This window comes from Sebastes fasciatus, chromosome 12 (assembly GCF_043250625.1).
Source record: "Sebastes fasciatus isolate fSebFas1 chromosome 12, fSebFas1.pri, whole genome shotgun sequence".
In the NCBI taxonomy this organism is placed as follows: domain Eukaryota; kingdom Metazoa; phylum Chordata; class Actinopteri; order Perciformes; family Sebastidae; genus Sebastes; species Sebastes fasciatus.
Window position 1 is genome coordinate 6,776,080 of NC_133806.1, and position 256,336 is coordinate 7,032,415.

The 256,336-nt window shown below is 40.2% G+C and overlaps 3 protein-coding genes across 3 annotated transcripts; all 3 read right to left on the reverse strand.

Annotated features, from left to right (window-relative positions):
- Positions 1-1,055: 1,055 nt before the first annotated feature.
- ica1 (islet cell autoantigen 1) lies at positions 1,056-13,005 on the reverse strand. Its single transcript, XM_074652878.1, has 13 exons — positions 12,849-13,005; positions 10,211-10,240; positions 9,923-10,094; positions 8,772-8,844; positions 8,340-8,463; positions 7,216-7,414; positions 6,157-6,282; positions 5,839-5,937; positions 5,621-5,721; positions 5,383-5,429; positions 4,352-4,615; positions 1,430-1,519; positions 1,056-1,195 (listed from the first exon to the last, which is right to left on the reverse strand). The coding sequence occupies exons 2-13, from the start codon at positions 10,225-10,227 to the stop codon at positions 1,074-1,076; spliced, it is 1,434 nt and encodes a 477-aa protein (XP_074508979.1). The 5' UTR covers positions 10,228-10,240; positions 12,849-13,005; the 3' UTR covers positions 1,056-1,073.
- A 9,571-nt stretch (positions 13,006-22,576) lies between these two features.
- Positions 22,577-38,064, reverse strand: LOC141778538 (neurexophilin-1). Its single transcript, XM_074652871.1, has 2 exons — positions 37,664-38,064; positions 22,577-27,098 (listed from the first exon to the last, which is right to left on the reverse strand). Exons 1-2 carry the CDS (start codon positions 37,742-37,744, stop codon positions 26,301-26,303), a joined length of 879 nt encoding a protein of 292 aa, XP_074508972.1. The 5' UTR covers positions 37,745-38,064; the 3' UTR covers positions 22,577-26,300.
- A 3,229-nt stretch (positions 38,065-41,293) lies between these two features.
- thsd7ab (thrombospondin, type I, domain containing 7Ab) lies at positions 41,294-220,212 on the reverse strand. The gene is made up of 28 exons (XM_074652872.1): positions 219,368-220,212; positions 157,464-158,298; positions 150,455-150,703; positions 149,151-149,335; positions 141,569-141,637; positions 135,877-136,032; positions 131,911-132,114; positions 127,063-127,257; positions 120,821-121,067; positions 106,186-106,301; positions 104,533-104,668; positions 103,660-103,763; positions 100,573-100,767; positions 98,623-98,889; positions 85,694-85,872; positions 83,918-84,051; positions 81,249-81,402; positions 79,637-79,778; positions 75,497-75,612; positions 74,785-74,902; positions 70,225-70,370; positions 68,714-68,888; positions 59,266-59,439; positions 55,826-55,924; positions 53,641-53,723; positions 52,386-52,599; positions 49,720-49,807; positions 41,294-43,426 (listed from the first exon to the last, which is right to left on the reverse strand). Exons 1-28 carry the CDS (start codon positions 219,516-219,518, stop codon positions 43,336-43,338), a joined length of 5,022 nt encoding a protein of 1,673 aa, XP_074508973.1. The 5' UTR covers positions 219,519-220,212; the 3' UTR covers positions 41,294-43,335.
- Positions 220,213-256,336: the final 36,124 nt, after the last annotated feature.

Below are 256,336 nucleotides of genomic sequence, written 5' to 3' on the forward strand. Positions count from 1 at the left end.
GGCTCTTTGTCACCTGTTCGAATGTGGTGTGAAATAGTTGCCAATATTTCTGATCAGTGCTTTAAGTGTTGAATAGATCGATGGCAGAACAATGTGCAGTATATTTGTGAGTATTTCGCCGTGACTGCAGTAACTTCACTCAACATGTTGCAGTATTTTGTAAACACTTGTTGCACTGTGATCTTTGTCATGTTTGCTTTCTTTCTGCTGTTTGTGTAGTTTTGCCTCTGTGCAGTCTTCAGTAATGAGAATCAGAAATAAATCATGAATGCTACTCGCGACTACAGATTTCCAAGGCAGCTAATGTCAAAGGCTTCTTGTTCCAAACTCACACTGAGGTATCCACGCTAAACATTAAATGTTTAACCCAAAGTGAAAGAGCCAACGGGCTTAATAAGATTGTGTTGTAAATGTTTCTTTTCTTTCACAACGGAAAGGACGGGAGCTGGTAGATGTTAGTGGGACACTTTACCGCGGCGTAATACTGCCACCAAGAGAATAAAATCTGATCAGTTTCTTGTGATAACAGGAACATTGGTGTTCTCGTTATAACGATATGTGTCTCGCTATAATAAGATGATTTAATGATACGTAATTTTATTATTACAACATACCAGCCTTTTTTGTTAAACTAAAATTTTTTTGTTATAATGCATCTAGAGTTTTTATAATATATCATAGTGCAGTATGTCATAGTAAGGGAGCTTTTACTTATTTTTATCACAAGAAAAAGATCCAGCTATTATTTTATATTATATTTTCTGACCAACAGTCCACAACCCAAAGAAATTCAGTTTACTACCATAAATGATAAAGAAATAAGCAAATCCTCACAAATATTTGGCATTTTTGCTTGAAAAATTACTGAAATAACTTATTTATTATCACAATATTTGGTTGTTAATTTTGTTTGATTTTCCTATTGATTGACTAATTGTTTCAGCCCTATATCTAACTGAAGAAAATTGTGTTTGGCTGATGAGATTTTTCTCTGTTCACATGTGAAAGCTACATTCTGCTGTACCCACCAACAAAGGTACCCATTTTCAGATCACCATGACGCTGAGGAAGAACTATGCGTTGTGAAGTTCGTGCTCTGTGTCGGTTTTGCCGACCGCATCCGGATTGGAGAGGGGATCCAAGTCGGCAAACAGGTTGAACCACGCTGAGAGGTCTTTGGACGTCCCAGCTTTCTCTGTAAAATGAGTTGAGAAGGATAAATGTCTCAGACACGCTGCTAAAAATATCAATCCCTCCCTTTGTCCCCGTAAAAAAGACTGCATGTGGCTGATATCCAAACTTATGAATGGAAACAAACCACAAATTCTTTGAATGTACCCAATAAACACAGGTTTCAGTTGGATATGTCTCTTTGAATCTGTTTCTTTCATGTCTTTTCATCTGTTTTACTCGTTTGGCCTGGTCCTACCTTTCGCTGCTGGCTTAGAAGGATTCTGATTGGCTCCAGATGAGTGCTGCGTTGCCTGGGCGACGGGCTGTGTGATGCTCCCGGCCCAATCTGAAACGGAGACGCAGATTTTAGATTAATCGACTGGGGGACGCTTAACGTGCCAAAGCATTATCCAACAAATAAATCATCACATTCTTCTCACACACTTGCTGACGTGGAGGAATATATTGTGTAATAAACACACAAACAGCAATAATCAAAAACGTTTATCACGGCAAAATCACATCTGACATTATTAGTGGTTTATTAGATACAGGCCAAATGTTGCGATTACAACTTTGAGGTCTTGTTTCAGGCAAATTTATTTTGCTTTTATCCTTCTGTGTATCGAGAAAATACAGTATGTAGCAACACTAAATGCCACCAGGGAGGACGCTGGAATGTGCTGTTGAAATTGTATTTTCTAACAAACAATCTATGCTCCAAATACAAACAATTGAGTCCAACAGGCTTAAAGGACCAAATAACCGTTTCAATCCTTTGGATATTTCAGTGCATTATGATGTTTCAGCTTCAGCCCCAGCATCCTCTGCAAATGTTACCCGTTGTTATACCTCCCCTGTTGACGTTTTCTGATGAGTCCTGATGTTGAAGCAGAAATCTTGAATGAATAAAATGTTTTTTTTAACAAGAAAATCCTTTTAGAAATGTTTTCAATTGTTTTAGTTTAAAAGCTTTGAATGTGACGACAGCTTCAGGTCTTATTGGATGCATCTGAATGTGCTTCACACATGAGGCTTTTGGGGGATTTTCCTCCTTGAAGATTTGTTGTAGCTTTATTTTACATTCTTGGTCTCGAGCCATTTTACTTTCGATCTGGTCAACATCAGTCATGTTCTTTGACTCTATGAACCAGATTCCCTCCAGGATTTGCTTGTTTTGGCTTCCAATCTTTAGGTTAAATGGAGGTCGTGAGGCTGTGGTCTCTCTCTGCCTATGTGATGCTTATTGCAGGAGGGATCTGAGAACACCTATATGCTGTTCTTCCTGCAAGATCTTTGATAACGGCCAAAAACCTGGCCCCTTAAGTTCTCAAGATCAACCTCTTGAACAAGGTCCTTCCTGCCCAGTCACCCAGGCTAGTTTCATGCGCAGCTTTTGAAAGTTTTTGGCGCTCTTTCCATTTTAATACACACATCACCGGCCACTTTATTAGGCACACCTGTTCCATTGCTTGTTAACACAAATAGCTAATCAGCCTATCACATGGCAGCAACTCAATGCATTTAGGCATCTAGACGTGGTGAAGACGACTTGCTGAAGTTCAAACCGAGCATCAGAATGGGGAAGAAAGGGGATTTAAGTGACTTTGAATGTGGCATGGTTGTTGGTGCCAGACGGGCTGGTCTGAGTATTTCAAAAAACTGCTGATCTACTGGGATTTTCACCACAACCATCTCTAGGGTTTACAGAGAATGGTCCGAACAAGAGAACATATCTAGTGAGCGGCAGTTGTGTGGACGAAAATGCCTTGTTGATGTCAGAGGAGAATGGGCAGAGTGGTTGGAGATGATAGAAAGGCAACAGTAACTCAAATAACCACTCGTTACAACCAAGGTATGCAGAATGCAATCTGAACGCACAACACGTCCAACCTTGAAGCAGATGGGCTACAGCAGCAGAAGACCACCTGGTACTAGCAAGGTGTACCTAATAAAGTGGCTGGTGAGTGTATAGTGGTTTAGTAACAGCAAGATGAATTTGAGTGTAGATCAGTAGGTCCAAGACAAATTTTGAGAGCACAGAGATAGACTTGTAATTAGTTTAGAGCATGTACCTGATGTTTTCCTTTCATGCTGCCAAAAGTTATTTTGCACTTACAAGTCACGGTCCCTGCCCTTGTGTGCTCCTACCTGCACTTACAGACGACTGACTACAGCTTGAATTGGCTTTATGCTCATTCAGTGCTTTAACATTGTTCTATACTTTACCAAGTTCTGTGCATTCACACAGTCCTGATTGAATCCTGTTGACAGTTCTTGGGACTATATGTTGTGATTGTTTCTGCTCTGTGGTCTCGAAACATTTGGACATCCGCTATAATACCAATTAAATTCAAGCAGATTGAGTATGTTTTGACAGCTTTTTAAAAAAAGCAGAGATTGATCAGGCCCAAGTGTGCTTCGTTGACCAGCTGGACTCTCGGCCTCCTTTTTCAAAACTCATCGCGATCTTGCCTGCCTCAGATCCCGTAGACCATATGCTTCTCCTCAACCTGTTCTCTTGACTTCAGTTGAAAAAAACTCCAGACTTCTTTTTCTAGCACTTTCCTTATCGACACAACACTGAGTGTTGGACATGCAGGGATTATAGTTTACTGTCACACTCATTCTAAACTAATAGCTCTGAGAAGTTCAGACCTATTGTACTACACTGAAATGTTAGCTTTATAATTTCACCCAGGAAATACATACTGGAGATTTTCATGCCTTCATAGCTTTATAGTGGGGCTACTCTCAACCCTCCGAGCAGGAAACACAAAACCAAATCAACAAAACCAGACGAGTGCCAGGCCCAGATGAAATGGAAAGTAGTTGGCAATTACCTACGGGTAAGCAAATCTAATTGCCATGTTATTATAGCCTCCTTCTATTACACTGACAGACATGGGTTTGATAGATCGTTTTAAAAGCTACTTTTCTCCCTGTGTGGAAATAGTTGGCTGCTTTTTTCCCCATTGTAGTTAATTTGTTTGCATTTGTTAATGCACTCATTCATGGAAAAACAATGTGACTTCTTTAGTTTCAGGCATATTCATTTCACCTAAGTACTTAATTAAATTAGTATAATGGTGGCTAATTTAGATGTTTTAGCGAGAAGAGAATGGTGGAAACCTCATTATGATAGAAAAAGCTTAATGTAATAGTAGTGTGTTCTGACCTTGGAGGGAAGACTGCGGATTATTCAAGCTCTGGTCAAACAGCTGAGATGGTAGAAAGAAGGAGTTTTCCTCTTGCTGGGCGTCCGCCGGTCTACCTGACGCTGCGCTCGTTCCCTCCTCGGTGTCTCCAAACACTTCCGTCCACTCTCGAGAGAAGTCGCCGTCGTCCACAGACATAGTGCCAAGGATCTCGTTCAGTAAGGCCATGCCGTCCTTGTCCTCTCCCTCTAACTCTGGATAGGCAGGGAGAGGATATTCACTCCCTAGAATGACCAGACAGAGTGATCAGAGGACTTAAAACATTAATGCATAATTATATCCTAACAATACGGTAATGTTACCGATGATATCCCCGTCATTTGGCGTTTCATTTTATATTTTCCCCAAATCTGTTCACATTGTTATTAAAGCGTTCTGAGGTTATTCTGCATTGCTTAGCTTTTGAAAATGGGAGGTATACACTCACCGTCCACTTTATTAGGCACACCTGTTCAATTGCTTGTTAACACAAATAGCTAATCAGCCTATCACATGGCAGCAACTCAATGCATTTAGGCATCTAGAGGTGGTGAAGACGACTTGCTGAAGTTCAAACCGAGCATCAGAAAGGGGATTTAAGTGACTTTGAACGTGGCATGGTTGTTGGTGCCAGACGGGCTGGTCTGAGGATTTCAAAAACTGCTGATCTACTGAGATTTTCACGCACAACCATCTCTAGGGTTTACAGAGAATGGTCCGAACAAGAGAACATATCCAGTGAGCGGCAGTTGTGTGGATGGAAATGCCTTGTTGATGTCAGAGGTCAGAGGAGAATGGGCAGAGTGGTTCGAGATGATAGAAAGGCAACAGTAACTCAAATAACCACTCGTTACAACCAAGGTATGCAGAATACCATCTCTGAACGCACAACACGTCCAACCTTGAAGCAGATGGGCTACAGCAGCAGAAGACCACACAGTACTAGCAAGGTGTACCTAATAAAGTGGCCGGTGAGTGTATAATACTGTAATAACATATCGTTGTCTTTTACCTTCTCTGGTCTTCTCGCTGGTGCTTTCATTTACTAGTGAGATGAGTCTGTAAATATGACAATCAGAAGATCAGTTTATTATTTTACGCCAACTGTACATAAAGCAGCAGGTGTGTAGAAATACTGTTTATATCCAGTTCAGACTGGTTTAGTGTTTATAAACATTCACCGTTTTCACTGTTGGCATGCACGTGTTTGGTCTACCTGCATGAGGAAAGATCAAGATAAGATAACTCACTGGTCGTCCGTGGTCTCGGCTTTCTTTCCATCTTCGGCCTCCGCTTTAATTTTCTTCTTCCCCTTTTTCTTAGCCAGCTTGTCCATGGGGCCTTGTAAGGTCTGAAAGAAAAACCCAAGTCACTGATTATAGTTATTGGCTGATTCTCGAGATGTATGAATTACTTTGGCCGTGTACACATTTAGATGTCATCTGTACAGGTCAAGAGGCTCTCTGACCTTAAGTGCGGAGAACTCATAATGCTGACAGCCCTTGAAGCTCTCATGAATGGCCGCCATAGTGTGGGACGTCTTCTCCCAGAAGTGCAAAAGTGTTGTCTGAAACAGAGGAACAAGCGGAGGCCACATATTCAGCCTGTCAAGGTTAAAGATATTCACATCAGTTCCTTTGTTTCCTCGCGTGGTCCGACAGTTGAATCTCTTTGTTCCCTTCATGTTTGTCTTCCTTCCTGGCTTAACCACATGTGGTACAGCTATTGGAAACACCCCATTTAATATCAATGAAGTGTATGCAAAGGAGTGGGATTTGTGTTATACCTGGTATGTGGTTAAAACGTGAGAGAGGAGGTTGCAGCGACTTGCTCCCAGTAGGTCAACCTTCTGGCAGACATCATTCTTCAGTTTGTCAAAGCTTGTTTTGGTTGTGCGCACCTGGGCCTGAACCTGAAATATACATAGGTATAATGGATAAGAAAAGGTTCCCAACTGAAGATAAGCACCCAGTATTATGTATCTCACAGGTTTGAATGGTGAAAACACAAACACTGAAGTTCACATTTGTAATAGTGTAAGCAGAATAGAAGATTTGCACAATATAGTTTGAATCAATGGACCAACATTTGATGGTGCGTTCTGCCCTCTAGTGGCATTATTATGAAACCGTTTATTCCTGCTTTGGGTCGCTTGTGTGTATTGCAGCAAATTAGGATCGAAACAATTTTTCAGTTACTGTTAGTTGATTATATTTTGAATATATATATATATATATATATATATATATTATAACTGAATATCTTTGGGTATGAAGGAAGACATATGAAGACGTCTCCTTCGGGCTCTGGGAGCTTGCGATGGACATTTTAAACTGGTTTCCTGACATTTTTTAGACCGAACATATAATTGAAAAGATAATTGACAGATTAATTAATGATAAAAAAAAAAAGTTGAAGCCCTACAGCAGATGGATTATTGGAGCAGTCATAATATTTTACATTTCTTCCACGCACTGTGTTGGCAGGTTTCTTACATTATTTCTTTTATGTCGCTCTGGTCAGCAAAAAAACACTCGATATTGACCGTAGATTGTACGCTGAGCAAAAGCCATTAATTAAACAAAAGCATGATTAATTGGCAAACTAATATATTATATATTGTGTACAAATATAGTGCCTTGTAATTACCAGTGTACCAATGACATTTTTCTCAGAACACAGGAAAAGCACCGGTGCAAATAATAACCTTTTCGGAGCACTGGAAAAGGTAAAACTACACTTGTGTTATTAGTTACACATGTGCTTTCTGTTATGACATTTCAACATATCTGCTGTGAAAAGGCCAATTAGTCTGTGATTCTGACTCCTGTCCTGTGTGACGAACCTTGCGAAATTTCTCCATCTGTTTGTGAGTATCTGGATCCAGCTCCTGAGATACGTCCTTCATCCAAAGCAGCGCTCCGCGGTACTCAGTCCTGGACTGCTCCATTCGGTTCACCGTCAGCCACGTGTCCGAGATCGCTCGATAGCGAAACGTTTCGACCTCCTGGTACAAACGGCACAGAGGGTTCCTCAGAGCCAATCTGTATAGGATGTAGTGTTAAATTAAGTTTGACATTATCATTACCACATTAGTTTTGGACATTACTAGACTGGCATAATCAATCTTGGCATTAAAACCCCTTTTGACCTTTTATAGTGCATAATACAGTCTGAAGAGTAGTTTGAAGTCACAAAGGAAAATGCTCTCCCGGCCCCGGTAGGGCAGAAGCTTAAAAGTGTCTTGCAAAAAAAACTGTCAATAAAAAGCCCCTGGAAGAATCCGTTCAACCGACTTTTGTTTATCCCTCTCAGTAAAGAAATATAGCAAAGGATAAGTAGTGATATCTAGTCTTAATTTTGAGAAACACTCGGAGAAACAAAATCACTAGCACATGGAGGCTACTAATCCTCTCTGCGATAATCACATTTGTTTACCTTTGCTTGCGATTATTTGCCAGTATTCTACTGTATGGTATCATAGTAATATTTTATAATGTAACACTTAACTTTGGGCTGCACAATTAACCAAGATTTGATTGAAATTGCAATATTACCTACTGCAATTTTCAAATCGTAGGCGAATTGTGTGTCAAAATACCATTTTAAATTAAATATTGTGGTCCTTGCCTACACATCATATTCTACAGACTTCAGAAAACGTCTTTGTTGGTACAGATCCATGCAAAAAAACACACCATACTCATTTTAATGTTTTTATATGAAAATCAGAATATGGATGTAAAAATGATTATTCCCTTTAATATCACATCGCATTTGCAATATCAGCCAAAATAATCGCAATTAGATATGTTTTCAAAATCGTTCAGCCCTAACTTAACTTGAGAATTATCCATCATTATGTGTGGTTGTTTTGCCTAACTTTCATGTGCATTATGTGGATATTTCTTAAGGATGTGGCGTACATCTGTCATAAAACAAACTGATGTTATTTCGGATGTTGCCTACCTTTGTTGGGAGGAGAAGCAGAGTGCTTTCCCAGTGGCCTGCATGATCTTTCCCGCCCTGGTTTTATCCTGGGAGCCCTGGGAGCGCAGGAACCGACCCAGCTCGTTCTCTTCTTGCGAAAGAACTGCATAGTTGAGAAGGTAGTAACGGATGGATATTCATGTTTTTGTGAATAGTTAATAATGTATCTTGAGATATAATATTTACATGCTACAACTCTTAAACGAAGCATTTAAAGGAACACTTTGCAGAGAAGTTTCAGTTGGTTGCAATCTGCAACCTCATCACTAGATGCTGCCAGATCCTACATACTGCACCTTTTAATGGAGCGCTGATATTTCTGGAATATGAACTTGCATTTAAATCAACTCTGTGGATAGTTCATACTTTTTTTTTGTTAATTTAGAGTTTCTGTTTCCACCAAATACTTACAGCAGATCCTCCTCTGGTACTGCTCAATGACCTTTAGCAGCTCCATGCATGTTCTCTGGATGGAGTGGAAGACCTGCAGAGTAGAAGAAAAACTAAATTCCTGATCATTGTGGAAGTTTTGGTGTGTAGTACCAGGGTTATTATAGTAAACGAAAACGAAAACAAGTAGTGAAAAACGATATCCTTTAAAAAAAACTAAACTGAAACAATATTGCCTGGTTAAAAAACTAATTAAAATGAAATAAAAATAAACATAAATTCATTTCAGTTTTAGTTTTTTAGTTATAATATATCACAACCGTAAAAATGAAACAGCGTAAATTTCCTCTTGTGACATTGAACCACAGAAATTGAACAGATTTGACTTTTCAGGAGACGGCATTATGCCGCAATTACTTCATATCCAACACTAAAGTAGTGCAAAGATTAAACATGGCCATTCCTACACAGTTCTCCAACCATGCATTTTGTATCATGTAGCTACATACTTCTGAGACATTATAAAAACAAACTAAAACTACTGTAAAACTAAATGCATATAAACTGAAACCAAACTAAAAATACCAAACGCACTCTGATAACTAACTAAAACTAAACTAAAATGCAATCCAAAAGTCAAAACTAGAATAAAATAAAAAACAAATTGAAAACTACTACTGTATAATAACCTTATGTAGTACACTGTCTGACTATGTTGTGAGTTATTTTCAAGAAGACAAATAACAGATATCCAATTGTCTATGAGATGCAGGTAAAAATAGAAGTGTTAAAATGTCACTTCAAAGCTTTAAAACACAAGCACTGATCTGGTATGTAAATATCCAGTTTATCGCAATGCTTATCGAGGCCCTGGCCTAAATTAAGGCTGCATTATCCAGCTTTTATGAGGTATTGATTTTGTCCATTAAATTCACTTCACTCCTGAAACGGAGGCTTATGATGGGGGTTGCAGAAGGCAGCCTAATGTACGTTTTAAGCCTCAAGCAAACACTGGCACCGTGTGAATCAAAAAGCCATTTTAGTCACTGCCTGAGGGAAAGTATCTCCAGTGTTTAATGTTCCTTGGATGCGACTGCGGCCTGACTTTTTGTTTTCCCTGAGTCACTTAACATGCAGTAAAAACGACTAAAAAGTTTCATATTCCTCCTCACCTCCAGCTTGCCGTCCAGATCTGCATCTGACGCCACCACATGTTCGTCCTCTTTCTTCCCGGTGACCTTGATGAGCGTCTGTTTGGTTTTCCAGTACTTCTGCTGGAACTTGTTCACCACGGATGAGTCTTGGCTTTGGATGAAGCGGTCCAGATAGTCTTGGGAGTAGCCACTGCAATGACACAGATGTTGGACCAGTGTTGGTGACTGGTGCTTTCCTATAGGACGAACTGTATAAACTCATTGATCGATGTGAAACTGAGCGTAAACACAGACGTATATACTCACAAATTTCCTCCCTCCATTTTTTGAGATTACCTGTGGAGAAAGCAGAGCAACTTAAATACATGCTGGATAACAGATGTAGTGAGAAAAATGTAGCGGTGCCTGAGGACTGGTGTTGTAACACTACTTTTTTGACATTTTCCCATTTTTAGCAAACAAAAGTCAGCAGAACACTTCTAGTTTTATAAATTACAGCTGTGTACAAATGTACATTACAGAAATATCGTTTGGTGAAATCAGTGTTTTCATTCAAACTTTGTGAGTTGTTGCATTGCAAATATTTAACTTATTTTGCCTATTAATTAAGAATTTCTTAGTTATCATTTTAACTAGATCCCATTTAACGGTCAAATAATGCTGACTTGTTTGGTGAAGTTAAAGCTTGAGTACTTTCCCCGCTGCTCCTTGCATCAGTGCGGTTTGATTCAAAGTTGTTCTCACTAGTTTTGTCTTTTAATTTTATGGTTTTGAAACGACAAACAACTTTTTGAGTAAGTTACCAGTTCAGGGGACTCTCATGAGTTCACTGGAAGCAAACCTCAGATCACTTAAATTCGACAGCATCTATGGCACAAAATGTACCAAAATCTAAAGAGAAAATGGCCTGAGATTAGAGCTAATCAATATTACAACATTAATAAGAGTATTTTGTTGATATTGATACATCACAGAATGAAACATGTGTAATATATAGTATAATATAAAACACATATAAAAAAAGCAAACTGATTTTAATTGCAACAAGCTGTGTCCCATCTGTTGAAAAATCTCTATCCTGTTTAAAGCTCATTCAAATCTCAGCTGCCTGCCGGAACAAAAAAAACAAGATCCTATTTCATCTGCTCCGACTACTAATTATTTCCAAAGCCTAGAGGGGCCTTCCACCAATATTAGTGACCTCCCTTATGTTTATTTAGAATTTTATGTGTTTGTTTTTTTTATCTGATATACAAATAAAGTTAATTGTAGTAATCATTGTTACATCAGACAAAACTCTTAACTTTTGATAACTTTTTCACAACTTGTTTGGAGTCATTAATTTGGACAACATTTCTGTAAAACACCTACTGATGCCTGCACCACTGTAACGTTTCAGTGAAAGATGACCCAGATGTATTAAACGCCTTCAGTGGTGGAAGAAGCATTCAGATCATTTACCTCAGTAAAAGTAGCAATACTACAGTGTAAATAAACACGTCCTGCATTCAAACTCTTACTCAAGTCAAAGTATTAGCATTGAAATGTACTCAAAGTACCAAAGTAAACAAACTCAATGTGCAGAATGTCCCATTTCAGAATCATATATATTATATTTATTGATTACAATTATTAAAGTTATATCTAGTGAAGCCCGTCCCGTGAGACCTTCGTCTGGTCAGCTAACATTACTGCCAAGCAGGTAAAATATAGAGTGATATTGTTCTTTTAGCTGACGTGTGTCGCCTCACTGTTTTGAGCGATGCTCGTTCATGTCTATGTAGAGCGAGCACAAGCGCGAGCCCAACGCTGACTTTCTTTGACTTAACGGCCACAGGTGTCGCTGTTAACAAGCATTTCTGATTCTTACAAACAGTCCCTTTAATGTATAAGTTGATTTATATTTTGTATTAATAGTCTAAATCTGTGAAGTAACTAGAAATTAATAGGTCTGCATCTAACGATTATTTTCATTATCAATTAATCTGTTGATTTTTGTTTTTTCTTGATTAATCGTTTAATCATTCAGTCTATAAAATGACAGAAAATAGTGAAAAATGTTTCTCATTATTAATTATTTTGTTGTCAAAAACCCCAAAGATATTCAGTTAGATATGATTAAAAAGAGAGAGGCAGCATTTTCTGCCATTTTTGCATGAGAAATTACTGTAACGATTAATCGAATTCAAATAGTTTTCTGACCATCAACTAATTGATTAGTCGACTAATTGATGCAGCTCTAGTATCCAATGTTGTCAAATAAATGTAGTGGAGTAAAGAGTACAATATTTCCCTCTGAAATGTAGTGGAGTAGAAGTATGAAGTAGATTAAAAGGGAAAGTACAAAGTTGTATTCAAGTACAGTTATTGAGTAAATGTAGTTTAGCAAGAGGTGACTCAAACTAACTGACTGACATTAAGGTTTGATAATAACTGACCTCTGTTTATGTAATAAGTCATAATAAGGTGTGTCTTATTCTAACAAATCCATCCCAGCTGCTCTCAATCATTAACCACAGAACATTTCACCACCACAGTAGTTTTTTTTGCTTTTAGAGGGAAGATTTAACACCAACACCACATACATGTTTCCCAGAAGCGCATCAGCTGCTGTCCATCAGATCAATTAGGTCATCATGAATAAATAATCATTTTACATCTGCAGCTCGTCACGACTCATTTTAATGAACGATGCAATAAACGCGACCCCCTTTAATAACAAAGAAGACATGCATTGTGATGCATATGCACTAATAATGTGGATTAACCAGCGCATTATAGACATACTGTATATATGTAGTACAATATACATCCGCACCGCACCAGAACAAACACATCGCCTGACTCACTGTGCGGAAACCAACCAAAGCATCGCCCTGCTGAACATTACACCATATAAAATGCGCAAATATCAGAATAAAAGCTCAGTCTGTTGCACACCTACCTGATAACATGTATAAATAAAAAATAAAAGCTCCTTATATTCCTCCCATCGTTGCTCGGTCTGCAGCTCCGGCTGTAGGCCTGCCGCTTTACTGTATGTGTGTGTGTGTGAGAGTACACATACAGCTGCTCATTCACTGCTGCACGCAACACAACTGACGTCATTCTGGGTGCGCATCACGTTCAGATGTTTGTCTCGTGCAAACAGATGTTACTGTATATGAGCATTAATTGCCTCGTGCATTAGTGGAGTGTTTGTGTGCTGTTGTGCAAACTGCTTTTATGATTATAGACTAAAGGACAACAATGAAAATAGACATTAATAATAATGATTCTACTACTACTACTACTATTACTAATAATAATAACTAGAATACCAATAATAAATAAGTACATTAATAATAAAATTAATAATCTTTATTTATACATACATACATTTATACAACAACAATGAAAATAGACATTAATAATAATGATTCTACTAATACTACTACTACTACCACGAATAATAATAATAATAATAATAACTAGAATACCAATAATGAATAAATACATTAATTATAATGATTATACCACTACTACTACTATTACTACTACTACTACTACTACTAATAATAATAATAATAACAATAATAATAACTAGAATACCAATAATAAATAAATACATTCATAATTAAATTAATAATCTTTATTTATACATCACTTTTCAAAAACGTGTTTACATGGCACAACCATGATTAAAACATTTCAAGACTGCAATGATGCAAATACAATCAGACAGTTAAAATAATACAAAATTCAAAATTAAAGACCCAGTAAGAGTTTTTTTTTTTTAATGTTATTATTTCTCGGTGTGTGCTGCATGTGTAAATAGGCAACCGTTTTTACTGACACGTTCATCAGATCAACTTATATGTAAGTCGATTATATGTCAGTGTTGTGTTCACAGCTTGCTGCGTCACCCCCAAGTGGCTAAGACTGAATAAATCCAGGTTCAAGTACAGATCACACACTGACTAAATATGCAGATCCTAAAATATTTTAAGTCTTAAAACCACAAAACATTTTTTTGTCCTTAATAGCAGATTATAATGTTTTACTCCTGTAAGGGTATTGGTGTAAACAAACTGCATCAGAAAACATTAATAACATAGTAATTGTTTAGAGTCAGACCGTGTATTGTATTTTGTTGTTGGGGGTTGTCCTTTTGTTTAAGTTTGGATCACCTTTGAAGCAGACTATATTCCACGTAGTTTCGATGTGTTGCAGCTGTTCCTCTTTGTTGAGGCACTCTGTCTTCACTCTGTCTGTTGCATGATGTATGGTGTTCCCCTTGACACTTTATATAATTCTTTAGCGCTTCAGACCGACAGCCCTGCCGTCTAGAAACACATGATTTCACCATCATGTGACTTTGAAAACTCTCATTTCAAAGTGCAGATTGTTAGACCTCTTTTATAGCTGACACATGATGCTTATTGGCATTCAAATCAATATGATCCACATTCGTAGCATTATTTGTTGTTGTTTAAGTCCTTTACCACGAGTTGTTTCCTTTTTTGCCTACTGGTGGAAGAAGTATTCAGATCCTTTCAGTAAAAATTTACTAAAAAGTATCAAAAATACTTATAATGCATTATTATGTTATTGGAATATAATTATGTTTTAACGTGTTAGCAGGATTTTAATGTTGTAGCTGATTGAGATGGCCCTGATTTGATCAATTTTATATACTATCAGGCCGTTGCGTCATAGTCTCTAAGTTGGTTGTATGTCTAGTTTTATAAATCTTGATGAGCAAAGTAGCTACAGCTGTGAGATACATATAGTAATGTAAAAAAAGTAAAAAATCAGCACCTCAAAACTGTATTTAAGCACAGTACTTGTATATACACTCTTTACTTAGTTCCTTTCCATCAGTGATATTTAAGCAAAAAAATAATGTACAGGCCGTGGAAGATTATGCGAGTGAAAAATTGTATGACAAATTTAGTAAGTTAAGTGCATCTTATTGTAAATTCTGAATTTCTTTGAGTTTTGGACTGTTGGTCGGACAAAACGACACATTTGAAGACATCACCTAGGATAGTGGTTCCCAACCTGTTTTCCTTGAAGCTCCGCCTTCTTGTATCTAAGAAAGGCTGAAGCTAAAAACATTCTGCCGACCCCCACTTTAAGTGTATTAAATGAGTTAGTCTTTTTTTTTTTTTTAATAAATCAACTTTCTTTAATTAATAGAACTCGTCAGTTTCGTCAACATAAATGTGACGTGACATGACGACGTCTTGCCGGATTTGCCAAGTGAATGCAGATACATTATATGATCCCTTTTTTTGTAACAACTTAATTAATTCACTATGATAGCATTAGAGCCATATTTTTTGTTATTTTGGTTATATAAATGTAATTTATGGTGTTGTTAGGTTGCTGCTGGACCACCCCATTAATACAGGTGCAGACCTAGTAGGTTAGGACCGAATAGGAGCAAACAGGTTTTTGACTGCAGTGAAAATGTTGTTTTTGAAAGGCTAAACGCCAACAAATGTGGAGTGAAGTAGAATATTTTGTTAGTAGTTTTATATACAGAGTTTTGTACAAATTATCTAATAAGTGTGTTATTGTGATTTTAGTTACACATGAGCAATCTAAATTTGACAACCTCAGAGCAGACAAATCCTGGCGCTGATCTTTGGTGCCCCTCTAAGTGAGAACCACTGACCTAGGACTTTGTTGTTGTGACCGGCATTTTATTGCTATTATTTAACGTTTTATGGACTAAACGATTAACCAATTGATCAAAAAAGTAATTGACAGATTAATTGATAGTGTAAAACAATCGTTAGTTGCAGCCCTACTCTATATTAGATGAAACAGTGTTAAAGGTCTGCGTTCTCTCTGCAGTCTTGTGCAGACCTCCATCACTCGGCACATGAAGCATCTACCAGTGTTCAGTTCTGTATTCGTCCAAAGGATGGCAGTATAACATAAAAAAAGAAGGGCAGTGCACCTTTAATAGTCTCCTCTCTCCTGTTTGGGGCCCCCGAGCTTTCATCTGTTGGCTTCAATTTATTTCATCACAGCTGATCTAATAGCATGTACATTTTGTTGTCACCTAAAGGGAATTTCTTGTCATGCTCCAAATTGATGTACCTGTTTGTCGCCTTGGACAGTATTTGTGCTGCACAGTCACGAGGAGTGTGTGAGCAGCATACAGACAATTTTACTGATCAGCACACTGAAGTATGTTCAAACAGTACATTTATATTTGGAAAGTGTGTTTTATGCAGAGCTTTGCAGACTTAATTTGATTATCACCAAAGGAACGTTGAACCCTTTGATCCTTGAACACCCTGAGGTCACTTCCTGCACAATACAGCTCGTTTTTACCCTCTATGCAATATGGAAACAAGCATGTTGTGTTTATTAGGTTATTTTGCATCTTTAGTATCGTAATAGCGTCTTGTTTCCTAAAGGAGTTCTCCGGCGTGCCTCCGCGCCCTTCCAAACCCTGACCTCTGACAGCATCTCAAGGCTTGTGATACGAGCAGATAGATGGGCACGTCTCCTAAGGAGAGGATATAATCTCCATAAAGACTGGTGTCCTTCACCCCATCTGATCCTCCTCCTGCACTTACCCACCTTATCTTCACATCCTAGATGGTATCAAAGCAATTTGAGTTCAGTTAAATAAGACAGGAAAACAATCAGGGCCTTAAATTAAGTGATGCTGTTGGGGGTTTAATTCAATCAGGACAGAGTCAGAGAAATTCCTTTCTGATATTGATCAGGGACGTGCGCCACTATTGATTTTCTCTGACATTTCCTTACTTCGACTCCAGCGCTGTGCTTCATTCGAGAGATTTTTCTTTGTATTCAAGAGCCACTTCACTGTTATCAACTGTACACCAGCTAATGCCAGAATGGCCACAACACATCGAGTCCCATTTTTCTGGGACACAGTCTAAACCAGACTTTGAGCGTGCCCTCATTATGAAGGTTTGCATCCCCCCTGAGAGTGCCCGACCTGACCCCAAAAATTGCTCAATTGACTTTTTCCATCTGCAGTTATGTGTGGTGATGGGGAACCATGACATTTACATTCGCACCACTCCAATGTGATCCCTTGCTCGGCGCGAGTTTTCGACACAGACTATAGCTTAAAACGGGTCACAGGATCAAAAGTGTCTCTTGCCTGAAGGAGCCACTGAGTCGATCCTTTCCGTTTCTGCACCAAATGGTGTTTTCTCTCTTCCTCTCTCTCTCTTTCTATCTATCTCTCTCTCTCTCTCACCAGTAACTTGCTGGAACACATTTAGATCCTGAGTAGAACTCCTCAGTGCCCACTCATCACTCTGCGTGGTGTTTGAAGATTACTACGCTCAGAGACATCCTCACTGGGCATCCAGGCAGCTTAGAGGCCAAAATCCATAATCCCTTACCCTTCATGGGAATTCTCCATGCACTTCAACATGCTGAAATACAGCCCCGCTGCAGCAGCCACTCATGGTCGAGGAACTACTGCAGCCGGAGGCCGAGATAGATGGATGACATGTCTCAATGAATGTGGGAGAAGTGGAGGAAGTTAGATTTAAAAATAAGTTATATACCGCAGATAGTTTCTGCCCAGATATCTAATCTAAAATGATGTTTCTTTCTTGCAAGGTGGTTTTATTTCGAAATGTATGCACACTGCTTCAGTCCGTCTTCATGCACCGGTAACTGTTTTATGTATACCATAACGGCCCAGAAGACATTATTTACTGAAAATATGGGTACTTTGGCGGGACTCAGCAGCTGCACAGACTTTCAACCAGGCGTCTCAATAAAGAATTTCCTCCGAGGCTTTAGTGCTTTATTAAAAAGCGTAAATAAATGCAGTTCCTTGATTTAGTAATCTGCATGAGCAAGTAATATGTAAAGTTCAGCTGTTGTAGCTGAAGGACCAGTGGGGTTTAATATTTCCTCCTCTAGGCTACACTCTAATGCTTTGTCTGCTCTGCTAAAACCCATGTAATAGCTTGGGGAGTTTGTCTTGCAGCAAACAAGAATAATAAAAGTAATCTCATATTCACATTAGGTATTTTCTCATTATGAAAGCATTTCTTTACCCTAACCCTTTCCATTTTTTTTTCTGGACATATAAGCAAAGATACGAGGGAGACAAAGAGAAAAGGTCAGAGCAGGTTTTAGTCAAACATCAGGTAGCAGGGTCACATATGTTGAACCAGTGGTTTCCGACTCTGCACCATCTGTGCACACATTTTTTGATTAGCACGTAGTCCAGGTGATTAACAAGGATTTTTTTGTCAACTTTTCTGAAGCGGTTTGCAAGGACATCCCTGTCCCTTACGCTACGTCCGCTTGTCTATAACATGTTGAGCTCTAACTTGGACAAAATGTCAATGTGAGTGCCCTTGGTCAGCGAGGCGCTGGACCGCTACCCAGTACTACCGGCCTAACCTGTATCAGAGCGTTGCAGCTCTCTCTCTCCCCGCTGTTTGGCATGCTTCGTGGCACCGAGCGCTGAGGGCAGAGCGTGTCACCGAGCTGGCACCGGCCTGAACTCATTCAAGGTTACTCTTTGATTTAATGGTGATGCATTTTTTAAAACCGCATCATCCCTCTCTCTCTTGCCACCGCGCCTAGTCCATCTCTGTCACAAACACTGGCTGTGCGTCTCACCTTTAGCAGTGGAAGCACCAGGAGAGGTTGTTTAAGATATAAATCAATGGCAAACGAAGCCCCGACTACGGTCCAGGCCGGCCCTGATTGTTTTACCTGCCGTCCTGTTTTAAAGGCAGGACGGTGAAGGAAAACTGTACCATATATTTAGACTGTGACATGGGAAAATGGTCTACTCATCATGTGGACAGCTTTTTATATGGGCACTTACAATTAACACTGACTGCAAAGCCTTGATGTTTTGATACATAACCAGGTGCTGTGGTTAAATGTAATACCTTGGTGATTTTCTCTGCATTTTTGAAGATGTAAATGATGGAGAAAAGTAGCACTGTGCTCCTTATTGTGTCTTTGTCTAGTATAAATAGCATCACCTATCTATACTTCAGTGATGTTTTTGACAAGATAGTATTGCAGTAATCATCACCTCTCCCTGCTGTTGTTTCAGTGAATACACACTGACAACATTGTGTATCATAAAAATAGATTTTCTACCAGTTGCTCTTTTTCTCTGAGGTGCAGCTGCTTGTGAGCGAGCCTAATTGTCAGGGGTTAGCATCAGTGCACACACTCCTCACACACACACACAGATATATTCAGCTGATCAGACAACATTTATTTTTTTCTTTTCTTAACTGAAATTAAATCTGAAGTATTCAGGCACGAGAACATCAGCCTTTGTGCTGTGTGGCAGCCTGTTATGGATGGAGATGAGGATTTGTGATAGCAAAAGAAAAAAAAAAAGGTGATAAATCAGAGGCTAGAAACGGGCCATATTCATGAGCCATGTAATCCTCTTATATCTCATGTTGTTCTGAAAAGCAAACACATCTTTGACATCAATATTTGTGTGTCTGGTTTGATGAAGCTACCTTCCACAAGAATTGGGAAACTGCATATTCACTCCCCCCATCTAGCAACTTATAGCTACTACTTTTTGTAAACTCAGTTAAATTTGAACATCTCTTTTCTTAGAAACATAAAGGTTTTAAGAGCATTGCTCAAAACACCTTTTTCCTATAAACTTTATGTCTTGTAAAACTAATAATATCATACATTAACTTTTCAAATGATCAATTTCATGAAACATAAAGTATAAATCCAGTAATAAATTCAACCTGAGAGTTCTCTCTCTAAAGGATAAACCATAGGCTGTATATAAAGTTATAGAGGATTGCCCCTAGCTCCTCCTATAATCTGATTTTATACAGGGCTGGAACTAATTATTAGTTTCTTTAACAACTAGAATGGCACTCGGAGAGCGCAGACCTCCGCCAAGGTGCGTGACTTTAAAAACACATCACAGCTGGCGGTACCGTGAGGTGGTCGGCTTATTATTAACACGGTGTGTTTCCGTGTAACGTGTCGGCGGATGCCTCTCTCATTCAGCAGCCTTGTTTTGTCTGTATGACGTTACACTACGTTGTCTCTCATCCCGTCATCTACCACTTTTTTCTTTCTCACCGCGGACGGCCAGCAGTTCCCGCACCTCGATGTCTCACCACACATCCACACACTTAACTCTCTGAATAAACATATTCCTGAATCCGGATGATGATCCGGATCGCCACCAAAATCGAATGGATTGTTTATTGTGCCACACCCCTCCAAAAAATGTCATTCAAATCCATCGCGAACCTTTGGAGTAATTCTGCTAACAGACAAACAAACGAACAAACCAACGCCGGTGAAAACATAACCTCCTTCTCAAGGCCTTTGGCCTTGGCGGAGGTAATTAATCTCTAGCTTATGTTTTAATTATTATTTGAGTCATCGTTTAGTCTATAAAAGGTTAAAAAAAATATTTTAAAATGTCCGTCACAATTTCCATAGCCCCTGGTGACATATCAAAATCACGTTTTGTTAGAAAAAACAGTCCACAATCCAAAGATATTAAATTTACAATGATATAAAACCGAGAAAAGCAGCAGATTTTCACATTTGAGAAGCTGGAACCAGAGACTATTTTGACACTCTTGCGTGATAAATTACTTTTATGTGCCTACAACATTTATTGCACGTTTTATATGCCGAACAGATTGTGAAGCTCTGTGATTTTGGACTATATAAATACAATTTACATTTAATTTTGACTAGTGTGGAAACAATTTGTCGTGGACAGAATTTTTCATTGTCTAAATCATTTGTTAAGCAAATAGCCAAACATTTACTGCTTCCAGCTTCTGAAATGTGAGAATTTTTCTGCTTTTCTCTGTTTTATGACGTTATAAATGGGATATCTTTGTGTTTTGGACTGTTTGGCAGACAAAACAAGCAATTTAAATACCTCACATTGGGCTCTGATAGCTCGCAATGGGCATTTTTCACAGTTTTCTCATGTGTTTATGATGTAGACTAAACAATTGATTAATTGAAAAAAAAATCAATTAATTGATAATGAAACTAGCAACCGATAAATAACAAACAATTAATTGATCCGAATCCTTGTCTTTCACTTGACTACAGTAATAGCTTTCGTTTCAGCACTACATTGATGTATTGACAAATAATAATTATACACATTAAAAATCACTGGGTCAGTTGACTCGGTGCTTGGGGCCAATATACGTCGCACTGACCCCGCACCCATGAATAGAAAAACCATTGGGTCACCAATCAACCCAAGACAATGGGTTGTTTTGACCCAGTGTTAGTGTTATTTTTTTAATATTACTGTTGTGAAATTTACCCAAACTAATATAAATCCAGTGTTAGACACGGGTCAAGTTTACCTTGAAATTGTCACAAATGTGTTGTTTTGAAAAAGCTCTAGAGTAGAATATGACATATAATATATATAATCATACTACTATACTATATGTTTTAGTTTGGGTAATTAGCCCATCAGTAATATTCAAAAATACCACTAACACTGGGTTAAAATAACCCATTGCCATGGGTTTGATTGGTGACCCAATGGCTTTCTAGTCCATTGGTGCTGGGTAAAGTTAGCCCAATATCGTATCTGTGCTATAGTGACCCAATCACTGAGGATTTTTAGTGTGTACCAATGCACAAGACAGATTTAATAAGCCGCTGCATCTCAAACTGTCACACGCTTTACTGTTTCTTGCAATGTTGTGATTCTGTAACATCAGCAATCTGAGAATTTAAGCTTATTTTTCTGTTACATTCATTGTAATTTGATAACCGCGTCCCTGATACTCAACGTGCACGAATGTCAAAATCCTCCCGGTCCTTTTTAAAAAAAGGGGGTTTAGCAGCCAGATAAAATGTGAAAACGGCTCTTGTCTTCATATAATGAGGTAAAGAGTGGAGATTTGTGCATTTGGTGCTGAAAGCAGCCGAGACATCCAGCTGACAGATATTTGAAAGCGGCCTAATTTCTTTCAGATTCGTGATGAGCTGAGTAGCATTAGATCATAGATGTGCAAACAGCAAAATGGGAGAATTAGACGGTCTCTGCTGTCAGCCATTATCCAGTGTGGTAAGAATTGACAGCGTTACGATTGTAACATCCATTAGAGCAATTAGCTGCTCTACACAGGTGCCCTGCATTTCAGTCTGTGAGACCTTTTATTAAAAGCCTCAAAATATTCTTAATGATCACACCCTTCCAAAGAAAAATATGTGTACACCGAATGTAATATAAGCAGCGGGACGGAGTTAAATAGAGCGTAAACTTAATTTCATGTTGCCACAATTCATTCGATTCATATGGGCTTAATAGTATTGCTCATTTTCATGCATATTTAGGGGTGTTCGTACCTGGTTATGTCTGGGGGGCATTAAGTCTGACTAATGAAATGACTCTATCCTCTGTGGCGTTTTAATCTATTCACTGGGAAAGTAATTGACAAGCCCACAGTATGTGCATTAGGATAGCTCCGGCACCAAAGGACAGCTGTCACTAAAGCAATTAAAATGACAAAGGTTAATTAATTCTCTCCAGTTTTACCTGATATGAGACATTCACAATGAGTGAGTTTTCATTTCCGGGGGAGTAATAGTGTTTTGAGGAGAGTAATTTATTTGTGATTTAAAAAATAAATAAAAAAACACCAGCCATTGTCTGATAGAGCCTTTAATATGTCAATACCTCACACAAAACTGTGCCCCAGGACAGCTTCAGCTCCAGATTTGAAATGAATTCTCCAGCAGGACATGATCTGAAATGACAACTGCTTGTTGTTTTTTTTAAAGTAAGATACCTATTATTTCCTCTGTAGCGGCACAAACAAAATGTGATTTGTTTATAAATGAGGCTTGTAAGGATGTCTTACACTTTAAACATTTTCATTTGAACAAACGTCTGTGAGTGGAAACAAAAATGAAGCTCTACATTTTGCACTGCGGTTGGGGGTCAAGCGGAGGAAAACCAAGACGCAAATAATTACTATGCCAACCACCTCTGACACCACGAGAGCAGAACCCAAGAACTTTCTAATCCACCTAAATGTCAAAGCAACGTTCGCAGCCCTCCCTCCGTGTGAATCTCCACAGGCTGCCAAAAGGCCAGTGGTTAGTCATCTGTTTACTCCTGCAGCTGCTGGGTGTCATTGGGACTCTGAAGGAGAAATCCCATGATTCTCTCTGCCATTTCTGACAGCTCCCGCCCAGACCACATTAATCAGGGATTGTGGGCGAGCTAGGGGATAGACGGCAGGCATGAATGGCTCCGGCCCAGGACAACTGAACCGAGGGAGAAGATCTGGGCCCAAAGATAACTTGGACGTCCACACACTGCCGGGGTTGTAACGCTGTCGGTTTCATTCATACACATAAAGCTCGTTAAACGGACCGTTTCTTTTGAGGAAACGGCTAGTTCTTCTTGTTGCCGGGTAAACTGGAGCTTTGAAATTAACATAATGATGGAGGAAAGAGGAGTTAAACGAATCCAACCTCTCCCACTTTACTCCCAAATTACTCTCCAAGAAAGAGGTCTGGCTGCTGAATTTAGGTTGTTAGATATTTGAGATTGCTTTGAGTTTAATTTCCTACGTTTTAATTATATAACTCTACTTTCTACATCCCCCTCTGTTTAATCATTTGATTGAAGGTACAGTCAGTGATCGGAAAGTTAACACAAGATTAGCCCCAGTGCTAAAAGACAATTGGAGCCTGCAGTCACTCCCAAAATGATTGACAGATGTTTTAATAAAGGGACTAATACTAGACTACACAACTAAATCTAAGCTATTAATATTTCCAGGTGCTAAAGGTCGTTTTAAATCAGTAATGCTATTAAATACAGGAGTAAAACAGCTGATATGGGGCAATTAGTTTTAGCTTTGAAACACACAAACACACTCTTAAACCAGCATTAATTGATTTGTTTGGTAACTTGGGGGCAGCGCAACAAGCTGTAAACACTGACAAATTATCACCTCATAAAGTTCATATGACTAACGTCTTATTTATACTTTCAGTAGACGGCGAAGTTGTGGGCTTTAAAAACAACAACAACAAAGAACTGAACGATGTTAAAATGCTCTACACACTCAGGTGATAATTATCTACCTTTCACATTAGACATAGTCGTTTGATCCGTTGTTAAAATAGTAATTAGTGCGTCTTTAAGTTATGTTGGTGAATGCATCTGTACATTATTAATTGGGCTTTAAACAGTATACTACATATAGTACGTTCATTCGCCCTTAGACGACATCATCCAGGGAACAGATCCATCTCTCCAGTAGCTCTCACACCCAAAATCACTTTTGTGCCAGACTGTTTACACTTGTAAGATTATGTGCATAATGAGGCTGCATTGTCTCGGCAAAGTGCTGCTTTAATTCTTTGAAGCTGAACAAACTGTCCCTGGCACATTTGGGTAGGGGTGGAGAGATATCAAAGTCACTTTATTGAGATGAAAGAACTGGCCCAAACAGCAATCTGAGACATTAGTCATTCCTTCTTCGCGGTGACAGAAACATGCTCTCAATTTACGAGTCAGGTGCTTCCAGTGATTTCTGCCAGCCTTGTTCCTCCACATCATAAATTCCTCTTTATGCTCACTCATCCCACAGGCAGACCCCTATTCTTTGGCCTGCCTTGTCAGAAAATACACCCCGTGTTGGCATATTGGATGTCGTCCAGGCTGCCATTAGCAGTTACTGTGTTGCGTATACCATAGCGTGCACTGTGAAAGAGCACTGAATTTAAATAGACAGCAGTGATTGCGCCCCTAGGTGCACATTTGTGCTTTTTTACAGGTTTTCCATCGGCATTTTAATTCATTCTTTCTATGGTGTTGACTCTGCAGAGCTCCCACTTACACTGTGTTCATTTCCTCTAAATGCCTCACGTGGAGCCACTGGCTCCCAATTTATGTAATGAAGGTTTAATAGCCAATTGGAACATCCAATATCATTAACAGCCAGTGTTAGTCTCATCCAGAATTTTTTTTTTGATAACCAGAGGTGTGAACGTTTGATAGGTAAAATGTGTGATTAGCACCTGCTGTTTAATGTATGTCCTGTCTCCTCTGGAGCACGAAACCACATTTTACCACTTCTCACATTTCAACAGTGTTTGTTCTGTTTCAACCTTTTGTTAGATGAACTTCCGTGTCTCCTGCTTGTTCTAATCTGAATCTATTTTTTCAACACTTTGAAACACCTGTTTTTTTTTCTTTTCTTCATCATCCGGCACTTTTTTTTTTTTATATAAATGATTACTCCAGTGTGTACAGATAGTTATTTTTGGATTCTGCGGGGGCACTGTGGCTCTGACACCTCTTACTACTCTGCTGCTTGTCATGTTAGTGATGCAAGGGTTGAAATCTATTATACTGGACTTGTTGTCAGTCACAAAAACGAGAGCAACGTCTACATGTCTAAAATGGAAATGCAGGACTGAGAAAACAGGTGCACAGTTATGTTTTAATATTTTTTAAGGAGCAGTGCAGAAAATTCTTCTTTATCTCTGTTGTCTTGTGTGTCTTCTGCAAGTTTTATTTATTTATTGCAACATTTACTTGCTTGTATGTTTGATCTGATTGGAGCCCTCCATTGGTGTCATTTACCACGGCTTTAAAAACTGCTAACACATAACACAGAATTGAAATAGAAGTTCTTTTCTTTTTCCCCAGAGACTTGATGAAGATTATTTCTGACAGCTGCAATAACATGAAAATATAGATGGACGTTATTCAGTTGTTTACCACATTCGGTTCATGCACGGACATGGACGAGATTCCAACAACAATATATCAGAGAGGTATATTCACTCTAACAATCACACTGCAGAAAAACAACACCACTCAAAATATGTTTGCTTTTTCCATTATGCCCTCTAATGCATACTGACAGATTCTTCTTATTTGCATTGACAGTTACGTATTTGCAATGATTACCAGAGACTGATTGGAAAAGACAGAAAGCATGATTGAGACGGAAATACACTATCAACATAAACAACTAAATTAGCAGGAGAAAACATTAATAAAATTGTTTTCTGGTCTTTGTGTGAAACCCACAATATTTACATAAATACAATCAGCATATTTTTACTGTTGGCTTGAGAAATTCCTTTCAATGTAAGCAGCTATGCATATAATATGAGTATTGCAAGCCTATAAATGCTTCCCTAAATGCTCTCATAATGACCTCGGGGTAGGTCTGTTCATTGGAGCAATATCAGTCTTGCGTCAAGGATATGTTAGCTGTAATAATGCCTGTCAACGTCTCAAGTTTGAAGTGTCTTGGCTCCATTTTCATTCGAATAATCTGACATCGCTCAGGACCCGACAGCCTGTCTCTGTCTTTTTTTTTTCTTCTTTTTTTTGTGTCCTCGTCTGTTCATGCGATCACCCCGTGGGGAGGTACGGGGTGTCACTGTGGTAGTTGTAATCTGGACACACCTTCTGCACCAGCTTGTAGTCAGTGCTGTAGAAGGTGATGAAGATGCAGATGACCTTAAAGGGCTTGGAGCACAGCCAGGACACGTGGCTCTGGGTCTGCTCCTGCGGGCAGCTCTGCGAGGGGTCGTGGGCACACAGTGAGTTCCTGGTGCCCTTCTCCACCTTCTCGTACTCCACCCTGCAGTTGAACAGCTTGTTGTCCTTGGTCTCCAGAGCCGTCTGCTGCTGCTGTTGCTGCTGCTGCTGGTGATGGTGGTGGAACTGCTGGTGGACCTGGAACTCCACAGCTTTGGTTGGTGGAACAAGTCCCACGGACACATTGCCCTGGCCGGTTGAGTTGTGGCGGAAGTAGACGCTGAATGTCCCGTTACCGTGATCCACGATTTTACCAGTGATGAGAAGGTTGAGCTTCACCGTCTTGATGTTGGAATGGAAGTCGCCCCAACCGAACATCTTCTTGAACTTTCCTGTCTTGACGATGGGCCTCCTTTTTGTCCTGGATCGAGGGTCGCGGGGGTTTGAAGCGTTGTAAAGCCAGTTCCACTGCTCCTGCTTTGAGAACGAGTCTGCCTCATCGTAGTTCAGATCCAGAGAGGAGAAGTTCTCTTTGCCGTAGAGGTTCTGGGACAGCAGACGGCTGATGGAGACAGCCTTGCTGCTGTCGGTCCAATAGGTCTTCATTTTGGATTTTGAGCTCTCTCTCAAGTCAGAATTTCCTGAACTGGGTGAATCAGCACTGGTCACCTGGAAGAACAGACAAACAAAATCACCATTAGTGAAACATTTCAACTGGTAACCACTCGAGAGCTCATACCTCCGACAAGGCTGCACAAAACTGACCTCTGAAAGTGCATCAAAAGTCATAGTGACAGACATGGGGCATATACAAATGCTGTACAGATTGCAAATTTGTGATTTGTGATATTGGGCTATACAAATAAAATTGACTTGACAAATTCTGTCTGGCTATATTAGAGCTTTGTATAAAGATGATGTGGAGAAATGGATGGGGCCTATGTCAAGCATTTTCTGTGATTGGAATCTCTCTATAAAATGATTTAATCCTCCACAAAATTAGAGGATTATGCAGCCTCAGTGGACCAGACTAGTATCCCTTTGGAATCACACAGATTTCACCAAATTAGTTCCAATGCAGGAATCTACGCGGTCTTCATTTAGCGAGCCATAGAGTAACTTTCATGCGATAGATCGAAGATGCATCTTGTAGCAGTCAGATTACTGTTGGCTGTTTTATTTTAGTTTATTTGCTGGTACCACAATATTTTCTAAACCTCACGTAATCCAGGTTTATGCAGAATTGTCCAATTTTGACGTTCTATCTGACATTGGCAATGGGTGGACACATGCATGCTGAGTGCTTAGTGGTTATAATCTGTAGACATGTTTGTGGGATATCCTTCTAACTAACAAACAAGACCAAAACCAATCTCCTATTGCAGCAGTAAGAAAACACCAACAAGCTTTATCCATCCACAAGCATGTCAGCACCTCTAACAAATGGTGTTAATGCTGCAAGTAACCAACTCTTACGGTGTGTGAAGCGTCCTGTGCGGGTTTGTCCTAATCAAGATTAAGGGTATTCCTGCCATACATCGAGATGAATGGAGCGCTTCTTGGGTGCAGACGTGATGCAACAGCAGACTATTACCTGCTGAATGTGGCCTGAATGGATGATTGATGATTCATTCTGTGTCTCTCCTCTAACAATCACACAGATGAGAGAGCGAAGATTCCCCGTGCACCCCATTGAGGCCCGTGACAGTGATGTCCAAACCCTGGCCGCTGAACGTGACAGCAGATCTATCTGGTCGAAGCGTTTACATTTTGTACCTTCGCCCCGCGATCGATACTCTGAAAATAAGGTCTTCTCTCATTCAGAAAGTTCACTGAATGACATTGTAGTATACTGTAGGCTGGAGAGCATGCGGAGCTCTTACTCTGTAAAAATGTTGCAGGAGTTGTGATCTTTCTCTGAAGTACGCATGCACTTGGCTTTAGAGTGGAGGAGTTTGAAAAGATGGCCTCCAGTTGTTTTTGAAGAGGACTCGATGATGAATGACCTGATGTGAATGAACCGTTAGTGGCATTGTGGAGACTTTGGCTTAGCAGCTGTAACACCTCTCTCTGGATAGAGCGACAGAGTGTTTTTAAAATGCAACGTGATACGTAGAGTGTAATCGAAGCCTTTCAAACCCAGAAAACGTTTGCAGATAGCTAAATCTTTGCACACCGTTGGTTTTATCAAAGAAAAAAAGAAAGCTGCAGGACCTCCAGTGCAGAATGATTGTTGTGACGAAGGTGAAGAGAAATATGAATTTCAGCAGTTTCCTTGCGCAGTGGGGCAGTTAAACTGTATTAATGAACACCTCCTTTTGTCTTCCATTGCTGGAAACAAAAGTCTGTCATGTTGGCTTCACCGGTGATGCATTATAAAAAGATAGAGCGAGTGTGAGGATGAGGGAGGCTTCCTGTTCAGGATTTATTGGCACTATTATAGTCAAACATAAAGCTCCTTAGGATGTAAAAGTTCAGTGAAACATTATCTTATAGACTATCAGCCGAGCAGCTATAAAGTCGATCATGACATTATACGTATAGTCTTTAATCTTGGGTTTAATGCTATTTCAGGTTGTTACAGTTTTTTATGTTCATTTTAAAACTGAAAATGGAACAAATAAATGCATTTTTATGGGTTAATACAGCAGCTAATTCAAGATAATGGTTACTGACGAAACAGACCAGAGGAACACACATCGCACATCTGTTTTACGAGACAGGTACGTAGGAGGGACGAATAGATCGAAAGCTGCAAACAAAATCCCGTGCACAATGCATTCAGAAGTACATTTAATTGCTTCGTTTTGGTACTAGACCTTCATCAGGGAAAAAATATCACTTATTAGTTCCAATGCAGGAATCAACATGCAGTGTGTTCCAATCCGCGTACTTCTGTACTTACACTTACTATTTTGAGTGCATAAGTGCGTTTACACTGGGAAGTATGGCAGAATGCAGTGCACTCAAAGTACCCGGATGTTGTACTCAAAACGGTCAGATCGTTGAGTGTGGAACGCTGGACACTTTCCGTACTCAACTGTCGCCATCTTGGCTACGTAGCGGAAGGGGCGGAGCCACGACCACTATTCAAACATACGTAGATAACAGAATAAAACAATACAATACGTAAACATACCGGTGCATTTTCAGCCAACAGGAGGACACATCGTAGGCGTAGGCGTCGACGTTGGAAACGTAATTTCCACTCTGCTTTTATTTTTTTTCAGAAGATATTTTGGCGGGTAGCGAGCCGCGGTCAAATGTTGCGATCGTCATTTCCGGTCAGTGCGCCGCAGAGTATTCGATTTGAGATGACCCTAGCCCGTTGAAATTTACGCACTACTCAAGTGAGTATAGAGTGCACAAAGTGCACTACATTGAAGTGTACTTCTGGAAGTACGTGGATTGGAACACACTAGTGGTCTTCATTTAGCAAACCAGAAAGTATAAGTATATTGTCATGACTTTCATGCGATAGATCGGAGATGCTTGTTGTGCTGTAGCAGTCCAACGCTTAATGTTGGCTGTTTTGTGTTAGTTTATTTGCCAGAACCACAACCTCAGGTAATCCAGTTTTTTTTTGCGTAATTGTCCATTTTGACGTTCTGTCTGGCATTAGCGTTGGGTAGATACACGCATGCTGAGTGCTTCGTTGTTTAAATCTGTTGTCATGTTTGTGGGATATCCTGCTATCTACCAAACAAGACCAATAAAAAGATGAAACATTAACCTCAGATATTTATACACATTGTGTGTTTGCAAGGTCAAATATGATGTTAAGAAAAAACTAGTGACCTTCTTTCCAAACACAAGTACATTAGTAGGACTTGATCCCTTGTGAGTTTAAACACAAATTCAGTTTTACGTGTTTGCAATAATTGTCTAAATGTCCTTTGACCCCCCTAATCCAAACTGTAAGCCCCATTTACTTTTCATGAATATCTCTATTCTGAGTTTTGAAAAGACTGTAGTCTCTAATGATCAAATGAAATATCATTTCAGTAGTGCAGTAATTACTGACGCTTCTCAGTAACTGGGTTTCAGTCTCAATGGAGTCCCAAAACCAGATCAAGGGATATTAGGAAACTGCTTTGAGCTGGTTTAAGTGACTGTGACTGACTGGCTAATTAATGCCACTGTGTGTGGATACAATATTTTGAGGTGTAGATGGAAAGAATATTTCTAAACAATTCAAGCAGGTTTAGGACTCAGATGGTTCATCATTTTGTCAACCAGGAAATTAGATTGCCTACTAAAGCGTGTTTTGAAAAGCGCCATAATTTTCTGCATCTTCATGTTATGAATAATTTTGTAAGAGGAGGTGTCACTGGAGTTTTATTTTGGAGGGGATTTTTTCACTATTTTCTTCCAAGATTATCTGAAGTGCGTGCCCAGTCATCATCAGACCAAAGTCCTTGTTGTTGTGTGGAACTCGCTCTGTTGTCACCGGCGTTATGTATGGTCCCCAAACTGTGACATGCAATTAGCTTTCATCTAAAGCACCTGACAGTCTCTGGATTAGAGCACTCAGAGGCACATTCACAGAGACCCCACTTCACGGATTAGAGCCCAACCTGTAATCCAGCCCGGGGAGATTAGGCAGATCAGAGGCAGTCCTGACTAAAGCAACGTTTATATCCAGAACACCCCGACTGACTGCACCAACACTCAGAGGGCCAAGATTTACCTCTTGCCGGCTTCAAAAACATGCAAGCCAGGCACAAAGACAGAGAGAGAGAGAGAGAGTGAGTGTTTGTGTGTGTTAGATGCATGAATGTGCCTGAAAGAGATACTGCAGAGAGAAAAGAGCGAAAGTGCTGTTGGATAAAGGACAGGGGGAAAACAAACGTGGCAGCGTAAAGGTCAACAGTCACACTTTGATAACTTTGGGTTTAACAGATATTGGTTTGTCAATACTGGGTTTTATTAAATATCAAACAAAGGACAAACTATATCGTCCACTGCTAAAAGTTAGATTTATTTTATCTTAATTGGCTTTATTTAACTGTGATGTATTTTATACATTTATTTGTAATTTCAGTAGTCGTCGTTTCAAATCATTTTCTGTCTGTAGACGAAACCATTGTATTAATCTATTAATAGAGAAATACAAAAAATAAAAAATTTGTAGTTGCAGCTGTAGTAGATACTCCAAAAGGGGACAATGTATGGCAATATTTACAATAAAAAGACGGAAAAGATAAAACCTACTTTGTAATCACTGACTGTGATAAGGACCATATACATAAACGTTTGTTATGAAGATGTAGCAAAAAAATATAAGCAAACTTCATCACAAAAAATTTTTTATAATTCAATCCATGTATCATAAATTATCCACAATTATCATAGCAACTAATTCATATAAAAATAGTAAAAACAGAAAGTAAATATAATGTGTACTACTTGTCCAAAAACGGTTTGAATAGAAAAAGTACAAATGTGCAGTGTGCCAGAATTATTCATATTAACGCCTACAAAAGGAGGATATCAACATCATGTTCAGTCCTGGGAGACATAAAGACATAAATCATCCAAAAAGAAAACAATTCTCTTTCATAGAAACAATACCAACAGTTATTTACTCTCTATTCTGTACTATATGAAAATCTATCATCATACTCATAACGGATAAGTCTGGTGATGTTCTGTATTTTTGCTTATTGTCAACAAATCCCATGAAAAGACCAAAACCAACAAGGAATTGATCCCTCTACTAGGGCTGTCGTGGTGAAGCAATTTACCCTGCGGTGATAATGATTGGCTCAATAGGGCGATATGAAATGTTATTACCTTTTTTTTCTTTTCTTTTTTTTGTGGCAAAGTACTTCACTTATCCTGATTTTAGTGCTATATTAAATAAGCTAGGTTATTATTAGGTATATTCTTGCTTTTAAAATGTCAAAGATGACAGTTTTTAAATGAATTAAATACGTTTATTGTTAATGCAGAACACAGAAGGCCAATGGGGCGCAGCGGTTTTCTCCAGCTGAGACACTTTAGTTGCGTCTGGTTGCTATGATACGGAATATCTGAGGAAGCAAAAATGTCAGCACAAGTTAGAGTTCTTGCTCTGGATGAAGGGAAGGCTGCAGCATGTAGGGAGAGAGGACGGACCCCAATGGGTTCTTTAGTTAGATGCCTGAAATAAGGTCTGTGGTTCACACAAGCCGAAGAGATTTTAATGTTTTGTCCTACGATATAAAACACGACAGTAAATATCCCACTCATGAATTTTGAATCGTCCACCTCGTCAGCCTTTACAGCCTCGCTGTGTACTCTCGCGTTCATGGGACCGTTGTGTAGTTCGTCTATAGCCTAACATTAGCTTTTTACTTCTGGCGATTGCATTCACACTTAAAAAAATCACAAGTGGTGTTCATTTGTAGAGATTATCTTACGAATCCAGACGTGTAAGTATCATAAACGTTTGTTTGCCGCAAAGCTTATTTTCTGCAATAATCCTAAACCCAATGGAAAAATCACATTGGCTCTTTGTCGAGGGAAACCCGTCTGATTCTAACTTCCGGGTTGGCCTACAAAAACACGTCATCCCTGCACCACTCTGTTGTTGTTGTTGTTGTTCAGCACTTGTAGCCTACATATAGGATGTCACGGTTGGTCTTTGTGGTATTTCCTCCATTGTGATTGGACGGCTGGGTAAAACGTGTTGGGCATGTTTTTTTAACTCTCATTGACCAGAAAAATCTCCAAATGTGCAGCACTCAGTGCCTCGTCACGCATTTGTAGTATTGTGTTAAATGCATGGTACTCCCATTGCAAAGAATTCAGAAAAGAAAAGACGTGAACATAGCAGTTGTGGCGGTTGCTTGCCATCCCATCCATGGCGTGTCAATAGTATTGCAATATTGCGGTCAACAGCCCTACCACTAACTTATCTGTGCATCCAAAGCCTGATATATCTTCTTCCACTTTGCCACAGAGCTCCATTGTTGTCCAAAAAAACATCAATGAGCCATACGGTTGCACTGGGTGATATGTTCCTTCATTACCATGAACACAGGCACTGGAGATTAATTTATCCACCGTCCTGCTGCAGTCAATACTCACTAGAGCACCAAATGTATATTAATCTGCTACTAAAAGTAGTTCCAGAAAAAAGCACTCATCAGTCCTTTTTGAGTAATGTTTGCTAAAAACTACAATGCACAGCTTGTGAAAAATCATTAAAGTATATATTTGTGAGCTCTTTTAAAAGATTTATATCTTCAGTAGGATCCGATGGGCTTGGGGGCCGAGTGCCACAGACAGAGTAGGGAAGTCGGAAAACTTTGTGAAACGGCCTAACACCTTGTTTTCGTCTTTTCGTGGGATTAGTTGACAATAAGAAAAATATAGAAAACTGCTTAACAAGTTTACGTGATTTGTGCAGTGGTTAAGACAAGAATGCTAGAATGAGCAAAGATGTGAAAACACACTGTGTAGTCCTTTTAAAGACCTGCTGATGTGATTTCTGTAGTTTGTATTTCACAGAAATCAGCTTCATACTGTAAGCGATGGAGTCCTACATAAACACACTATTTTTCTTAAAAAGTTTGAACGGTTTTGGTTATTTCATGAGAGACTTTCTGTATCTGTTTGAGCTCTTCTAACAGGATTATAGTGGGTTAGGGCCCGGTTGGAAAACGTGATGTCAGTTGTTGAGTTGTTCTGATCAACCCACAGCTGCACAGTCCTGATGTAGCAGAACAGTTCAGTATTTCACTGTTGCACTCTTATAATAATAATAAGGATGTTTTTTTTATGAACTTTAACTTTGATTGTTGCACATTTAGATATATCTATGATATTTAATGTCGTGGAGAAATACTTGAGAGTTGAAACCAAGGAGCTTTAAAGGTTTTCTTTAGCTTTAAAGGTTTACTCCAGAGATTTAGTATTGTTCTTCCATACGGTTACATGTACAGAGGACTCATGAGACAAAACAAATGTTAAAAATCTCAAAGCAGCAGAGGCTGAGATATCCAGATTTTATTTATAGTATCGTTCCAGCTCCTATATTTCCCATAATTCAAACAAAATCATCTTCAGACCCCACACCTCCCTGGTGAATGTCCTTCAAATGCAGGCTAAAAATCTGTGGAGTGCCCCTTTTATATACCGAAAATACACTAACTTACAGAAAGTCATATCGGACAAATGCAGCAGTGTAAAAAAAAAATTCAATTTATATATTAAATATAGTGTTGCATTCAAGGATATTCAAACATATCTCCCAATCATATTTAGAGGCTTTCATTTCATGGCTCAGCGTTATTCCAACTTTTCGACCTGCAGTTTGTTATGCAGGTCTCCCACCAACCCCCCCCAAAACCTCATTTAACTGTCTGTTAATATTATTCCCTGGTTCGGTGTATGAGGCAGAATCCCTCAACAAGATAACACAAACAGCATCGGTATGCAGAAGTCCTTTAGGAAACGACTCTCAAGATTGCCAGATGCAGCATATAGGCGGGCTGTTGGACAAACCTAAATGCTATCTACTCTTGGCGAGGCTGTGATAAGGCGCAGGCGTCCGCTCTTTGAAACAGGAAGATAAACAACCCCGGCTTCCCTCGGGAGCTCGGAGGATATTCTATAGGCTGGACCCCCGAGCAGCCAACAAATTCCACCTTTAATAGAACCATCGGAGGAGCCAGATGACTCGGCGGTGGGCTGTACACAAAACCTTGCGAGGAAGAATGAAAGTGTGTGTCAGTTTTCATTTACCTGAATGCTTCGGCTGCTGTGACTGCCGTGCGGGGAGGATTTGTGAGTGCGACAGTTCTAGTTTAAACAGAGGAACCGGGGTTGATAGCAGATTTGGGCTGCCACTTTGCAATCTTGATTGGATGGTGTGTGTTCAGCTGAAACATTCTAGAAATTAATAGAGCTGTTGTCCTTTTTAATGGTTTGCATGCATGAATACCACGCTGCAAAAAGTTTTGCGGATTTATTTACTTCCTTAAAATGTATGGTATTAAACTGATGCTCTTATCCGGAAGAGGCTTAACGCGTGAGGAGCTATTAGGGGGTTTGAGTTTGGCTCAAGGACATGTGGCTGTTGTGGGATCAAACCTGTGACCTTTCGGGTATGAGATAGTCACTCTAACGTCTCGCTCCACCTCCCAGCAAAAGCATATTTTAATGTAATTTATGACCTTCAGATGCCATGAATCACAAGTACTTCTACCACAACCCCTCGAGTTCAAGAAGAAAAACCAAAATATATATTGGTTTGTGAAATATCAGCTCCAAAGTTAGAGCCTGTGTTTGTACAAAATGTTCCTCTAGACAGGAAGGTAGTTTAAGAGTCCTTAGTGTGTTGATGCCTTGATGTCTTTCAGAGTATTTTCCGACTGTGCGCTTGGGAAATGATTGTCGTCATAGTCATTTATAGTGAATTTAACTTGTCTCGCCTTGTGAGGTCCCCCCGTAGTCGAGCTGATGGATCAACTAAGGGCATTTGACGCCCACTAAGAGTTTAGGTCTATACTCTCCCACTGATATCAAAGTGTTACCTGAGGGGGGTCAGAGATGATGACAAATCACAAAGTGTGTCAAGACATCACAGGCAGCTGTGGATGGAGCTGAGTCCCATCACTGCAGCAGTGCTTTGAGAGGCCAGGGCACAATTATTACCATGACTTCTGAGGAGGATAAATACTATACGCGGTCAGACTGCAGGATATTAGAGCAGGGGCAGTTTGAAGACGAAGAAGAAGGAAGAGGAGGAGGTAGGGGGAGAGATAGAGAGAGAGAGAGAGAGAGAGAGAGAGAGAGAGAAAAAAAAACTAGCCACCAGTTTTCAACTTACCCAGAGGAAAAATGCATAATCATATTATTTCACACACGACTTGGTTCAAAGGCGGCCAAAATAAGTTTGTGAGGTTCCCATGGGTCTGTCAATCTGTTGAAGGAGCTGCAGGCGAAAGCTTAGGATGCACCGAGTACGAAACAATTATGATCATCCCATTAAAGCATAGCGAAGCAATTTGGCAGCCCGGTCTGGAAAAAAAAAAAAAAACACTCCCATCAAGTGATGCTATGAGATCAGCTCGCACTACCATGATGCTATTGTACATGTAACTCACATACTTGATGATTAATGTTTGTCTTTATATCGAGACAATAAAGGAATCCATGTTAGTTAATGTTATTGCTCCTGGAATTGAAGAATCCTTGTTGTTCCTCCGAAAGCAGGAAGGCTCCGTAAAGTAAAAAAAAAGAAAAGGGGGGGGAGGAAATGATTAGTGCGCTTAGTCAGCTGTGAAATTGAGTTTATGGTTTTCAAGACGGTGAATTCAATTCGATAATGGGTATTAAGTTGTAGAGAATAATTAATAGTAATTGACTTCTTTCCATCACTATGCAAATTAAACACAGATAACACCACGGGAGCTTTTTAAGGCCAGTCAAGTTTGTGGGGATTAAGTTTATGGAATTTTTGTTGGAGAGAGGAGTGGCTCCTGTTCGGCTTTGATTGCTTTGTTGACAGATTTATCAGTGGGTGAGGGGTTACTGTCTTTCCGAGGATTAAAGGAATTGGATTGTCACAAACTGTCTAGGAGCATTCTGGTATGTTTGTCATAATGGGCTCAGGCTGTTCTCCGTCGTACTGTCAAATATATTCTTATTGAAGTGTGTCTGTAAATGGGAGAGAGAGAGAGAGGGGGAGGAGGGGAAGATGCAAAAGGAGGGGATGGATAGTGCCGAGGGAGAAATATCCAGCGGGGATTGTGTGCGGGTGGATTTGTCAAGATGCAGATTTGGATTTGGGGAAGCTTGTGTTCACACTGACATTTTGTTAATTTGTGATGATAGTAATGAGACAAAGCGTGGAGCAGTTTAAAAGTGGTTTGTGGAGGTGAGATTTGTCATTACAGGAGTCAAATTTTAGGAAAACAATGCCTTTTTAATCTACTATAACACAAGTAAAATTAGTCAGAAATCAACAAAACAACATTTTTGCTTTACATTTTCTAGACTTTCACATCATCAGACTGCTTCTGACATCTTGCAGCAATCAATTCTGATTAAAAATGTTGCTTGTTTTCACGCTTGTCGAGGTTGTCCTTGCACTAACCTGAATTACACTTATCAAAATTGTGTTTGCGCTCATTCCTCGATATTCCTGCTACCAGACAAGTGCAGACATTAATCACAGAAACTGACAGATATAAAATGACAATAACATTTTTTTTTTTTTTAAAGAAAGACATTTAACTCACCAGAGAGACGAGTGACAGCAGCAGAGCGGCAGCCCACAGACATGTGGTCTTCATGTCTCTTTGTGGAGCGTCCCCCCTCATGTCAAACTGTCCTTGATCTTCTCAGCAGCAAAAAAATCTCCCTCTGACTGAGCCGGGATCAGCTGCCGAACTTGTAGGAGAAATACAGAGTGAGAGGAGAGGCGGTCCTGAGGCTGGAGAGCAGAGATGAATCTCCTCAGGCTCATTCAGGAGGGGTCAGATGTCTGCCGTTTCAAAAACGCTTCAAGTGTCTACTTGGGGTGATTTTGGACGCACGGTTTGGAGGCGTTGTGGCGAGAAGCGAGGTGTTTGTACATCTGAGTGTCAGTGTGGAGGGATGTTTTATATAGTGAGCTTTGAGGTTCAGAGAGAGAGAGAGAGAGAGGAGAGTGGGGGGAGGGATGGAGAGACAAATAGAGTGAGTGAGGAAGGAGGGAGGGATGGAGGAGAAAGAGGGGGAGCAGAGAAGGAGGTTCACATTATAGACTTTTGAGAAACAACTTTTCTTTTAACATCGTCAGGGGCTGACATCTAGTGGTCGTCAGCTGCAGTGGCTTTTAACCCCCCGAGATGTTGTGAACATCAGAGAGATACATGAAGCTGCCATGTTGATCTCATGTTGAGATGGTGGCGCTGCACATGATGGAGTCAGAGCTTTCAATCACAGCTTCTTTTCTTACATGACCCCAATTACATTTAGTCCTCTTTTTATGTCTACATGTAGTTTATACTGTGTGCTGTGTCCCATTGAAGTATTTAAAAACTGGACAAGACTAGTATTTAGTCGTCATATTGACATGTGGCAACTTTCCATAACCGCTTATTCACAACATTTATTATGAATATGGATTACTAATCATCAAGTAAGCGACTTATTTAGGTTAGGCTATTTACGTTTTTATGCCAAATATCAAAGCTAATATATTCTGTAATTATTTCAAAATTAGGTTAATCAGGTTTTTTTTTTTACCAAATCAGGAATATTAAGAAAATCAGTGTTTGTTTTGTTTTTGTCACACAAACAAAGAATAAAACAATAAAACTAAACTACTACTAAAAAAAAAAGATTGTAAAAAATTACTCAAAAAAGTTGCCGATTAATTTAATAGTTGACAGCTAATCGAATAATTGTTGCAGCTCTACAGCAAACAACTATTGTCTATGTAAAGATATAGCGGAATAATGTCTACCCAAGCAGAAAATGAAGTCGCTCTCCCTCTGTGCGTGTTGTAATCCGAGCTTCTCCATGCTTTGTTGACATAGCCGGGCCGGCTGCGTGTGCCTTTTAGTGCGGAGGCAATAGAAATGCTCCAATCTTGCATTTAAACCTTTAAGTTGGTGGTCTTAAGAGAGACAGTTTTTTTTTTTTTTTTTTTTTTAAATGAAGCAGCATAGGCTAACTTTTTGTACTCTAAATGGGTTAAGCTTAAAAAACACTGGATCCTGCACTTACCATAATGCAACGTGATAGCGTCTTTCAATCCTCCCTGCATGGTAAACATCCACGTCTTTAAAACTCCATGTCCTCAGTTTGTTACGTAGACTTTCTCGTTAAATTTGTTGTCTTCAAGCTAAATATCCAGAGCCACAGAAAACTTAACACAATTGTTTTTGAAAGGCTGAGAAGTACAAATCGTGACTACTAAATTGATATTGCAAAACAGGTGACTGGTGTGCACATCCGACCTCAGTTAGGTTTCAGAAAAAACAGTAACAAAGGAAACGGAGAGGCTGTCTCTGCACACGGAAATTTCCAAGCTCTCAAACATGTCTCCTTTTGCCTGACATGTTGCATCAGGTAAAAGATATTTGCAAAAGACCTTCCAGGTTGAAATGTTGCACTAATAAAAACTTGGGAGTTTGGAAATCTCAGTGTGCAGACAGCCTCTCCTTTTCCCTAAATCTGTACTGACACTCCACCTTAAAGGTTAAGTCAAGTGATATTCTTTATATCTCTTATTGTCAACAAATCCAATGAAGACTAAAATAATGAATTGATCGTACTAACATGTATAATCTGTGTAGCCACTGCTAATATTATTCCCCTGTGCCATAGAGCTCCACTCACTAGAACACTAAATGTGTATTTATCCGCAGCTGAAAATAGTCCCCGAAAAAATTTAGTCCTTTTCGAGTAACATTTGTTAAAAACTACAACGCCCAGCTGTTTTAGATAATTACTGAGCTTAAAAAATAGAAAATTGACTATACTATATCTTTGGAAGGAATGAATGGACTTGAGAGACGCAGACGGGGTAGAGAAGTTGGAAATTAGAGAGATAAATCAGAGTATATACCAGTCGATGAGTAAAAAAAGAGTGCAGTACAGAAATGCCAAATTAGGTTTAAGGCAATTTACAGAAGGAGTTAATTGTTTTAACTGTAAAATGTCCCACTTAGTCATTTTACATCTTGTTCACAATTCTTTAAAAAAACTAATATAATCAAGATTGTTTGTTCATGGTATGTGTTTATGTTATATTAATTAGATAATTACTATTGGCCGATAAGAAAATAAAAAAAAATCACTATCAGCCTCAAAAATTCAGACTGTAATTAAGAGACAGACTAAAGGCCTTTACAGACCCGGGGCGCGACGAATAAACAACACAAAAATGCGAAATACTCGCCTGCGAATATTTAGCATCAAAACTATTCATACCTGCAGCGATGGCAACACTTAATTCAGTTAAAGGTTTATATTGACACGGCAGCGTCTGGCAGTCTGAGGTAAATTGTTGTATAACCTTTAGGGGTGGGAATCACCAGAGGCCCTACAACACGCAAATTATGCGTTTTTTGTTTTGAGTTATCATCCACATATCTTGAGGTCAGAGGTCAAGGGATCATTTTGAAAATGGCCATGCCAGTTTTTCCTCGCCAAAATTTAGCGTAACTTTGGAGTGTTATTTAGCATTCTTCCTCACAAGCTAACATGACATGGTTAGTACCAATCGATTCTCTACTTTTACATGATAACAGTATCTTCACTGTAGCTTTAAGACTGAGCCCGCTACAACCTCTGAAAGACAGAATAGCGTCGTAAGATTGTTAAGAGGTTAATAGTTTTACATAATAAAAGATCGATTCTTGTATCTCTATTACAATATAGCCAAGCAAAATATCGCGATACTATTCTATATTGATTTCTTCCTCCCACCCATATTAGAATAAAAGACTGTAAGCTATACTGAGTTTCCTTTTAGCAAAATGCTCTGAGTGAATTTGCCTCTGGAAACAGTTACGCAGTGTATATTTCTAGTGCTTTTATTGTGAAAGGTAAGAACCTTTGTCAAGGTTGAAAGGAGTAATAAAGTTTGCCGTCTTGGTTCGGACTACAGAGCCTTCATGTTGTTGTAAACTATAGTGTACGTTTTGAACATTTCCGTTCTGCACAATGTGTTTGATGTCGTTATTCACGGTGCTAAAGCTCAGAAAAATCGTCGCTTTTTCGCTGCGTAATATTCGTCTTCTGTGTGAAAGTACTCAACAGTTCAAAAAAATATATTGACGTGCAAATAAATTGCACGAAAAAAAAGGCCTTGGCACATTGTTGATATCTTTTCATGGGATTTGTTGACAATGAACAAAATACGTAAGAAAACACCAGCCTTATCCTTTAATGCCAATTTTAAACATTTTTATTAAGGGGTTCTGCTCTCTTGTGAACATATAAAGAAAATTACAAAAATGGCTCCATAACTTTCTTTGTGTGTTTACAACCGTGTCCTTGTTTATTTTCCGGTAATTCTTCCCATACATATAAACAACCTGTACAAAACGGCTGAGCCTTTTCGTCTTTTTCTTTGCTTCTTTTTTTTCGTTCCGTTTTTTTTCATAACATACAATTTGCATCATGATAACAACAATCAGCAATATCACACACCCACTTTGCAATATTCAAACTAAACATTTTCTGTGCAATACAAAATAAATGTACACATAATTTGATATTTTGTTTCTCCAAAAAAATAAAAAAATCGCTGTTATTTACAAATCCCACAACAACAAAAAAGTAAACATTCTCCACACCAGTTTGCTTTTACGTTGAACTCAGCAGAAGCGTGTTCTCTTATTATTATTAACATGTTGTATAATTTCTTTGTACAGATTGTTTTTTTTTTGTTTTTTTGTAACTATATTTCACCCATGAAGTGTGACTGAAAAACGATAGAGCACCTATGATACGGATTACTACATGAACGTTTTAAAAACTCTGAAGTATACTTTGCTAAGTGACCTCAAAAGAAAATGTAGTCTTCTTTATGTCTACATGTAGTGTATAATGTGCCCCATTCAAGTATTAAAAATTGTATTACAGGACTGTTAGTATTTTCGTCAGTAAGGCAGAAATGACATTTGCATGACATGAATGGTTAAAATTTATTCTTTCTTTTTCTTTAATCACTGCAAAGTTTCAGCTGTTCCACAATGACTACTGTAGGTAAAAAAAAAAGTAAAGAATTTTAATTTAATCAGAATTATTTTTATGGTTAAAAATAACTTTAAAACAGGTGATTCATTAAATTAAGTCACCTGCTGATATAATAGTTAAATCTTTAATTGGATCAGGGCAGAAATAAAAAAGTGATAACACCAGACGAAATCTACACACCACAAAAGGTACTTTTACTACAACCCAAAAAATCAGTTGTGAGAAATAAAATCTATACATATATTTACTTGAGATTCACATCTGTTTTTGTAGAATGTGACACATCTAAACATCTTTTTCCCGTTGCCGTCGTTTTCCTTTTTGAATGTTCTCGCGTTGATAGCTGTTCCTCTGCTTTTTATGGTTGTGTCTGTGGAAGAGGCAGTGTTTTATGGCAATAGAAGGTAGAAGTCACATGTGCATATCATGCTGCACTAATATAGTGCAATGTAGAGCCTGAAACAAAGAAAAGGGTGGAGGCAGACAGGCAGTAGTTTCCGTGAACAACTGATTGCAGGCTACTCCTCCATCAGCATCGTACAGATCTGTTTATCCCACAAACACAGGCCTGTGTGCCTCTAAATCAAGCGAAAAAAAAAAAAAAGAGAAGAAATGCCTCCCTTTTGTTCAAGACTGTAAAAGAGATTTGAGTCAAAACCCAGTTGAGGATTGAGAAAAAGGAATCCAAACCTTTTTATGGAGATTTTCCTCTCCCTCCTCCTCTTCCCTGCGGTGACTTTTGGCAACGTACGAACCGTCAGAGCATCCTAAGCCTCCAGCTACTCAGCATTTTTAGGGACAAGCGGAAAAGCGCGGGGGAAGAGTTGGAGCTTGTGCTGCCATGTTCAGAGACAAGACTGAGAGCTGGGTCTGTCTTCTGCATCCAGACTCTCTCCTGCGCCTGAATATTTTCTTTAAAGTAACGTGGACGTGTAAGGGGCAAAAAAAAAAAAGGCATTTCATTAAACACGGCGGAGGTCACGAAGGCTCTTGCAAAAGAAATACTTAAAAAAAACAGAAAGGAGGGGAGTGAATGGAGCCCTACTTGAAATGGTAAAACCCCACCAGTGTCTCTGCTATAAGAGGCTTTTCTGTAATTTCTCCGCTCTGTGACGTGTCCATTCACGCTGCAAACATCCGTGTCCCTCACTGTAATGGCGTGATGAAGTGGGTCTCTATGACAGGTGAAGTGCTCGGTGAAGCGTCTCCCGGAGGACTACATGTCCGTGTCCCCGTCGTAGGCGAGAGTCAGAGGTTTTAGTCGGTTGTTTTGTTGCCTCTGTCTCTGAGGTCTCTTTGGCTTTTTGCTGTGTGGAAAGATTAAAACAAAGTCAGAGTGGCACTTGAAATACTTACACAAAAAGCTAACTGCAGTATAAACTACCACACTTACCATGTAGTCACAGCATCTGAACTACATATAGATAGTCTAGAACGTTTTCTATTTCTCCCATAATCTCACTATACGTGTAGTTTTCAATATACTTGACCATAGTTAATAGAGAAACTGACATTTTCTGAGTGTACAATGTTTTTTAGCTCATACAATCAAGTTCGGTTAAGATATTCTATATGTTTAGCACCTGATACTGTATGTTTCAGGTAAACATGGTTGTAATTATGAAAAAACTCTGCAAAATAAAGTAGATTTGGATGGTTTGAAATACAATTTTTAAAGTAAGTTATTGGCTCCCAATTCATGTTTTTGTTGTTTTCCATTCTAGAAAGGACAGTTCAAAATCAACAGTTTCCTGCTATCTCCTATTTGCAAGGAGATGATCACCACGAATAAATTACAAGCGTTTAAAGGATAATTCTGTCATTATTCTATATTTTTCTTGTTGTCAACAAATCTCATGGAAAGACCAAATCCAACAATGCGTTGGTCTGTTTCCAATACTTTCTGACTTCCCCACCCTATCTGTGGCTCTCATCCTAAAGACCATTCACGCCTAATGAAGACGTGTATAATTTAATTCTTAAAAAAGTAATTTCCTTAAACAGCTGGGCACTGTAGTTTTCAGTAATCATTACCCAAACAGGAGGGAATAGTGCATTTACATTTGTTGAAAATAAGAAAAATGTAGAATAATGTCAGCTTTATCTTTGGTTGGTCATTTGTTTATGGTGATCATCATCTCCTTGGGATTATGGGCTAGAAGGAAGCTCCACTTTTAACATTTTTTTAACTGGTAGAGTCAGTTTTCCAATCTTAATTCTCTAACTAAGCAGATGATTCAATCAAACTTTATTTTAACAGCAGTCCTGAATTGAAAAAGTAAAAATTGCCGCTTGTTTTCATGGAAAAGGACACTTACGTTTAGATCTAAAAGCATGAAAAAAATATTAGTAAGTTAATTTGCATGCAAACTCCAGGCAGGAAAAAGCACCTTTAGAGGAAGACAATATAATTTCTACCTTTGTTCTTCTCAAAGCTGTTAGTTCTGCCTTAAATACAAGATTGCTTCTTGTCTCAAGTTATCTCATATATTATACATATTTTATATCCTCTAGTCTAGAGCATAGTATATCAAAGTGCTTCCACTGGAAATTTACTCTTTTTTATGACGTACTATATTATGACTATTTTGACATTCTTTATGACGTACTATACTATGACTTTTTGATATACTATTACTTTTTTGGGACTTTTTAATGACTTATTCTTCTTTACTTCTACTTCTTTATGACTTATTTGACATACTATACTATGATTTTTTCGACAAACTATATTATAACTTTTTTGAATTGTTACGACATACTATACTATGCCTTTTTAATTTTTTTTGACAAACTATACTGTGACTTTTTTTATTTTTTTCGACATACTATAATATGACTTTTTTAGTTTTTTTGTCATACTATATCATGATTTTTTTCAAGATATTATACTGTAACTTTTTATTTTTTCAAAATACTATACTATGACTATTTTTCAACATACTATACTATGACTTTTCCATGAAATTTTTTGACATACTATACTATGACTTTTTATAAATTTGTACGACTTTTTTGCTGATATTTTTTTGAGATACTATAATATAACTTTGTTTTCCATGAAATTTTTCGACATACGATACTATGACTTTTTTTCCATTACATTTTTTGAGATACTGAACTATGACTTTTTTTCATGAAATTTTTCGACATATTATATACTATGATTTTTTTTTTCATGAAAATGTTTCAACATACTATACTATGACTTTTTTTATGAAATGTTTCGACATACTATACTATGATTTTTTTTCATGACATTTTTCGACATATTATACTATGACTTTTCTTTATGAAATGTTTTGACATACTATACTATGACTTTTTTAATGACATTTTTCAACATACTATACTATGACTTTTTTTATAAAAATTTTCGACATACTATACTATGACTTTTTTCCATTCAAATTTTTCAACATACTATACTATGACGTTTTTTTATAAAATCTTTCAACATACTATACTATGATTTTTTTAACGACATTTTTCAACATACTATACTATGACTTTTTTCCATTCACATTTTCCGACATTCTATATTCTATATATATTCTATATATTATGACTTTTTTGATGAAATTAATTTTAGATACTAATGACTTTTTGTCCATGAAATTTTTTGACATACTACACTGACTTTTTTCATGAAATTATTCAACATACTATACTATGACTTTTTTCATGAAATTATTCAACATACTATACTATGACTTTTTTGCTGATATTTTTTTGAGATACTATAATATGACTTTTTTTCCCATGAAATTTTTCGACATACGATACTATGACTTTTTTTTCCATTACATTTTTTGAGATACTGAACTATGACATTTTTAATGAAATTTTTCGACATACTTTACTGTGACTTTTTTACAAGAAAATTTTCGACATACTATACTATGACACAAATAGTATACTATGTCAAAAAAAGCCATAATTGAAAAAAAAAAAACTCATAGTAAAGTATGTCGAAAAAAATAGTCCTAATATAGTACGTAAAAAAAAATAGTCATAGCATAGTATGTTGAAAAAAATCTAAAAAAGTCATAGTATTCAAAAAACTAATTTAAAAAGTCAAAGCATATTATGTCCGAAAAAAATATAAAAGCCATAGTACAGTATGTTGAAACAACATTTAAAAAAATCATAGTATATAGAAAAAAAGTCATATCGCAGGTCGAAAAAATAAGTCATAGTAATGTATGTCAAAAAAAAGAGTAATATATGTCGAAAAACAAAATTTAAAAAGTCATGGTATGTCGAAAGAAAAAAAAAGTCATAGCATAGTATGTCCAACAGAAGTCATAGTATGTCGATATTTCTTTTTAAAAGTTATAGAATAGTATGTCGAAAAAACTTCATAGTTTAGTATGTCGAAAAAATAGTCATTGTATAATAAGTTTAAAAAAAAAAAAAAAAGTCATAGTATAGTAATTCATAAAAAATATCATAGTATAGTTCATAGTCTCTTAAAGAGTGGCCCGCGGGTCAATGGCATGCATTATATTCACGGGAATTATGTTCTGTCATTAATGCAAGTGCTTAGCTAAATTTCGATGGACAACCCTGCATTTTAATGTGGAGGTGAGATGGAAAATATATTTTGTATTATGTGTGCACTTTTCCTGTGTGGCCCTCAATCATGCTGGCTCCCTAAATTGGCTGTGAAAGACAGTAAAGCTAATATTTAGTTGCGCTCTCTTATGTATTATCAAATTTAAATTATTGTAATGTTGCATGTGAAGTTCCAGCCACAGTCCAGGACAGTCCAATTAATACTTCTAAATATTAAAAACTTTCCCCAAACTTTCTCCCAAAGAGTACAGCGATGTGATGTAATGGTCTCTGGAGCATTGAGATGCTTCAAAAAAGAATATTCTGGAAAGTTGGTAGAGACGATCAGAAAGGCACCAGGGGGAATTTTCTCTGAATAGTTTCTGTGATGAAGAGCTGACAAAATCACTACAGAGTAAACATTCAGACAAACAGCAACATCATGGCTCTTGTCTCTGTGGCTTTGGAAAAATGATTCATGTTCACAAATACTGACTGCACTACTAGAGCTGCAGCTAATGATTGTTTTTATTACCAATTAAGCTGCCAACTATTTTTCTCAATTAAAAATGTCCATAACATTTCAGAAAATAATTTAAAATCCCTATTGAAATTTCCCAGAGCTGAAAGTGACACACCATACAGCTTGTTTTGTCCAACCAACAGTCCAAAAATACTAGTTTAATATCATACAAGTCAAAGGAAACCAGCCAATTCTCACATTTGGGAAGCTAGAACCAGCACACGTTAAGCATTTTTGCTTGGAAAATGACTCAAATGGTTAAAAAATTGTTTCTGATTAATGTAGACTGACTAATTATATCCCGACAGAGATACAATAATTGGAATACAATTAGCTTGTTCAAAGCTCAATACAGACAAAAAACATCAATATGTTTAATGTGTAAAAACGATAATGAGCTCTTGATTTGGCAGGAAATGAAATCGGAGGGAAATAAAGGAGAATGTGTTGCCCTACTTCCTATTTCGCCCACAAGAGGGCAGTGCGACATCATGCTCGAGAGAGAGAGAGAGAGGAGACTTCAGAGTCTGTACATTTAAATTTGATTTGTGGTACAGAAACAAGTCCCTTTATAGTGTGCCTTAAAAAAAGTCATAGTATAATATGCCATAAAAAATGGTATTATTAAGTCATAGCAAAGTATGTGTAGATTTAGGAGATCTGTACTTTCTACTATAGCTTTAACAAATCTATATTATATCTATATTATCCAGTGGAACTAATATTTAACTACAGAGCTGTAGAAATACACCGATATAGCCATGGGGATGTAACAGCACTTTGGACCACCGCTGTGTCAGTACATCCTTGTATGAATACTGTACACTGTGTGATGAGCTTGTAGTAAGTGTCTACAGACTGATGACATTAAGTGTTACTCAGTGGTGGAATGTAACAAAATACATTTACTCAAGTACCGTACTTAAGTAAAATGTTGACATACTTGTACTTTAACTTGACTCTTTCTATTTTCTGCTACTTTATACCTATACACCACTACATTTCAGGGGGGATATTGTACTTTTTACACCATTTTACTACATTGTTTGATGGTTACTAGTTATGTGCTCATGTGTAAATAATAATAATACACCATTAAAAGCCAGAACTCTATTAACTTATGGAGCTGTGCATAACAAATGAAGGGATTCTGTCCACAGAAAAACGCTAGATGGCTTCTCTTTTGAAACGGAAAGAGGAAGTGTTGAGTTAAAAATAAATATTTACTTTTGTGACTTTTGTGACATTCTACAGATAGATATTGAAACTGTATTAATGTTGCTAGTCTGATATATCAATATACTCTCAAAAGATCATTTTACTGTCTATTTTTCCTGTGAACCGCACATGGCACGTGGAAAAGATAAACAGACAAGACCTTAGATCTCTAGAAGAGCCGACACGCAACCGAGCAGCACCTGAGGCTGCGCTGCTGCTCTAACCTGTTAACATGGGCGCTGGAATAAACAACAAGAGGTTCTGTGACGCAGGCAGCGTGGCACGGGTGTTAGAGGTGTAAACTTTGGACAGAGACAGCTATTTCCTCCTGCTCTTAGTATTTAGGGCTAAGCTAAGCTGACTGTCTCCTGGCAACAGCTTCATATCTAACGTACAGACAGAGTGGTATTGGTCCTCTGATCTAACTCTAATAAGCAGATTTATCTAAGTGTTGAACTATTAGTATTATAGTACAACATAGTAAAATATCTCAGTACTTTGTCAACCATTGTCAGATAAGTACTCAAAAAGCATTGTTACGCACCTGTAAATATACTACAGAAAGTAATTGTTAGTACTACCTGTATTAGTATACAATTATGATGATAATTTGGCTGCGTACTTATTTTCTACAACATTGATTTTTGTACATATGTGGGTTGTTTTAAGAATCAAAAAGTTCTGGTGTGAACAAATTAATCAGATATGGGTCACTTTTAAAAGCAAGTATAATAGAAAGGTAAATAATCAACAGCTAAACACCATCTATGTCGTCAACACGCTCTAAAAATCTACACGGACTAAAACGATTACTCCTGCGTGGTTTTCCTCACCTGCACCAGCACCTTCACTCAGCTAGTCAAGGCAGGACATGTGACACTTTAGCGAGAGGTCACAGGGAAAGGTCAAGGACAGCAGGTACTTATACTGGAGGGTGTGTTGACATCCCATCCTCATTAGCTGCTGCTGCTGCTTTGAGCCAGCTCTTGGCAATCGGGACAGGTGTAAATCATCTCATGTGCATTTTGGCCCACCCAGACCGCCGTCCCATTGGCGGCAGACTCTTGGGCCTTAAGAGAGCGATGCACCTTGGCACAGTAGCTGCTGCTCTCACACAAGAGGATGAAGGCATGAAGGGAAGCAAAACGGAAATAAAAAAAAGAAGACAAACAAAAACGGTGATGTGAGGGTGGCTGGACGACAGGGAGGGGGTGTTTAACTCAAAAGCGGGTGGGGAAAAATGGGATTGGTTTCATGAATGAGGATAATGATAAATAGGGGAAATTAAACTCGTCAACTCACCAAGCTAGGTATATCATAGACACTATGAATATGAGGAGCACAAAGGCTCCGGCTGCTACACCATACACCCACATCTTCAGCTTCCCATCTGTGGAGGAGGAGGCTCGTCAGTTCGTCTGTCTGTTTACACTTACAGCCATTAAAAGCTTCAGAAAACGGAAACACATTGCTGCTTCTTTTGTTTTTCCAGTAACACTTTATAACAATATAGCCTGCAATTTACAGAGTTATTTCATTCTATGTATCAGGTACCAATAAAATACTTACTGGTTCCTACTGGTGCTTAAATATACTGTAGGTTCAGTGGAGTAACAACTGGGCATTTATTTATTTGTGTAAATACTGAGTACTAGTGGTGGGATGTAACCAAGTACATTTACTCAAGTACTGTATTTAAGTACTGTGCAGTGCTTGAGTGCAATTTTGAGGCACTTGTACTTTGCTTGAGTAAAGTACAAGTACGCTTTTAGGCAACTTAATACTTCTAGTCTACTACATTTTGGATGCAAATATTGTACTTTTTAATCCTCCGCCATTATTTTAACAGCTTTAGTTACTAGTCACTTTGTAGTCAGATTGTTAATACAAAATATAAATCAACTAATACTTGATAATGTATTATTATGGAGTTATCTACCTGGCAGTTTATAAAATAGTTAAAATGAGCTCCACAGCTGCAACATTAAAGTAATGGAACACATTAATGCATCACTAATTATAATACAATACAATACTATAATAATATTCTGAAATGGACCATTCTGCATTATGAGTAAATATTTTTTTTGGTATATTTTGATGCTAATACTTTTATACTTTGCTTTTATACTTAAGCAAAGTTTTGAATGCAGTCCAACTTGTCCAAACTTGACATCCTGAATCACTCAGCCTTGAGGTTTGTCACTAAGTCTAGCTTCAGGACCCACCATTGTACCTTATACAGCATGGTAGGATGGTCATCCCTCACTTTGCGTAGGTTACATTGGTACATTTAAGTCTATAAGATCATCTCTCTGGCAAATTTCCTACTTAAAAACAGTTACAATCTTAGGTCACACAAATGGCTTCAGTTTAAGGCAACTACCAAGAAGCAAGAACGATCTGCAGGCCCAGCTTAAACTTGAGACCCATTTTAAATATAGAATAAAAGTATGTTACTGCACTGCTTGCTTCAATTAAACAACAAACAAATGACCAACATGCTTCCCAGTAAATGCAGTGTATCACGTAATGTAATTTGTCGTACTTTTGTTGCTGCCGTGATTCAATGTTGTTGTCTTGTTATGTGTTGGATGCTGCTATTTGACCCTGTCTTGGCTAGGTCTCACTTGTAAAAGAGAGTAAACTCAATGTGACTTCCTAGTTCAATAAAGTTTATACAGTATATTCTCTAAAATGCCCAGTTGTTACTATAGTTACCAGTAGGGACCGGTTAGTATTTTATTGATACCTGATTCATACAACAAAAACACACTGTTATAAGTCTGTCCTTTTTTTATCTTTCCCAAAAGGCAAACACATGATCTAGATCAGTACTACTATACTGTGATGAAGTATAACAGCAAGAAGTGTGCTGCAAAAACGAGCAATCATTTGGAAGATAAACGATACAAGGGTTACTGTATGCGATGGCGTGTGAACGTGGAAGTTCCTGCTCCTGACAGACGTTAACTCAATCTGTTCTGCACTCCTGCATCCTAAATGTTTCTGTTACCGTCATGCACCATCAGTCACAACACAGTGTGCAGATGCAGTTCTTAAATGTTAATGTACCAGCAGTTCAGAGTAGGTAGCAAGGTTCGTACATGCATCGGAGCAGACTGGAACAGACTGAAAACATGTCTGATGCATATTTTGATTTTAATGTGTCAGTTTTATTTCATGCACATACAGTATGTTTAACCTGATGTTAATTAGACGCAAAGACATTAAGTCTGCCGAACACAAACTGACATTAAAGTGCATTCTGCTGTCGTCATGTGAAAACCTCTCAGCTTTATGCCTTAACTTCTCTTCAAGGATTACATGGTGCTCTGCAGGTTGAGAAAATTCTGCTCTCTAAAACCCCTTTCCCTTCAGATAAACTTAAACAGACATAGTGGGCACTTGTTTTTCTTATCCAGTAGTGGGAAAAAATTCTAAATATAAGTTCCTGACTTAAAACTTGCATATACATAAACAGCCCTTCAGGTCATGATTGCGAGTGGGAGTTTTGGCAACGATGTGTGATTATTTACTGCCATTTATCTTTGCAGGATGACTACTTGTGTGTAAGTAATTGCACATTTGCAGTCAATATAGGCCATATTTACAGTCATCATTAGCTGGATATGTTTTATTTCTAATTAATTATACTGTCAAAGTAACAATTCCCAAAATATAAACCAACCACGTCTGTATCCTTCTGGCTTCCTCCACGTTATTGACTCATTTTTATGTGGTGTTTTTTTGTAATTATGACTTGACAGCTGGAAAATAGGAGCCTCTGAAGAGTACATTAAGGCAGAGTTAGTTCCCCAAACATGACAGTTAAGAGATTAAAGGTTTTCACTTGACAGCAGCAAAACACAATTCTTTACGACTGGATGTCTCTCTTGCAATTTTTTTTTTTAAATTAGTAATTTTTAGCATCTGGACCAATCTTCAAGTGTGTCATGTGGTCTGACCTGGTCCGTAGGGCTGCAGGTACCAGGTCCGGCCAGAGCGTCCAGGCTGGATGGTGGTGGGCAGGGTGGGGTTAATGGCACGACTGGTCTTCACATCCCCTTTCTTGTCCCCTGCTGTGGGGATCTCCAGGATCGGGATGGGGGCGCACTGGTCCAGCTGCCCAGTGGTCGACAGCACCTCTGTGAAGCCGTCATCGCACATGCACATACCAGCCTGCAGGGGGCAGTGTAGAATCACGTTTGGTTTGAGCAGCAGTTACAGTACACCAAGGGATTGATGGGCTATGTCTGGCATGGAAGTGAATGAATGTAGTTTTTTTTTTTTTGGAAGAGGGCCTGGACATTGGTATGGTAGGATTACCGACCTCTTACTGTTTAGATTTAGATAACTACACCAGCTTCCAGAAAAAAACATTTCAGAGCATGTTTGTGAACTGTATTCATTACACAGAGAGGTGTTTCTGTTATTCAGCCTGATATAAATGGAGTGGACAAAACATTAGAAAACACCTGTCTGTCAGTAAATACAGTTCAACAGCACCACAAATTACAGCCTCCAAAGAGACCATCAATTTGAACTCTTCTCTAAAACGGTTTCAACAAAAACTGAACATTATGACCTTCATTAAGGTCAGATTCACTGCAGGACTGTTGTATTAGATTGCATTAGTTTTAGACAAGTGTAACTAATAAACTGGCAACCGAGTGTATATTTATCATGATGGTCCAGGGATTGAACCAGTGACCTCAAAAGTCCTAAATCCGCTTCTCATCAGTTGACTCTGACCTGCTTATTCTGTCTGCTCTACCAACAAATACAGATGATAACCAGCATTTAATGCGAGGTTCAAATTTGTTTTCAAAAAATATACAAGCCACTAAAAATGGATGAACTTGAATTTACCAGCTGCTGTTTCTGGTCGAAAATAAAACTTGTTTTCCTGATTTTGATGCCGCACAGTTGAGTGACACTACGCGAAAATGGGTTTTACATCTTCATGCTGCCATTATTTCATTCCCTGCTGCATTCAAATTCAATTCTAGCGGCAGAGTATCACAGCGAGTAGACAGACTGCCATTCATCCAGAGGACCTGTGCTTTCAGGTTTACGTCTTCTTTTATTGTTTTTATTCTGTTTACCCCGTTTTTTATTTTCCATCTTTGTCTGTAAACCAAATTGTTCTCTACAAGATTTTCTTTTCATTCTTTTTATTTATGGTTAAAACGGGTGATATGAGAACAAAGAGCTGCTCACCTCACTGCAGAAAGACTTTGGCATGAGACAGGGAGGCTCACAGGAGCTGTTGTCCAGTGGAGGGTTGAGAGGAGGACAACCTCCTGCGGGTAAAAGACAATAGAATCAGATAGAGTACACAGTGTGTTTAAAGGAATACAATGAACATCAACGTCTTCTGTGTGTCCTGGTAGCTCCCTGCTGCGGAGTACTAGTGTCACCTCAAGTAAGACAATTTTTATTTTTTAAGGGCTGTCAAGGTTAAAGTGATAATAATGCATTAACAAAAATTTGTTTCAACGCCATTCATTTCTTTAATGCATTAGCGCAACTTGCGATTTTTAGGTTGTAGCGGGCTCAGTTTTAAAGCTAGAGTGAACATACTGGTATCACATGAAACTAAAAAAACATTGGTACCAACCATATGCATGTACTATACTTATGTATTGCGAAGGAGGATAAGTAACGCTCCAAACGTATGCTAAATTATGGCGAGGAAAAACTGGCATGGCCATTTTCAAAGGGGTCCCTTGACCTCTGACCTCAAGATATGTGACTGAAAATGGGATCTATGGGTACCCACGAGTCTCCCCTTTACAGACATGCCCACTTTATGATAATCACATGCAGTTTGGGGCAAGTCATAGTCAAGTCAGCTCACTGACACACTGACAGCTGTTGTTGCCTGTTGGGCTGCAGTTTGCCATGTTATGATTTGAGCATCTTTTTTATGCTCTCAGTACCTAAGAAGATTTCTGGACAATATTTGTCATTGTTTTGTGTTGTTAATTGATTTCCAATCATAAATATATACATATACATTTGCATAAGGCAAGCATATTTGCCCACTCCCATGTTGATAAGAGTACTAAATACAAATCTCCCTTTAAGGTACATTTTGAACAGATAAAACATGTGCGATTAATCGCGATTAAGTATTTTAATCGATTGACAGCCCTCAATTTTTTTTTTTTAAACAGCCTACATTCATCCATTTTTTTTAAATGAAAAAAATCTATATTCGTCTATAAGTCAAAATAGCTGATTTGCTTTGAAACTATTTCAAGTGAGCAACCACATGTTCATGTGTTATGCAGAGATGAATAGTTGTACAGGCTGCCATCGCCCACCTCTTCGCTTCTTATAGGAATAAGTCCCTAGTTTTTTTTTTAGAACAGTGTTATATTTCTGACATATTTTGTGTCAATGTTACCTCCTACATAAAACTGCCACTTACTGATGTAGACTTACGGTTGAGCTGTAGAGCTGCTGCAACATCTCAGCTTCTCACTTTTCAGATAAATTCAGCTACACTGCTTATCATTCGAAATAGTATCGAGCAATGTTTCCCAAATGATATGACCCTTTAAAATAAACCAATGTCTACTTACAACCCCTCGTCACCAGCACAAAACTGTTTTTTTTTTCTCTTTGTTTAATTTGAATGGTTTTTACAGCTGAAACAATTAGTCGCTCGACAGAAAACAATTTTTTAATGAAAAAAAAAATCTTTGGTTCAAGTCTCTCAAATGTGAATATTTGCTAGGGTCTTTTATGATTTAACTGAATATCTTTGTTTTTTGTGTTTTGCTCAGACAAAACTAGCTATTTCAATATGTTAAGAAAGCTATGATGGGCATTTTTCATTACTTACGCACCAATCCAATTAATTAATCAAGAGAATAATCAGCAGATAACATCCTTAGTGCCACCCACAAAGGTAAATTCATCCAGTAATTCAAAAGAATTAAAGGCAAACATTAAAGGCAGGCAGGTAAAGTCTATTTAAACCTAATTTTGTATGGCATAAACTTGTTTGTTTTTTTGCTTTCCTATCTTGTTTATCATCTTGAGATGCACCAGATTTATTTTGTGACCCCTTGTGGTGGTCCTGAATTCAGGTTAGGTACCTCTGGTGTTTGGCGTACAGGAAAAGTGTTATTCTTCTCATCATACATTTAACTAGTGAGCTGACCAAAGGCCTCCAAAAAGTGTTCATGTACTATAATGAACATATAGACATATGTGCACATATATATATCTTGTACTGTATGTTTGTGTGTGTGTGTATACTGTATATATTTCTGTCTTTGTGAAGCACTTTGGTGCAAACCTGTTTGCTTTTTAAAATGCTATATAAATGAATATATAGTATTTAAAAGCAATTAAAATACAAACTCCATTGTAAGACTCAACAGTTCCTTACCGGTGACATTGAGTCCGTCTGAGCGCTGACACCAGATAGAAGGGCGGGTGGAGTTTAGACGGCCGCTGCTGAACCATTTGTACTCGTAACATTCGCCCCCTGAGAGCAAAATAAAAAATCATAAACATCTATAGAGACTGTACAGCGGGAGTCTGCAGTGAAGACCATTAATCACGAGAGTGACAGATTAATAAAGCAGCTGCTAAGTTATGGTTGTATAATAGGCTGCTGTCATATAATATCACTATCAGTGTGTCTTCACACAGGGGTCCAGTTCAATGTTTTAATCTTCAGTAAGAGCTTTTGCTTAATGACTTTCTATCAATGCTATTATGACTTTATCAATATCTCCATCAGTGCAGTAAATGACCATATTTCCCTAAGGAGTCCTGTATAACCAATCATCAGTCCAGCCCATCCGGCTAGCGTAAAATGAACAATTTAACCTTGAACAAAGGAAAGATCTATTCTCCAGCCGGCCTGGCTACAGTATCGCCGCTCCAGTCGAAGGCACGGCTCTATCTGCAGCTTTCACAGGACGATTTGTCTGCAGCTGCGACAAGTTCACCCTTTATGTTCTTCACTTTTCTCATTTCGTCCCCTTTTCTTGCTTTGGTACAGCCGAGGCAGTTTCTGAAATGTGTTAAGTTATCATTGAATCACTCACTTCAGCCGGCACTTCCCACCATCTTATATGAGCAGATTGGAGTTTTACTACTGTTGAAACTATTTCTCAGAGGAAGAGCCGCTCTGGAAGCAGAAATATTGTCACTAGTTATATTAGCCAGCCCAAAAAAACACAGGTTTTTGAAGCTGAACGCTTCTGTACGAGAGGAGATGGCTGATTTTCAAGCATTTACAAAAGATTCATTATAACCACGTTGATACAAATGGACTCTAAATTGTTAAGTAGCACTTTTGTACCAACATGATCTACAGTGTGCCCATCACACACATTCACACACCAATGGAGGTTGGACCTTCCAAAATCGTGAATCCAGGGTCACTAGTGAAAACAGTAATTCCTATTCAGATTAGCTGGCTAGGGGACTGTACAAAGATGAATGAAGCTTTTTTTAGCCACCTAGCGCCACCAACAGGTCAAGAAAATTTGCATTAAATACAGTTTCTTTCTCTCCTGTCCTCTTCCATGTTCCATGTCCCCTCTCGGTCTATCAACGTAAACAAACACTTAAAGGTGCAATGTGAAAGATCTGGTTTAAAACATTAAAAAAATGAACTAACATTATCAACAGAATGTGGAGAGGTTACAGTGTTGACGTTATGAAAGACATCCTGTCTTGTAATACCACTTGTATCTTGAGAGGCGATGGTGAGTCACTGTAGCGTCCAGCCTGCCCTCAGTCCAACATGAGAGGACGAAGAAGTAGAGCTGCCCCGAGGGCTTGTCAATAATACATCGATGGTCTGTGTACGTTTTCATAGTTTGTTTATGGGATTTAATACAAAATGACCGAAAAGAAAAAAACGACTTGCACCCTCGCCTCATCCCCCCCTGCCACCGTGGGGGCTGCTACACCGGGAGTAGAGTGTGCGGTAGCTCTGGGAGACGTACCACCAGTTAACAGTTAGCTCAAATTCAGCCAGCGCAAACCACAGCACCAGGGGTTCTGATCCCAGGAGACTACCACGACTCCCAAGTAGATCAGAAAACGTTCTGTTGCTGCCATTACACAGCCAGCCTGCTGTGACTCCCTGCACTGTGGTTTGTGCCGGCTGCCGAGCGCCGACTGTTCTCCTCCTTGCGGGGTGGTCTTCTGGCCACGGGGAGGACGAGACAAAGGTGCGAGTCATTTCTCTCGTTTCTGCCACTTTAGATTTAGTCCAATAAACAAATCATCAAAATGCACAGCCCCCAGTTAGTGGCACAAACACACAGATGGCTAACATAAAGTATCGGCCGACAGCACGCGTGAAGATTATAAGATGACCGTCTTTCAGAGTTTCAGAGGTTTGATTGAATTTAACGTATTCTTGCCCTTCTGTTAGTTAGTAGTTGGTGTTTTTTATCCATTTTTTATAACTGATTACTGTAAATTTAGATTGTATAGACCCAGTAGTAGAAGTGAAATGCTGCCCTCTATTTGTTTGGAGCATGTGGCTACATCTAATAGGAATCTGATTTCGCGGGTACAGTCACAAACGCAGTGTGCCGCAACAACAACTACGTACGTATTGAGGAAGTGGATCAGATGATTGATCGCGGAATGTTTTGTTTTCTTTGTGATATTTTATATATTAAAACATTACCGGCGGAAATAGTGGTTCAATCACTAATAACATCGCACACATTGTATTTCAAAGAACAGATATATATATTGGTCCTATTAGCCATTAGTTCCATGTGAATGTGTGTGATAAATAAATCCCTGATACAGATAACTCGACTGTTATCCTCTGCATGTGGCAAAACATATCTTTAAGGCCTGTGGAGCAGGGTTATGTGGTATGTGCCATAACCATTAGGCTACCGGGGAGCCCCCACGAAATTCATTTTTAATGTAACTATTTGATCTCCCTCCCTCCGTCCTTCCCTTGCGTTTCTTCGTCACCTCCCTCCTTCTTCCGCTCCCTCCACTCTCTCTTCCTCCCTCGCCTTTACTGGTCTTGCTGGGCCACTCCTCCCCCCCTGTGCCTTGAGTGATGCTGTGAAACCAGGTCATGCTGGTGAAGACTGCTGTGGGGCTGTGTACAGTAGCCAGGGAGGGAGGAGAGGAAGAGTGGGAGGCGAGGGAAGGAGGGGGATGGCTGCTCTACTGAATGAGCCAGTGGCTACTGTATATAGCTGAGCTTTGGTGGTGATGGTGATTCACAGCCCACGCTGCACCTAATGGGTGATTAACGCGCCTGGGGATCCGCAGAGATCACAACAGTAAATGAGCACGGGGGTTTCCTCCGTTTGGAGATCTGACTCAAGAAATCCCCACCTGGGAGAATGCCAATTGACCAAGTGTGCAGAAGGAAAAACAAAGTGATAGCAGTAGTTAGCGCTTTAGTTTATTCAGTCATGTTTGGTTACCAAGGTGGCTCAGTGGTTAGCACTGTCACCTGGCAGGAAGAAAAACCTTCATCTGATTCCAGCCTCCAATCCCTTCTCCAAAAAACTCAACATGTTCTCTCTGTAAGTTTCTCCTGGTGTTCCAGTTTGCTTTCACAGTCCGAACATGCAGGTTCAGTTGGATAGAAGACCACATAGCCTGCAGGTATGACCCTGAATGTAAGTGTCTCTCTGTGTTAGCCCTCTGATGCACTGACGAGGTCTCCGTCATGCTTCCCTGCCTTCAACCCAAGCTGAGACTACACATCTCCGTGATCATGTGAATTATGAATATGAAGGTAAAGGAAAATAAATAAATGAATCAAAGTCTGGGGCTGCAAGCTAATTTGCATGCACTGAAATAAGTTACTAATGTCCTTACCTGTGCAGGGCTGCGACTCCCAAGCCTGGTCAGGACAGAGCTGCAGGTTTTCAGGCTCCTGGGCCAACACGGCTCGTGAGCGGACCTGAACTGAACCAAAGTCTACGCCGGCTCCCTTGACGCACATGCTCACACATGAGCTCCAGTCCGACCACTCCATCAGGTAGCATTCACCTGCAGGGGCGAAAAGACAAAATACATCATTGTAAGTGTAAATGTAAGGGAGAGCACTTTACTGGATACGTGTGGTTATGAAAGCGATTAATCGTTTCAGTCATTTTTTAAGTAAAAATTGTGAAAAAATACCAATCGGTCTCTGGTTTCAGTTTCTCCAATATGAGGATTTACTGCTTTTCTTTGTTTTATATCACTGTAACCTGAAAGTCTTTGGGTTTGTCAGACAAAACAAGACATTTGAAGACATCACCTTGGACTCCAAGAAGCTGTGATGGGCATTTCTCTATATTATCACATTGTACAGACTTAACAATTAACTGATTAAAGTATTTGTCAGACTCATCGATAATGAAAATAATCATTAGTTAAATCCCTATGAAGAGGACTCCAAAGTTATTCTACTCAAGTTTTGTTTTTAAAATAGCATTTCATATCTGACACATTTAACAATACAACAAACAAAACTAATTTAATTCTGAATAACCTCATTATTCCTCTTTGAAATCCATTTTATTGATGAATGAACAAATAAGATGCTGCAAAAAATAAACAAAACACAAACCCTTTTACCTTAACTGATGAAGATGCAAAAAGATATAATTTTAAAAGAAAGAAAATTACACTCTCTTAACACTTAAAAGTCTGAAGCCTTTACTGGCAAACTACAGTCAGGTGTGTTGGACGATCAATTAGTAGCACAACATCCAAACTTACATTTTCAGCTTGGTCTAAATCAGGGGTTGGCAACCTGTTTATATGAAGTAGACTTGCCGCGGTGGTCAGGCACACACCGTTTACATTACGTGCCCACCGTCGTTTTGCTTCTTTTTTTTTACAGAAATAAAACCCTTTAGTTCATTTTCGCGTATCAGCGCCGTGTTATCAAAACATAGTCGTACAACGGACGCTATAAACTAAAAGTGAACGTATCTGCTCCATACGGAGTCTCAGCTCAGAGTAGCAGGAGTCATATTTCATACACACACGAGACGAGAGAGAGTTGACAGACAAAATGATGGCGAAGAATTTGGTGTCGAAGCGAAAAGCAAAAGCGCCTATTTGGCAATATTTCAGATTCAAACCCAATGCTATTAGGGAACCATAACATTAATGAGGCAACAGCGTTGCGAAAGCTAGACCGAAGACGCCAGACACACAGCCACCCGACGTTACAGATCAAAGTAAGCATGCTACATATATTGACTGTCATCTGTGAATTGAGGTAATTTGTCATGCGAATGAGACGGCACTTTGTCTCTGTTTGACACTTATTGCTAGTGAGCCATTGGTAAAGCTACCACGTGGATAAGGTTGCCTACCCCTGGTCTAAATAAACCAATTAAACTACATCACTCTGGCATCTCTTCCCTATTATCTGTTCAGTGTAGAACTTTTTAAATGACTGCCTGACCTGTAAAATAAAATTGCTCAGTGCTTTGCTTTGAGCCATATCACAAATCTTTTAATTTCCTGTAAGCCAGTGTGCAGCCTCAGATCCTCGGGCAATGTGGCCCTTTTGGCTCCTACAGAGTTTTAGACCCCAATTATTTGGAAAGACCTGCCTGAGGAGATACAGCTGACAGAATCAGTATTATCTCAGAATTCACATCTAGATTTAACAGATTAGATGTCTTTTATTTAATTTTCACGTTTCATTTCTTTGCATCCTCAACCTCTTGTTGTATCTCTTTGTTTTTACTAATTTCCGTAGCTTTCATTTGACTTTTAAAGAGCCGTTTAAGCTATGCACAAATATCTGCATTGCAGCGTTAGTGTGGGTGTCCTGGTGGGAAATCACATCTTCAACTTTGGCAGTACTAAAGCAATATTTTACTATTCATCTATGGATGAGATCGGTTTAATCTGGGTGAGATGTTAAGGTATGCGGCAGAGATACGGGTATGTATTTACATATCGTATCATGATGGCTGAGGATCTTTGAAGAGTTTCAGGAGGGGGAAGGTGTAAGTGTTAGATGGAGGGCAGGTTGGTTTTGATCACAGCTGACAACTGCAGCTCATCAAACAGCAGGGGAAATACAACATGGGTCAAGGGTGGCAGTGCATTAAAGTGTGTGCGCGTGCGTGTGTGTGTGTGTGTGGATGGATGCAACCTGCCAGAATTCCCAAGCTGTCCCCGGTCCTCCACAAACAGCCCTTGAATTTCCTCCCAAATCACACTACAGTACGTCCCTGCACAGAAAACGCTCTGTGCTTTTGATTGCTGTTTGATACTTCAGCGCTCCTGCAGTTTGGCAAAAGGGGTTGGACTGACTTGTTATCTAGGGCAGCGTTTCTCAGTGTTTTCCATCTCAGGGACCAGCAGACATCTGATGAGCTGTTTTTTTTTCTCTGCAAAATGAGAAATCCGCCAGTGGAAACACATGCCACACACTCTTAAAATATAAAATAAATTCAAACGGTGGTAAAGGAGAACATTTTTTTCTCCTCTATATTCTAGCGAGATTGAATGATGAACGATCAATGATGAACCAAAATAGACGCATGGCACTTTGGAAATGAACTCCACGTTTGTATTTTGTCTTTTGGCAGAAGCAAGTAACAATAATTCTCCCTTCAGGGACCGCTGACACGGAAAATAACAGATTTATATTTAAGCTGCAATGTGTGAAAACACACCCTTCTTATCAGGCGGAATCATAAATTGGGCGTTAATTTTTCCATCTTTTCTTATTGAAATGTTGTAGAAGTGCCCTATTTACCCAAAGGAAATGTTCCCTTCTCAACAATGTCGTGGGTGCATATTGAGAATATAAAGAGCAATGCTGTGCGAGGGGCAGTAAAGTGTTGGAGCTGCCGACCTGATGGACAGAGTCCAGCAGGTGTTGGGCAGAGCTCACCTGTCTGCTCTGCTCTACACTGCAAAGCTACATAAAACCCAGCAGCTGACAAGCCTCCGTCACAAAACCTGACAACAAGTCATCAGACCGACCTTTGAAGTGATAATCCCATCTGTGAGATTCTCACTCTCTTTTTTTTTCAGTGGGGGTTGGGGGTTGACATCTTTGGTGCTAAGCTGATATTGTGCTGTTTTTGCACTGCAGAGCTCAGACATCACCTGTCAGTCAAGGTGGGGTCAATAAGCTACTGTGATGCCATTTGCCTTATTTTTTGTATTGATGAAGGCTTCAGCAAACCCAAAGGTTACTGCTGCTTTTGCTAAATACCCACTTCTTTAGCCTAAACTACTTGCTACTGCTATTTCCTACAGCATACACTCACCGGCCACTTTATTAGGCACAGGTGTTCAATTGCTTGTTAACACAAATAGCTAATCAGCCAATCACATGGCAGCAACTCAATGCATTTAGGCATCTAGACGTGGTGAAGACGACTTGCTGAAGTTCAAACCGAGCATCAGAATGGGGAAGAAAGGGGATTTAAGTGACTTTAACGTGGCATGGTTGTTGGTGCCAGACGGGCTGGTCTGAGTATTTCAAAACTGCTGATCTACTGGGATTTTCACGCACAACCATCTCTAGGGTTTACAGAGAATGGTCCCAACAAGAGAAAATATCCAGTGAGCGGCAGTTGTGTGGACGGAAATGCCTTGTTGATGTCAGAGGTCAGAGGAGAATGGGCAGAGTGGTTCGAGATGATAGAAAGGCAACAGTAACTCAAATAACCACTCGTTACAACCAAGGTATGCAGAATAGCATCTCTGAACGCACAACACGTCCAACCTTGAAGCAGATGGGCTACAGCAGCAGAAGACCACACAGTACTAGCAAGGTGTACCTAATAAAGTGGCCGGTGAGTGTATATTTCTGTTTAAAAGAGAAACTCAGAGCAACAGATCAGACTATAGCGTTGTACTGAATGTTATCCTGACAGCATGTAAATATGCAAAGGCTGATTTTGCATCAACACCAAATATCCGATCAGATTAACAGGGAGACGTCTTAGAAGAGCAGAGAAAGTCAAGAATTAAAGCCTGATCATATCTGCGGTTGAGCTGAATAAAGAATTTACACTAAGTTGAATCACTGTCATGTTATATTAATCAATGACACATAGCAGCACATCTCTGGCTTGATTTTAAGATTTCTACTTAGTGTGGAAAAAGTAGAAGTTACATTTGACTCAATCTGCCAGACAGGTTGGGTACTTTGTTAATCAGACAGCAATAAAACACTCAAGGACCTCCAGTAATTAAATTAAACTATGCATCTGTGTACTGTATAATAGTTCACAGCTTTTGCTTTGCATGGTCGTATATCATGGAAATCACAACAGATGTCCAGCTCAGCATTAAGACAGCGAGACCTAATCACTCACCGAAATAAAAAAGTCATCCTGTGCAGGTTGATCGTGCACTAACCCTGCCAGGTTTGAGGGTTTGTTACCTGCTGGGGCTACCCATGCTGAAAATGTGTGCACACATGGCACACTAACAAGCTTTGGGTGGGAGCATCAACCACATGGCGTCAGTCTTGTTTTAAGTTTTTTGTTCTACGCTACACCTGAGTCTGCTTAACAACTATGCATGTATATTGTAAATAACATATATCACACAAGGCTTTGGAAATCATGTTTAAAACAAAAAAGTAATTACAACCTGGAGGTACCGTCAATTGGCTGTGGTATCTAAGGTCTTTAGAGGGAGGTGTCTTCTTTAATCACCTTTCCAAAACCAAACACCGTGTAGTATTTACCTAATGTGTGGAAGCAGGTGCTAGACAGCTCAAGGTAACGTTAGCGGCTCTTGTCAGCCTCCTAATTGGATTTGGGGAAGTTTACACTCCAGCTACCCACAGCCAGCGTTACACAAGATCAGGTTACATTTGCCAAACACCTCGATTAGTCCTTATTCTCAAAGCCTGTCCTCTTGCAACCTTTAAAAGTGAAAATTTTTTTATTTGAAAATGTGAAATTTAAGCAAAGTAATCGCACATTTTTTTTATCTGTTCAATATGTGCCTTAAAGGGAGATTTGTCAAGCTGCAATTGTAAGTATATATTTATTATTGGAAATCAATTAACAACACAAAACAATGACAAATATTGTCCAGAAACCCTCACAGGTACTGTATTTAACATAAAAAATATGCTCAAATCATAACATGCTCAAACTGCAGCCCAACAGGCAACAACAGCTGTCAGTGTGTCAGTGTGCTGACTTGACTATGACTTGCCCGAAACTGCATGTCATTATCATGAAGTGGGCATATCTGCATGCCTATTCATTGTGTTTAAACCCAGTATTTCTGCACAGTTGCAGATGAAGATTGGGCTACACTAATATTATTAGAATCATACTATTTGTAAAATTAAATTCCAGTGGTGACTGAATAGGATTGTTTCAGACTCGGGTGATCCAAACATTTCCAATAACTCCAGAGCGTTGTAAACTCCAAAAGTAGAAATTGAAAAAAGATTGATGTTTTTATCTAGCAAAATATTCTGCTTCAATCCATATTTGTTGGTGTCTAGCCTTTCAAAAACAACATTTTCATGACGGTCAAACAACTGCTTGCTCTCCTGCATGATGCACGCAAAGGGAGGCACACACCTAGTGGTCTAGCAGCGATATACAGCACCATCAAATTAAATTTATATATTCATAATATATATATGACGACAGACATTCAAAGATTCATTCAAAAACCTCAAGACATTGGGTACAGCCCTAAACAATTGTTAGAATTCCAAGACAAATCTGTCACTGTTGTCATTATTATTGAGCCGAGCACGAACAAAAAAAGGTGCAGAAACAGCTACTAATCAATTGCCCCTATGATAAATCTTGAACTGGGTTTCTATTCTTTAAATTTCTGCATTTTTTTTATTTAATGCCATTCATGCAATATGTAAATAACTTGTATGTATGAAATATGCCATATTTACTTCCTTATAGTGAGTATACAAAGTGTGGAGCTGCACCTCGTTTCACACGAGCCGTGCCTATAATCGACGTTGAAAACACTTCAATCTGTTCTCCTCTCAATAAGCATCTCCATTAAGATGTGAGATGAATAAATGCATCTAATCTACACTTTATTGTCATTTACAGCACAGCAGATTGTTATTCAGCGAGGTTGTCGCTCAGCTTGCCATCTAGTCTTTTGTATAAACCCTAAAGGGTTTTTGTTATCTTGCCCACACAGATTATTGATTGCAACCCTATTTTTCAGTGTTATTTTATCTCTGTTTGTGTGTGTGTGTGTGTGTGTCTGTGTGTGTGTGTGTGTGTGTGTGTGTGTGTGTGTGTGTTTTAATCACTTTTTCTCACCGCTTCCATGTTTCTAAACTGTACAAATGGAATAAATTGAATTGAAAGGGTCACAGCTTCCATTTGGATTTGCCTCTCGGTCTATTTCACTGAAAGAGCAGGTGGTCCAAATAGTTTCTGCTTTCCACATAAAACATAAAACGGTTCCTGACAGTGGTGCCTCTGGCGCTTCAACAAACACAACTAACAGCATTTGCTGGTGGGAGGTCTGTGAGGGGATCATCTTCTGACCACTGCACTAGTGTTTTGCACTCTTCATTAGAGCTGCAACTATTAGTCGACTAATCGATCACCAGAAAAATAATCACCAACCAATTGTCATAATTGATTAATTGCAAAATTGGCAGAAAAGGCCGATTCAAGCCTCTCCAATAAGGAAAATCCCTGCTCTTCTCTGTTTTGTATATCATATTAAACTGAGTATCTTTGGGTTTTGGACTAACAAAACAAGACATTTAAAGACGATTAATCGATTAATCTAGAAAATAATCTGCAGATGAATCATTAATGAAAGTAGTTTTTAGTTGCTGCCCTACTCTTCATGTGAGACTTTTCACTGTGAGATGAAAAGAAGTGACTGCCAATTTATCTCTCAGATCCTTCATGGTAAGAGCTGGGGATAGACATTACATTAACTGGGAGAAATTGGGGAAAACTGAATGTAGAGATGTTTTGTAGAGAACGATGGAGACTTGCTCCTTGCAGAGGAGAGTAGAGGGCTACAGGCAATGAAATACAGTACCCACCCGTAAATTTAACTTGCATAAAACGGCACAGTTATACAAAGCATCTGCCTTAATGTAGTCCATTTATTCTGCCTCCAGGTAAGCGCCTGCCTCTCACTTTAAAGGTCATGAATAGATACTGAGTGCTATTGGTTGGAGATAATAAAATCTACCCTGTAACAAAAGTATTTTTAGTGGCTGCTTTGTGATATAAATCACACCGCTGACAAGTGTTAACTGTGACTTGTGCATTGCAAAGTGACTTCTGTGAACCTGAGAGCAGCTACTGTGAAAGCCAGTACTGGATTATTTCACTTATTTTTGTTTAGAGTTCCAAACTACTGTTTTATTAGTTAATATATAACTTTGATATTTTTCATCCTGGACTCTATTTTCCCATGTTTTTGTGTCTAACTTACTAATAAGGACAACAATTTCTGAAATTGGTCCAGTATTGAGGGAGAGCGCTGTAGACGGCAGCTTCTCACAGGCTGCAATATGGTGCTATTGGGGCAAGCTGGCACCGTCATTTACGTCCACTAAAAGTGCTTGTTTTTGCCATGACAGGCTCTGATTGTTATTAAGTGTCTGATATTATGGAAAGAGTCTCGCTCAAGGAGAAGTGTCGTTGTGAAGTCTGGAGAGGTGACGTGTTACCGGAAGATTTTCAATGTCACGGCCGAATATTTAAATGATTTCAACAATGTGGATGAGATCTTTGAATCCGTTGGTCGCCTGTATTTACACCGATCAGCCATGATATTAGGTCAGCATGGACACCCTGACCGGTCTGCGGCTACGCAGCCCCATACGCAACAAACTGCGATGCACTGTGTGTTCTGTCACTTTTCTATCGGAACCAGCATTAACCTCTTCAGCAATTTTAGCTCCAGTAGCTCTTCTATTGGATCGGACAACACAGGCCTCCCTTCGCTCCCCATGTGCATCAATGAGCTTTGGGTCTGACCCCGTCGCCGGTTCACCAGTTTTCCTTCCTTGAACCACTTTTGGTAGGTCCTGACCACTGCAGACCGGGAACATCCCACAAGAGCTGTAGTTTTGGAGATGCTCTGACCCAGTCGTCTAGCCATCACAATTTGGCCCTTGTTGTCAAAGTTGCTCACATCCTTACGCTTGCCCACTTTATCTGCTTCCAACACATCAACTTCAAGGACAAAATGTTCACTTTCTGTCTAATCTATCCCCCCCACTGCCAGGTGCCATTGTAACGAGATAATCAATGTTATTCACTTCACCTCTCAGTGGTTTTAATGTTATGGCTGATCGTGTATTTGAGCCAGAGTATACGGATATTCAGATTTCACAATTCTCCTTGATGGGACTTGGACACAATAACATACAGACTAGAATAAACAAAAGGTAAGAAAAAACATTTCTATTTATCTGTAGGGTCCTTTCCATAATGTTTTCAGATACTTAAAGTAATAATGTGAGCCTGTCAGTGGCAAAAACAAGGACTTTTTGTGGACGTAACATTACATTGACACTGCTCACTTGCAGCTCATTTTTCTGCCGCCGGTGACAGCGTTCTCCCTCAATACTGGACCAATTTCAGAAATTGTTGTCCCCATTAGTCACTTCAAAGACAGTCAAATATGTCTCAGATGTTCATGGCTCCACTGAACTCTGTTAGAAAATTGTATTCAGCACGACAGACCGACAATCTCTACAGTAATAATGGTGAGTACAATGTTACACAAACCTGAAGACTGTGGGTGTAAAGATGAATCGATTTGTTTGGGAAAACCGATACAAGACTCAGAGTTCCAACTGCATTGATGCACAACCACAGATTGTTAGCAGCTAATGCTACTGCTAACGGGCCCCTAACCCTTCAAGGATACTGAGGCCACATGCTTTTTTATATACAGGTAAATACAGTTATTGAAAAACCAACGGACTGATGTTAACACCACCCAGTCAGCAGCACTTATAGACTGGCTAAAAAGACATCCTGTGTGTATCACTGCCATTGTTTAATACTCTTGGTGTGGTTGAAGACATTTCTGATTTGAAATAAAAGCTGAGGAAATGATTGATTTGTTTTAGTCGCACTTTTATTATTAAATAACAAAATCAAAAATATGAAATCCTAATCAAGGCCAACTCGTATCAGCTTTGAATCTCTGATTTTTCAATGACATACAGGTTGGGAAAACATCCTTACTATGCTAGTAAAGCATCTACCATATCCTGTGTTTGGACATGACTTTGCAAGGTTGCTCATGCAGCACAGGAAGCTGAACATTTCCATATTTTGAGCAGCATTGTTACCTGGGCAGGGAAGGGTACAGGCCTCTTTCAGGGTGATCTGCTTGTCTCCGTTGATGGCCAGCTCCAGGCTGCTGCACAGCTCCTCGTCCACCAAGCTGCCTTCGCTGTCGCCGGAGCCGTCCGACACGAAGCACGACAGGTTTCTGTAGTGTACGCCGTGTCCGCACACCACACTCTGACAGGACGGGAACACCAGGGAAGAAGAAGAAGGAGGAGGATGATGAGTTACCACAGTGAGAGAGGGGAGTCACATGAACCTACAGCTAGGTGACAGCTTAATACTGGTTAATTATAGTTATGGCTGCACATTTGGTCCATCAACCATTTTAATTGATAACTCAAAGTCATATTAAGGTGACCACTAATAATAAAAAGATCACTTTTATGTCCAAATTACAATAAGAGAATAAGAGAACAGAGATAATGATGTCGTTTAAAAGTATAAATTGATGTTATTAATGTGTGCTACTTTTTACAAAGTGCATATAAACACAAACTGTATAAAATATTAATGACACTTTTAAGCTTTTTAAAGCTGCAATCTGTGACTCATGGGCATGTCGGCACCGGTATATAATGGAAGGTAAAAGGCACTATCTCTTATTGATTGCCATTATCAAATCAATACCACTCACTCACTCATCCCTGTGGATGAGATGTTATAAATGGAGCTTGATCAGGAGAATGTTCTGTAAATTCAGTTCAAGGAAACTTCTCACTAATCAATTTATGGACAGTAATCTTTCTAAACAGACAGGAGTTTTAAGTTTTCAGTCCAGATTCTGACATAAAAGGCAAAAAAAATCACACATATTTAATTAAAATCTTCACAAAGATGCTCATTATTAAAACACTCTTGGCTTCTTTTTTTTTCCATCAACAAAAAAGAAGATTCTGCCATCTCTTTGGTGGACATACATTACTGCCTGAAGATACCTCAAGGGTTTGTGTTCACTGTACTGCTTCACGTTAAACATATTCAATTGATTATTGGACACTTAATGGAGTTAATTTAGATTAAAAAGTAACCTAAATGAATTATAAGAGGTTAAATGTCCCCCCCTGTAGTCCCATAAAACTAGGCCTATACTTGCAAAGTTTTGTTTTATGTCATAAAACGATGCAGCAGACTGCTTTAATAATCTGACCTGGTGGCTCACAATTCAAAATGAAGTGTACAGGCTGCCAAATTTCTTGGCAAAGGTATCGGTTTACAGTAATGTATCAGCGTTAAAAGTGCATTAGATTGATTTTTTACTGTCCATCTCACAAAATAACTGTACGCTCAGGGATTTGATGGGGTTGTTCATCAATACTAAAGACTCCATTATTTTTTCCAGGTGTTGAGATTTCTGTCTTGATTTCTTCTTTTTGGCTCAAACTCTTGTGTGTATTGATCTCAGCTGAGCTAACTGTCAAAGCTGCATTTCTTGTAGCTGACAGAGGTCGATACGATCATTAATATTTAATGCACCTGGATTATGGTATAACGTTCTGATTTATTGACGTACCTCCACCCGACACTCAGACCAGGGGCTGTACTGCCAGCGGTAGCAGGGTCGGACAGGGCAGGGCTTCCACTGCTCCATCTGAGAAGGGCAGGGCCGGCCGTCGCCCTGAGAGGCCTGGACCACTGACCGTTGCCGCCACATCTTACCTGGAGAAAACACACAGGAAGTGACATCATCAGTGTATTATCATTGACTCACCCTTTTTGTATTTTCCTCTTCAGTTTCGTTTGAAGGTTTGTGCCGTTTTCAGACGATAGAGCGCTGCAGGGATGACATACTTTTGTAGTCAACCCAGAAGTTACATCGCACTGGTTCCCTCCACAAAAAGCCAATGGGGTTTTTCTATTGGATTTTGGATTATTGCTATATAAATTACAAATAACCTCAGACACTTACATGTTTTGTTCAGCAAGACAATCTTCACAAATGAACGGCACTTTTATTATTTTTGGAAGGTAAATGCAAGGAGGGGTCACAGCGCAGGTTCAGCCATAATATGGCGCCCCTGGAGCAGTTTTTGGCAGCTCAACAGTGCTCCGGAGGCGAACTGGCACTTCTCCAACTACTAGTCCGCACCCGATACTTGGTCCGTACCGGCGACCCTCCAGTTTCCAAGCCAAGTCCCCATGGACTGAGCTACTGCCGCGCTTGTTAGCAACCGCCTTTTTGAAGATGTAGAAGTTTCAAAATTCACGAGTGTGATATTTACTGTCATATTTCATGTCTGAGAAGAAAACGTTAAAATCCCTTAAGCCTGTTTTAACAACAGACCTTATTCAAGGCATCTAACTTAAAATCCATTCAAAAAAAAACATTGAGTTCGAGACGAGGGAACAAAAGAGCAAAAATGCTGACTCATCTCTGGGTTTCAGGATTCATTCCTGAGGCACTCTATATGCCAAGGATTTGTATCGCCATGGTTGCAGTGCCTAATTGTTTGTAAATTACATTTTTTTTTCAATAGAACAATTAGCATTTAGATAGATAAAATTAAGTACCACTCAAGCTAGAAAAACAACAACCACAGGGTCCTATCCGACTAATTCTCCGCCTCAGTATTGAAACTTGAGTCTTGTACTTCACCAGCATGATAGAAGATGGATGTTAAGTGTTTTTTTTTCTTCTGCTAAACCTTAACAGGTTTTGATTTCTCTCTAAAATGCTACAACGATACAGACTCTAAAGTGGCTGTGTTTTCTGCACAATAAACTAAATGCAAACCGATCTGGTGCACATGCAGTGACCATTGCGGTTTACCACACAGCAGTTATCCATTCCCTCTGTAAAAAGCTTATTTTAAAATGCATGTGTTTGTTTTGAAGGCATTAAATTAATGTTGCTGCGCAAAAGTGCACTTCACTTAACAAAGCAGGCTTTTCTAAATGGCCAGAAATACTGCACTTTTTCCCTGCCATCTCGATCGGTTCTTGGTCCACTTGAGTAAAATGTTTTTTCTTCCACATCAATCAGCAACCTCTCTTTAAATAAATCCAGAACATTACAGCAGCTAACACCTCAGAGACCATTTGATTTAAGTGCAGAATTGAAGCTATGAATTAGTTGGAAAACTCAACACAGAAACCGTACACACACATACGCACATATTTTAAAATGCAACCTTCCTGTCTTCCTGTTTTAAACCGCCCACTCTCAAATATCAGAACCCTTTATTTGTTACATATCCCACTCTCGTTTTTGCACTGCCTAGCCTGCAATCTACTCACTTCAGAAAACACCTTTGACAACCTACGACACCTTTCAACACATAAAACACAAATCAGCCTTCCCACACATTCACACAAACTGTAACCTCATATCGTATTCCAACAAGAGAACATCCCACACACACAAAAAAACACACCAAATAAGATCCCCTCTTGCTCCTTCAGCCTTTCTTAAACTTTTATCTTATTCCTTATGATTTAGCAACTATCGCTGTAGCGGCTCTTCTTCAAAGCGCTCCCCACAGCCCCGAGGAGCAGGAAGATGTAATGGGACAGAATCAATTGTGTGTGAACCGCCGGGAACATCAACCAGGCAACAGGAGGACAAATTTTCGCCGACCATTTGGGAAGACTCTTAAATAAACACTTCCTCTCTCTTGCTTTTGTGAGTTTTTCTGGCTAAATGCCTCCAGTGGGAGCAGGAAGTGTCTAATATGGGGCTTTTTAAGTTACCCAAGCAAGTACGTTTTGCTGAGGATGCATGTTTTTTTCTCACACACACACACACACACACACACCACACACACCATGCTTTAGCACTTTGGTGTGGAGTCTTGCACATGCACAGAAACATGTTGATGCAAGAGGCTCCTTACAAAAAGACCTGGGACAAACAGTACTGTATGTGAACATGCTTTTTAAAGTTTGAATGCATGCAGGCTCCTTGAGACTTATGCATGTATGTTTTTTACTTGCATCTTCCTGCTTAAAATTCATATATGTATACATTTACAATTCGGTGCTCCCAAGTACAACCACTGTCTTCTAGTGCTGAACATCATAAAGTCAGACTGTTATATTTTCTTTCATGTTACAAGCAGCCAAGGGACTGTCAACTAAAAGTCATACCGCTTTCTCAGATGTACCCTAATGTACAAAACAAATGTCTTTTTGTGTGAGAAACATGAAAGGGTGTGTATTTGCAAATTGTACGTGAGGATATGTGTTGTATGAATTGTGTGTTGTTCGAAGCCACGTGTTGTTGGGATGTTTTATTAAGTAGCATGTTTGATTTTATCTTCTGTGGAACTACAGGACGGAGTTCAGAATAAATTTCCCTGCAGGGACATTAAAGGGTTTATCTGATCTTAAATACAATATAATTATATATACATAAAGATGCAGTAAGGAATTGAACTCACGACCTTTCTGTCACCAAACCAAGTGTTCAAGGCTTTCTGAGCTACTTCTGATCAGCTCTCACCCAAAGAATAATTAGATGAGAATATCAACTGGATCATAAAGAGAATCATAATAATTAACCTCAGGTCCGCCTCTTCACATTATCACACTACATTAACGCTGTTATTGTCGTCTGCTTGATGACATTGTCAAGTTTATTCCACCAGGGGTAGACGTGACCCTCGCTGTTGGACATAATTGATTAACTTGTTTCTTGTTCTTGTGTGTTTAATGGAGGTGAGATCCGAATTGCGGATGTGTCTGCCATCAGGCTACTGAATCTTGAGAACTTTTAAACCCCCAACATACAGTTTTCCCTCATGTAGCTTTGAAGATAACCTGTAGTTAACGCTATGGAGCTGTTTATTTATGTGGGTGATGCGATACACAGCTCTGCCATTGGTTTCACACTATTCCACTTACAAGTGGCAGTAACACGGCAAGAAATGTAACAATGTGCCAACAAAGGCAGGGGAGAAGAAAACAAGATTGTTAACATGTATACCAAACGATGCAGGATTTAAAATGTTCAACAAATCCACATTGCAAATGGTTTATGTGGAAGGAAATGCATTCAACATGAGTGTTTGGGAGCTGTCCACTTGTGATCCGATCATGAGTACGCATGTTAATACCAGGTCTGAACAGGACCTAAATTGCCCGTAGGTGTGATTGTGAGCGTGAATGGTTGTCTGTCTCTATGTGTCAGCCCTGTGAGAGTCTGGCGACCTGTCCAAGGTGCACCCCGCCTTCGCCCAATGTCAACTGGGATATGCTCCAGCCCCCAACCCCGCGGTTACAGATAATGGATGGATGGATGGATGACTGGAAACAGATACACAAATACTTCACAGGGTGCCTTTACGTCTGTTAAGATCATCTCATTCCACACTACCTATCAGTACCAAATATACGCAGCTTGTATCAGCTTGTTCTAACTCTTCACTGAAGCTACAAGATTTGAGTGAAGTATTCAAACCCAAGACTTCAGACTCAAAAAAAAAATTTTTTTGAGCAATGTTTGGCTGCACAGCATGACCTTGCAAGACCTGGACCGACTGCAGATCAGTGAGGTTTTAAGAGGATAACCTCATTCGAGCTGAATCACTGCAAACCAAGACCTTGATGCGTTTGGCCATTTGCCATCAAGACTATGAGGCGACGAAGCTCAGCCTGGTTAATTTGGCGTCATCTTTTATATAACATCTTATAAAACAGACTGGCTTTAATGCAAAGATGTTTTATCATTTATCCCTGAGCTTATATTTTATGTGCCTTTTTGTTTGTTTTATTTCTTTACTGTGTTCGCTCTGGCTTTAGCTTTTACTGTGATTGTAAAGCGTCTCGAGATAACTTCTGTTATGATTTGACGCTATATAAAAATGAATTGAATTGAATTGTATCAAATTATTGCACATGAAAAGTGTAATAAAAGTACATATCAGTGCAGTGATCATAGTAAGATTATGCTTAATTTATGGTGAAAAGGTGACCTAGTGTTTAGAGACGGTGTCTTGCTAGTAAAAGGTTACGGATTTTTATTCTTGCTGCCCTTTGGTCCTGTCAGTTCGTTGATCACACTGGAAATTGCTCAAGATATAAATGCCAGCTAAATGTCAACAATAGTTTGTACAATTTGAGTTGATCTTCTTACCTTCCAGTCCGCACGTCTGTGAACAGTCCGACCACGCCGACCACTCCGACAGCTGACAGTTAACGGGACACTCGACCACGCAGGTGATGTTCATCTGCCACTTCTTCTCCAAACTCAACTAAAGCACATGAAGGAAATGAAGAGGTTAATTCATGACACATCATCAAACCATTCGCACACACAGACTCAGAGCCAACTCAATCTGTTACGGCCAGACAGCAGCTTGACCTCTCAGCACTACAATTCCCAGAAGCCTTTGTTCTGGCAGGGGACAGACTGTGCCGGGCAGCATCAGGCCAGCAAGGTTGGAATATCGCGGCTGCTGTGAAAGCCATTCTGACACAATGTGTTTTTGTGAATGAGCCAGATGATGAAGTGGGCCAAGGGTTAAATAGCTGTGGGGACGGCTCTGCCACAGCCCGCCGGCTACAATTACAGGGAGCCTAGACACATTATGGATGAATAAAACGCTCAGCCTGAAGCAACGACCACAATCTCTGCAAGGGAATACTCCTGAATATTTCATGTTGCTGTAAGCCTAACAGTACTGCAAGGGTACGATAATATATTGTAATGAGTGATGTGATTAAGTCATTAAAAAAAATGAGCGTGTCAAAGAAAGGAAGCAAAAACTGAACTGGCCAAAAAACAAAAGGGGAAGTAAAAAAAAAAAAAAAAAAGAAGACACTTGATGAATTTTTGCACGTCTCACCTCCTCGCAGAATTTTATATCGACTGATTTGCCGTCGCTGCGGACACAGTCGAGCATCCGGGTCTTGATGCCGCTCCCACACACAGCGTTAGGACTCAGCTGACATGTGCTCCAGTCTGAGGAGAAACACAACATATTGATATTTTTGGCTGTTAATGTTCATAAAACTGGCAAAATCAGTGCATCAGAGCGCTTAATAAATATTTGCAGAGTCCTGTAGGTGCCAGGCTGAAATACCAGCAACACAGACTCTAACATGATGACAGTTACCCGTCAGTAGAACACACAACTTCACCACACACAGCTAATATTTGCCAATGTTCGGCAGGTGGCTGCTGTTGATTTTACCACCCTGGGTGCGAGCAGAGAAGGAAGGCAGGTGAGAGGTAGTCGAGATTTAGACGGGAGCAGGAAGCAAAAGGAGAGGAGCATTTATTCAAGTCACAAGGAAGCAGCATTTTACTAGTGTTCTGCCACTGTGTTTGGATGTATTTTCCAGTTGAAGCAGGATGACGTGGCGGGACAAAACACAAGGAGACGCTGTTCAAAAGTGTTCAAATGCGTCAGCTGTCACAAATTCTTTATACTTCAGAATGAATAAATCCCAGACAGTGAGGATCAACCATGGTGTGTCTCAGCTTTTTAAGGGTGAACACACAGAAATGCACACCACGCAATGTCACACCATGTCGCCTCATGTTACTTTGAAAGTTGTTTAGCTCAAGGTTTTATACGTTTGGTATAAAGTGGATTCCAGGAGGCAAAAATACTAGGATATCTATATGAAATATCAATTCATTTGTAGATTTTTGATATGGTGTATTGACACAGCCCTGCAATATCAAATTAATTACCAGCAATGTTGCTGACAAACTAAAATGCCCATGCCTTCACCGCACCGTGGATAGATCTTTTAGGATGGGCGTGCCATGCATATAAATTAAACACTATGGGCTCACAGATGACTCAGCAGAATGGTGAGCACGCCTTGTGCTTCCCATATTGTAACTTTGACTTCAGCTCATTGCCTTTGTTGCACGACATACTTCTTTTATCTCTGCCATACTTCCCTTTTTAGGGGTGTGAGGATTCACTCAGCTCACGATACGATACGCAATATTGGGTTCACGATCTCTCGCGAACTCCAATCAAATGGTGAAACTAGGCAGCGCTGATCAAATATGAATCAATATTCTGTTACTGTAACGTCTATTTCTCACCTCAAATGTTTTCAGAAACATCTTGTAGTGCACTGTTTAGCTGTAAAAGGAGAAAGTTTGCTTCGGCTGGTGGGCTGCAACTAAACAGTACACTGAAAGATTTTTCTTAAAACATTTGTGAGAAATAGGCATTACAGTAACAGAATATTGATTCATATTTGATCAGCGCTGCCTAGTTTGACCGGAGTTTGCGAGTGATTGACAGCTGCTCATAGACGGCAAGGCTCCAGCTCGGCTCTGATTGGTTGTTTTCCTCCGGTCTGTGAAATCTTGCAGATGCCGTTAAGAGCATCAGAGGACACCGGAGGACACAGAGGCACATGATTTTTTTTTTTTCAGCTTACTTGTCTCATGCATTACTGTCAGGATATAGTGACCGTTTTATAAAAATTCTGTTTTTATCTTGCCTACTGCTGCTTTAAAATAATCAGTTTGTGTGTGTTTTGTTGTGTGTTTGGAGTCAGACTCTAAATAGCTTCTGGCTGTCGAAGATCACCGTTGATAAGAGATGATTACTTTGTCAGCAAAGAGGTCATTGAAGGTTTATAACAGCTCACTTAAATCCAATAAATCTGGCTGCCATCAGTATCCTTTCATGCCAGCATCATAAGCGAGCTGTGTGGCCAAGCGGTCAGATTTGAGTTAAATAACCAGGATTTAAAGGCAACATCAATATAAGTTTTCCTCAAATAACCTCGCCAGAAAAATCCAGAGCTGTAAGAGGCTGAACCTTGGCCCTCCCAAAGAATGATTTGAGTGAAGTGGAAAGACAACATTTCATTCCAGACTTTGGGTGCAAGCGCCTTTAAAACCACAGCGCGCATGCTGTTGTTAAAAAAACAACTAAAAAAACTCTGCAACAACAGGGAGGCTGAGGTATCACTCATGAAGTGTGCCATCCGCTGACAAAGATGAGTGGCTGTTTTTAGCTGCAGTGAGCTCGTTTGCAAGCTCGACTCAGGGAATTGTGTCTCCTTCTGCCGAGGAGCTTTGTGGCACTCTGGGGACTGAAAATAGGGAGATTGCAACAAGAAAGAGCGACAGTAAGAGACTGAGAGAGAGACAACAAGAAACAGAGAAACACTGAAGGAAGGAGCAGCTTGGATGGTCTCAGCATCAACAAAGCAGAAAAAAAAAAAGAGCACTTTACCCAATAATAATCTCTGCTCGTATATTATGTACATATACCCTGGGATGCCTGTATACCACTGTGAACCCAGCAGTAGGGATTATATGTCACGTCTCCCAGTGTAACAACACAAAGGGAAGACAGAGGAGGAGGGTGGGCTGGTTGAGAAATGTGGGGCAGCAGCTATGAAGGCAACACAACAAATCCAAATGAAATATAGGAACGCTGCCAATCTCTCCTTTTTTCATTTTTATTGAAATAGTTTGTTACAGTTTCCAGCATGAAATATGAAAGAGTAGCCTCTGTGACATGTGATATGGAGGTGTGATATCCTGCAGATCAGAGACAGGAGCTCGGGAAAGCTGCCAGCTCAAATCTTTGAGTAGTTTTGGAAATCTTTCCATTTAAAGCAGTTAAAATCTTTATTTTTTATAATACAAAAGTATGAAATAACAATGTGAAAACAGTGTAAAAGTAATCACAGAGATTTATTATCTGTATCTGCAGCTTCCCGCGGCTTCACGGAGCTTTATAGTGAGTTTCAGCTCTTCATTTAACTGTCCGGTCCGTAGCTTTACTGTTTCTGTTCACTCTCACCGCTCTCACAGAGTCGTTTTTGGCCGCAGCAAACAGCTGGTTTTTAGAGAATTGATTTACACATTAACAATAGAAAATGCATGTATGTATTTATGTATGTATGTATGCATGTACAAATACATCAAACAACATCACCAAAAGATAAATACTGGTAAAAAAATAGAGATGAGTATGTAAGTATGTACGATAAAAGTATGTATCGCATTCTGTTATTGCAACAATCAGATAAGTGACCAATTGATTTGTACACTAATAATAATAAAAAATGCATGTATGTATATATGTAGACTCATCATGTCCAGAACCTCCAAAGAAATACAAATACGTATGCATCACTAATACCCCTCTGTATTCATAAAAAACAAGACCGCAACAATTCCTCATTTAATCCCCCACCATACTAAGTCTGTAAGTGGTGTATCTAAATAGGCCTCCTTTGGAAGTTCCCTATCCCTATCTCCTCCCCTCAACAGTGGCTTAACAGCCTCAATACCCATGAACCACAGATGAGTTTACAGTAAAGTGATGTCAACCAAGTTTTAAAGACTCAAAATGCCTGTTTTCATATTGGTGATTTGGTTAAAGTTGAGAAACATTCATCCTGACACAGCCATGGCAGCAGCCCAAAAACCTGCTCCATTCAAAAAACAAGGCACGCGCAGCACCGTTGATTTGAATAAACACACGTCTGCCACAATCAAAATGTTTCTCTATGCGAAATTCAAAGCATTAATATGGCAGCAAACAACGATTTGCTATGTAAAGATATAGAAGAGTAATGTCTACCTGAGCAGAGTAGGAAGTCGCTCTCCCTCTGTGTGTGTTTTAATCCGATCTTCTCCGCGCGTTAAAGTGAGCGTGCCCCACTGGCTAGCTCACGGCCACCTCTCTGCACTGCTCTCATACGGCGGTTACAGCTGATAACACCGTCCCAACCGACGGCACCGTTGCGGAATTGCAGCAGCGACCCCTCCAGCCCCCCCCCCCCTCCCCGGGTTAACACGGCTAGCTCTGTCAGCGGCAGCACTGTTTTCACAGTTAGCACCGTTAACTGCCGGCTCAGCCGTCGCCATGTTGAGAGCTGTGTGGAGGCAATAAAAAATTATCCCAATCTCGCATTTTGCACCTTAAATGACCTTCCAGAGAGAAGAGAATCCTATCCACTGTGATTTTATGACTTTACATTTCCTTTACCTGTGATGTTGTAGAAGTAGTTGAAACAGTTGAGGTTCAGGCCGCACGGCTCCTTGTCAGTCGTGTCTGGACACTGCCTCCCAACAGTGGGCGAGCGGAGAGTGTACGCCGTCCGCACTCGACTGTTGGTTCTGGTACAGGGCTGCAACAGACACCCGCAATTAAAAACTGGACAAACATGTTTCTAAAAAATGTGTAAATGACTAATCAGTCCATATTGCAGAGGGTGATTAGAACTGAATACAGACATATCCCTGGAACCGCTACAAATTGGCCCACTTTTGGATCATTTCCCAGCTTATTGGGCAACAATTCAGTAATATTTCTTATGTCAAAACATCCTCCCAGAGTCTTCATAGGCCTTGTCCCTGGAGGGATGTTTTATCGTTGTATTTCTAAAAATAAATAAAAATCCTTTCCCTCCTTTCTCCTGGCATTCCCAGAATGTGGAATTAATTTTTTTTCCAGCAGGGAATGACAGGAGGGCTGAAACTGATATTGTACTGGGATAGTAAACCATCAGATTCTACATGGTCATTGCTTGTGAAGAAGAGAGTTTGGGGGAGAAAATGACAGCCTTTTTGAATAACTCCATCGCTGGCACGATGAATAAAACATGTGTGAGGCCCCGCTGGTGCCACTGCAGACTCCAATACGAGATTGGAATTGTGGGAAGTCGGTGTGTCAAGCACTTTGGGAGAGAATGGGGTGTGATTAACAATGGCCAGGGTGCTGCTGTGAGAACAGCAGGTGAAACCAGAGCAGTTAAAATGGCTTTTTTTTTTTTTACCACGAATAGAGGTGTCAGGGGCGGAGGGAGCTGAACAAGATGTTCTGACACCTTACATGTTTTTGCAAAAAAGTGAGAACGAAGATTGCGTACGTGCTGCAGCCTGTAGGTGTGTGCTCTGCTGCTGTGATTAAATCAGGGGGCGGTGTCTTTTTACAAAACTCAATTTGCAAAGTATTCATATTTTGGGAAATGACTCTCAGGTCATTTAGAGCGAGATACATTCTCATGTTTAACTCTCTTACCATCAACGTTTACGAACTAAATTCCTCTTGGCATCGACTATCTTACTAAATAATGTTATCATAAATCTATTTTTTTCTGCAAATATACCTAATTACTTTCACTGTTAGTGGTTGTCTGCCAAATACTGATCACAAGCTAGGGGAATATTTCAGCCAGCTTTGTGTTTGCCACTACATTACTGCTGATGTAGAGAGGGTGGTGTGTGTGCGGGTCACAAAATGTAAATTTGGAAACCTGCTCAGGAGTTCTGAGTCTTTATCATAAATCATCTTCCTTCCCTGCTGAATGCACGGTGAGTACAGTGTAATATAGGTGATATATAAGCCATTTTTCTCCTGCTTCCCAGTTCATATATCTCTTTTATTCCTCCTTGGTGGACAAGAAATAACCTGTTGACAAAGATTCACACACTGCTCACAATGATACAGTGCGGCTACGCTTTGAATTCCTTGAGCCTCAGAGAAAATATTTCTGACAAGAAAAAGATATCAAGATAAATCTCAGTGGGCTTCTGACGTTCCCGTATCTGCGCCAGACAGCTGAGCTGCTGCTTTCTGATCCGGGTTCAGCTCTCACCAGGCTGCAGCGGCTCCAGGGGCCCCAGTCGTTGAGGACGCAGTCCTCGGGGCAGGGCAGCCGGCTCTCCCTGGCCCCCAGAGGCATCTCCTCCGGGTCACACAGGTAGTCCTCCACAGACTCCGACGGCCCGTCTATGGTGTTGAGCATGCACCTGTGGGATTGGTGGACAAACACTGAATTTGACCTGCTTTTATGCTCCAGAGAACAAAAGACTCAGACATTATGTTTTAACTGGATACAGAGTTGGCAAGAACATGAAGTATTTGACCACCTATGAGTTTCTCAAGTTCGTCTGAAGGACACTTCAGGCGAACTTTATGGAAAACAAACAAACAAAAAAACAATCAACAGCAACACAAACCAGGGCTCTAACTTAAGGAGTCCCATCTTCCAGGGGATATAAAAAAAATGTATCAGTAACAATAAAAATACATTTTGGGACTGTAGCGGGTAGGAAGGTAGACCTGGGATAAAAAAAAATAAATACAACTGTAATTAAACCACAACATTAATCTGACAATGTTGTCAATGTAGAATTGCAATTGTACACAATCCAGGAATGTGCAAGCACTCTGCCACACACACTAACACGAGCACACACAGCGAGAAGATGAACTGCGGCTGTCAGACAGTTACAATGGCGTCCCGAAGGGGTGGTAGGATTTTACCCTTTCCGGTGTCACTGCCGGCCTAACTGGTGAAACGTACCGCGGAAGAGACAAAAGACAAAGACGGGGACAATCTCGCTCTCTAAAATTGATTTATGAATTCAATGCACGCGATATGAATAAATCCAAGAATGCATGTATGCTAATATACAATGTAATCATTTCCATGGTGTTTTATTTATGCCATGCATCACATTTAATTATGGGAACAATTTTATTTTGTCATTTTATAATTGGGACGACCAGACTTCGGAACGGTTTAAATTGTTTGTTGGGGAAATTCGGGACGGTGGTGAAAAACGTAAAGTTAGAGACCTGCACAAACTCCAATGGCTATAGAGGGTCAATGTTAACACAGACTGGTTAAATTAAACACCTGAAAGTAAGTTGCACCCTTCTTTTTACTTTCATTTTATGTTTTAACCAAGTAAATTCATCTAGAACATTACAACGCATAAATGGATACAGTATCCTGGCTTTACTCAACTGCCGCAGCCACATTTTTAGAATTTCTTCATCCAAATTACAGCTTTTTATCCTCCAGCAGAGAAGATAAAGAGGAGGTGACTGACACTATTTTCACTGATAATGTCACCTGCTCTAAAGAGCAGAGACTTAACTGAGGTCATTAGTACTCACTGTGATTGTAAATCAGCCATCTAAGCATTGAACCACCAACAATCATGAAAAGCCATTACCCTTGATCATTACAAGGGACACGGATGCTGATATCTCATGACGTCCCTGTGTCTTATCATCTGTATGTGTTTTTACAGGACCACGATGTTTGGTTCTATATGCCTCATTAACCATCTAATCACAGTCTTGTGAGTCTATATAGTCTAATTACAATGTGTGTCTTGGCATCATGAATTACACAAATCCAAAAGTTTGAGTTCCACCCGAAAGGATTTGTCAGTGTGTCGATTGTTGACTGTCAGCTGAATTATGATAGACAGGTTAGCCCAGATCTTTTTTGCATGTTTTTTTCTTCCAAAAACGTGCATAACTTCACACAAAGCAGGCAAATTTGAATAAAAATTAGCATGCGTCAGCTTTAGTAGCGGTCTGACAGCCTGCAACTGCTATAGATTAATCTACAAAATATATATTTTTTCTGATTAATAATAATAATTATAATAAACGTAACTAACAAGTGCTCATCGCATGTTCCAAAAGCCCAAGGTGATGTCTTCATATTGCTTGTTTTTTACAGATAAAGAGTTTTCTGCACGATGGCGCTGCTACATAATACAGTTTATACAGGATACATCCTAGTCAATGTGTTAACGTTACATACAGTAACTTACAGGGAGAAGCAGACAGGAGTAACGGCACAGAAGCTAAGCAATGTATTGCTATGGGTGCCACATTAGTTCAGATCCGAAAGTCACATAATAACACAAACAAACTATAACCTATCGAGGCAACGGAAGACCAGCAACTCCCGTGTCCTGCGAGGTAAAATAACTGTTTTTGTCAATGGAGTCTGGTGGCTTTGAAGACAGTTCTCCGTCTGAAAGGGCTGTCTGACGGCAAGATAAAGTGGTGAAAATATTCTAAATATAGCGTACACTTAAACTTATATCAATTTTTTTTTTTTAAGGTGGCTAAAATACCATTTTCTGCTGCTCCCGTCCACAGCCACTTTACCTCGCCGTCATTTCCAAACTTAGCACAGCTAACGTTGACTCAGCTTGTACTAGCGTTCACATTATTCATAACCTTACTGTGGTAACCTACGTCAATGTTTTTTGCTATCAGCTGAGTGGGCGTTTCCATTTGAAAAACCCAGAAAATAACGCAGATGGACCCGCCCTTTAATTAAAAAAGCAATTCATTATCAGCATTTCTGATGATCAATGTTCAGTTGATTGATATCAACTAATCGGCTAACCATTGCAGCGCTAATATACACTACTATTAATAGTTATGTATCTACTAATGTACAGTATATAAAGAATATAAACCTAGTAGGACAGACAGCTAGATATATACCTGACTTTTCTGGTCTGGACGCCTTCGCCGCAGTTCTCTTTTAAGTCCACGTTGCTGACTTTCCACACGCTCCACGGCTCGGCCAGCCACACATACTGATTACAGTCGCTCTGGCACGGCACCACTTCATACACCTGAGGACAGAAAAACATTAATCATGTGCTTAACCTGTTCTCGATATACTTTAAAGTAGATACAACAGCAAGTCAAAGGGAGCAGATTGGTAGTTTTTCCTTCTGGGTTGAGCCAACTCATGGTTATAATCATCATACTCGTGAAAAAAAAGTGGCCTCTGTAATCTATATTTCTATAAATATATTTCCTCTTAGCCCTGCAAGTTTGTCAGTTAAGTTTTGCCTAATACACGGTGATTCTTTGGCTCAGCTCTCTGAGGTTTAACTCAGCCAACAAGATTATTTCTGACTCTGAGAAATGTCAGTATAAATAAAACTCCAATCTGATAGTATCTTGTTTACTTACAGTGAGGATATTGTGACTGTTTACATCTATCTGTCAGTGACCCACTGACATCAGTGACACTTAACATCTGCGACTACATTTACAAATAGCCGAGGAAAGCAGCTCTTACCTGGGCCTGTAGCGATGAGTCACATCCAGCAAGCATCGGGGTGGATTAAAAGGAGACAGACGGATTAATGAGCACATGCCAACTGTTCATATAGTGCAGAATCTATGATTAATGCAACATTCGAGAGGACATAATCAGAAAAGCCTCTGGCATAAATACCTGTGTGAATTTAGCAGATACACACACACACACACACACACACACTGGCAGGCGTAGATCAACACAACCTTAATCTGCATCTGCTGATGCTCACAGGCCTGGAAAGCATTTCATTTTTGCAAATCATGGAAACCTTAAGGTATCAACTGGCACACGTTGGGGCATTAATATGGTGGATGGGATCCATTTATAGCACCCAATGCTTTTTGTACTGTCGCTGCTCAGCAAAAAATGAGTGCAGCAATAATGAGGGGAAGGTAGAGGAAAGCTCTGCAGACTCAAGCTTATTATTCATTAATAATTAATTCCTTTCTCTCCCTCTCTCCAGTGTTGGATACGTATAATGTGTATCACGCTATATTATAGCAGTATAAATATATTGTAGCGCAGCTGATAAATATTCAAGAATCAGGTTTTTTATCTCAGGCCTAGTCCACATGTATATGGGTATTTTTGAAAATGGTGTATTCCCCCCTTCGTTCTGAAAAGAAAATCACATCCACATGAGCATGGTTTAAAAAAAACAACAACATCCAGACAAAGGCACAAAAACATTTGAAGCGCTGTAAAAGCCAGTGGGCAGGTTGGGCCACACACACCGGTGACATTGGCAGTGGCCTACGTAGCACATTCGGACGCCTCTGATCATCAATATAGTGGAATAGTAACTGCTCTTTTATGTGTAAACATGTAACGAGTCCTGTTAGCAAGGTTATTTGGCCACATCCGCCGTTAATGGATGTATTTATGCCGCCGTTGCACGACATGTCACCTCATTAGTTATTATCACAAAGGAGATAACGGCGCACACTCTCTGACATTACAAGCTGAAAACTCAGTTTTCAAAAGCTCCGTTTTCAGTGACCTAAAATGCCGTTTTCGTGTGGACAAAGGGACAAACCGAATAGAAAAAGCTTACATTTATAAAAAAAAATACCCATGTGCGTGAGGATGAGGCCTCAATCTCCTGCTCAGCCACCAATTCAGACTTCAAAACAGAGCTTGAGTTTCAGTTTCAGCGTCTTTACCTGGTTGATGTGGTCCAGTTTGGGACACGGCCGGCCACCGTTGTAAGGTTTCTCTCGAAGCCATTTGGAGCGAACTTTGACTCCGCTGCCGCAGGACTTGCTGCAGCGTGACCAGTTGGACCATTCACTGAGTTTACAGTCTGAGGGACAGGGGATGATGCACGCCTCCTCAATATAACCTGCAAAGAAGACAAACAAAAGGATGCGTTTTGCAGGAATTAAACTAATATGTTGGTGGCTTTGTTTTTTTGGCTTTGTGACCTATAAAGTAAAAGGGATGATTATTTGTGCACACACATATCAGAGGATAAACTGAAAGACAAAATGATTATTTGCTACTTTTCAGTCTGTTTCACTGAATGACTAGAGAGCACACTGTAGTCTGTTATTAATTATTTCAGAAGGGAAATGCATTAACCAGAAAATTGAAATTAGCTTTGAAATAAAACCTTTGTTCTCTCTGTATCCCACCAGCAGGCTTTCAGCCTCTCAGCCTCCAGGTTGAGAATGACTGCTTCGGAGAAAAATGGCCTTGGCCGGCTCTTGAATCCCTTAGAAGAATTTTGTTTTCATTATCTAGTATGAAACTACATTTGTCCTAATTCCCAAAGGTTAGTTTTTATTTTCGATCCAACAAACAAGTATTAAAGTTCAAGAACTCTGTAAATGCTAGATGGGGAAGAATACCCAGCTGTAGGAGAAAACTATTAACCAATACTTCACAAACTAATCTAAATGCACTTATTGATTTTTAGCCCAGCGGAATGAAAACAGGGACCACATCTAAAGGCACAATTATATGGGCTGTTATATAAAAGTCTAAAAGTCTACCAAAGGACAGGTTGGGCCTCGCTGTAAGCTTCATTATTTCAATCTATTTTCACTCAGCTCTCAGGGTCATGACACAGTCAACAGAGCTGGTTTTAAGAATCTCATTCCGCTTTTAACTTGTGTTTTTCTGTCTCTTTCACCAACTGTGGGCTTTGATTCCATCCGCTTTCTCCAGTGCACACAGGCCAAGGTTCAGTCAAATATGTTGACAAAATATTACTACTCTGAACTTTTGTCTGTGTCCATAACAACATGTGTTTTTTTTTTCACTTGCCAGATGAAAGTCTGTTTAGTAGAACCTAATACATCTTTTTATGCTTGTGTAACAGCACTGGTCTGTAAATCAGTTTAGCCTTTGATTAAGAAAATCGATGAGGTGAATGAGCCGGTAAAGTGGAGTGTCTAACCACTTCCTCTGTCTGATGTGTGCTCTTTTAGACGGCTTTGCTCTTTAGTTAGAGACATTTGGTGCCACACTGACTGACTTGCTGAAAACACAATTCCCACGATTTTAGATAACAAGTTTCAGAGGAATCCCACAGTGGCCAGTCAGTCCTTCCCAATCAATCGTGTCAATGTGAGTAATTTTTCTCACTTTTTTAACCTGTGGAAAAGTCTTGCTGAGCACATATGTTCTACTGTAGCTATCCACTGCTGGCCACTGAGCTTTGCTAGACGAAATGGAGAATAAGTAGATGGTAGGGCTGCACAATTAATCAAAAATTAATCACTATTACGATTTTAGCTTTAGCAAAATTAAATGACCATGACTGTGATATTGACGTGTAAATGGAGCCACCAGGGGGCAATTGAGATGTTTTGGTTTCTCTTTTGGGGAGCTGTCATGCCGCTGCACGTGCATCCTGCAGCAGCAGCCTGTGAAAAATGTCCTGAATGTTGCAGCTGCAGTCAAGAGTAGAAGAGTAATATACTATATAATACTCGCTAAATGAAAATGCACCGAATTCAGGTGAAGAAGAACCTTATTTTAAGCCTTATTTTGATACAAAGATGTGTTAATTAGCAGGACTGTAGCACAGCATGGAAGTGAAAGCAGCGCTTTGTTGATTTAAATGTAAAAATGCAATAAAAATATTTCGTCCCTAAAATCAATGAATAATTGTGATAAATAATCGTGAACTCATTATTGATCTAAATAACTTCATCACCATTTTGGCCATAACTGTGCAGCCCTACTAGAGGGGAGAGTGGTAGTTATTTAAATTCTTTGTTCAAAAAGTGATTTGAAAGTCTTCTCAAAGTCTGAACATATCCGGTCATGTTCAGACCAAAAATAGCACTGCATTAAAAGAAATAGATAGAGAAATAAACACATTCGCTGTGTTGGTGTGGGCGTGCTGCTAAAGGTACTGTTGAGAAGATGAAATACAATTCAGAAAGTCCAGTTTGAGTAACACACCCACACATTTTAAGTCTTATCAGACGCTAAAATCACTGCACGGCAGCTACTGATAATACAATGAGACAGGATCTTACAGCTCTGGAAAGTTACGACGACGACTATCACTTTATCCTTGATGAGTGCAAGGTAAACAGTAGAATTATGCTGTTTGTGTTGCAAAGTCATTTATCAGGAATTTGAACTCTATGTTGCTGCAGCTATAGTTTGAACGTTTTTGCCAGATGACCCTGACTATTTTTTTGACAGAGCCCCCTGTAGTGGTCTAATTGAAATCAACAGGAAGGCTGATTTGTTTTTTGATGCAGTGCAAATATTGGTCTGAACGCAGCATTAGCATCACTTAGGATGGGTGGGGGTTTGTCAGTAAGGACAATGTGCACATGAGCAACCCTTTCTCACTCCCAACTCGTCAGATACCGCCGTTTGGTGAGTGCCCCTCAGCATCGGAAACTGAGAATGTGTTGGCATGAGACTAACCATATCAATCTGGCAACCAAAACCAAACAAACCTGAGTCCGCTTACAATTGAAATAATCTCATATTCCTGGGAGTCCTTTAGTTTTTCTCTTTTGTTACCCTCTTTCAGCATAGCTACAGACCAATGCTGCTAAAGGTGGTAGCCTCTTGCTCAAAAACACTTTAGGAAGATGGATGATTGGAGCTTAAAAACAGGGTCTAAACTTGGCTTAGCTGGAGAGGAGCGTTGAAGGGTGTGTTGACCCAAAACTGAGCAGTACGATTCCTTGAAGCTAATATGATTAAAAAATAAAACGTCTACTTAATCCAGTCAGGACGAGAGTCCTGGCAGCACTCTGACACCGACTAAATGCGCAGTGACATAACGATCACATCCATACACATGCATGCACACATGCACTTCTGCCTGACCTCCTTACACTCGGTTGCTCATGAGACCAGATCAGCGTCACTACATCAGCACCTTGCTGACTACAACATGACCTCTGAAATAATCCTCATCACCTTTGACCTCCCACTGTAAGTCCTGGAGTCAAGTCCAGTCATTCTAAATCACTGACACCGTCACTTTAAGTTCACTCACAGTGCAAACGCTGCATCACCTCAGCCTGTGGTTAAGTTGTAGTTCAACTGATATAAACTTGTTAGGTGTCGTGCCAGGCTCCCAGGGAGGTCTTGGGTCGAGTCCAGGTAGGAGATCACTCCTTTTTGCCTTTAGAAGTCAACTTGTAACCTGGCACAACCTCCAGCTGTAATTCCCAAAGCAGTTGTAACTGCTGACTGCTCAACTTCACCTGAGATGTTAACAATTTCCCTGCCCAGCCAGCTCTTGAAGCTCCCCGAGATAAATGGGATATGCACTGAAATGCCTCTGGAAGTAGACCAGCTTTCTAACAACAGCCAAAACCAACATCAACATTTTGCTGAGAACATAAGCAAACATAAGCAAACATAAAAATGAATCTGTGCTTTACCATTATTCCCAGCATGGTAATGCCCTGTTGTTATTTTTTATTTGCACATTGCAGGAACCCATTGGCATTCCAAATTAATCAAATTTCAATTTCAATTACAATTTTGGCTTCCACCGATTATGAAAACAAGACAATCAACATAAAATGATTATTGTGCCGCATTCTGTTTTCGCAATGACGCTCTGGTTTTGTCTTGTGTCATAAATCAAACGCACCCCTTTCCTTTACAGCGGTGTGCTTTCGCCCCGCTCGGCAGGTCAGGGACGGCCGCTCTGCGTGGGAGGATTCCCTCAAGGGAACTCTCCCAAGCCGGCCGTATTTCCTCTGTAATGGTGTGCCACGACTGGCTTGAGGCAGGCATGGAAAGGCCTGGGGTAAAGTTGGCGCTTTACAGCAGCCCTCGCCCAGACCTCGCCGCTCAGTGCACGCTGTGCCCTTTCTCCCTGTGGGGAGGGATGGAGCTCCCTGCTCCTGGCGCCACTGTCAACCGGGTTGGACTGTCCTCAGTGCTGCAATGTTGGCAACCCACCTGACTCCTTTTGTAACACGCACCTCGTCTCGTTTACCATGTTTTGTGGTTGTGACCTTTTTTGCAGTGTCATCACTATTCATATCCAACCAATGGGTTTATGATTCAATTTAATAGAGCTCAAAGTTCTGCATAGATCTAGCTTTTTAATTTCGCTCTCAAAGTGCACCAGAGAGATACATTTAGGCTATAAAAGTTTCTTTCTAAATGCTTGATGTTAATGAGCAATCCTGTTAAATAATTTTGATCTCAATATTGACCAAAATAATGTTGATTATGATTTTTGCCATAATCAAGCAGCCCTAATTCCTAGCATGTTGAAGGAACCTGTAAGTGATATTTTAATGCAGAAATAGAAGACAACCACAAAATATGGCACATATAAAAAGTGCAGGAGATTGATCACCTGCACGGTCAACCATTTGCTAAATTCCCTGAAGCTCCATAACTTCTTGGAATCTCTGGCATTTCTCCCAGAAATGTTCTAACCCAATCATATTCCAGAGGTTTCAGTTTAGTTTTGTAGAAGCTGTTTAGACAAATAAGATTGTGTTTTCTTTAAACATGGCTTGTTTCAGTGAGACAATTCCTGAATTTCCTCTCTGGGTATCAATACAGACTTATCTTATTTCTCACTGTCATTATATTTAACTTAATATTTAAAATTATTTTTTTGTCTGTAACCTTTAAACATTAATTTGTGTACTGTAATGCTACAATGAGCAAAATGTTTGTGTAAAAAAACGAATAAATGATCAGGGCTGTCAATCGATTAAAATATTTAATCACGATTAATTGCACATTTTTATCAGTTCAAAATGTACCTTAAAGGAAGATTTGTCAAGTATTTAATACTCTTATCAACATGGGAGTGGGCAAATATGCTTGCTTTATACAAATGTATGTATATATTTATTATTAGAAATCAATTAACAACACAAAACAATGACACATATTGTCCAGAAACCCTCACAGGTATTACATTAAGCATAAAAAAAATGCTCAAATCATAACAGGCAACCACAGCTGTCAGTGTGTCAGTGTGCTGACTTGACTAAGACTTACCCCAAACTGCATGTGATTACCATAAAGTGGGCATGTCTGTAGAGGGTAGACTCCTGGGCACCCATAGAACCCATTTACATTCACATATCTTGATGTCAGAGGTCAAGGGACTCCCTTGAGAATGACCATGACAGTTTTTCCTCGCCAAAATTTAGCTTAAGTTTGGAGCGATATTTAGTCTCCTTTGCCACACGTTAGTAGGACATGGTTGGTATCAATGGATTTCTTAAGTTTTGTTTTTTTGCCCATCGATGACACCCTGATGGAAGATCGTGCCACCCTTTATTTCTGCCCATCCAGCCAGGAATAAAGTCCGTCTGAGTCACCGTAGTGTTGGCCTCTGAAACCAAATTTCATCCGTTCTATGGGTGGGTGGCCTGAGAAGCTTTACACGAACCTTAAGGCTCCAGGGATCACCCAACATTACAGCTTGATTTTTGACCTGTTACACCCCCTGCACCACAACCATCTCCAAGGCAACGGGGACAGTCTAATCCCTGGGTGCTCTGAAAATAACTATGGAGGAATAAGAAAGTCACCATAGGCCAGAAGGACCCTTTGATGTACATAACTAACCTTAACAGACGCTGAGCTTAGTCCTCAAACCTTCACAGCACACTGCCTACATGTTGTAACACTCAAAACAGCGTAAGCTCAATTATACGGCACAGGCTCTCAGTGTGTTTTTCTTATTCCAGATATGGGTCGTCATGCACCAACAAATCTGTTCTCTGCAGTACTGCTCAAGTTCACAAGTCCTTAGCAAGATCCCTGCCCTTAAGCTTTACCCTCTACGGCTCCCCAGAGTGACTGCATTCCCTCCTCCTTCACCACATCCTGCGAAGACGAGGCCAAGGCCCCCTGAGCCATCCAGTGATATTAAGTCATGGTAAAGGTCAAAAGCATCACAGGTCACTTATAGTCATAAATATGAAAACTATATGAGTCATGTCACATAAGATCAGATAAAATAAGATAGTCCTTTATTAGTCCCACAGCGGGGATATGTGCAGGATTAGATAGATAAGATATAGTAAGTAAGCTTGTAAGTATATTGTAAGTATATAAATATTTTCCCTGACTACACCATGACCTTGCACAGTGTTGATGGTAGTAGTTCAATTTTTTGTTGAGTAGTTCATTTAACATTTTTGTGAGATCAGATTGAAAACTCTCCTAGATGGATAGAGTGTCGATTTAGACCATCGTTATAATGGTAGACCTACATGATTTCAGTCTTTGGCCTGAGCTGGTAAGTCTGTGGCTTGCTCTTGAGTTTCTACCCCCTCAGTCACGACTTGGTTTTGATTATATTGTACATGACATCATACTAATTAGATCTCCTTGTGGCTGACTGCAGCTGGGAACTAATAGAATCAGGAGTTTGTCATTTGGATGTTACTTAGTGGTGTAACCGTCACGGTACGGGGGTCATGGTCCGGTGCGCGCAGAATACACAGTATGTAGATTGATGCATGCAATGTGGAACCAAAGTTCACAAGCGTGTTCCGCCCGAACACTTTTAAGCTGTACGGCATTAGCAACATGTGCTGAGGTTAGCACAACAAGAGGATTGGCGTGCGATTCAATCACAGTATGGCGAGTGCAAATGAAATGGCACAGATGGAACAACAGAGAAAGAGTTGTGTATACGATGAGGGCGGTGTGTTGGCGCTGCCCCATTGTTGTAGGTTATGTGAATGGAAACACATCCAACAGAACATTCAACAACATCATCCAGATGTGCCGATCATCGGGATGATAAATGTTCGGGTGCTTTGAACGTTTAAATATAGCCAAGGTGAAAATAAATTGACACACTCCTCCTAATGCACAAGTTTTATTTTTCATAGCAGTTTCATAGCATAGCCTGTTGGGCTTGAGTTTGCCATGTTATGATTTGAGCATATTTGTTATGCTAAATGCAGTACCTGGACAATATTTATCATTGTTATGTGTTGTTAATTGATATCCAATAATACATATATAAATACATTTGCAAGCGTATTTGTTCACTCCCATGTTGATTGATATTAAATACTTGACAAATCTCCCTTTAAGGCACATTTTGAACAGATAAAAAATGTGCAATTAATTTACAATTAATCGCGATTAACTATGGACAATTACGGGATTACATATTTTAATCGATTGGCAGCCTTAATATATAATGTACAAATTTCCCAAATAATTTTTTTATATATTAATCTCTGCAGTTCACAATTGTCATTTTTTTTACTTGCAGCAATGCAAACTCTGACTAAGAGAACTCATTTATTGAGAACTGTTCAGAGCAGCACACAGCGTTATGGAACGAGGCAATCTGAGAAGTGAGCAACACCACGAGGCTTAGATCAACGTGCACTTTTAATGATAATCCCCCTTTTTTCTGTTGATGTCTGTGGAACAGAGAGATAACAGTGGCACAGTTTGCCTGATCGACATCACAGCCGAGGGCACTGTGTCAGCAACAGAGTCGAGGAAGGACCATGTCTCCTCCTCTATCAAGATCAAAAGTGATGATGACTGCGATGCAGAGAATGGCACAGAAAATGAAGGAGGGAGTGGCAGAGAGAACGGAGGAGAAGAGCGGCTGAATGAGAGGGATAAAAGAGAGATTTAATGATATCTTTGAGATTCACATGTACTAACGCCAAGCGTCATGAAAGTGTTTTTGTTTTTGTGTGCACCTCAAGGAACATTTCTTTTTGTCTGAGCTCATTGATGCTTGAAGATGAATGCATGGATGCACACACACGCACACACACACACAAGCTCAAAGACATTCACATAGGTGTAAAAATACACAGAAAATACACAAACACAACAACCCCATCCTTACGACGTGCCCTTGTCACACCCACACCCAGATTAACTGATGCATATCTGAAACTGTGACTCACACAAGGAGACTAAAACCATGTTTATATATGCGCAACACTGATGTATTCATTTGAACATCTTCCGCATTCTATTTCAGAGCAATTTCACAACGAGTTTCTGAGCCAGGATTCTTTGCTTGAAGTATTTTGGATCTGAGATAAGACCTTACAACGACGAGACAAATGATTCCGACAGGAGTGTGCCAGAAAAAGGCCTCCTTACGTGAAATTCAGTATTCGAAATGAGTCGCTAGCCTCCATAGGAGGAGCTTTCATATCTGCTCAAACAAAATCCTTCACTTCAGATGAATATTTAACAGAACAAAAAGTTATTCTTGCATCTGCATTCCAATGTGCTACAGTATTTTTCTCACCTGAAAACCAAGGAGTTGAGGCTGGAGAGGGAAAACAATACCATATTACAAAGATTTGTACTTCTGTGCTTTCAGGCAAATTTCTGTCAGAGATGCTTACATCATTAGGCCGAGTGTCCAAAGAGCATTTTATTTTTCTGAGCGCCAGCGTCTTTTTTCAATTGTTCCCAATGAGGACAGAGTGCATGCGGCCGCCTCCAGAAAAAAAGCTGCTCCCAGTTTATTTTTTTCTGAGCGCTCCAACTTTTTTGTGCGGCCGCTCCGAGCGCTGTTGCAAATCTCTGAACTCTTCAGAAAAGTGCTGGTGACGTCACTGTAGAAATTGGAGGAGACCTGAGCTTTATATGTCAGACAGACACAATCATATCAAAGACTGAAAAGCCCGTTTGTGTGAGCAGATCGGTTGGGCGGACGACAATGAATGTTGCTGGTGAGTTTTGTGCTTTTATCACCATACGTGTCGTCTCTGACAGATTGTCCTCCTTGCTCTCGGGCTGTTAGATTGAGCGTTGACCAGCTCATTCTTACAAAGTATGAGGGCAAGCATCCTCCGGTTGGTGCTCATGGTGAAGTCGTGGTTAGTCTTAAGACAGTCACATTTTAGTCATTTCATTGTTTTAGTCATTGAAAAGTCATTTGATTTTAGTCAAAATGTTTTCCCTCTTATTAATGAATTAGTCAAATTTATTTCACATCAAATTATCTTATAATTATCTGATGAAAAACACAGGTTGAATGATTAAGAATGCAGCTTTTGCAGTTAGTTTGAGTCTTCCTCATTAATGAGCGCAGTGCTCATTAATGATGTGCAGTTCAGTCGCACCCACCGGTTCGTTATGAGAGCCATATTCGTTACTCAACCACCCGAACCTGACCTGACCCACAAACTACCAACTTGATGCATTATAGTAGCGCAACTGTCAGGATTGAGGTGTGAAACACGGAGGACAGAGACGGACCGAACACCGCCGCCGTGCGTGTGTATGTTTGAGACAGAAAGGTGGAAGGTGACAAAAATAAAGAAAGTATAACATTTTAGTATAACAGCGGTTAGAGTGATATGTATGTCCCAAGATATTGTTGTTATAGAAACATTAAAAAAACGCTGGGAGCGCTATAAACGCTTTATGGACACACGTCCTCAGTGGTCAAAAGTCAAATTTAAACGGTTAGTTGGCCCAAATTGTGACAATTTCTCACTGACCTCTATAGTGCTATGTAGCCACGCAGATAGTTTTGATCACACTGTCAACAGTTTTCATTGGGACTATTTCTCCAGTAAAAAGTAGTTCCAGTGAAACCTAATCACAGCAGATTTTAAATGAGTTATGAAACACCATCTTTCAGCCTGTCCCCACCTCCTGCACACATTTGAAAATCAATGAAAGTGAGGTGGGGGAGTGGAGGGATGTCAGAGTGCATGGCTCTGTGTTAAGCAAGCTGAGTAGCACAGTAGCATGGCTATGGAGAGAGCCAAACCTTTCCCCACTGTGGACCAACATTTTGACTCTTTAAATGACCTACAGTATATTCATGATGTATTCAATTAATCCATTCCTTCATACAGGCTGCCGCTCACCTCTTGAAAGAAAGTACAACATGTCTTTATTTCAAACACAGTTAGTGCTGCAGCTCCTGGAGAACCAAGTTCATGAGATGAGTCTATATTTAATTAGATTTTCTTTATCAGGGAAAAACCAATGCCTGAATGGATTCTTAACAACTGAATATGTCAAAAATTAATATATTCCGTTCATTGATCCGTACAAAAAGCGTATCGGACGTACACTGTGAAGACGTGGAATCTTATGTACAGGTGTATTTAATTAAATATTGTTGACCTCTTTACTGAGATAAATGGGACAATTAATCATGATATTGATTTCAGGTAATGTCTCTCAGGCCTCGGGCTAATAACCTCAAAATCTTCAGGATGATGTCATCAAATAGTAGAATGATTTTTGCAGCAGCGGTTAAATCCCCAAACAAAAACACAAGAGTCAAACTCCACTTTTAAGCACATAAATTACATTAATATCTCATACCATGAATGTATCAACAGCTCAACAAATATATTTTTTTGTGTTTAATTTGTCAATACGGTGAGTACCACAAACAGAAACCCATACCTCCATGGTATTGGAGTCGTGTCTTAGCGGGAGATATGTCAAAACCTGAACAAATTAACTTATATTATTTATATATTTTTCAGACTTTTTTTGTCTGATATTTTTCAGATATTTTTTTTCGAACATTTTTTTCAGACATTTTTCAGATATTTTTTTTCAGACTTTTTTTGTCCGACATTTTTCAGACTTTTTTTGTACGACATTTTTCAGACTTTTTTTTTCAGACTTTTTTTGTACGACATTTTTCAGATATTTTTTTCAGACTTTTTTTGTACGACATTTTTCAGATATTTTTTTCAGACTTTTTTTGTCCGACATTTTTCAGACTTTTTTTTCAGACTTTTTTTGTCTGACATTTTTCAGATATTTTTTTTCAGACTTTTTTTGTATGACATTTTTCAGACTTTTTTTGTATGACATTTTTCAGACTTTTTTTTCAGACTTTTTTTGTACGACATTTTTCAGATATTTTTTTCAGACTTTTTTTGTACGACATTTTTCAGATATTTTTTTCAGACTTTTTTTGTCCGACATTTTTCAGATATTTTTTTTCAGACTTTTTTTGTATGACATTTTTCAGACTTTTTTTTCAGACTTTTTTTGTCCGACATTTTTCAGATATTTTTTTTCAGACTTTTTTTGTACGACATTTTTCAGACTTTTTTTTTCAGACTTTTTTTGTACGCATTTTTCAGATATTTTTTTTAAGACATTTTTTCAGACTTTTTTTTTCAGACTTTTTTTGTCCGACATTTTTCAGATATTTTTTTTAAGACATTTTTTCAGACTTTTTTTGTCTGATATTTTTGAGATATTTTTTTGTCCGACTTTTTTTGTCCGACCTATATGTTGGATGACCCTGATGAAAGCCACAAGCCAAAACTCCTCAGTCATTTTTCAGACTTTTTTTTTCAGACTTTTTTTGTCCGACATTTTTCAGATCTTTTTTTTCAGACTTTTTTTGTACGACATTTTTCAGATATTTTTTTCAGACTTTTTTTGTCCGACATTTTTCAGATATTTTTTTTAAGACATTTTTTCAGACTTTTTTTGTCCGACATTTTTCAGGTATTTTTTTTTTCAGACTTTAATGTCCGATATTTTTCATATCTTTTTTTTTAGACATTTCTTAAGTTCTTTTTTTCAGACATTTTTCAGATCTATTTATTCAGACTTTTTTTGTCTGATATTTTTCAGACTTTTTTTGTCTGATATTTTTCAGATCTTTTTTTTCAGGCATTTTTTGTACGACATTTTTCAGACTTTTTTTTTCAGACTTTTTTTGTCCGACATTTTTCAGATATTTTTTTTAAGACTTTTTTTATCCGACATTTTTCAGATATTTTTCTTTCAGACTTTCTTGTCCGATATTTTTCATATCTTTTTTTTTGACATTTCTTAAGTTCTTTTTTTTCAGACATTTTTCAGATATTTTTTTTAAGACTTTTTTTATCCGACATTTTTCAGATATTTTTCTTTCAGACTTTCTTGTCCGATATTTTTCATATCTTTTTTTTTGACATTTCTTAAGTTCTTTTTTTTCAGACATTTTTCAGATATTTTTTTTCAGACATTTTTCAGATCTATTTTATCAGATCTTTTTTTCAGACTTTTTTTGTCCGACATTTTATCAGATATTTTTTTTCAGACTTTTTTTGTCTGACATTTTTCAGACTTTTTTGTACGACATTTTTTTAAGACATTTTTTGTTCGACATTTTATCAGATATTTTTTTTCAGACTTTTTTGTCTGACATTTTTCAGACTTTTTTGTACGACATTTTTTTAAGACATTTTTTGTCCGACATTTTTCAGATATTTTTTTCAGACTTTTTTTTTAAGACATTTTTTGTCCGACATTTTTCAGATATTTTTTTTAAGACATTTTTTCAGACTTTTTTTGTCTGATATTTTTCAGATATTTTTTTGTCCGACTTTTTTTGTCCGACCTATATGTTGGATGACCCTGATGAAAGCCACAAGCCAAAACTCCTCAGTCTGACGATAAAGTTGTTCTGTATGCTACAAGTGTTGCTGGAGTATTCCCCTCCTTTGTTCACCTTGGAAGCAGGTTCTGTTGTATCTGAAGTCCCTACTCTGCTTCTACAAAACCGTAACAAATGAAACCAAAACTATCCACATGGCTCAATGTTTCTATTATTTTTGTAATTTGGGTGAACCAACTCTTTAACAAAGCAACAAGCTCTGTGGTTAAACCTCTGCTGTGCACACATACACACACTCACCATGACTGTTGCAGCGCGAGGTCTCCACCAGCCTGTTGTCCTGGTCGTAGCACACCATGGCCTGGTAGCGGTAGCCCTGTCCACACTCCTTGATGTCTCCCTGGACCTTCATCCCCAGGATGCTCTCCACTCTGGCTCCCTCGGGCAGGATGCAGTCTGACCAGTTCCCCACTGGCTGGGCGTTGTATTTGTCACAGGGGCAGTACTGGGTCTCACTCAAAGGGTACATCTGCGTGTTCTTGCACTTGTCTTTCTTTTTGCTCCTCCCTGATGAGAGCAGAGGGACAGAGATGAGCAGAGTAGCTTTGGGAGAGGTGACTCCGCATGTCTACTGGTGTTGGTGGATTTCTGTCTCTGTTAGGCTGAAGTGGTTTTGAGTCTCATCATATTAAAGGCTACTGTAAAGGCCTTTGGGATGGTTTGGGATAGTGTATTCACTGGATGACACAGGAGTTGCTGTCCCCCCCATTTGTGTGGGATGACAGCAACTCCTGATGATAAATTGCACTGGCAAAATTGTTTCAAGCAGAGTGCTCTTTTATTGGAACAGCTTGACGTCTTTTTTTAAATCCTCAGACGTGTCGTTATTATTGTTAATCATAGATCACTGTGCAAACTTTTTGGCTGGACCGCAGAGGGCCAGCCCTACAAACACAAAAATCTGTCACTGAGTGATGAACACGATTGGTCGGCCAAGTGTTGGAGTGATCCAACTTTAAGGACTACGCAAAGATTACTACAATTAAAGTGATAAAAGTGATTACTAAGATTAAAGGTTTTGGTGTTTTGAAGTGGGGTTGTATGAGATACTTATCGATGGTGGGTGTATTACCTACAGTAGATGTCGGCGTGCCCCAAGCATCGAGGGGGTACTAACACAGGAGCAAAGCAATGTACTGCTATGGACGGGGACGGCATAAAAATGTATTTTAGCCGCCTAAAAGAAAGGCTCACCTAAAAAAAATCGATAACCGTTGAAGTGTACGCTATATTTAGAATATTTCCAGTGCTTTATCTTGCCGACAGACAGCCCTTTCCTTCTCCTTTCCGGCGAGGAACTGAACTGAAAGTGAAACTTATCAATGCTCTCTCCAAAGCCAGCAGACTCAGATGACAAAAACATTATAGATACGTTTTCACTTCACTTTCAGTTCAGTTCGCCGTGGGAAAATATTAGAAATATAGCGTACACTTAAAACGATCAGTTTCTCCAAAATTGGGGCACACCGACCGTCATCTACTGTAGGTAATGCACCTACTGTAGGTAATGCACCTACTATGGATAAGTACATCATACAACCCCACTTCAAAACACCCAAATTATCCCTTTAAGAAGAGGATACAGACTAGTATTAATTAGTTAAAGGGTATGTGAGGAACATCTAACATAGCTGTAGGATTCTGGATAAAACTACAAAATCCACCCCCTCTCCTTCTCGATTCAAAGTGAACGAAACAAAATCTTCAGAGAGTGTTTATATGTATTACACGACCTCTTTGCTCTTTTACACTTGGGTGAGCGAGTCAAAAGATTTCACATCAGGGGAAAATAAAAGCTTTTCAAAGCCACTTTCTCAGTTTAAAGTTGACTCCCTCCCCCCCTCCAGTAACCTCTTGTAGAGGCGCCTTAATGCATTGCAGCACTCATTTCATGTCATTTTGCTTTTACGACTGTGATGCACAGGGCAACTGTCTGGGGACGCCGTGATGGATAACAACGGCTGAGGAGTTATTTCAGATTTGTTGCTTTAATCCCACTGGAGCATTTAAGTGGCGAGAACCACCTGAATAGATTTATGACCTTGTGTTTAACTTTACTGCTCGTGTCTTGGAGCGTTGCCCACCAACATTACCCCTTAAACTCCCCAACACTGTAACTACAGTGCAAATAAGCTGAAAGTGGTAAAAAAAAAAACAGCCCATTGTTGCTGCGCCACTCTCTGTTCTCACCTATCAACGCCCTCTTTCTGGTGCGGACCCCCACACAGTCGGCCGTGCAGGACGAGAACTTGGACCAGTTGGTTAGCTGGCAGTCATCCTGGCAGGGGAGCTGACAGTGCTGAGTGATGGCGGGCATGGCCTTGGCGAATTTCAGACACTCGCTGATGTCGGCCTGCGTCCCGTCCAGCTGGCGACAGGACACAGCTGGAAGAATTAGAGGAAGACGGGTCAAAAAGGCTTCATTAGGACATAAAGTGGTTTAATCTTTTAATGTTTCAACTGATTGATTGGTTGTCATAGCAGATATTGAAAAATGCGAGACAAAGACGTATGGTAATAAAAGTGGAAATGAGTGAACTACAGAAGCACTGGCCATACTGTAAATATAACTTTGAGGTACTTAACTTCTATATTACTATTCTATGCCACTTTATACTGACTCCAATACAATTTAATATATTATTTATATTATATTATTTTATATGGACTATCTTAGACCATAGGAATAATATGTATGAGTTTTGAAAATGGGTGCAGTTCCCCTTTTAATGAGAAGATTGATACCACTTTCTTATTCATCTGATAAATACAGCATGAGGTTCAAACCAGCAGCCAGTTAGCTTCGGTCAGAAGGTCCACTAATTTAATAGTCCAGCACATAACCTCCTATAAAACCACAAATGAGATAGGACATTACAGTGTGCATTAGGTAAATTAGTACATTAGGAACAGTGAGTAGGTTCTGGCAGTATCTACTGTAGCAGTGAGGTTGAGATTGCAACCAATTGAAGCCTCACCCGGCCAATGCGAAAACACGAATGTCCCTCTCTAGAGCCATTTGGAGCAGAGCCAGTGCGTACATTTTATGTGTACAAGGGAAGTGAATTGTGAAGCAAGAGAGAGAGCGACGGCATCCACAGCGAGTAACATTATCAACTCTGGCCCAAGCCGTTCTGGGCTACTGAAGACACATAGTGGTGCAATGCAGCAGACTCTGTGGAGAGGACCCACTCCCTATGTAGATATAAACGTCTCATTCTAAGGTAACGGAAACAAAACGATTCTTATTTTCAGGTGATTCTACACAAAAGAAAATGTAGTTATTAAAATTATATTCCATTTCTGCCAATAGATCCCCCTAAATGTTACACACTGGTCGTTTAAGGTGCTGGAAGGTGGATTTCTTCCCTTTGGACAGAGCCAGGCTAGCTGTTTCCCTCCATTTCCAGTCTTTATGCTAAGCTAAGCTAAGCAGCTGCTGTCTGTATCTTCATTTTGTTGTATCAATCTTCTCATCTAGCTCCCAGTAAAAAAGCAAATAAGTGCTTTTCCCAAAATGTCGAACTATTTCTTTAATAATTAAAAAAAAAAATTCTAATGTCGGTCTGTTTTGCAATGGAGTATTTCTACATTGTGGTATTGCTACTTTTAAAAGGGCACTCCAGTGATTCCGTATTGCACTTCCATACATTTAAGTGATTGCACTCAGACTAGATAAAGCTGACATAACTGTTTTAAAAGGCTGTATAGTACTCCCTGTTACTAGTAAAGTCACTTCGATGTGTAAAATTACTGTTAGTGCCCCTTTAAGTACAGTAAGAAATCCATCTACAGCTACCCCCACTGGTGAGCAACATAACATCAAATAGAGCAACTAAAGAGTCAATGAAAAATAGATCAGAACAGTATAATTCAGATCATGTCTCACGGGGAGTTAAATAACAATTATAAGTGCAGCAGACACAAAAGCATCTCTACCTCAATTGGTTTGAAGCCCAGAAGTCAATTTATGTTGGCTTGCGTCATCCCATCCTTTGTTCTTTCAATAAAGGATATTACTTGTGTTGCTGCAATATTTCATTTTCTTGTGATGCAGACGTTCTGCAGGGCTGTACCTTCATACAGAAATCAATCCCTGAGCACATTTTCGCTGAACCCCCCGTGGGCACTTCTATTAGTTTGGAAAGCCTCCGTCTGGTGGTGTGTTAGGTCAGGTCTTATCTTGAGAATGTGTGTGCGTGTGTGTGTGGAAGAGAGAGAGAAAGAGAAGCACATGCTTTCAGTTGTTCTGTGTGTTTAATAGTGCTACAACAGTGTTTTTTCCCCCTCAAAGGAAAGCCTCTGACCAGGTAAACAACACAATACGCTGTCAGAAAAACCACATAGACCAGAAAGGGCAGTGTGTCTCATTTGGTTTAAGTCAATGACAAAATGAAAGTGTCAGAGGGCTAAAAAACATGTTCAGAAGGGTCTATACATGAGGTGTCATATGGTATCAAGTCAGTGAAAAGCTGCACAGGATCTGGAAGAGTGTGGTGTTGAGTATGTCTAAAGTGGACCTTAAAGCATTGTCATGAATAAATTGATTCTTCCATCCATTAATGTAAACTAGCGAGGACGAAACAGAAATATAAGCACTAATAACGGCCTTCTATAGGAGCTGGAACATAATGAAATTGATCATTCTGCGTGACCCCCTGAAATTGAATTTTTATGAAAGCCTCCCAGGACTACATGACACATCCATCCTCTATGAAAAGGCAAGAGGAAATATGCTTTTAAAGCCACACTCCTTTAAAGTACTTGTCACTTGTGCGTGAAGCATATATGAACGGGAGTTTGGGCTGTCGTATGCTATAGGCAAGGTACAGCATCTTCTCCTAAATTTCAACAAGAGACATTCGATTAAAATTGCATGACAAGAGCCTGAGGTGGAAAAAAAGCCAGCAGTGAAACAACCCACATTGTCAAACGAGTCTCAAGAGGCACATGACGAGTTGTGACACATTTCCTTCCCAAACTCAGGAGGATTACAAAAATAAAGTAAAAAAACAACCAGAAAAAAAAGAAAAGAAGTCTCTTGTTGATGTGTTTAGGAGTGTCAGCCTCAGTTTGTGTTGCGTCTTGTAAGTGGGAGGATTAGATGTGTGCTCTGAGTAAATTGGCCTTTTCTCTAAACCTTGGCACATCCATCTGTTGCCTCGTGGCCGGGCTCCAGATGCACCGAAATGAGCAAAAATTTAATTCACGGTAATTAGTAACGGTTCACTGAAGATGCAGAAAGAAAAGGGAGATGGAGAGATCGGTTTTCTTTACCTCTTGTTTGGAGTCCTGGTCCACAGGTCTCCTGGGCACCGGGACGGTCCTGTCTGAGAAACCATGGGACCAGTTGGCACTTCCTCCATTTGTGGGTTTTCCACCTGGAATAAATCAGGACAGTATAGCCATGTCATTGCAACCATAGTGTTCACTATTAGACCAACATTGCACCATGTGAGACAGACATATGTAAGTTTTGTATAGAGCAGGGGTCAGCAACCTTTACTATCAAAAGAGCCATTTTAGGCAAAAAAAGAAAGAAGATATATCTGTCTGGAGCTGCAAAACATTTGGGCATTGTGTTGGAGGTAACACAGTTTATAGTCTAAGTATATAGTATATAAGTCTAATGCAGTGAGGGACAAAGAGACAATGTACTACGGAGTACTAGGACCACATTGAGGAAAAAACATCTGAGATTTACAGAATAAAGTCAAAATATTACGAGAATAAAGTCATAACTTTACAAGAATAAAGTCATAACTTTTCGAGAATAAAGTCATGACTTTACGAGAATAAAGTCATAATATTATGAGAATAAAGTCATAACTTCACGAGAATAAAGTCATAATATTATGAGAATAAAGTCACAATATTATGAGAATAAAGTCATAACTTCACGAGAATAAAGTCATGACTTCACGAGAATAAAGTCATAATATTATGAGAATAAAGTCATAATATTACGAGAATAAAGTCATAACTTTTAATGAGAATAAAGTCATAATATTATGAGAATAAAGTCATAACTTCACGAGAATAAAGTCATAACTTAAAATCAATATCAACCCTCTGATACTTTGTTAATTCAAGCTGTTAAAAAACATGAAATCTGAAATCAGCCTCTTTAGATCACTGTAGTGCTTTCACCTGAATCCTGGACAGATTTTGGGGACCTCACAGTCCCTCTCCTCCTCCAGCACCTCTGGACACTCCTGTCCTCCGTTGGACGGCGTCTGGATGACAAGACGCTTCCTTGATTGCTTTCTCTTCACAGCGTTACCAGCTGAACAGACACACACAATTATTGAATTAAAATAAGAAACGTCTGCATGGGAAACTGATGAGAAACATGTCAAAATGATAAGCTAGGCTGCTTTGTTCACAGTCCTTGAAGAATGGACTTGGAGACTACTATTGCCAAATTTAATTGGACAGCTATCGTAGACAACAAGCACATCTGATTACTTGGGATATCAAGCCAACAACGATGATGTAGAAGAATCCCATTAGGCCTTGGAATTGACTCAGATTAAATTTATGGTGTTTACATGTTTGGATTTGACCTCAAGTAGTTAATTAAGATGAGACGAGCCTCTGGATGGCCCCGAACGCTGCTTTAACGTTTTTTATGTGGGTGGTGTGAAATTCTCTGCACAAGGTGAAGATATCAATAGCATCAAATTAAAATGCAAAGCCACTGCTGGTGCTGCACGCTCAGAGGGAAGAGATTTATGCCGCCGTGTCACACCAAGAGGTCATCAAAATATGGACGGTAATGATCTTCAGATGTAAATCAATTTAATGCATTTGCCTCTGCTAAACAGTTTGCGCAATGGCTGCCTGACAAAGGTGACCTCATCTGAACAATGTTTTTCTATCACAACATGAAAACAACAACAACTCGATGACACTTGCTGACACTTGTCGCCACGGGCGAGTCGGCATGCCAGGCGCACTAAAAGAGGTCGGCCCAAAGGTTGTCTAACACGCCAATCTGTCAAATTAATTACGTGTAACGAGACGTGAGTGCAAGTGTTTATGTGGCAGTTAATGGGTCCCACCTCTGTAGTTTCTCCACACAGTCAATTTGAACTAGCGTCTGTGTATACTTCTAGGCTGGGGCAGACTCATAGCAATACATGTTTAATTGATTCTTGTTGTTTATTATCAAATCATAGTTCATTATAGCCTTAAAGTATACGATGCCAAATATTGTGTTAGAAATCCTTGCCATAAATACTATTAATGCAAAACCGCTGCACTAGGGCTGTGTGTTGGCAAAACAGGGGCTACAACTCAATATAGTGCAATATACTGCAACACTGTAAGCAAGGGGATATATTGCAATTTTTAAAATGTAATTTTACGAAAACTGACATAGTATAAAAAACATCTCACCATATGCATAACATCTGAGTAATAGAAGTTTACTTTTTAACTAGGATTACAGTCCCTGTAGCACCCAACATCATAGCACTACTTTGAGAGGGCACATACACTGAGAGGGTGCATTTGCAAATTAAATAAAGTATTGATCTTTGCATGAAAATTATTAATAAAAAAATGAATAGTGTTTTTGTGAATCAATGCAGTATCACAAAACGTAATATTGCGATATTCAATATTTTCTTACACCCCTACAGTGTACCACAGCCTGACTGAAAACTACATTAAATTAAACTAAATTGAAACACAATTGGCCAGTAAACTTTCCTTTTCAGTAATCTGCATGAGGCAGTGTTACTTCGCATCAGCCGGGTCTTATCTCCTTTCAGGGGACGCAATTTCTTTTCACTGTACCTGCGTCACATGTAACCGGACACGATGTCCAGTCGCTGAACGGGGTCATGATGCAGTCTTTCTTGCAGGGCAGCTGACATGGTCGCACCGTGGTGGGGCGAGGGCCGTCTGGACACCTAGGCAACAAAAACACACACAGCGGGGCTGTAAAGTAACACTGCTGGGAACTCTTTACACATTCACCAAAACACAACAGCGAGCAGTCTGAGACCCTCAAACTGAATTATGTTGATACACAGCAGTAGATTGTTGCTCAGTGGAGACACTCACCACTCTGACTACGCTGTTATTATGACTCATCACCCATGGTAAAAGATTGCTTAGGGAAAGTATCACACTAGAATAAAAGTGCTCTTTTTAAATCACCGGGTGCTGAACAAAAAACACTGATTACACCCCGCAGACCTTTTGGCCTCAAAATTGTCAAAGGAAGAGATAAATCTAAATACATGGTTGGCATTTTTTGGTCATTTTAAAGCTGCACTTCTTTTTCTGGTTTCTTCATCCAAAATCACAACCTAGAGTAGCAGGGAGATCCTGTACTGCTGCTCTGTATGCCCAGATTAAATTCTGGTGTTGGTTACAGGCGCTTTACCACCTACAGGAAGCAACAATTTAAGTACAGCGTGTGCTGTGGAGCAAGATGTGCTGGCAACTGCACGATGAACACGATGTAGTCAGAGAAAATAAACACACACAAGTGTCTGTGTAAGCCACTGCACACTAAGAACATAAAAAATATATGATCAAGGATCGTTTATTACTGTAATTTTTATTATAGCAGCTGTAATTTTTATATGAAAGCAGGGTTAGTAAACAGTGAAAATGTTACAGTGAGTACTTCTTTTTAAAATCTATTTATATAACTGTTACTTATTCAATCTCTCATTCAAACTCTCAAACCAGAGTTGGTGATTGTTGGAACAGTGGAACGACTAACCAAGACGGTTTTGATGAGTTTTATTTTGTTTCCGTCAAGTTTGAATGAGGTGTGTTTCCATGATCAGCGGGTAAAATTGTGGTTTCTGTCAATGGAGTCTGGTGGCTTTGAGGATTAGGGCTGTCCCGAATATATTTTTTTGGGCTTTGAAGCTTCGGTGAGTAATATTTGAAGGTATTTGAAGCTTTGCGGTGCTTTGCTGTGCTTTGCGGTGCAGCGCGGTGCTTTGCGGTGCTGTGCCGTGCAGCGCGGTGCAGCGCGGTGCAGCGCGGCGCAGCAGGCTGACATGTTCTCCTCTCTGTCTGTCTCCATCTCCCCTGTTTCAGTCCCGCTGCTGCACTACTGTACACACACGCACCTCTACACACAACAAACAGCGATATCCATCTGAGAATAACTAATGATAATTCATGTTGAATAATGAATAATGTTGTGGGATTATTATATTATTGGTGATGGTTGGAACAGCAGAAAGACTAACAAAGACCATTTTTTTTATTTTATTTTGTTTCTGTCGAGTTGACTGGAGTCTGGTGGCTTTGAGGAGAGCATACTAATAAATACGTTAATAAATTATAATAATTGTCCAAATCCCTGTTAATTTTATTTAATTAAATTTTCACTTCAACACGCATTATAAAGCATCACGATGGAAAAGCGTTGAAAATGAGCATGTCCACAAGGTAGTCATGTTTTCATCACTGCCGATCGGAACTGGAGCCAATAAATACTTGTGACTAGTGCAGAGTCATTTGTCGCGGGCAATGAATGCCGACTGTAACGTTTCCCACTGAAAAGGTTTAGGTAGGCTCTCTAGCACCTTTTGTTAACCTTAGGTACAGCAGTATATTGTAACCAAGCGGGTTGGTAAACAGGAGTTTTGGATTTCTGGTTACTGAACTTTTAGAACACGTCTTGGATCTCTGGCGCAGCTTTAAGTGAAATATGGATGGTTCACCCAAACTGTAAAACATCAACCAGGCCCCGGTGACTTTAATATATATGTACCGAAGGCATAGTGACTCCTAGAGATATAAACCATGTTTTAAGGCTTTAATAAATATCACTGTAGAGGTTTGGCACACCGACCATCTGGGTATTGCTTGAATACAGAATGTAATTATTCTAGGCACAATCTAGGGCAATAAAAACTGATGAAAACCTTCGTAATCACATCCAGTTTACGACTGATGTATGCCATCTGGCTCACAGTGCTTGGAAGATATAGAAAGGAGGTGGTCATATCCCCAACAGAACAATGTAGGCGTCACAGGAAATGTTAAGCAAGTATGCATGAGGATGTCTCACATTTATTTCTCTCCGCTGGGTAAAGCCAGAAGACTAGAAGACCGGCTAGGACAGAAACTCCCTTGTTTTAACTGGATTCTGCTATCAGTGAGTGATAATCCTATTGATGGCACAGAAGAGCGGGTCAAGCCGGGTTTTTTAGAACAAGGGTGATCATGGTTAATCTTCATCATTTAAGCACCTAAGGTCCCCTGTGCATACCACCGGGCGAAGATAAATAGGTCGAGATAGACCTGCTGGAAGACATCTTGTAATCTGATCTCTGCAACACTGCGTCGCCGGTATCGCAGCGGGATGTTGCCGCTCTGTTTCCTCATCCTATGTGGCTGACACACACCGATCATCTGGGTCAGGTTTAACGTTGCTAAGAGGGAGCGCTCTCCTCTGGGCGTCCCATACTCGTTAGCATGGTGTTATCAGGGAAGTGATAGGGAGCCTCACAGGGAAAATGTAATAATGTAACAGCGACACGAGGAGAGATTTATTTTTAATACCAATAGACAGAGCTAAATCCCTCTCGAGCGGAACAAATCCTCTGGTGTCTTCATACAAGTGAATGGTCCCCAGGAAAAAAAAAACAGCTGCCGGATGTAGCAAGGAGAGGACAAATTTACATTTCCAGCCTTCAGCTGATGCTCACCTCCGTAAAGACGTGAATGAACAGGTGTCTAGCTCGAGGACACTTCAACAGGACTGTTAAGATCCAACCCATGAACCTGAGACTGCAGCACAATCTCTACACTACACCCCGGCGCTAACCAGGATTTTTATCATTGTATATATAAACCTATTTTAACTCTGCAGCGTCTACAGTCTGTAGGGATCACGGAGCTCTTTATCAAGGGAAACTTGGCAGAGAATGCGGCACGAAGACAAAAATAAACAGCGCAGAGAAATCTGCAAGATCTAAATACAATCAAAGTATATATAGAACAGATGGAAAAGCAATTTATTTTATAAGCAATCCAATAAGCAGGAGGCCGATATCAAACCTGCAGGTGCATGAACCAAATTATTTTAAGTCTCAGCAAAACAAACATTGTCACAAGTCCATTCTTTCAACAGTTTGAATTCATATTCATCAGCCTCAAACTTATTTGCTTTGAGTTTCACAAGAGAGAGCAGAGTGTGTTGAATAACTCTCCGAATCAGATTTGTGATTGATTATTAGAATATTGAGGAAGTTTTATTGACGAGCAATAGGATCAAATCCATCTCAAATCAGACGCAAATAGGATACGCTGAGCAAATATCTCAACATTATTGCAGCTGATGGTGCTGGAACATTAAAATTTCATATCAAACAAATGTAGTGCAGAATTTTTTGGGTTAGCCATCAATGCGAGTCATCCCCAAGATCTTCTCCTCCAAAGTTTTTCTTAGTTGTTTATTAAATGCAATATGACTTATATACGTTTTCTAAAACAACTACAGATGTTGTATTTCTTTTGCTTATTGATTCTTGATTCCTTGAAATTTCGCCTCAGGCACAGAAACATCTCTCTCTGCACATCATGAGAGATCAGAGCAGCGAGGCAGTGCTATTATAGATGATGTGACTCCAAGAGCTCTTTGACAAAGAGGGGATTAAACCTTTGACTTTGTTATACTCCCTCTGCTACATAAAAATGGTAAATGTCGAATGAGGATGAGCTACAATTTACCACTCGTGTAAGATCTTGTAAGAACATGGGCAATAAAACAATATTCCTACTTAGATAAAACACCACAGTTATACAGCTTGACTTTGCTGTGATCCAGGAAGAACTCGCTCTGAATATCAAACTAAACCTTAGAGGGCTCATCTCTGAAGTCCAGACCGCCTGCCTTTTAGGTTTCACCTCTCCAGTGTTCCCTCTCGCATACACACAAACACGAGCAAATATTCTGTCAAGAATGTCCTTATCAGAAAAACAAAAGCATTGATTGTTGGTTTAAATGCCTAAAACAACCTGTGTTTGCTGAGAAGTGACTTCTCATGGTCAACTGAATTATGAGTCATCTCTCAGTAGTAAAGGTAGAAGTGGCATGACGTTGTTGTAGTGCCATAAATCTCTTAGGGAGGAGGTCAGGGTGGAAGATTGAGCGTATACAAACATATATGACTTTGACACAGAATACCACCTTTCATATCCAGTCTGCGATCTTTCCCTACCTTTAACCTTGTATGTTTTGTGTCTAAACCTGACCACATCTTATTTTTATAAAGCGGTCGCTGTATCTTGACAGTAGTACATGAAACAAGTAACCTGAAAAAAAACATGTGCCTCTGTGTCCTCCAGTGTCCTCCAGTGTCCTCCGGTGCTCCTAACGGCATCTGCAAGATTTTACAGACTGAAGGAAAAAAAGCAGTCAGAGCTGATCTGGGATCTGCTGTCCATCTGCTGTCTATGAGAGCCGGCTGTCAATCACTCGCAAACTCCGACCAAACGGTCAAACTAGGCAGCGCTGATCAAATATGAATCGATATTATGTTACGTTAATGCCTATTTCTCTCCTCAAATGTTTTCAGAATCATCTTGTAGTGCACGGCTTAGCTGTAAAATTAGAAAGTTTGTGACCCAGCAGCCATGTTGAGACCTCTTGAAGGAACGCCAAGCACTGGTCACATGACCGGAGCACAACCAATAGGAAAGCTTTCTCTCTGAAACACTTGAATTACAATATGCTGAAAGGTTATTATGGAATCTTTGCCCAATGATGGCAAAAATGTACTGCCTACTGCCACTTTAAGTCCGTTATTAAGTCCTGTTATTTTCAATTAATAAACATTGCAAAACTATGCCCCTTGTTATCTTTCTAAGAGCTCAAATAAATCAGCCACAACGTGTGTTTTATCTCCTCATATCTCACTGTAATAAATGCACTACATTCCTGTTTAAGGCGAAAAGCCGTAGCAAATCTACAATTAGGTCGAAGTTCTAATTGAATTTCTTTGTTACACTGGCTTTCTGTTATCTTTGGGATTCAATTCAAAATCTGTCTAATTACTTCATAATTTACTTACACAACTTGGCTCCACCATATATATAATACCAGTGAGTCGCTGATCCTATATACTGTAGGTCCACTTGGTCTCTAAGGTCATGGGAACCAGGGCTCCTGGTTGAGCACTGCTCAAAGTTCAAGACTTGTGGTGACGGACCTTTTGCTGTCCTGGCTCTTAGATCATGAACCAGTTGGTGGTCAACAAACTGTTGAGATCAAAAAGAAGAAAGGCTGTTTGTGCCGCTACATGCATTGTCTATGTTTTTAGAATTTTACCATGAAAAAGCCATCTGATTAAAGGCTTTTTTTTTTAACTTTTTTCCATAGTGCCTTGGACCTTTCTTCTTTTTTGAACGTTCCCTGCCAAAAGCACCTTCATTAAGCTTGTTTGAACTTCTCGAATCATCTCGAGACCAATTTAGTCTTAAAGCCGTTTCGCACCAAGCATGGATTTCAGTCTGGGAAATTTGCACTGAAAATGATAAAAACACATTTTGTGGGTTCTCATGAATGCCTGAACACCCATTCGTGCGGGGGGGGGGGGGGGGGGGGGATACTCACAGATGGGACATTTTTCGGACTTTTGGTGTTTCGGAATAACTATGGCTCAGTCCCCTTCTCAACACCCAATAATGAACGACAACCTCAACAACCAAATAAAGGACAATATATGGCTTGAGATCACCCAGAACCTCGGACACGATGAAGATTGTAAGCTGATATGCACTTGAACGGGGCTAGCCACCACAGCCAGTGTTAGCATCAAATTTGGGGTCGGATTAGTTTATGTATTGCGTTATTAACATTAGCCCCTTAGACATTCTCTGTCCTGATAGGTTTTGTTGTGTAGAGTGGACACAAGCTCTATTTAGGAGGAAACTCATTGGCCTCATTGACGAAAATGGAACACAGATAATTTGCACCGGACCCGATGTGCATAGTTGTCATTCCTGCACCGCATTTTCAAATCACGCTGGTGAGAAACGGCTTTAAAAAGGCATTTCATTGATGCCTCCTTGCCCCAATTTATTCTTGTTCCTTAAACATGTTTTGCTCATCTTTGATTTAAATATTTCAACTGTAAAGCACTTTGTAACCCTGTTTTTTGAAGTGCTATGTAAATAATGTTATACTTACTTACTAAAGTGATGGCAATGATATACACACAGCATGCATATTTATGAATGAGCTAGTTACTGTAGTTCTGTGATCATTTGATACTAAGGGGGGGAAACACCCTTTTGTTCACTAGTGTTCAGGACTCTGTTCTGTCCTGGTTTTGAATCCTGGTCCTTTTTGTGTGGAGTAAATGGTGTGGATCACGGTTTGGGTTAGGCTGTGCATGTTCTTCCTCTCTTTCTGTCTGTTTCCTTTACGCTGAAGACTCTAAATCAGCCATAAGTGTGAATGTGAAGTTTGGCTGTTTGTCTATGTGTTAGCCTGCTCACAGACTGGTGTGAGCTGCATGCTGGGATTGGCACAAAGCCTGCGAGCAGTTGGTGCAAAAAACTGATTGGGTGGTTGGTAACTCCCTGTGGGCAATTAAGTCTCCATATCTGACTAAATTCAGATTTTGGTGGACAGGGTGAACAGAAATGGGTGTTTTTTCTGTTCTTTTAATATAAAAATCAACATCAAGCTTGGTTTAGTTTCCCTGTAATCCCCTTTTTATCCAACCTGTGTGTTTTAAGTGCTTTACATATAGGTCAAGGAGTTGACTCATAGCAGGTTTCCCTCTACAGAGAACCTCGTCTTTTGTTCCCCCTTTAGTCTAATTATATTGTAGCCCAACTAATGATGGGTATTATCCAAATTTAGATGATTAAAATTCAATTACATTCCAGTTTCTGGAAAAAAAAAAACAGGCCATGTTTGTTGGCGTATCACAATACCAGCCAGAATACTAACAACACAATGAAGTCTCTGTCCGTGGGGGTGTGAAGGCGAGCTGTAATGTTGTTATTTATGCATTTTTTATTATGTATACATTTTGCTGTTCGCACTGTTGTCCTCCTTTATTCTTCCTGTTGTCGTTTTGTCTCTAATATTGTCTTTGCTTGTCAGATTTGGTTGTTTGTTTGAGGACAAAAAATGTCTGTTTACAAGGCGCTTTGGGTATCTTATCCTAACTGCACCATTTTTCTATCCCACAATTTCCTCTTTCAACACTTCACTTGTGTGTTTATCGCCGTGGAAACGCACCACACCGAAATGAATGACGCCATCCGGTAATGGCATGTGGTTTTAACCGACTTGCTGGTTCCAGTCAGTGTCTCAATCTCATAATGATCTTTAAATGTCATGATTTGTAGTGAGGCGAGGACATGCACAACATGGCACCGGGAGCTTGTCCCAAAGCACAACATTAAGACGAGCAGCCAGGCTAATGCTTATGTTTCGCTTGCTGCTATTAGCGCGTTGAGTAATCTGTTCAGCGAGAGGCTGTGTTTTCGAAAAAATGAGCAGATGGTTGAGCAGGATGAAGAGAGAAGATTCAAAGCAAAGAACTGTCAGTAGTTTTTAAAGAGAGTCTGTGTGTATACACACAATAAAAAAACAAGGTCTGGTGGGAAAAGATAACACCTAATTAATTTCATTATCAAAATTATGGACTACAAAACAAGAACATCATTTGTTTAATTTAGCATAAAACAGCTGCAGTTCTTCAAGGAACCTTTCAGTGGTGTCTTTGGCCTCCTTCTCGAGGGCTTTAAGCTATCTATCACAGTCGGACACAAGAAATAAACACAGCCTCCATTAGAAAACACGGCAGGCAGATGATTGACTGGGCTTAATACTGTCGAACATCATAACCATGAATCATTCAGTTTCCTTTTTCACAAATTCCACAGCATCAATGTGATTATACAAACACACATTTGGTACCATTCAGCACACAGACTGTCAGAATCAATAAGCAGACGTTGTTAGGTCTTTTTTTTTCTCCCTCACACCACAACAGCTTTCTCGATGGGATGATAGCAGCCCAAGCCTGAGGCACTGACATATTTGTCTATGTTGTGTCTCCCGTTTCTATTGGGCTTTGACAGTTAGTGTTGTGTTTGTGTGTGTGTGTGCGTGCGTGTGTGTGTGTGAGAGACATGCACTCTTAGAGGTTCACTGCCTCAGGCTGCAGGAGGAAGACAGCTCAGATCCTTCGATGAATGAGACAGGGCACATCTGCATATGCGGGGTGCAGGCGGCCATGTTTGTTTGTTCTGCTGGGATCCCATGGGTGCACTGATCAAGACTACCTGCCAGTTGGATTTTGCCAGATGAAGACACGCAGCGAAGAAAAAACAAACAAAAAAAACATATCAAGTCACTCCTGGGTGCGGGCTAGGAAACACTGCCTCTGAGCAACAGATGGCCGGGAAGCCAGAGCTGTTGCATCTTTATGCTTTTGCTTTGGTCTAGAAAAGTACAAATCAAGGGCTTAAAAAAAACAACAAGTGCCATTGTGGTCTGCCAAATCTACAGGGGTAATGAAAAAGTAACAAACGCTTTCATGAAAGCCCATAACCTTTACTCAACTACAGACAAGGTTAAGGTTAAAGGAAAACCTGAAAAAATGAGTAGAGATGCTCCCATAGGGCACAAGCGGATCACTGAATGGCTTGATGAGTATGAAAATTATATTTTATACACTCTGGTCTTCACATTCAACACCTTCTCACTCCCAACTCATCAAATACCGACTCTTAGTCAGTGGCCCTACGCTTCAAACTATGACGCTCTAGGTACCCCTCTAGCGTCAGTTTTGGACGTGTTAGTTCCTTCTCGTAACATGCATAGTGTCTTTTCAAAATAAACTTCCAACGTAGGTTTACTTAGTTTTTAGGTTGGCAACAAAAGGACTTGGTTAGGCTTCAGAAAAGATCATGGTTTGGGTTAAAATAAGTATGTTTGTTATGTAAAATAAGTACACTTGTTAAGTAACTGGCGTTAGTAAAGTACGGAACTTAGGTAACAAAACTAAGGTCAAATAAGTCAACGTTGACTTGGTATCTGAGTTGGGAGTGAGAAGTCACATTCACCAGATCTCACGCCAGTTGAACAACTCTTTTGAGCAACGTATTAAACACTCTCCACCACCATCATCAAAACACCAAATGAGGGAATATCTTTTGAAAGAACGATGTTTAATCCCTCCAGTAGAGTTAAACAGAGTTAGAGAATCTCTGACGACGAGGAGGGACGTTCTGGAGGCTACTAGACGCTACTAGTATGTGTCTTATTAAAATTTGTCAATTGTTTTGCTGATTATTCTCTGATAACTGTTAAACTTTGACCCTAGTGCTATGTTCACACTATGAGCGACCAAACGGCCAAGCTTCCCCAGCTACATTGTCAGCGAGTCGTAGCGTGAACACAGCATATTGAAAAGTGCTCCTTACAGTTTCTCATACAGTAATTCAGGGAGATTATTACAAGGTGCTTGTTCTCTCTGTTCTACAGTCTGGGACCAAAAAATATTCAGCTTATGATCAAATGTAACAGCAAAGGGCAGACTATTCTTACATCTGAGGGGCTAAAATTAGGGAATATCTTTTTTTTCTTGAGGAATGCCTTAAATGATTGATTGACTCACAGAATAGTGGCAACTAATTGCATGTCTGGGGGGCTCTAGTAATCTTTGCTTCAATTCCTGTTTAACATTTTTACATTATTTGGGATCTTGATGTTTTTATCAGGATGGGGAACTTATAAATTTGTGTTGGTCTGAAAGTGTTTCGGGTGGGAAGAAGATTCATTTAGAGAGAGAAAAAATGGTAAAAAAAAATATTCATTTTGGGAACGGCTCTGTATATATTACAAATAGGTGTATTACAATAATAATACAATGCATCACAATAAGGTGTATTTATCATCCCTTCATATACTATATACCATTGATGTCACCCCCCTGACGGCTATTGTCAACTTCCGACTGTTAATCTTTACCAATGCAGTTTGTTAGTGTTTGATAAACACTATCATTGCATTTTCTTGTCGGTTGAAAATGTGACACAAACAGGAGCCTCCTGTGTTAAAGTCTGACGTTTTGTTGAGCTATTCATCCACCCTGACCTTCTCCCTACACGGACTTCACTGTTCTATAACAATGTCACCTGACGCTTTGGGGCAACGATTGATGCTGCCGTCCTTCGACAGTTTTATTAAACCAGATACCAACAAGATTTATTTTTCAACCTTTTATCCTTTGTAAATATCCATAACCTTGATGTTAGTGTCAACTTGTGACTTCTGTTCATCTTAATCACTGCAGTTTGCGTTGTTGCATGTTATCATATTTTCAAAACCGTTCCCCTCGACATATTAAATACGTTTTATTTATTTGTTTTTTTTTTCAACCAATGCTCATGCATGTTAAGTACAGATGATTTGGCCTCTTCCAGCTCTGTTAATTGTCTCATGTTGATTTGAAAACTTGCTGATTGCCAGACCTCTTTTATAGCTGACAAATGCGGCTAATTGGCAATCAAACTAATAGGACCCATCTTGATGGCAGCGTTTGTCATTGCGAGCTGAAGAGTCAAAGTCATTTCCCCACGAGGTGTTCAAATGATTTTATGTCCTCTCTCTATGTGTGTGTGTGTGTGTGTGAGAGAGAGATAGTTCTGGGTAACAACTAAAACTTTTATGTGTTCACGGCTTAGATAAATGAATGAAATGTTGTACACACCGAGAGCTTCTTTCTGTCACAGTACAATGGAAGTCTACATGCTGGCTTACAGCCTGTTACAGGACCCCTGCCAGTGACAGTGGCCTGAGGAAAATCCACCGAAAGACTTTGAACAACATCTTTGAAGGGTTACAACAGTCACAGTACAGACAAAGGGACATAATAACGGATTCTGAGGCATAGTATACTGTTAGAGTCAGAATGAGGGAAGCTTCTTCAGCACCACGGACAGCACCGCTGCTCCATGAAGGCAGGTGAAAAGAAGCCTCGCAGTCTGTGGAGAGACTCCTGTTTGACAGCATTCAGAGTTGCTGTCATTCTGTCCTATTGAAGGAAACTCAGGCTGTTTTTCTGGTGTCCAAACCATAGTGGACTATTTTTCTTTGCTTTGTTTTGGTTTATTTCTATTCACTTTCCTCAATTACAAGCAAATCAGAGCCTGTGAACAAAACTTCTCAGTGTCAGTGTATCCTATTAACAGAACACAAGTTTAATCGTTCTTGTAGAGCGTGGATTGGTGGTTGAATGCTAGAAATTCTGGGAATTGAGATCCTGTTATTTCCCGGGAACCGACGCCAAAATCTGATCATGTTTCCTGAGATAGGACCCAAAAATATCTGCTGGCCCAAGGATATTTAGCATGTGCATGTCTATTGTTTGCAATGAAACAAAGGTGGTTTCTCCAAACCTCATTAAAGCTGCAGTAGGTAACTTTGAGCAAATATGATAAAAAAAATAATTTGTATATAACTGTCGGTATGTTTTCAGAAACATATTTTAGTTTATTGTTAAGCTGTAAAAGGAGAAAGTATGTGACCCGGCCGCCATGTTGAGAAAGGTCGATCTAAAACCCAAGCACCGCCTACCGGCCGGAGCACACGTTAACACAAGCAGGACACTAAAAGTTTCTGAAAACATTGGAGGTGAGAAATAGGCATTACAGTAAAAGGATTTTGATTCACATTTGATCAGCGCCGCCTAGTTTGACAGTTGCCGATTGACAGTGACCAGCATCCACGAGTTTTGCGAGCAGTGATTGACAGCTGCTATAGAAACTGCTCGGCTCTGATTTGTTGTTTTCTTTTGGGCGCGGTGAAACATTTTTTTTTCAGTTTATCCGTCTCATGCACTACTGTCAGGATATAGTGACAGTTTTATAAAAATAACTTTTCATCATATTTGCGAAAAGTTACCGACTGCAACTTCAGTGCTACAGCTCAACTGTCCATGGGTAGAAATGGAGCAAATAAGATTTAAAAAAGTTATTTTTCATAAAACGGTCACTATATCCTGACAGTAGTGCATGAGACAGGTAATCTGAAAAAAAATATGTGCCTCTGTTTCCTCCGTTATCCTCCGGTGCTCCTTAACAGCATCTGCAGGATTTCATAGACCGGAGGAAAACAACCAATCGGAGCCGAGTCGGAGTCTGCTGTCCAGCTTCTGTCTATGAGAGCCACGAGTCAATCACCGGCGAATGTTACAATTAAACATCCCAGAACAATTCTCCTATTCCTCGAATCACTGAAACAACAATCTGTGTGAAGCACTGAGGAGACTGTATTAATCTGCCGCTCTTATTCATCTCTTCAGCAGAGCAGAAGCTTCAGTGGACGTTAAAGTCACATACTTCATGTACGTCATTGTTTATTCATCTGACAGTCTGTTTGGTCTAATGGACTCTATTCTGAAATCTGTTGCCACATTGATTCATTCATTATTGTAAAAAAAAAATGAAACAACACCATAAAAGACATTAAAGATGCCCTGTGGTAATAGCATGTCAGATAAGTCAACATTAAATGGTACAGACAGGTTGAAAATGTCAAACACCTCCTGGCATATTTTAAGTAAAGTGTGTGACCTTCATTACCCAAAACCTCAAACCGACTCAGCCGAGGTCAATAACAATGAGCACCTGCTGAGAGGGTGAGTAGGTGCTTGATGGGAGTCCACTTTGGCAAAATATCCTCTGTTCACCCGTCATTAGTGATGCTTTTACATGTTGTTCTTTTGCCCTTATTACAAATGATACTTGATTATATAAAGTTATTGACCAGCGAAAAACAAAAGATAATGGAGGCGAATCGACTGAAACCCCTTTTTGTCAGCTACTCAATGCCATTACCCTTGACACGTCTACCCCTGCTACTCTCCAACCCGCTGGGCTTGTGTTTGTCTCTGTGTGGATATGAAAATGAAACACACGCAATAAAAAGACATCCTGGACTTCGACCTCTCTTCCGCAGCCTGATAAGTGCAGCCGCAGCGTCTGGGTCAGCCGCTCAAACAACCACTACTGAAAACTGAACATTAATCTTCATTTTTATCATGTGGCGCTTTTCTATGAAACACAACACACTCCGACCCTTTAAATAATTTATGTGCCTCTCCTCTCCTCACTGATAACCAGACTTGGGAGGACAGGAGGAGAAGGAGGAGGAGTCTACTGGTCTTGAATTAGAGGTAGAAACTAAACATGCTTTTTTGGACTTTTCGCAAATCAATCTTGGTTGAGTTTCTTTCCCACAAATTTGGACACAAGCAGATCCTTTATCTTCTGTTGTCGAGTGAATCAGTCGCGCATAACTGACACCGGGCTAGAGCCGATCTGTCTGGCAGACGTTAACTCAACAGCATACTCTGAATCCGCCTCATGCAGTGTGGTTTCCGGAGCTAACCACAAACATCTTGTCTCTCATCTGCCTCATGATTAAATTGCCTTAAAGTATCAATCCCATTTAATTACTGTCATTATCATCAATGAGAAATTACCAGCGCCCAAAACGGCAGGGTTAATTAGGCTTTCTGGGACGGAGAGATTATTTATTTATCTGCGGTCGCCTGCGAAGCGAAGATATGAATTGGGAGTAAACTTTCACGTAGTGTCTGCTCTGCTTACTTAACCAGCTCCGTCAGCGTCTCCTTGGTTTGTTTTTGTTTTTTTCTCTCTCTGACTCACTTTACTCTCCTGCTGTCACTTTCCTTCCAAACACTGCTGCTTCTCTCATCTGTCTCTCACCTCCTGACTCTTCTTTTGTTTTTTGTTTTTAATCTCGCTTGTTTTCAATGTCACACAGATATCTTCACGTTGCATTCAATCTTACCAGTTTACCACTGATGTGCCTTCAAATCAAGAAACACAAAGTGACTTGTCTCTTCGCTAACAGATGCTCACAGATGCTCACAGATCACTGTTTGACCTCACAATGTAAGAAAGGCTTTTTTAATTGTTGCTTGAAGAATCATTCTAACCTTTTTCTTTGTTCATCGAGCAACAACGCAAAGCAAAAGAAGCTCAAATTATTTCACACATCAGCTGATAACCAAAGCTCTCCCTGTCCCCTATTCTCCGAACGGCAGCTCTAGATTTAACTGATACCTTTGTTCTTTTTAGATAAGGGCGTCAAAATCAGTAAAATCAGCTGTTTGAAATGAAAACGTGCCTACTCATGGATCTTGATGGCACATGACTGAGAACTCAAAGCCGGTGGATTTCAGCTCTGAGGAGTGAGCAATCTTCATTTCAACACTATTCTCCAGGAGCTGATTTCACAGTTATTAACACCTACAAACTAGCAAAGCGATAAATAACCAGTGAGTCAAAATAAGACCGCTGCATCAGTGCGTCATTGGAAAAACAAGACCAGACACCACTGGTTGAAAAAGCCAAGTGTTTGAGAGAAGTAGGAAAAAAAGGAAAAAGAGCTTACTTCTTGGGTGGCACCTGTCCCACGTTGACCCGGACGCAGATGACTTTACGAGTCTGCATTCCCATGGAGCAGGGACCCTGACCGTCACCGCTGGCTCGGACACCAGTGGAGGTGTTGAGGGTCGAGGCGGAGGGGTCTTCGGTACAAGGGCCCCAAGGCCCCGTCTGCCAGTGGTAAACTGTACAGGCGTGTTCGTTACAGTTCCGTACCTCCTGGAGGGAGCTGCTGTTTGGGCACAGCGCGCCACCTGAGGAACACCAAAACACAGTGAAGATGAAGAATGGATGAAAAGGGTAACTTTGGTAATATTCAACCTGGATCCTATTTTCCCATGTTTTTGTGTCTAAGTGACTAATGGGGAAAACAATTTCTAAAATTGGTCCAGTATTGAGCAAGAGCGATGCAGCCAGCAGCCGCGACACAGGCTGCAATGTAATCATATCGGACAACTCCTCATCATCAATTTATGTCCACTAAAAGTGCTTGTTTTTGCCACTGACAGGCTCAGATTGTTATTATAGGTGTCTGACAACATTATGGAAAGGACCCTACAGAGAAATACAACCTTCTTCTTTACCTTTCGCTTGATCCGGTCTGTTTGTTATTGTGTGTCTCGCTTGGAGAAGCCTCGTTGTGAAATCTTGCGTTGCATCCACATCGTTGAAATCAGCCATGACATTGAAAGTCTTTTAGGTAACACTAAGCTACGCTTTCTGTACTCCAACACAACAAACGCTGACAACACAGGCACTCCTCATCAACTCTCACTCACGTTTCCATCGTTGTCTTCTGGCAACAAGTCACATGACAATAACAAATAGAAAGCGAAAGTAAGAAGAACGTTTCATTTCTCCGTAGCGTCGTTTCCATTATGTTGTCAGACACTTATAATAACAATCTGAACCTGTCAGTGTCAAAAACAAGCGTTCATTGATGGTGAGAAGTTGCCCTGAGCAATTACATTGTAGCATGTTTAGCAGCGCTCTCGCTCAATACTGGACCAATTTCAAAAATTGGTGTTTTCCCCATTAGTTAAAGCTGCAACAATCAATATATTTTAAATTTTTTTAAATGGATTAAATGACTATGTGTAATCTGAAAGGAGTAGCTTCTACTCACAAACCAACAGACTCAGTAGTTTCCCTTTAACTCTACACTACCTTTTAGTCTATTTCAACTCATTGATTTAGCTTTATGGTCCACAACTTTACTGTTGTTTTGGTTTACACTCACCATTCTGTTTTCAGCAAAAAAAAGCTCTGATAAACCTAGTTTACACTCCCGACACAGCACCAAAGAGCAGACAGACAAAGTGAGTGACTAGTTGGTGAACATAGTTGAGCATTTAGCAGCTGAAGAGCCAGATATTTCTCTCAGGAGTGGGAGGAGACCAAAACAGAGCTTATAAGGGGGATGAATATTGGACATTCATTGAGTGGTCAGGAACACAAGTCAAAATGAGTACTAATGTTACAGTGTGTGTTAGATATGAAAATATGCAACTCAAAAAAAAAAGAATACTGCTTTTTTTCCCCAAAATGGGGCACAATGAAGAAGAGAGGTGTGTCCACAGTTATCTGCTATTTAGCACATTTTTTACTATGTGATGCACACTCCAGAAAGGAGCTCTATTAAATCCAACACACCTGTCTGACAATTGGGGTTAACGGATTTTTGTTTTTCCCTTGAAACTCGTGAATCTGTGAGACCCACTGAATGAAACCTACACTCACTCACATTAAACCTCTTTATAAGAAGAGTTCCCTGCTGTTCTATTGTTTAACAAATGCTTTCAACAGCCTTTAAACCTTATATGTAAAGGTATAATAGCTATACTTGCAAGAGCACACCAGGATTGCATTCATTCATCGTCATCAAGTGGAAACATACATCTTCCAATCTGGTCAAACAAATTCAGTCAGTTTTAATGCTCTGCAACAGCAAGGAATTTCACTTATAAACAACTTTGTAAAGTAGCTGTAAATGTTTCAAGGTTTAAAACCTCAAGATGTGAGCATTTGTTCTCCTGAGGCTACACACTGATGCTTGAGTTGATTGATTTATCTGAAGCTGCTGGATTTTATGTGTTTAACTGTGAATGTTCAACACAACCAAATGCTCATAGTGTTATCTTATTTTCCATTTCATTTTTATCAATGTCATTGTTACTGCTTCGTGCTTAAAGTCCCTGGCTTTTGTGTATGTTATATTTGTATCATCAATCCTCTTATTCTATTGCCAAATGCTTTTGGGGTTAAGTGCTTGTTTTGATGTTACAGGCTACACTTACTGTAATGAAAACCCCAATTCCCAGAAACACTCAACTCAAGAAAATCCTGGAGACTTTGGAGGTGTGAGCTGGACGTGTGTGATTTCGATATTCTGAAGATGCCGCCCAGAAATCAATTTAAGCTTATGAAAAGCACAAGTCTGAATACAGATAACCCTCCCCACAAAAGTTGTTCTTACCTTCTGAATTTACTGTAAATCTTAATTCAACAACTATTAATACAGCCAGTATGTACCTATAAATGCTAGGGCTGACAATCAACTTAAACATTTAATTGCAATTAATCGCATGACTGTCCATAGTTAATCACAATTAATCACAAATTAATTGCACATTTTGTTTCTTTTAAAGGAATTTCAGCAGAATTTAGTGTAAGTTTGGAGCGTTATTTAAGCCTCCGTCACGACAAGATAGTATGACATGGTTGGTACTAATGGATTCCTTAGGTTTCTTAGTTTCATATGATACCAGTATCTTCACTCTAGCTTTAAAACATGAGCCCACTACAACCTAAAAATCGCAAGTTGCGATCAGGTTAACTTTGACAGCCCTAATAAATGCACGTGTACTTTTCTACCAATATAAGTTCTTGCTTAAAAGGTGCTACATTTTATCATTACCAAAATGTTTATGCCATTAATTCTCGCAGTCTGGCCGCCACACAGTTCATTTAACTCTGTGCCACTGAGCTGGACTTCAAGGGCAAACCTGCACTCAGTAATTATCTGCTACAATTCCCGGTAAAAAAACAAACAAAACAGCATTATAGCAGAGGTTTTATGGATTTCTATTTAATCTTATTTAATTGTATTGGTAGCTACAGACATATAGGTGTGTTTACAGACTGTATGGAGCTCTTTGCATGTGGAAATCTTCTTCCTCTATTTGTACCTATCTCTCTCTCATTTCTCTTGTGAGTCGTCAGTCAGTCAGTCAGTCAGTCAGTCAGTCGGTCATATCGATGGAGCTCTCTCTGGTTTAGAGTAACTGCCGACACTTAGGGCTTTCAGCAAAGATTGAGAGGCATCGCGGGACTGTGAGTCCTCCACACCTGTATTTTGCTGCCGGAGTTGACAGAGAGCCAGCTCCGTAATGAGCGGCGGTGTACGCGACAGTTGGGCCTGAATCACAGACTGCCAACTCAGACAAATCTCACCCTAATGGTTACTGAGCATGACTACCGCTCTGCTGACTGCGCCATGCCAACTTAGCTGACTAACAACGATGGCGATGCTAGCCGTTCCCGACACTAGCATGACATGGTGCCTCAAATGAGTTGTTGCTGAACAATGACCTAGAAAAGCTGCATGTTGGACAATGAGGGGAAATGTGAAACAGCTTACAGGAAACAAACCACATAACAAACCAAGGCCAGTTATTCACGTTTGCTGCAGGATAAATTACAGTTTGCTGGCTCGTTCACAAAGAGCTGGGGCCATTCTCACTTAGCATGCGTCTTGACTATCAGTCAGCTGAAAGAGTAAGAGGCACTTGGGCTTCACAAAGTCCCATAATAATCACTGGGAATTAAATGTAAGCAGTTATGCTAAATAGGTCATTAATTAGGCATATTAATGTATTAATTAGCACAGGATTTTATGCCAACATATTGGTTGCTTATTAATATGAACCCTGTATCTGAAAGCTTTGAGAAGTTCCTGTAGTTTCAACATTTTTTTGTTCTTCATTAATATGCAACACAGGAGCTGCAAAATCTGCTAAGGAGCTCAAAATCTAATCAGATAATCTACTCTGCGGGGGAACCTGTGGTGGAGAGACAAAGCTATTGTTCTTGAGTATGTGTGTGAGTATATGTTCAGTATGTCATAAAGATGTGTGTCTGAACAGAGAGCAGGATATTAGGGATGCGCGATATGGATTATTTTCAGCCGACACCGATAACAGATAATTACCTGCTTCTCGTGGCCGACACCGATAAGACAACCGATAATGTCACGTTTTTTTAATTGAAAAAAAAGTTCAAAACTTGTAGTTTATGCACACCTGAAAGTATAGGCTAATGGCCCAGACACACCAACCCAACATCAGAGAACTAGCAGCTACGCAGGCCGACCGTTGCGTCGCCTCACATCTTGGCCAAAAAGTTGCACTCGAACACACCGCAAAGACTACAACCGACGGCCAACTAACACGTACGTTCTGCGCCTGTGTGAGAGAAAATAGCTCAACACACCAGCAGGTCGCAGTAGCCTGTATTCGTCATTCAAAAAGGGAAAACGGAAGACCGAGCACGGCGGATATACAAGCCGTTGTTATGATACGTACATGAAACAAAGCAGCGTTTGCTGACCATTTTCACACCATTCTCACTCAACACTTAGCTTCATTCCAGATGTCGCTGTGAAAATATCCGTGTTGGATTGATCAGATGAGATGAAGATGAAATATGAGAAGAGCCTTTTGTGTTTTTCCTCTTCACTTTACTTACTGTTTCTCTTCTCGTGCACTGATTCATCTAAGCTGAACAGCCAATCAGAGTGATTTCTCTCACCGACGAGCGCCGCGGCCGATTCAACATGCTGAATCGTCCGACAACACGACACGGACAGGCTACAGCCGACGATCTGTGATGCCTCAAAAACTACGCCAAAAGACGCTCACCTCCGGCCCTAAACTATCCGACGGCCGACCGTCAGCTCGGTGTGTCAGGGCCTTAAGATGTAGTGAACAAAGATGGATGATTTAATATTCCATAGCTTTCACCTAAGCAAATCCATCGGACATCCCTATTGTTAACACAATAAAAACAAAGAACAGTTGTGACTCTTTAAGTGTTTTTTCGATTAAAATACATCAAAAAACATATATTGCAAAGTGCATCGTGTTGTCTTTCTCTGAAACTGTGAAAAACATTCACACCGGCGACGACATGTTTGGCTCTCTAGTCAGCGAGCTGCGCTTGTTGCTCTTCTTCTTCTCTGTCTGTGTAGATGCTGCGCTTGTTAAGTCAATGAAAGCAATTCGGCTTCGTATTATCAGCTGATAATTTATCGGCTTTAATTTAATTATCGGAATAATACATAACAATATAAATGTCTCATTATCGGCCGGTAATTTATCAGGCCCGATATATATCGTGCATCCCTACAGGACAACGTTTGATGTGATTTCCTGAATTTCTCAACCATTCTAAAGCTACTACAAGTACAGCTACTATATTTCTAGTCTAACATCAAAGTTTACCAAAAAGTTCTGGAAACCTTGGCACCCGAGAAAGACCTTTAATAAATACAGATATAAAATATGTTAATGTGGCAGGTGAGACATGCAGTACAGAAAGTAATACAACTGCAGAACAACGGAAAACACATTCAAGCTATTTCACACATGGCCAACAAGCCCTGACTGTAATACAACTGGCTGAATTTAATTTAAATCAATTATAAGTCACCCTAAAGCTGTTATGATAATGTCGTTTTTAAAACTCAAAACAAGCTAACAATTTACATTTTGCTACGTGTACAGACACACAGCTAGAGGTTTAAAACAGCTACCAGCTAAACTCTAATTACAACTGTTACCCTCCATCACTGTGATCCACGCCACAACCATCGCAGTGACTGTGAGGAAAACACACAAACACACACACACACACACAGAGATAAGACGCAGGAAAATGTTTGGAGACATGACAAAAAGAAAGACAGAAAGACAAGCAGACGCACACAGAGATTTAAACCAGAGCGTATGCGGGGAAATGATCTTAGAAACAGATAAAAAGTAAGTGTCAGACGAGGAGACAGACCAACGGAAATAATCACTAGGACTGATAAGCACACTGTTTGAGATAAGGACAAATGCACATGCAGACAAGTGTGAAATCCAGACATTCAGTGAGTGACAGCAAAGGACGACTTGAAAGGCCATGACTAAGCCAATATCCAGGCCTCATCTGCATATATTTCCATACATGTCTGCAGGTGAGACTCACCTTCCCCGGCGTTGTAGGCCAGAATGGAACGTGTCCTCATCTGCTTCCCCTCGATGGTCTTACTGGAGCAGGTCTGAGAGCAAGTAGACCACGGTGTCCAGTCACTGAGCACGCAGTCCCGCGAGCAAGGCACCTCGCAGGGCACGGGCTCTGGAGCCGAGGAAGACGTGCAGAGATTCTTGTCTACCTCCTCGCCTGAAGGAAACGGTGATGGAAAATAACACAATCAAATCTGAGAGGAAAGAAAGTAGGACAGACTGAAGATGCATTTTAAAATACAATACACCCATATTGTCAGTTTACATTGTACCAGCTAATATCAAGTTAACAATGGGGTAATATTATGGCAACAGAGTAAGAATATTATGATGGCATATTAGGTCCATTGTAGGTTAAAACAATTAGAAGGGAGGGGGGGAAATATCCTGAGAAAAACTCAAAATTAAGAGTCCCAATTTATGGCAAAGTCTCTTCAAAGTCCGGATGCTAGAGTGGTGAAGGGATGACCTATTTTTGCAGGCCAACCAGGAAGTTAGCATCGCACCTTGACAAAAAGCCAATGGGATTTTTCCATTTTGGATTAATATACATAAATAAGCTCTGTGGCAAACAAGCGTTTATGATACTTAAACATCTTGTTCAGCAATAATATTCACTAATGAACACCACTTCTATGATTTTTGAAGAGTAAATGCAATGCCAGAAGTAAAAAGCTAACGTTAGGCTATTAACAAACTACACCACAGTCGCATGAGCGCAAGTATACACAACGAGGCTGTAAAGGCAGTCGAGTCGGCGTGATGACGTTTAGTAGTCTCATTTAGCCACTTGTCAGCAACCGCTACGACACGAAAAAACTTCCAAATTTACGAGTGGGATATTTACTGACATATTTTATATCATAGAATAACCCCTTAAAAAAAAACATTGACTTTGAGATGAGGGAAACCGGAAGTGCAAAAATGCTGACTCATTTCCGGGTTTTAGGACTCATTCTTGCACCACTCTATTCTCTTAATGCTAAATCCAATTGCAAAGTATAATTTGATTAGTTCATCCACAGCAGGCATAACACACGGCAAGCGGCTGTGGTGTGATGAGTTTGATCTAACCTTGCAAATTGAAGCAATGTGGTTCCTTGACAAAAAAAGAAAAACACAATTTTTTTACGAGGTTTTTTTTCTTCACAAATTTGTTACTTTATAATCTCAGAGAATATTTAAGTTTTTACTCGTAAATTTACAAATTTAATATCGGGAATTCAGATTTTTTTTCTCAGAATATTGCCCCCTCCTGCGGCTGCGTAATTTTTTTTTTTTTTTTTTTTTACTTACAGTGGCACTTATATGAAGTTGTAGATTGGGGTTTAACTTTAGTAAGAAGGTAACAATGGTTAGAAACAAAATGGGGTAATTATACTGTAATCTGCTCACAATAATAAGGATATATCATATCAACATGCTCTTAATGATAATGGTATAATTATAGTGTATAATCTTAGTAAATATATCATATAATGAAGAAACTAGGGTACTATGCTAGTGATAGTGAAGTAATATTATAGTCATGTTTAATGCTAATGGTGTTTCGGTAAACCAACATCAGTAATTATAAAAAATGATGCTGAAACTGAGGCATAAAAATGAAGGAAAAAGCCAGACACGATTCAGTTATCACATAAAAAACTACCATCTGTGTTTCCAGGTAATGATTCCTTGGTTTTGGCTTTCTGGGTCTTAAGTCTTCTGTTGAAAGTTAAAACAGATGGTTTTGCATTTCCAAATTCGGTTTATTGGTTATTTATTTGAAAATTCCAGATGTGTTTCCAGGTAAACTTTGTTACTGAGAAACTACCATCTGTGTTTCCAGGTATTGAATCACAGTATTTTCAGATGTAATTTCATGGTATTACATAAAAGAATAGAAGGAATTTTAATAACAGGCAATTACTGATGATAGTCATATCAGGGGAATCTTTTATAAAGGTACTGCACTGATATTAGCCTATTATATTAGCACACCATGTAAAACAAATTAACCCTATATAGCTCTTTTATTAAAAATGAAACCTTAATGTTGCCAAGATATCCTCATAAGCATCCCATTTATCACCCTGTTTGTGTTACATTATATCAACGTAAAGAGCCTTTTCTTATTATTATATTGGTTTATTAAAATTAAATTATGTTGTTCAGTGTGCATTGTTTTGTCCTTCTTGGTACATTTGTGATTGAGGAATAAATCCCAAAACCAAACTCCAAACGTGAGGAGAACATGAGCTACACTTGGTGGTAATTTGGGCAATGAGAATAAACTTGAGGGGCTGAAAGATTCATTGCAAGATTTAGATTATCACCCTACAAACTACACTTCAGCAGAGAGACGTCGGAGCAGCTGGCAAAATGAACATCTGTGCGTCTTAATTGATGGCGCGATGTCAAGCGCACAGCTCATTTTTGAATTGTGGAGACGTGCTTGTTTTCTCAAGACGTCTGTTCTCCCCGAGACAACTTAGGAAGGATATATTCTCCAAACTTGCGCAAGTAAGTATCAACTTGGCATACTTTGATCGACATGTGGCCGGGTTAGAAACAAGAAAGGAAATCTGCCGACATGAATTGAAGATTTGAAATAGTACAGTACAAACAAAATACAAACTGTTTCCTAAACAGCAGCAGGAGTGAATTCTGTCCAGCTACATTTATTGACCCAGTGATCCAACTTTCTATATATATTTATAAAGCAATCCTGATCCAGGCCAGGTTTGCAAACATTAGGATGGAGTTTACTGACATCTAATTCAAAGATTTATAGCTAACATTAACATAATTGAATAAGTTATAAAGCCAGATATCTCTTGTCGTCTATTAGAGTCTCCAGGCTGTTATGTTGCCTTGTGCAGCTTTAAATCCAAACTTAACTGAGTAAAACCTTATTTGCGAATCATGTTTAATCACAGACTGCATCAATGAACCTGTAAAGCATCAACAATCTTTAAACTAAGCACCACAAATAGCCAACAGCATTCAGACCACTGACAAGCCTGATATATTCCTGGATTTACATAAACTGCCACAGAAAAACTCAAACCATTTCACTTATGTTTTCCATATTGACATGACAGTTGATTATGACCCTTTTTATGGATGATCTGTATATTATATATTCATATTGATGCACTCTGGACTCTGGCCACTCTCCATATTAAAGTGGCGTTGAACATGGAAAGAGCAAACTCACATGGGATTCTCACATTTCTACACTAACGTCCATGTTTTATTAATGAGCTCCTAGCATCAGCCTTAAGTGGATTGTATTAACCCACATATCCTTTCTGTGTTGCTTCATGCGCTGCAATGAGCCAAGCAGAGAATATTTCCTCACTGAAAGCGATGCATACACCCAGGAAAATGTAAACCATTCAGTGGTTGAATTGAAATTTCAAGCGGAGGAGTTTCAAAAGTCAGACTGGGGCCTGACTTTGCATTAAGATGTCACTTTGACAGCTATGCATGCAGCGAACCAATCATGACTGAACTGAGGAGGCATGAAAATAAGAAGTGACAAGGGACTCAAGCGGTTTTCAGGCTCACACAGTGAAAACATGAATGAGCAGAACACCCACTACGAGAGGAAAACCTCCATGCTTAGTGTGCAGAGAAGAAACGGCTCCCTGCCTAAGTGGGCGGGCAGTCAGCATGGGGAATATCAATAGCCAGTTTCAATAACATTTGTATCGACCTTCGCCTGTTGTCTGGGGCCCGGCTGTGTGGCCTTTTCTTTTATGACTGGGACACACTGGGAGAAAATATACAGCTGACATTGCAGTGAAAACTCTCTGAGGCGAAAAGCGGAGTGAAAATCCAAACAGAACAAATCAATTTTCATCAGATGAGGGAGTGAATGTGGGAGGGATCAATCAACCAAAGTCAGGGGGAGAAAGAACAGTGCAGAGTAGTCCTGCGGTACAACTTCACCAAATACCTGCAGTTGATGCATGAACTGTGATTTGTGGGAGACGTTAGAAGGACAAATCAAGCTCTCTAGTGGGGAAAACATGAACAAAGTCACCGCACAGGATCATAAAATTAAGATTTACTGAGCACATTCGGAACTACGTGTGTTTCCCAGTCCTGCAGCACGTTCTAACTTTACATGCTGAATAAATATAAACGGTATGTAATCTACACCTTGCCTAGAAAAATGCAAAATCAATAATGTATTGTGCCTTATTTTGTCAAACATTCATCCACAACCTGAAGGCAATAGGGAGTCTGAAAAGCCTCTCTGCACCCTTATATTAAAGATTTACAGTCATAAAGAGTAGCAGTAAAAATCAGGAGCAGCAAAGGGCACTAGCTACTCCAAGACCCGTGGCCACGGAGGATTGATTTGATTTAGCGAGAGTAAGGTTTAATTGTGCGTGCCGAGAGGAAGACTGTAATGAGAGAGACAGCGTGAGAGAGGTGGCAACGCTGAATCAAGCGAGCGTTAAAGTGGGAGAGGTTTAACAGGGAGAGAGAGAGAGAGAGAGCGAGAGAGAGAGAGGGAGGGCTGGAGGGCTGGAGGGAGAGGAGTCTGGAGAGAACTCCTAACAAAGTTGTTGAATGGAGCCCACTCATGGAAATCTCCTCACGTAGAGAGTGTACAGCGAAAGTTAGAGGGTCAGTGGAGAGGTGATCTCGAAAAATATGGGATTTTGCACACAAGGTCAAGCCTGCACTTCTTATCGCAAATGGAGGTGGGTCAAAAGCACAACGCACTCTTAAGGATGAGCGAGCAGCAAGTGGGAACTTGCTCGATAATGTCAACTTGAATAATGAGACTGGATTCTCGAACTCTTCTCACCGTTGCTGTTGACACACTGGACCTGTGGGAGCTGGGCGCCGGGGCCACACGGCTTCTCTTCGTCAGGAGCACACTGATCCAGGCCGACCAGCTCCCAGTCGTAACAACTGGGCTCGTCGCACGGCACCGCCTCCACCAGGTGCGGACAGTTTCCAGGCCCTCCCGTTGGCACGTTGGTGATCTGACGCTTTCTCAGTTTGAAACCTGAAAGAATATAAAGACCGTCATCACAAGTGACAAACTGTTCTACATTTAGAATCACATCAAATCTACATCAACAATATGTTTACAGAACGCTTTCTCTCGTGTGAATGATAAACAGTGGGAAGTGGAAGGTAACTAGTAATTTATCAAGAAGTACTTAATACTTCTACTCCTCTGCATATCAGTGACAAATATTGAACTTTTAATCCACTACATTTATTTGACAGCTTTAGCTGCTAGTTACTTTTGAGATTACGTTTTTAAAATTAATGTGCGCCTGTGTAGAGCGCAAGAAATATAACCGCAACGTCCCGTCGCATGTCACACGCATATCTCTCTCTCCCCCATCTCTAAACTGTCATCTGTGAAATAAAGAAGCAAAAAAAAAATCTTAAAAACAAAAAAAAAGACTTTAAAACTAATGCTAGGGTTGGTATCAGTTTCAAAAACATTTTATTTGTATCCATCCACCAATCATTTGTAACCGCTTATCCTATTCAGGGTAACAGGGGGGGCTCAAGGTTAAGGAAAACTTTATTATCCCCTAGGGGCAATTTGTTGTATAGTCAGCGATACCACACAGTCATCAAACAAAAACAATAAAAACAACCCTAGCCAATCCCAGCTGACATTGGGCGTTAGCGGCATGGAGGGAGACGGGCACCGGTCTGCATGTGTGTGCCGCAGAGCCGGTTGAGGATCGGCATAGTTTCACTTTGAGGGCATTGCGTAACCAGGCATTATCAATCCACATTCCCCTTTCGCATTTGTTTTTCATTCAGAGATGACTTTCCTTTTCCCATCATGATATCAATGTGCACGCAGCATCAGTTTCAGATATCCAGTCGGAGAGCAGACGGTCCACGAGCAAAGTATCAAGAGAGTAAAATAAAAAACAAAACAAAACGTTAGTCTAACGTAGTGTTAAAATGTTTTTCCATATGTATGTCATGTATGAAAAGGCCCAAAATGAACACTGTAAGCTAACTACTTGATTACTATAAGTAAATTACTTAAACAGCATTTGTATAGGAATGATTCCTTCCCAAGCTTTTTGATCACTATAAACGGTTGATCACTGTAAAAGCGAAGAGAACAATTCAGTTGCGTTTTTGAGCAGCATCTAAAGCACGGTGCCCCCTGGCTACCCAGAGACATCCATGCTGAAAAAGCAGCCTGTAGTTCTTCCTTGCATCCAACTACGTCACTGTCACGTCAAATGATGGTGCCGGATGCAGGAAGAACGACAGATTTTGCAGCTGCAAACTCAGCTTTCTGGGTCAATGTAGCACAACAGGCACTTAGTAATTTATTGATTCAATTGACTACATTGACCATCAACACCGATTGGACATCCACATAAAAGATGCCGAATTTTCCCTTTAAGTGGGTTTTTAATCCAGGACTTTCACTTGTAATGGAGTATTTTGAAACTGGGGTAACAGTATTTTTACTTAGGTAAAAAAAAAAAATTGGAATACTTCTTCCACCGCTGATGATGGATGTTGATGATTAGCTTGCTTTGGTTTAATGGCTGACTTGTTGAGACAGCTCATTAATACTAATGAGAATGTGAGAAAAACCTTGATGGTTTCCCCACATGTACCGAGCTTCAAGGCTTGCCACAAATCTTACCCTGCCCATCTTGTTCTAGTATGAAGTGAGGTTTTTACTTCCAGTAATGTCACAGACGAACAGCCATAATGTACATGTGACCAATGAACCAAGTCATGCGGAAGTCACACTGACATTTTTTACAAGCTTGAGTGAACACAACGTCGTCGATCATTTAATAGCTCTTTCACATATATTGCATTAGACGTATGTGTAAGTCTGCATGAACATTTTACACACTGATACAAAAAAAGGTACATTTTATATTGAAAACGTAATTATAATGTAGTTGCACATCCACCCACAGCAATGTTTCCTATGTATTTTTAACAAGATGTCCTGCTCCAGTACTACTACAGACATTCAATCATTAACTATTCAGTGTTATTCTCTGAAGCTATACAGTAAAGGTTATAGCTAGTATAAAAACTGATAATATTATGTAGTAAAACCATAATGACTGCAGGTTCGCGAATGCTCTCTGATTTACCAATAATGTTTATACAGTTCTTCAGCAAATATATAAAGTGTTGGGTGGAGCACAGGCTGCATTTACTACACTGTAAAAAATAACCACAAAATATTTTACAACCTTTTTTTGGTTACTGCAGCAAAGTCTACATAACATTAATTAAAGAACTTATGTTTTATTATATATTATTTCCACATTTATTCTAATACATTTTTATAGTTACTGGAAGGAAACAAGAGCAAGGAATGAAAAGAAGAGGTCATTGTTGTTTATCACAGAGTAAAACTGCCAGTATTTATCTCAATGCCAGATGGACGAGGGAATGACTGATGATGTACTTGTTTATTTATAACGTGTTTACTGTCTTTACTTGAGAGCCAAAAAAAAGGAAATGAATGTTGAGGGAAAGGATAGGTCGGCGGGTTTATCAGGAAAAACATCAAATATGTCAACTGGCATGAGATTGGTAGGTTCAAAATAAATCATAAAAACCATTAGGGCTGCCCCGAATGCTTCGAAGCTTTGACCGTTGCCATGGTAATCGACCTCCAAATCAGTATTGAATGCTTCGAAGCTTTGACCATTAGGCCGTTATTAGGGCTGTCAAAGTTAACGATAATAATGCGTTAACGCAAAATCATTTTAACGCCACTTATAACTTTAACACATTAACGCAACTGATATTTTGGAGGTTGTAGCTGGCTTTTTTAAAGCTAGAGTGAAGATACTGATATCATATGAAACTATAAAACCTGAGGAATCCATTGGTACCAACCATGTCAAACTAGCTCATCGCAAAGGAGCCTAAATAACGCTCCAAACTTAGTCAAAATGGCGAGGAAAAACTGCCACAGCCATATTCAAAGGGGTCCCTTGACCTCTGACCTCTAGAAATGTGAATGAAAATGGGTTCTGTGGGTACCTACGAGTCTCCCCTTTACAGACATGCCCACTTTATGATAATCACATGCAGTTTGGGGCAAGTCATAGTCAAGTCAACACACTGACACACTGACAGCTGTTGTTGCCTGTTGGGCTGCAGTTTGCCATGTTATGATTTGAGCATATTGTTTATGTTAAATGCAGTACCTGTGAGGGTTTCTGGACAATATCTGTCATTGTTTTGTGTTGTCAATTGATTTCCAATAATAAATATATACATATATTTGCATAAAGGAAGCATATTTTTCCACTCTCATGTTGATGATAGTATTAAATACTTGACATATCTCCCTTTAAGGTACATTTTGAACTGATAAAAAATGTGTTATTAATTTTCGATTGATCACGATTAATATTTTAATAGATTGACAGTCCTAATAAGTATTTAATTTTTTGTGGAATCATTATGTATAAATCCCAAAATAGCCCATGAAATAAGGAATAATCATTATTCATAAATTATTATCAGTTATTCTCAGATGGATATCGCTGTTTGTTGAGATGTAGAGCTGCGTGTGTGTACAGTAGTGGGACAGCAGCGCTATTGTCCCAGGCACTGAAACGGGTGAGAAGGAGACAGAAAGACAGAAGAATATGTCAGCCTGCTGCACCGCGCCGTGCTGCGAAGCTTCGATAATCTTCGAATATTTCTCACCAAAGTTTCCAAGCCAAAAACGGTATTCGGAACAGCCCTTATAACCATGACGTCATCTATTGCGACCATGTCTCCGTACCTTTCTTTGCAGCCTGGTCATCACAGTTCTCGAAGGTGCACGGCCCCCAGGCGCCCCACGGCGACACCTCACAGTCGATGGGACAGGGGATTTGGCACAGCTGGGACCTGTTGGGTATCGGACCCTCGCACTGCTTGTTTTCCACCGGGCGGGACGCTGTGCAGATGATCAAAAAGGAACACAAAATAAGCAGCAGATAAAATGAACCTGCTTTACTTTGATCCTATTCTGGTTTGCCTTTATGTGAGGGAGTTTTACCAGCATTGCAATCAAAAGGAACAAGGGACACAAAAATGCTTATTTACTTTTATTCCTGGCATTGGAGTCCCTATAGAGAGCAGACGAGAACCACAGTGAGAAAAAAAAAAAAACATGCCTGTGAAGTAGACACTATTATCCCTTTGTTTTGTTTATCGCCTCCCTGTTAGCATGTCAGAATGATAAATTAGCAATGATTATCTCGTGCAGCGCCTTGCAAGCAACATAAAACATTGTGGAGCCTTGCCCACCGACTCTCACCGGAGACAGGATGCAACAATACAACACTAAAGGTGTAAGAGAACAGTGACAATGTCTTGGCTCATGTTTATTCCAATGAGGTGTAATTTGGCACCTTCTTTCCTTAGTCGTGCTATGATTTAGAAAGCCCTTTCTATGATGCAACTGGTGAATGCATGCCTGTCTGAACTCCCACTGAGGAACTTTCGTCGAAAATGAAAAGGAGAAATGCTATCGCCATGCAAGGCACAGCTCTGTGACAACTGTGCAGAATACATTTCTACATGTCTGCTGAACCGTGCCACGATAAATAAATGTGAAGTGTGGAGTTTCTGAAGATGCAGAATTTATGCATTTATGCATGCACATAAAATATGTATGTTTGTGTCAGTGTCATTTCAAAGTAGTGCTACTGTATCTTCTAGAGCTGTGCAGCTATGTTTCTTTTTGAGTCTTCACTCGATACTAGAAGGTGGAGATTGAAGGAAAATATGAAGACACAGACAGAAAAAGGGGACTTTTGACTAGAACCTTTGGTCAGACTAAATCCTAGAAAGTGGTACTGGTATCTGATGTGGTATAGGCCTTATGGGAGTAATTCAACATTTGGTAAATATTGGAAATGTTGCTTTCTTGACTCACTCTCATCACCAAGGATGACCTAGAAGAATGGAGGCGGTGTCCTGTTTGCCTGGTGGTTTAAAGCTACGGGTCGACATTTTGGAAAATACGGAGCATGACGAATAAACGGCACGAGAATGCTAAATACTCACCTACAAATATTATATGTTTAGTGCTTTTACTGTGAAAGGTAAGTACGGAAGGAGTGGATCTGCTCTGCGATGCCTTGGTCAAGGTTGAAAGGAGTAATAAAGTTTGCCATTTGGACTACGGAGCATTTGTGTTATTGTTGTTTTATAAGCAAAACTTGATTAGTTGATAGCTTTATTCTCAGAAAAAATCAACCTTGTTCCAAAAATAAAGTATGCCGTTTTTTAATATTTGCATAATATTTGCGTTCTGTGTGAAAGTACTCATGACAAAAGGAAAAAATATATTGACGTGTGAATTGATCGCACGAAAAAAAATGCTGGTGGTGTGTAAAGGCCTTTAAATGAGAAGATCGATACATTAAATAGCCGGTTAGTTTAGCTTAGCATTAAGACTGGAAACAGCGGGGAACAGCCAGCCCGGCTCTGTCTGAAGGTAACAAAAGTGTCCTACCTGCACCTTTAAAGCTCACCAATTAACACATTATCTCTTGTTTGTTTAATGTGTACAAAAATCTAAAAAATATTTTAAATACTAGAGGATATTAGGGGGTAAATAATATTAAATAATAATAAAGTAGTCTGGCACAAAAGCCCCGTAACACTTCAGTTTTTGTGTGGAGTAAATCAACGAGATATAACATGTTATATAAAATGCATGTAGGTGGATTTTGACTTTTAGACGGAGCCAAGCTGTTTCCTCCTACTTCCAGTCTTTGTGCTTAGCTAAGCTAACTGGCTGCTGCTTCATATTTAGCGGAGGGATCTTCTCGTCTAACTCTCGTCAAGAAAGTGAATGACCGTATTTCCCAAAAATTTCAACCTATAATTGCTTTAAACCACCAGGACACCACCTCTGTGCTTCCCGGTCGTCCTTGGTGATAAGAGTGAGTCCTGCTCAATCAGCAGACAGGTTCAACCCCCCGCCTGGAGCTCCACACTCCGCCTGACACTTCTTAAACCTTTTTTCCTTTTCCCACCTGCACACACATTCAGAGCAAACACGTGCAGCTCTGCATGTGAATCAAATTCCCCTCTAAAATTCAGTACTAATGGATAACTGGTATTAAACTGCATAAAAACATAAAAATTTAGAAATGTTCTTCTTAAAGGGAGCTGATACATAAAAGCTTAACTCCCACTGTATTGTATCTATCATATCTCCCTCTGGAATAATTTAACTCCTACACTGAAAACATGTTGGAATGAAATTATCAAAAATACAGGAGATATTTTGAGTCCTATTTTCATTGTAAGGGATGATATAATTGCAGCTACTCTAAAGTGAGTCTAGTGCTGGTTTCATATTCTGTAGTCAACTCATGATACTGCAGTGCTTCAACACCTGTTCGTGAAAGTAGACTTTCATTTTAATTGCTACTGGAGAGTAGTGAAGTGCTGATTTGGTACCATCTGTTGTGCTATCTACGGAAGCCCTGAGAGGCAAGTGAGAATAACTAAATTCATGTGATCCATTTTTTTTTTTCTCCAGTGTTTATGACTTTAAATTTGGGTAAAGCAAAAATAAAATGTGTTCTGAGTTTGTCACACCACTGAAAAATTTGTTAATAACCAACGAGCCAAATTTGAAAGATTAAAAACACCAAGTATATCAAATAAGGTTTTCCAATCGTGAAAAGTTAAGCAGTATTCTCTGCTCCGAAACGCTGGGGAGGCGTGTCCACTGACGGCTCTGATACCACGCCTAAACGAGGGTGATTCTTCTCGTTGGCCATCTCACACTGCTGGACGCTACTTTTGCAGACTGTTAACTTCCGGTTTAGCCGTATGCTAACTTGAACGGGGATAAAATAATTCAATCGTGCAACTCTTCTAGACTTTCCAAATGTTATCGGACCCAATCTATCTCATTATTCTGAGTATAATGAATCATTTTGCGGGGGTTGTGACGTTCAAAACTACTTATCCACCGGTTTACAGCCCCAACAGTAGTCTAGAGCCTATGATGTAAGCACACGTTTAACTAACTTGGCTGTGATTGGCCAATGAGCCCAGCCCTGGAACAGGCACGCAGCACGTTCTCATGCACACCTCGAGTGACAAGACAGCCCACTGGGATTTGTCACGGTGCGCCAGATGGCTGGTACACCACTGCTAGCAAACTGTAAGCTGAGGTAAGTAAGTGTTGTAGCTCGGGATTGAGGGGGAGAACCACTGATGCTATGTGCTCTGGTTTTTATATAGTGTTGGGGGAGGGGTTACGCTAAGGATGGCTCCCGTGCTTCATCGAGCCATGGTTTTAGGCCCGCCTGAAAATCCTGAACGGTTGACATCTGTCTAACGGTCAATATACGTGACTAAAATCACGTGCCATTTTTTTCACCTGTGTTCACAGGTGAAAAAAAGTAATTTAGAAAGATTATACTGGCAAACCTTTTTTTCACCTGTTCTTTTTAACTCATAAACACAAGAGAGAAAGCAATTTAGATCAGATATAGATCACCAGATTTCTTTTTTTTCTTCTTTCACTTTCCTCTCAGGGCTTCCGTAGTTTTTGAGTGAGATAATACAAAGTTTTATCCTCACGAAAAAGGAAATCCATCTTTTGTGTAAACTGATGCTCGGTCTTAAGACATCAATGGTGAAGATATCTACGTATACGAGACTTTTCTCTTCAAAGTATAAGGATGGATTGATCTCCCTTTTTCAAGTATTGAGCGATACATTTCAAATGTGTTTTTTTTTTTATGGTGGTATATTTAGTGTTTTACAAAAAAAAAAATCTCTTCACATGTTCAACCTGAGACACTATTTCCTGTATTCCAACTGTTCCTACAAGACATCTAAGAGCTTAAAGTCTCACATAGTCAAGAGAGGGAATCATAATTCCCTTAGAACTGTACAGGGGAAGAAGGCAAGTGGGGCTTTTGAAATGCAAAATGGTTAATTCCTCCTACAAATACACTGAAAGTCAAATACTGAGTTTGCTGAGCCAATGTTAATCCACGTCTTATTGGGGAACTACACTGACTTCAATCTTTTAACATCAATCCATTTGGGGATACAAAATTGAGGACCAACAGAGTAGAGAATATTTTTTCTCTATACTTCTCTATTAGTCTATTTTACAGTGTGCTCTCCAGCGAGCTAATTTTTCTATTGTGCTGAACTGACAACGGAGGAAAGAAATCCCTCATGCGAGTGTGGCTTACTGTCTGCAGCGGTGGAAAACGTCTCACGTCTCGACATCCATATTCTGTTTGTGGGGGAACAAAGCTTCAACTCTTCTGCCCAGATTTTTATGGGAGAATACATAACTTTGTTGTAATACTACTTGTCCCTTTGTTGGATTTGGCAATATTACTGAGCAGTCTGGATAAAGAGGAGCAGCCCGGGCTACTGGGTTAACTTTGTTGAAACGTGTTGAAATGTTGTGTAGAGTTAACGTCATCATAAACATAAAGCATCACAGTGGTGGGAAGAAGCTTCAAAGTGTTGTTAAAATCAATATTTTAATTATTACTATAACATGTTTTCTTTTTTCTTTGTGGTACATCTGTGCATTTGTGTCATTTTCAAAAGAGGAGAGCAGAGGAAAAGGAAAGGCTAAGAGGAGAGAGGGAAGGAGAAGAGAGGGGAGGAGAGGTTAGGAAACAAGAATAGAAGAAGAGGAGAAATGAGGAGAGAAGAAGAAACAAGGAGAGGAAAGTGGGCAGAGAGGAGAAGAGAGGCGTGGAGAGGATAGAGGAAAGAAAGGAGAGGGGAAGGGAAATGAGGAGTGAAGGATGAAAGAGGCAAGGAGACGAAACACGAAAAGTGGAAAGGAGAGGAGACAAGGAAATAGGTTTGGAGAGGAGGAGGAGAAGAAACAGGGATGGCAGCGAGGAGAAGAGACAAGGAAAGAGGTTAGGAGGCGACATGAGAAGGAACAAGGAGGAGAGGAGAGGATAGCAGAATAGAGGAGATGAGAGGAAACAAGCAGGGGAGGTGAGGAGAGGAAAAGAGAGGAGAGGAGAGGAAACAAGGAGGTGACGAGGAGGAGAAGAGGAGAGGAGAGGAGAGGAGAGGAGAGGAGAGGAGAGGAGAGGAGAGGAGAGGAGAGGAGAGGAGAGGAAAGGAGAGCATAGGAGAGGAGAAGAAACAAGGAGGAGAGGAGAGAACAGGTGATGAAAAGAGAGGAGAGGAGAGGAGAGGAGAGGAGAAGGGAGGAGAGGAGAGGAGAGGAGATGAGAAGAAACAAGGAGGCGAGGAGGAGGAGGAGGAGAGGAGAGGAGAGGAGAGGAGAGGAGAGGAGAGGAGAGGAGAGGAGACCAGAGGAGAGGAGAGGAGAGGAGAGGAGAGGAGAGGAGAGGAGAGGAAACTGACAATGAGAAAAAGGGAGAGGGGGAAAAAGAGAGACGTGGGAGGCATAAAGCAGAGGGAGAGGCTGGAGCTTCGTTATCAGCGTGACTAAAAACACCTACCTGTAATCTGGAAGGTGATGGAGAGGAGAGGGGGGACACTAGGCTTCTGCTGTCTTTGGGTCTGACCCGCTGCAATTACAGGGGAGATAGCGCTATTAGCTACGCACACACCGGGGAGACGGAAGCACTATCAAACAAACACAGACGGTGACGGGAAACAGCACACAGGAGACAGGCAGAGACTAATACAGCAACAGCAGGAGAGCTGGACCTCGTATCCCGGCCTTGTTTACTATTAAAGCTTTAAGAACATGATTAAATCTGTCTGTTATTATCTTTGGTTTCTGTGTGGTTCATTTATTTTGACATGGCCAAATCAGACTCAAAAAGCCTGGTGACCATGCCATCATATCAGGTTGGAGATCTTGGTGTTGAGGGATCAAAAGAAATCTGATTACAGTCTTTTTTAACTTCAAAGTAACAAACTTAACTGAGGTCTTTCCAGGCATTTAAAGGAATAGTTCAACATTTTATGCTCCATTTGCAGTCTTTCAGATTGAGATGAAAAGATTGATATCACTCTGACGTCTGTGTTAAGTGGCAGGAGTCAGGATGTCTTATAGCTTAGCATAAAAAATTGGATGCAGGGGGAAACAGCTAGCCAGCTCTGCTCAAAATACACCCATCAACAGCTCTAGAGCTGACTAATTAAATGTTTGCTTAACGACCTGTACAAATGAAATGGTAAAACATCAGTGTGTGGTTTCAGGAGGAGTTAGGAGCTAGAATGCCTTGGTAAACAACAGCCAGGTGTAGTGACTCTGAGTAGCATCCCAAAGTCTTGTGAGGTTTCAAGGTTTGGTACTACTGTGCCTGTACAGAAATGAAAACCAAAACTGGCAACCCACGCTGTACTGTAGCTGGAGACTCTGCACAGTAGCTCTGGATTCACGGATAAACCATAGACTGTATATAAGAAGTGAACCTAGTCACCATGACATCCCCCATTGGTTACTTGCCTTGAGTTTGGCATTTTGTCCGTCGCCATCTTGTCTATTTGCAACCAGCAGTGACACGAGAAAGCTGAACAAGACATTTTTAGGCGACCAAAATGTTTCATTAACTTTCGTGAACTGGAAACACACCGTGGCCATAAAGCGTCCCCTGCTTTATGGCCGATTTGACTCTAAATGGGACCATAATTTACTAAATGAACATCATGCTGTATTGAAGAAGACTTGAAACTAGCGATTGAGACCATAAACTCATGTTTATAATGTTTACTGAGGTAATAAATCAAGTGAGAAGTAGGGTCATTTTTTCATAGACTTCTATACAATCAGACTTCTTTTTGCAACCAGAGGAGTCGCCCCCTGCTGACTGCATTGGCTTAAAGTGTTCCCAACACTCAAACAGTTGTTCCCAAAAAATCATGTTGCTTTTTGCCGCACAATATTTGAGTTCTGTGTGAAAGTACTCATGACAAAAACGTTTCACTGACGTGCAAATTAATTGCACAAACACAAAAAAAAACACCGCCAGTGTGTAAAGGCCTTAACTCACATAAAGAAAATGTTGAACTACTCTTTTCATATCTTCTGTCACTTAACTTCTTTCACTGTAATTTCGGTGCCACCTGCGTTCAAAAGACATTGTTCTAAACTGCAATGACAGAATGAACTTGAGAATATGAATACCCCCCCCCCCCTGAAACACTCAGTGTTAATGCACCTTTAAAGGGCTTTTAACTCAATCTGCTTGTCAAATGGTGGGAAAGGTGACCAAAATGTCAACTCCCACAGGGTTGGGAGAAGTGCTTTAGGGATCCATATGCTGCAGCTGCTGTGCAGAAACCGAACCCAAACTTCCACTGCCTTAGCTGAGGAAGTGCCGGATGATGTTACTTAGGCTGCGATACAGATCTAGGGTCAGATCGGAGTAACTCCCCCGTAAAGATTAAGGTTAAGGTTTAGGAGGTGGTAAGCTGATTCCAGATCGCGGCCTGAGGGTATCTTCCGCCCCTTTTGCGTGGTGATATTTATGCATGAGAGAGGAGTGAGAGGAGAGAGAGAGAGCGCTGGTTGCAGCAAACTTCACTGAGCCACTGTCTGCCTCTCTGTCTCAGTGGTATGCTGGAAGATTACCCCCCAACAGAGGGGAAAGAAATCCTGCGCCAAGAAGATAAGAACTTTGTGCATGTGTGTGTGCTTGTGCAAAGACTCACACACACAAGTCACGCACACTTCTGCACAGCCGGCCCTGACAACACCACGCTTTTACATGTGCATCTTTAACTGTATCTTAGAGGTTATAGGCGGCTAAATGTGTAGAATCGCTTCTGTTTCATTGCAGGTACATGAACTGTATGCACCCACTTGCCCTATAGCCCCTACAGCAAGGACATGCAATCTCATAAAGTCCACATGAATCATCCGTTCTTATTTTATACCATATGCTTTGTCTGAACAGTCTCTGTCGATGGATTTAGTCTTGGCTACCAGTCTCATTATTCTTTGATTAGGGCTGATACACAGAGAATCAAAGGACTGCAGATCAATTCAAAGCCTGAGAAACAATGCTTCAGCATTGCAAATGCACTGCCAGCTCTCCCTTTACAAGTCATCCTTCAAGAATTTATTCAACATCAAGATAGTTTTAGATTAATATTAAAAAGAAGCAGAAGAAATATTATGTAATAAACTGTAACCTATTCACATGAATAAACAACCCGTTCTCCACCTTGTCAAGTACCGCAGCTTGGTCAGTGCTCCTCGGTGTCTGATACCGACATGCGAGGCACACTTAAGTGTGAGACGCACCGCAATTTCAACTAACTCCAATGTAAACCCATCTGCATCATTATTATTTACTTCTATTATCATACAGTAGTTTTGTAAGGTAACTTCCGGACTTTACTAATGCCAGCTACATAACAAATATAGCTATTTTACGCAACAAACATACTTATTTTAACCCAAACTACAACCTTTTCCTAACCCTAACCAAGTAGTTTTATTGCGTAAGTAAACCTAAAAACTAAATATACCTACGTTAGGAGTTTATTTTGAAAAGACACTATGCATGTAATGAAAGGAAACTGACATTTTGTCCCTGACACATCTAAAACTGAAGCAAGGTGGGTACCTAGAGTGTCATAGTTTGAAGCATAGGGCCACTGACCAAGCATCGGTATTTGATGAGTTGGGAGTGAGAATGTGTTTGGAGCGCTATTTAGCCTCTGTGGCGAGGAGCTAGTATGACATGGTTGGTAACAATGGATTCCTTAGGTTTTGTAGTTTCAGATGATGCCAGTATCCTCACTCTAAAACTGAGCCTGCTACAACATTATAATCGCAAGTTGCCTTAATGCGTTAAAACAAATTTGCATTAACTTTTTTGCGTATGCTCCTTCATGGAGTTCTTAGTAACTACTCGTCATCTACTGAATCGGGTTGCACTAAAACTTAATACATGTTTTAGCTACTAAAGACGTCTAATCAGATGCTTTTAGGGGTATAAACAATACATTAAACTTACCTCACAATAGTTGGTAAATCTAGGTATTACTCTGGAAAAATAATACCTAGAAAGTATTCATTCAGTTTAGAATGAGTGGGAACTATCCGACTATGCTAACCTAGCTGACATATACCCTTACATACAGTCATTCTCTGGAAAAAAAAATCTAATGCACAGAATGCAATGTGTTTTTTTTCAGTTTCTGTCTCTGGATCATGAGAAAAGGTCAGAATATCTGGAAAAAGAAGTTGATGCTGAAAGTTTTAACATCACAGTGCTCCACTGGACTAGCTGTGTAGCCTATTTCCAGACCGCTGAATTTATCAGCAATTCAAATTGTTCCGCTGCTGTGCTCATTGACGGCAATTTCCCCGGTTGGAAAAACAACTGAGCCAATCAGAGCTTTGTAAGTAGGATTAAGAGTTATGATGTCAACTTCCTGTGCTAGAGCCAGACAAAATGCAGTAGCAACAGAAAAACTGGCAAAATGTGGATTAGACCGACGCAGCTATACAAGCAGTTGATATGCTATTATCTGCTACAAATCCACCAAGAGACTGCAGTTCTCTTACACTGCGTGGGGGGTCGGGGGATGTAAGTTGTCATGTAACAGCGCTTGATCAAATTTATTTGAGTTACACTTGAGAGTTCAACTAATTTGAGTTTCAGGCAACTCTTTCACTTTCAGGCTGCGTGGTGCTGTAAGATTTGACGTACGCAACTGTGGTGTTGACTTTGGTTACAGTAACGAAGGAAGACGGTTGACAGCCTCCTGAGATCAATACAACTGAAGTTTTAAGTCGACAGACAGAAATGACTCTTAAAACCACATCTCTTCACTCGACGGGGCAAATGTTAAGTTAACTGCACCTGCACATCTGTCGTGATGGTATGGTAAAGTATTGTAATTATTGTTTATCATTATTTCATTATCATTTTTTATGCAATTTCATTATTTACATCTTGGATTTTATTTCTTTTTTTATTCATTTTTTTTCTGCAGAGCACTTTGAAACTTTGTTTTTAAGGTCTATAGGTCTATATACTGTATATAGATTATTTAAAAATATTATTATTCTTACTTACGCCAAGAAGGTTATGTTTTTGTTTTTTTGGTTTGTTGGTTTGTTTGTCTGTTTGTTAAAAGGACTACATAAAAATTAAAGGCCCGATATTCAGGAAACTTGGTGGAAGTGCATAGCAAGGATGAAAGCGATTCAATTTTGTAGCGCATACGAATCACACGGCGCATTATTTTTAATTCATAGAAACGCGGATGTCTGCGCTCTCCTCCTAGTTATTACTAGGGCTGACCCGAATGCTTCGAAGCTTCGACCGTTGCCATGGTAATCGACCTCCAAATCAGTATTTGAATGCTTAATGTATAAATCCCGCAACATTATTCATTATTCATACTCAACATTAATTGTTATTAGTAATTTTCAGACGTATATCGCTGTTGTGAGAGGTGCGTGTGTGTACAGTAGTGCGGCACCTGCGCTGTCTCATGCACTGAAACGGGGGCGATGGCGACAAAGAGACAGAAGAACATGTCAGCCTTCCACGCCTCGAAGCTTCGATGCCCAAAAAAAGATATTCGGGACAGCTCTAATTATTACTAGTGATTGGTTAGGGCAAAATAGCCAGACATGCTCATAATGTCAGACTGAATAATGAAGTGAAAACATTTTGATCAGCCGATGTCTTCATATACATCCACAACTTACACTAAACACACCCCCAGAAAGGACAGACTGACCTTCAAGCTCTTAGTTTGCGTGAGGAGCATCTCTCCACATTTGGAACTATAGTGGCGAGCGGGCATCTCAGCTACTCTTAGACTTTGTCACTCTCTCTCACGCGATGAGCACCGTTGGCCACCATAAGCCTATAGCCTCAACTAATGTCTTTAACGCCCTCTTTAAGAGGGCAGCTTTGACGCTAAGATGGCTTGACAAGTGTCAGAATGGGAGGTCTTTGCACTCGTGACCAACAACAAGTAGTCACAGCAGGACACACAAGCGGAGAAATCCTTGTTCTAAATGACTCCTGCTTTGGTTTAAAAGCAGAGAACGGCAGCGGGTATAGGAGGCTGTTTATATCTGACAATGTAGCCACAATGGGATATTTGAAGACGGAAGATAACAAGAACATACTACAGTGACTTTTAATGCAATATCGTTTGTCATTGTATATTTGGACATCAGTCAACATGTAGGCTTACATCTGATGCAAGCAGTTGATGTGCAATTATCTGCTACAAATCCACCAAGGGACTGCAGTTCTTATAATATACACTGCGTGGGGGGTTGGAGGATGTAAGTTGTCATGTAACAGCGCTTGATCAGATTTATTTGAGTTACACTTGAGAGTTCTACTGATTTGTTTGAGTCTATGCTACGTGGTGCTTTAAGATTTGACTTAAGCAACTGTGGTGTTGGTTACAGTATCGAAGGAAGACGGTTGACAGCCTCCTGAGATCAATATAACTAAAATGTTCCATTGATAAAAGGGGATTTCCTGAACAAATTAATGATATAAAAATCACAGAGGGCAGTGGAGATATAGGAGAGAGCAGCGGACAAAAAACTGAAATAAAAACACCTTGAAAAACTGGCAGGCAGACGTGGTGGATTAGACATTTTCATTTGTTATGCCACACTGAAGAGCAGCATTTTGAAGCGAGGGAGAACATGTTTCAATAAAGTCTTTAACTGGTTTAGGAATCTGTTTTTGCTAAGACTGGCCTAAACTCCGATTCAAAACCGTGTGGAGTTAATTATGAAATCCTGCAGCAACAAGCAGCTAGTGCAAGAAAACTTCTGTATGATGATTCCTTCTTAAACATGAATAATACATGTATGTGAAAATATATTCAGTGAAAAAATACATATGGTTGTTATAATCTGTATAATCTGTCAGCCCTGAAAGCATTCTTACCACGAGCGATCTGAAGTCAAGTTTTCAGGGGCTTTAACACTGTACTAAGGGTCCATATGGTGCAGGCTAATGCTACTTCTAAATGTGTGTTCAGACTGAACACGCAGCACTTTTTATAGATGGTGTGATTGCATATTAAATCAAGGCCCCGAACAGATGCAAATTTCATCTGGAGGGCACAAACTGAGGTGAAGATGAGGCCTCGCAAGTTGAAAATGTTTCACATTGAGGAAAAAATCTGAGTTTCTCACATTAATCAATGTACAGAAGAAGAAATAGAGAGAAGTCTGGAGGAAAATAAAGAACTGGAGTTCCTGTTTTTTTTTTTAGATCAGTCAGAGACACAGCCATAGGTTGCGAACTAACTTCAGCTAATGCCTGTAAAGCTGGTATACTGAAGGTTATGGACAAATAAACACACACTGCAAAAACACTCCAGCTGTCAATTATTCACTTAAAAATTGAATTGAAAATTCACTTAAAGAAAAGTCATTTAAATGAGCACTATCAATGACTTTTGGTTTCAGAGAATAAACTTTACATCCCAGGGCTAAAAAGTGGACTAGGAGAATGATAAAGGAGATTTTCTATGCAGATGGTTAACAGCAACATCTTCCAGGTATGGAAGACCTGAGGGGCGAGTTAGAAAAAAAAATTCTGGTGATCAATTTTCTAAGTCTTATATAAATTGTTTTCTCTCCTGTGTTTATGATTTAAGTAGAACAGGTAAAAAAATAATTTTTGCCAGAATAATTTTTCTAAATTCCTCTGAAAACAGGTGAAAAAAAAACCTTTTGGCAGGTTAATTTTTTTTTTGTCATGATAATTGACAGACCTCATATTCTAAATAGGACTAAAAGCATGTTTTCTTCCAGGTGAGTTTTAATTAACATATCTTGCTAACACAAAATATATGTGCCTTGTGTTTAGAGTGGATGGACAAATTACCTGGAAGAAAACATGAATGCTTTTAGTCCTACCCAGAACAGGCAGCATAGTGTGGCCAAAATGAGTATTACAAAAACAAACACTTACAAAAAAAAAAAAAAATCAGAATTTTTTTTCACCTGTTCTTACGTCATAAACACAGAAGAAAGAAAAAAACAATTTAGATCAGACTTAGAAAATGGAATTTCTGCATTCATATATCCGGTCATGAATGTTACAGAACATTTTTTTTTACCTTTGTCTTTTTCTCTGAGGTCGTTGAGGTATTTGAGAAGTTCAGCGTTGGCCTGGACGCAGTAAACTTCCCTGGTCTGCAGGCCTCCCCCACAGAGCCCCGTCAGGTTGCCACGCCGACGGTCCTGTTGGCTTAGCAACGAGTCAACCCGGCAGTCGCTCCACTCTGTGCTTCTCCAGGTGTAGCTACAGAGGAAAGAACACATGGAGGTTCTGTGTGTGGGTGTAACGTAGTGTCAAAGTGCAGCACATTTACAATCCTGCAGAGCTAACTTTAGCACGTGAAGATGTGTTGCATAGTTACAACCGATTTAGTCATTCTGTTTTTCTGAAAACACGATGAACTGCACTTTTCACTTTACTGCAGTAAAGTATGTACAGTATGCAAATACTTTCAGGGATGCGGAGAGCCAGTGGACAGTTAAACCACCAGTTCAACCATTTATTCACCCAACAGAAGAACCTTTGTGTCTTTGAAAACATACTAGATTTCGGAGACACAAGTGACATAAGATTTATGTATATAATAATGGATATGTGTTTCATTATCACAATCTAGAGGCTTGCTACCACAGCTAGTAATAATGTCATAATGTGACGAGATAGTAAGAAGTGCGTGGACAACAAACTGTGACAGGAAACTAAGAATCAAACAATTTGGAGTTGATTTCTCAAAGAAAAACACTCTCCAGGATGAGAGTATGACTAAGTATTTTGGCAATAGCTATGTAAAGATGATAAAGGATGAAACTGAGGGAATAAAGCCCATCTGTGAGCCTACGTTTTAAATCTTTGTGTGTGTGTGTGTGGTAGTTTATAGGTCTCAAATATCCTTGCAGTCTCCCTCCATTTGTCTCTACTTTGTGTCTGGCACCAGCCCAAGCACTTATACCAATCTACTGTATATGCTGCCTCCTACACACTCACACACACACACACACACACACAGCCATGGGCCACCCAGGAGAACAAATTAGCTCGGTGATATGAGTAAAGGGAAACCAACAGGAAGGGTGTGCAGCCTCAGACAGACATTTACTGTATTTTTGCCTGAGCTTTATTGGAATACAGAATGAATCCCTGCAGAGCGTTTCGTACTGTAGCAGGCTCTTAACAATGCTGAAACCAGCGAGGAAGGTATTATCGCAACCCAACATGCAATTGTATCCCTGTGAAACATGAGCGCCTGCCTGCTCCGCTATAAAAAAAAACACATCTACACTTTACACTCAAATTCGTAAAGCCCCCTGCTCCCTCCCCGCTGTGCAACCTGCCTTCCTCCGCCATCATCTGGAGGGAACTCACGTGGCGCAGGGCGGTACGCTTTCACCCTGAGGATCACACGACTCCGACTCCTCCAGCTGCGAGCACTCCGCTCCCTCGCCCACGGGGAACTGGATCACCTGTCTGCTCCGAGTGCGATTGCCTGTGGGAGACTCGGGATCCACGCAGGTTTTGGAGCAGGGGCCCCACTCGGCCCAGTCGGTCATCTGGCAGTCCTTGGGGAGGACGCAGGACTGGACGGTCAGCGGCACTTCCCTCGGTGCGCACAGGCTGGGAAAAGATAAAGAGGAAGGGGAGAAGGAGGGAGTGGGGGTTTGGTTATGAGATTGATCTGGGTTAGAATAAGAGGATGCTATACAGGGCAAGATATTTATGTAAAAATACACCTCTGCTTAGAACACAAATAGGACTACAAGAGGAGAACGTCCCATACTTGTAAAGGAGACCTTTTAGATTCACTCAGCCCATCTCCGGGAAGTCACTGCTCCCGCCCAAGAAATAGTCAGGCCCACAAACCCCCGTGAAATCATAACTTGACGTTTTAACATTGTCGTTTTTGTATAGATTAAACAAACAAGATATAGTGTGTTTATTAGTGAGCTTTGGAAGTGCTGGTATAGGCAGATCTTTGAACAGAGACAGGCTCGCTGTTTCCTCCGGCTTCCAGACTTTGTGCTAAGCTAAGCTAATCGGCAGCTGGCTGTAGCTTTCATATTTAGCGTACAGATATCAGAGAGGTATCAATCTTCTCATCTGACTCTCGTGAAGAAAACGAATGAGCGCATTTCCCCAACAAGTCCAACTACTTTGTTTAGTTATAGTGATAAAGTGTAACGCCCAACAAAACTCATCCCGCTAGGAGAGAAGAAGATATAAAACAGAAAAAAAAAAGAAATATGAACATTTAAAGTTGCAGTGTGTAGGATCTGGCTGCAGATTGCAACCAACTGAGACTTTATTGAACTTCTCCTGTGTTCCAAGCGTATATGAGAACTACTAAAATGTGAAAACGCGAATGGTCCTAGAGCCAGTGTTTGTCCGTTCTGGGCTACTGTAGAGTCATGGCAGCCGGCTCCGTGAAGAGGACCCGCTCCCTATGTGGATATAAACAGCTCATTCTAAGATAAAGAAAACACAACAATTGGTATTTTCAGGTGATTATACACTAAAGAAAACATACTTCTTAACATTATATTCCATTTCTGCCGAAAGATCCCCCTAAATGCTGCACACTGTTCCTTTAAGAAGCTGAAACCAGCAAAATGTGTGGCAGTTTTTCTTGATAAATGAGAGTTTGAGAATCAAATACAAACAGCAGTGTAAGAAAATAAGCCTTACAACTCTCCAAAGGTAGATCCTTTTATCTGTTTGTTATTCTCCGACACCAATATGGTCACTGAGCATATTTATGATAAACAGAGTCATGCAGTGTGCACCTCATTACATTGACGTTAAATCTTTCAGTTACCTCTCGCTGCCATTTTAATATCACTGAGATGCCTCAGAGACATGGTTTAGGTTCTTTGAACATGTCAGAGCAACAGATGCGTGACACTGCAAGTGGTGTGCATAGCTTCCCTTTTAAACCCTCTGCCCTTGACTGGTGCCACATTTAGTCATTAGCTGCTCTCATTAGCATACACGCTGCATAATCAGTTTCACATTAGGAGCAAAACAGGAGTGGCGTGGCATGGTGTGTGTATCCTTAAGTCTTAAGACAACCAAAACAACCTCTGATCAATCACTCACTCACATCTTTTGATCATCTAAATGGCATTTAGATGTAATGAATAACCCGTCCTCTCCTTGGGGCCCCTTCTGAATCATTAGAAATGTGTTCTAACTAAAGCCGACTGCTTTCTGCGACTCAGTCTGGATGTCTTTCCCCTTGAGGCGTTGCAGCTGACGAGCTATTAGTGCTAATTACAGCTCTGCTTCATTTAGAAACCTCTCATTTAGACGCTGCCACCACACTTCACCTCCAGCAACTCAGACTTTTGGGATAAATGAGGAAATGTATGAGCTAAGTATGTTTTTTTTTTCCCCCTTTCTTTTAACTCCTGTGTCTTTGCAGATTAAAACACCTCTGCAGTCTTTGAAGTGGTAGTGAACACTGTGGAAAATCTTGTTTTTCTGCCAAACACACTTGGTGTGTTGGTTCGTTTTTTGCATCGGAGGAAAACAATGAGGATTCTCACAGTGAGTGTGATGCACCGAGGAGGTGATGTCTCGATTTCCTGTCTCAGATGGAACTTCTTGTGTTTTAAAAAAGCCCCCTAATGCAGCCAATGACCCATTTTCAGCTGCAACTGGATCCTTTGAGTCTTTCCCCGTTTGTTGTGTACGGCGTACCTGAGCAATATTTTTGCGGAGATTTCAAAAAGTTGCAAAAAGGAGTCATTATTTCTTCATCTCAGTCATTCAGACAGAATGAGGACACAATCGTTCTCTATTTAAATAAGTAAGATGATGTCTGAAAATTTTTCATTTTTAAATCTGTAGGTTTTTACACAGTAACTTGCAACAATGGACTCCAAGGGCTTCCTGACAAAATAAAAGCGGTCGGAAAGAAACTCTCATTACTTGAACTGCATTCAAGACAGCATGCCAATGAAATGGTCTAAAAACATAATTCTATGTGGGTCAAGTGATTAAAGAAGCCCTTGTTTTTTTACAACTTTAGAGCCTCCAAAAAAAAAAATGTCTGAGAGGAGAAGCCAAAAAAGGATAAGAACCAAATTTACAGCACCACGTGGGACCCTCAGCATTAAATGCAATGATGTAATGAGATACACCCCCTCAGTGGCACAGCAAAACATTCAAAAAGGAAGCCTGATTAATAGGACACAAGCAGAAGACTGAGTTATGAGGAAGGGGCCTGTTTGGGACGAGTGGAGGACTATGGAGGAAGTAACGGCCCAATGACAGATGTGCATCAAACAAAATTGGAAATGAAGAGAGCAAGATGTTCAGAGAGCGTCTGACTGGGTTATTGCTTCACTGGGAAGTTTGTTCCACTTTTTCCGAAAGTGGCAAAAACAACTATTAATATTTCAGGACAAGAAATAAACAAGTCAAGGATTAATATTTATGCTCCTAAGGGCATGTGAGTTGTTTTCACGGTTCCTTTGAAATATTTGATCCCAGTCACTACTGAGAGCTCTGCGCCAACAAAGCATTAATGAATAGACTTAGTACATAATTGATCAAATCTTGGAGTACAGTGGCGTGTGACAGATATGGCTTGCTCCACTGACATTGTCACTGATTCTTTCCTGGAGATCAGAGACCACAAATCCAGGTTTCTAAGGAAGAACGATGACATTTTAAGTTACTGTCAGTCGAGGAAACAGAAAAAGAGATGATAGATCCTCAGAAATAGCTATTTAGAAGAATCGCTGATTACCTTACAGTCATCTAATATAGACATCAGAGGATTATTAGGAATAACAGCAATACGTGTTGTGACAAGAACCAGAATTCACTGATTACCACTATTCTTATTCAGACAGCTTAGGAAATTTGGTGTGTCAAAAGTCGCTATGATACAGTTCTACAGAGCAGTAAAAGAAAATGTGCTCATTTTCTCGATAACTGATTGGTATGGCGATTCTACAGTTCACGAGAAAAAAGAGTCATGTGTACAACTTCAAAAATGATTGGCTGTGTACTTCCCATCATGTCTGAGCTATACCACATCCGCATCAAGCGGAAAGGTTTGAAGATTTTAAAGGACTTCTCACACCCTGCAAAACCTCTATTCAGTCTTCTACCTTCGGGTAAAAGACTGCGCAAAACATCTCACTTCCACAACAGCACTTATCCCGAAGCAATCCGCATCCTAAATGCTTCGCCGGCTGTATAAACAAACACATGCACTTTAACTTGTCATTAAGGGCATGAGCCATCTGGTTGCACTTTTGTATTTATTGTTACTATATTGTTATTGTGGCAGCATGTTTTTGTTGTGCGTGTTATGTAATTATATGTTTTTGTTGTTGAGCGCACCAAAACAAATTCCTAATCAACTGCAGATGATGTGGCAATAAATTACTGAATCTGAATCTTGAAGTTTTTTTGTTTGTTTAATATAGTCATCAATAACCTCATAACATAACAGTCTGATAAGTGGACAACAGCTATAGATTTGTAAGCTTTTTGTGAACACAGCATTTTAAAACTGTACTAGATGGCAAAAATAGAAGTTAATAAGTATTTTTTCTTGAAAGATAAAGTGGGTCAAGGATGAAATATTCAGCCCATCAGTTAGAAAAGGCAGTCGCTAAAATCCTACGAAATCATGCGTAGAGTAGGGACACTAACCAAGCGATGGTTTTTGACAAGTTGGCGGAGAGACTGTGTTGATCTGGTGCACTGTGAGAGCAAAACAAAGAGGCTAGATCTATGAAGAACGTTGTGCTCTGGTGAACAATATAATCATAATCACGTTGGTTGTATAGATATGAATGGTGATGACACAGTAAAAAAGTCACACCCACAAAGCATGGTAAATGGGGTCCCATGTTTCAAGATGGGTTGGGTGGGTTGCCAACATTGCTGCAGAACCCTGACGCACTGTCTGCCCCAGTCGCGCCGGGAGCAGAGGGCCCCGTCCCTCCCTGCAGGGAGAGATGGTGCAGCGAACACTAAGCCCGGTCCACAGCCGGTGCTGTAAAGCTTGGTGTCCTTTAACCACAAGGTTTGCGGTTTGATCCCCAGCTTCTACTGTCTGCATGTTGAAGTGAGCAAGACACTGAATCTCAAGTTGCTCCCTGGGCAGTTTACAGCAGCCAATTTCTCCCAAATGCTTAGAATGGTTAAATGCAGAGGTCAAATTTCATGTATGTACCTGTATGTAGATGATGATTCTAGTAAAGTTTAAGTTTACATTAAGAACTGCCAGCCACCCTCACTCTGGGCCTTTCCAAGCTGACCTAGAGCCAGTTTTGGCGCACCATTGAGAGGAAATGCGCCCAGCGAGGGCCAGACATCACTGGAGAGAGAACCCACGAGGGGATCCTTCTACACCGAGCGGCCGTCCCTGACCCGCCAAGTGCACCGCTGTAAAGGAAATGGTTGCACTGGATTTATAACGCAAGACAAAACGAGAGCATCATTGCGAAATGGAATGCGACACAATAATCGTTTTATATATTATCTTGTTTTCATAATCGTCGGAAGCCAAAATCATAATTGAAAATAAAATTTGATTAATCGCCCAGCCCGCTTGGTAATGCAGGTGACAGTGTTTGATAATCTATCTTCACAGGCTCTGACTTACGTACAGATCACTGCTCTCCCACCCACACAAATCAGATAAACACTAGGACAGCTTGATGACTCCTTTGGCATAACCACGTGTTGAAATTGCCGGAGCTGCTTACGTCCTGTCACTTTCATGAAACAGGTGGAAAACCGGCTAATTTCAGTATCATTTCGTTGTCACTTCAGATGCAATTACAACAGGAAGCAGAATAAAGGAACCGTATGTGGTTACTCCCATGCTTACTGATGTAATTACACCTCGGAGGAGGATGATTACGGATGTGTCTCGGAGAGATGGATGCACGTAAACTTTTGAAAATCTGGGTAGAATGTGTCTCGAACCAGTGGGGAGCTGTCACACACTTGTTTTTTTTATATAGGATCCAATCTCTCCAAGATGCATGACGTGGTTAATGAGAACACCAATCCACCAGTTAGTGAAACTACATCCTGTCTGACTTCTGTATTGTTTGTGAAAACCTACTCTAAGGATTTACGCTGACGGTGCCTTCCTATCAGATGGGGTGCTTTCTGATGCTGGTGGCAGATTAATTTCTTGGAAGTAAAATGTTTGATGTGCTTTTAGGCGGAGCATCTGCGGAGATGTGAGTGGGAAGCTATTTGATGCATCTCATTTTCAGTCAGAGAGTGTGACTCTGTAGCTCGCAGTAATACTAATGTCAGGGCCAGAGGTTAGATCCCACAGGGCTTTACCAACACTATAAATGGAAGCCCTCATATAGTTACAGCATGTATTTTGGATGATAGTGCCCACTGAAAGCATAATTCAACGACCAATTCAAGTAAAGATCTGTTACAGGATAATGTTCAAAATCCCTGAGTTCTGACCCTTCAATCACAAAATAATACTTCTATTTTTCACTAACCCCTAGCATTGTCTAGCCATGCAGATAGTTTTGGTTTTGCGAACTTTTATCTCAAAACCTCAACACATTGAAATTATATTTTTTGCATGGGTGAAATGATCCTTTAACTTCTCTAGAAGTTGTAACCTTAAAGTACCGAAAAAAAGATTTGTTGTAACAATTTGACTTCATGCCTTAGCAAGTCAAAAAACATTTCAGTGACACTTGATTTGTTCACATTTCTTATAACATAACTGTATCATCACACATCTATTCAAGACCAAAGGACAAAACTCAGAAAATTGCCCTATTTTGAAAAAGTAACACACAAAGTCGTGACAAAGATTGATCTGATGTCATAAAATGAGTTGCTTTGCCACTTCCATCCTCTGAAGTTGACATCAAATACACTTGATGGTGGCAAGTTGTGCTTCATTGCTCTGACAGCAGAGCAGTGACAAACACACAGCCGATAAACATCCTCCGCTATGTGTCACATCCCGACAGGGGGAAGAAAACAAATTCAGGAGGACAAATTTGGCACGATGTTAGAAATGCGCTGACTTGAGGACCAGTACACCTAAATGTCAAAGGTACACAGAGATATGACGAGCAGTTTACTTGCTGACCAGAATAAACAGATGGATAGAAATACTGACAATGAATACAAAGATTCATTATAGATTCAATAAATAGTTTACATTTGCTGCCTGTAATATGGTAGATAATTATCTTATTTTAAAATAAAATAAAATGTGTTTATCATTGAGCTATAATTCTGACAGATGTCTCACCATTGCCTCGGCAACAAAATTGAAGGGGCATATAATGGTGCTGAGGGGAAAAGAAAAAAAAAATTAACTTCACTGTCACATTAACATAAAAATGTTGCCACTCACTTGCGTCCCACAGTGCTCCCATTCCTGTGTATGCAGGTCACGTCCCGAGTCTGGTAGCCCACCTGGATGTCCCAGAACGGACTCTCTTGCCGGTTAAGGCGATTCCTGGTCCGTTTCTTCTGGATAAGCTCCCTGGTCTCTGGATCTTTGACTCCGGTTCTCTCCCTGAGCCCCTGGCCTTTACCTTTCCTGCGCTTAGCTTGGCGTGCTGTCCGAGTCTGTGGGAGGGCGCAAGGGCTCCACGGTCCAACCCTGAGACTGTACATGCCCTCTGGACCTGTGCAAGGCCCCGGTTTACAAGACTGGAACTCAGTTAGGTTGAGACAAACCGCGCCTCCAAAAAGTGGAGGAACCAGGACACTACGGACCCTGTTCCTGAGGCCTGTTCCACACGTTTTGGAGCAGGACGTCCATGGCGAATACTCGGAAACCACACAATCCTGAGGGCAAGGGATCAAACACGCCTGCTCCAGGCGAGGTTTGGGCTCAAAGTACTCGCAGATGGCATCCTCTGCTGGAGTCCCGTCTGATTTGAGTAGGCAGCCCACCTCCCGGGTCTGAATGCCCTCTTCGCCTCCGCTGCATGTGAACGGCCGTGAAGCCCATAAGGTCCTTGCTGAAACTGGCACGCACGCATTCCAGGCACCCAGTTGCCAGTCATAAAGGTCCTTGTGCCAGTCACACACACGGAAACAGTTCCTCTGGTTGGAAGGACGCTGGCCCTGGTCGCAGTTGGTGTGTAGCGTCGTCCAGCCGTCCACATGGGCACACCACACTGCCCGGCTTTGGCTGCCACCCGGGCCACAGTCGCTGCCCATGCATCGCCCCCATGGACCTGGGAAACACATGAACAAGCTCAAATTACAATATGAAACACACCAAAGAATAAACCTTTGAGCTTCAGATATAACTGCAAGGACAGTCTGGGGTGCTGTAAGTAACCTCAAGAGTGAATTACTTCATCATATTACAAAACACAATCAAGATACAGCTCAGAAACAGGAAATATATTAGGTCTTGTTGGTTTTGGTTGGAAATTGGAATAATGATGCTCATCTGACTGGATCATGGTGTACTGTTTGGTAACCTTGCACGGCAGCTGGATTCTCACGATGTTACAAGATCACGCGAGAAATCGCAGGATCAAATGTCACACGAAAACCCATCTTGTCAGGCTTCAAGTAATGCTGTTCAACATTTGTGTGAAATTGTCATGATTAGCAGATGAATTCTTGAGTTATGGCCCAAATTGTGTTTTGTGGTGTCACAGTGACCTTGACCTTTGACCACCCAAATCTAATCAGTTTCATCAATCTTAATCATCTTTGAGTCCAAGTGGATGTTTGTGCCAAATTGAAAGAAAATCCTTGCAGGCCTCCCTGAGATATCATATTCACAAAAATGGGTACGTACGTACGGCCAACCTGCTGGCGCGGAGGCATAATAAAACAAGACATAATTGCACAGGCTGTGATTCGATTTGAAGCAGCGGATTAACAAACGTCCTGTAGTCGCATTAGTAACACTCATTTGAAAACTCTTTAAAACCAAAAGCCACATTTTGCAAGCACCAATTAGTCAAACACTTCAAACCTTCTAATGCTAAAGAAAGACTGAGACAGTTCACTTTAGCTTGTCAACTGAGGAAAAGCATATAATGCATCTTCAAGGATGACACAGTAAATTCACAGACTCCTCTAATGTGGTCCTTAATGTAAAATGTGTTGAAAAGCTGTTGGCACCCCACAGCAGAGCATGTGTGAGTTCTAAAAATATGCCATATTCAATAAAATATAATATGTCACCTTGCTGTGTGCTACACTTGGGTCAATTGTTGGTGCATGGTAGAAACAGTGGGAGTGCTACAGGGGTGAGGGGGGGATGATTAGGCAATGTAAATACAATGTGCAACAGCGGAGATTATTGGTGATCAAAGCAAAGTGTCTGAAAGCCAATTTAGAAGGGCCGTGAGTAATCTATCTGTGGCATTTATCAAACTCTGTTGGCAACCAGCAGGAATTGCCACAAACATCAATAAGCGTATTTGTCTGTACACAAGTCTCTGGCAAAGCCTCCCCTTATCCCCTCTTACTAATTGCAGTAGAGATCCAGCAAATAGTCCTAGAACAGGACCAGGGTAGTGACAAGGTAGACATATAATCATACAATTGTTTTGATTGGAAAAATACTAGCAATGGGTTCAAGAACAGGGCTTTTTACAGTAGCCTTAAAGGGTAAGGCTGGAGATATTCTACATATTTTTTACAGTCAACAAAACCTGTGAAAAGCACAAATACAACAATGAACTGATTCTACTAACACGTATTGTATGTGTATCCAAACAAAACACATCATTGAGCCACACTGTTGCACTGGGTGACATGTTCCTTCACTATGATGAGCATGAGCGCTGTAGTTTATTGTGAATAAATCCCATATACTCTATCCTGCTGCTAACTTGCACTACCGCACCAAATGTGTATTAATCCGCTACTGAAAGTAGTCCCCAACAACTGCAATATTTATTCTTGTTTATTACACAGCTTTATTGAATACTTAATTCTGATTGGTCAATTACGGCATTTTACGGTCCGTTATTTATTTATAACAGACTGTTGCTAAGGACGCAGTTCTGATCTCGGACTCTGGAGGACCTTTTTTATGTCAAATTATTGATTTCTTCTTGAATAATATAGAGCGAGCGGGTCATTATTGTGAAATAAACACCTTCAGGGTGATGCTTGGCGTTAGCTAAAAACTACAGAGCCCAGTTTGTTTGTTTTTTTTAGGAAATTTTTGAGCCTTTTTAACCATTAAAACTACATATTTTGTTATCAAAGAATCACATCTTTATTAGGGACCAATGGGCTCTTAAAGTGGCAGTAGGCATCATATTTTTTACATCATTGGGCATAATAACCTTTCCGCATATTGCAATTCAAGTGTTCTGAGAGAAAAGTTAGACTTCTGCTCCTCCTCCAATCACGGGTCATTTCAGAGAGAGAGCGTTCCTATTGGCTGTGCTCCGGTCATGTGATCGGAACTTGGCATCCCTTCATTAGATTTCACAATGGCGGCGGCGTCACAAACTTTCTCATTTTACAGCTAAACCGTGCACTACAAGATGATTCTGAAAACATTTGAGGAGAGAAATAGGCATTAACGTAACATAATATCGATTCATATTTGATCAGCACTGCCTAGTTTGACCGTTTGGTCGGAGTTCGCGAGTGATTGACAGCCGGCTCTCATAGATCAGCTCTTACTGCTTGTTTTCCTCCGGTATGTGAAATCTTGCAAATGCCGGTAGGAGCACCGGAGGACACAGAGGCACATGATTTTTTTTCAGGTTATCTGTTTCATGTACTACTGTCACGATGTAGCGACCGTTTTATAAAAATAACTTTTTTAATCATATTTGCTCCGATTTCGCCTACTACAGCTTTAATGACTCCTAATGAAGTCAGAAAGTATCGAGAAATGAACTAAAACGTTGTTAGTTTTGGTCTTTTCATTGAATTCGCTGACAATGATTAAATATGGAGTAACAACAGCTTTATCCTTCAACAGCTGAAATGTTTTGCGGTACTGGTCGCTTGTTTATAGCATTGTCCTTATTTATTGCTATATTCATCAACAACCCTATCAACCCCAGGCTTATGTTTGTCTTGTGTTTATGTATTACTCCTTTACCTATCTTATATGAAAAACTAGACTGCTCAAAAACATACATCTGCTCTGCTCACTTGGCAAAAAAACTTTGCGAGGTGCTATAAATATAACATTGAGTATAGAAACAAAGAGGAGCCTCTACACACTAGTCAAGATTAAATGAAAAATGCCTTTTAAACCCCTTTAGATCACATTCTCTGTCATATCGTGCACTTATTTAACAATATATGCAAAAAAAATACAAAAAAAAAATATTTCTTCGTATTTCTATATCAAAATCAATCATCTTTTCTTCCTGTAAAACAAAATATAATGTGTGCTCACGTAAGCTAGTAACAACCAATTTCATGTGATAATATCATGACATCCATCCATCAATCAATCTGCAACTTTTAGTGACAACATTTGTGGTCCAATCAAATGCAAAGGATTTGATTTAAATCCCTCTGGTAACTGTACACGGCTCAAATACATTACAGTAAAGAAGCTAAAGACGTCCTAACTTCCATTTCACTGGGACTTTAAATATAGAGTAACACCAGCTTTATCCTTCAACAGCTGAAATGTTTTGTGGTACTGGTCGCTTGCTCATAGCATCGTCCTCATTTATTGCTATATTCATCAACAACCCTATCAGCCCCAGGCTTTTATTTGTCTTGTGTTTATTTATTGTTCCTTTACTTCTCTGGTATGAAAAACTAGACAGCTCAAAAACATAAATCTGCTCTGCTCACTTGGCTAAAAAACTTTGCTAGGTTCTATACATATAACATTGAGCATAGAAACAAAGAAGAGCTTGCACACACTAGGATCTATTCTGAACACACTATTTCATTACATTTAAAGACAGGGTTGGTAAAAGATTTCAGAACAGTTTTTTGTTCTTTTAGATTAAATTATCAATACATCGTGACAAAAAAAGTAAAACAATCCGGTATCTGCGGCTGTCGCAGGACTGTCATAAACCTGTCCAATCATATCATTCAGGCTTTTTAAGCTAGAGTAAATCATCTCCCATCATATGAAACTAGAAAAACCTAAGGAATCCATCGGTACCAACCATGTCATACTAGCTTGTCGCCAAAGAGGTTAATTAACGCTCCAAAGTTACGCTAAATTTTGGGGAGGAAAAACTGGCATGGCCATTTTCAAAGGGATCTCTTGACCTCTGACCTCCAGATATGAAAATATGTGAATGAAAATGGTTCTATGGGTACCCACGAGTCTCCCCTTTACAGACATGCCCACTTTATGATAATCACATGCAGTTTGGGGCAAGTCATAGTCAAGTCAGCACACTGACACACTGACAGCTGTTGTTGCCTGTTGGGCTGCAGTTTGCCATGTTATGATTTGAGCATATTTTTTATGCTAAATGCAGTACCTGTGAGGGTTTCTGGAAATTTTTTGTCATTGTTTTGTGTTGTTAATTGATTTCCACTAATAAATATATACATATATTTGCATAAAGCAAGCATATTTTCCCACTCACATGTTGATAAGAGTATTAAATACTTGAGAAATCTCTCTTTAAAGTACATTTTGAACAGATAAAAAATGTGCGTTAATTTAAAATGAATCGTTATTAACTATGGACCATCATGCGATTAATCACGATTAAATATTTTAAATAATTGACAGCCCTAGTGTATACAAATATGTTTTGTACAATATATCATTGTATAGATAGATATAGATATAGATATTACAATATCGCAAATATGTGGAGCATTAACTGTAAAATAATGAAATCGATGTTACATGCAATGAAATGTAACTGTAACTGTCAGACAAAACTTGAAACTCAAAACATCAAATGTAACACAAAACCTTCAAGTCACTTTTTAATATAATTTTGCTTGGTAAATAGAGCCACAACAATTAGTAAATTTGATAATATCAACAATTAATAGCGATTAAATATTGTTTTTGGAGGGAGGCCTGAAGCGACAGACTGTCAGTATAACCAACCCTGCCTTTGAGCTTAAAGTGAATCAAATAGGGCCTAATTTCGTGTTTCTCCATGAAGACAAATTAGCTGACACCATGAAAACTGTGTTAACCCGGTCATCCCAACTCAGCTTGTACTCCAAAGGAGAAAAAATCAAACTAATTGGACAGCTTCACTTTTCACCTCTCATTAACCTCTTAGGTAATTGATTATATTGGCCCGGGGGTTGATTGGATCCTTTGTGGCCAACGGGCAGTCGGCGCGAGGGCAGCTCATGCTGACCCACATCAATGCAGAGTTAAAAATCATGGCTGGCAGAAAAGCAGATTTCCGGCAATGATTGCCTCTGATGAGGCTGCTTGTTGCCTTTTCTCTGATCTCAGCTGCTGATACAGCTGACAGGATCTATCTTCAGTAGACATGACACTGCATCCACGGGAGCCTAAAAGCATATTCTAAATGGTTAGTTTACTCCTCACTGTATCAACACACTCGATCAATGTCCGATAATCAAATGATTTCTACGTTTGCCGGGCATCTATAACTCATCATGCTTTTAGGCACTCGTATTAAAGACAAGACTCAGAGGGTGAATCACATTAGTATTCTCCAGACGAAGGTGTTTGTCTGAGTCCATAAAATCTATGTGAAGTCTATTTTTTAATCCAATAATAGAAAAGGGCGACTTGGAAGTTTTGCCTTCACAATACAAACTGATAAAGGCGTGAATGTTATCTCGAGAGCTGATATTGAGTTTTGAGGCAGAGGAAGAAAATGAAGCGGAGAAAACGCTGATCCAAAATCTAAAATGCAGCAGAATTGAGACAGGTTCACCAGTACCAAAATAAAACACCTTCCACCCAAATCTAATCTATCCTCGATAGAAGTTATCTTCTCCAAGACTATTCTCTGCTCTGCACAGCTCTCAACACTCTCAACACTCCGCCAGCTCAGGATGTGGAATATAACGGGTTCTCAATGAATAAAGATCACAAAGCTTGGCTATATTCAACCTGCGAGGTCTAAGATCGCACACTAAGAGTCTGGGTTGTTCTGTATCTTATTCTGTGTCTAATATCATATATGACACGTTCTGTTTTGTCAGATCTTTGCAGCTGTTTTCTATGTTTTGTCACACATTGAAACTCTCTTCTCCAAATGTTAATCAACACGTAGCCCTGGTAGCCTACAGCTAACTTTTCAATATTGCATGCAGTCTGACAGCACCATTTGACATTCTGAAAACAAACTGTGTTTCACCTCCATTTATCACATGTTTAGCAGAACGCATTCACCAAATGATCAATTACTGTCACTCCACTGTACATCAGAAATGATTGGAAATTGTAATGACTGTTATCAAACCAATTTTCATTGAAAGTCTAATTAATGATGATCTAGTTCCACTGTTAGACCAGTATACTTTTATAGTTTGCATTCACGTTATTTTGTGGTGAAATCAAATCTAGAGGACAAAAACGAACAAACATAAATCCAGAGTTATCCAAACTAGACAGAGACTGCATGCACAGAGCTCAGACCTGTGCAATCTAAATGTAAATGTAGTTTCATCGTTTGGCAACAATAATTTCCTTCCTGTGTTTGTTCATTATTTTAGCTGAAAGTGAATTTACTGTAACATCTGGAGACTTTACATTCCTGTCAGATTTAATGTAAAACAGGCAGTATGTTTGCATCAATGCTGTGTGTACTGTAACTCAATCAAAAAGGAGCGAGATAAGCAAATATTAGCTAAATAAATCCTGTATAGAGAAACACAAAGAAACTCACAATAATATTTATGTAAATGTAATCTTCCGGAAAATATAGCATTCCTTTTTAAGTGTCGACGTGCCCTCGATGTACCCTGCTTTATGCTTCCAATTAAAAACATGTCACAGCATAGTAAGAGTAGGGCTGTGTATCGGCAAGCATTTGGCGATACAATACGTGTCATGATAGAGGGGTTACAATTAAATGTGAGCGCAGGTGGGTCCACCTGCTGGGCATTTCTGCATGGCGGACCCTTTTCGCCGGCTGCAGGGTCGTATATATATTGCGATACTGTATGCAGAGCGTTATATTGCGATTTTTTTTTTTTATTTTAGGAAAACTCACAGTATAAAGAACACACCACCATATGCATAAAATCTGAATTAAAAAAAGTGAACTTCTTTATGCAATCAGAAACAGTGGGATCTGAAATTATGGTACCTGTAACAATCCAACATCATAGCAGTACTTTGAGAGGGCCTATATTGAGAGGGTGCATATCTTTGCAAATGAGTATTGGCTGCGTTAATCTTTGCATGCAAACTATTAATAAAAAATCAATAGTGTTTTTGACACAAAACAACACATAATATTGCGATACTCAAGTGTGTCCACATTTTCTCTCCCCCTCTCTGTAAGTAAGAGATGAGGGTGTTAGCCACCTATTCTGACTGAGGAGGAACAGTGATGCTAAATAAATGTGATTAGTTTAAAGTATCTTTTACTTATCAGCGAAACAAATGTGCTGATAAATAAAAGATACTTTAAACTAATCAATTGTAGATGTTCCATGAGCAAATCTTCAAATGGTATTATTAATTGCAATATATTAATGTAGTTAATATCATTGTCCTCTCATGGTAGAACCAAATGGCCAAGCCGCAATGTACTGTATGTTTTGGATCGTATAGACATTATATTCATACCCATACTTCTTCTTTTACTTCTTTAATGAGCTATCTTATGTCATAATAGAAACTTTTCTGTTAAAAGTGCTCAGTGACCGTCACATGCAGTAAAACCAGGGAACCATAAGGTGCTAATTTATAAAACTGAGAAAAAGAGAAAAGGAAAGTTCTGCAGGCACTTTTAACCAACTTATAATAATAAAATTAGCTATTCTTTGTTTTACTTGGAGCCCCCATGGAGCCCTCAACAGGTCTCCCGGGAGTCCCCGGGCCCCACACTCTGAACAATATATGTGGAGTGTGATTCCCTCACAGTCGGGGCTGGAGCCTGATCTCTGACTGGGCCTCGAGTGTCTATTTAATGAACTGCTTCTTTGTCCCCGCAGGGTCAGCCTCACTAATGAATGGGTCACTGTGTCTCTGTGTCTCTCTCTGCTTCTGTTTGTTTATTATTTCTCACATCCACAGCATCTCTCACTCAAAGACGGGACGTTTCTCTCGGCGGGGTCAGAGTTCATCGCAGGATCATTGCGGCTGTCTCGCTGGCACTTCGCCGCGATCCTATAACCAGTAGATGTGACCTCAAATCAGTCATTTATGGGAAAGGTCTAATAAAATAAAGGCTGGTTTGCCTCAATCAGTAAAATTAAGTTTCCATAAAGCGCCACAGGGTCAGTGCACTTTTAAGAAAAGTGCATAAAACCCTTTTCACCCTTGGGGGGAAACTTAGCTGAACACTGTCCAAACTCCCACTGCATATTGTCAGAGTGTTTCTATATGCTGCAGAAGAGTAATAACTTCTTATTATTCTATTTTTTATTTATTATTTTATTTCTATTATTCTTATTCTGAAGGGTAAAAGTGAGTTAATGTATATATTTTGTTACCTAAGGGTGTCTAAGGATTCGTTCTCCCACACAGTTCCAGTAAATGAGAACGAGCTCAGTCAACTTGTCAGATTAAATCACAGTTTAGGAAGATGATTTTACAGACGTTTGATTTTACAGATGACTATATTTATTTTATGGATATGGCTGCTCACTAACAAACCTCCTTTTAGTGTTTTGATAGTATTTGCAGTTCGTAAAAGCCCGAATGAATCACCTAAAGCGCTCTAGTGAAGCCTGCTTCATGATTAAAAGGACGTGAATGGTGTTTTAAATCCCGAGCGAACGTGCCTGGTAATTGATCCATCAGTTCCACAGCTACACAGCAAGATGTCAGCTTGATTATGTAACCTTTGTTGGTTTTAAAAACCCCACCACAGTGAATTCAAACTACTCTCTTCCTGCTGTTTGAGAATTTAAAAAAATGCACCATCCAATAGAGTTTCTGAGTGCTCAACACTCTGTGGAGCTTCACAGTTTAGACAGAATAAATCATATGGACTACAATGCGATAATTGCATGTTTGCATAGCCTTTGGGAGAACTTAGTATTACCACATTGAACTTGCCATGTTGAGTCACATTAAGCTCAGCAGAGGATTTTGTTTGCCGAGAGCTAAAAAACAAATCTGGTGTGCATGGGGCGAGGGGCCAACAGTGCTTTGTTTTTGTGTTAAAAGAGCACAGTTCCCAGAAAGAAAATGTTGCCATTCACATCATGCTATTCCTCATGGGGCACGGTCAAAAGAGCACTATTTAGCACCAGATGGACATTAGCCTTTCGGTGTTAATGGGCTGCAGTATGCATCAGGGGTTAGCGTGGAAAAGAGCAACGGAGAAAGGAAAAAGACCAGAGGCTAATACTTAACATCTGAAAGAACACTTTGAGCAGCTTAGCATTCACGGATGATTGTTAACCCTGGCCCGCATTCAGTGTGATCGGTGCCCAGGGCTGCGCGGCACTAAGCCACATTGACTAAGGCTCTCCGCTCACACTTGATCTAAATTTCATTAGCTGTAATACCATGATTGTGCTTGCATGGCTTGAAGGAGCTTCTTTGATGACTCTGTATTCATCACGTCCAGCACCAGGCAGACATTTCAGCAAGTCACACAATGTTAAATTGTCTTCTCCATTTTAATCTTTGCTCCTGTCAGTTTACCCCGTATTAAAACTTCATAACAGCAACCGTGTGCGGCACAGTGACAATGACGCAAGTTTGTTAAAGTCCAAGTGAAATGGAGGTTAGAGCATCTTCTGTACTGCTAGTATTCCCCGGGGAAACAAATATTTGAGCGGTGTACAGTTACAAGATGGATTTAAATCAAATTCTTCCCATTTAAAAGTTGGCAGGCTTAGAATGTAGCGTGAAACAGAGCTACAGCAGACACGCCTCCCTTGTCGCTAAAAGCTGCAGATTGATTGATGGATGTCATGATATTATTGGTTGGTACAAGCTTACATAAGCACAGAACATATTTTGTTGTACAGGAAGAAAAGATGATTGGATTTTGATATAAAATATGAAGAAATTGATTTTCTGGATTTTGGCATATATTTAAATTAAAGTAGGTGCACAATATGACCTGGGATGTGATCTAAAAGGGTTAAAAAGCATTTTCCATTTCATCTTGACTTCAAAGTGCATGGATCTTTTGAATGAAATATAGAGTGCTGCAGGCATGATGTATTTTTTCGTAGGCAAACCCGGAAGTTAGCCTTGCCCCGGTTCCCTCGACATAAACTCAATGAGATTTTTCCATTGGGTTTTGGATTACTGGAGAAAACAAGATCTGTGGCAAACAAACGTTTATGGTACTTACACTTTTTGTTTAGCAAGATAATCTTCACAAATGAACACCACTTTTTATGATTTTTGAAGCATAAATGCAATCGCCAGAATTAAAAAGCCAACGTTCGGCTATAAATACAGCTGCAATAATTAATCGATTAGTTTTCAACTATCTAATTAATTTGATAATCGATTAATCGGTTTGAGTAATTTCTTTAAGAAAAGTCAAAAGTCTCAGATTCCAGTTTCTTAAATGTGAATATTTTCTGGTTTTCTTTCATCCTCTATGACAGTAAACTGAAAATCTTTGAGTTGTGGAAAAAACAAGACATTTGAGGACGTCGTCTTGGGCTTTGGAATATACTCATCGCCATTTTTCACCATTTTATAGACCAAACAACTAATCGATTAAATGAGAAACTAATTGACAGATTAATCAACAATGAAAATTGTTAGTTAGTTAGTTGCAGCCTTTGCTATAAACAAACTACACCATGGTCGCATGACTTAAACATCGCCACCACTAGCGTGATGAAATTTAATCTCCCCGTCAACCTCTGTAGTCTCATTTAGTCACTTGTTAGCAGCCACCTTTATTAAGACACGCAAAAGCTTCAAAATTCACAAGTGGGGCATTTATTGATGTATTTTATATCATAGAACAAAACGTTAAAATCTTCTCAGCTTGTGTTAACCACAGACCTTATTTCAGGCATCTCACTAAAAACCCATTGACTTTCAGAAGAGGGACCCGGAAGTGCTAAAATACTAACTAATTTTCGTGTTTTAGGACTCATTTCTGCACTACTCTTTTGAATACTATGTTTATACTATACTACTAATATGAAGCTCATTTAATAGAACTGGCTGAGTGTATTCAGACTCAACCATCATATTGAGCTTGATATGATGTACTCACATGAAACTACTTCAATCCAGCTACAGCTAAACGATGCTGGGCTAGAAAACTGTTGCACCAGACAGAATCTGCTCATCTTCCAGCTTTAAAGAATAGCTTCACATGTCCTCATGTCTGTATTAAAACAACACTCACATGCCCATATATGTATATTAAACGAGTTATTGGTTGCTGTAATCATTCCTCCTGTCCCTACTGACTGTGAAGAGATGGGAGATAGAATCCACATCCACAGTATGAGGCTTTGGAAGTCAAATTGAGTGGGCATCTTCAGCAGTTAGAGACTTTTTAGTACAAAATACACATTCAAGTGAAGATAAGCAGCATCATCATGTCTCTGAACCTGGAATTAAAGCTGAACCAAAAAAAGACATTACAAGCACGTAGAAGAAGCCAAAAAGTGAGCAACAGGAACTGGAGGACTAGCTTGTTGTTCTGTTGTTTACAGATAGGCTGTGTTTGTCAGCTCATAAACACCCCCAGAGGATGGAGGAGTGACAAGATAAATTAGAGAGAACGTGCTCCAATCCCAACAACACCCACATGCTCGGCAGCGACGATATCGCTGTCGGCAACATCAAAGAAACGCTCCAAATTCTTTGAGTGGAAGGGTCAGAGCCAGGCACCGAGCCAGAGCGAAAGATCCTGTTGCTTCTCCGTTTGTCACCACAACAACAGGGACAAGAACATGTCTGATGCTTCTCAATTTGACACTGTCGGTGTCCAGCACACACAGAGTCAAAAGCAGACTGTCAGATACTGTAAAACTCTGCAGCAAATCAGCAACTCCATTACTGCCCATTATACACTTCCATGACGATCTACATGCAAACAGGCATCAAGTGTAAAAGTTAAAAGAGCACAATAACAATGACGCATCACTGCACAAACATGCTCCAGTAAAGATGCCTGACTTCCCTCCAAAACAAACCAGGTAACCTTGACATTCCTGAGAACAAACAAAACAGCAATAATCATCATGGAGATATCAATCTTCCAACATATGGATGTTTCCTCTAGTGGTCACAGCCACTAGTACTTCACCATCCATACTGTACCAGTGATATTAATATAAGTAACAGGCTGTCATAGCTCCAACTCAAGCTGACTTTCACACCAGCATGCTAGTGCTTGCTACCACCCATTTTCGAGTATGGAATAGGAGAAGTATAGAGAAGTTTGAGAAAGCACTGTAAAGCAAATGTTAAGGAGACAACTGCTTCAAATGACAAAGAAAGCATGTATGACGTGGCTCGATTCGATTCGATTGGGTAAAACGTGTGTCCGGCTGCTCCAGGGTCTGTAAAGTGAAGCCAATGCGGAAGTGCCTTAAACCTGCATTCTTTCTAATAGCCAGCAGGGGGCGACTCCTCTGGTTGCAAAAATAAGTCTGATTGTATAGAAGTCTATGAGAAAATGAGCTTACTTCTCACTTTATTTATTACCTCAGTAAACATTGTAAACATGAGTTTATGGTCTCAATCGCTAGTTTCAAGTCTTCTTCAATACAGCATGATGTTCATTTAGTAAATTATGGTCCCATTTAGAGTCAAATAGACCATAAAGCAGGGGATGCTTTAGGGCGTGGCTACATTGTGATTGACAGGTTGCAACCCCGCTGTTGTCCGGTCTGGGAGTTGTCCGTGTTTTCGTCTTACAACTTTAACCCTTTCACAGTGTTTTCTGCTCATGAAAGTTAACTGTAACAATTTTGGTCACCTAAAAATGTGTTATTCAGCTTTCGGTTATACTTAGCTCCGCCCTCTCGTGTCACCTCTGCTTGCAAAAAAACAAGACGGCGACGGACGAAATGCCGAACTTGAGGCTTCAAAATTGCAGTCCACTTCTGATATACAGTTTATGGGTCCACTTTAATACGTCTACTTATTTGTACTTAGCTTCACCCTCTCGTGCCACTTCCTGCTGCAGATAACCAGGATGGTGACGCCAAAATGCTGATCTCCATACTTCAAAACGGCAGTCCACAAACCAACGGGTGACGTCACAGTGACTATGTCCATTTCTTATATGCAGTCTATGTTACCAAACCAAACCTTCAGCCTGGTGTTTAACCCACAGTGCTGTCTCATACATTCCCACCTGATTGTGACTGATTGAGCCGCCTGTCTCTCTATTTTCTATTTTTCCCGAGCTGAGCTGTTTTGGTTAATTACTGTGAAGCAAAAATACAAGGTGATGGATCCATCAATCCATCAATCATTATCACCCGCTGAGCTGACTCAGACAAATCTGGTTAAAAAGCGTTAACAATTAGCTCATTGAATGCAGGCTGTCAGTGTGGGTAAAAATAACTTTAACTGCAAAAAGGGCACAGCAGAAAAAGGTTTGGCAACCATCGCTGTACACATCCCTCCCAGGTACACATTGCTTAATTCTCCAAGGCCCCGAAATAACTTTGTAAACAACACATTTACATACAGTAACATCTGCAGAGTGAGAAAAAAGAGAATTAAATATTGTACTTACTTATATTTTTAAAAAGCAAATGAGGATGCATTTTAAACAGGGTGATATGACTAACAACAACTTGTGATTTTAAGGTTGGAGCGGACTCAATTTTAAAGCTAGAGTGAAGATACTGGATCATCAAATGAAACTAGAAAACCTAAGGAATGCATTGGTACCAACCATGTCATACTAGCTTGTCACGAAGGAGGTTAAATAAGAGTATTGAATACTAGAATCTCTCTTTAAAGTCCATTTTGAACGGATAAAAAATGTGCGATTAAATTGCAATTAATCGTGATTAACTATGGACCATCATGCGATTAATCGCCATTAAATTGTGAATCATTTGACAGCCCTTGTTTATACAAATATTTGTGTACAATATATCAGTGTATGGATATATTAAAATATGGCAAATATGTGGAAAATGAAATGCAAAATAATTAAATTGATATTCCGTGCAATGAAGTGTATAACTCTTCACATCAGACAAAACTTGAATCTTAAAACATTAAATGTAACACAAACCCTTCGAGTCACTTTTGAATAACAATTTGCTTGGTAAATAGAGCCACAACAATTAGTCGATTTAGCCATTAGTCTATCGAAAGAAAATTCATTAGCAAATAAAATTGGTCCAGCATTGAGGAAGAGCGCTGCAGACGGCAGCTGCTAAACGGGCTGCAATGTAATCGCTCGGGGCATTTCCTGCATCCTGCAAAGCTCGCCTGAAATGCATCCAACCCAAACAAATCACACCCTCTGTTTATTTTTATTTCTTCTCTCGCTCTCCCTCTTGCTTTTCTTTTTGCCTCCTCCTTTTTCTTCTTTATTTTTAAATTAGACATTTTTTTCCAAATGATTTAATTTTTATTTTCAGGTGCTCTCCCGTTACTTATCTGCATCCTCTTATATTTTGTAAATCAAAAACATCCGTTTTTGCCTTTGTATTTGTTAGAATACATCCTAGAATGTATAATGTATAAATGAATTTGTGAGTAAAGGGGGAAAACTAAGCTTGTGGTGAATAAAATGATTTACTGCATGGACATCAGGAAGATCAGCAACCACTCATGTGGAGCCTAATGGGGATGCAAATAAACTAAACACTGGTCTTTAGTAAATAAGCAGGCGGGTCCACATACTGTGCTGCTGTACTCAACATGCATAGTTTGTTTAAAGAATAGTCAAGATAGCCAGCCTCACTAATGAGGGAGTATATTTTCTTCATAAAACGCCTGGTGGTGCACGAGAAATTATTGATGATATTATGACAAGGAGCATGACTGGCAAGAGCTTTCTTGTTCTATTTGGAATAAACGTCTGTATACTGGACTGAAAACAAATTGCTCCTATCACTGTAAAAAAAAAAAAATCAGAGAACTGATCTTGGTTAGACACATTTATTGCATGATGTTTTCTTCAAATAATCCTTATGTGTGATAAAACAGAAGCTCAGTGTTATGGTAAAATAAAAAAATCAAGTCCCCAAAATACTATTAAAGGCTGTGGCATGCAGGGAAAACTACCCTCTGCATTTTAAGTAGAGGCACCGAAGAGAAAACAGAACAAATAACAGTGGCCAAACCCATCACTGTCAAAGTAAAAATAAATATGTGTGTGCACTGCGGCAAAGTGTTTTATCTTTATTTACCAAGAAATGAAAGCTCTTGTTCTGCAGGGAGGTGATGCAAACATTATAAACACATTTATACCCAAGAGCTGTCCAGTACAATACCGTCCATGCTTCACATGTCTGGTTTCTGTTGACTTGTTGACTCAAATCGGAGCCGACAGACCTCTGGAAGTCTGCCCTAAAGGGGTGTGATAGTTTGCAGAGGGTACGGGGGCAGTGGGGATGGGGGGATGGGAGTTTCAGCGCCACACAGGGAGTGTCAGAGGCTTAGTGAATCTGCCCCGTGGATGAGAGCCTCGGGTCTGTGAGATGCAGCTCTGGCAGGTTTTACAAGAGCAGTGACAAAGACTGTTCAAGGCGTTTTACTGTGAGCAAGAAAACCAGAGAAAGACTGAGATGTACACACAGCAGGGATGCTTGTTTTCCCAGAGGATGATATTCTTCTACTCAGGATGTGGTATTTCATCTCCATCTCACAAACATACAATATGTATAAGACTGGTTGCTGTTATTTTGAGGACAGAAACAACAACAAAGTCATGATGCCAGGCATCTTCCCTAAACCAGACTTCCATTCTGACATCATTTTCTTGTCCACCCCTGGTGTGCAGTGGGTGGACACTACATCAGGAACAACTGTTCAAAACAGAAAGGCACTGATTCAAATATATGGTCATTTTTGAGGTCTTTGTTTTTTTGAATGTGGGACTGAGTTTGCACTATATTGCAAGGTGATATTTTACAACCCATGACCGCCCACTTTTAGGTACGCTGCCGTTCAAAAGTTTGGCGTCGCCTGCCACAAAAGCTCAACGCAGTCAGACGGCTGAGAGGACTACTCTATATTCTTTCACGCTTTCAGGTTGTGGAAAAGTCCTCTTTACAAACAGATGTTATTTTGAATGAAGGGTTTGTTGTACATGGAGAACAAAACACTGTACAACGGTTCGACCAGACTGACAACTGAAAGGGCAGAAAGAGACAAAGATCCCTCTGAGCAACAGTTGAATAAGAATAGAAGAAATCACCAGTCATTGGTAAAACAAACTGGAAGCGTAGCATCAAAATGTGTGCAGATTTAAATAGGAACAGGTTCAAGTGCACATTAATGCAGCCTATAACAAGCTGGAATTAACAGCTGCAACGTGTTGCTTTACCAAAGCTCTCCTTAACATTAGAAAAAGAAGGTTAGTCCATGGCAGTGGTTCTCAACCAGTGGTATGGGGACCCCCCAGGGGGTATGTATATTGTTCACAGTCCCAGTATAGCCTGCTTTAATTGTGCACAGCTAGAAGTCTTGATTACGTGGGTGTGTCCGTGCCGACCTGCACTGTTGTGGAAAGTCCGAAGCCAAATTGAGACAGCCTCTTCCATCAATTCAAAGCCGTAACTTGATTCAACACTTTTGCATTTTATTTTTTTAAGTCTCTCTGTTCACCTCTTAATACTTTTGGAGCTTCTTACTGAATCTCTGTGGTTTGGAGTTTAGTTTCACTCCAACGATCCTGTTCGTACTTCAGATATCAGTTTTAATTTACTGTTTACTTATTGCTTATTATTGGAGCTGCATTTGAGTTTTGTCAAGTTACCCCTATGCATTTTTTGACTTTGACTTTGTTAGTGGTGCTATCGTTACATAAAAATGATCTACACACGTTAATATGGTCATTGAATACATTTTAAACAAAGGTGAAAGAAGTAGTCAGAGCTTGCACTTAAGTAAAAGTAGCAATATCACACTGTAAAAACACTATATAATTTATGTTGAAGCTGTTAAAGACGGGGCTAATTTGAACTACTTATACTTGATCTGCTGGTAGCCCCTAGTCCCATTGACATTTCAATAACGTCAAACATGACATCCCATCATTTAGGTTCCAGGGCACTGAAAAGATGACTCTCCCAGAGAGAGGTGGGAACATTGATGAAATACTAAATAGAAGAGAAGTATACTGGATATTTAATTTGCAAAGGACTGAACAATGAGATACCACGCAGTGGCGTGTCATGCTCTAAGGACTCTCAGGATTTTATAGACCTACTTATGGTACACTCAAGATACAAGTAGTGCATAATGATTGCACAGCTTTGACTGACTTGTGAAAGCTGCTAGGCCGATGTTTTCATTCATCAGAGAAGCAATTTATGTAAATATTCTTGTAAAAAGACTTAATTATGTGATGTGTTGTCTAACTTGTTATGTTTTTCCTTTTCTTATACAGTACGTGGAACATAATGTGACAGATTGTACACATGTTGCTGTCATTTATTGAGAGACAATACCAGAGGAGAATATAGTTATCCCACCTGTGAACACATGAGTGGGCGGATCATCATCTGTTTAAGATCAATGTTGTAAGAATGGTGTAAAACACTCTTGACGAAGGGTCAGAGGGACCGGAACGATAGCATGATCAATACATTTTGATGCTGAGCAACAGCAGAGTGTGGGATCTTATTTTCTCAAGACTCAAGTGATACTTTCCAACACACCTGCATCTGAGAGGTTGGATGTGCGAATATCTGCTTTGAAAAAAAGTTACATTTAAAAAATTCAACAGAACAGTGTCTTTCCAGAGACAATGCTCCTGTTTACTCTGGATATTCCACAGACCTCACCGTCAACACATTTCAATGGAGCTACTTTCAGAGTCTGTCTATAAAAACTGCTGACAGAGTAACAATGACACTCTTTCTGGAAAGAGACAATGACTATATGTTTACAAGCAGAAAATATTCCTTATTTTCCAAAAATGACAATATTCCTGTTAAGCAGTTTACCTGGCTAATGAAAATTAATATTCTACTAATATTCCCGTTTACATGCAGCCGTGCATACCCCGATTTACGTAACCGGTGGTGGACTTGTTCGACCATGTGAACACAGCCTCACTCCTTCATTCCTTCTTGAAAAAGGTTGCGTTGCGATATTTGGGCATGTCCAAAAACCTGTTGATATCCATATCTTTCATAATGTTTAAAAGTAGTCTTGTTTCTCCTCCTGACCAGAAATGTGGGCTTTTCTTTTGGGCATGCATCTCTGCAAACTGTCGGCTAGTTGGTTTATGTACAGCGCACAGAGCTGGACGTAAACAGGCAAGAGGCCGTGTGTCGCAAACTGCAATAAAAACCCCAAATGAGACTCTTCTGAATGCGCTGTATGCATGTCCAAAGAATGCTACTAAAACCTGAATGATATCGGCAGATCCTACATGTCTAGAGCCAAGTTCACACTACACAACTTTCAAAGTTGTCAGATCGATGTTCTGTTCACACTACACAACTTGCTGTACTGTTATCGGAGTCCTGAAGTCGTTGTGGTTTTCACACGACATGACTGACCGGTGACTACAAGACCTTTCACCGGGAGGAATCCCAGATGCGGTCTCCAAACTATGTTTTGTCAAGAAAACACACACGAGAAATGCACGGTAAATTACGTGATACCATACACGAGACACATTGCTGATGTTGTTGTTGGTACGATTGTTGTTGGTTTACAAAATAACCTGTTTCCAAACTCTTTTTTACTATTCATTCCTCTAGGTGCAAAAAACAACTTTGCATTGTGTTGCAAATGCAGCACACGTTTCTTCTCAACCCGTGTCTCACACGCTCATGGTCTGTAGCTTGTGTGCTAGATATCTGGAATGTGTCTGCGAGGCATCGGCGAGCGTCGGCGAGCCTCTCATTGAACGTCTTTGTGCGGGTTACACATGACGCTGGAGCGCCAATGTGCGAGCGGCAGGCCAACGCCGATTTGCCTCTGATCTGGGGCTTTTGTTGGGGAGCTCTAAAAACTGTCAGAAAGCGGAAAATCAGGTCTATAGTCGTGTAGTGTGAAGCATTACTCGGAAAATGCTCCATTCGTAAAAAGGCCTAATTCAGAATATCCAAACAGAATATGCTGTTTACATGACCCGTATCAAATTCTGAAGATTGTCATATTCTGAGTAATAGTGGGATATTAGTGTGCTTGTAAACGTAGTCAGTGTTGTTGATTTTTTTTTAAATGCAATTGTTCAATACTGTCTAAAATTCCACGCTTCTCTATTGCCTTTTAGGGCAGAAATATCAGAGACACACCTCGAAACATAAAACCAAAAGTATCTGCATGAATGGATGCCACTAGAGGTTAGTCACGAAATCCATTTCTTTTGTAATCTGGGTGAGCTGACCCTTTCAACATAAATTTCACAGTGGTACTACAGTATGCCGCAGGGTTACTGAATTATACTCTGCAGGTGTTGATTTATAATGTGTATCTACATTTTCTCATCTGCTGTTCCAAATCCCCCCTCTGACAGTAATATCCAGCAATGTGCATGTAGTAGTTGAATAATCTTTTTGTATTTAGTGGATTAAGCTCATGCTGTGTGGATTTTCTTGACGGGGGGAACGCAAAAGAAGTGACAATCTGTGAATGCATTTTACAGGAAGAGGGAAAATGCAAGCGGCATAAAACAAGGCTGCTTTCATATTTCTGGTTTTGGGCTGCACTCTTTAGAGATCATATGTTACAGGTGTGTTTTCCTGTGTATCTGTGCCACAGTGTATCTGCATGTGTTGCTGTGTGCAGGTGTTGCTCCGGAGGGGGCGCGGGGGGGGGGGGAGCAGCTTGATGATGTAGCTGTCACTTTATTATGATACATTTTCCAATCACATGGCGAGATCTCCCACCCTCAGGAGTGCCAGCATCGGGGATTAGATTACCACCTCCCACAATGCATCACGCTTTACATCACAATCCAATAGGAAAGTAATACTAGAGTGGGGATACTCTGCAGCCTCGCCTCCTAAAACGAGAGGTTTAAAATGAGCTCTGGGGATGTGCAGTGAATCACAACAACAATGAGAATCACGGTGATAACGCTATTAGGTATCAGCTCATTTAAAAACACTGAACCGCTTCAACAATATATCACTGTGAAATTAGTGGTGCTTAAATGCTCGTAAACAAACAACCGTGAAAATAAAAGGCATTATAGACAATTGTTATTTACTGCATGCTTTGATTTGGGCTGATTTGGTATTTTTCAGTCTCAGTTCTCAGATGAAAACTGGTAAGGTGGCGTATAGAGAAACAAGGTGAGAACATAATGAAATGTGGCAATAGGAAGAAGCTCACATGGGATATGCGGTGGAACATGACACCAATGGTAATTATTACAGCACACTCATGACTGATATTGTTAAAGAAAAGCTTACACAAGCTGCTTTTAAGAAAGTCTACCAGCAATTTCATTATTCATTATTTCAGTGTTACGCTCAAACACAATGAGATTCAAGTACAGTATTCCCAGACAGCCAGTTCATATCAAACCATGTGTCGGGACTGGAACGTTTTCATTTTTCTGCTTCAACAAAGCTTGGAATTAGAGAACAATACAATTACAATCACCTCATAATCCTGTAACAGCCACCTGCAGTATACTACCACGAAAGACAGTTTGACTAAATGGGAGTGATGCCAAAAGGGGGATTCACCAAAGTCAGAAATTGACATACAAATTGACAAAATTGATAATAAAATGCTTTAAAGGGGACATATCTTGCTCATTTCTTTGTTTATTTTTGTGTTTTTGGTTTCTACCAGAACATGTTTGTATGCTTTAATGTTAAAACAACACTTTATTTTCCTCATACTGTCTGTCTGAATATACCTGTATTCACCGTCTGTCTGAAACGCTCCGTGTTAGCGCCTGTCTCTTTAAGCCCCCCTCCTGAAAAAGCCCAGTCTGCTCTGATTGGCTTGAGAGAAAAATATGGTGCATCTTTGCAAATGTAGTTCTCAAGCTGTGGGCGATATATTCTAATGAGGCTGCATGTGACATAGGAAGGGGAGCCAAATGTGAATGGCTCGTTGAATCACATGTTTTCTGATCTAGGCAACCCACAAAACACCTGACTGGGTTGTCTTATTTCACAGTTTGTGGGTTGGTAGGCACTCCAGATACCCAAATGTATGTGCACAAGTACTGAAAAAGTGAGTTTTACAAGATATGTCCTCTAAAAATATAGTCCAGACAACATGAGAGAACAGAAAAATGTGATCTGCCTTTTGTCTGCGAATAACTGAAACCAGGTTACAGCTGAAATCTGTAATTTTGTGTATGTTGTTGGTGTGAGGTAATTAAAATGTTTGAATATGGCAAAACATCCAGAGTAGTAAAAAACAACAATCTCAACCTCATGGTGGCACTACAGGAAAGGTCAGGGGATGATCAAAGTCAGTAGGATTCATCCTCTGGGGATCATGAATGTCTGAACTAAATTTCATGGCGATCCATCTGATAGTTGGTTGTATTAGTCTGGATCAAAGTGTTGGACCAACCGGTCGACATTGCTGCCACTACCGTGGCTAAAAACACATCGTCTTTGAAGTCTAAATGAAACTTTGCGAAAGTTCAGCCAGGGAGACGCCGTCTGTTTATGCTGTCATTCATTCACTAATCTCTCTGTCTCTCACTCTCTGACTTCTACTCCATCAGCTGACTATGAGCGTTCACTCTAAATTAAACCAACCAGATTTTGCCACGATCTCCCTAAACCAATCACATCGTCACCGTCAAACTTGAATTAAAAGACTGTTCTCCTCTCTGCTGTCAGTTGTCATTCACCTCTCATCACATCAAAGACTAGGGTTCCTTCTACTGAGGTCATCAGAAGTCCGACTGCACGTCCCATCATCCAGATCTTAAGCCAGCTCTCTTTCCCTCTTCACCACCACCACCAGTGTCTAGACTACAGAATATTCCTGTACTAACCATAGCATCACTACCCTCCCGTATATGATTATGTGATGGGGTCTAATCGCCAAATAATCTACACAATTCTAACTTTATCGTGCACCAATAAATGTATTTGTTCACACTAAATGTCTCTCTTGATTGAAATCTCAAAGATTGGCTGTTATCGGCACGGTCGCTTTCTTTCTTTCTCGCTGAGACATTGAAGAATCACTCAATTTATCGACATGAAATTCTGGTTGACACTTCTCACCCGAAGGAAGTGATGAATGTACCCCAAGAGCAAAACAGAACGTGTTTCATTAACTGGAAAACTGTTCAGAGGAAAGGTTTTTAGCGTAGTGCCTGTTGTCACTTTGTTATTCTTTTGTATCCTAAAACTTCAGCCAAATTGGGAAATGTGAATGCTATTATATGAATGTCCTACACAAGTCTATTGTTTTTCAAAATCATGGGGGCGTAAGGAGTGGGAAGGTGGCAACAACATGTTTGAACTTGCACTAAATTAACATAAATTTACAGAATTGTCTGCAACAATAAGGCTTTGAAAGTGTGTAATTTATTGAAATTCAAGGAATAAAGTCGGCTACATTCTTTTGTTTCAGTTAATTAAAGCCCCGGTGATGCAACAGTGATGGAAAATTACCGCCTGTCAGGTTGTCAATTCAAGTAACAGCAAGGTTTCCTGTTTAACCAGTCAGCTCAGCATACTGGATTTTAAGAAAGTAATGCTTCTAGGCCAGTTGTTGCTAAACTTATTGAGGTGCAGGCCCACTTTTCAGGGCCTACGGGGGATCCTTCTTGGACTCGGATTCGGCAGCAGTAGGGAGGTGGGAGGTGTTGGACAGAGAACGAGGATATCGGAGCCAAGCTCGATCCAAAGCACGCACGCATGCATTCAAAAACCCATGCACGCTTGCACACACACACACACATGCACGTGCACACAGCAGGCCAAATCAGAGCAGACTGTGATCATACCACCACATCGACCCACCGCCTTCTGTTAGCTCTTTTCATGCTTGCCTTCATTTCATGCCACGCTGAAGTGTATGATGAAAACAGAGAATAAGAAGGTGAAATCGGGGTGAAGCCTTTGAATTTCATAACCACGCCTCCACGTTGCAATCAGACACATCCGGTTTTGTTTCATCTCTGTTGCTTTTGATTGTTTTTCATTTACTTTGCAAAAATCGTCCTGCCAATCGGGAGTAGGAAATACTTCACTTGGCCTGAATTGCTCAAGAGTGAAATAGGTCATACGTCTCCACACGGATGCTAAATTTGAACTAATGCATTACTAAAATTTCAAAAACCCAGCACACCTGTGCATTTTTTAAAACTTGATGCCATCGCGTGCACAACAAGAGTGAACCTTCCACGAACCTTCCTCCTCATCTGCTCTCGCTGCACAAACACACGGTGTAATTCATTCATCCTGGACACTATCTGCTGATCCCCTGGGTTATACCTTTATAATGACTTTTTGGGGGGCAGGACAGTTCACACAGAGTTAACGGTGCTTCGTTGAGAGGAGTTTCTGCTGCATGTGCTCAGCAGAGTAATGAGACATTTCCAGCCATCTCAGCTACTAAATTGACGGCGTCACTGACTGGTGGTCCACCGGGAGGTCTTGTTAGGATGTTGAGCTATAATTGCACGACATGTTGGCAGGGGGGGGGACATAAAGAGAAAGGGCAGAAGGGATACATTTTAACATCTCGTGGTTGCCAATATTTATGGTATCTGCTGTGAATAGTTAAGCATGTGACTATTTATACTTTGGCATGTTACGGTCACAATCCTTTGAATCTCTCGCCTCTGATACCTCCAAATAATAGGTTCCTTTTATTTCCCTTTGTCATCGCTCATATCAAATTGTGAAGCAGCCGTGGGACAAATGATTGATTACTATAAAACCTGTCAGGCTCCCTCACTCCCCCAGTTGTGTGTGAAGATCTCTCAGAGCCAAGAATAGATCTAAAGACTGACAGCTGCCTCTCCCATAGGACACCAGCCTCTTGCTTGTGCTAATTTGTGCCAATGCCTACGCATGTGGAGGTGTGAGCATATAATACCACAGAGGTTTGGGCACACTTGTCAGAATCAGTTAGTTGGCCTTGATTGAGTGAACAGAATAGGTTTTCTGGTGCAGCTGCTGTTCACACGGCTCCATGCTATGCAGCATGTGTGCGCCTCTGTGTGTATACTGTGTTTAATGTAGTGTACAGTATAGAAGCCTTTGTTCCGACGCTCAGTTTTTCCACACAGAAGTTTAGTAGAAGATGCTGCCCCTCCACCTTTTCAGTATACAGTAATGCATTCTCTGTGGAGGATCCCGTAGATAAAGAAACAACACATCCGCCAGCTCAATGTCAACTCTGCAACTAAGAAGAAAAACCTTTGAATAATTCATGGGAGCTGCTGCATGCATCCTATGTGCCAAGCGATACTCCACGAACGGCATCCCTGCGAGATAAAAGGAGCACAGGGTATATGGAGCATTGACGATATTGTCTGCCTTTAACGGAAGTGGTGAATAACCGTCAAACGGCGGAGGCACATGAAGGCCTTTTCCGAGATGGGGTGAATTTGATCCGGCGCGTACCTGAACAATTCTGCCAGATGAAAGGGGATCCAACAGCCCTACTGTGAACATTAGCGTTCAGCAGGAAGCTTTCTCTCTCTATTCAATTTATGCATTTAAGGGAAACTTGAGCTATGCTCTTTCTCACTACGTCGCAGGCGTATAGTGGTTAACCTTGCTAGCGAGGCTGTTTCTGTTTTTGTATCAATGCACAGCCGCCAAGACTGAAACATTAACGGCAGGCAGGTGGCCAGAGCTCAGCGGCTCTCCTTTCCACCAGACTGACAAGTGGCGTTGCACCTAATCAAATCAAGAGGGCCAAAATGAACACGGAGAGAAAGATGCCACCTGGGTGCTACAGAAATAGCTGGAGTGTCGAGTGGAAGTGATGAAGCTGTGATCAGAGTCTCAAGCCTTTCCATCCGGAGTACGAAGCCCAGATCTCAGTCTCTGCTCCTCTGACCCCCCTCTCACACCCTCCCCACTTGTTAATTGGCTAGATGGGGAAGATTATAGAGCCCCTAGGAGACGGTTGCTAGGATATCGAAGCAGTCACAGGACAAACATGGCTCTGGTCATTTCTTGCCTCTCTTTGGTGTAAAGGTCTCCTCCATTTGATTTTCAGAAGGCGCTCCGTTTGGCTGGTCTGAGTGAAACTTTTGGTTCGTTTTTATATTTAGGTATCAAAGGCAGGGATGTGTGATTTTTACAGAGCTGAGATAGGGAGCGTTCTCACATTCTCTATCACAGTGTGGAATGGAAACTGCTCAGCCGATGACAGGAAGGAGCTTAATAAGGTAGAGAAAGCAGCATCAAAAATCAGTGGTGAAGATTTGCCAAGCATCTGTGATATTTATAACTCCCACATGCTTAGGATGGGTCTGAAAATGATCAGAGACCCCTCTCATCCATCCGCCTTCCTTCAGGAAAAAGGTTGCGTAGTATAAAGAGCAGAACTACTCGTTTTTGTAACAAGCTCGTACCCTGAGGCAGTGATCATCAGTTCAGTCCACGAACTTGACTTAAACTGTGTCCTCTGGCTGAAGACATTTGTGTTTTAATTTACTCCGTAGGAGTAATTTCATGTTCATGCTTATTTATCTTGCTATTTTTGATAATGTCCATGCTGATTTGTATTTGTATGGTATTGTTTTTGTCTACCCATGCACACACCAAGACAAATTCCAATCAATGTTTCATACCACATCATAAATTATTTAACCTTGGACCTAGTCTGGTTTGGTTTCACAGTGCACAAATTAAAGCGGACTCATCGACTGTATATAAGAAGTGGACGTAGTCATACAGGGCGTCACCCATTGTTTGTGGACTGCCGTTTTGAAGAGTTTGTCATTTTGGCCGTCGTCATCTTGGGTTTTTGCAACCAGAAGTGACACGAAAATGGGACCATAATTTACTAAATGAACATCATGCTGTATTGAAGAAGATTTGAAACTAGCGATTGAGACCATAAACTCATGTTTACAATATTTACTAAGGTAATAAATCAAGTGAGAAGTAGGATCATTTTCTCATAGACTTCTATTCAATCAGACTTCTTTTTGCAACCAGAGGAGTCTTGAATTAGAAAAAAATGCAAGTTTAAGGTACTTTAGCATTGGCTTCACTTTTCAGACCCCTCCGGTTAAGGCTCCAAGTTGTCAAGAATATGTTGATCCACTATTTCCAAAGATGTGCAGCGATCAGACAGAAGTCCAAGTCAGTCCTCTCCCACTCAACCTGTCATTTGTCTGTGTCCATCTCAACAAATGCCCGCACAGGCAGCCTGCGTTTTGGTTCACTTCCTGCCAAATGGGTCGGATTATATTCTCATCAACTAACTATCAACCTGCACCAGGGTCCGCTTGGTAACGGTCCAAGACCATCTCTCACAAGTGGTCTGGACCTGTTGTTTTGGTCCACACAAGAGTACGATTACTGCGTTCACAACTGCCCAAACAAACCGCACCAGAGTTCTATTAAAACAGACTAAACTGTTGTTTGTGAAAGCGCCCTGAAAAACATTGATAGTTGTTTCTTTCATTTTCGGTCAGCGGTTTTGAATCTCTGAAGACATTATTGAATATCATGTCAAAGGACAATAGTAACAGCTGAATAATTACTACCCTTTTATCAGACATACAACCTCAGTTTGCTGAGCATCATTAGTGAAGTGTGAAAAAATCAATAAGTGATAGTAAAAAATCATCCCACGACTTGTGGTGCAGCGAGAATTACCATATTCCTTTAAAGAGGAAATCTTCTAAAAAAGCTCCCCGAAGACATAATTTACTCGAGGTAACGGATTGACCGGAGGGCAAATCAATAACAGCAAGCAACTGTTTGTGCACTTCAGCAGAAGCATAAATCTCTGTCCAACAACATGAAGTGCCAATGCGCAGTTACACAGCGGCAGCTTTAGTGTGCCTTCGGAGCTACTCAACTGAATGAGTGGTGGGGACGCTGCCATCGCGTTCCATATGGCGACTACAGCCATGTGCCTGGACACATATGCCTACTGTAAGTAGCCAGGGCTTGGCTGTGAATATGTTCTTGTATTATTAATGTTTACTGTAAGCATAAGAAACACTGCCAGTGTGTGAAAGGTCAACCACACAATGAAGTGATTTGAAGCATTTAAATTAGTGAAGAAACAAGTAGAGACAGCCAACAGTTTATACAGTACATGCAAATATGCAACATATTTTTGGATTAAAGCTTGTCCTTTAATGTGTGCGGTTATGAGCACTCATGATTTATTCATCATTCTGATAGCTTGAAAGATACATTTCTACAGTCTCTACTCTACTGCAAGCTTTTACAGTTGCAATATCTATAATGTTATAGTCTCATACACACAAACTGATATATATATATTGGGGTTGCTGCATGACATCTACGTCACCAGTTTGAGATTTCTGGGTTTCGAAAGCTCACCTCCCAGCCTGTGCTCTGTTCTAGAGCAAGAACTTTTCATAAAAATTGGAGTTTCAAGTCACTTTCAAACCCTTTTCTTACACACACTGTCAACAGTTGAGAGCTGGAGGACGCCGGTGCCACGAACACGCTTCCATTTCTTTCTCAAGCAAGCAGATCAACAGCGAGAAAAGAAGGCTATTTTTGCTCCTGTTTTCTGCATGGCAATATTTTAAGATTTTCTGTTTCCCCTCACTGCTTAAAAAATTTAGATATATTGTTTGTGTCAATTACAAGAGGCCATTAAAAGGTCAGGAGAGCTTTATATTGTATACATTTTTAACACAAACAGGCAGTAAGGAACCCCAAAATGTTAATTATTAAATCAATAAAAAAGACAAAACGTAAAAAATCATCATCATCTTCATTGTGATTATTCATTTAATAATTTTGTATCTGTTTATTTAATTATGAACACTTGAGCTACACATCACAGAAAGGCAAATAAGCATGGTATAAAAGCAGATGTGTAAAAAGATACACACACACACGCACACACACACACACTGATCTATCTGATGTAGGAATCCAAAAACACCGGCTGTGATGTCTATCTCTCAAAGGACTCGTCACACTGTAGTCTGCTCCCTTATCACATTAGAAAAATGTTTTGATTGTTTGGAGCCCAAATTGGCTTCTTGTCGGGTGAAGAGGAATCAAACAGGCTCAGGTGTGTCGTTAAAAATAGTCTTATAGTACTAATGGATACACCTCTAAGCCTTCCTCAAAATGTTTCAACGGTGCATCATAAACCAACATTGTCTATGTAGGGAATCATCAAAAACCATTCAAAACACTAGAATTACCGCCTCGGGGTTGTATGCCTCCGCCAGTCAGTCGGAGTTGCAGTTTACATCCATGTCTGTCCAAAATGTCATCACTTCATAATTTTATCCTGCTAGACATTTGTGTGAAATTGTCATAATTAGCATATGAATTCTTCAGTTATGGCCATGTTTTATGAGGTCACAGTGACCTTGACCTTTAACCACCAAAATCTAATCAGGTCATCCTCGAGCCCATGTGGACGTTTTTGCCAAATCTGAAGGAATTCCCTCCAGGCGTTCCTGAGATAACACAAGAATGGATCGGACAGCTGTCGCCGGTGTGAAGGCATAACAACGAATATATTCAAAAATATTTAAAATTCTGGTTCACAAGTGTTTCAGTTGCCTGTCCTATGGGATACCCACGAGTCTCCCCTTTACAGACATGCTCACTTTATGATAATCACATGCATTTTGGGGCAAGTCATAGTCAAGTCAGCACACTGACACACTGACAGCTGTTGTTGCCTGTTGGGCTGCAGTTTGCCATGTTATGATTTGAGCATATTTCTTCATGCTAAATGCAGTACCTGTGAGGGTTTCTGGACAATATTTGTCATTGTTTTATGTTGTTAATTGATTTCCAATAATACATGTATACACTCATTTGAATAAAGGAAGCATATTGGCCCACTCCCATGTTGATAGGTTTAAGTTGCGATTAATCGGGATTACATATTTTAATCGATTGACAGCCTTAGTATTGCTACATGAAAGGCACACAGCTTCCTGTATTGGCACTGAATGTTGGTGTTGGACATAAGAGTTGTGTCCAATATGGATGTAATTCCTCTGAATACTGGGATGAAAAAAAAACATGCATATCACTGAGAACAAAATCACCTCAGAAAAATGAATCAAAGGTAAAACTACAACATTTTGAAAGCTGATGCTGTCTCAATCACCCTCAAAAAGGAAAATAATGCAATAAAAATACTAAGATAGAGACATTCTTGTTAAACTTATTACACGGGACAACTTAACTTAACAAATGTGGAGCAATCCAGATGAGCAGACCTGATGTTGAACTGGATGGTGCGCTTCAGTTCAACAAGAGACATCCAATGTATAGACTACATACAGTACATACTGCTCTGGGAGTTGCTATACCTGCACATTACATGCATATCACCATGTAGCTCTCATCTGATCTGCCTTACTTACACCCTGTCTTCTCCTGACAGTGAGATAACAAGAAGTGACATCACAAGGAATATCATTATGTATAAATGAGCCACCCACTGCCTCAGTTCCCTCCATAAATTAGGAGGTGAGAAAAGAACAAAGCTTTCAAGGAACACGATATTAAAATCCTTAATGCTTACTGCAGCGTGAGAGGAACTAATAGACGGCTCTCGCAGGGAGCTGCAGGAAGAATATCATTGCTGGATGGAGCAGGTAGAGCAGGAGGTCCAAGGTGAGGGACAGCACACACACACACACACTAGCACACGCGCCGAGTGCTATGATCGCAACAGGGGGTGTGAGCTGTAAAAACTGCCACCCTCCATCTGAAGGTGCTGAAATAAATGAGCACACAACTCCCTGTTTCTGCCCTTTGATTTCACTACTGCGCCGCTCCGGGTAAACATGAGAGGAGAGAGAGGAGATGGGGCCACTGAGCATGTGATCACATACGAACACACACACACAAGCAAGGAAAGAAGGGAGATGGGAGCTTTGAGCATACGCACTTTCTCGGGCAATTTACACATACTTTCTCTGATGCACACACACTCACATCAACGTATCCTCAATGGTTCGTATGATATCTTACAAAAAAGTTATTCCTCATATCTTTGTGCATTTTCCTATGAATGTCCAGCAACATGTGTCAATTTCTGCTCATGAAATGCATACAGTCTTTTAAAAAGAACTTCAAAGGAAACAACTTCCTTACGTTGACTTCTGGTTTCACACGGGGTACGAACCCCTCACCTTGCACGGCAGCTAGATTCTCGCTATGTCACAAGATCACACGAGAATTGCGGGATCACATATTACACGAATAGAGTACTACAGGAAAGAGTCCTAAAACCAGGAAATGAGTTAGCATTTCAGCAATTCAGGATCTTTCGTCTGGAAGTCAATGGTTTGAATGGATTTTTAGTTAGATGCCTAAAATAAGGTCTGTGCTTAACACAAGCTTGAGAGATTTTAGCGTGTTGTTCTACGACATAAAATACTTCAGTAAATATCCCACTCGTGAATTCTAAAGCCTTTTTGTGTCTTAAAAAAGGCGGTTGCTAACACGTGTCTAAATGAGACTACTAAACGTCATCACGCCGACTCGTCCTCCGTTACAGCCTCGTTGTGTACACTCACACTGATGTGACCGTGGTGTAGTTTGTTTATAGTCTAACGTCAGCTTTTTACTTAGGCAGATTGCATTCACACTTAAAAAATCATAAAAGTGGTGTTCGTTTGTGAAGATTATCTTGCTGAACAAAACGTGTAAGTATCATAAACGTGTGTTTGCTGCAGAGCTTATTTTCTGCAATAATCCAAAACCCAATGGAAAAATCCCATTGGCTTTTTGTCGAGGGAAGCCAGGGTGATGCTAACTTCGTTGGCCGGCAAGCCAGACTATGGACCAGTCGGCGTCCTGTGAGGAGCTACTGGCAGCTACGGGGTCAGCTAAGGTGTGTGTGACGACACACAGGAGACTGATTTTGGCAACAGTTTTATTCACAGATAGTTTATCCAATCACCTGCCAAGTATTTTTTTTAAAGTGCCTGCCCTTTTCCAAACACTTTCTAATGACAGCAGATGGTTGTGTGTAATAACCCATCTGGTGGGTCAGGTTAACAAACACCGGTCTCCTGGGCTAAAGTCCGGTGTTTTTTGACCCACCATGACCTCCTCCCTACGCAGACTTTGCCCCTCTTTATACTTCCTGCTTCACAATAACGTGGATTGCATACAAATTGATTTTGGGGGATATGTATGAATTACAGTGCATTATTGTTCGTGTGTATAACTACAAACGGTGTATGAAAACAGCTTGCTAACATATACAACACACACACTCCTCCAACATCTATCCAAAGACGAGTTGGTTTGTGTGAGCCTCTGATATTTTGCTTCCTTACATGGATCCAAATCTCGAGAAAACAATCAAGGAGAACACTTGAACTTGTTCTGTATTTGCAGCTTGACGCACCGTCATCATCTATAAACACATAAATCTCTTCCCCTTCCTCCCTGTTTGTCGTCAGTCCTCAGTTGGCGACAGCGGAGCGATCAAACAGTGTTCTTCAGAGTCTGTGTAAGTGGAGACAACACAATCGGATTAAACACATGCGAGATAAAAGCTTCTCTGTAACTGTGATTGAACAAGCCGCCCGGGGAGCCAATCAATTCTCCAAACTCGAACCGGAAAAGCCGGCACTTTGACTCGTCTAATATAGACACCTTTCCCGCTTCCTTGATCCAGTCGTAACATCTGGATCGTAACACAGTGGAGGTTTAATCAGGGGCAAGCATCGGGACAGGAGGAGAGAGTGCTGAATCCATTAAATATGGATTAGAGTGGTAATCGCTTGAGAGTGGGACATGAGGGCAGAGGGGTGTGGGGTGTGGGAGTACAGCCAGGTGGACGAGCTGGTGTGACATGAACCACAACAGGGGGGAAGAGAGAGAGAGAGAGATAGAGAGAGATAGGGTCAGCATGGGTGTGGCAGTAGTGCCCTTAACATGCAGACTCAGTGTTAGCAGGTAGAGAGCTACATGCTAGCTTATGGCTCCATCTGTTCAAGAGCAAACGAGGGAGCAAAGGAGTGGGCAAATGTGAATGAACGCAGCATCTGAGCGCCGATAGCTGCTGAAGCAAGTGGGATTTGTTTGTTTGTGTCTGTGTACATGCAGCCCACGGAGGGCATTCGCTGTGACAACACTCTGCAATCTGGGAATAAATGTGGGTTAATGATGCCGCAGACCAGATGTGTTTCACTCACATGTTGGACGCTATGCAGATGCTACTGGAAAGTGAATGTGTACACCATGGTCGCATATTTTTACACTGACTACTAAATGTGTCATTTTCTATCTGTGACAACACTAGGAAGTGATTCAGAGATTTCAGATCAGTCCAGTGGTGCTGATTTGGAAATTGTGCATCAAGTGTGTATTTTACTGATGTCTTGGATTCAGATTTAAATCACATATTTGTACTTTGCTGCCTGTCTGCAGAATATATGAACATCTCTAAATAGATTTGCATTAAGTTACCAGAAAATCGATTGAGATTTTGATCAGGTACAACCTATTTCACTATTACGAGGCACTCAAAATAAAATAAGACATCATTAAAACTAGAATTACACAGTGACCTTGACCTTTGACCACCAACATGTAATCAGTTAATCCTTGACAACCTGAAAACATCATGCCCTCGGGCCATGGCTTTCATCGGTGCGGAGGCATAAAAACCAAGGTTGTGGGCGTTTTATTAAAGATAGCAATGAGAAAATGGAAGGCTATCCAGAAAGGCCAGTTTAATTTAGAGCAATAGTCATTTGTTAAGCAAAAATTTGAAAACAATTCACTGGTTCTAGCCCATGTTTGAAAAAAACAAGGAAGATGAAGGAATCTGAAGATGCTACCTTGGATTCTGATAAATTATATAGAATCATTTTTTTACATTTCATAGACAAAACAATTAATTGATTAATCAAGAAAATAAATGGCATTACAATTATCTCTAGCTGCAGCCCTAGTTTGAATAATACATCCACAACAAGTGTAATCAAAACACTGCACAGTGGACAAATACAACCTGGAAAGCTATCATAGCAGCAGAATCCTTTTAATCTACGTTGCAACAATCGTGAGGTTAACAGGAGAATAAAACTATTCATGTAATAGAGCTTCACACCAGGAATGTGTGCTTGCATGTATTGGGTTAGCCAATGCTTTGCTGGATGGTGTTCATTGTAGCAAAAACCGAGTCAGATTCAACAAAGAAATCAACAAGTTTTGTTTTTTTCGCCAGAGCCTTCAGCGTCACGAGGCCGGATACACACTACACGAGAATCAAGCCGATTTTGGGCCTGATTCCCCTCCTTCCAACAATCGTCAGCAAAGCCCTGATTTTTTGATGGTTCTAAAGATTATCTTTCCAGATCTTGTTGTGTGAGGTACGTTAAGAATGTTTTTTACAACCACCAATTGGCTCGTAAGTCCATCCTGGCTGCACCGATTTCAAATCATAAATATTAATGATTTTCAATATTTACGATCAGATATCCTGTTGGTTGTGGGGAACCCAGAGACAGCCGATGACTCAGTCACGTGGGAAAGAACGATAGCCAATTGGGAACCAAGCGGACTGAAGCAGAAGGACAACAACTGCCGTCATGGCGGCCACTGCTAATGCATGAGCTAATGCAAAACATGAAGCATAAAGTAGTAGTAAGATGGAGCTCGGAAATGGAGGACCAACTTGCTGATTGTGGCAACAATACAAGTCTTTATCTAACATGTCTCCATGACTTCATCCATTCATCCTTCGTGAGTTTTCCATGTTTGTTTACATTAAAGTCTCATTTGATACGGAGAGATTTTGCAATGTTTTTTTTTAGTCGGGACTCTTGTTGTTCATTAATCCATCTGTTAGTGTGTGGTGTGCTGTTTTGGCCAAATCATTGCTCATCACACACACTATAGGAACAAAACTGTTAAATTGATCATAACGTGTCGTTATGTGTGGGGTCTCTCACATTTTCAACATCTGTTAAGATTTGAAAAATCTGTTAGTGTGGGCCAGCCTTAACCTAAAACACAACCTCAGACAACTATCATCCTTCAGCCATCTACTGTATGTAGCTATAAATCTAATATATAGACTGAGACTTGATTCACAGTTGGGAAGTATGTTTGTGGAATCAAGAGTCACAGTTTTTTTGGCTTTTGGGTGTAAAAGCTTCTCTGACGAAATCCTCTATATCAGAGAAAGTAAAAAACTAAATTTAATATGAAAGAGAGCCTCTGTCGGATTTGGCAAAGAGCGTCCTGGTTTGGCCACCAGTGTGTACCGCTTCAAGCAGAGTCCTCTGCAGAGTTGTATTTTGTAGACGAGACCCTTGACAGAATGTTTCTCACTCCAAAGAGCCACTTTCAAAGGCACCCCAGTAGGTGGAGGATCAAAGCAACTCAGTAGCTGCCCTGGACCATCATCTTAAATGCTGCGTTCTTTGGGGAATCACACACTGCTCTGCAATACTTCCCCCATACTCAGTCTGAAGGTATGATTGAGCTGCTTTTGATATAGGATTTGGAGAGAACATAAAGTAAAGCCATTTTCTTGTTAAGATAAGAGGAAATCGGTGCTTTGAACTATTATTGCTCACATTCTTCAGCTGATGTTGCTGTATTTACTCCGCTTGATATCTACAGAGAAAATAAAAATCTAGAATTTATATCACACCGAATTGACAGAGAGACGATCAAACTTGACGAGTATGAAACAGTATTGCCTCAAAGGCCAACACGGTGTCTTTTGAAAGATACGTGATAATGGCAGCTTAAAAGTCAGCCGTGTCTTTTGACGAGCAGACTTTGACAGACATGTCGGGTATAGCGGCAATATCGCGGATAAATTGAACCTGGCAGATGGAAATAAATTTCAGCTGAAATTGAAGAGTGCTCTTCCTCCTCGTTCTTAAAGTTGTGTAGGAGAGAAAACCCCGCTGCTGGCAATATATGATCAGCGTTAATAAAGAGAGGAGCTCTGACTTGATCAATCATAGCATGCGTCAGCAGAGTACACCAAGGGAAGTCTTATTATTTCCCTCCCTTGAGTATGCTGCTCCATCCTGAGAGGCTGCATTCATTTTCACAGTGGTTCCCTGTTGTCTCTGCTGCTCTCTTCCTCTTTCACACCCCTTCCATCATGTCTATTCTCTCTGTCTCTCCTTCCCTCTCATATTCCTTCCACTTTGCCTTTATACACAACAGTATCCCAGTGGGGTCCACCCATACGTGAGAGGCATCGGGTATTATAGTGTCAAGCACCACTAAAGGTTAATACTGTCAATGTCCCTGCTACAGGCTATAAAGGCTTTGATGATAGCCTATTTTTCTTTTTCAGAGGTGATCGTGCTGTTGAGAGCAACACACGGCACCAGGAGTGTTTTTTTCTAGTCTGAATCATCCTCTCTGTTATTGTCTTTGTCATCCTCCTGCGTTTTCAGTACCTCTGTTTCAGTTTCTCTTTCTCCAAAGAGTGATTAGCTGTGGCTTCCCGCAGTTATGAGGGAGGAAACTGCAATGCTGGAGAACAATGTGTGAAACCTGTTAAAATAATTACTTAGGCTGCAAAAGTGGAGGCAGAGTGAGTAAAACTGGGAGTAGGGGTTGTAAGAAAATATCGATACACATAAGTATGGCAATATTATTATGTTTTGCAATAATAAAAACATATACATTCATGATACATCCTGAATTATTTAGGAAAAACAAACAAAAAAACATGTTTCTCTGGATGTTGACGGAAACGATATAAGATAATAAAGTCGAGGTGCACCGACTTAAGAGTGAATAATGTCAACCTGCAAATGTAATGTCATGCTGACAACTCTCTCGGAGCTGAATGCCCCAATTAATTAAGTGCAGTCCATTAGTTAGGAAGCTTTGTTTAATAGAGCAGATGGTGTGTTTGTTATGGTTATTTTCCATGGTACCATTTACCACGAGATGATTCACCTAATCCTAAATAAGCAAGCCAACCGCTGACACGCTAGCCATTCAGGAACATGCTGCTAGTCTGTGACGTGTCAGGGAGGAAGTGCCAGTGTCTGCTCGTTACATGGATAGTGTCTTTTCAAATTAAACTTCTGTGTTCACAGTTTCCGCTTGTTACATGCATACAGTCTCGTTTGAAAATCAACTTCCGACATAGGTTTACTTAGTTTTTAGGTTTTGGCAACAAAAGTACTTGGTTAGGTTTAGGAAAAGATTGTGTTTTGGGTTAAAATAAGTATGTTTGTTACGTAAAATAACTATGCTTTTTCGTCACTGGCATTTATCAAGTCCGGGATTTAGTTTTAACAAAACTACAGTAAAATAAGTCAACGTTGACTTGGTTTCAAACAGACACATCAGCGGTCTCCTGGGTCAACGTATTCTCATACGGTTCCTATGATATCTTACGAAAAGTTATTACTCATTTTTTGTGTGTTTTCTTACAAATGTCCATTCGTCAATTTTCACTCCAGTCTTTTCAAAATAAACTTCCCTCTTCACAGGAAACAGCTTGGTTAGTTTTAGGTAAAATAACCACTTAGTTGGGTTTAGGAAACGATTGCGGTTAAGTTACGCCACATCCTCCCTATGCAGTGTTTGTCGCTCTTTATACTTCCTGGTTCACAATTACGTGGATTAAATAATAATTGATTTTGTGGAATATATACAAATTACAGTGCATTTACTTTTCGTAGTTATAGCTACGAACGTTGGATGAGAACGGCCTGCTTGGGTGAAAGTTCTGTGTTTGTTTGACCCATCCGACCTCCCCTCCCTCACTTTCTAGCTCTTTATACTACGTCAGTTGCTTTGACGTCTAATAATGACGCAGAGTTAGTTGAAAGCCCGGTGCGTCCCATACAGACGCTAAAGGGTACCTCAGTGTGTCGGTATCAGACGCTGAGGGGCGCTGACCAAACTGCGGTGCTTGGCGCGTCGGGAGTGAGAACGGGTCGGTCACAAAAGCTCTCTAAGCTTCCTTCTACTTTCCTTGTACGAGCTGTTTACTCCCCCGTCGCATTTTGTTCACAGTTTTACACCATCTCATTCAATAAAGGCTTACTGAAGAGGGATAAAAGCTCTCCAGAGTTTGCTAACTGTTAGCAAGCTTGCAAGCAATAAGTACAAAACCATTCCTCTTTTGTGTCTGTCTGCCGCTGTCAAGCAGGCTGGCTAATGATCAGACGTGCAAAGTTCACTAAAGTTGAACTCAACATGAAAAATACACAAAGATTCCCTCCACCCCTTTAGTGAATCCACTCATGATGACATTTGCATTGGAATTAATTGATTTAATTAATGAATTGACCAGAAGCTTGGTACATTCAACTTAAGTCACAAGACTAAACTCAGGACTTTACATGCTGAAGCTCATAACTCCAAAACATCCTTATCACTCAATCAATCATAAACGTGTTTTTGTTTTAGTAAACTGAACGATGTTGGCATCTACATCATCCTGCGTTACAGTATACAGTACAGTCACCATTGAACAAGTCTGCCCACATCCTTCCTGTGTTAGTGCTACTCACAATTCTCTCCTCAACATTATTCTGAATAGTAAAATGTTGTACCATAAAAGTCGTCTATCAGAAGGAGACACTCTGGAAACAGTCCTCGCATAACCTTCAGGTTTGATGCAAGAAGCAATGTGTTTAAGTGTGAGTGCAGTGAAACACAAATATGTGGAGGTCAGGATGATGGGTGGGAGTAGATGAGTTTGTCTTTGATCTCCTGTTTGTATCTTGACTCGTGCTAGTAGTCGACATAGATATTATTTTTACAATTCACAATGGCCGTGATGTCTCATCACGTTCTCATCATAACTCGTCACATAGCGACGTTTTGTCAGACCCCTCGGCGTCACTTTTCAGTCAAACGTGCTCAATGAATTAAACAAAAACACTTGCTTAGGTTTAGGTTTAGAAAAAAATTACTACATTTGTAAAGTGAAAATCTGACTTGACGTTGTAAACACGGACAGATAGCTGATGGTAAAGTGAAAGTGAATCTTAACGCACGGGACACGAACAGCGGTCTCCTGGATGAAACCCTCGTGTTTGTTGGACCAATCCACCTCCCCTACCACCCGCTCTGTGTGTGTCTTTTCACTCTTTAAACTATGTCACCACACTCTTGGCGCAATTTATTTGTGCGTTTACTGTTGCCGTGGATGGGTTTACATTGTAGTTAATGGAAAGCCCGGTGGTATTGAATTCCGACAGCTGTGACAAAAGGGTTACCTCTGTATTTTTCAACCTGGACCCTATTTTCCCATGTTTTTGTGTCTGACTGATAGTGACAACAATTTCTGAAACTGGTCCAGTACTGAGGGAGAGCGCTGTAGACGGCAGCTGCTCAAGGGCTGTAATATGTTGCTACTGGGGCTAGCTGGCACCGTCTCTTACGTCCACTAAAAGTGCTTGTTTTTGTCATGACAGGCTCTGATTGTAGAAATGCCTGACATTATGGAGTGAGCCACATTGTTGCACTGGGTGACATGTTCCTTCATTACCATGAACCTACACGCTGTAGTTTATTTGAATCAATTCCACGTACACCGTCATGCTGCCATAATTATTCCCTAGCACACCAAATGTTGATTAATGCGCAGCTGAAAAAAGGTCCCTAACAAATACACTATTTATAAGTATATATTTGTGGCATGTTTTAAAGATTTACATCTTTGGTATAGGAGCCACTGGGTTTTGGGTTGAGAGCCACAGGCAGGGTAGGGAAGTTGAAAAGTACTGAGAGACATCATTAGTTTTGGTCTTTTCATGGGATTTATTGACATTAATAAAAATATAGAAAATGCTTGCCATATACCTACAGTAGAAACTAGAATTACTGCCTTGCGGTAGTATGCCTCCACCAACCAGTCAAGTTGCAGTTCAAATCCATGTCTGTCCAAAATGTCATCACTTCATCATTTTATCCTGATCGGAATTGTCATAATTAGCATATGTTCTTCTTATGAGCAAAAACGTGTTTTGTGAGGTCACCGTGACCTTTGAACACCAAAATCTAATCAGTGGACATCTGTGCCAAATTTGAAGAAATTTCCTCCAGGCGTTCCTGAGACGTTTACGAGAATTGGACGGACGTGAGGTCACACTGACCTAGACATTTGACCTTTGACCATCAAAATATACGGATAGACAACCGGAGGCCGGAGGCCACTTCAACAAGTGGTCATAGTTGTTTAAATTTAACAAAACTTGAGCTAACTTTAATTAAGATATATCGCAAGCAGATATTTCAGAAATATCCAGTAGAGACATTGCCGATACTTTTGAAGACATGTCTAGTATGAAGTTGTGTCTGAGATGTGAAGACATAAATAATCCAGATCTCTCTAACTGTATTTATGTTGAAGTAACTTTACACTCATACTGCATGATACACAGTTTGTAAAGGATGAGGCTGCCTGGTAGCACAGGAAGAGAGAAGTTGGAGAATTCTAGATGGAGTCAAAGTTTACTGAGCCTGCAGTAACAGGAGATGAACGTCCATAATGGTACATATTTGATAAGTGTACATGATCTGTGAAAAGCCGAGGGAAAGAAGTAATCTCCCTTCCTTCTCCCGCCGCTTCGCTCAATTTAATTCATCCGTGGATCACACTAACACTACCTCTCTCTCTCTCTCCCTCGCTGTCTCTGCTCATCCACTGCCCCTTCATTTCCTCCTCATCTGCAGTCTCCCATCACGTAAACAGCACAGCGCTGCGGGGTCTTCGGGCTACAGTTTTACTCAGAAGGGACCCGACAGTCAACGAGAAAAGGCCGCGAGCCCGGACGAGCAGGCTTTAATGATATTAATCCTCTGTAAATTAACAGTGGACTAAGGGAAGATTGCATCAGAAATGAGCCTCTCTTAAATAGTGTTCAAGAGGCGTGGAGAGCTGACCCATTGCTGCCGGTGCTACTTACACAGCTCCCACGCTGGCTCTTCCTACTGTGATTTAGATGTCTTTTTGGTGTGCTGCAGTACCTCTTTTATGAAGGTAAGTAGAGTGAAATATAAAAAAAAAAGCAGATCAATGGAAGGGTGGTTCCACGCAAAAACCACTGCCCATGTACGAGTGCACACATGCCAGTTCGGATTGTCTGACAGTCTGACTTGAGGGTTCACCAGCAGGCTACAACAGCAGGACTGACCTACATTTCATACACACATGCACAGAAGTACACACACACACACACACACACACCACAGTTTTAGTCTAGTCTGAGTGGAAAAGCCTCTAAAACAGCACCTGGATCAACAAATTCCCAAATGAAGCCCAGAGTAAGAAAATGTGTTCGACTCTTCCAGGCAGAGTGACCGACTTCACCTGTTTAATGGGGAACTCTGGGATACACACTTTCACACATGCACACACTTAATGGCATAGTGGAGACAGGTTCAGGCACACAATTCAGAGCTAATGTAGCACACCGCAGTATAGACCAGTGACATGACATTTACTCAAGTAGGGTGATTAAATACCATACTGGTATTTTACTTGTTTTTTCCATTTTGTATGACTATTTACTTCCAATAAATTTTAGGTGAAATATTACACATTGTATTCCACACATTTATCCAACAGCTGCAGTAATTAGTTACTTACATTGAAGATGAGATAAGCTCACTGTAGTTGGTCAAAAATGTTGTATCGTGCATTTTCAGGAAAGATTATTTCAGATATTTTCTAGAGAGAAAATAGAGTGGAACGGGAAAGTGGTACAAGAATTGTCTCAAAATGAGCATGTTATCCTTCAAGGTTGGTTATGTTAAGAAAACGTTTATGCAATGTTGCATTGTTTAATATTGTACTGTTTTTTTGGGAGTTTGGGGTAATTTTTTCTGATTTGGTTTATTTTGTCTTTTTGCTTTAATACCAAATGGTTGTGTCATTACTTATGTGCTGAAATTAATTTCAATGACCCTGACATTGTGACACACTGCCAACCCTAAGCACTACAACATTATAATGACACCTGACAGTTAAAGCCCCAGACACAGCAAGCCGATATAAAAAAACTATCAGCGACGAAGGCCGACTGTTGCGTCGCCTCACGTTGCTTTTGTCTTGGCCGACAAGTTGCATTTGAAAACACTGCGAAGACTACAGCCGACGGCCGGTTAGCACGTTCGTTTTGCGCCTGCGTGAGATGAAATAACTCTCCACACCAGCAGACGGCGGTAGTCTGTATTCATCATTAAAAAAGGGAAACCGGAAGACAGAGGACGGCAGATATACAAGCCGTTGTTATGATACGTACAATGAGAAGAGCCTTCTGTGTTTTTCCTCTTGACTTTATTCGTTGATTTGCTTTCCTAACCTCCGTTTCTCTTCTCGTGCACTGATTCGTTTAAGCTGAACAGCCAATCAGGGTGATTTCTCTCACCGATCGGCCAAAAAACTCTGACACGGGCAGGCTGGAGTCGACGGTGCGGGACACACCGCAAAAACTAGGCCGATAGATGCTCACCGACGGCCCCAAACTGTTCGACAGTCAGCTTGGTGTGTCAAGTCCTTTAGTGTCACTTCAGCAATTAAAACATTAAAACACTGTTTACATGCTAATGTATGTATCAACACCGAAAATAATCTTCTGAGTACTTTTACTGCAATACCTGGTTGTATTTTAGGGCCAATACTTACTTGTGCAATATAAAAAAAAAAAAGAAGCTTTTTAATAGAAGTATATATCTGCTGTAACTCCTTATTCTTCTGACCATGTCTGCAACACTCAACCCCAAGTCCATTCGTTCCTACTGACAACGCAAATCTTTAAAAACAAGTCACATACAGTATACACTTTCATTTTTAAATAATTACTGTTTTGTATTAAGTATTTTCCGACTCCTAACAAACTACTGCTGCCGTGTTCATTTCAATGAAAGAACACGTAACAGTGGTGCAACAACAGAGCTTTATATGACACAGAGGAATAAGATACCACAGGCTTGGCCATACGGCAACACTTGTTATAGAATGACGCTATTTTTCCGACTGTGGTACTACTGTTGCTTTAAGATATCAGTAATAACCCTATTTCTGTTCTGTTGCAACAGTTGCAGAAAAAGCAGTCTTGTCAAACAGTAAAGAAATTACAAAAAAATAATGAAGAATAAAATTGCACTGACAATCACTCGCTGTTCTCAAAACAACTTCTAGTAAACAAATGGGATAAAAACAGACTGCTAAACAACCACATAATCAACTGCGTGACAGTTTAACATATTCCCATTAAATAGATGTCAAGCGAGCGAGACAGGTACGGTCACAGGTAGCAGGGGCAGAGGCTTTGACATATCCACACAGTCATCATATTATCTCTGTTGCCATGACTACAGCTGTCAGCAGCTCACAGATGGAGACGGGGGGAGGTGGAGGTGTGGAGGTGGAGGGGGCAGCTCGAGCCTTAACTGACAGCTGTGACAGCTATATAATCCTGTTGGTCGTGCTTTTCAGAGAAACACACACACACACACACACACACACAAGCACACACACACACACACACACACACACACACACACACACACACACACAAACACACACTGAGGCAGGTGTGCCCGGCTAAAGGAGGGCCGGGTCGGCCTGATCGCTGACAGCTGACGAGAACTTCTAATGACACACTGTACCAGAGGGCTGAGGGTCCTCGTCCGTACACAGGGATGCGGGTTGTGTTATTTCTTTATTCTTATTTCACTCGCTGCCGAGGAGCAAGACAGAGGACCGCTAAACGCATGATGTATGGTCCAATAAATAGTGAGCAAACCGCCGCTCACTGAATCCCAGCAGGCTAAGTGATGGAGAATGCGGATAATACGTCGGGGAGATAAGATATAAGCGCTATAGCAATCCCACAGGGAATGTTTAGCCTTACTACTCTTTATTGCTCGATCACTGCAAGCTTCATCTGCCTCCTTTCTGCAGGTTATAGAAAAAATAATGGGTTTGTCTCATCACTTTTAATAAGAAAGTACAAGAATAAAGGATTACTGGGAGAGTCGACTCCGATGAAATGCATACTGGCAGGCAATATTGTTCAGATATTTCTACAGCTGCTGTTTTCCACCGATGTACAGCAGCCATACAGAGAGAAAACAATCACAGACACAGTGATACCTATTTATCAACTGGCAGTAGCCTCTGCACGCCACTAAAAAAATTGCAGCCGCATGACATCTTGTGTTTTCAGTCAAGGGTGAGACTCTTGCCTTTTGTCAACTACAAAAACTCCTGCTCTGTTATCACTTTTGCTCTCTTCACCCACTCAGAAAGAACCTTGTTCTCTGGGGATTGTTGAAAGTCATACTGGGGAAACAGGAAATAGCTAACTGAAGTAGAAGAAAACAAGGCAGGTTGAAGGGAAGCAGGTAACCTAGAAAAAGTAAATTACAACGCTCAATCACAGAAAAAAATAAAATAAAATCCCCGCAGATTGATGATACCTAACAGTGTGAGATCATTGAAGGTTGAGTTTTTCATTTAAAAGAAAAGGAAGTGTGGAGCGCACAGCGGCGTGCCCTCCAAGAACTTCTGGCACGGCTGTAATTCCACAGAACTTCTCATCCTGAGTGCGAGAGCGTGCCAGAAAATGTGTGAATGCCTGTTGCAAACTTGCAATTTTTCACTGCTTCCAGGAGGAAGCGACCCTATTCTTCCACCTTCCTCTGTGACCACTGGGTTTTCAATAAGGGCCCTTTCAGAAAAATGAACTGGGAGAATGTAAACACGGAGGTGATGGATGACATTTTCCAAAGCTTTGTCTTGCAATTAGTTGTGGTTCAAGAGCTCCAGGGCCCTTCAACAATGTTGGGACATTTTTCTCTTTGATGACTTCCTGCTGTGGAGTTTCCAGATTAGTTTTGTCCAGCGCACACAGGTAAAAAAGGATCGAAAACATGTTTTAGTAAAGATTCTGCCAGGTCGAAATGATCGTGATACTTCTACTAGGGCTGTGCTATTAATCAAATTTCAATTACGATTTTGGCTTCCGACTAAAAACAAGATAATCGACATAAAACAATTATTGTGCCGCATTTTGTGTTCGCTCTCATTTTGTCTTGTGTTACAAATCCAGCACATCCTTTTCTTTTACAGGGGTGTGCTTTCGTTCCGCTCAGCAGGTAAGGGATAATCGCTCAGTGTGCGAGGATCTCCTCGTGGGAACTCTCCCCCGGCGTTGGCTGGCCCTCGCCAGGCGTATTTCCTCCGTGTTGGAGCGCCGTGAGCCCGCAACCGACTCTAGGTCAGCTTGGAAAGGCCGGGGGTTAAGGTGGTGCTCCTTAAATGAACATACATCACAGTGGCATGCAAACACTGTGGGATATTCCTCAGAGACAAACAGTGTGTGCCTGCAGTAAAGGCGAGGGTCAACGGAAACATGGCACATTTTGACACAAGTCTCTCATGACATGCAAGAACGTCATTATTACGTAGATCTGTTTGCTTCTAGCCATCATGTGTGATGTATGGAAAGAATAGTAGCAGAATGAATGCTTAGGGTCATTCTGCATTTACAAGATGAGACAAAATTGTAATATAAAGCAACTAATAAAGCTTAGAGGCAGGCAGGGAGACAAAACAGCCTTGGATATTCTAATCCAGTAATAAATGGAGCTGTGGGGTTTTAAGCATCTAGCACATCCCTGTACGCCTATAGAGGATGAAGAAGGGCACAGTGAGAACAGCCAGTGGCAGTGAGGAGAGAGGTCACACGTGCCATGATGAATTACAGTAGCCGGGGTTTGTCTCGGCTGCTTGTTCATTAATGAGTCCTCTTAGGGGAGTGCACTGCGACAACACAAAAGGACACATCAACGGGACATCAATTCTCATCAGCTCTTTACAGTGTGTCTGCAGTCTGTGCTGCTTGTTTTGGATCTAATTGTGTGCTCTCATAATCGAGTACAGCTCGCCTAATCTTCAAATGACAAAAGCTAATTTGCATAATTTATGGTTGCGCACTGTTTTGATCATCCCACTCACAGGCCTGGAAACCCACTGACACATGTTACAGGCATTTTTCAAAGACTATATTTTAGTTTGAAAATGACTTGATTATTAAAATTCATGGCCATAAGTACCTCACAAACATCATGTGATGGCATCGTGACTCATACAGTCCAAACAGACACTCCAAAACATACAGCACAATGAAATATTAGACTGCATTTCTCTCTACGAATACACGGTCCCATGGGTTAGCTATACTGTATGTACTAAATACAGTTACACTATGGATGTCTTGATGCATGAATTTTAATAAATGTTTAATACATTAATGCAACATATTCAGTAACTGCTCGCACATCATCCACCCACCAGCTTGACCATTATAAATACTGTGGAAATTATAGTTTGACTCGTGGTCCCACAAACAACTGCCTGGTTATACTACACTGTACGATACGATACGATACGATACGGTACGGTACGGTACGGTACGGTACGGTACGGTACGGTACGGTACAATACGATACGATACGATACGATACGACTATATGTGTTCTATATTATGGCCATTTGGGGGCAGCAGCAAAAATTTGTGAACACAACACTGACATTTTTAAGTTGATATGGCGAAGTTGCTTATTTACTCATCCAGCAGTTATGGAGCAACATGAACACCTTGCAAACGCACGTCCAATATTCACTTTAGCTCTGTTCTTGATTTCTCCCAACTCCTGAATGAAATATCTGTCTCTTTAGCCGCTAAATGCTCCACTATGTTCACCAGCTGGTCTCTAAGTGTCTGTCTGCTGTTTGCTGCTGGGCTCTGTAATGTACAGCCCCTTTTTAGACACTGAAATTACGCTATGAGAGTGGTGAGTGAACCAAAACAGTCCCTTTCCTTTAGTGTGTTATATCGTTTTTTTGTGCATGTAAAAGGTCTGCAAAGTTACAAAGCCCAGGAGCTCAAACAGAGCGTTTCAGACAGAGGGTGACAAGAGGTGCTGCAGCACAGCTGGTATGAGAAAAGCAAACTTTAATACCTGTAAAACATGTTCTAGTAGAAACCCAACATATAAGTATGAACCTGGAAATGAGCATAATAGGCCCTCTTTAAGAAATTACTTATTAAAGGTACAATATGTTTGGATCATACTTTCCTTACACAGACTTTATATTTACCAGGGATGATTTGACAAAGAACATTGTACCACAGAAACTCAGTAAAGGAAAGATCAATAAATAATTGATTTATTAGAAGAAGATCATTTTTCATCTAATATCACTTCCTTGTTGTCAAAAAAGTGTTTTTATTAGCCACCAAAACACAATTTCTGCAGCATCTGATGTAGTTATGATGGCACGCTATTCACTGTTGTAGCCTAACTTTTTGATTTAGGCAGATAAAACAGGTGTACTCTGTAAATGCCAAGTGGTGATGTGAACAGTGGGCAACCTCCGGTCCTGAAAAGTGAAGGCAATGCTGAAGTGCCTTAAACTTCAATTCTTTATAACAGCCAGCAGGGGGCGACTCCTCTGGTTGCAAAAAGAAGTCTGATTGTATAGAAGTCAATGAGAAAATGAGCCTACTTCTCACTTGATTTATTACCTCAGTAAACATTGTAAACATGAGTTTATGGTCTCAATCGCTAGTTTCAAGTCTTCTTCAAAACAGCATGATGTTCATTTAGTAAATTATGGTCCCATTTAGAGTCAAATAGACCATAAAGCAGGGGATGATTTAGGGCGAGGGCTACCTTGTGATTGACTGGTTGCTACCACGGCCTGGTCCGGTCTGAGTTATTGTCTTTGCTTTCGTCGTAGAACTTTAAATGCTAGCGCTAGCTGCCCCAGCTCCACCCTCTCATCCAAATATGGTCACTTCTGGCTACAAACAATGTAAAGTGGTCATGCACATCCAAAACCCTAGTAGGCTGGTGCTTGACCAGTAGAAGACAGCAATGGAAAATGTAGAAGAAGGTCCGCACACTGTAGCTCCCTTTGCAAATCATTGGCACATCTTAGTTAGTGACGTTTTGAGCTAATGCTCTTCTTCACAGAAAGTAGTATGAAGAAGAGCCTATTAGAATTTATTTTCAGTATTTTGTAATATAATGATTTTAAGAGAGATAAGATAAGATAAGAAATTCCTTTATTAGTCCCGCAGTGGGGAAATTTGCAGTGTACAGCAGTAAAGGGAATAGTGCGAAAAACAAGAAGCATCAGCTAACACAGTAAAAAAAAGAGCTAAAGAAAGTGTAACAAAATATGAACTATTTAAATAGAAGGAAATATATAAAAAAAATAGGAGCAGTATATACAGTATTGACACTAAACAGACCATTAAAAACTCATTAATCAAAGCATTATAATTTGACAGTAGTCTAAAGAAGAGCATCTACTCGAAACGTCACTAACTAAGATGTGCCAATAAATTGCAGTTAAAGGGAGCTACAGTGTGCGGACCTTTCTTCTACATTTTTCACTTCTGGCTCCAAACAACCAAGATGGCGATGGCCAAAATGCCGAACTTAAGGCTTCAAAACGGTAGTCTACAAATGTCATAGTGGCTACGTCCACTTCTTATATACAGTCTAGTAAACACATGATTATGCTTTCATACAGCCGGTGTTTTTTATAATGCCTAAACCCAGAAATGATCAAATATCTACTTTATCCTCACTTATAAATAAACTGTAAGCAACCTATTGACACAGAGATGACATGAGATAAGAATGAATGAGACCATCTGTCACACGCTAGCACTGAGCTACAAATAACTGGAGGTGTGACCACTAAAGAATTCTTTCCTGCTAAAACAAGTTAAAAGCTGCCTGGTTATCAGCACAGTGTTAAAGGGAAATGCCAACTTCCTCTCTATGGATTACAAGTGTGGTCTTACTGGGATTTACTGTGTGTGTGTGCGTGTGTATGTGTGTGTATTGGTGTAAGCGTTTGCCAGAGACCTAGTGTGTGAAGTGAGTGCAGGCCCACGCCGTACACCCACAGCACAATGGGCAGTGTGAGAGGGAAAAAAAAAGCTAATGGATGAACAGAAGAGCAGAAGTTTGAATCAATGGATGGATGAAGAGTTGGACGGTGTTCGAGATTGTGGTTTTAGTTATGCAACCATTTAAAAGCAGCAGAAATAACCTTCTTGGTTAAGCATTAAAGGACACAGCCAGGAATCCACAATCTACCGAAATGGAAGTTAACTACCTGCCAAACTCAAATACTGTGGAATACTGCTCACTAGAGTTTAAATGGGTTGCTATTTATGTTCATAATACATCTTACATCATCATCCATAACCCTTTGGCTTTGACCATGTCACCCTGACCTGAATAGTGTGCTGCAGAGAGAAGGGGAATGTCACCTGTCTCCGCTGGAAAGGCAAGGAGGCCGGCAGCGCTTTGACAGTCACTAGAGGCACATTTATGTCCCTTTGAGAGAGTTTCTTTCTGTATACTTGTGTTGTATTTGAGACTAGTAGTAGTGTATGTGTGTCTTTGAACTGTCAAATCCAAGCAAACACATACAAGCTGGTTTTGAGCATGTGTGTAGGTCTAAAAATCATCTGTATTCGCATTATATGCCAATAATAATGAATTTATGAGTTCTTCTTTCGATGTGTAAATGACTGAATAAATAAATAAATGTTCGTAATTATTCTGGATATGAATGTGCGGTTCAATATTATATTATAACAACATCATATTTATTCATGTATTACTCTATATACAGTATTTCCTCTCTGGGCTACATCAACGATGAATCGGCTCTACTGTATAAACGGATATACCAGTTTCTCCTCCATACCAGTGGCTGTTCAAGGCCTTTTCACTTCCCTCAGTGGTCGATGTGTATGTTTTCAAACGGGACCAGTAGCAGTAAAACACACTTGGCTATGGCCACCAGTAACCACAGGTGTCGCCAATCAACCACGACTGATATCTTCAGAATTATAACTTTAAAGGTCTTGTATTGAATTTAAAACATTTTCACATCTTGCTGACTGGATTAAGGCCTTTACACACCGGGGGCATGATGAGTAAACAATACGAAAATGCAGAACACTCGCCTGCAAATATTATATATCTAGGGCTTTTATTGTGAAAGGTGAGAACAGAAGGAGTGGATCTGGTCTGCGCTGTCTTTGTCAAGGGTGATGGAAGTAATAAAGTTCCATCTTGGTTTGGACTACAGAGCCTCTGTGTTGTTGTTTCAAATAAATATAAGCGCCACTCAACCCGATCTACACAACGTGATTGGTTGATGCTTTTCTTCATGGTCAGAAAAATCCCCCCTTGTTCCGAAAAAAAGTAACGAGTAATAATCACGTTCTGTGTGAAATAAGTCATGACAAAAAACAACAGTGGTAAAAAATATATTGACGTTAGAATTAATTGCACGTTAAAAATGCTCCCGGCGTGTAAAGGCCTTTAGGGTTGCTGAAACGATTAGTTGATTAATAGGTTAGTCAATGGACAGATAATTAGCAACAATGTTAATAATCAATTAACTCATTTAAGTGAATTATCAAGCAAAGATTCCAAACATTCTCTGTTCCAGCTTCTCAAATGTGAAGATTTGCTGCCTTTTCTCTTTGTTCATCATCATTATAAATAAAATATATTGGGATTTAATACGTTGACAAAACAAGACATTTTTACTCTATTCTCTAGGCTCGATAATGCGATAATAACATGTTAACGCAAATCTGTTTTAACGTCACTAACGCATTAATGCAACTTGCGATTTTTAGGTTGTAGCGGGCTCAGTTTTAAAGAAAAAGTGAAATTACTAGGAATCCATTGGTACCAGACATTTCATACTAGCTTGTCGCGAAGCAGGTTAAATAACGTTCCGAATTTATGATCAATTTTGGCGAGGAAGAACTGGCATGGCCATTTTCAAAGGGGGCCCTTGATCTCTGACCTCAAGATATGTGAATGTAAATGGGTTCTATGGGTACCCACGAGTCTCCCCTTTACAGACATGCTTTACCCACTTTATGATAATCACATGCAGTTTGGGGCAAGTCATAGTCAAGTCAGCACACTGACACACTGACAGCTGTTGTTGCCTGTTGGGCTGCAGTTTGCCATGTTATGATTTGAGAATACTTTTCATGCTAAATGCAGTACCTGTGAGGGTTTCTGGACAATATTGGTTATTGTTTTGTGTTGTTAATTGATTTCCAATAATAAATATATACACACATTTGCATAAAGCAAGCATTCATGTGCAAACCCTTTAAGGTACATTTTGAAAAGATAAAAAATGTGTCATTAATTTGCGATTAATCACCATTAACTATGGACAATCATATTTTAATCGATTGACAGCCCTAATTTTAACACTTTACCTTCGGCTCTCTAAACATTGTATATGTTTTATAAACCAAACAATGCATCAATTAATGAAAAAACATTAGAAATCACTGGTCTCCTCTGTAGGTAAATAAATGTCCGGGTGGGAAGAGACCACTGACACATATTCCCCACACACCACGCCTTTCTGCTGTAGGCTTGAGGAGTCAGTGAGCCTGATCAACCTACTGGGATATTCATATACGGTCAGCGCTGCCCTGCCTGGGGCCATCTGCTGCCCTCCCTCTAATCTAGGGGCTTGTCACTGTTGATTAGCCAGCTACTCTGTCACTCCCTCTCTCCCTCTACCATTATATTTCTGGTTTATTATATTGATACTAGTGTTAAAGCATTGCGTGGTGTTCTCTCTCAGCCTCTGTGTCTACAAATCCTCTTTGCTTCCGCTCCCTATCTTTGTCTCTCTCCTTCCTTCTAGATTTCAGGCCTATTATGCTGTTGTTAGGGCTTAAATGAAGAAATGCGCACTCTCTTTTCTATGCATTTTTAAGTCCACAAATTAATCACCTTTTCCAATTTTGGTTGCCATGGGCACCTTTATTACGGTGAAGTCCTTCTTGGCACAAAAAGACTTGAAATGCGGATGAATTTCAAGGATAAAGCGCCCACTGTAAAACAGCCTGAATGCAAATGAGGTCAATAGCATCAATCAAAGGTATAATTGAAGGATTTACTACCAACTTGACTTTTAATATCTGTGTGAAATCTTTCTCTCTTGAAACTGTGAGTAATAAGTGCTGCCTGCGAGTGTGAAGGTTAGCTCTGCAGAGAGCACTGGGTAACAGATATGGTAATAGATAGGATTAGTAAGTGGAAATAACAACAATAGGAAACACGATGATATATTGCATGTCAATGCAGCTCGTGTTTACACAAGTGTTGAGCCATGCTAGCAGATGAAATTACATTTTGTACAGACATTCATGGTGTCCAGAGGATGAATCCTAAAGACTTTTGTGATCCCCGGATGTTCCTCTAGCGCCACCTTAAGGTTGACGTGTCGTTTTGTGTGAAATTATCTCAACAACTATTGGATGAATTGCGATGAAATTTGGTACAAATTTGATACTAAAAACATTTACGTTCCCTGAAGGATGAATTCTAACAAGTTTGGTGATCCTTTACTTTTCATAGAGCTCCAACCTTCAGTCAAAACTTTTCATTAGTCTAACACTTTAAAGGTGCTAAATTCGAAATCCAGAGCATTTCTATTGCCTCGAAACAGCTCTCAACATGGTGACGGCTGATCCGACGGCAACAGTGCTGACAGTGTTTACCTGAGAGGGAACAGGAGGGTGGGTGGTACGATTCAGTGATGACGTTATCGGCCTTAACTGCAGTATGAGATCAGTATAAGATCAGTATGAGATCAGTGAGGCATGCTCATATGAACTAAAAGGCACACACGGCCGGCCAGGCGATGTCAACAAAGCGCGGAGAAGCTCGGATTATAAGACACAGAGGGAGAGTGACTTCATTCTCTGCTCAGGTAGACATTACTCCACTATATCTATACAAAGCAAACAGTTGTTTGCTGCTATATTAATGCTCTGAATATACAAGAGAACGTTCAACTTTATACTTTAGTCTCATCTGTACATTGTCTTTAGTGCTAATGCTAACTGAGCACCATACCTGCTAAACAGCTGCATGCTGTCACGGTGAGCATGCTAGCATGTTGATGTTAGCGTTTAGCTTAAAGCATTGCTGTGCAGCCCATGGATGTATTATCAGAACTGGATATCGGACCCCAAGATGGCGTCTATTCAGTCCAATGAGAATTACTCGCCTGGCGCATACGCCAAAAACGTTTTCTATCTTCCGGGTTTACCTCCGGGATATGCGGCGCACTGAATATGTGCAGTTGTGTTTCTCCCGGTAGCTCTGCTCTCGAGTTCCCGATCGGCCCATAGACTTTTTAAATAGCTTTTCTTGGCTTCAGGAAAGTTTTACAAATAAAAAAAACTCCATGTGTCCAAAATTCCTAATAGAAAGAGTCATAATCGACCTTGTTTGTCTCTTTTACAATGGTGGTCTATGGGGAAAATGCTTTTTGGGCAACAGGGGGATTTGTTGCTGCATTACCGCGAGTGACCACCGTAAAAAAATTGGAAGCAAGGCTGAGCGTCAGCACCGTATCCAGGTCTTATTAAATATCCATGTTGCAGCCTCACAGAGCTGCTGGCATGGCTGCAGACTCTTAGTCTTGTTAATCACTCTTCTTCTGCAACTAAAACCAAAGCACAACATGTACAAGCCAGGCGACACAGGGGGTCAACGTTATTCCACAGACCAACACCATCAAATCAGGGATTGGCAAATACTGTCACAAACAATTACCTAAAGCCACCGTCCTGTCACTGTTGCTTAGAGGCACTCTGAGGAATTACTGCACCATTTTCCCTCAACGAACCAAGAACACATGGTCCAAATACAAGCTGAAAATCATTCAGAAATGGGGTCAAAACTGCAGCAGTACAATGTGACTTTCAATAACATCAGCAATATGGTTATATAAGATTCAAACCAGCAGCAGCTCAATATTATAATGTAATGTTCTCATGATATTCAGCAAGATTAATAAAAGCGTTGATATATGATTCCTTAAGCACACAGTAGATTATAGCAATCTGTGTTTACAGTTCATCACATGATCTAATGATGAATTAATCTTCTCGCCACACAGCAATAAGTGCTTTCCATACAGTAGCATGCAGTTCTACATTAAGTTACCCACAAGACACCAAAACTACTGCGAAAAAAAAGAAGCTTTTATGTTCAAAAGACTGTAAAATACGCCCATGTCTTACCCACAGCTGGGCAAAAACGATTGATGGCCTGTGGGAGAGATGAAGGATTAACGACAGTGCTGCTGGATGGACAGGAGAATATTTACTCCTGAGCCTCCTCCATCTCCACGGCTTTATTAGAGTAGCATCGGCGGAGGCAGCGCAGCCTTTAAATGTCACTGCTTTCTTCAATGACGCCGCTATTCCTTTCAGCCCACTGAAGCCGCCTCGTTACCTCTCGTGGGAGTAAAGGGCCTGTTTTGAATCCCACTCCCTGACCACGAAAGTACTCGGTTTCCACAATATGCGCACAGGACTTGTTTGTGTTTCAGTTTTGTGGCTGAGTGCAGATTTGAGTTCTCGTTTGTTAAGAGACACCACAGGGATGTGACCGCTGAGAAACAGAAAAACACCAAGCCCTACATTTATTTTAGAGAATACTGGAGAAAGATAGTTTGTGAAAGAGGGGAAATTAAGGAGTTATGAAACATGACTAGGATAATACAGAAGGGACATAAATGAAAACTAGCAACTAGCCTCAAAGAGCCCTTGAGCAAGGCACACAACCCTCATCCTTTAGCAGGGGTGAAAGTACATTGAAGTTCTTGCTGGTACTACTAGACTTCCCTAACCTTCATCGCTTGATATTGTTCTCCTCCCACCCCCAGCTTCATGCATCCCTAAAAACACGATTCAATGCCCGTATGATGTAGAAAGAAATTATAAACAAAAATCATGTTTAGCAAATTATTTATTTAAATGGTGAAAGTGCTGCAGAGTAATTTGTAAATGTTAGTTGTTTTTCCGACTAAAGGGGGCATTCACGTGAATTTTACCGGTCGGGAACTTGTATTTCCGATTATTGCGGAACCACATGAATGCAGAACAAATGCCCTACCTCGCAATGTTAATGAAAGTGAAACAACATTGCCACATGTGTCAACTAATCAAGCTGTGATTAGGGATATTTGATACACCACACAGTTGTACCAGCAGGGATGCATAGCCTACAGTAGTGCACAGATGCCGTTTCCATGGTTGTCACGCATAGCGCCTGGCGTTTACTCGCTTGTCTGCATGATGTACATGTCCACAGGGGAGTTTTTTATTGCGAGGGATCGCCTCGCTTCCCACCAATGGATGCTTGATGAGCTGCCACTAGACACAAGGCACTCCGTAGCTTGATTGGACGAACGCTTTCCCTCGTGGGCGGCTGCTCCCAGCTTTCAAACCGGTACCAACATGGCGGCTTGTTTGGAAACTTTCTTCTCTTATATCAAGGAAATAGTTCACCAAAATGTGTTTCTGAAAGCATTTAATGCAAGAAACAAGCCATGCAGTTGCCAAATCGGTCTTTATTTTGGATCGACAACGGTTAGTTTATAAGTTTCTCGGAAGTTTCCAGAGGTGGCGAGTCGCATTGGACGCCCATGATTTGCATAAAGTAGCCTAGACCTCAACTTTACGCCCCGTCTCTCGAATCGCGCCGCCACGCTACCAGACTACATAGACAATGCAGCAAGGGAGCTGCTGTCCCCTCTTCCCGGTACTATGTACCGACACTGAATCTTTTAGCGGTGCGGAGTATCGGACCGTACCGGCCTACTTTCACCTCCGTCCTTTAGCCTATCGAAGTAGATTAGTATAGGTTTTACATAGAAGTGTCCAGGTGTAAGGACGACTAAATGTGAACGGTGATGCAGCTAAAAATGCACAAAATTTACTGGAAATTAAAAAAAGAGTAGGTCAGACTTTTCTATCATATTCTAATCTTTTCATAGCCGCACATGTCACTTTGATATACCAGGTCAAGGCTGATAATCAGGGGAAAAAACATCCCCACATAACATAAATCTACCACTGATCTGCTTACTCACGTCACGACCATCCACAAAGCACACTGGTGGTGGAGCTGAATGACATAGTGCCCAATCTAAAATATGTTATGAGCCATTTGAATATGGCGGAATAAGGCAGTGGGAATCCTCTTATGTCACTCTAAATAAAGTTTTTTGGATGAAGTGTAATCTCTAATCCTGCCATCCCTCCTATATCAGTAATAGCCAGGTTTTAGTGTAAGCTCTGCCATTTAGATTAAACAAACTCTGGCATCTCTTTGGCATCTTTCTCCCCTGGATGGATTGGCTATTTAGAAAAAAAAAACGCAGCAGTCTGGAGTGGTGGGGTAATATCTCTAAAGCCACGAAACAGATCGATCTGGGTCAAATGTGACGTATTGTGCTGCAAATGCTTTTAAAATCAAGTGCAACGTCATGGCAAGCCATTGGCTAGCTCTGTATCATTTCTGCTGGGGTGACGCTGAACCACCGCAGACCACTGGAGCTTGAGCCGCGCTCGTTGTTTTCCCACCGAGACGAGAACTAACTTTGAAAAATAGCTTCCTTCCTCTTTTAGACAGAAAGATGCTGAGGCCACATGGCTACTGCTGTTGTTTCCAGAGAAAGACTCCACAGGCCGCTGAGCGCTCACTTTGCAATGGTTGTAGGGCCAGATACAAACAACAGACACAATTAGCCTCCATTTCCAGTCTAACTGAACTAGAAATGAAAACAAAAACACAGGCACACTGAATTAAAATAAAACCCATTGGCATACGGTGTAATGAAAAATGAAAAAAATCCCAAGGAAATTGTATTAATTTATATGCATGGCCTAAATTTGTTGCCTGTTGCTAAGCAATTTAAACAGTGACTGGCCAATTACCTGCCAGGCTCCCGTTTGCCCTCAGGTGCTATGCTAATTAGGGTCAGAGAGGGTCACGATGTAATGCACTCGCTAAAATGAGGCAGGGATCTCCAAGGGATATTCTCATTTGGGATGATGCCAGTCACATTCCTGCTGCTATCAAAGCTACAGCTTCTCAGTCAAGCGTGTTTGTTTCTGGCTCAATTCAAGACTGTCGGACATAATAAGTATGCAGGTATTAGCACACGGCTATTTAGGGAAAAGGATTTTCAGGGCGCAGAGAGAGAGAGCAGATTCTAATTTAAATCTGGGACAATGAGTGAAGCTGGTGGTCAGGTCAGTTGAGGACATGAATCAATCAAGTATACAGACAAAGCAAACATCCTTTTATAGAATGAGAAATTGTAACACATTCAGACAAAAGTCCACATGAAATAAGATGATCAGGCAAAACTAAACAATCTCAGACGGTTCTCTAAGAGAAAATTAAGCAAGAGAAGCAACTTTTTTCTTGCTTAATTAGTCCGAAGCACCTGGAAGAGATCAATACTGTCCTTTTCTTTCGATCTATCTCAAGGCTCTACTTTTGAACAATTCAGTTACTACAATCCCTCTGGCTGAAGGCCGTTTGCCATATTAATGACCTTGGCTCGCTGTATTGAACTCGTGAACCCGTCACACCCGTTCTCCCTCAATTTCCTGGATGGCCTCTTCAGTGGGTCCGCCGTAATAGCAGGTGATTGTGGGAGAGCCACTAACAATCCTCAGCAAGGGTGACATCCTTCACTGCTACTGCCTCTCTGAAGGGAGGAATGTATTCGGCTAACAATGGCCTGTCAGCGCCAGTCGCCCTGTCCCCGTGCATTGAAAGGTGACATCAGCGGGGACGTGGTGACACACAGCACTGCGTTCAGAGCGCTGAAAGCTGCAGTGGTACTCATTGTATGATACGGTGTAGGACTAAAACTCCATTGTCTCTCGCAAAGTGACAGGTCATTAGAGATGCGGTGGCTGACAAATGTACAAAAGTACATGCACAAACTCACTCGCATTCAGACACATGTTCTGGATTCACAACGGTGTGATTAAGTGATCTGAAATCATCTCATTAGCCCATCTAATAAAACTATCTAAATATTTGCCAAGAATATTTTTTATCGCCCTTACTGAGTTTGAAATAAAAAAATCTTACTCGCTGACAGTCTATCAACAATGAATGCAATTGTTCAAGTTTGTGATTCATGATCTGGTTAGTGAACCATCAGGAAGCAATTCAATAAAAGGTCCAGTGTGTAGGATCTGATGGTATCTAGCGGTGAGATGAGGAGATTGTCACCAACTGAAGTCTCTCCCGTGTGCCAAGAGTGTTGGAGAGCTATGATGGCCAACATGAAAACTCAAATGACCTTCTCTAGAGCCATTTGGAGCAGAGCCAGTGCGTAGAGTGTGTGTGTAAATGGGAAGTGAGTGGTGAAGCAAGAGAGAGAGAGCGGCGGCGACGGGAGCGGGACCTGCTCCCTAGCCGGAGTACCCGGAGAAAACCCACGCTAACACGTGGAGAACATGCAAACTCCACACAGGAGGGGCCCCAAGCCATGTTTGAACCTGCGACCCTCTTGCTGTGAGGCGGCATCAGTGCTAAAATAAAGTACAGAATATGTTAAATAAAGTCCACAAAAATAGTGACGTTTATAAAGTAATTTGAGATAAACTAGATGAGGAAGGGATTTGTGCGCACAGTAGATCAGTGCATTCAAAATGAAGAAAACGTCGACAGCAATATATCAAAGTCTGTGATTCCCTGCATAGAAGTGGCAGCTCTCGAGACAAAAAAAGATACATTTGATCCTTACACATGTACACGCCCCTCAGCAAATTTATTTTTTATTTGGTCTGCTTAATTTGTACACTGTGAAGCCAAACCAGACTAAATAGAAAACAAAGTATCTATTTCACTCTGATTCGGACTAGTCAAACGGCGTGTGGTTTGTGAAAGCGCCCTTAGACACTGCAGGCACTCGTAGGAAAACACACACATGGTAACTAAGTATGTTAGAAGCAATTAGTTGGACAGCCTGCTCATGACTCAGGTGACTTAACTTGTCTACGACAGAGAGGCATATGCTGAGTGGTGTGACTTGACCCGATAAGGCGAGACGGTAGGTGAAATGGGATTGGCTTGATCAAGGACCAGAGGCGACTCCTGCATAATCTGAATGATAGATAATCTGGATCCCAGGAACAGATTACAGGGCCCGCATTCAGGATGGGTGGGAGTTGATAAACAGTATATCAGATCGGGATGTCAAACCAGATTGATGATTTTGGCACCTGTTGATGCAAGCCTCAACATACTAAAAAGACAACAACAATGTTGATTTTCTTTGCAAAGTTGATGTATTTTAAGATCCGCTGGAATGCAACACTTACAGTCAGACATACGGAGAATGCCAAGATGTCGAGATGTTACAGTATGTGTTTGCTTGGATACACCATCACCTACTCTGCCACCTGTAATTGCTTTGTCCTCAGGCACACATGTGAGGTCTTGACAGCTCAAACCTGGCAACCCTGTCGCTCCAACAACAGGGTCTAATGAAGCACGCACACAGTACCAGAATGGGAACGACGCACCTGCTGCTGTGTGTGTTTGTGTGTATGTGTGCCTCTGTATGTGTGGCACTTAGCAGTTCACTATAACACATGGATATACAGGATGCAGCTAAATGTGTGAGATCCATTGTCATCCTGGTGTGGAGACTTGTGCCTCCTCTACTACTGGCAACGGATACGGCTGCTGTGGAATTTCAGCAAATTTTACCGTTGCATTGAATGGGAAAAGCTGTGGCTCTTAAAACAGAAATGCAAAATATAGCATGAGTGCCAGACAGGGAGAGAGAGAGAGAGAGAGAGCGATAGAGATGCAGAGGAAGAAGTGCAGAGTTGAGAGGAAGCGACAAGAAGAAAAATTGTGTGACAAATTGTGTGAAAATAGCGTCGAAGAGGGAGACAAACTCCCTGCAATCTCTCAAAGGCTCTAGAAAAACTGTGGCAAGCCATTATCACCATCATCATCACCGTCCTCACGGTGGCTATAATCATTCTCGTTTTTTGCTCCAGTTATCCTCACTGCCACCTTCAGAAATATCACTTGCGGTGTCTGCCGGAGCCTGTTGTCTCTATCGGCCTCATTTGAATAGAAGTCTCAGAGCAAAAAAAAACAGTGCTGAACTGTCTCACCTTCCAAAAACAGATACATCATATTTTCACAGAAGGCAATAAAAGCAATGCAGGCCCAATTCCCCACAGTTTCGAAGACATGGGCTGTATTTCAGCTAGACTCATCAATATGCAAAACATCAGGGCATTGCTTGCCACAAGAATATTCCCTCTACTGCACACTCTGCAAATGTGCACAAACATCATCACATTTCGTGCTTCCTTTTTTTTTTTTTTTTTTTTTTAAAACAAGCTTCGATTGGAAATTAGAAGTATGCAAATCTTGTGCAAACATCCAGTAATCACGTTTTTGATGAAATGCACTGGGATTCAAAGCCCTAAATTGCTCTGTGTGATTTTAATACTCTGCAGGCAATTGTCAAACCAAAGAGGCACAGAAAAAAAAGAAGACTCCAGGGCTGAAATCAATGTGCTACCTTTTATTTGGAAAAGAAGTGAACAAACTCCAAGCACTGGATTACATTTCAAAGCGCAGAGCCTAGAGCTTTCCAGTTGAGGAGCATGTATAGTGTGGGAGAAAGGTGTTGTAGCGTGGGAGAGAGGCGTAATCACTATGACCTACAGTAGGGTAGATGTAGGTTAAGTTAGTCCCTCTCTCTGCCTGCAGTGCTCACTCTGCCTTTCTCTTTCTCAAGTCTGTTCCCTGGGCTGTCTTTCCTGGGTTGTTAAATCCCTGCTCCTTTAATCTCCTTACTCAGCTACATCCTCTTTAAAGATACAGAACCACAGGAGAGACGTGGGATACGTCAACTGGGAGCTGGTGCTAGGCGAGGCAGAGGCGAGGCGGGGCGGGACAAGAGAGGTGTTTGCGTTGGGGTTAGGGAGAGAAGTTGTACTGGTATCGAGAAAATGTAGTGCTTTGGTAAAATGTGTTTGTGTAAGGAAATAGCACGCCTTAACCTCCTGAGCTTTTCGGTCTAATTGAGGATTAAATCAAGTAATTTAATTTATGCCTTAAAGGGCTTCCCACTGTTTTTAAAAAGACTGCTATTTCCCCAGTGTCCATTAGAAATCATCACGGTAATAATCTCTGCAACATCTGTACTCTAGATCCGTAAACTGGTGCTCAGCATCCATGCTTGGTAAGCGGCCTCCCATGCATGTCAACAGAGATAATATAATTCAATGGATCCCACTGTGACACTCCGTTGACTCCATACGATTCTTCCTCTGATAGACACTTTAACACAGCTACATTCAGTAGAGAACACAAGCATACAAAGATAAGAAATACATTAACCGCCCCATCAATCTACGCATGTAGGATCTCTAACACACACCGCTCATTCAACGCTGATGTCGTATCAATACCATCAAAAACCATTCCACTCCGTTTCCCTCAACCAAGCACTGTTGTGCGGCAATCCCTATCAATCATCCGCATGCTGTAAAACACAGCAGCAACATCTCAATAATGGTGCATCACCTGAGACTCAGGGAGATGAAAATAATCCATTCAAAAATGGATCACAGTTGTCCTGCGTGCTACATGCTATTCAGCATGAAGAGACGGCTCTACTGTAGATTTTCTGGGTCATCTTTCAAGTGTATGTATCTTTGAAGTTCAGCAGCGTAGAGTCGTATACCTCAAATGTAAAGTGTGTCATCCGGGAGCATTGTAGACCTGTGCAAAATGAGAATATGTCTGTTTCTGTTCTAGATCCAAAATATTTTTCGTGATAGAAAGGGAGAGCTGTTGGCTATACACAGATTTTAAATGTTCCATAACATCTTAAAGTTATCAGTGCACATTTTCCACAAATAATGAGCTGAAAAAACGCACACATGATCAGATCTTCTGAGTGTGGGAGGTCGCATACCACAGCAGCACCCTCAGCACACACTAATTCACCACCTACCCACCACTGTAAACGTGCCATATGTAAAACAAGGGATCAAATATAATCTCTAATTAGTGGGTTAGCGGTACCTGTTTCCCAGAAGTAGACAGACTTCCCATCATCTGTCTGTGCGTGAGCCTCCCAGAAACCACAGAGCAGCAGCAATGTCACCAAAAGGTACCAGCTCCCCTCTGTCCTTATTCGGAGGGTCCCTGCTGCACCCCTCCACCCTAGCCCCATGGTCCGCCACAGGATAAAAGTAAATCCACTCAGCTCAGAAGGTCAGTGAAGGCAGTGTAGAAAAAAAACCAACAAAAAAAACACACTAGTCCAAAAGGCAACAAGAAGTGAAGTGTTCTTCAGTTTGAGAGAGTGAGGGTGTGAGTGAGTGTATGTGAGTGTAAGAGAGAGGGGGAAATAATGAGGTGTGTGTGTTATCAGTCCTGCAGGAGTTGAGGTCCAGTGCTTGGACAGAGAGAGTAGTTTTCTCCTTTTTTTCTTTGCTCCCAACTTGGCAGGTTGGTCCCAGAGGAAGGCTGTCAGTGACGGGGACTGAGCTGCAGATGGATGGTTCGGTCTTCCTCCTCCATCGTATCCGCTTCCACTGTTGCCTGTGCTGCCTCTGTCCTCTGGCTGTGGAGCAGTGACAGTGGGCGAGTGTCTGCAGTGTTGTTCGCCTCCCTCCCTCTCGCTTGCTCTCGCTCACTCTCTCTCTCTCCGTCTCCTATTCGCTCCCTCATTTGCTCTTCTCCCTGTGCCACCCAGCGCTCCCTCTCTCTTTTTTTACTCCCTGCTTTTTGTTACAATGTTTCTCTCCTGCACTCATCTTCTTCTCTTGTCTCTCTCTCTCATTTCCCCCTTTATTATCACACTCTCTACATCTCGAACACGCTCCTTCGCACTTTCCTTTCCCGTTTTCCTTTCTCCCGCCTAGGGATACTCCCCCTCCTCCTCCTCCCTTCCTCCTCCACCTCCTCCTCCTCCTCCTCCTCCTCCTCCTCCTCCACTCGTCCTCCACTTGCAGTGCTGGGAAGGCGACTGGAGACCAGCAGTGCTCACACTGGTCTCAGAAGCTCCCATAAGCACTGCTTCCAGGATCAGAGACAAGCAGGGCTTAATGCAGAGCGAGAGAAAGTGGAGGGGGGTTGATGGGGGAAGCAAGGAGGAGCAAAACACGAGAGCCGAGCGGCAGAAAGAGATGAGGGAGAGGGGGTTATTTATGCTTGTGTGAAAGGCGTGTGAAAGTGAAACGATGGAACGGAAGAGGTGACAATGAGGACATACCAGCTTAATACTTTCGTATTCAAAAAATACTCACATGTGACATTCTCTATTACCGAAAATCACGAGCCAACCTGTAGCAGGTATGTCGACAGAAATTAGAAAGACAGAATCAGACATACCACCATGGGCTTGACCTTGGAGTGTTTAACTCTAGGGTCAGGCGCTGACCCCTTTGACCTACAGTAATAGTATGTAGTATTTTAAAATCCTGTGGTGGGCACAATGTGAAGCGTTTCATATCATAGTGTTGAAAAAAAGAGAAAGAAAGAAGACCTGAGTATATAGCATGTGAGCAGTGATACCCAGATACACACAAACAGACAAAGAGTGCCACCACCAGGAACTTCATCAACTAAAAAAATCCAGGAAAAGACATGTTGGTAAACTGTTTGACTGACATGCTATTTAATAGAGCAACAAAATGCCACAGAAGTTGCCGTGTGGTGCCAAATATATAATTGGATCTCACAGGTTATCACTTTCTTTAAGAAAGTCAGTGGAAGTCTGGATTGCTGATTTAAAGGATAAGGCTGACATCATAATTTCCCTGTCTGTGGCACTCAACCCCAAAGCCATTTGTTCCTACTACAAATGCGAATCTTTAAAAATAAAATCACAAATATATAGTTTAATTAAGTAATTTCCTAAAACAGCTGGGCACTGTAGTTTTTAGCAAACTCAAACGAGCCAATTCTGCTTTTGTTGGGGACTATTTTCTGCCGTGGATTAATACACATTTGGTGAACTAGTGAGTATATACATGTCGGATGGACTCAAAATAAAGTACAAAGCCCATGTTTATCATTAGGACTGCATATCGTTAAAAAATTACGATGCCAGTATCAACACCAGTACCCTTAAAGTGAAACCGATACCAATAGAGTACTTCATTCAGTACCCAGTATGTGAATAGAAGCTGTGTGTGCGTGTCCTACTGGCTAGCTAATCTCCGCCGGACTGCACAGCGCTCATAAAGCGGTCCCCGCTGATAACGTTTTCCACCGACCCACGGTCTCAGGACCGCATTGTCATGGAAGCGTTATGCCCACCCTCCGGTTCACCCCCAGGTTAAAAATCTTAGCTCAGTCACTGTTGGCTGCTGGCTGCTGGCTGTCGGCTGTCGGCTCAGACATCTCGGTGTTCAGAGCCGTGTGCAGGCAGGCAATCCCGGCTGTATAGTTGTAGGTTGTAGCTGGTGCATTCGTGCGGTAGTGGGCCAATCACGCGTTGCATTAAATTGAAGAATGCTTTTTGTTGATTGGCTGCGAGCAAAACCATACAAATAGTAATTTCTTTCTAGATCTGGGCACAAAAAGGATCGATTGCAGGGATCGTTTGACTGGAGAAGTTCCAATACTACTTGGTACTGGGTTATTTCAGTCGAGTACTGATACCAAGCCCCATTCATCATAATAAATGAATGCAATAGTGTGGCTAATTGGTGTGTTTACTAGTTTTTGGACAACACTGGAAGTCTATGGCAACAGAAGACTAAGGTGTATCAGGTGTGACTACACCGGCAATACCTGCTGGTGCAATAAAGTTATTGTTGATTTGGTGTTTTCATGGGATTTGTTAACAAATATGAAAAATATAGAATAATATTGCCAGCCTTATGCTTTAAGGTAATGGCAATGAAAAGAGATTACAACAACTCGGTTTGTGACGGTGAAAAGCCACGTATAACCAGTAAGCTGAAAGTGGCGCTAAATGGTGTAGTATGTGGACGAGATTGTCTTTCGAGCGTGACCAGCACGCAACCTTCAATCAAAGAGACAGCCAGATTAGAGGCCGGGGGGAGGGGTGGGGCAAAATGCAGGTGGAATTCACTTCCCCCAGTTTAATGTGCCTGTGCTGTCTCTTCTGTTCTGCCTGCACCCCTGACAGAGTAGCCAGGCTAAGGTCGTGTCAGGACGTCTGACTGGCAGGCTTTGAGTTTGGCAGAGTCAGCCTGTCATACCAGTTTTTTTTAACTTGGACAAGGCAGTTTGAAGGGAGGCAAAAGTCTGGTCAATGCCAGATTAACAAACAAGAAAGACTGAATGAAGCCAATTCTTGTTATTCTAATTTGCATTTTGCAGCATATCCAAGGAGGAGTACTGAATTGGAAAAAGTTAAAGCAAGAGGCCACAAGCAAGACCTAATTCTAAAGCCAATGTCCTTTAAAGTACAGTTCCTCTAATGGCAGCTAAATGCTGGCTTTAAAAAAAACAGAAAACAACTTGTGTGTATCAGAGTAAATGCCAAACGTCTGCCTTGTAGGAAGGTCAAAGAAGATGTGAAGGCAGAACAAAGAGACGTATGCTTGGGGTCATGTTTACCTGAGGCTATCATGCATAGCGGTTGCTGCTTGCTCGTTCAAGTTCAGAGAAAGCAGCAAGCAGTAACCCCAAATGAAGACATTAAAATCCCCCTTTAGAAACCCATAGTAACATCAGTAACAATCGGCACAAAGCAACTGTGCACGCTGGTGACACCATCAATATCAAGAAATCATCATCAGGTAACTGCACACAGCACAGAAAGTAATGCTTCCTGTAACAGATTGCTTTTTCCACTTTGCAGTGATTAACATAAAAGTATTAGTTATTCATATTTTTACTGGCATAAGCCTTTCTGGGAAAGCTTATGCTAGGAGGCACTGGCCACATTTTTACAACTCTGCTTTTTGCCAACGATGTGATTATGTTGCCTTCACCGAATTACGACCTCCTAACCCTCTGCCGGAAAATGGCGAATTGCTGTTTTTGGTTTGATTGGGAGTGAGTTGCTTCTCCAAGTGACGGAGTTCAAGTATCTCAGGGTCTTGCTGACAAGTGAGCGTAAAATGGAGCGTGATATTGACAGACTGATTGGTGCAGAATCTGCCATGAAGTGGAATGATGCAGCCATCGTACAGGACCTGTTATGGTGAAGAGAGAGAAGCAACGGGAAGGCGAAGCTCTGAAAATTGCCTTTTGTTTTATGATTTTACCTTCATCTGTTGACATGAACTCTGTAGTGACCAAAAGAATGAATTAATGGATATAAGGGGCAGAAATGAGTTTCCTTCTGGGCTTAGGAGACAGGGTAAAGTCCTCGGACATTAGGGTTGGATGATAGGACAAATATCGCTATCGACGATTGGCTGAGTACGTTGTTGTTTTTTGGGTGGTTTTTTTTGGTGATATTTGTCATTTTATTTTGCTAGGAGGAATGCAGGGAATCACAGACTTTGATATGTTGCTGTCAATTTTTTTTCACTTTGACTCAGCACTGATCTACTGTGTGCATGAATCCCTTCTCCACCAGTTTATCTCGGTTGACTTTATTAACGTCACTAATTTTGTGAACTTTATTTAGCATATTCTGTATGCTCTCTTCGGCCCAGGTGTCAAGTCCAGGTCAGTCCTCTCCCACTCATGTTAACCTGTCGTTTACCTGTGTCCAGCTCAACAAACGCCCGCACAGGCAGCCTGCGTTTCGCTTTGAAACGGTCGGAGACCAACTCCTTCAAGCAGTCTCAGATCGGTTGTTTTGATCCACACTAGAGTACGATTGGTGCGTTCGTAACTGCCCAAACGAACCGCACCAGAGTTTGCCTAAAGTGGACTACATGTTGGCTTGTGAAAGCGCCCTAAAATAAATTCAATACAATGAAAGTCACTGCACTTTAAAAAAAAAACGTCTTCCTTTCGCCAGTCTACATGACTTGACAGCATAACAATAGCGTTGAAGTTTGAGCTAATGACGTAGCGTCTGGATGTCAACGTCTTTGCCATTAAAAATCAAATGTGAGCAGCCCACTGGATTCAGTCAGACAGACAGAGAAAAGCAGATAAGACAGATGGGGCAGATGTGGGTGGAACTGGCAGGATGAAAAGTCAACATCAGCCACCACCTGAATACTGGCAGGTTTAATCTTATCAGTAGATGACAAATGGGGCCTACTCTACAGATCAGCTTTGGCATTTATGTAATTACTAACATCTTTCAATCAAAATATCTCATTTGTAAGGAGCAGCCAGAATCTCTGAGTCACATACAGTGTGAGAACAGTCTGACAACACCTAGCCCTGATCTGTATCAGATCAATCAACACTTAGCATCACAGAGCTCACAAGAATGAATGTTGACTGGAACGTCAGACCAATATCTGGCTGCCAACTTGTCATTTAAAAAAATGAGGAAGCGCCTCTGTTCATCAACATTGGTTGTCATTCTTCTTTTTTTTTTTAAATTGACTTACATTCAGAAAACGCATTGCATGTCCTCCGTTCATTTTGATATGCTAGGTTATGCAATCACGAGTTACTTCCGGCAATTAGACATCAATATGTGTTTGTCTCCTGTGGGAGAATTTCCTGGGAGATTTAGTTAGAACAGAGATAAAAATATCGATGGGTAGACTAGGTCAGATAGTTTTATGTAGAAAATGAAATGAAAATGAATTATGAATAATGTTGTAGGATTATTCCTTATTTCATGGGATAATTTGGGATTTATACATTATTATTACATGAAAGAAAAAAAATTGCGTTAATGCTTTATTATCGCATTAACTTTAACAGCCTTATTATCTATATTGGAGAACATGGTGTTGCACCTTTGAAAGACGTTCAAAGATGTCGTTCTATCAAAAATGCATAAGTTTAAGCCATGTACGTACGAGCATGCTTAGTGAAATCACAATTGTCTAATACAAAACTGACACAAGTGTGATGTGAAAACTTGAAGCCTCCAGCACACTGACCATTAATTCTACATTAAAGGAAAGACATATTTTGTCCAGCAGTTAAACTACTGAAAAAATAAAAATATTTCCATATTCGTAGACTCTGGATTTTCCAATGAGGGAAAAGGAGTAGATGTCCGTAATTTAATGTTTAATTTAATTCAATGTTTAATTGAACTTTTTGTGGAAGAACCATATCAGACACAAATGATTATTCGAAGCAGAGTATTTTTAATGTCTTAAAAACATGTCTGGAGGGGATTTTTAATTTACTACTTACTCTGTTGTTAAAACTAGAATTATTATGAATATTATACATATGAATTTTAAAATAGTATTTTTTCTTTTAGGTCCTAGTTCTAAATTATACTGCATTATTAAAATATATATTATATTTTTGACAAAACAATAACTTTTTGGAACATTTTGTACTGAACAGATGGACGGAGAGTGAAGAACATTATGCTGCAGGAATGGCTTGTTTCTGCTGTAAAAACTTCCATAAACATGCAGCAGTCTAAACCAACCAGAGCCTCGGTTGTCCATGAACTTTTTACTGCATCCTTATACTGAAAGCCTTCGGGTATTTTTGCTACTCAATAGAACAATATCAGTACAAGAGAAGGACAGTCCATACTGTACCGTCGAGTTCTTCCAAACTAAAATTATACCGAATGAAGCAAGAATTTCAGTTACATGATAACGAGGTGAAGGATGTGAGATAAAAATGCTGTACTCAAAATAATTCACTTATCAATCAGATATGACATTTTATTAATTTGATCAGTAATGATACACTACTCTGTTGGAAAATACGGCTCTGTGTATGTTCTGTACATTTGCTTAATTTACTATATGTTCCTTTTTCTTGAGTGAGTTTCTGATCTCATTAAACTTAAAGGGACTGTTTTTAACTTTTTAAGCGTATAAATGTACCGGCCGCTGTACTCTGCTCCTCTGCCTGCCTTCCTTCACTCAGACAGCGCGCGCATTCTCGCGTACTCGCGCCACCTCTAGACGTGAACGCGCGCTCACTCCACACTGCAGAAGAGTTGGTAGCTCTGAGAATATCAGAAATAAATGCTGCAGCTCCTCCAGACCAACAGAGGTTTCCCGTGTCTTGTGAAGTGACGGGGCTCCGCACGTTGTCGTGTCGTTAACCACTTCACAAGACACGGAAAACCTCTGTTGGTCTGGAGGAGCTGCAGCATTTATTCTGCACAAAAAGCCAAAACGCCAAAAGCCAACACTCTTATCAGCATTGATTCATGAAGAGACCTTCGTCTGGTCAGCTAACATTACTGCCAAGCAGCTGGAATATAGAGTGATATTGAGGTTTTAGCTGACGTGTGTCGCCTCACTGATTTGAGCGATGCTCGTTCATGTCTATTTAGAGCGAGCAAAAGCGCGAGCCCGAGCAACAGGACTCTGACTTTCGTTGACTTAACGGCCACAGGTGTCGCTGTTAACAAGCATTTCTGAAAGTTACAAATAGTCCCTTTAATTATTCAGCATAAATAAAACTTTCAACAGCAAAGTTCCTACGACAGTCAAATAACTACTGTACAATAATTTGTGATTTGCACAAACCTATTTTTGGTTACATGGTAACTAGAGTTTTTTTAAGTGTACATATAACCAATTTCTACTTCTGTGGTTGTATCTGTTATGTGTTATGTTGACAAGGTGTACTTTTATAAAGCACACCTACGCACCACAAGGACTTCTGTAGATATTTATGACCATCCGTAGGCTTGTTAATAACACATATAACACATATTTTCACATCATGTATGACGCAGGTTCACACGTATCAGCTGCTCTCAATGGAACACACTGCGTACATACAGCAAACTTTTAATGATGGTTCGAGCAGTTCATACTGTAAATGTATTTTTCTCATTATCCAGCACGCTACACGCATTCTGTGCCTTGAGCTTTGTTTGGTTTACTGTGGCTTATTTTGATGCGTTTTATATAATTCCATTGATTAGATTTTAGGCACGGCCTGTAAAGTCCTTTGAGACGTGCTTGGAATGAAGGAAACAATTACCTTCAATCCATACGTGTAAATAATTTAGGATCTTGTCTGTACAGTACGGTAAATCCAGGTCAGTGTTAATGTTAATGCTGAGATGTTTTTTTACTGCAACAAAGTACTTTTCCCCTGGGCATCATTCAGGCTTCACTGTACCTCATCATAAGTGTTGTAAGTTACTGTTATTTAATTCATCATTAACCCGTAGTTGGTTAAGGTTATGTTTAATTATTCTAAAGCGTTGCCCTATGTTGCTTTGTTCCTCTGAGTGGTTGCTTATCAGGGATTTGGAGTTTCTTGACTAATAATTACGGGAAAAAAACAGAATAATCTGAAAGCCTGGTGCACTAAGGCCACATTATAGTTATACTTAATTAGTGTGTTTGTGAGTGATGGTAAATGCTTTTTACTTAATCTCAAATGCAAGTCTTATTGCATGTTTTGTAATTAAGCAATAGCTCACAACGGGCCGTGGTATGTTGTTATATCAAAGCGAAGTACTGTTGTTTGGCCAGACGGTCATCAAGTATGGCAATATAAAGTTATATTCATTCCTTTTTATATAGTTTTTTATTAATAAATAATTATGTTGACAATAAAAAGGACCTCCTGGGCTGGCTGCCTGCACATACTGAGGCGGTTGCTATGGAACAAACATTAGCAGCTAGCATATTTCTATTTCTATCATAGGCTTGCATTGTGTTGATTTCATTATTTGGTTCTTTATGTAAATTATTTGTATGTTGCCATTTATTGTGCAAAAATTGAAAAACTGTCCAGTGTAAATAAGATGACTTTGATAACTACTTGTACCAGTCTTGCCTTTTTTTTAATAGGTGGAGGTGTGTTGCTTGGCGTCGCTAAGCAACCATGACAACACATTAGTCTAACGCTTTTTTTTTTTTTTTAATCACAATATTATGTTTTGCGATACTGTATTGATTCTCCAAAACCTGCTGTATCAATTTATTATTAACATCTTGAAGCCGCTACTCTGTCTTTCAGAGGTTGTAGTGGGCTCAGTTTTAAAGCTAGGGTGAAGGTACTGACATCATATGAAACTAGAAAACCTAAGGAATACATTTGCATGTCGCGAACGAGGCTAAATAATGCTCCAAAGCTAAATTCTGGTATGGAAAAAACTGGCATGGCCATTTTCAAAATAATCCCTTGACCTCTGACCTCAAGATATGTGAATGAAAATGGGTTCTATTTTTTTTTTTTGTATTTAACCTTTATTTAACCAGGAGTAAAAACTCATTGAGATTAACAATATCTTTTCCAAGAGTGTCCTGGCCAAGATAGGCAACACCACAGTTACACAGTTGCAGACATAAAACAAACATAACAATTGAAAACGAAGACAAAGAGCAAATTTCAAAATCAAAAAAACATTCATCAACATTCAAAACATCTACAGCCAGATGTGCCTGTTTCCAAATCTTTTAGAAGCACTATATAGATGTTCAGTGAGACCAGCTCTCCAAGTTTTAGGTCATTTTGTAGCTGATTCCATGAAGCGGGAGCAGCGTACTTGAACGCCCTTTTTCCCAGTTCAGTACGGTCTTTGGGGACTGTTAGTAGGATTAAGTCCTGGGAGCGAAGACGGTAACTTCCCGTACTTTTTCAAAGTATGTAGGTCCGTAGGTAAGATGGAAGCAGACCGAGAATAGCCTTATAAATAAGAATACGCCAGTGGTTCAGTCTACGGGTGGACAAGGCAGACCATCCTACCCAAGCATACAAAGATGAGTACTCACGAGTCTCCCCTTTACAGACATGCCCACTTTGTGATAATCACATGCAGTTTTGTGCAAAAACCAATAACTTTTTTGTACAAAAGTGTTATTTTCACATATTCTGAAATGGTGTATTTGAATATGTCTGCATACTGGGGTCCCTAAACAGTCTTAGAATTGCATAAATTGGGTATGATTGGAAAGCTGACACTCATGCGGATCCAATGAGTCCAATTATTTTCATGTGTAATGATGTTAGTCCCCATAGTGGCCAGTTCACATAGTGACTTTTTTTACTCAGATGGTGGTGTGTCTTGAAAGGAACTTAATTCCAGTTGTATTTAGATATTAAATATGTTTTGAAACACATTTCCTGATATGTGATATTATATAAAAAACTGTAAATCTTTTATGGTTTAATTGCAGCTATAATGACTTATTCTATCAAGTCATTTTCTAAATATCTACAAAGCTGTAAAGAAGAACAATCTGCTCTTCTATGTGGCACAGCCAGCAGTTTGATAAACGCTCGACTAGGTAGTCGTGGAGAAAAAGAGTAGATGATTGAGGTAATGATAGAGAAAACACAATCACTCCACGAGAGATTACAGCGATTAAAATTGATTAATCAAACGTAATGAATCAACAAAAAACATTATTGCACTCCTTGTAGTGAATTATAAATCAGTACTCAAGGAGTCCCTGCAGCATGTTATTTGATAATCACAGCAAAACAACACCACGATTGGGTTTCTAAAAGCAGCACGAAGACTCCTGCCATCAACAAATCTGGCTTTTCATAACTGTTTTTCTTTTACGGAAGGAGAACAAGGCAGCTGTCAGTCAAGCAGAGCTTCAAATATATTTATAAAAAAGCAGCAAATCCTCTAAATTGAGTAGCTGAAACCAGAAAGTGTTTTATCTTGGTATGAAAATGAGAGGAACAATTATTTGATTATTCAAATAATCAGCGTTTAACAAATAAAAGCCCACATTGGTAATAAATTAAAACCTAATTTTGTAATTACTTTGTTTCTAAAATTAAAAATCCATCATTTGATAAATCTGACACTGTCGCACTCTGACAATGATTGATGGCAGGAAATTGCAACATATTACAGTCCTTTATAAAATGACAGCAGATGAAAGGTAACGCCCTTGGCTGTCAAAATTGCAAGACTTTTTAAAGATGGAGCCTTTGTTTTCTTGGAGATATTGAACATCAAAAATGTCATGAGTTGATATTAGAGATATTAATATCACCTTGTGACATTTTTTCTATAATAAGAAAGCTTTTTGGAGCTGATGATTAAAGCAGATTCTCAGGCTGGAGTGCTTGAAGGTTACTGGTTTGTAATACACATACCTGTATACTCTGCTAGAGTGCTGATGATTGACAGCAGAAGATTATTAAAGATTAAGATTATTAAAGTGAATTTGGGTGTGCTTACATACACAGACAGGATATAGTTATTGGCTAACAAAGAATGCAATTCAGGTTATGCAAATAAGTTTTCCTGCTGCTGCAATTTACAGCATTGTGGTGTTTCATTCACAGACTTTTCACAAGCAAACAGACACCAACTGAGCAAAAACCAAAGCGCACAGAAAGTTTAGTAATTACTGCAACTTCATGTTTTTGCTGACACTGAAATGTGCCCATAATGCTGTTCTAAGTAAGTACTCAAAAGACTTGTGGTCAGCCATATAACCTTTTTAATTATTATATTTGAGTCAGAATGGTGTATCATGAGAGGGGGATGGAGAAAGGCGAGCTGCAGCTGATCACAATGAAAAATCATGCAGCAACGCAGTTCGTTTTTTCCGCCCCTCTTCATCAGACATTGGCTGATTGTTGCTATTTTACAGGTGTTTCTGGGCTGTATTTTCAGAAGGTGATATATTTCAATTTCTCTTTTACCTCACACCTATTGAAATACAGCACATGGAGTTTTTTTTTTTTTGTATCTCCGAACCTACACGACTCCCCTCTAACTCATGAAGGACATTCAACCAGCTGCAACTAACAATTATTGCCATCGACTAATCTGCTGAATATTTTCTCCATTAATCAATTCATTGTTTTGTCACAAATGTCAGAAAATTGTGAAAAATGTGTTTTTTCGCCAGAGTCCAAGGATGCTGACCATTGGTCCAAAACCCAACAAGACCACAGAGTCTACCGCCATGGTAGCGGCTCTAAGAGGTTGTACTTATAGGCTTAGCGGTGCTTTGAGCTAAATGCTAATGTCAGCATGCTGACATGCTCACAGTGTCAATGCTATCTGCATTGAGCGAGTATCACGTTTACCATGTTCACCGTGTGTTATAGTGCTGCTTTGACAAGGTTACATTACAGAAGCTCAGGAAAAACAGCAACATTTCAAGTTACAGCAACCAAGATCTGTTTCATTACAAACAGCCCAGGCGAAGCGTAGAAAGAGAAAATGTGCTACTCAATTTTTTGCCAACTTCACGTAGCCTGAGCCTGTCAGATGGTTTGTTTCACAGAACCACCTGAGAAGCTGTCGCTGGAAACTGTTTGGAAAAGTGCAGGCACTTTAAAAAAATACTCGGCAGGTGATTAGATGAACCGTCTGTAAATCAAACTAACGAAAGCAAAACTAACTGAAGCAGAGTTTCCTCTCCGTGTCGTCTCAGATTATGGTCTCAGCAGGTCTAACACGCCTAAGCCACACCCGTATTTGCCAGTAGCTCCTCACAGGATACTGATTGGTCCGTTCTCTGGCTTGCCGGACAGAAACGTATTACTTGAAGCCTTATGAGATGTTTTTTTTGTGTGACATTTAATTGTGCGATTCTGCGAGATCTTGAACATTGCAAGAATCCAGCTGCCATGCAAGGTTAAACTTTATGTACAGATAGTAAAAAACAATGTCACCAAGAACAAGCCACCGTTGCTCATTTTATGCTGGTCAAAGCAAATTATCCTCATTGCTGTAATAAAAAAAGATACTTTATTCCAACTAGTTAAAGCAAAGTGACATTTATACTCACTGACCCAAGTTAAAGTACAAGAGAAACCAGGTTCAGAACAGACTTCTCCGTGCTTGTAACCAATGACAGCAACAGAATCATGACTGGAATGAAATGGATGTTTTGTATTTCAGGTGTGAAGGACTGTCACACATAAACTCGTCAAGCTCATGTGTGACATTTTATACAACAAACAATATCAGACTCCGTCTTTGAGTTAATTAACTGTCTGACTCACATGTTTGAAGTCTATTATACTGTATCACAGCAGCGGTGGGATGAAATGAGCGGGACCGGCTGCCAGCCTCCTGCGCCAGGTGCTACTGCTGTATTCTGCTCTATTGATTAGAGCTGTAGAGGGGGATTGAAGAGCGAAGTCATCACAGTAATCTCACAGAAGGCCAAATACCATTTCAAGGTAAACTGACCATAATCACTTTGATGGAAAAACATACAACTTGTTTTTCACACAACAAATAGAAGAACTGTGGAGGGCTGATATCTCCTGTGACAGGATGACAAATAGCAGACCTCTCAGAAAAAAAATTAGCAAAGGGTTCAAAGCGTAAATAAAATGAGGAGAGAAAACTGTAGTTTTTGGACAACAAATTATGGTTTTAAACGTGCAATAACTGAGTTTTTGGTCACTTAATTGTGAACATTGACGTATCATCACTTTTTGTGGTGTCACCATTCTCCAAATCCACGATTCGATTTGACTTTTGATTTTAAGGTCACATTTCGATTTGATTTTTGATTTAAACATTCGTAAAGATCTACAGATCATTGGTTTTATGCCCTGACAACTGACAAGAGAGGCAACATGGTATCAAATGTGATATTTCTTTAGAATGTACCACACTAAGGCCATATGGTCAAAATTAAATAATTTATTTAATTATGTAATAGGAATAACTTATCTCATCCGTCACCTGGGAACAAACAGTTAAACAACAAAAAAAAGATCCACTAGATGGCAGGAGGAAAGTGGAAAGTGGAGATAGCGCGATCGCGGGTGAAATCGCCAAACAGTTCACTGAGCTCTGTTTTCTTTGCCGGGGTGGGGAGAAACATGTTGCCACACCGGTGACTTCAGATTTTCCAATTCTGTTGTTTCTCCGTCACCTCCGACTCCAGCAGTGGCTATGGTGTCTCGAAAGTGCAGCTGCATGCTGCCGGTAAGATACACTGTGTTGTCTTTTTGAGGTGTTGTTTTTTGAGGGAACTGCCAATCCTGCTTTTGACTTTGAAGGTCGAAATTCGAAGGTCGAAATTCGAAGCTCATTTCGATCGATTGCCGATTTTGAATCGAAATCATGGCACCCCTACTTTTTAAGTTCATATAGTGAACTTGTTAGCAAACAATTTATTTGCACATCCAGCAGACATGGAATAACAATCATTCGTTTGGTGTCATGTTTCTGACCACCTGCCGAATTTAAGTCCAATATTCCCACTCTCTTGTAGCTCTGTTTCGGTCTCCACCAACTCCTGGGGGAATTATCTGGATCTTAAGCTGCTAAATGCTTCACTACATTCACCAGCTAGTCTTTAACTGTGTTTGTCTGCTGCACAGTGCTGATAAAGTAGTGTACAATGGGGGTTTTTTTCTCTTCAAACAGCTGCTTGTTGCAGCATAAAACCACGCTATGAGAGCGGTGAGAGTGAACCGAAACAGTAAAGTTGTGGTCCGGGCAGCTAAACAATGACTTGCTATAAAAGCTCTGTAAAGCCGAGGAGAGCTGCAGATTCAGGTGATAATTTGCTGTAGGTTGATCAATACGTCTGACCCCTTTCACATTATCTTCACATTGTCATTTAGTACATTGATATTATGACAATATTGATTATAGCCGTTAAGTTTGGCAAATAGTAAGCTGTTATCTGTTGTTTTATGGAAATAAACATTATAGTAATTATTAGGGTTGTCAAAGTTAACGCGATAATAACGTGTTAACGCCACTAATTTCTTTAACGCATTAACGCAATCGATCTTTCGGAGGATGTAGCGAGCTCAGTTTTAAAGCCAGAGTGAAGATACTGGCATCATATGAAACTAGAAAACCTAATGCATCCATTGGTACCAACCACACTAGCTTGTCATGAAGGGGGTTGAATAACGCTCCAAACTTGTGCTAAATTTTGGCGAGGAAAATCTGTCATGGCCATTTTTTTATTATTCAAATTCTTCTCATTATTGTTATTCGTTATTCCAGTTCAGGGTTGAATTCCTGTGGCTGACAGCGTGACTCACAAAGCAAAGGACAATGGCAGTGACATCAGTGCTCCAAGTCAAACAGACAGGAAGCCCAGGATTCCTTGAAACTGGGTCTCGAGAGAATGACTCATGTGGTGTATAAGGGGGCACGATGCTACAACAGCACTTCTCAAGTCAAAACATACCCTCACGCCCGAGCCGTATGGAATTGGTGACCGAGCTCCAGTGTATGAATGCACCTCTTGTGACACAATGAGATCAGATCAGAGAGCTTCACCCCCGGTGCAACAGAGAACGGAGCTCTGGGATATGCACACAGACTATTCTTAACTTGGTTTGTTTGAGCTGATTTACTTTGCACCGTGATACGACACTGAAGCGAAGCGATACAAACACAATAATGAAATACAATAACAAAAACCTCTATGAGAGTTTATATCACATACCACCTCTGGCAGTGTGCTAGCTGCACGGCACCGCTGTATTCTCCTCCTTCATGAAACAATATGATTAACAGCTGAATGTGCTTGTCTCTCCTGGCAAGTTTAAACTAATAATGAATTGCACGGCAAACGCAATAAAAACTCTTTGCTTTGTTTAGACAAGATTTAATAGGCTTGCGGATCGGCTGGTTTGGTAGAAGACTAGTGCATAGATTCAGTATTCAGAGGATTTGATTTTGTTTGCTTGAGTTTGATTGTAATTTGATTGTAGGTGTGCAGATTTACAGTCACGTGCCGGGGGGATAAGATGGTTAGCTCAGTGCATCTCCAAACTTCAAGGAGAAAAACACCTTCGCCTACATGCATTCAACATAAGCCAAAATATACTTTTCCTGGAGGATGGTGCTGATGAGGTCTTGATAATTGAGTTTCTTCTCATCAGATCTGAAGTCATACTCATTGGACTGGTTGGAGACTGCCAGATCAATGTGGTAACCCTAAGCATGTTGTGAGGGTGCATACTAGGAATGCCTCACTTTGATGCCTATGAATATGATTTGGAAGTAATAAGGTTGATTTGGAGCCTCTTGTGTGTTCCAGAGGAGATATAGTCCAGACATTTTTCCTAAAAATGTGGGTCAATTTCACACAAACCGCAACAAAAACAAACTCAGTGGATTTGCTGTGGAAAATCACTTAAACGTGATCCTTCCAAAAACGCCTATTTAGAGATATTTCGGTGACCATACAAGCCTACATTGTTGTGCATGCTAGATTTGAACATGCTGTATTTTTCCTTGAAGCAAAAATACAAACAAACAAAAAACACATATAGTATGTCAGTGATGAGAATTATTATGATCACATTATTGGTCTGGTCTGATTATACCGAGATCTGGTCCTACCCAGATTTTGTCCTATTATACACAGTACCGGTCATATTATACCCAGAACTGGTCCTATTATACCGTTATTTGGTCCTATTATAACCAGAATTGGTCCTATTATACCTGGATTTGGTCTTAATAAACCCAGATTTGGTCCTATTATAACCAGAATTGGTCCTATTATACCCACATTTGGTCGTATTATACCAAAATCTCGTCTTATTATACCCAGATCTGGTCTTATTGTACCCAGATCTGGTCCTAACATACCCAGATTTGGTCCTAATATACCTGGATTTAGTCTTATTCTACCCAGATCTGCTCCTATTATACTGCACTCGTTGAGGCAGGAAGCATGTGCTGGGTTGCTTGAGGGGAGGGGCGTCATCCCTGTCAAATACCAATTACAAAATAGTCCAACATAATTGTATTTCAAATACAGGTGACAGAAAAACTGGCAATCTCTGATCGTAACCCTATCAAATATGAAAAAAATGATTGTCAAATAGGGCGACCAATTTGAATTTCCTGGATTTCAGGATTTTGCCTTTAGATTAGTCATTAACACTTTTTGTATGCCAACGAGCATATCTTTAGGGGTACGATACAAGTAAAATAGCTTTTGTTGCAATTTGTGTGAGGTCAAGTTACATTATTACAGGATTAATATGGATGTAGAGTTGGCGAAAGACCCTGTTCAAAAAGCTCTGTGAGAGATATGGCTGTTTGGAACTTTAGCAAAACTGTGTTTAGTGTCTGACATATTGGTAAAAACTCCCCACAAAGATTAACCACAATTGGGGTGTGACAATGAAAACTTCCCCCCAGGGCGTCTTCGACTTAGAGCCTACAAGTGGAAGCGGTGATATACAGGTGGGGCGTATAAAATACGACATAAACAGCGGCAGCGATGGCAGCAATCGTGGGAAGTGTTTGCAGCAGTTACAGCAGAGTTTACCTTGAGCCCTAAACAGCACACGTTCAGCATTGTAATTCAGGAATAGAGCTGAAATCTAACAACAAATCTTTCTGTTGGTTTCATGCCCTTTGGTTTCTTCTGCAGAATATATATAACCACCTACCTGACCTTTTAAGCAAACTTCAACTGTTTCCAATACAGTATGCTTGGTGAGAAGACGGAGTTCATATTATGCTCTAGAAAGCATAAACACAATTGCACAGATAGCAAAGCCACCCACTGCCGACACTATTTGAAACACGGTCTATGTTAAAGATGTGGAGACTGTGATCAGAGATGTGCCTGCTGCTACCAATATTATAACACTATAGTCACCCAAAGCTTATTTAGCAGGAAAAACATTCAGTCTTGGAAGAGGATTGTGAGGTACTGAGAGGGAGGTATAATCCCTCTCTGGGGTTTGTAGACAAAGGTTTGTGCTACTGCTCTAGATCTCAGACTGAAACCACGCATGGCTGACAAACAACAACAACTGAGCACGGCTGTGCAGCGATTAATTTCAGAAACCATACAATGGTGACTCAATTCAAGGATTGTTGGATGAGAGTGTTTCACAGCAACATCACTTGTAAGTCAATCAGGCTGCCTGGAGCGCTGATGGCAGCATGATCCTGACCCCGATAAGCAGCAGCAATAAGGAGCGATGGTTGGATAATACTACATTTCCTCTAGCCAGCCTTTTTTTTTTTAATGTACATAAGCATAAAATGATGTCCAGTACTGTACATTTAGAGGAGTACATCTAAACATAGAAAGCATAAAGTGTTACACAATATCACAACAAAACATGATCTTGAAAATTGAAGGCTTTAAATCAGTCGTGTGTGCAGCGTACATTTTCCCCACATTCCCACACAAATATTCAACTTTTGTTTTTATATTTACAGTTTATTTTAGAGCTGACACCTTCTGGTCGATTGTTCGATCGGTTGGTCGATATGCTCTCAATGGTCGGACAATCGCTAGTGTTACTTTCATAAAGAGCTTCTTAATAAAATTATTCTTGTGGACGGGAGAGGAATGTGTATGTGTGAGAGAGAGAAAGACACGGTGCTCCCTTACAGAGCGCACACACCAAACACACACACACAACCATACATAGAGAGTCCTTGTCTTTGTCCTTGTCTCAGTCCTGACAATTGTGCTACTACAGTATAATGTATAAAGTTGGCGGTCTGCAGGTCAGGTTCAGGTGGTTGATTTACATATTTTTGCGGGTTAGGCCGGTGCAGATTGGCTCTCATAACAGGTCAGGGATTAAAAAACCTTGACCTGCGCATAACTACTTGATAGGCTTTGAGTTTGAATACATCAGAATCTGCATATTTCAATAAGTTTGGTCGAATAAATGCCGTAATTGTTTTGTTTATAATACAACTGTAGGCACTACGATAGCTTTGGTGGCTCGTTCTATTTTTCGAAAATCATATGATTACGGGCAGCTGGTCGACTTTGAGTCTGTTGTTATCATTGAAGTATAAAAATAATGAGGTTAAATGTAATTTGCTGGAAATAGCTTTTTAGCTGTTTATTCGTAATTCGTTTAGGCTACACTCAGTGCACTGTGGCCGATTTAGTTAATCTAGAAATAACATGTAAAACAAAATTTCACCCATCGACCAATTGATTGGTTGAAGAGTTTGTAAAATTTCAGTCAATCAAAATTTTCTTTGTTTGACTAAAGCCCTAGTTCATAGATATGTAGATGCAGTGAATCCGATTTCTGACTTTTTAAGTCTGACCCGCTGATTCTGATTTTCCTTCATTCTGAGATATTTAATTGACAGCATACACAATTTTTTTTTAAAACTTGTCTTTCATGGAAATTTAAAATTCAATTGTATGTTCATAATAAAGTAATGACTATTAAATATTAAACATTTTCTCCAAAACTGCACCAAGTTACAGGGTGTTCTTTCCCTCTCACTCAAACAAATCTCAAAATAAAAGTGCTCCAGGTTACTGGACAAAATAAAATCCATCTGAAAATGAATATAAAGTTAGTTGTTCCGAAAGTTTTTCAAGTTTGTTCCTCCACAGCTCACCTCAGACTTGCTTTATGTCAATCATGCTGAAGAACTTCCACACCAATGACCAGATGTGTGTTTGTGCCGCTATGTGCGAGACGTAAAACCATCATGTGTGTAAATTTGACCAGCAAAAAACTCAAATGTATGACAGTTAGCGGCCGGTCACCGGTCATGGTCTATCGGCTGACAAACCGCCGGTTTCGACTGGTGTTCGATCGATCGGTGCATCTATACATCCTACAAGTCCCTTCCAGTAACAGAAAAGAGACTCAACTTACACACTATTGGCCTACCAAATGGATATAATACTGCAATGCTCCCTCCGCAGCCGGAGGAAGGAGGAAAGCTGCGTTTGACTCGTTGACCACAATGTTATGGAATTGATTAAATGCTGCGTTCTGTGAAATGGTCCCCATACATCTTCCCTCAGACAAAGCTGCTGTGGTGATTGCCTGGGGTAAAAGTAAGCACCAAAGTCACTGGGGACAGTTCCACAGTGAAGTATCCCACATTAATATTAGCACAAACCACAATGAGCCTGAGATGATTCAGCAGAGCTGGGCTCAGTAGAATTTGCAAATGCAGCATAATTTTGTTTGAAAAGGGGGACCAAGGATGAAGGATTTGCCCCTCAAGATAAAGCAATGAGTACCAGAAACTTCTGAAAATGAACTTGTTAGAACTATATCGCTCTGATCTACGGGGAACAGAGTACAGCCGTATAGCAAGTAAAGACATTTCATGTAGTTAAGCCCCACCCACCTGGTTATCTATCTGACTCATTTCTTGTATTCATTTCAAACCACCAGAAAAAGAACGGTCTTGAAATAAAAACACTCCTTCTGAGCTTATCAACTCAATCTATATTTCGTTCACTTTATCTGAGATCTGGTTAACAAACATTTGGATGCCAACCTCTCTCTGCGAGCTTCATCAAAGTAATCCAATCTCCGAGTATGTGACCTGTAATCCATCCTAAAGAATCTTTAGCACAAGGTAGGTAATGGCTTTATGAGATCAACCGATGAGGTCAGAGTACTTCTAAGTCTTGACATGAGTCTTCTGCACTGCGGATCAGAGACGCTGGCATGCCAACAGGGAGAAGAACTGCAGAAGACATTTCTAAACATTTGACTAAAAGCCATATGGCAAGATAAATATTTACTTTGAGTTCAAACGGATATACACAGAAACCATCAGCATCTGTTGTAATATGCATGCAAAGCCCGCTAGATGATGTGAACACTAATTCTCTCTCGCTCTCCGACTGCAATATATATGCATGCCATGGCACCTAATGTCTATCCATCTCCCTGTCACACACAAAGACACACACACTAATCAGGGAGGAGTTTACGTGAGACCCAACTCAAGTCATTCTGATCCTACTAAGGGAGGAAGCCAGACCCGTGTGTGTGTGTGTGTGTATGTGTGAGTGACCTTTCATCTCAAATGCAGCTCAGTGAAACACACACTCACAGACAGCATCTTTATATTCTGAGAGCAGCTAAGGTGTTTATTCAAACTTTGTTGTACCCGTTTGCTTCCGCCCAGCGACGTGTGTCATGCTCTGTATTTTGAACCCACTGCAGCTCCAGACTTCCTTCAGTCGTACGAGCAACCGGTAGCGTTCATACAACACAGGCTGTTGCTATCCACATACTCTAATTTCATCATGCAGCTAAATAAAGCAGGTTGTAGCTTAAAATACATCAATAAATAGCCCACTCGTGAATTGTGAAGCCTTTATGCGTCTTGAAAAAGGCGGTTGCTAACAAGTGGCTAAATGAGACTACTATCATCACGCCGACTCGTCCGCCTTTACAGCCTCGTTGTGTACACTCGCGCTCATGCAACCATAATGTAGTTCATTTATAGCCTAACGTTAGATTTTTACTTCTGGCGATTGCATTCACACTTCAAAAATAAAGTGGTGTTCAATTGTGAAGATTATCTTGCTGAACAAAATGTGTAAATATTATAAACGTGTGTTTGCCATAGAGCTGATTTTCTGCAATAATCCATAACCCAATGGAAAAAATCCCATTGGCTTTTTATCAAAGGTGCAGGTGAAGAGGTTTATAATTCAGTAAAATCAGCTCCTGTGTCACTTCCCTCTCTGTGGTTCCTCTGGTTGCCATGGTCACATGGCATGCTGCGGAGGCAAGTCGCAAAAGTTGAACCATCATCAACTCAGACAAACAGCTGTGCGTGTTCAAGAGAGCAGAAGCCGTCTTCCATCTCGTTCGGCTGCCGTAGTGTTTACATTGAAAACAATGGAGGCAGCAGAGGTGACCGCTGACAGCGCCTTAATGCTATGCTCACACTACGAGTGACAAAGCAACAAAACGGTCAAACGTGGCCAGCTACATTGTCGTAGATTTCGGCTTAAGTGTTGCTCGAGGGGACCGAAGACGGTGGAACAAAAACATCTGATTGGTTGACACTTCACCGCGTCATTGGAGCTCCGAAAAAAGTTGAGGCCAGCTAAATTTTGCGACAGTTAGTAACTTCATGTCATCTGCTTCCACTGAAAATGACTTATAGCCTGTTGTTGTATAGCTTGTAGTGTGAACGTGGTTTGCAGCCAGACTAGCGCCGCTGTGAGGATGTTACACTCATTGCAAAAAAAAAAAAAGTCTATAAACCAAAATTGTGACAGATGAAAAGTCAGAAGTTCACAAAGACCACGGGTGCCTGCATCAAACTGTATGGCAATTCATCCGACTTAAATGTCAACCTGCTGGTGGCACTAGATAAAAAGTCAGGGGATCACCACAGTCACTATAGGATTCATCCTCTATAGACCATGATTATTTGTACAAAATTTCATGGTAATCCATCCAATATCTGCTGAGAGATTTCAGTCTGGACCAAAGTAGCGGACCAACTCACCAACATCACCTCCCTAGAGCTACAACGCTAGCATGTCTACAAAGAATGGTCAAAATAGAAGCATAAGAGGTTGCGATATCCTGACCTCCCAAAACACTGGATCCCACATTTCCCCCGAAAAAAATCAAGCGAGAGCATGTTTTCATTACACATAACCGGTAAATTCCCACATCTTCATCAGGGGCTATTTTCTCAGACTTAACAAAGCTCCCTCTGGAGCTCCAGAGGGCTTTAAACAACTGTTTTACAGGCTGTGTTGTGTAGTCCTCTCACTGTCTAGTGAACTGACCTTTATGTGTTGAATCAATGGAGTTCCCCTTTAATATTGGGAAGATGTTTAAGGCCAGTCTCACAAAAAGTGTAGAGAGTAACTATGGGCAACAACGGATAACAGTTTCCTGAGTCCATCTCAAGTGTGCCACAGTTTCATGCTAACTCAGTTTACCCAAACAGCATTGCATAGTGCACATTAAAGTATCCCAAACCCTGTTTTGACTGTGTGTAGTACATTCACACTGTTATAATGACAGTATACTTAAAAATGCTCACAGAAAATCACTTGAATTCTGAGTGAGACATGGATGGACACTATGAATCCACAATACAACCCACAGTGGGAATAAAGGAGCTACTTATTGTTGTAAAAATGTGCAAAAAGCTCAGGAGAAAACTGAGAAAATTAAGAATTAAAATAATACATTCTCTGGAAAACATGTTACTTGCTTTTAGTGACATTATTATTTGGCAGTAGAGTTTCATCGGCGCACATTACATAACTTTATTTCAGTATAAAGTTGTAATGTAAATAAAGTCCTTGTATACTGACTGGCAGGGGAACGTCAACATTATCACATACTGTAGGGTACACCTGTATTTTAAAGTCTTAGCATATAGTGTGGGCTAGCATGCAATCGGGACATGGAACCAGACCTTTAGAGGCAACAAATCCATAAGATGAAGGGTTTACTCTACTGACCACTCCCTGCCGACCTCATCAAGTGGTCACCAGCCAAAGCCAATTAGTCTGATGACACACAGGAACACCATCCATTAGCATCAAAGGGTTTCCGCAGGGAAAAGAGGGTTGCTCCTTTATTTAGCTTACAACTGATTAATTATAGTCTTCGACTCAGACTTTCACCGTCCACTTTGGGACAAAGCACTTTAATCAACTGATGAATTCCTTAATTAATATCTTAAAATATGTATTAAAGACTGTAAAGCTATCATTCATGTGAAGACATTTACTTAAAAACTATTTGTTTGTGAACCAAGGACATTCATTTGTATGGATTTTGCTGAAATATAACATGAGACAGGTCAGGCTAAAACTGCTTTATCTATTGTGTGTATATTATTTCTAAAGGATGAGGCCATGAATTCCTCTAATATATACGTACATACTAGAGTATCTATCTCTGCCATCCAAGTGGGTGCCCGCCTCTGTGCACTGTGGCCTCCAGGGCGCCATTAAACCTGTCCTAGACCTAGACCTGTCCTTTCCACTGCAACATCATAACAGACCCTTCAGTTGTTGAATGGGACGTTTTTATTTAATGCAACAAAGTAAGACATTGTGTGATTCAGTACGCGGTCCCAACAAATAATTAGCATCAGAGCCAATGACAAATATATCATACATTTGTTTGTGTTTACATGGTTATAGGCAGACGCTTCTACTGTTATTTGGAAGGAAAAAAATACCCCTTGTTGGTTGATAACTAATGACTTCATTGATGGAATATTAACAAGTACATTTACTCAAATACTCTACTTAAAGGTCCCATATTATGCTAATTTTCAGGTTTATACTTGTATTTTGTGTTTCTACTAGAACATGTTTACATGCGGTAATGTTAAAAAAAACTATATTTTTGCTCATACTGTCAGCCTGAATATGCCTGTATTTACCCTCTGTCTGAAACGCTCCGTTTTAGCGCATTTTGACGGAATTGCAACAGAATTGCAACAGAATTGCAACAGAATTGCGTTGCTAGGCAACAGCTTGGGTCCATGTGTACTTCCTGTCAGCTGATGACATTCACATACACTGCAACCAGGAATAAACTGGGACACATTTAGAATGTTTATGTTTAAAACTGCGTAAAGGGTCTAAATATTGTATATTCGTGACATCACTAATGGGCAGAAATCCTGACAGCTTGTTTCAAATGCAGAGTTTCTGAATACGGGCTGTGTGTATTTCCCTGTGGATTGAGTGTTTCGATACTTTCACAGTATTTATATAGGACTTTAGCCTGCTTTATAATAAATAAAAAAACATGAAAATCTCACTTTTTAATAATATGGGGCCTTTAAGTAGACTAGTGTTGAAGTACTTGTAATCTTAATCTTTTTATTTTAAGCTAATTTATACATATTTATGACAAATATAGGCCTAGCTAGTTATGCCTTTGCATGTATTAAAGTACCCTAAAAGACCTCTTAGCCAGACCAGCTACAACATCGATCCATTAATACAATAACAATTACTGTATATAGGTCTGCATAACAAGCAGTTTCATTTTTGATACAAGCATATTTAGCTACTTCTGTACTTTTACTAAGACTTTGAATGCAGGACTTTGTGTGATGGAGTATTTTTACACTTCTACTTAGGGATCTGAATATATTACACCTCTACATGGTTTAAATGGACACATGAATGAAAAAGGAGCCATGTCCTATACTCCTTTGTTCCTAAAGGTTAAAAGGTCTATGTTGACCCAAATCCAAACACGTGCTCCAGGACATTTTGGAATTTAACCTAAATTGAACTATTTGTTAGCGCTACAACAAACTTTGGGATTAAGACAGATTGCAAAAGGGATAATTTACTCCACCAAATTATGGGATTTGGGGGCATAAGTATGAGGATGAATGTTCAAAATTCAGAGTAAGTATGGATTTGGTAATTCGAAAGTGAAAAGACCTCTTGGCTTTTAGATTAACAACCTGCTACATTTGGTTGAAAAGTTTGATTGTAATGTCACAGTTACACATAACCATTGTTTCAACAGCATTTCAATGACTCCATTTAAAAGGTTAGTTAGGAACTGCTACAAGTATGATCCTAAATGCTGTTGACACAACAGTTATATGTAAAAAAAATAATAATAATAAAAACAGTGAGAGCATTGCAAACAAATTTAGTCCTACTTTTTTTTTTCTAAATGGGAAATAAGTGTGACATAAAAGGTATAGGACATCAATATCTGAGAAACACATGAGAGAGAAGGAAGAAAGGAAGGAGAAACCAAAAAAGGGAAAACGAACCATGTAGCAATCAGGAGAAAACAATTGCTGTAATGTGCAGACTAAGCTACGGTGTTATTGATTAGATACACTGTATAAGATGTGGGTTTGTTTATGTCTGTGTGCATGAGGGCGCACAATGTGATATGCATGTAGGTGTGAGGAGGGCGGTGCATGACGAAGACGATGTAAGAGCTGAGCTGTATGATATAAAGAAAGAAAATTCCAGTTTTATCCCTAGATGCTTTGATGTTGTTTAACCTCCAGAATCAATGAATCCGTTTATTGGAGGTTACTTTTCACTGCTTCGAACACACCTCAGTATTAGAAATACAGACTTCTCTCAAAAGGGCAAATTAATTAAACGCTTGTGCACCGCAATTAATTTCATTACATTTAAAAGATGTTTATTCTGGTGTGTCAATAAAGTACGATTGATTTGCAAACAATTTTCTCCACTCCCAAAACTGCTTCATGTGGGTGTAAAATAAACCCACGTCAGCTGCCATCAAGCACTCTGCTGTCTCTGACAATCACAAAGCACATCTAATCAATTTGAACAGATACCTGCACTCTGAAATTACAGCCTGCAAGCTAAGTTAAGTTTTTCCCATTTCACCAGTCAAATGATTTGCTGAAGCTTGACATCAATTTCCTTGTTTTCAACTTTGTTAGCCTAACAAGCAGCTCTAAAAGAACAGAGGAAGCATATTAAGCTAACTTTACTGCTATTACGAGGTGTTTTCATAGTAATGATGTGGAAAAAGTAGATATATACACTTTACATATATACATACATACAGTATATACATATACACATGTTACTTTTTCACATAATATATATATATATATATATATATATATATAAATATCTATAAAATTATATATATATTTATATATATATATATATATATAAATATATATATATAAAAGAATATATATATATATATATATATTATAGGTAACTTACAAAAATCTACACCCAACATTTTTACACTACATTACTTTTTCACATAATATATATATATTTATATACTGCATATATATATGTATGTATATAAATATGTATATATATATTTATTTATATATATATATATTTATTCATATATATATATGTATATATATATATATATACTGTATATATATATTATTTGAAAAAGTAATGTAGTGTAAAAATGTTGTGTGTATATTTTTGTTAGTTACCTGTAATCACACTTAGTGTTATTTTCCTAATTAAAGAATGTTTTGTGATGGTTGTTGAACCCTAAAAATGTGTCTTAAGTTTAAACACTAAATCATAATGATTAATTAGAATTAGCAGAATATTGCAACTGTTTTATCCCATTTGTTTTCTTCTTTGTATGCATAACTGTACATGTGCATGGAGGCTGTTTTTTTCTTCAATCTGGTTTGGTTCCCTCTGGACACATTTAGATAAAACATTTCATTTTTGGAAACAAACAAACTTGTTTGTGTCCTAAACACAACGGTCCGTGAATGGTCACAGCAAAAAATATGGGTCAGTGTCATTATCAGAAGCGACCAAACAGGGGCTGAAGCAGAACGAGGTCATATAGGGCTGCTCTTTTACTGGCCACTCTGCCAAGCCACTGAAAATACAGGAAATGAAAAAAAAAACTTGACCCACATGCCACATGTCAATCTCTGCCTCCATGTCACACAAGTGTACAGTATACGCAGCACCTTCCTGGCTGCTGATGGAAAAGCTTCTGCATCACAGTCAGGATCACACCTATTGAGAATTACATACACAACAGTGTAACAACCATGGGGGGGGAGTGCTAAAAGTTGGCACTAGAACCCAGACACACCAAACACACATCAAAGAACTCACATCGACGAAGACTGACTGCTGCGTCGCCTGTTTCTTGGCCAAAAAGTTGCATTTGAACATACTGCAGACTACAGCCAATGGCAAACTATCATGCACGTTCTGCAACTGTGTAAGAGGAAATAACTTCCCCTACCAGCAGGTGGCGATAGTCTGTATTCATCATTCAAAAATGGAAACCAGAAGACCGAGGACGGTGGATATACAAGCTGTTGTTATGAAACGTACATGAAACAAAGCAGACCATTTTCACACCACTCTCACTCACCGCTTAGCTTCATTCCAGGTGGCCAACACATCTTGAAAATATTTGTGTATTGGAATGATCAGATGAGATGAAGATGAAAAATTAAAAGAGCCTTCTGTGTGTGACTTAAGTTGTTTGCCTACTTCCCTTTCTCTTCTTGTGCACTGATTTGCTGACGCTAAACAGCCAATCAGAGGGCTGAATAATGCCGACGATGCAGGACACACCGCAAAAAACTAGGGCGACAGATGCTCACCGACGGCTTGACATTGGCCGCCCATCGGCCTGGTGTGTCAGGGCTTTTACAGCTACCTATCTACAGGACCCTTCCCACAGGAAGTGCACAATAAGTGTTTATTGTACTTAATTAAAGGTATTTTAATTTCTGATTCTGCTTGTGCTCACTTTGGTGTAAACAACTTGTGCTTCCAGGGTATGACAAAAAAGTCCTGGCACAGTGCAGTTCACGACACAGCAGGAAAAAAAAATAATAATTGGCATCTTGATTTTGTCTATAACATTGTTGGCAAAATTGGACCCAAACAGATATTCACAATTTTGGCATCTGCCAAATGAAACTAATGTATGAGGATTCCTGGGGGTATATTTAGATATGGACCTACATGTGTGACATTAGAAAGTTAAGACACAACATTTGATTTAGATTTGATTGGAGCTAAAGGTAAAGATTTTAGCATTTTTATTGATTATGTTATGGAAGTGTGAATTATTAATAAATTTAAAACATGCTAATCTCCTATTTAAAGCTGAAGTAGAAGACATTGGAGCAAATATGATTAAATAAAGTTATTTTTATAAAACGGTCGCTATATCGTGACAGTAGTACATGAAACAGGTAACCTGAAACAAATCATGTGCCTCTGTGTCCTCCGGTGCTCCTAACGGCATCTGCAAGATTTCACAGACCGGAGGAAAACAAGCAGTCAGAGCTGATCTGAGGTCTGCTGTCTATGATTCACTTACGAACTCCGACCAAACGGTCAAACTAGGCAGCGCTGATCAAATATGAATCAATATTATGTTACGTTTATGCCTATTTCTCTCCTCAAATGTTTTCAGAATCATCTTGTAGTGTACTGTTTAGCTGTAAAACAAGAAAGTTGGTGACGCGGCAGCCAGTTCTGTCACATGACCGGAGCACAGCCAATAGGAACGCTCTCTCTCTCTGAAATGACCTGTGATTGGTCAAAGTCTCCCGCCACGGGTTAGATTTTCTAAAGCCTGAAAACAGAGCCATGAGGAGGTGCAGAAGTCTAGTTATCTCTCAGAACACTTGAATTACAATATGCTGAAAGGTTATTATGAAATTTTTGACCAATGATGCCAAATATATATACTGCCTACTAACACTTTAATGAGCAACTTTAAATTAACACAATCAGCTATAGCAGGGGGAAATGGGATTTGATGTATGTTCTCAAATCTGGCGCATAACGAGATCACAGCGATAACCTCAGTGAGAAATACTAAGAGGATAAACCTTATTCTTGAGCTTTTTACAATACTTGTGAAGGGATAGATGTGGAGGCCTGAAAGGTTTTGACCCCTTTGCACGATGACAAATTGCAGTCATTTCATATATATCAACAGCACTTCAGCACTTCATGCATTTTTGAGTCACACTCTTATATTACATTAAGCACAGCGGAGGGGAGCAATCTGTAGTAGTTACACCAATCTTACTGCTGCAGCCCTGTTGTTGAAGACGCCTGTAGGAACGGGCCCATAGACGGCCATTTTTCCTCTCACTGCTGCCATAGCAACCAGCTCAAAAAAAGCAGCCTGACCTGATGTTAATATGATTTGACAGGCAAGAATGTGCATGTGTGTGCGTGGGCGGGCGTTTTATCGAGCGTATATACTTTTCTTGTGCGTGCGTGTTCTCAGTGTGGCTACAGTGTGTGTGCTTCAGTGTGCATGCGTGTCTGTGTTTGTATGTAAAGCTCATTAACTCCTCAATGTGCCGTTGCCATGCTTCTTAGCTGAGACTTAAACAAAAATGAGAGTGGAGACAGCCCTTAGTCCCCGCGCTCACCCACAAGGTTAGAAGGTTTGTGCATGTGTGACACTTAAATTAAGCTCTGCCTTTGCAAAAAAAACAAAAAAAAAACTCATCAGTGTAATTTAGGACATTTTTCATATTGTTGAATTGTATAGAGGAATTTTATCCAGTCCAAAAAGCACATAATGACCCTAATACATGTGTGGGGGGTTGATAGAGATGTTGATCAATAATTACCCCCAACCCACTCATGCACTCTTTTTTTTTTTTTTTAAACCTCTGATTAATGGAGGACATATGAGGCCAGTGTTGCAATACATTCTGGGGCCTGTATCATAAAATGAGTTTAAATGAATCTGCCTATATTTAAGCTTTCTGGTTTCACTCATTTGTGATCCTAGATAACCTGTTTGGATATATTATTATTAACTGGCTGTAAAACTAGTTAAGGGTAAATTCTGCCATTTTTCAAACTGGCTCTTCTCCTCATAAATGTGACCATTCTGACAATGACTGATGTTAACGTTGCACTCACCGCCTCTCTTGTGGCCTCATAAAGATTTCCCTTCCCCCGGAGGTATATACCATGCAGTTTACTACAATATAATCCAGGGGAGGCTGAATTCTTTGTTTATTTTCTGTCTGACTCAGAGACAGGCAAAATCATTTCTGCATTTGAAATGTATTGCATTTGGAAAAGCTTTAGGAGGTTAAGGTTGCTTATCCTGGTGAACGGTATTTTGGCAGATTGCATTTTGGATCGTTACAACGGAAGTGGCAAGCGCAAAGTTTATTATTTTTTTTTAAGATTATTTATTTGGCATTTTTTGTCTGGACAGGAAACAAGGGAAGAGAAAGGGGTATGACATGCAACACAGATCCTTGGCTGGAGTTGCAGGTCATGTATGCTCCTTAACCATTATCAGGAAGCTCCGAGGCAAGTGCAAGGTTAGCATGACCCCGTGGTCACTACGGCTACAATTACAAGAATTAGAGCCAGGTTGCAAAATGCTAGCTTTTCCCTTGCAGCGTCTCGGTTAACACCAAACTTTCCAATCGATTCATCAGCTTGTTTTTGCAAAAAGAATGGAGTTTGTAACGATCAGTCGACTGCATGCATCAAAAGATGATTCACTTTACTTGTGTGATTTTCCTTTTTATTTATATACATTTTTTATGAGAATTGTTTAAGGGTAACTGAGACCCAAGATTTTCATTGCCAACGACAGCTTGCTGTAATTGTTGTGCATATATGACGAATAAAGACATTTGAACAGATCAAGAGCAGTGAATGAAACGTGAGATAAAATGTAACATCAGCAGTGGAAACAGATTTATTTAAACATATATATTTCACTTTCAGTTTTAGTTAAACAGTTGATATTTTTTTTTTAAATCTTACAAACAAGTACCCTTAGCTTCGAGTATTGATCTTAGTTTTCATCCCACCAAACTGCTGCCGCGGCTATATTTTCTCTCTCTAGAATTTACAAGCAACCCTCTAACAAAAATCCTTAAGGAACCTAGTTAAGCGTATAAACACATGGCCAACAAATCAGGTCTCTCCAGCAAAATAGCTGAGTTATCTATATTATAATCCAGTATCCCTATTAAGGAAGCTGGGTTTCTTCTTTACATGATGCTTGAGTTGGAGAGAGAATACTGGGGCCTCGTTTGACCTCTACAGCCACTGTCGTCCACATAGAGAGACCCTTCCGGTGGACCACCATGGGACCATATAGTGTGCTCCAGGGATGACGTATTTTTTATTTAATTTGCTAACATCAAAATAGCCTCTCAGACAGAATAAAGAGTTTTTTATTTAGCATTAGTAGTGACTGTAGGAACTGTCAACAACCACACTTTAAGATCAGAACCTCTTACTGCTATTTTGTGTCTTCCATGCATCTTAACACCGCACACAAATCGTGTCCCATTTATTTTTCGCTCTACACACTTGCTTTTCAAAATCTGACTTGGGGAAAAATATCTACAGGGCTTTTACCACCGCTGTGTGATAATTAAGACCAAATTAGATGCATATAAGTTTTTTTTTCTCAATATAAACAAAGTGGAAATGAAGAGAAAATGCTTTCATTAAGTAGCTAGTTTGAAAGTTTGTTGTTGGCAAGGTTTGCCGAGGCATCTGCCGCACAACTTTGCCAATGTTTGGGCTAACTAACTACACCACATGGCATCCTTATTCCCTCTATTCCTATGGGTATTAGTTCAGCGAGCAACTAACTTTCGTGTTTATCATATATTCAGATAGTTATATAACACGGCTCAAACTTTGGGTGCTCATTATGAGTTACTCCATAACCTAAATTTGTAGAGTAGTAGAAAAGTTTAGGTTTAAACTTTCCTGTATCTCTCTTCCAGTGGTAAGTGTAGCTTCCGACGCTCCACAGCAAGATTAATGTAGCCCGGATGATTGCCTAGGTAATTGACCTTCACCTGTGTGAAGGAACTCAATTAGACAACCAGTCTGCAAAGCACTGAGAATTTAACAAGACCGGACACCTTTCAAGTGTACTGAAAAACAAGTAAAAGACAAAATCATGTCAAATGTTGGCCAGGGCACCATCCACTCAAATCTACCTGCTAATCCAGTATTATATGGATTGACAGCCCTACTCTGTATACATTAAACAATTTCTTATATGGCATATGACACTCTTTAGAGCATTATCTTGCAGACATGAAACTCTACTTGCTACTCCATCCATCTTCCCCTTCTTTATCTATTATCTAACCCTCTTTGTAAAAATCCTCTGATATTTTTTTTTTGCCAGAGTGTTCGCTTTTTTAAAATAGAGCATCAGATTGGATTCCAGCAGGAGTTAATCAGAAAGGCTGCATGGTGCTCAAAGATGACATGCTTTATAAGCGGGGTGGGAAATAACCATCAGCCTCCAGACAAAATGCTGGCAAATTTTAACAGAATCTGGTGCGTGCATCAACTCAGCCACTTTGGCAAGCACCCAACCATTATGTGATTTGATTCTAAAAATCTTAAAGACAGTGAAAGTGGGCGGCCAGTTTCACAATACATGGGTGGTCAAAGAAGTCACAATGGTTCTGAAGTGCCTACCACAAATCTGCAGCTAATACCAAACCCAGCAGTGGGCTGCAAAAAGGACGTAGCGTGCGATCTTTGCCAGAGCCGGACAGATGTGAACACCCCTGGCTGAGCTGACCAGAGTTGAATCACGGGTCAGCTGCATGAGACAACAAAGGATACTGTAAACTGCCTGGTAGCATGGTAGATCTGCTCAGAATTATGTGACAGACTCCCTGCTGGGGTCTATCCGATCCCTAAAGTGTCACAGCACCGCCAAAGATGAGTGTTGGTTAAGTGCCTGGAAGCATACAGTGGCCCTGCTGGATCCCATCCCTCTGATTCATTTCTGCTGCATCTACCATACACTGTGTTTTTCCCCTCCTGTCCCATGATAAAGAAAATACTCAGGAGAATTAGGAAATAATGACTGCTCTTGTTTTAAAAAGAAAAGGAGCTACTACGTAATTACTAGTTTTTTTGTGTCTAAAGAAATTGAGTTCTTCCATCTGATGATTCACAATCGCAAATTGGAGCAAATTGAAGGCAGCAAACGCCTGTTTAAATGTAGTCTCATTAAAAGAAATGTACTTTCAAGTTTTCAAATTAGCCCTGTAACCATTTCGTCTTCATGCGTGCAGTACAGTCATGGTGCTTGTACTTAATGTCACTGTGAAATGTAATATAAAAATAAGCTGTGAAATCCCTCAAAACTCAGAAACTGGAGCCACTCTTGTCAAGATTTCTGCTAATTTCCTTCACGTAACATTTACTAAATATCACAACACAACCCCTCATTTGCAAATTCAGGATTCAATTTGTTCTACATGTTTAGCGGAATCAAACATTATGTAGAGTTGCACGGACATTTTTTAATTTTGTTTATCCTTTTCTCAACGCTTGCTTCTTCTTCTTCCTGCTGCGTAAAACGTCTGGTGAGTCCTGTGCAAAATAAATCCTTCTACTGCTGGGTCAGACCATGATGAATCCCTGTTAAATTTCCTTCAATATGCTATTTTTCCATGCTGCAGCTTTTTTTATGTGGTCTCTATTGGGTTCCTACTAAGAATCCCTTTCAGAACGGCGAGATGTTGTGTTGGGTAATCCCACTTTATGATAATTATTGTGACGATTCCACTCTGGCTGTATGTTTGAACCCAGACAAAAACCCCACGATGAATGATATTTATGCTGTCACTGACACAGTGATTCTTATTTATTGTATTTAAAGGAACCGTGTGTAGGATATATTGTGACATCTAGCGGTGAGGATGCAGATTGAAACTTCTCCCGTGTGCCAAGCGTGTAGGAGAACTACGTTGGCTGACGCAAAAACGCGAATGGCCCTCTCTAGAGCCAGGTGTGAGAGTAGCGTAGGTCATTTGGAGCAGAGCCAGTGAGAAGAGTGTGTGTGTGTACATAGGAAGTGAGTGGTGAAGCAAGAGAGAGAGCGGCGGCGAATGTGTGTAAGCGAACAAGTGAGCTAGTGGAGCAGAAGACAGAGTTAGTTTAGCTTTGAGAATATCAAGTGAATGGAAGTTGCAGTTCGTGTAGAAATAAATTCTGCAGCTCCTCAAGACCAACAGAGGTTTCCCAGCGGCTGAGAGGAGTGACGGGGGTTAACTTCGGAGCGAGTAACGTTATCAACTCCTGTAGAAACTAATGTAGAAACATGGCGGCCGGCCACCCGCTCCCTATGTAGATATAAACGGCTCATTCTACGGTAACAAAAAACACAGCGACTCTTATTTTCAGGTGATTACACACTAAAGAAAACATACTGATTAATATTATATTCCATGTCTGCCAATAGATCCCCCTAAATGTTACACACTGTTCCTTTAAGATTATGCTTTTTTTTTATGAGCTCAGAAAATCATTCGGACTAGATAGACCAGTTATTACTGTGCAATTAAGAGAAAGTGAATTGCCATTCACTTAAGGAGTTGTTAAGTGAATAAGCGTCGAAGAGCTCAGTCACTGCTATTTATTTTCAGTTTATCAGCCTTCCAACAGCTTATGACGGGGACTGATAGGTGTACACGTCTCACTGATGCTCTGTAATTTCCCATTAAACGGAAGCGCCTTGGCGCTATGTGCTATCATGTCTTTGATCATGCCTAATAACTCAAGTGGCCTTACACTGCAATGCAGTAAATTGCTGTAATACACCACAAGAGGCTTGTCAATTAAAAACAAAGTGCATGCTTTCACTGAGTAACACTTTAGGAAGAAAACGGAGCAGAAAGCTTTCCAATTCAGTGAGTCACCACTCCGAGGATTCATTTTTCATCTCTATTTTTTTAGGTTAAGAACAAGTTGACACCAGACATTAAATACTACAAACTCAGAATACCCTCCACTTCACCTCTGCAATATAGAGTTCTACACATTCCCTCTGAAGCCCTGCTTCTGGTTTGAAGTGCTGACACCTGAAGTAGGCTGACGTGTCCTCACCACTCTCTCGCTCTTATCGGGGACACACAGGCAGCTTCCTCACACAGCAGCAGGCTGGACCAGAGTTGCCACTTTTAACCTGCCTCCTCTAGACTAGCGCCGAGGTGTTTTCATATGCCTCACGGTGATTCAAAATGAATTAGTCTTCTCTGTGTACTACACGGACTGTATTGGTACTGTGGAGTTGCAGTTACGGGAGAGGATTCTGAGATTAGGGAAGACAGACTATCCACAACCTACATTAGGTCTATAACACGCATGATGACATCACATTTCCTTTGATTATTTGGTAGATCAAATCTCCTCACCGTGATGCCTCAAGTTTGCTCTCAAGCAAACTGCAGAGCGGTTTCTTGGGAGTCATAATAAGCAAGAAACAATCCCAACATGTCATAGCTGTATGGTGAGGAATATTGTTATCTGAGAGTTACCCATGCTCGGAAATCAGAGTTTCAAATCAGAGAGAACAAACTGCAGTGAAGGCCTCCTTTAGATGCAACTGGAGCTCTGAACAATGGCTGGTTTCCTGCCAAAGTGCCTAGTGTGTTGACAACCACCGACTGGTATATAGCTGGTGGTAATTTCCAGTTAATGATAGAAGAGGAAGTATTCTGATCAAAAACTCTCGTATCAGCAGCAGCAGATCTGCATTATAAATCATCTCAAGGATACATATTCCGGCCCTCCAGGTTCAACACAAACTTAATGTTGTTCCTTGTTGGACATTCATCTCAATTACTGTGAAACTTCACAGTCTAGATGGTTCATAAAACTACTGTGAATGCACACTATTAAAAACATATTTTCTCTTAAGTAGCAAATCCGTATTTAAGGGGATATTCAGGGCCGCTGTTGAAGCTGATTTCTGTCATTTAGCGCTGGCATTATGACAAACTTGTCGGCGGTGCCAAGTAGGTCGTTGTTAAAGCCAACCTGTGTCAAACAGCATTTGCCATTTATTTTTAGCACGTTTTTAATGTGACTACCAGATGGTTTCTGCACACAGCGCGGTACAATGACTCAATGAAGTGCTAAACAATCACAGGAAACTGTACAAAACAAAACTGTAATCTGCATTGTCCTAAATCATTAAACCAGATTTCTCTGGTACTAAAAAACAAACACTAATTGATTTTTTTGTAAATGCTAACTTGACCCACATCAGTTCTCAGCTCAGTTGGTGCAAAAAGCATTAGAGGTTATTATTTCTATTAGCCATTTTTCAAAGTGTACTTTTCACCCCCAGTTTGCCATATTATGCATTCTTCAAAGTGGTTCTTCAGAAATCATACAGAGATTAAATGGATTAAAATAAGTCTATTAGCACTGTAATTTGATGTTTGCTCACGGGCTTTAATGACCATGTTGTTTGTTGTTGTCGGGAGCATTCACCGCCTGAGTGCTGCTGAGTCATACATTCACACATGGCAGCACACTGCCATCATCTGGCTCATGGAAAGCACACTCGAACGCCAGTGACCAGGTCCAATCACTCAAGTTGTTCCATGAACAAACACGGTATTCTGGATATACAAGTGAGCTGAGATGTTTCATAGTCTGTTGTTTGATGTCTACTGGAGTTCAATTTTTGGCCTCCAGACTTTTATTTGGGTTAATTTTTTAAGAATCTATGGTAAAATACAATGATTGTGTTTTTAATTTTGCAGTAATCTTTTAGTTTTTCAACTTGGGCTGTCAAAGTTAACGCGATAATAACGTATTAACGCAAATTCGTTTTGACGGCACCAATTTCTGTAACGCAATCGATCTTCCGGAGGTTGTAGCGGGCTCAGTTTGAAAACTAAAGTGAAGATACTGGTATCATATGAAACAAGAAAACCTAAGGAATCCATTGGTACCAACCATACCTTACTAAGTCATACTAGCTTGTCGTGAAGGAGGCTAAATAACGCTACAAACTTGCACTAAATTTTGGCAA

Coding starts and splice junctions, on each gene's coding strand:
- LOC141778538 (XM_074652871.1), bottom strand. CDS start 37,744: ATGAGGGGGGACGCTCCACAAAGAGACATGAAGACCACATGTCTGTGG. Junction 27,099..37,663: donor TGCTGTCACTCGTCTCTCTG/GTGAGTTAAATG, acceptor CTGTTCTTCCAG/GTGACCAGTGCTGATTCACC.
- ica1 (XM_074652878.1), bottom strand. Junction 8,464..8,771: donor GTACCAGAGGAGGATCTGCT/GTAAGTATTTGG, acceptor TCAACTATGCAG/TTCTTTCGCAAGAAGAGAAC. Junction 5,938..6,156: donor ACGTTTTAACCACATACCAG/GTATAACACAAA, acceptor CCTCTGTTTCAG/ACAACACTTTTGCACTTCTG.
- thsd7ab (XM_074652872.1), bottom strand. CDS start 219,518: ATGGGGCTAGGGTGGAGGGGTGCAGCAGGGACCCTCCGAATAAGGACA. Junction 150,704..157,463: donor GGGAGCACTGTGGGACGCAA/GTGAGTGGCAAC, acceptor ATCTTTTCCCAG/CCTGTGCGCACCGAGGGAAG. Junction 98,890..100,572: donor CAGAAAGAGGGCGTTGATAG/GTGAGAACAGAG, acceptor TGCTCTCATCAG/GGAGGAGCAAAAAGAAAGAC.